Consider the following 252,693-nt stretch of genomic DNA (forward strand, 5'->3'; position numbering starts at 1 on the left):
TAATACAAAACACCTGAGTTATAGATAAACCCTACTGGGTCAGTTTTATAAAAGGAAGTGACAGGGGCCGTCAAAATCCTCCGCGGCTCCCGTGTGACTGGGCAAGGACCCATCTGGTTTACCTGTAACTCCTTCTCTCCTGTCCTTCCCACAGTTCATCAATTTCAGCGGATTTCTCCTGGCCAATTTTGCTGGCTGTTCCTTCCCCGACCTGCTCTTTGACCAGCCAGTTTTACAGGTTCATGGGGCCTACTCGGAGTAACTCAGGTGAAGGCATCCACCTAGCCTAGGGGTGCTCCTTTCTACTGGGCCCCGGGGCTGGAGAAATGGCCAGCTTTGATGTTATAACCACGTTCCCCAAGGCTCCATGGTATCTGCTTTGCCCACCTGCTCCCTGGACAGAGCAGCTCCTCTGCTGTGTGCCTTCAGCTGGGGCTGTGTTTTGTGCCAAGCTGTATCCCACAAAAGAGAGCATGCAGGCCGTGAGCAAAGTCACTCACTTCAGGGGCTCCAAGCCTTGGTGTTTTCACCCATGACATGGAGACCATTCCAGCTTCCCAAAGAGTGCAGGGATAAGCACAAACCAAACACTCAAGAAGGCAGGCTGGAAACCGTAACCCCACGGGAATGGGCCTGCATCATACAAAGTGAAAGAAGTCATGGGCCCTGCTCTGTGACAAGATGAAGACAATATGCCAAGAAGACCTTCCTTATTATCCACGGAAATTGCAAGCAAGAAAGCAGGCCTAAAGAGGGCGTGGCAGGGGCAGGCAGAGTTCCCTCTGGTCATCGGGTAGTTTCCCCCTCGATTTTTGAATGACCTCTCCCTGAGCTCTTCACACGTGGGTCCGGAAAACACCTCTGTAGGGTAGGCCTCCCCCCGCTTCTCAGAATCAGTAAAATTTTGTGAAACTGGAGTTGCGCTGAAAGCAAGCCCTTGCTTTCTAGTGGCTTCACACCTTCTCTGCAGACAATGTCTTTCCCACCTGGATCGGTCTTAGTAAGTCGGAAGAAATCTGTCAGTGCTCACTAACACAAAGCACACTAGAAACAAAGTGTCCAGGGACGTTGGTCAGGTCCCTGGCTCCTGGTCATGACTCTTGCACAGCTCAGAAGTAGGCTTTGAGTTGTGGTCAGGCTGACAGACAAGCTGGCCGCTTACTCTCCCTTGGATGCTGCCTGGCCCCATGTGTGGGTGTGGACCGCGGGTGGGTCTTGGGGTGTATGCCATGTGGGCTGGTGCCCAGGATGACAGCCCTGCTACCACCACTGAAGGGTGATGAGGTCCGAGCCTGTTCTTCATCCAGCCCAGCCTTTCATTTGACTGACAGTGTAAATGTCCATCACTGAACACTGAAGCCCTGAGTAGGGACCGAGGTCACCTGGGCTGAGGAGGGGTAGGACCAAGCTGGAGCTGAGTTCTGCTACAAGGCAGAATCAACAACATGCTGGAATATTCTAATTGATTCAGCCCCTGTTTTGTGGCTTCTATAATCAGGGGAGTTTTTGTGCTTCCATATATTGATGGTCAGCTGAAAGGACAGAGGTGTCCACACTAAGAAGCCTGTTTCCAACAGCAGGTAAGAGAAAACGAACATCAAATTGGTTTAAACAGGAAATTAGCTCTATAAGGAGGTCCAAAAGCAGGGCAGTTTGACTTTGACAGTATCCCTAAGAACTAAGCTCTTTGGGTTTCTCTAATCTGCTGTCCAGTGTCAGCCTGATTGATTCCAGGGCTGGTTCTCCAGAGATTGAGGAGTGACTGCCACTAGTGGCTGGGCTACAGGTTCCCCTGTTTACAGGCACCAGGGAGGGGGGACTAACTCCTCTTTCTGGACTTGCTTTTTCTTAGAAGCATCCCGCAGGCCTTCCATGCTGCTCCAGATCCAAACGTTCAGAGACAGACCTGTCAGCTGGGGGCTGAGGGGAGGACAGCTGCTGAGGATCTACCCACAAAATCCATTCTTTGGACCACATCTTTTGGAAAAAAGACTATGGTTTGGATCAACACAATGCAAGGAGTGTGGGGGGCCATGGAGCGCGGTCTCTATGTGGCCTCAGTTTCTTCCTTGCACAGATAATCTGGTGATGTTGTACAGGAAATGGTATCCTGTGTGGACAGAACAGATGGACAACAAGCCTCATTCTGATAGTCCTTCATGGGTACCGTTATAATAGAGCAAGCATAGAAAGGCAGCATTTCCACAAGAGTGAAAGAGAGGCTTGTACAAAATAAAATGCGTGTTAAGAAAGCAAGGGGTGGGGATCCCTGGGTGGCGCAGCGGTTTAGCGCCTGCCCTTGGCCCAGGGCGCGATCCTGGAGACCCAGGATCGAATCCCACCGTCGGGCTCCTGGTGCATTGAGCCTGCTTCTCCCTCTGCCTGTGTCTCTGCCTCTCTCTCTCTCACTGTGTGCCTATCATAAATAAATAAAAATTTAAAAAAAAAAAAGGGGTGAGGGGAAGAGAAAGAAAAGACACAGTGTACAAGGTCTGTAGCCTTATTTTTTTTTTAAACTCTAGGAGTGGATTATGAAATCGATGTAGTGGACCAGAACCAGCTCCCTCCCCACAACCCCACCCCACAGGCACAGCAGAACACAGCAGGGCGTATCCATCGTCCTTAAGAACTATTGTGGTTTCAACCGTGTGTGTGTGTGTGTGTGTGTGGTGTGTGTGTGTGTGTGTACACACGTACACAGGATTTACTGATTGTTGATGTAAAATGTATTTATACTTCTAGATTATAGTCAAAACTTATTTTTCAAAATGTTTTTAAACCTCTAGCTTAAGACTGTCAGGTAAGGAAAAACTAAGGAGCACAGAGTTGCAGTTAGGCATATAATGAACCAAAACAAAAGACTTTACTAAAGACACATTCAAATGTAAGGACACTGCCAGTTTTATTTTTTGAATGCTTCAAAAATACTACAAGGAGGGGGGAGGTATAAAATTCATGGTAAAGCTACAAAAATAGTTTTGATCAGGAAATGGATGTGGCACCAGACACCTATAAGCAAAGTAACATATTCCTGTCACTGGTATGTGTAAATTTTAAGTTACAAGAATTATCCAGGAGCTGAGAGTTGCAAATATCATAGAATTTTGGAATAACAACATGTTATTATGCCAGGGATTCCCAAAGCTTATTTGCAACAGTGACTATTATTCTGGTTTATTATATAAAGATTTCCCCACTCAAGTGAGAACTGCCCTAAATGACCTCAATCAAGTTCTCTTCAAAATTAGAATCTCGCCTTCAAAAGTGCAGTTCACATTCTCTCCAAAGGTAGACTTGGAGGGAAAGGAAGGATTTGGCTGTATGTCCAATGTGCTCACCAACAGCTATATCCAAAAATCTGTCTTGTGGTCAAATATAGGAAATAATTCTATATATTCCTAAAAACTCTTTTTAAAGTCTCAGATACAAGGAGAAGATGAGGATTTAAAAGAACTGCCATCTCCAATAAATCTGTGGCCCTTCAAATCCACTGGCCTGCACTTAACAACCCCTAACAGCCACACTAGAATTCATGAATGCATAATGGAGCTGCCCTGCTGTGAGCAACGTACATGAGAAAATAAATTACCTCTTGATCGCTACAGTAATTGGCTATACCCCAAAGCATGAGACTTGATTATTCCAACATGTATAATTATGGAAGTTGTTAAAGGCATAAAATTAGACACCTTTTTAAAATACAGCTGTAATACCATTCAGTGTGACTGACCCTGAACCTTATTTTATGGGGCACGGTGGAAAATGACCATTAGTTTTCACTGCAGCAATCTAATTTCTCTTAAATCTCAACCTTTCACCTACTCAACAAAGATTTTTCATTTTTACAAATAATCAAGATATTGGTCTCATTCTACAAGCCCATCCCTTGCTATATAGGATCAAAAACATCCCCACCTGACAAAAAGATGTGAAGAAAATGGCTTTTTTTTTTTCAAGGATTTATTACTTATTACAGTTAGTGCGAGCCCTCGGGAGGAGGGCCGAGAGGGAAGGAGAGACTCTCTAGCAAACTGCTAGCTCCATGCTGAGCATGGAGCCTGACTCAGGGCCATCCTATGACCCTGAGACTATAACCTGAGCTGAAATCAAGAGTTGGGGCACTCAACTGACTGAGTGATCCAGGTGCCCCCAAAATGGCCTTTTAAATAACATTTAAAACCTTTCCTTTTTCCAGATATGTCCCTTGACATTATTAAGCTTTCTTTGTGAAAAATTATAAGGGAACAGTCTTTTTCTCCTTTGTTTAGTAAGGCTATAGAGAGAAGACTTTTTTTTTTTTTTTTTTTTTTTGGCTATAGAGATAAGACTTCTAACAGAGGATGCAACATTGTGTTTTCTTGACAAGTTCTCTCTTTGGGGGGTGAAATCACAATAAATACAACATTTGCTAAAAACCCTATCAAAATTTTAAATAAATTCAACAGTGCATTTCACATTCAAAGTTTGTAAGATTTAGACGTTTAGTTCAAGGATTTAGTCAAGAGTTTTGAGCTCTGAGGTTCAACACCCTCATGAATGCCTCAGTTTACCACTTGGAAGAGTGCTTCCACTTTCTTCCTTGCACACTCCTCCACCCTGGTAGGTGATGCAGCCTCAAATGACCTATGAGCCAACAGACTCATGAGTTGGAACTCATCTGAAGCCCTACAATCCATTGATAGCAAATCTGGAATATGCCAAGACATCCAGGGTACCCCGTACTCTGCCACCGGCACCCTCAACTGCCATCCTCAGCTGAAAGATGATTAATTTTCAGTTATTCTGGAAACTGGCTCTGCTGATTGAAACTCTGATGCACAGTTGATGGATACTCACCTTCCTAATACAGAGAAACACTGGTTACCTAAGTCATAACCAAAATGTCTACGAACAAATCAAATTTGCTCAACAAACCTAGAGCCTCAAGAATACATGGTATTTCCTTCCAGGGTTAATTAGCTGGAAAGAAAGGTTAATATGATCGGGATTGTGTTCCCTGGTGGTAAAATTTTTCAGTTGACTGCTGGAAGTAGAGAGAGCAAAAGCTGAATGTTGTGCACGTAAGCCCAGGAGAACCCTAGGGGACCTCGGAACACTGCAATGCTCAGGTGCTATTTTAACAGTACTACGCACTAGAGACACGGTTATTTACCTCCAGGAGGTCACCACCTGAGAAGTTGGGTACAAACACTCTCTAAGGTACAGGTTGAGAAAGGGCTGTGAGAGAATGGAGAGCAGTGAAGGGACTGTGCCTGAGGCAGATCAGTAAATAACTGGGTGGGGGTGTGACTTGCCACCTTGCAGAAGGGCTGGCCTTACAGAGAAAAGAGGTTAGAAGGCCCCAGGAGGCAGAGCAGGAGTAAAGTATGTGAGAATGAGTAGGATACCATGTGGCAGATCCAGGAAATGGGATAGTCAGAATTAATCAGAGTGAATGGAAGAAGTCACAAAAACAGAGACAAAAAGGGCTGTTTGTGGGCAGGCCACTCAGGGCCACTACACTTACCCTACAGTTTCAACATCTGTTTTAGGAAGAGAATAAAAGGCCAGCAGGCTTTCTTCACTGAAAAGGCGAAATGAACACGTGAGATGGGAGTCTATTCTGTCAGAGACTGCTGCCACAGTCAATGCCCTCCTGCACATTTTCCTCCCAATGGAAGGGACGTAGACACTCCTGCCATCAAGCGATCCTCTTGCCTTGAACCTGGGCAGGCCTGGGTAATGGCTCAAGGAGTATCAGAGGAGTGGCTTCTATATAAGATGCCACTTTGTTTGCTTGTATACTCCTGGAATGCATCCAGCATGCTGTGAGGAGGCCTGGGCCACACGGAAAGGTCACGTCAGGGTCCATACTGCCAACCAGCACCAATCACTAGACAGGATAGGAAGCCTGTTCTGGGGACTCTAGCTCCAGCTACTTTCTGAGTGCAACCACAAGAGCCTTCTAGAGAGAACCTCCTATCTCAACCCCCTAGAACTGCAAGATGGTGATGTTAAAAAGTGTTTTTTTAAGCTATTGAGTTGGGATGTGGTTAGTTACGCAGTGATACCCAGAAAACATGCATTTCTTGGCTCTTTTCCAAAACCTACTAAAAGGACAGTAAATGAATAAAAAGATATAACCTAAAAGACAAAGAAAAGGCACAGGATATCAAAATGGTCAACTCATTTTTGGAGGATACATGCATGGACAGCAGCAGCTGAATTAGCAGAGAAAACTAATACTGAAGTGCCTGCCGGGAGGGACTACAGTGAGACACAAGGACCAGCCCTTGCTCTCAAGAAGCTTGGGAGATTGGAGGCACGGGTGTCTGGGAAGGCTAGAGTGGAACCAACAAGAGGATCAGTTGAGAGTCTTTGTAAGCAGTCATGAGACCCTCAGATCCCCTGAGCCCAACTCTATAGAGACAAGTGACTGCCCTTCCCCACCCTGACAGGAGACAGTAAACGTGTGCTCTGGAAAAATGAGAACTATGGCATTCAACCTGGAGACATGGGCTCAGGACTGCCAAATTCCCTTTTCATGACAGATTAAAATGTATGTTCTATAAAAGGAATTGAAATTCTGAGTTCAAGTGTTTTTATTGTAAGACTACCACTGAATGGTGTTCTAATCTGAAAGGGGCTGAAAAGACCTACTGTGACAGCCTTTCAGTGGCCCTGGCTCAGTTCAGATTTTATGTGATTAGTCAAAGGTCCCAAACTAGTTCTGAGACCCAGAACCATGTTTAAGAGATAATGTTTGGCCTGCTCCATTTGTATATTACCAATATTTGAAAGTCAGATTTCATTTGCAAATCTGGGTTTCTGGCTTCTCTTGAAATATGCATTTCTGGCTGCATTCCAGATGCTGAGAAGGGGCTGTCCCTTTAAGTCTAGTGAGCTCTCCAGGTGTCTCGGTGACCAGTTAACATACCAATAGGGTTTTATCTCAGCTTACAGACCAGCTTTAGAATACCTGCCAGACCCAACCCACACTGTCCCCACTTTAGGCATCTTTCACTTCAGCCCTAAGCAATGCAAAGCCATTAAACAACTTTATTAACAGAAGAAAGCTAGAAATGGTTGTTTCAGATCACTCAGGTAGTAGAGGGGAGGGAAGAAGGAAGGGTGGGTGGGTAGGGAGGGGCACCTGGTACAGCTGCTTTGGAAGGTTAGGAAGCCATGAGAGAGAGAAGACCTAGAGAACAGTGGAGGAACAGCCAAACGTGACCCAGAGCCTCCCCAAGGTGAAAGCCAAGACCCAAAGCAAAGCACAGAAGGCTTTTCCAAAGGACTTTTGGCTTTGAGGTGTTTGAGGTGCCTTTTCTGGCCTGTAATGAATAGGCTGTGAGGCTGATATAATCTCTTCAAGAAACTCAAGGAGTGGGACACCTGGGTGGCTCAGTGGTTGAGTGTCTGCCTTTGGCTCAGGTCATGATTCCTGGGTCCTGGGATCGAGTCCCACATCGGGCTCCCTGCATGGAGCCTGCTTCTCCCTCTGCTTATGTCTCTGCCTCTCTCTCTGTGTCTCTCATGAATACATAAATAAGATCTTTAAAAAAACAAAAACCTCAAGGAGTGCCACTACTTAGACTTCGAGAATAAAAGGCCAGCAGGCTCGAGTGATGAGCTCTTGTGGTGGTGTGGGACTAGTAAAGAACTCCTAATCTCAAGACTGAGAGTTCCAAATTAGGCAACCTGCACTCTAAAACAGGGGATCAAGGGAAGATGATCTAATTTTTCATCATACACCAAGATACCAAATACTACTTTGAAGTAATACCCGTTCAAGGCCCTGGAACCCTCAGGACAGAAACTAAAAGGGCAAACCTCCCAGCAAAAGCCATTCTGGAGGAACTCGTGAACCCACTCTCACTGTGTCTCCAGTCCCACCAGTCCACCACAAGCTCAGTCTCTCTTCTCTTCCTGGGAAAAACAAGGGCCAAGTATACAGAACCTGAGACCTCTCCAACTAGCCTACAGTGACAGAGCTCAACTTCCAGAGAATGACGGAGGTGGAGAGAAGAGGATTTTCTTCCTAAAGTCCTCAAGGACAGAAGAAGAGAAATAAGCAGAAATAACTATGGATAAATGTTCTACCACCTGCCTTTGGAGAAGTCACGCTGCCCTGTTGAAGGCCTCAAACTCTTTCAGCTATAAAAACAAGATAATACCATCCACTTCACAAAGTTATTCTGAAGATTAAACAAGATAATGTGTGACGATAAGGAACATGCAATCGGGTATTCATTGATTACATCTGTTTAGATTCCACATTCTTAAAAAATAAGGCTAATAATTACATGAGGTTTAACAGTTTATAAACGTCATAATTATCTAAATGATGTAACAGAAGTTCCATAAATTACTATGCATAGTATAGAGCATAAGCTATTATAGAAAAGTTGATACAAAATTCAGAAGGTAATTAATAAGTCTTCCTAGTCTACAAAAATAAGGAAAACCATAATTTCTGCTACCACAAAAGCAGTATTTTTACAAGTTAAAAAAAAAACTTTGCTTAATAATAGTACCTTGAAAAATTTAGCATATCTACAACTATTATTTAACCAAAATTTGGTCTTCATTGACATTTATCATTTAAATAACCCTGGATGGCAAAAACCATGTTTACTCTGTGCTATGGACAAAATGAAACTCCATGATATAGTTCCTGCTCTCAAGGAGCTCACAAATTACTTAATAATTGACTGAAAAACAGACTATTTAGTTAACTGTTGTGGGAAAAAACAAAACAAAACAATCTGCTCAGAGAACAAAGAGGACAGAGAAAGGAACACCTAGGTCTCATCCACAGAGCACTGTCCAAGGAGCCAACAGCCCCAAGCTCACATCCCACCCAGCTCAGGGAAATCACCAAACTTTAACTGAGTTCATCTTAAAAGTGGGAAGATAGTATGAATACTGTTCACCATATACTGTTGATGGGAAAAGCACTGATTCATTAAATACCCACTTTTTAAATTTTATTTATTTATAAAAGAGAGCGAGAGAGAGAGGCAGAGACACAGGCAGAGGAAGAAGCAGGCTCCATGCAGGGAGCCTGATGTGGGATTTGATCCCAGGACTCCAGGATCATGCTCTGGGGCCAAAGACAGATGCTAAACTGCTGAGCCACCCAGGGATCCCCTAAAATACCCACTCTTTACTACATACTGTGTTAAGCGCTAAGATAGAGAGGGACAAGGCATAGTTCCGTAGAGCACAGTCTGGGGAGGTGCCAAGATAAAGCACACACAACAGCTGGATACTCCCAGATAGATCATCACTCCTGTCACACCCCCATCCCTGTGAATGAATAATCTTCAGTAGTGGTCAGTTTAAAAAAATAACTGCATTTCAAAAAGCAAAACAAAAAGTCTTGTCTTGTTTTTCTTTTGCCACCCATTTTTGGAATTAGATCAGTGGTTCAGGCCGGTAATGTACATCAGAATTCTCTGTGATGCTCAGAAGTGCTGATGCCAGGCCCCACCCAAAGCTTACTGCTTCACAACCACTGGGCCTGGCAGTCCTTTACTATGCCCCCTCCAAGTCAAGAGCCCTTTAAAGGCAGATAAAATAATGTTAAAAGTACTGCTGTGCAAATACTTATTAACACAGTATAAAAAAAAAAAAAGCATAAGCTAGTATAAATACAGCTTGAATATTTTTTGTGATTAAAGCCACTTAAAATAATCTTACTAAAAAGACTTCTAACCAGGGTCACCTGGGTGGCTCAGTCCATTAAACATGACTCTTGATTTCCCGCTCAGATCGTGATCCTCAGGGTCATAAGACTGTGCACCAAGAGTGGAGCCTGCTTAAGATTCGGTCTCTGCCTCCCACCTCAAATAAGTGCAGTGTGCTTTCTCAAAAAAAAAAAAAAAAAAAAAATATATATATATATATATATATATATATACACACACACACACACATATATATATTTTTTAAAAGACTTCTAGCAAAAACATAATGGAGCAAAAAATGGCACTATGGCAGCACCGATCTAAATTTGCAGAGGCCTGTTACCTGCTGTGATTGTTTGCAATCTGTCTCTGTATGTGTGCACCTCTTTTCAGGGAAAGAAAAGCTGCTCAAGATTATGAACCCTTTCTATGTTTTTTTTTTTTTTTTTTTGATTGATTGATTTTACAGACAGGTCGAGAGAGCACATGCACAAACAGGAGTGGCAGGGAGAGGGAGAAGCAGGCTTCCCCCTGAGCAGAGAGCCTGATCCTGGGCTGGATCCCAGAACCCTGGGATCATGACTGAAGTCAAAGGCAGATGCTTAACCAACTGAGCCACCCAGGTGCCCCTCTACACTACTTTTAATATTCAACATCTAACCTCTAAGTGAACATTTACTGAATGCTTTTACCAACAGGCCAAACTGATGCAGCATGGTTTTACAGCATAAATCTTAAGGTCAAAAGGACTAGATCCCAACTTTGGCTTCCCTTATTGCACCTGTAACATTTAGCAGGTTGCTTACCCTACCTGGGCCTCAGTTCCCACACTTCAGTAAAATGAAATAACTGTGTGTTGTTCACAGTGCTAAGGATAGTCCATCATAGAAATGTAAATGGAGTGCCTGGATGGCTCAGCAGTTGAGCATCTGCCTTCAGCTCAGGTCATGATCCTGGGGTCTTGGGATCGAGTCCCGCATCGGGCTCCCTGCATGGAGCCTGCTTCTCCCTCTGCCTATGTCTCTGCCTCTCTGTATCTCATGAATAAAAACAACAACAACAACAAAAAAAAACCGTAAATGATTGTTTAGTATTTACTTCAAAACTAGTGCAATTGTAACGTGTTTGCAAAAACAAAACAAAACAAAATCCCAAACTCAATGATGAATGGACTTTGTACACTATATCTGGAAGCATTATTCAACATTAAAAAATTAATTTTTGAAGAAGGGTACACAATTGTAAAAGCGGTCCATGTTTACTAGGATTTACCATCAAAATACCGTGTTACCATAGGCACATCACTTGACCTTTCTGGTTCTTACCCACTCTTCTGTAAGATCTTCCTGCCAGAAGAGGACTGAACCTTATCATTGCTTAAGGCCCCTTCCAGCTTCAGGATCTGTGTGATTCACCAAGACACTACAAATTTAACTCTTTTACTCATTTACTTCTTTTAGAAGTGAGAACAAGGGAAAAGAAAAGGAAAAGAAAAAAATGGTGTGTTTAAAGCACTTCCTGGGGATCCCTGGGTGGCTCAGCAGTTTAGCGCCTGCCTTTGGCCCCAGGGCGCGATGGGGGCGGGTTCCGGGATCAAGTCCCACATTGGGCTCCCAGCATGGAGCCTGCTTCTCGCTCTGCCTGTGTTCCCGCCTCTCTTTCTGTGTCTCTCATGATTAAAATAAATAAAATATTTTAAAATATAAAAATAAAGCATTTCCAATCAAAAAGAAATAGATTATGGATAAAATACTCAAAAGCTGGGGTCAGCCTGACCAAAGCGTAAATGTTTAATAAAAATGGTTAACCCATCCATCCTGGGTCCAGCATTTATTTATAACAAGAAAAATGCAAGAAAAAAAATCAATAAACAGAGGATCTTCCTCCTACAAAGCACGATGGTCAAGAAGAGTTTAGCCAAAACATTTCAGGGCGTCTAAGATAAGTAAGTGGTCCACAGCTCCCAAAGCAAGTCAAAACCACGACTTAAAAAGAGGGGAACATCTACGGAACACGTACAACCCCAAACTCCTAAGGGTCGAGAGGAGCAATTTTGCAGAGCCGCTTTACATACAACTTAGGTATCACTTCACTAGCTCCACACAGCAGGGAGAGGGGAAAGGACTTAAGATCGGGGTCACATGGCCACTAAAAGACCGTAAATAACAGGTCTTGAACTACTTCAATACTTAACTATACCTCCAGAAGCTGGCGGCTTTAAAACCTAAATAAAAACCAATCCGTAAAGAGCAGGGCACAAACCGCCCAATACCCACCACTAAGCCCCCCCGTTGACCTGCAGGCTCTCCGCTGCGAGACGGCTTCTTCGGCCAGCACACACCTAGGCTTCAGCTCGGCGGGAGGCCGGGATGGAAGAGGTCACCGGGCGAGCGCGTCCCGCAGGAGGCGCGGGCTGGCATCCGGATAACGGCGCCCGGCGTTCCCAGGCTTTTAAGACGACCGAGCGGCCCTCTGCCCTGAAAGCAGACCCTGTCGGCCGGGCCGCTTGGCTTCGCGGCCTCGCGGCCTCGCTGCCCCGCGGCCGCCGCCCGCCGCCCACCGCCCGCCGCCGGGCCCGCGGGCCGCCGAGGGGCCGGACGGACCAGCGCCGGCCGCGGCGTTCCGGTGCGCGCGCGCGTCCCAGCCAATCGCGTGCTCGCCCGCCCCCCGCGGCCGCGGCGAGGCTGGCGCTGGGAAGAGGAAGAAGAACATTCGCCCTCCTCCTACCAGCGCGCGGGCGGCGGCGGCGGCGGCACCGGGGTCACGAACTCTGACCTTTCACTGACAAAAACAATAACAAACCCCCCCTTCCCCGCGACCCCGGCGGCGCCCCCGGGCCCGCCCCCGCCGCCCCCGCTCCCACCGCGGCGTCTCGTCTCTCGCCTGCTGCCCCGAGAGCCCGCGGCCCCGGGGCTCCCGCCATCCGCCAACGCCGGGAGCCCGGCCTCCCCGCGCCCTGCCCTCCGCGTCGGGGGCCGCCCGCCGCAGACACGGGACCTGCTCCGAGGCCGCTTTGGCGCCAAATCCAGAGGTAAAATTGAAAAGGGGCCGGGGCGGGCTCGGGCCGGCGGCGGAGGGGGCGGGCCTGGCGCGCGGACATGGAGCCGCCGCGACGGCGGCTGAACCCGACCCTTTTACCTTTGCCACGGGGCGGCGGCGGCGGCGGCGGCGGCGCCGGACGCTTTGCATAGTGGGCCGGGCCGCTCCCCTCCCCTCCCCGCCCGCGGCCGGGCGAAGCGAGCGGGCTCCCCCTGACCGGCCCGGCCGGCGCGAGGGTGGGGGCGGAGGGGGAATGGCCGCGGCCCCGCCTCACAGTTGGCCCTCCGCCAGCGCCGCCATTTTGTTCGCGATGGAGATGGCTCCGGCTGGGCCGGGCTCCCCTCCTCCTCCCTTTCATCCTCCTCCTCCCTGCAGTCCCTCCTTCCCTAGTTCCCCGGCTCCTCGCCCCGCCGCTTCCCGCCCGCCGTTGGGGACCGCCGCGGCCCAACCGCCGTTTTTCCTGAAGGGAGGGTGGAGGAAGAGGGAGGCGGGTGCGGGGCGCGACTTCGTGAGCGAAGGCTGGTCCGGCCAATCGGCGCCCGGATAGGAGGGCTGGGGCCTGCGGCTCCGCCCCCCGACGCTCTGTTGATTGGCTGGGGCGAGTGGGGGCGGCCCCCGCGGGGCGCGGGAGCCCTTGCGGGGCGGGAGCAGAGGCCGCGGCGCGGCGTGAGGCCGGGGCGGCGGGGGCGGGGCCGGGGCCGGGGGCGGGGCGCGCGGGGGCGCGGCCTGGGTTAGGAGTCTGGGGCGCGCGGGGAGGCGGCGAGGGGCCGGGCGGCTTCCCCAGGTCTGGAGCGCGTACAGGGCGAACCCTGTAGAACAATAGTGATAAAGGTGATGAAGCGTCTTGAGTCCTCGGCGCTGCCTCGTGGGAAGGGCTTTTCGGAACCTGGACACCCCGCAGGGCTCCTCCCCGTGTTGTCGGCATGGCTGCGGGCGAATCCCTTCCGAGGCTCAATTTCCTGGACTGTAGGATGGGGGGAATGGTGGTGGTGCTTGCCAGGCCCGGACCTCCCTTCTCAAGATCGTTTGAGGGGCTCTGCTCGGAAAATGGAGTCCAGGCTACTTTGTGATCCTCAAAGTAACGGAGAAACGGTGTTCCTGTGGAGAAGGGTGTAGAGCCGCCGACACTGGAAGGCTTAAGGGTGTTGAGGGCTTGGCAGGACAGAGAGAGATTTGGAGGTAATTCTCGTTCGGCGATTGAATAAACGCATGTTTGCCTAGTTTGCGGCCGTGGAGGACACATGCCGGGAACCACCGAGACAAAGCCTCTGCCTTCCCAGGACTGGGGGTTGGGCGGGTCGACGTTAAAGGGTGAAGCGGAGTGATGCGTTCAAGGCCTGAGGAGACTGATTTAGATTGGGTGTGAGGGGGGTCCCTGAGGTGGTGAGGTTTGAACGGAGGGAACCCCAGGAAGGAAGACGTTTCCTGGGGAGAGCGCGCAGCCGGGGTGGGGTGAGGGCCGCCGAGGGAGCGAGCGTCCGAGCGTCGGCAGTGACTGACCACAGGCCAGTTGTGGTAGGGAGAGGCTGGAACTCCTTCACTGACCTTTTGCCGTAATCCCGCGCTGCCTACTCCAGGCTAACGTCTGTGAAGTATGACCGAGGTAATGGAGGAAAAAACCTTCAATTTAACAACAAAAAAGTAGAGAGAAATATAGCCATCAAATGAATTCCTGAAGGATACATGACGGGGGGGGGGGGGGGGAGGGGGGAGGGGAACGGGAAGCCTCAGAAAATCACTTTACTTCTAGATTCAAATTTTTTGTTTGTCCTTTATATCCATCTTTAATTCATAAAATATTTGCCAAACCCCACCAATACCCCTGGCACTAGGTGACTAAGACACTGATCCGCGTCCTCAGTTACATGGATGTGGTTTTATACCTGAGTTCTGTTCTCCACTCCCCCCATATGTACATATACACACGCATGTGTACACACAAAATGTTTTAGGCAGAAGCTAAATAATGTTGTGGTTAACAATGTCAACATTTACCAGCCGTGTGGCTTTGGATAATTTTCTTAACTTTTTTGAACCTCAGTTGCTTTCATCTGGACAGCAATAGAACCTTTTTTCTGGAATTGAGGATTAAATGAGTTAATGTAAATAAAGAGCTTAGAAAATTGCCAGGTGTATACTCATGATTGGAGTTGTCATTAGCTGTCTGGTAAAGACACTGGACTAGTTAAGTGATGTAAACGGTGAAATTTTTAGGCAGTGTGGCATAGGGACAAAACACTGGATTAAAACACTGAGGTTCTAGTTTTAGCTCTTCTGCTTTTGGCTTGTCCCTTGGCATCCAGGCCAAAAGTTTATTTAGAAAACAACATAGTGGAAGTAAATAGTGCTAATGAAAGTAACGGGTGTTTCATAATTTACAGAATTCCTTTACAGGCTTTATATTATTCAAGCCCCACTCGAACCCATGTTACAGTACAGGCCGTTTTCCTGCTTCCTATTTTAAGAGCTTTCTAAAGCTTATCATTTTCTTATCCCTGTACCCCTAGCTGCCTGTACTCTAAACAGAATGGCTAGCTTCTACTTCCCTGAGGGTGTGACTTATCTTTACCCCTGGCCCTTTCTCAGGCTCTTCTTCCCTTGGCCTGACCTTTCCCCCACAAGCCTCCCCCCATACTCTAGTCCTACGGCTCTCAACTCAAGCATCACTTCCTCAGGGAAGCCCTCTCTGAAGCCTGTTTGCCTAGATCAGATTCTTTTACCTTACATCGTGTTCTTTTTCCTTGTAAGTTTTTTTTCACTTTTTAATTACACTCCATTACGTGATTGATTGATGTCTGTTCTCTTTACAATACTATAAGCTTTGAGAGAGCAGGAGTCATTTCACTCATTTTATTTCAAGCACTTAGTAGAGCAGAGTGTCTGATACTATTAAGTGAATGAATTGTCGGTAACTTATATTACTGTTTACTAAGTTGCTGCTCTTTAATGGTGCCTTTTTTGTGGGCTTGCTTGGCAATTCAGATAGCAGTGTCAGCAATAAAATGTCTGTTTCAGTATTTGGATGAATTTAGAAATTAATCCCTCACAGATCTGGCTCTGCCTGGAGATGTAAATAGGAATAAAATAACTCTGATTAATTCCTTTTTACCCACTTATATGATGATTTGTGTGTGTTTTTTTTAAAGATATAGAGATAATTTAACAATTGAATTATAAATTAAATCTAGTTCATATGGAACTCATTTATAAATAACCCAAATATCGTGTCATTTTAAGGGAAGAAACAAAACACCTATGTAATTTTCTTGAAATTAAAATTGCTGGTGTTTGTTTCTCTATTACAGAAGATCAAAGAACAGAAGACTTTAGTGGGTTTGCAAGGAGTTGGGAGTTGAAAGAATATTTTAAATGTTTATATTTCCAATGATAAATTGATTCATGCAGTGGAGTTACTGAAAATCACCTTTTTTTATAAAAAATATATTTTTAATTTATTTATGATAGTCATAGAGAGAGAGAGAGGCAGAGACACAGGCAGAGGGGGAAGCAGGCTCCATGCACCGGGAGCCCAATGTGGGATTCGATCCTGGGTCTCCAGGATCACGCCCTGGGCCAAAGGCAGGCGCCAAACCGCTGCGCCACCCACCCAGGGATCCCTGAAAATCACCTTTTAATTGGTTTACCAAGGTTAAAAGCAGATTTTTGCAAAGCATGTCTCAAGCTTCTGGAAAGTCTGGTAAATGGGACATTTTTGTAACATTTTTATTTAATTCTTTATTTTTGGATGTTTCTTTTCTGTCCCATTCAAGGATTTTTTTGGCGTTAATTGTTCAGTTTAACACTTGATTCCTTGAACCAATTACTCAGGGTAAGCAAAGAACTGATAGTTTAATGAAAAAGCTATATATCATTAAATTATTTATTGCCTTGAACGGTTGTATTTATGATCATTTTGAAGTTTTGCTGGAACATGCCTTCATAGAAAGGAGAAAAACCCTATGTAATGACCCTATGTAATATCACCTTCACTGTATGAAGACTTGTGGGAAGTTTTAAGATTTGTTTCCAAGAAATCAAGTGACAGTGCAGCATCTGTTCTGTTCCAGAACCTTCAGTGGGTAACCTTTGAGAGACTTATACATTCCCCACTTGTAATAGAAGGAGGGATGAGCCAACACTGAGATTGGGACCAGGAGTAGGGGCCAGTTGTCCAAATGACTTAGAGAATAAAGTAGGTGGGCCTGTGTAGAATAGTTCCCTCTCAGTCATAGCACTAAATCACTGGCCTCATGTATCTGGCTGAGTGTGATGTCTGGAGGGCTCTCATTTAGTATTTTTATTTTTTGAGTTCTCTTACCTAGGTGCTAAATGCCTCTTTAGTCCCAAAACACCTACTAAAGCAGATACTGGTCCCCTTTAATCAATACCACTTACGAAGAATGTGTAAAGGAATTCGTCTTAGAGCTCATCAAGCCCAGCCTCACACCTGATGCAAAGCTCCCCAGCCAGAATTAGTTCATCTCATTTTACTTCATTGCTGGTTGTTAGGAGCTTAAATAATGTTTGATTGATTGATTGATTGATTTTTATAATTCCCTCCCATCCTGCCGTCCCGTCCCCACATCCCTTGTCATACTGCTGCCACCTGCTTCCCATGCTCTCTTCAGTGCCCTGAGTGCTAGAGAGTTTTAAGCAGCAGGAGCTCTGGGCCAAATGGCAGGACTGCTTGGGAACAGCAATTCAGCTAGAATAGCTTTTAATGATGATGACAGGGACTGGACAGAGAAGATGAATGCCCATATCAACGCACTGGCATAGGGCACTGTTAGGACAGTATGAGCAGATTCATGCCCCTGGCATCTGAGAGTCTTAGACTAGAAGGACAGGAGGTGAATTAAGATGGGGAAGGAATAGGCTAGCTCAGACACTCAACTATCCTTTCTTGATGTGCCCCCAGACTCCTATAATGATGAAAGCCAACCTCAGGGGCAGAGTGTAATGTCTAGAGTCAATAAAAATTATCTCTTCCACTAGAAGAGGCTTGAAGTTTTAATAGGTAAAACTTATTTCTTAACTATTGACAGTAACCCCAAAGATTCTGATTCCTGGAAATGTTAATATTGTTGTAGAGAGAAGTTTCATTTCAAGCATAAACAAGTATATCACTCTCTCCTGTTTGGATTAGTAATATGAGAGGTGTTGGGGCCTAGAAAATGGCGTGAATACTACTGAAGGTTAGCAAGAGAAATGAGAGGCTTGTGAGAATAGACTCAAACTTGAAGCATTCATGGTTTTACTGGAGCCACCTATTTGCCTTTGTTACTATTACTTTTTAAGATTTTATTTATTTATTTTAGAGGGAGATTGTGGTCATGCACAGATGCACATGACCCAGGGAAAGGAAGAGGAGCAAAGGAAGAGAGACAAACAGACTCTGTGCTGAGCGCAGAGCCCAATATGGGGCTCCATTCTAGGACCCTAAGATCATGACCTGAGCCGAAACCAAGCACTCAGCCGGCTGAGCCATGCCAGCACCCCCACCTTAATTGCTCTATTGTCATCCATGTATTGATAGAAGCTATGCAGAAAAAAAAACAATAGTTTCTTACCTGGCTGCTCACACCTGCAATCTTAAGAACTCCAATTACTGCCTGCCTCTGTGTGTCGAGCAGGTCTTGGCTGAGAAAGATAACAATGATAGGATGACTCTTGAGAAGACACACAATGCCAGCAGGCCTCATGATGCATTTGCCCCAGTAGTATTTATTGAACTTGAATTATTGTATAATTTATGAAACATTTCAGAAATGTCATTTGTATTGTCCTCATTTTTTTTCTCTCCCCCTGCTCCACTGTTTCTGCAATAATGCATCTTTTTTTCTAGATTAAGTGAATAGCCTGGAATTCTTGAAAAATCACCTTTCACCAAGGTTAAAAGCATATATTGCAAAGTATATGCCAGCACTTGGCTGAAAAGACTGGTAATTAGAGTATATTCTAATACTCTAGAACTCAGGGGGTTCCTGAATGGCTCACTCTTGATCTCTGCTCAGGTCTTGATCTTAGGGTCGTCAGTTCAAGCCCCATGTTGGGCTCCATGCTGGGTATAAAACCTACTTTAAAAAAAAGAGAGAATATATTACTTGAATTATTTAATGCATATTTTTGAAATTTTAAATTTATAACATTTCTTAAGGAAAATACAGTTTTTTTTAAATAGGAAAATTTTGAAATATAGAAGAAATGGCATTGCATCAAAAGGCATGTACAAGAAAGTGCATCATAGGAGCATTAGGTGTGAGCACTCTAAACTAGAAGCAATCTGAATGTTCATCAGCTATAGAATGGGTAAATAAATTATGGCAAAGTCATATAATGGAATACTATACAACAATGAGAATGGATTAACTGTTCATGTTTATCACAAAAATAATGAGCAGAAGAAAACAGACACAAAAAATGTATTAGAGCTCACAAACGAGCAAAACTAATCCAAGATTTAAGAAACGGGGGGAAGTAAATGACAATGATGGGATAACAAAGGAAACTTAGGGTGCTGGTAATGTTTTCTGATGTGAATGGTTTGTATATGTGTGTTCACTTGGTGTAAATTCACTGGGCTGTTTAATTTATGATTTGTGCACTTTTTACTTGCAATTGTGCTTTAGTAAAAATTTTTACTTCGAGGTGGCAAAGCTATCCTCATTATTTTAATCAATGTAGTTGTTAAGAAGGTAAAATTTTAAGAGAAAAGTGTGTTCAAGTTCCAAAAGAACTATTATGTTACTACCTGAGTTGAGCTAGGTCATAAATTTTGGTGAGCTATCCTGAACATAAATCACATATTTTGGAATTAGTGGTTATATAAAGGAGTTATTAAGTGATCTAGCTTATTGATATAAGCAGTTTGTTCTCTTAGGTAATTAACTGGTCTGTCACTTTTTAAAATTCGCTCCTCTTGACTTCTGTTTTCTGGGAAACTATTTTGAAGGAAACTGTGGTAGAGAGGGGATATTGTGATTTTAGAGGCAGAGGCCTTAAAATCTTGAGTCTATCTCTTACTAACTGGATGACTTGAAACAAGTTGATTAAAAGTCTGTTTTTTTTCTGTCAATATTGGTGGAGCTTATAATACTGAGACAGTATGTTAAGGATTAAATGATACCTACTTTGATGTAAGACACATAGTAGATGCTCAGGAAATCTATCCTGCTTTCCTTCTTCCTTCTATCCATGATTCAGATCGTTCAGACTAAGAGTGCATATCACCTTTACACTTGGACTCTTGGTAAGGGAGGAAATCACCCACAGTGTACATGATTTTTTAGGGACAGTCTCATACAGAAAATTGTAGTGCTGCTCCCATACAATAGGAACTCCATATAGGTGAGAATCACTTCTCTTCCGCACTGTTCATTCATTCCTCACCTCACTTCCCCAGCACCATCACACATACACCATTGCTATGCCTTTCTTACAGTCTAGATTTGTAACATGAAAGAGATAGGTTTCCTGTGGAGGGTAGAAGTCATCTGGCCCAGAAGCTGAATAATCCTTGAGTCTAAATAATGTTGGGGTTTCTGATAAAAGGTTATATATCTGGGGACTCTTGGGTGGCTCAGTGGTATTAGACATCTGGCTCCTGGTTTTGGCTCAGGTCGTGATCTGAGTCTTGACATGGAGCCAGTATTGGGCTCCCCCCTTAGTGTGGAGTCTGCTTGAGACTCTCCTTCTACCTCTGCCCTCTCCCCCTCCCCATACACACTCACTCTCTCACTCTCAATCTTTTTTTTTTAAAGGATGTATATCTGAACTTGAGGCATCCCTGTGAGCATTTTTTCTGTCAGTGAACATTTATTTACATTATACTCAAATTGCCACTTGATTACCACTTCCTGATTTCAAGTCTTGATATAGGATTTCAAGTCTTCACCTATGTATTTCTTATTTTTTAATTCTCTCTTAGGCAATCCAGATTCTTCAATTTTTATTTTCCCGTGAATATAAAAAGACTTCTGACAATCACAGCATAATAAAACTTAAACTGAATACCTTGTACCTATCAAGAAATTCTATACCCAGTAGTATTTTGCAAATACTTATTGCCTTCTTTTTTAATATTTGTGAGATTTATCCTAATTCAAGCCTTTCATTTTGCCCAGTTGAATAATTTAATAATGAATTACAAGTGTTATGTGAGCATATTTTATGTATGGGTCTTACATCAAAATATGACACCTATTCCTAGTTATAATACACATTATTCAGTTTGAATTTTTGCATTCAGATTTCTTTGAGAAAGTAAAAGTGTCACCATTTCCTTATACCAATGGTAGCTACCATGTATTTGTTGCATGTCTACTCTGCACCAGGCACGCTGTTAGGCTCTTGACATACATATTTAAGATCTGATCTTAAACTTTCACAATAAACTCATGCAATACGGTATCAGATCAACTTAGTGTCAGAGCCTCAAAAACCCAGTATATTTGTTTAAGTGGGAAAATATCAAGACGAGCTATTTTGAATGTTATATTATCATGGGCCACACGCTACATAAATATGGATGATGTGAATCAGTTACTGTGCCGGGCCCGCAAGCTCACTCATTCCTGTCAGTGAAGACAGTTTCCTTGTCCCGGGACTTGTTTATTGTTATTTGAGACCCTGGCTCATAAACCTGCACCTGTGGAGGGTGTAGCTGGTCCATCCTGGCAACTGATCTGGCAATTCAGGTGTTCCAGTCAAAGCACAGTCTTCACTACAGTGGGTTCTGTAGCCTGCTTGACTAAAAAAATCTCGGTTGCTAGATTTGGTCAGCTGTATTCTTTTTGTGACCCCAGAAGAGTTGATTCAGAGTCACCATTGTATTCTCCATTTTTTTTTTTTTTTGTTAAAAGAGTGATATTGCTCTACATGTATTTGAAAGGATTTATATTCTAAAACCTACCACTGCAGAAGGCCAGTCGATAATAGTTTTACTTCCATTGTTCTGTGTTCTGTACCACAGTTTTATATGTCGTGCCCTGTGGTTATTAGTGTGCTGTACAAGAAAAACTCACTGTTCTAGTTAAGTGTAGGACCCTGCGTTCATTCCTAGTCTTTCTTGCCACCACTTTCTAACTGCCTTCCCACATACAGTCTCTCCTTTTCCATCCCTACACTGCTGCCCAAAGGGATTTTTTGAAGATCCAGATGTGATCGCTTCATTTCTCTGACAAACCTCTGGTGGTTTTCCAATGTCAACTCTTATCAGGCTCTCTCCGCCCCTGACCTTTCCAGCAGTTCCCCATCTGATGGTCTGCTGCTCTTCACATTTGCCATTTCCTTCATAGCCGGTTTGTATGAGCTGTGCCCTCTGCTTAGAACTCTCTCCCTATCATCCTGTTCTTTGCTTGCTAAATTTCCATTCTTTCTTCAAGGCCCAGTCTAAGTAGCTCCTCTCTTATGAAACTCGATGGCTCCCACAGGCAGAGGGAGAAGCTTTTACCTTTGGGCATTCATTGTAATATTTACATTGCATAGTTTTTACAGATCCCTTCTTACTTTCTTCAGGGACAAGGGTTTTCTCCTCCTCCTCTTTTTTCTTATTTTTTTTTAAGATTTTATTTATTTATTCATGAGAGACAGAGAGAGAGAGAGAGGCAAAGACAACAGGGAGAGGGAGAAGCAGGCTCCATGCAGGGAGCCCGACATGGGACTCAATCCCAGGCCTCCAGGATCAGGCCCTGGGCTGAAGGCAGCACTAAACCACTGAGCCACCGGGGCTGCCCCTTTTTCTTATCCTTCTTGCTATAGTATTAATTCTCAGTTCATTGCCTAGTTCACAGCAATTGCTTTTAAAGGTTTGATGGTCTTGAATTTCATTAGTTTAAAACCATCATAGGAAAATACTCTGTCGCAGGTTTTTTTTTACTTAAGATACTTGGTTTTCTAGCTCTTTTGGCAATGAATCAGTCTCTTTTCAGAAGCATTATTGTGCATGTGGGCAGTCTTCAAGGGTTAAGGAGCTGAGTGCGTCAAGCGCCAGCTTTTGAAGACCTCAGGTTTCTGTACCAAGTGCTACTTTAGTACTTTGTCCACGGTGGTTATTCCTACAGTCCCTGGAGTATAGTAACCACTCAGTAAGTGTTCTTGTCAGTATTATGCTTACTATCAGCTCCACCAGCCAAGAATTGTTAATGCTTTGTCCAGTTTATACTATCAAAACAATAGATTGTTCTTTTTTCATATCAAGTGCAAAATTATATTGTGCTAGTCAATATGGTTTTTCAAGCTACATGTGGATACCACTGACTATCCCCTGGAGCTTCTCATTCTAGGGAGACACCCCTAATTGACAACCAGTGCCCAGTACCCTTTCCAAAACTCTCTACCCTTCCTTCTCACTGTGATCTTTCTGTCTCTAGGACTGCCTATGGCTGCGGTAGCAGTAAGAGAAGCTCTCAGGTGAGAGTCTTATTACCCTCTGACATTATCTTTTTTTTTTCCCTTGGTGCACTTGGTGAGTTAAATGTTTTCCCTCACTTCTCTTATATTTTAATATCCTGGAAGAAGAAGCCTCTGTCTTTCTAATTTATATGTGAGGATAGAATATGGTTTGTGACAACATATTTCAAAAATTATGAAATGGAAAATAATTTTCTGAAATAACTCTCTCGTACCTGCTCTCATTGGATTTAAATCTTTATTGAAAGCACTTGCTTTTCATAGTTTCTCTTTCATTTTCTCTCCCCACTCTTATTCTCACTCTTTGTTTCTGCTTGTTTTTCCAGAAGGTGCACATTTCTCCTTGTTCATTTTTAAGCAGCTTCGAAAGCTGCTGTTGATGATGCCTGAAGTTGCTTTGGAGGGAGAAAGCCAACAGTGAGATCAAGAATTGTAAGAATTCAAATATGTAAAGAAAGGTTGCTGCTCTGGTGTTGAGTGCTTGAGATGGTCCAGGAAGTTGGAGTGTGGAGAAGAGAGCAAGGGGGGCCACTTGCCCTAACAATGAGCACAACTGTTCTTGTAAAGCAGCAGTAATCAGATAATGGTAGTAGCATGGAGAAAGAGAAGTAGAACAGTAGTGGAACAGAATAGAGAACTTAAAATTGTAGCTACACATACATGGAAGCCTGAAATAGGGCAGAGGTGGCAATACAGATTAGTAGGGAAAAGGATAGATTGTTCAGAAATGGTGCTGGAAAATTGATTATCCACACAGGAAGAAAATTAATTGGATCCTTATTCCTCATCAAACTCAAGAATCAATTTGCACATAGACCAAGGCCTTAAATGTGAGAGACAGGGACAAAACTCTTAAACATGCATAAAAAATAATTAAAATTATACTTAAGACCCTGAGGTAGGACAGGATTTTCATAAATAAAACATAAAAGTGCAACTTTATTTTATTTATTTATTCATGAGAGACACAGAGAGAGAGGCAGAGACATAGGCAGAGGGAGAAGCTCCATGCAGGGAGCCTGATGTGGGACTTGATCCTGGGTCTCCAGGATCACGCCCTGGGCTGAAGGCGGTGTTAAACCGCTGAGCCAACCGGGCTGCCCTATACCTTTCTAGTATTATTTTATTTCTATACTATTCAATATTTCCCTAAGAATATTTTTATGATATTAAGATTCATATATTTTTTTACAGCAAACTGCAGTTAATGACAGCAACAGAAATGCTAACATTACTTAAAAGTGATATAATTAAAAGTTGCAGCTGCGTGTTTAGATTTTATTTCTTAATATAAAATATATATTGGCTGTCTACCCATTTGATTTCTTAGTTCTTGTTTACTGTTTTGAGAAAAAAGATTAGAACTCTAGACTTTTAGCATGGAATAATTGTTTTTAATCTGTCAGTAAACTTTTCTGGTATCTATGAAGTGATACTTTTTTTCTTCCATTTCTGTTAGTTGGAACCAAACTGTAACTGGGGAAAAGACCAGAATGGTTTTTTGAATCACTGACACTGGTGATCTGGAATCATTGTAGCAAGTGATACAGTACATGCTCTTAAAAGATTTCGACTCCTTGGAGGCAGGGGCCAGTTCTTTTATATTTATCAATCACAGTTTCATGCCTCCATTTCTCCCTCACTGCCATTTTGGCAATAAAATAATTGAAAGGGGAATTATGTAAATAGATATGGCTATCTAATTGTAGATAGAATAATTGAAAAGTTACCAGTGAAAAAGTTTCATAGAGATCAGTGCTTTTAAGTGTAATACTTTAGGTAAGAACTACAGGAAAGTGTTTTGTAAAATTTCACTGTCTAGTTTATGATTGAAGAAGGGCCAAGCAACTGTGTATGCATTTGTGTATATTACACACTTGGTAGTACTATTAGTTTTTACATGTTTGCTGGAAATAAATTATACCAGAACTTTTTTTCTCGTATTCACCAGAACTTTTTTTCTTGTATTCACCTATGCCGTCAGTAATAAAGTCTTTCTGATTTGTCCAGGAACTAAGTCCAAAGTGGAATCCCTTTATCCTGGATTCTTTGTGGAAGAGTTATTGGAAGGGGATTAGGGATTATTCAGTGAAGCTGTGTATTTAGATCTGAAGAGACACGGAATCTGTTGCATTAAGAGTGCTTGCATTCAAGAGATCCTCACCCAGGAAACTAGTACACTTTTGGGGTTTTAGATGATTTTTAAAAATTTTTACAAACGATGACACTATTTCTTCTATTAATAGCTGAATTATCTGGTTTTCTAATTTAATGAGGACTTCAAAATATAAATTGATAAATTTATGGATTCCATGTTTTTAGCCCACTTTAGTAAAGCAGTCTACTTATTTTCTTGATTAGTGCTGGTGTTTGCCTTTCAACCTATGAGTGAGGTGTGATAGCACCTGGGCAGGGTGTTGCCTCTCACATTGCTACTGGTAACAGTAGTATAGTTGGTGATAGCAATCTAGTGCTCTGGATCTAACATTGATCTCACACCTTTCTCAGATAGCCACCTTCTCTTCCAGCATACTGTGACAGGGAGCTATCCAAAAAGGTGTGATTCCCACCTCCCTGAGAGGTGAACCAAGCTGTTACAACCCATGAGACCTGGTAATTAAAGTTCCAAAGTCATCTTTATCTGTTTACCAGGGGAAGTCTTGTTTCCAAATTGAAATGTTTCTGCTAATTAATTTTGGTACCTGTAATTGAAGAATCTGGTGCAGCATATCCAGATATGCGTGGCCTTGTAGCTGTGTCTTCAATAGAGGGCAAAATCTGCACAGCAGTACCAAAGATGAATTTTGATTTCTGATATTTTTCAAGTAGCCTGGTTTCTCCCCACCTGATAGAAGTTGCTGCATCTTTCCAAACAGGTTCTCTAATGATCTTGCTTCACCATGGCTACAAATATGGAGGGGCTGGTTCAGCACAGAGTGGGGACCCAGCAGGTGGCTGAGGTGAGTGACAGGGGCTAGCACAATAGCTGGCACCCTTGCTTTTGAAAGGAAAAGTAAATCAGTGTGCTCTGTTGTTTGAAAATAGTCCCAATGAAGTCAGCATGTCATCCAAATCCAAAGCAGGATGCTGCCATTGAAGAAAAAATAAAAATGACAAGAACATTTACTCCTAATGTTTCTTTGCACGAGTAGGGTGGCGTAGCTGCATACAGTAAGGCAACGTTTAACAATTTCACCTTGGGATGTATGGGTGGCTCAGTCAGTTAAGCGTCGGTCTTTGGCTCAGATCATAATACCAGGGTCCTGGGATCAAGCCCTGCTTTGGGTTCCTTGCTCATTGGTGAGCCTGCTTCTCCCTCTCTCTCCCTCTGTTCTTTCTCTCTCTCAAATAAATAAAAACCTTTTAAAAATCTTTTTTAAAAATAGATGAAACTATAAATGTTCACCTTAAATGATTATAGTTTTAACTCCAAGGCTCTTAGTTTCTTGCACATTTGATACTTTGTTAATACTGTGGCATGGTGGAAAGCCCAGTTCTGTGCATTTTGCAGTTATTATTGACCAACTACCTTGTGCTAGTGATTTGAGTAGGTATTGAGAAATCTGGAGGTAAATGAGCCATTGGACCTCCTTTAGTGACCTCAGCCTGTTTAAGGAGTAATTATAAATCAGGGTGAGAAATAAAACTCCATGTGAGGAATGTAATCCTAGAGAGTGTTTTGAATATCAAGCATTTGTCAGACAGACCCAAAGCAGTGGGATGAGGAACTCTGCAGCTGATGCTGGGGAGGGCACCCTAAGTCAGAAACCTATGTAAAGTCGAAAGAAAAAAGGCAAAAAAGGTCAGTCATACATAGCTAGTATGTTCAGGCACCTTGAGGTGTAAAGGAAGAAATTAAGACCAGATCTTTTCACTCCATCCTGGGCCGATGCAAGGGCTGTATTCTTCACAAGAACCACATGAAGTTGGTATGATCATTATTCCCATTTTATAGGTGAGGAAACCAAGACTCAAAGACAGAAGTAATTGGTCACGGGTACACCTAGTTCGATTTCACTTCTTCCAAAGTTCCTCCAATAAATCTTGCATCATACTGTAACCAGGAACGATTAGAAGCATTCACTTTTGTACTTTTGAACCAGTACTTGTATTTCTAAGGCAAAAATGCAAATTTACCCAAAAAAGTGAGCATTTAAAGAAAGAATTTAAAAAGATAAGAACATAACATGCCAGTTTTTTTTTTTAAGATTTTATTTATGAGAGACATACAGAGAGAGAGAGAGAGAGATGGTGGGGGGCAGGGGGTGCAGAGACACAGGCAGGAAGAGCAGGCTTCATGCAAGGAGCCCGATGTGGGACCCGATCCTGGGACTCCAGGATCACGCCCTGGGCCAAAGGCAGGCTCCAAACCGCTGAGCCACTCAGGGATCCCAACATGCCAGTTTAAACCAATAAAAGTCGTGAGCAGATTTTCCAAATTTTGGGTCAACCATTAATTTTAAAGCAATAGTTTAACTAATCACCTCCTTCCCCCAGCAAATAATCATATTTTTGAAAGGGTTTTCAGAGCTGTGAAAGTATTAAGTTTAAGGTGCTTGTGTTTATGTGTTTCTTTAGTTTGTGGTAGGAATAATTACCTTGGAAATTATTGTTGGTTAGGGTTATTTTTCATTTGATACAGTTTTCAGTTGAAGCTAACTTGGGAACTGATGTATCACTGCCCTAAGAGGTCCTCATTAATTCTTTAGAAGAGATTAGTATAGGAACTTCTTGTAGTAATCTATAGTAATTTATAGGTTAATCTAAGTTTGTATATGCAGTCAGAAAGTTAGCTAGCTAAAATTTTCTGCCAAATTATCTTATTTCGTTCAGGAAATGGGATATCACATATTAACTTAGTGTATGTTATTGTTTCCCATGACAAGTGCATTTTTAGAAGACTGTTGTTAACTGTTGTTAACTATAGTTTCCCATGACGAGTGCATTTTTAGAAGACTTCCAAAATAATAGAAGGCATTCTTAATTAGGAGTGTAAAAGTAACCTTATTTAAATATTCCCTAGATTTCCTTGCTTTTAATTCAAGGGATAAGTGTATGTTCTTTAAAATTCTTGTTTTTTTTTTTTTTTGTAATTTTGAGTTTAGTAAACTATATATAATAACTACATATGTAATATTAAATGGGCTACAAGAGTAAGAGAGCCTGCAGTTCATCACTTCAATGCTCAGTAGTAATTGAATGGGAATGAAGTATCTTAATTGAGGAGTTATTAACAGTCACTTTTTGGATAGTTGTTTATTCAATCAGCAGACAGTGAAGGAACACACCCGTTCTCTGCCTGTCTACCAGTGAGGGCACACAGGTAAATAACAGGCCAGGGTGTCTGCTTACCAAGAGCTCTTAATCAAGGAGGTCAAGCATGAGACAGGCCATGGCAGAGGAGAGGATACACAAAGACAGGCAGGCTTTCCATAGTAGAAAAGAAGATCTGCAGGGACCAACAGATTGGGATTTTTTTTTTTTTTTTTAAGATTTTATTTGAGAGAGAAAATGAACAAGAGAGAGAGCAAAAGCAGGGGCTGGAGCAGAGAGAGAACCAGAACCCTGGGATCATGACCTTAGTGGAATGAAGGCAGACACTTAACCAACTGAGCCCCCAAGCACCCCCAGATTGGAATTTAAATTCAGGCCCTGCCATATGCTATCTGGGTGACCACCTTGCTCCTCAGTTTCCTCATCTAGAAAATGGGAGTAATAATAGTTAACTTGTCTATCTTATGGCATTGTGAGAAGTCATGGAATTAAAAATGTATAAGGAGCTTTAGTAGGTACCATGCTTTTGCTCCATGAATGAGATAAAGCAACAATGTCAATCGTATAAATGATTTTCTCTCAGGTCCCCAGATCAACTTTTTTCTCTCTAGACCAGATTAGTCATAAATACTAAGGTAAACTACGAAAGTCAGATAATACAAAGTAACAACTTGATGTCTTATGATGTTCTCAAATTTATTCGATTATTCAGAGAGGCAGTTTAATATAGTGGTCAAGAGTATAGAGTCAGATAGCCTAGATTTGAATCCTGGCCCTGCCACCTGCAAATTGTGTGACCTCTCTGTTTTCTGGAATTGTTTATGAAGAATTAGTGTTAATTCTTTTTTAAATATGTGGAGAATTCAGCAGTGAAGCCATCTGGACTTGGGCTTTTCTTTGACGATAGTTTTTTGGTTACTAATTCAGTCTTTTTCACTTGTTATAGGTCTATTTATATTATTTGTTTACTCTTAGGTTAGTAGTTTGTGTCTTTTTGAGAATTTACTCATTTCATCTAAGTGATGATATGTTGGCATACAATTATGTACAGAATTCCTTTATAATCCTTTTTATTTCTCTAAATTCAGTAGCAATTTCTTTTCATTCATTTCTGATTCTAGTAATTTTTAATCTTTCTTGATCAGCCTAGCTTAAGGTATGTCAGTTTGTTGATCTTTTCAAAGAACCACTTTTTGGTTTCATTGATTTTTCTCAATTGTTTTTGAATTGTCCATTCATTAATTTCCACTCTAAGTAAAACTAATGAAATACCATTTTGCACCCACTAGAATGACTAGAAATAAAAAGTCAGGTAGCAAGTGTTGGTGAGGATGTGGAAAACTGGAAACTTCCTACATTGCTGATGGGAATGTGAAATGATACAGCCACTTTAGAAAACAGTCTGGCTGTTCCTCTAAAAGTTAAACATAGGGACACCTGGGTGGCTTGGCGGTTAAGCGTCTGCCTTCAGCTCAGGGCATGATCCTGGAGTCCTGGGATCAAGTCCTACATCAGGCTCTGTACATAGAGCCTGCTTCTCCATCTGCCTATGTCTCTCTCTCTCTCTCATGAATAAATAAATAAAATCTAAAAAAAAAAAAAGTTAAACATAGAGTTACCACATGACTCAGCAATTCCATTCTTAGGTATACTGTTGACCCTTGAATAACACTGAGGTTGGGGTGCCAACTACCGTACAACCAAAAATCTGTGTATAACTTTGACTCCCCAGAACTTAACTACTAATAACCTACTATTGACTGGAAGTCTACCAACAACATAAACAGTTAACATATTTTTTATATGTATTAAATACTGTATGTTTACAATAGTGCCGGAGTTTGTCTCTCTCTCTCTCTCTTTTTTTTTTTTTTCAGTATTTCTAGGCTATGCATTTCATCTCTGAGTTTTTTCAAATTGTCACAAATCTCCAAAAACTTTGCCAAAGTATTTATAGAAAATAATCTGTGCACAAGTGAACCATGCAGTTCAAACCTATATTGGGTCATCTATATACCCAAGAGAAATGAAAACATGTCCACACAAAAACTTATGCACGAGTATTTATAGCAGTGTTATTAAAAGTGGCCAAAAGGTAGAAACAGCCAACATCTATCACCTGACAAATGGTAACAAAGTATGTTGTATACATAGAATATTATTCAACCATAAAAAGTAATGAGGTACTGACTAATGTTACAGCATGGGTGAACCTTGACATTATACTAAGGAAGAAGCCAGTCACAAAACACCACAAAGTATATTATTCCATTCATATGAAATGTCCAGAATAGAGAAATCTACAGAAATGGAATCTAGATTAGTGGTCGGTTAGGGCTTTGTATTGGAGGTGATACCTAAAGAGATTTCTTTTTGAGGTAATGAAATGTTCTAAAATTGAGTGTGGTGATCTTTGCATATGTCTGTGAATATGCTAAAAACTACTTAATTGTATACTTTACATGTGTAGATTTTATGGTAGGTGACTTATATCTCAATAAAACTGTTTTTAGGGGTGCCTGGGTGTTTCAGTCAGTTAAGCGTCTGCCTTTGTCTCAGATCTGGAATCAAGCCCAGCATCAGGCTCCCTGCTTAGTGGGGAATCTGCTTCTCCCTCTCCCTCTCCCTCCCCAATCCCTACTTGTGCTCTCTCTTTCTCAAATAAATAAATTAAATCTTTTAAAAATTATAATAAAAATAAAACTCTTTGGGGCACCTGAGTGGCTCATTTGGTTAAGCAGCTGCCTTTAGCTCTGATCATGACCCCAGGGTCCTGGGATTGAGCCCTGAGTTGGGCTTACTGCTCAGTGGGGAGCCTGCTTCTCCCTTTGCTGCTCCCCCTGCTTGTGCTCTCCCTCTGTCAAATACATAAAATCTTTAAAAAAAATAAAACTTAAAAAAAAATCATGCATAAGCAACCAGATGCCACTGCCAAAATTAGAAAGTATTTTCCAAGATAAAAGAATAAAAAGAAATTGGGGGGGGGGGCAGAAACCTAAGGGGTGTGTGACAAGTTTCACTTACTAATTAGAATTACGTACTTTCCAAAATAGTAAAGGAAGATTTACATACACAATAAACTATGCATTAAAAAATACATATATACGGTTTGATTCCAATTTTATAAAATATTTATACCAAATATTTCCATGTACTGTGATACTACAGTGTGTCAAGTATTATGCTAAGCTTGTCATCTCATTCAATAGTTCCATTAACACTACAAGGGAAGTATGACCTACCTTCCTTCCTTCCTTCCTTCCTTCCTTCCTTCCTCCCTTCCTCCCTTCCTCCCTTCCTCCCTTCCTCCCTTCCTCCCTTCCTCCTTCCCTTCTCTCTCCCTACTTCCCTACTTCCCTTCCTCAAAAAGGGGCAGAGACACAGGCAGGAGAAGCAGGCTCCCTGCAAAGGTGGGGGGAGGGAACGACTTGATCTCAGAACCCTGGAATCATGCCCCAAGCTGAAGGCAGACAGATGCTCAACCACTGAGCCACCCAGGTGTCCCACTTTCCCCACTTTAAATAAGAGGAAACTGAGAGGTAGAAAGATGGGATTATTTTGCCAGGTTTCAAACCCGTATGTAAGTGACATTCGAACCCAGGCCTTTAATTACTGTCCAGTAAGTTCATTTTTTTAAAATATCCTAAATACTAGCAGTGTTTTTAGTTTTCCAGGTTATAGGCAATTGTCTTTATACTTTATTTTCCAAGTTTAAATTGTAACTCTCTTATTTAAACAGTTCAACATAATTATTGATTCCATGATCAGAGTGTCAGAAGGGTGGCTAAATTCAAGCTTCTGCAAAATCTTTGTACTATGGAGTTGACTATGAAACCTGATAAAGAATAATATGGTTAATTTTTAAGGTTGATTGATTGATTGATTGATTGATTTTAGAGAGAGATAAGGAGAGGGGAGGAGCAGAGGAAGAGAGACAAGCAGACTCCATGCTGAGTGCAGAGCCCAACTTGTAGCAACCCTAGGATGACCTGAGCCGATATCAAAGAGTCAGACACTCAGTCAACTGAGCCATTCAGGCACCCTTGATATGGTTAATTTTTTTAAAGGAATAGTTGACAGTTGAGAATTTGTAATTTTAGGAGTGGAAAATTGAATCATATCTAACAGTAGCATTAGTTTTATTTTTCATATATTGAATAAATGGAGTTTTGAAAGGGCTTCAGTATTTTCTAAGCATTTAAGATTTCCTTCTATAGCTGGAAATATAAAACACAGAGACTCTGTATTTCTTCATATTGCCTACATATAATAAAGACACTTTTTAACTCAATGTTTTGAGCCAGAGAAATTTAGGAGTTAACTTGCTGGAGCATTTTGAGTTACTTACTGGTTGGCAGAAAGAGACCATTCATGCACCCAAACTGTAAGTTGAGTGTGTTTACGCAGTGGAAGGGAGGTGGTTTCACAGATCTTGGCAAGGTTTTTCCTGGGCCCCCGGCTGTCTCAGGGGCTCTCAGAGGCCATCAGATGCTCTTTGAATAGGAAGGTCCTGTCACCACAGGACAGCCAAATTCCTACGACCCCATTATTTCTTTTTATCAGCAGGGCTTGCATCACCATTGGAGAAAACAACACTTCCATGTAAGGAAATGTTTAAAAACACATAGCTCTCCCAGTTATTGAATAAAACTCTGTATTGGCAAAGCTACACCCTCAAGTAGGAAAAGCAAAGTCATTGCTCAGGTTTCAAGTTTCCAGTGTCCTCAAAAGACCAACTCATTACATTAAATTCTGTTATTCTTGCATCTTACAAACGGGACATTTAAGGTTTAATTTTCATGTCAACATGTAGTACATATACATAGATTTGAAAGTTGGCCAACACTAAGTTCAGCTTGAAATAGGAAACAGCAGGTTCCTGAACCACCTCTACCCCTTCCTAACCCTAAATCTCCCTCTCTCAATTTGATTTCTTCTGGTATTTAACTCCTTATTTCTAAAAATAGGCTTTCCCTGCCCTTTTTTTGTGTTTTTTTTAAATCAGTGTTAGACATTGTCCTTTGTGAGAAGTTTTTCTGTTCTGTGTTGTAGTAAAATATCAAACTCATCATTATAACCATTTTTTAGTGTCCAGTTCTGTGGTATTTAAGTTCACATTCACATTATTCTGCAACCCTCACCCCCATCCATCTCCAGAACTTTATCTTCACAGAAGATAAAGAAGATAAAAGATATCTTCACAGAAGATAAAAATTATCTTTTTTTTTTTAGAGATTTTAATTATTCATGAGAAACAGAGAGAGAGAGAGGGGCAGAGACACAGGCAGAGGAAGAAGCAGGCATCCTGCTAGGAGCCTGATGTGGGACTCGATCCTGGGTCCCAGGAACACCCCCTGAGCTGAAGGCAGACGCTCAACCACTGAGCCACCTAGGTGTCTCATCTTCCTTTTTTAAAAAGGCTGAAAAATACTCCATTGTGTATGTATATTACATTTTGTTTATCAGTTCATCCGTCCTTGAACACTTGGATTGCATCCACCTCTAGGCTACTATGAATCATGCAGCAATGAATATGTGTGTACAAATACCTCTTCAAATCCATGATTTCAGTTTTGGTGGGTACATACCCAGAAGTGGCATTGCTGGATCATATGGTAATTCTCTGTTTAATTTGTTGAAGAACCACCATACTCTTTTCCTTAACAGCTGCACCATTTTGTATTTCTATACAGTGCACAGGTTCCAATCTCTCCCCATTCTCCCAAACACTTGGTATTTTCTGCTTTCTTTTTTATAATTGCCATCCTAATGAGTATGAAATGGTATTTCATTTTGGTTTTGATTTACATATCCCAAATAATCAGTGATGTTGAAGTTTTCATGTGGTTATTGGCCGTTTGTATATCAGCTTTAGAGATCCTCTTTATTCAAGACCTTTGCCCATTTTTTAATGGAGTTGTTTTGTTCTTATTAATTGTAGGAGTTCTTTTTTTTTTTTTTTTTTTTTTTTAAGATTTTATTCATTCATGAGAGACCCAGAGAGAGAGAGGCAGAGACATAGGCAGAGGGAGAAGCAGGGTCCCTGCAGGGAGCCTGATTTGGGACTTGATCCTAAGACCTTGAGATCACACTCTGAGCCAAAGGCAGATGCTCAACCACTGAGCCACCCAGGTGCCCCATTGTAGTAATTCTTTACATATTCTGAGTAATAAAACTCATCAGAGATAAGCTTTACAGATAGTTTCTCCCATTCTTGAGTTGTGTTTTCACTCTCTTGGTAGTGCCCTTTGATGCAAAAAAAAGCTTTTAGTTTTGATGAGGTTCAGCTTTATCCATTTTTTTTCTTTTGTTGCCTGTGCCTTTGGTGTTTTATCCATGATATTGTTGCCGAATTCAGTGTCCTGCTTTTCCCCTATTTTTACTAAGAGTTCCATAGTTTTGGCTCTTCTAAGGTTATGATCCATTTGTATATGGAATAATGTAAGGGTTCAACTTGATTCTTCCATTAGTGGATATCCAATTTTCTTGGCACCATTTGTTGAAAAAAACTGTCCTTTCCCCCCATTGAATGGTCTTAACATTCTTTTTGAAAATCATTTGATATAGTCAAGTATTTATTTTTGGGTTGTCTATTTTTTTTAATTATGGTAAAAACCATATAACATAAAATTTACCACCTTAACCATTTTTAAGTATATACAGTAGTGTTAAGTATATTTACATTGTTGTGCAGTAGAGCTCCACAACTTTTTATTTTATGAAACCTAAACTCTATAAAACTTATTAAACTCCACTAAACAACTATCCATTTTCCTTCTTCCCAGCCCCTGGCAGCCATCATTCTTTCTATGAATTTGACTATTTTTTATACTTCATATAAGTGGAATTTCACATAAGTGGAATCATAAGGAACTTGTCTTTTTGTAACTGGCTTAGTTGTAGCATAATATCCTCAAGGATCTGAGTTCTCTGTTCTGTTCCACTAGTCTGTGTGTTTGTTTTTATCCCACTACCATACAGATTTGATTACTTTAGCTTTGCAGTAAGTTTTGGAGTCAGGAAGTGTGAGACCCTAAACTTTGTTCTAATTTTTTGAGATTGTTTTAGCTATTTGGGTCCCTTAACATTCCATATGAAAATTAGGGTAGGTTTTTCTATTTCTATAAAAAACATTGTTGAAATTTGAATCTCATAGGGATTACCTTGAATCTGTAAATGGTTTTGGGTAGTATTGGCATCTTAAAAATATTAAATCCTCCTGAACATAGTATGTCTTCCATTTATTTATGTATTTAATTTCTTTCAGCTATATTTTGTAGTTTTTAATGTTTAAGTCTTTTACTTCCTTGGGTAAGTTTATTTTTAAGCATTTTGTTCTTTTTATGCTATTGTAAATAGAATTGTTTTCTTAATTTCATTTTATCATTGTTCATTGTTAGTATATAGAAATGCAACTGATTTTTATGTGTTGATTTTGTATATTCCAAGTTTAGTGAATTATTAGTTCTAACAGTTTGTGTGTGTCTGTATCCTTTCAGATTTTCTATGGGGAAGATCATGTCATCTGTGAATAGAGATAATTTTACTTACTTTTTTCCTATGTGGGTGCCTTATGTTTATTTTTCTTGCTTAACCGCTCTGGCCAGAACTTCCAATATAATTTAGTAGAAGTGAGGGAAGACATCCTTGTCTTCCTGATCTTGGAGGAAAATTTTTCAGTGTTTGATCACAGAATATTATATTAGCTGTGAGTTTTTTTACATTTGACCTTAATTATATTAAAATAGTTTCCTTCTGTTCCTGCTTTGCTGGATGTTCTTATTGTGAAGGAATGTTTAATCTTATCAAATGCTTTGTCTCTATCAGTTGAGATTATCATGTGTTTTTTCTCTTTCATTCTGTTAATGCAGTGTATTGCATTGATTAATTTTTGTATGTCAGACCATCCTTGTTTTACAGGAATAAATCCCATTTGGTCATGATGTGGAGTATTTTTTACCACGCTGCTAATATCTATTTGGTACCATTTTGTTGAAGGAGTTTTTGTTGAGGAATTTTGCATTGGTATTCATAAGGGATACTGGTCTATTTCCTTTTCTTGTAGTGTCTAACGCTAGCCTCATAGAATGAGTTTGGGATTATTCCTTACTCTACAGTTTTTTGGAAGATTTTGAGAATGATTATTGTTAATTCTCCTTTAAATGTTTACTAGAATTCACCAGGACTGGTCCAGGGCTTTTTTATTTTATTTATTTTATTGTTATTTATTTATTTCTTGAGGGGGCATTGCTTAATTATTCTTCTGATTAGTTATAGATCTGTTCACATTTTCTATTTCTTCATGATTCAAAGTTGATAGGGTTGTGTGATTGTAGGAATTTGTCCATTTCATCCAGGTTGCCCAGGTTGTTGGCATGCAGTTATTCATAGTACTCATTTACAATCCATTTTATTTCTGCAAAATCAGTAGTAATATTTCCACTTTCATTTCTAGGATTAGATATTTTTTTACTTACCAATATGGATGAAGGGATTTTAGTTTTCATTCAGCACCTCCCATTCCCATCTCTCCTCTTCATTCTCTCGTTAAATTATATCCTCTTTGCATTAACTAATGTTCTGTTACCCAATTATGACACTAGTACAAATATTTCCAATAAATTGTAAAACCCTGTTTTCCATACAAATACATCACAGGAATTTTCAGTTTCCCTTTTTTTTTTTTTAATAAAAACATTCCGTCTAAAGCCCTCTGACCTGCTGCAGTACTTACTGATTGCTTTTTGGGCCTGCTGCACAGCTGTCATTCTTGACTTCTCTCTTGTTTTGTAGTCTTTGTTTCCTTAGCTCCATGGTTTTTTTCTTTTAAAAAAAATGGAAATAATATGCTCCAGTAGCTTCCTAAGAATGAGTGTATCAGAGGTGAATTCTTTTTAGGTCTTATACAGTTGACCCTTGAACTGCTCAGGTCCACTTAGGCAGATTTTTTTTTTCAATAAATACAGTACTGTAAGTGTATTTTCTCTTGATTTTTTTAAAATATTTTTTTATTTTTTAAGGTTTTGTTTTTTTCAAGTAATCTCTATACATCACCATGGGGCTCAAACTCCCAACTCTAAGATCAAGAGTCACATCCTCTTCCAAATGAACCAGCCAGGCACCCCCTTCTTTATGATTTTCTTAATAACATGTTATTTTTTCTAGCTTACTTTGTTGTAAGAATAGTATATATAATACATACAACATATAAAATATGTTAATTAGCTGTTTATGTTATCATTGAGGCTTTGGGTTGGCTGTAGGCTATTAGTTAAATATTGAAGGAATCAAAATTAAACATAGATTTTCAACTGCCCATGGAGTTGATGCTCTTAACTGCTTGCTGCATGTGCAAGGGTCATATATCTAAACATGTCTCATTTACACCCACATGATTGATAGTTTGACTAGGAATAGAAATATAAGTTTTTAGAAAATAATTTTACTTCAGAATTTGAGGCATCATTTTATTGTCTTCTAGTTTGGAGTGTTGGTTTTGAGAAGTTTGTTTGTACTCTTGATCCTTGTAGGTGACCTCTCTCTCCCTCCCCCTCCTTTTCTCTCTGTTTCTTTCTCTTTCATTCTCCCTTGCTTTTATACTCCCCTCTACCCCTGTTAAGATTTTTTCTTCATCCCTGTTGTTCTGAAATTTCACATTATCTTTTAGTATACTTACCCTTTCATATATAGTACTGGTACTCAGAAAGTCCTTTCAATCTAGGAAATTGTTTTAGTTTTTTGTTGTTTGTTTTTTAAGATTTATTAGAGAATAATAAGCATGAGTGGAGGGCAGAAGGAGAGAAAGAAGCAGACTCCCCACTGAGCAGGGGGCCCAACCTGGGGCTCCATCCCAGGATCCTGAGATAATAACTTGAGCCGAATTAACCAACTGAGCCACCCAGGTGTCCCTAGGAAGTTGTTGTATGCTAGTTCTCAGATAATTTCTTCCCTCAGAATTTTTCTAGTCTCTTTCTAGAACTAATTAATTAGATTTTGGATCTCTTGAACTAACCTTTCCAATTACTTATCTTTTCTCCTATTTCCAACCATGCCTACTTTAGGAATAGTACCTGATTTACATCTGTCTTCAGCCTTTATCAATTGCCTGAGCATATCATTTAATTTTGCTGTGCCAGTTTTTCACTTGTCAAATGGGGTTAATGTTTATATTTACTTTATAGAAAATTACTGTGAGAATTAAATGAGTTAATACATATAAAGCATGGCACATAGTAATCTATCGTAGCAAAAAAGTAAACACCCCAGCTCCTCCTGCTGCTGCTATTGTACTGTTCCTTCAACTCTTTTTTCAGTTTGTTTTAAAGATCAGTATTCAGATATTTCAATTAGCACACAGTTCTTAAGATATGTACTGAATATCTAAAAAGTCAGATTCTTTTCTAAGCAGTTGTTCCAGCTTAAAATTTGAAAGTAAATTTTCTTTAAAAGGATATCAATTACCAGTATCTTCAAATGTTGATAAGATGTTACATCATAAATCCCACTAATTCGCAATTTAATGTCATATACATACATTTTCAATCTTTCACAGCATATTAACAAAGTTACCAGGGAAACAGGACTAGCACTACCCAAAGATGTTTCAGAGTACAAGTGGTTCTGACAGGGAGAGCCAAGATCAAAGAGTTTTCTTTAGAAAACAATTCTAATAAAAACAACATGGGAACAGAAGTAAGGGTAAAATGTTCAAGGAATAGTAAATATACAGGTGTAACTCCACATTGCCATTCAGTGTGTTTTGTGTAATAAGATATATAAAAACTACCTCCCATCTGTGGAAGGTTAAGCTGACACTTAAAGCCTTGCGCATTCAACATCTCACTTTTCTGGTTGAATGAATGAATGAATGAGCAAGAAAGCAAGCGATTTTACCTTTAAAAATAAGGTGAGGTGGGATTCCTTTCTTAAAAGCATTACTAGAGCTACTGAAGACACTTGTGTCTGCAAAATAGTTGATAAAAATATTCCTCTGGGTTGTACAAGAAGGGAGATGGACCCCTGATAAGATGAGTAATATGGTATTAATCAGAGTTGGCCTCTCCTGCTCCATCAGAGGCTGGACTGTTTTCATTTTTAGTTTCTCTGTTTTCTACGGGAAAACCGTCTTTCATTTCCTGGTTAGATACTTCTCCCTTTGCTCCTCTTTTTTCCCCTTTCTGCACCTTTTTTTTGTCTGAAAGTTTATGCTTTCCTGGCCTTTTGGCTTCGTTTCCACTGTGGGTTTAGCTGATAACCTCCCTGATCCCCGGGGGACCTCTAGTGGAGCTGACCTTTTGGGCTTCCTGGCCGGCAGGGGCAAGCCGACTGAGTCTTTGCCAGGCTGGGCCGCCGGAGCTGCTTGTACCCTGCCTCAGGGGTGGTGGGGAGAACCAGATGGAACAGTATGGCAGCTTTTTATTGTCTCAAGGAATGCAATAGCTTGTCCTGTTTATCTGAGGGTGTTAATTGCAGTTTTTTTTGCTCTTTTTAGTTTTCTTTGCTTCTTACATAGTTGCTGTTTTATCCAAGTTCTTTTGTTTCTTTTAGTTCCTTTATTTCTTTTTTCTAAAATTTAATTTAATTTATTTATTCAGGAGAGACCAAGAGACAGAGACATAGGCGTAGAGATAAATAGTCTCCATGCAGAGAGCCCAATGTGGGACTCAATCCCAGGTCTCCAGGATCATGCCCTGGGCTGAACCTGGGCTAAACCGCTGAGCCACCTGGGCTGCCCTCTACTATCTTCTGAGTAGAGCTCTAGCCCTATCCACTTCCAGACAGCAGTGATTATCTTCCTATTGTTTTATTTTATTTTTATTTTTTTTCTTCCTATTGTTTTAGATTGATATGCACCTTTTAGAATTTTCTATGAAGGAAATCATACAGTGTGTACTCTATTGTCTGGCTTCTTTAATTCAGCATCATTTCCAGACTTACCCATGTTTTATGTGTATCAGTAGTTCATGCATTTTTTATGGTATATCCATTATATGGATATGCTGCAAGTTGTTTTTTATCCTGAATGGATAAACACCTTTTTAAAAAAAGATTTATTGGGATGCCTGGGTGACTTAGCAGTTGAGCATCTGCCTTTGGCTCGGGGCATGATCCCAGGTGCAGGGATCAAGTCCCACATCCGGCTCCCTGCGAGGAGCCTGCTTTTCCCTCTGCCTATGTCTGTCTGTCTGTCTGTCTGTCTCTCTCTCTGTATTTCTCATGAATGAATAAATTTTAAAACTTTAAAAAATTTATTTATTTCAGGGGTGTGTGTATACCCATGCATGCATAAGTGGGGGATGGGCAGAGGAAGAGGGAGGGTATCTCAGGCAGACTCCCCACTGAGTGTGAAGCCTAATGCAGGGCTCAAACTCATGACCTCAAGATCATGATCTCAGCCAAAATCAAAAGTCAGACACTTAACCGACTGAGCCACCCAAATGCCCTGATAAACAGTTTTATCCTAAATGGATAGACGTTTGAGCTGTGTACCTTTTTTGATGACTACAAGTAAAAATGTTATGAACATTTCTGTGCAAATGCTCATGAGAACATAGGCTTTCATTTTTCTTGGGTAGATAGCTAGGAGTATACTTGCTTGGTCATATATGGTAATTTTTAAGAAACTGCCCAATTGATTTCCAAAGCAGTTGTACTGTTTTATATTCCTACCAGCTGTATACAAGACTTCTAGTTGCTCTCCAACTTTGCCAACACTTGGTATGGTCAGTCTTTTTAATGGTAGGTATTCTGGTAGATGTCTTCTGGTTCCTCATTGTGGTTTTGCTTTGCATTTCTCTAATGACTAATGTTGAATATCTTTCATGTGTGTATTTGCCATTCATATATCATTTGTCATCTGTTGAAATCTTTGCCAGTTTTTGTTGTTGTTCATTTTCTTATTATTAAATTTTGCGAGTTCTATATGTATTCTGGGTATATGTCCCTTAGCAGATACATGGTTTCCAAATATTTCCTCATGGTCTGTGGTTTACCTTTTCATTCTCTTAACGGTGTCTTTTGAAGAACACAATTTTTTTATTTGGTTGAAGTCTTATTTATCAACTTTTTATTTTATGAATCATGCTTTTTTGATGTCATTTCAAAATCTTTACCTAACTCAAGATGACAAAGATTTTCTCTTGTGTTTTCTTTAGCAGTTTCATAGCTCTAGGTTTTACTTTTATAATTACTTTTTTGTAATTTTTTCAAAGATTTTATTTATTCACTTGAGAGAGCAAGCAAGCACAAGTGGGGGGAGAGGCAGAGGGGAGGGAGAAGGAGATTCCTCGCCAAACAGAGAGCCCAACAGGGGGCTGCTTTTTTTTTTCTTTTGCTTATTTTTTTAAACTTCATTATCTCAATATAATTAAAAAATCTGGTTGTATGATAACAGTTCTCGAAATTTGTTTTAGCTTATTGTGTTACTTTCCAGGCTTTTTTCCTAAGTATTTATGTTCATGTATATATACCTACAGAAAAATATTTGACCTTTAAACAACATGGAGACTATGGGAGCTACACTGACCTCTACATAGCTGAAAGTCCATGTATAATTTTTGACTCCCAAAAAACAACTACTTATAGCCTAGCGTTGACTGAAAGCCTTATTGATAACATGTAACAGTTAATTAATACATATTTTGTATGTTGTATGTATTGTATATCATGTTCTTAAGGAAAGTAATTTAGGGAAAAGAAAATGTTATTAAGAAAACCATAAGGAGGGGATCCCTGGGTGGCTCAGCGGTTTAGCGCCTGCCTTTGGCCCAGGGCGCGATCCTGGAGTCCCAGGATTGAGTCCCGCGTCGGGCTCCTGGCATGGAGCCTGCTTCTCCCTCTGCCTGTGTCTCTGCCTCTCTCTATGTCTATCATGAATAAATATAAATAAATAAAATCTTAAAAAAAATCATAAGGAAAGGGCGCCTGGGTGGCTTAGATCATGATCTCAGGGATCACCCCATGTCAGGTTCAGTGCTCGGTAGGGAGCCTGCTTCAATTTCTCTCCCTCTGACCCTCCCCCTGCTCACTCTCTCTATAATAAATAAATCTTCAAAAAAGAAAATCATAAAGGAGAAAAAATATGTTTATAGTACCCCATTGCATTTATTGAAAAAATCTGTATGTAAGTGTACTCACACAGTTCAAACCCATGTTTGTTTGTTTTTTTTTAATTTTATTTATTTATTTATTTATTATTTATTTATTTATTTATTTATTTAGTCACACAGAGAGAGAGAGAGAGAGGCAGAGACATAGGCAGAGGGAGAAGCAGGCTCCATGCACCGGGAGCCCGATGTGGGACTCGATCCCAGGTCTCCAGGATCGAGCCCTGGGCTAAAGGCAGGCGCCAAACCGCTGCGCCACTCAGGGATCCCCAAACCCATGTTTTTCATGGTCAGCTGTATATAGGTCTTTAAATTTAACATAAATGGAATCACACTAGATAAGATGTTCTGCAAGTTATTTTTTTTTCACTTTGTCTCAAATATAATGATTGATTTCCAAAGTAATTCTACCATCTTATATTCCTACCAGCAGTGCACAAGAGTTGTGTTGCTCAAAAGCATATAATTCTTATACTGTCATTAAGTATTACATAAATTAAGAGCTCTGTTTAGCCACTCTCCTGTAAAAGCACATTCTTTGGGTTGTTTCCAAATTTTCTCAAACATAAATAGTGCTGCAACAAACATCTTTGTGTATGATGCCTCCTTGAGATCACATGTGGGTATATTTCTCTAGCCTAGAAGTAGAATCACTGAATCAAAAGCTTTCTGGGCAGAATGTTCTTTTCCAAGGTGTTTTTGTTGTTGTTGTTGTTGTTGTTGTTTTTGACAGCAATCATGTAGCCTTATATACAAGAAGTAGTTGGGCCACTGATAAACTCAGTTGTTAATCCAGCAAGCATTCATTGAGCACATATTTCGTGACCCTTCCTTTTGGGGGTATACAGTTCCTTCAGACCCAGTACGCCCTTTTTATTGCAGTATTATTTAATGACACTTTTATTATGCCAAAGTGATATTCATGGTAAATATACCCATTCATACAGAAATAACTTCAAAAAAATCAGTGTAGGGCAGCCCAGGTGGCTCACCGTTTTAGCACCGCCTTCAGCCCAGGGCATGATCCCTGGGGACCCCGGATGGAGTTCCGCGTCGGGCTCCCTGCATGGAGCCTGCTTCTCCCTCTGCCTGTGTCTCTGCCTCTCTCTGTGTGTGTTTCTCATGAATAAATAAATCTTAAAAAAAAAAAATCAGTGTAGTACAATAACTTTTCAAAAGAAATAAGAGAAGCAATTTATTATAAAGTAATATGTATTTCATGTGGATGCTCACTCACAGCTATCACAGAAGATGTAATGGAGAGCAGATAATTCCACATACTTAAATAAGCTATGACTTAAGAGTAGTAAGAAGATGAAGCTATTTTGTAAATGAAATACAGACAGTGGACTTAGAATAAAATTAGTGTTATAATGAGTAAGATTAAAGATTAGACTTAACTTGTAGTATGGTAAGAGAAAAGGTGTTGACAAGTGGAATTGTCAAAAAGGAGAAAATGAAGAAGTATGATGTCCTTATAAGTATGATGTATCTTATGTAGAAGTATTGTGCCAAAGTAATTTCCTGTGGTATCATGTTTTGGGACAGCATAGTAACACTCTATCTTAGAAAACATCTCCTTTCTTAAAATCTCACTGTGTTTGAAGTGTGTACCTTCAGTGTCTCATACTTTATAAAGACTTTGGAGATTATCTCCTGTTATTGGTCACAGGAAATGGGGGATTAGAAATGAAACCATTTTGTCTGTAAACAAATGAACCTCTGCTGTAGGAGGAGATAACATCTTACTCAGGGTGATAGGTTTAGCTCTGCACATTTGATTTCCTCAGGGAAATTATAATAGAATCCTCTGAATTTATATAATGCATTGTACTTTATTGCCTCATTTTAATCCTCCCATTATCCTGTGAAGTAAGAAGCATCAACCTCTATTTTACAAATGAGTAAACAAAGGCTTAGAACAATTAAGGGACTTGTCCAAAGCCACCCAGGCAGGAGGTGGTGTAATGAGTTTCCCTGTATCTAGCTGCCTACCAGGATGATTCAGTTTAGGGTTGTGGTTGCAGAAATATAACCTAGTTTTAAAATATCTTCAGTAGTAATTCTTTAGTAGGCAAGGAGAATTCCTTCTCACAGTAGAATTTTATATCTCATCTTACAAAAAAAAAAGATTTTCTTGAATGGGTAGAAAAGTTCTTTTTAAAATGAAGAAAAGTATGAAGAACATTCATTATTTCAGACTTGAGGTGGAAAATAAGATCATTCATAATACCAAATTCTAACAATATTTGCTGGTTTTAAAAGGTCAGTGTTTTGGAAATATTTTTTTAATTGATTATAGAAGTGGTAAAAACATTCTGGAAATTTTGAAAAGGACCTCTGTCACTCTCTATCCATCTTATATTTCTCCAAAGTGCTTCTCATTATCTAAGAAACATATATACTTCTTTATCTGTCAACGATAGAATATAAATTGCAGAGAAGCAGGAACTTGGTTTCATTTGCTGTTGTCTTCCCAGTGTTTAAAACACTTTCCAGGGATGCCTGGGTGGCTCAGTGGTTGAGTGTCTGCCTTTGGCTCAGGTCGTGATCCCTGGGGCCCTGGAATTGAGTCCCACATTGAGCTCCCCACAGGGAGCCTGCTTCTCCCTCTGCCTATGTCTCTGCCTCTCATGAATAAATAAAAAAATCTTTAAACAATAAAATGAAATAAAATACTTTCCAGTGCCGGGAACACAGTGAACAGTCAATACTAAGATTTTTTGGGGGGAGCCTGGATGGCTCAGTCGGCTGAGCATCTGACTCAGTTTTGGCTCAGGTCGTGGTCTTGGGGTCATGAGATCGAGCCCCGTGTCAGGCTCCCTGCTCAGCGGGGAATCTGCTTGGGATTCTCCCTCTCTCCCTCCCTCTCTGCTCCTTCCCATGCACACGCTGTCTCTCTTAAATCTTTAAAAAAAAAATTCTTTGTTGAATGAATAAATGCATTTTTTGGTGTTTTTTTTTTTCACATGCATGTCATCCAGTGCAATAACGTAGTAGTGTGATTTCACAGAATGTTATTTCACAGAGTAAATATAAATACACTTTCCACAGGTTGCTACATAGCCTTCATGACCAGTATTTTTCATAGCTCCATAATATTGTATCAAGGGAGCATAGTGTAACACATCTAGCTTGGGGTATTTCAGTCGCTTCTGACCTTTATGTGGTTAAATATATCCATTCTTTACTAGTCAAGGTGTGCACAAAGCAAGTAACAACAAAACCCAGCTATTGCTGATTTAAACAAAAATGAGCTTCTTAAAAAACATTGAGTAGAATATGTGAAGAAGGATACATGGATGGACTGGATTAATTTGATGGAGTTACCAGGAGGGCTAGAAAAGTAACTGCAGCTAGGAACTACACACACATCTCCCTAAAGAGCTAGTTTGGTGAAGCTGTGGCTACACAGCATGACACTACCTATAGACACAGGGCTCCACTTCTAGTGCAGAGTGTCAGTTTATTTATTTTTTATTTTTTTAAAGATTTATTTACCTATTCATGATAGACACAGAGAGAGAGAGAGGCAGAGATACAGGAGGAGGGAGAAGCAGGCTCCATGCCGGGAGCCCGACGTGGGACTCGATCCCGGGACTCCAGGATCACGCCCTGGGCCAAAGGCAGGCGCTAAACCGCTGAGCCACCCAGGGATCCCCGAGTCTCAGTTTAAACATCTGATTGACCCTCTGCCCTCCAAGGGAAGCTAAGCCTGCAAATATCTGGCATTTTCTGCTGCTACAGTTGAAGGTAGGCTCTACTTCATCCCGATCTTTGGGAGAGGGAATTCCTTTATTCTCTAGGAGAATAATTTAGGAGCACACACTGATAAAGCCATTTCTGTATATAAGATAATTTGGATTTCTTTTTTCTTTTATTTTCTTTTCTTTTTTCTTTTTTTTTTTATAATTTGGATTTCTGTATTTCGGCTAAGGTAGATTCCCAAAAGTAGGATCATCAGGTTAGAGGGCATGAACAAATTTTTATGATGAGAAGAGCAGACCTGTTGACCTTGACAGTTGACCCTTAGAGCTTTTTGCTTCCTTATATTAATCTTTCCTTTTTACACCTCATTTATTGGCTTTACTGAATGTTACGTTTCTTAGAGCTTTAAATAGTTGTTCCAGTGGAGGGACTTTTAGTCTCCCTTTTTAAAAAGGAGAATCTCTCTTTTTTTTCCTCTGGATTAATTTTACCCTTTTGGTTGGGGTCCTAGGATCTGAAAAATAGATGGCATATTCCTTTAACCTAGACTGTTTTAAGTTAGTACACATATGAACTTATGGAGTAGAAATTCATCATTTATAACACTGAACTTATTTTTTAAAATTTCATTATTCTCTCAATTCCTCCCTCTCATGTTTTATAAAAGTAAATATCTATAAAGCCTCTTTCCTCCATCCCCCTCTCCAGGCTTTCTTTGTTTTGTTTTTTTGGTGATTGGCCAGCTTTCACTTCAAATTAGTTCTTTGTCCAGGTATTAAAACAGGTAGTGAGTCCCATGTCAGAGGGCTACCATTTGGCTTAGAGACAGGTGTCCTGAGTATTAGTTACAGCCCCACCTCTAACTGTGACCTTCTAGGAGCTCCCTTTTGTCTATGGCCTTAGGGGAGGGCTGAGACTGAGACTTGAAGCCTTTGTGTAGCCAGTTACAGTGTCCTTATTTGCATGAGCTACTGGTGTTCTCACCTTCCTGCCAGAATGGGAGGCTGCCTCTGCAGCCTGGCACATGTTGGGTGGATGTAGTAAAATATTTGTTAAATGAGCCCAGTGCTGTTACTCTTGTGGTTGTTTTGTATATAATATAGATTGTTTATGTTGCCTTCCCTTTGAATAGACTAATAACTTGCAAAGACACTGTATCTTTAAAAATGTTGGTTTGATGTTCTGTGAAGTTCGAAATGCTATATACAGAATACAGTACTTCTGAGTTCTCCAAATCTTTTCTGTACTCCTTATAGTTTTAAAAATGTTTTGAGTTAGTTGGGTTCCATGGCAACATGCTCAGGAGCTCTCAGTTCAGGAAAGGTGGTCTTTAAGGGGAAGCCGGTGAGGAGGAGGGAGGAGGATGGCACATTTAGCAAAGGCAACAATCTAGGTGAAAGGAGAACTTTGTAAAGCAAAGTACACCTTCTTAAGAAGCAGGTTAATCATATCATTAGACAAACTGCTTCAGCAGCTGGCAAGAACATGTTAATTTTGCTTCCTTGGTTACAGAGAGTGATAGTGTACTTGACCTTCAGCAAGCAGGGTCATAGAGAGGGCATCTTTAAACAGCTCTGTCTGGTTTTGGTGAATGGAATCTGTACTGGCAGTTTGAAAGCAAATGCCTGAGTTTCCTCAACCAACCCTTGGCCCTTTTGGTTGGGCTCTCTGGCCTGGGAAGTTGCTGAGGAAAAATGTAAATAAAGCTGCAGGGAGCCATTGGCATGGTAAGTATAAGTGTCCTAAAACAAAACAAAACAAAACAAAAACAAGACTGCATTTTGTTCTCATTCTGTTTCTGGGGGAAGCTCCCTTGTAATGCAGTGTATTTCATAGGTGATTGTTTTTAGAGCAGTTGATAAAATAGCAGTGGCTTTAGACACCTATTAGTATTTTTGAAGGAATTCAATTTAGTGTGTGTTGCTATGCTTAGCACCCAGCAAGGTCTTCAGAGGAACTTGTATTTGAGTATGCTGGGTTAATTCAGGTGGGGCAAAAGCTGCTTATTTGTTTGTTGTTTTAAACAGTTTAACCTTATGAACAGAGAGTTGCTCTTAAACACCTCATTTTTTTTATATATAATGTGGGTAGTGATTGTTGACTGTTTGGATCTTTGTTTTTGTGCCAAGAAATATAGGGCGGTAATTTTATATTTTTAAACAATATCAACTGGAAAATTTAAAAACTGGCTAATCTGATATAAATGAGGCTGACTTGTAATGTTCAGGTTTGAATCCTTCATTAACTCCAGTATAAAGATGAGCCTGACTTACAAGTCATCAAGAGAATTTATTTTTTAGGAACATGGCAAACTAGCATTGTAATATAAAGGACCTGATCCTTTGTATGAGGGAAGGGATTGATGACTTTGAAGACCTGCAGGCTTCTGTGGACTCCTCTCTCTGTGATGCAAGTTGCAGCACAAACAGGGCATAACTCTTTGCGGGTTGACCCTTTACTGCACTTAACTATTTAATGGTTCCTTGCAATAAGAATAAAAGGAGGATGTGGTATATTCAGTTCAGTCTGAAGGTATCCCATGCCTGAAACCCTTTACCCTACTTAGGTAGTTACATTGTTAATTATTTCACTGGGAATGTTTAGAAATCGGAAGTTCCCAAGTTCCAGGTTGAGATTTGTAGCATATTAGGTCTGCATGATCTGTTTTTTGCCACAGGGTGTGAACTTGGTTGCCCTTAATAACCCATGGGAATGTTGCAGCCAGAACTCAGAATAAATTATAGAATTAGAAACTCAATATTTTCTCTTTAGCTTAGTGCTGTGAACACTTTTCAATCTAAATGTCCATCTTTTAGCATGTAAACCACAGTTTTTCTTAAGAATTTTTTCTTTAAAAACTGCCAAAGCAATGTCATCTTATTATGGAATAGAGAAGGTTCTCACTCGAGGGTGAAAATGTATGAACTTTTCTAGCAGCCTCATAAACCCAGGTGTATCAGTGAAACTGCCAAAGCAGGTGTTATGCAGTACCTGCAGGATATCTAATTAGCAGACAGGCACGAGAGTGGAGTAAAAGAAGAAAAGATCTAAGCAGAGTTCCAGGATCAAGGACTATAAAACATACTTCTTACTCATTCCTGAAGTTAATAAGTGTTCATTCAGTAAGCAATCATTATGGCCCTAAAATGAACCTGGCCTTGGGAGTAAAAGGGGAAGTAGGAAATGTTTCGCACTGCCCTCTGAGGTAGACTTAAGCAGTTGGAGTAGGTTCCTTGTGGAGAGTGTTAAGATGCAGGAGCTCTGGGTGCCCAGAACAGAACCTGTATACCAACTTGAGGAATTAGGAAAGGCTGGCCAGAGGAGCAGGGCATTTATTAAACTCTTTAGAAAAGATACAAAATAGAACAGCTGATTTTACCCTTTAAGTGTGCATCAGAGACCATGCCCTGGAAGATCTGTGTCCAGACATACTTTCATATCCTGCTTGCTCATGGTTTGAGCCCTTTGAACTAGCCATTTTCTTGTTAAAATTCAAGTGTTCTGGCCAGGGTATAACACACACCTGGGTGTCGCCAGGCATTTATATCTCAGTATGAACTAATGAGCCTATCCTTTGCAACTTGAGCAGATTGAAGGAGTAAAAAATAAAAGTAGGCTAAGGCCAAGACTGACATCAGGTACTGAAGAGTTAGGCAGGAAAAGATGCAAAGGAGATGCTTCCTCTAGTCAAAAAATGCATCTAATATTTTTATGTCCTGTTACTAAATTGGCTTTTTATCACTGTGCTAAATGATATTCAGCAATATGCTTTTGGGAAAAAAGTAGATTCCCCACCTAAATGTGTGCTCTAAATTCATGCAGCTACAAGAATTTCCGAGCAGTCTCATCATGGAATCGCTTCGCCTTCAAGCCAGATTGGGTCAGACTACCCCTGGTGCCACTAGAATACTTCTTCTCACTAAAGGTCACAGGGGTGGAGGATCCTAAATATTTCCCCACTAACCTGTCACTTCTGGAGTTAAACATTCCTTTGCTAATTCAAGGGATATTTTGGGTTATTCATCTAATCCAAATTTGTTAATTTGTTAATTAACTGGGAGCCCATTGCCAATGTGACCCATACCCGTCACAGGCAAATTTGTAGAGGCCCTTTGGCCTTTCCTACAAAAGGAATCATAAATTTTGCAAGCATATCCTTTAAGAGGTGAGGGAACCAGAGTCTAGGGAGTTTAACTCACACAGAAGTTGGCAAAAAGCAATCTTAGCACCCAATCTGTGCTTCTTCCACTCTTGCCATTTGTCTTCCCCAACAGATGGTTGAAGGCAGAACCACTTTTGATTGCTCTGCACAACCCGCATGCAACAAGCTGTAGGGTGCATGGGGTTAATGCATAATAGGTTCAAGTGAAGCATGGAACAACAGTCTCTTTGACTTAGTGACATAGAAAGCTTCTTGGAGACTCTATGAAATACTTTTGAATACTGTTACTCTTTTAAATAAACTTTATTGTAGTGTACAAAAGTTCACAATTCAAAAGTGTGTGACACAATAAATTGTCACACAGAGGACATTTCCATGTAAACACTACTCAGGTTAAGAGAGGAATAGAGGAGTGTCTGGCTGGCTCAATTGGTAGAGCATGTGACTCTTGATCTTGGGGTCATGAGTTCAAGCCCCCCATTGGGCATAGAGATTTTTTTTTTTAATGATAGTCACAGAGAGAGAGAGAGAGAGAGAGAGAGAGAGAGAGGCAGAGACAAAGGCAGAGGGAGAAGCAGGCTCCATACACCGGGAGCCCGACGTGGGATTCGATCCCGGATCTCCAGGATCATGCCCTGGGCCAAAGGCAGGCGCTAAACCACTGCGCCACCCAGGGATCCCCATAGAGATTATTTTTAAAGGGTGGGGGCAGAAAAGAATTTCCTTCCTCCTTGCAGTTACTGCCTTTACCCTACTCTCTAAAGGTAACCACTATCCTGACTTCTTAAATAGTTTTATTTGTTGATTTCTTTCATTAAAAAAAAGTTTAAGAGCTCTATTAAGATATAATTCACATATCATGCAGTTTACCTAAAGTGTATAATTCTGTGGCTTTTAGCGTATTCATAAGGTTGTGCAGCCATCACCACTATGTAGCTGCAGAACATTTTTTTTTTAACATTTTTTATTATCACAAAGAAACTTATAAAGCCCTTAGGTGTCAGCCATCACCCCCAATTTCCTTATTCCACAGCCGTAGGCAACCACTGTTTACTTTCTGGGTTGTTTGGGTTTCTGTTTTTGTTTTTAATTTGCCTATTCTGGACATTTCATATAAATGAAATCATACAATCTGTGGCCTTTTATGGCTAGATAATGTTCCATTGTATGTATATACCACATTTTATTTATCAGTTAATGGATGTTGGGTTGTTACCCTTTTTTGACTATTAAAAATAATGTTGCTATGTATAAGTTTTTGTGTAGACAGATGTTTTTATTTCTCTGGTGAAGGTAGCTAGAAGTGGAATTGTTAAATAGTATGGCAACTCTTAATGTTTAACCATTTGCAGAACTGATACTTATTTCCAAAATGTCTATACCATTCTGTGTTATAACCATTCTAATGGGTGGGAAGTGGTATCTTAATATGATTTTGATTTGCATTTCCCTAATGACTAATGATGTTGAGCAATTTTCATGGACTTAATGGCCATTTGAATATTTTCTTTGAAGAAGTGTTTGTTCAACTCCTTTGGCCCATTTCTAAATTGTTTTTTGGTATTCTATCATTGAGTATAAGGGTTCTTTATACATTCTTGATACAAATCCCTTATCAGATATGTGATTTGCAAATATTTTCTCCCACTCTATGGGTTACTTTTTATTTTCTATATAGTATCCTTTGAAGCACAGAAGTTTTTAATTTTGACAAAGTCTATTTGTATATTTTTATTTTGTTTATTGTGCTTTAAGTGTAACAGTAAGAAATTATTGCCGAATCCAAGGTTAAGAAGCTCTACGGTTGGGATCCCTGGGTGGCGCAGCGGTTTGGCGCCTGCCTTTGGCCCAGGGCGCGATCCTGGATCGAATCCCACGTCGGGCTCCCGGTGCATGGAGCCTGCTTCTCCCTCTGCCTGTGTCTCCGCCTCTCTCTCTCTCTCTGTGACTATCATAAATAAAAAAAAAAAAAAAGAAGAAGCTCTACGGTTATGTTTTCTAATTTTTGTATATGATGTGAGGTAAGGTTTTTTTGTTTTTTTAGGGTTTACTTATTTGAGAGAGAATGAGCATGAGCAGAGGCAGGGAATCTCAAGCAAATTCCCCACCAAGCATGGAGCCTGATGGGGGGACATGTGCCAATCCCATGACCCAGAGATCAATACCTGAGCCAAAATGATGAGTCAGATCCTTAACCAACTGAGCCACCCAGGTGCCCCTGATATTTTTTTTTATAATAAGAAAATAAAAAGAATTTTCAGTTCAAGGAGAGCCTCAGTATTACAGTTTATCACAGTAATATTACAGTAGCAATATTTATACACTGTTTATAACTCAGGCTTTAGAAAAATTTTCAAGAAGTTTATGATAGTATTAATAACTTCTATGTGTTGAATTAATATTTAACATATTATTCATTAATCCTCACATCAGTCTCCTAAAGTAGTCATAATATGTCCATGTTAAATTTGAAGAAACTGAAATTTAGAGTGTTTAAGTCACTTGTTCACTTTATTTCAGAGCCCAGGTCTGTCAGATTCTGTAGCCTGATATACTCATACAATGTTGACTGCTTTAAAATGTCTTACAGGGGGGATCCCTGGGTGGCTCAGGGGTTTAGCACCTGCCTTCGGCCCAGGGCGAGATCCTAGAGGCCTGGGATCGAGTCCCACATCGGGCTCCCTGCATGGAGCCTGCTTCTCCCTCTGCCTGTGTCTCTGCCTCTCTCTGTCTCTCTCTCTCTGTGTGTGTGTCTCTCTCTCTCTCATGAATGAATAAATAAAATCTTTAAAAAATGTTTAAAAAAAAATAAAATGTCTTACAGGTAAAGTGAGTATCTAAATCAGAAAGCATATTATTCTATCAGTTAAGAATTTCATATATCTGAAATTGGTAGAATTAACTTGCAGGGTAATAATAAATTCAACCACAATTCTAAATGTTCATTGACTAAAGAAGGATTTAATGAATGTGCTCTGATAAAGCAACTGGCCAGTCTTTTCTTCATAATTACAAATAAACAGAGCTAGCAAATATGTGTACGTAGATACTGGGAGATGTATTTTTGCAGGATTTGCCTATCCTGCTATATCTTTTTTTTTAAATTTTATTTATTTATTTATGATGAGAGAGAGAGAGAGAGAGAGAGGCAGAGACATAGGCAGAGGGAAAAGCAGGCTCCATGCACCGGGAGCCCGATGTGGGATTTGAACCCCGGGTCTCCAGGATTGCGCCCTGGGCCAAAGGCAGGCGCCAAACCGCTGCGCCACCCAGGGATCCTATCCTGCTATATCTTAGCAGAGAACCAATTTATACGAAGCATTTTATAAACTGAACATCACTGTGAGAATATTGTATTCTATTGTCTTTATAATGTGATATTTTTTTTTGGTGGTAAAATTAATGCTATGAAAGAAAAAAATTTTTTCATAACTACACCCTTGCTGGGTCATGATCAGTCATGATAATGCTTTATAAACTTGAGATCTGTTTCACTTACCATGAAATTCACCCTTTAGAATTACATAGTTTTGGGGCACCTGGCTGGATCAGTTTGTAGAGCATGTGACTCTTGATCTCAGGGTCATGATTCAAGCCCCAATTTGGACATAGAGCCTACTTTAAAAAAAATATATATATATATATAGTTTAGTTGGGTTTTGATACATTTACAGGGTTGTACAGTCAGCACCATCATCCCCCAAAGAAGCTCCATACCTATTAGCAGTTTTTCCCCAATCACCCATCCCCTCAGTTCTGGGAACCACTAATCTACTTTCTATCCCTATGGATTTACCTATTATGGACATTTTTATATGAATGGAATCATGAAATATATGGTTTTTAGTGACTGATTTCATCCATGTTGTAGCATGTATCAGTACTTCATTCCTTTTTATTACTAAATAATACTCCATAGCTTAAGATATACCACTTTTTTTAGGTTTATTTATTTATTTATTTATTTATTTATTTATTTATTTATTTATTTATTTATTTATTTATTTATTTATTTATTTATTTATTTATTTATGAGAGACAGAGAGAGAGAGGGGCAGAGACACAGGCAGAGGCAGAAGCAGGCTCCCTGCAGGGAGCCGGATGCAGAACTCATCCCAGGACCCTGGGATCACACACTGAACCAAATGCAGATAGATGCTCAACCACTGAGTCACCCACGTGCCCCACTATACAAGTTTCTGTGTGGACATATGTTTGCCTTTCTCCTGAGTATATACCTAGGAGTGAACTGTTGATTCATATGGCAGCTCTGTTTAACTTTTGAGGATTGGTGAGACTATTTTCCAAAGAGGCTGTATCATTCTATATTCCTGCCAGCAGTGTATGAGAGTTGCAGTTTCTTCACATCCTCCTCAACATTTGTTATTTTCTAGTTTTCTGAATAGTAGTGTGTATGAGATGGCATTTTGAATGTACTTTTGATTTTTATTTCCTAATGATGACAAGTGATGTTGAGTGGCTTTTCATGTGCTTATTGGCTATACTCTGGAGAAGTGTCTATTCAAGTCTTTCATTTTAATTGGGTTGGGTTTTTTTATGTTGAGTTTTAGGAGTTCTCTATATATTCTGGATATTGTCATTTTAGGTCTTAAATTAGATTTTTTAATCCATTTTGAGTTATTTTTTGTACATGGTGTTAGATAAAAGTGCAACTTCATTCTTTTGTATATAAGTATCCAGTTTTTCCAGCACGATTTGTTGGAAAGACTGTTCTTTCCCCCACTGAATGGTCTTGACACCCCTATCAAAAGTCTTTTTATATGCCAGGTTTGTTTCTAGGATCTCAGTTTTATTCCTTTGACCTGTATGTCTGTCTATACGAATACCACACTGTTTTGATTACTTTAGCTTTATAGCAAAATCAGGAAGAGTAAGTCCTTCAGTTTTATTCTTTTTCAAGGTAGTTTTGGCTATTTTAGGGTCCCTTAAGATTCAATATCAATTTAAGGATGGATTTTTCTGTTTCTGCAAAAAAATATCATTGGGATTTTGACAGGGATTGCATTAAATCTGTAGGTCACTTTGAGTAGTACTGACATCTTAGCAATATTGTAACATAGATTATGTTTCCATTTACTTATATCTTTAATTTCTTTTCCCAGTGTTTTATAGTTTTTATTGTAGAAGTCTTTTTTTACCTCTTTGGTTAACCTAATTGCTAAGTAATTGATTCTTTTTGATGCTATCATGATGAAATTTTTTAATAATTTCCTTTTCAGATTGTTCATAGTATATAGAAATGCTACTGATTTTTCTGTGTTGACTTAGTATCCTACTACTTTGCTGAATTTATTTATTCTAGCAGACCTTTTTAGGAAGGAGGTCCTTGATTACATTATTTGCAGACAGATAATTTTACTTCTTTCCAATTTGGATGCTTTTTCTTGCATAATTGGTCTGACTAGAACTTCCAGTACTAGATGGAGTGGAAGTTGTGAAAGCAGGCATCCTTGCCTTGTTCCTGATCTTAGAGGAAAACTTTGAGTCTTTTACCACTGAATATGATATTCACTCTGAGTTTTTCATACATGATTTCAACTATGTGGAGTTACTTTTCTTCTATTCCTAGTTTGTTGAGGGTTTTTTTTTTTTTTTTTAATCATGAAAGGGTGTTGAATTTTGTCAAATGCTCTTTCTTTCTCCAGCTATTGAGGTGATTGTGTGATTTTTCCCCCCTTAATTCTATTAATGTGTATCACATTGATTTTTGTATTTTGAACCATCCTTGCATTATAGGAATGAATTCCACTTGATGTCATGGTGTATAATTCTTTTAGTATGTAGCTGAATTCTGTCTGCCAGTGTTTTGTTGAGGATTTTTACATTAGTTCATAAGCGATACTGATCTATAGTTTTCCTGTAGTGCCTTTGTCTGACTTTGTATCAGCTTCATAGAATAAGTTAGGAAGTGTTCCTGTTCAGTCTTTGGTAAAGTTTGAGAAGGCTTAATATTATTTTTTTCTTTAAAGATTTAGTAGAGGGATGCTTGGGTGGCTCAGTGGTTGAGCATCTGCCTTTGGCTCAGGACATGATCCTGGGATCCTGGGATTGAGTCCTGGAGTCCTGCATCAAGCTCCCTGCAGGGAGTCTCTGCCTCTCTCTGTTTCTTATGAATAAGAAGGTAGAAATTACCAGTGAAGAATAAGGTAGAGATTACCAGTGAAGCCATCAGGTCCAGGGATTTTCTTTGTGGAGATATTTTTGATAGTTGATTCAATCTCCTTCATGGTTATAGAACTATTAGTATTTTCTGTTTCTTTATGATTTAGTCACAATAGATTTTGTGTTTCTAGGTCTTTGACTTGTCTAGATTATTCAGTTTGATACCATACAGTTGTTCATAGTATTCTCTTAAAATCCTTATAGTTCTGGGGATCCCTGGGTGGCGCAGCGGTTTGGCGCCTGCCTTTGGCCCAGGGAGCGATCCTGGAGACCCGGGATCAAATCCCACATCGGGGCTCCCGGTGCATGGAGCCTGCTTCTCCCTCTGCCTGTGTCTCTGCCTCTCTCTCTCTCTCTCTCTCTCTCTCTCTGTGCGACTATCATAAAAAAAAAATCCTTATAGTTCTGTATAGTAATATCTTCACTTTCACTTCTGATTTTAGTAATTGGATTTTTTCCCCCTAATTTTAGTAATTGCAGTCTTTTCTCTGCCGCCCCCCCCCCAACCCCCAGGCCATCTAGCTACAGGTTTGTCAATTTTGTTGATCTTTTCAAAGAACCAACTTTTGGTTTAATTGATTTTTCTCTGTTGTTTTTCTATATTTCTTTTATCTCTGCTATAATTTTTATTATTTCCTCTCCTAATTTTGGGTTCACTTTATTCTTTTTCTAATTCATTAAGTTGTAAAGTTAGGTTGTTCATTGGAGATCTTTCTTATTTTTTTAGCCAAAGCATTTATAGCTCATAAATGTACCCCATAAGACTGCTTTCACATTGTCCTATAAGTTTTTTGTTTTCATCCATCTGTAAGCTTTTTCAGATTTCCCTTATAATTTTCTCTTTGATTCATTAGTTACAGAGTGTGTTAATTTCCACATATTTGGAACTTTGCTGGTTCCCTCTCTATGATTTCTAACTTCATTCCCCTATGGTCAGAGAAGATACTTTATGTTATCTGTCCTTTAAAATCTTTTTTTTTTTAAGATTTTATTTATTTATTCATAGAGACAGAGAGAGAGAGAGGCAGAGACACAGGCAGAGGGAGAAGCAGACTCCATGCAGAGAGCCTGACCTGGGACTCGATCCAGGGCCTCCAGGATCACGCCCTGGGCCGCAGGCGGCGCTAAACCGCTGCGCCACTGGGGCTGCCCTGTCCTTTAAAATCTATTGAAGCCTAATTTATGGCCTCACACGTCTGTCCTAGAGACTGTCCCATGTGCACCTGAGAGATTTTTCTGAATATTTTTGTTTCTGGGTAGACTGTTCTATATAGTGTGTTAGATATGGTTGGTTTACTGTGTTCTGTAAGTTCTCTGTATCCTTACCTATTCTGTCCATTATTGAGATTCGGATGTTGAAGTCTCCAACTAAACAGCAGAAGTGTTTCTCCCTAAAACTGTCAGTCTTTGCTTCACATATTTTTGTAGTCTGTTATTAGATGTGTAAATGTAATTGTTATATGTTTTTGCTGTATTGAACCTTTTGTTAATATGTTGTGTCCTTTGCCTCTTGTAATCTTTTAAAATTTGTTCTAAATTGTTTGATAGTAGTACAGCCACCTGTACTCTCTTGGTTACTATTTGTGTAGAATATCTTTTTCCTTCCTTTCATTTTCAATCTATTTGGTCTTTCTTTCTAAAATGAGTCTCTTGTATGGGGTGCCTGTGTAGCTCATTTGGTTAAGTGCCTTTGGCTCAGGTCATGTTTCTAGGATCAAGCCCAGTGTCAGACTCCCTGCTCAGAGGGGAGTCTGCTTCTCCCTCTCCCTCTGTCCATGCCCCCCCACCTCCACCATGGGTGCTTGTGCTTGCTTAAATAAAATCTTGGAAAAATAAAAAGAGAAAGAAACATGAGTTTCTATACATTCTGCCAATCTCTTTTTTGAATGGAAAGTTTAATGTATTTGCATTTAAAAAATTGCTGTTAAAGGAGGAACTTCTATCATTTTGCGTTTTTTTTTTTAATATCCCTTATAGGGTTTTTCTGTCCCTCATTTCTTATATTCCTGTTTTCTTTTGTGTTGATTTTTTTGAAATTCTTTAAATCATTTTTTGAAATGTTTAAAATTGTTTCTCATTTCCATTTGTATATGTTTTATAGCTATTTTCTTTGTGGTTACTATGGTGATTATATTTAACATCCTGAAGTTATTCTAGTTTGAATTTATATCAGCTAAACTTCAGTGACATACAAAAATTTCCCTTCTTTAAGCTCTGTTCTTATCCCTTTTAGTTGTTGATGTCACAAAATTACATCTTTATACATTGTGTGCCTCAAGATCTAAGCTAATAATTCTTTTAAATGCATCGGTTTTCTAAATTATGTGGAAAGCAAGACTTGGACTTTCTTTCTTTCTTTCTTTCTTTCTTTCTTTCTTTCTTTCTTTCTTTCTTTCTTTCGATTTGGAGTTTCCAACCAAACTTACAATAGTACTTGCTTTTACATTAATAGGTTTTTTTCTTTAAATGTTTGTCTCTTAAGTCATGTAGGAAACAAAAAGTACATTACCAACCATTGTTACAATAATACTAACTTTTGTAATTACCCAGGTATCTACCTTTAGTGAAATCTTTATTTCTCTGGTTAGCTTCAGATTACTGTCTAGTGATCTTTCATTTCACTGTGCAGAACTCCTCCCTTCAGTATTTCTTGTAGGGTCGGTCTAGTGATTATGTTTTTGTTTATTTGGAAATGTCTTAATTTCTTCCTCACTTGTGAAGTACAGTTTGGTCAGGTGTAAGATTCTTGGTTGACAGGTCCCCCTCCCCCTTTTGAGCACTTTGAATATATCAACTGACTGTCTTCTGGAGTTTCTGATGAGAAATCTGCAAGTAATATAATTGAGGTTCCCGTGTATGTGAGAATTAGTTTCTCTCTTGCTGCTTTCAAGATTCTGTCTTTTGAAAGTTTGTCTTTGAGTTCCTCTTACTTAGAGTTCATTGAGCTTCTCAGGTATTTATATTCATGTCTTTCTTCAGATTTGGAGCGGTTTTGGCCATTATTTCTTCAGGTATTCTCCCCGCCTCTCTCTCTCTCTCTGCTCCTTATGGACGCCCACGGTGCATATGTTGGTCTATTTGTTGATGTGCCATAGGCCCCTTAACACTCTGGTCACATTTCTTCAATGTTTTTGTTGTTGTTTTGTTTTTCAAATTCTAATTTCCATTGTTCTGTCTTCAAGGTTTTTTATTCTTCTGCTTCCTCAAATCAGATTTTGAATCCCATTCATGAATTTTTCATTTTGGTTATTGTGCTTTTTTTTTTTTAAGATTTTATTTATTTATTCATGAGACAGAGAGAGAGGCAGAGACACAGGCAGAGGGAGAAGCAGGCTCCCTGCAGAGAACCTGATGCAAGACTCTATCCTGGGACCCCAGGATCATGACCGGAGCCAAAGGCAGATGCTCAACCACTGAGCCACCCAGGTGCTGTGATTATTGTACTTTTTACAGAATTTTTCTAGTTTTCATTTAGGTTTTTTCATCTCTTCATTGGTTCTGACTTCAGCCACATCTTCCTTTAGTTCTTTGAGTAACTTTTAGAAAGTTGTTGTAAAGTCTTTGTCCAGTAGACCTGACATCAGATCTTTTTAAGGAATCATTTGTGTTGATTTATTTTCTTTTGAATGGCTCATACCTTCCTGTTTCTTTTTGTTTCTTTCTTTCTTTTCTTTTCTTTTTTTTTTTTTTAACCTTCCTGTTTCTTTGTATACCTTGTGATTTTGTTGTTGTAAGAACTGGGTACAGTTTTTGCCCATTTGAATCCAATGATGTGGTAACTCTGGAAATCAATCTCCCCTCTTCCTAGGATTGCAGGATTTTCATATAGGATGTGTGTTTGTTTGTTTGTTTTTAATATTGTAGGCTGTGTGGGTACCAAGGATCATCCTGATGTATAAGCTTAAGGTCTTCTAAGGTCTTTTCTCAGACCTGTACATTTGCCTGGGTATGTTACAACCACTTTCTAATTTTCCCTGTATATGCATTTGCTTTTGAATGTCCTTGTCTTTAATGGTTGAAATCCCAAAAGAGGAAAGAAAATTGGTTTGGGAAGAAATAATCCAGCCTTGGAAATCACTTAAGCTAGAGTTGGACGGGCTTGCAACAATAGGGGGATGAACCGCAACAGTGGCTGCCCCCTCTTTATTTGTCCCTCTGCGATCAGAAGTAGCAATCAGCGACTGGAGCACACATCCCAATATTTGGAGGACAAGGGTCCTTTTTGCCCATGTAGGCTGCCACAAGTTGTGTCAAGCTATTTCAGGAACATATGCACAGTTGCTAATTTCAGAGCAGAAATGGAGGATGGGCTGCTGCTACCCTGCTAAGAGCTGAAATTGACAGAAATTAACTACAGTTTATTGTTCAAACCTTCTCCTGAAGTTGCAAGTCTTCAATATCCAGTAGACTCCCAAGTCCCAAAATAGTTATGTCAGACAGAGTCCACCAGTACAGTAAAGGTTTAGTAGGGGAGACAGATTCCTGGTTCTTCCTACTCTGCCATCTTCCCAGAGTTCTCTCAAATTGATTTTTTCCTATATAGTATTAGGGTCTAGTTTCATTCTTATATGTGTTGTATTCAGTTGCTTCATCACCATTTGTTGAAGACTCTCTTTTCCCCATTGAATTGTCGTGGCACTTTTGTGGAAAATCGTTTGACCGTATATGTCAATTTTTTTCTGGGCTCTTTTTCTATTTTATTGGTCTAAATAATCTGTTTTTATGACAGTGCCATGCTGTTTTGGTTACTGTAGCTTTGTAATAAGTTTTGATATCAGGAACTGTGAGTCCTCCAACTCAAAACAGTTAAATGTTGTTTTGGCTATTCTGGATCCCTTGGATTTTCATATGAATTTTAGCATCAGCTTGTCAATTTATGCAATAAAAAGGCAGGTGGAATTTTGATAGCAATTAAGCTAAATCTATATAGATCAACTTGGGTAGTTTTGCGAACTTAACAGTATTAATCTTCTGATCCATGAACACAGACATCTTTACATTTATTTAGTTCTTTCAATGATGTTACATAGTTTCCAGTGTATAAGTCTTACCCTTTTGAGGTATTTATTCCTATTTTTGATGCTATGGTAAGTGAAATTATTTCCTTAACTTCATTTTCTGGTTGTTTTTTGCTGATGAATAGAAATACAGTTGATTTTTATGTGTTGATCTTGTATCTTCCAACTTTGGGACTCATGTATTAGCTCTAATAGTTTTTTTGGAGTTTTTAGGATTTTCTGTATGATCATGTCATGTCATGATCATATCATCTATGAATAGAGGTATTTCTCTTCCTTTCCAAATCTGGATGCTTTTCTTTCGTTTTCTTCCCTAATTGCCCTGGCTAGAAGCTCCAATACAATGTCGAGTACATATGGCAAAAGCAGGCATCTTTGGTTCCTGATTTTAGGAAGAAAGCTTTCAGTAATAGGGTGCTTGGGGTGGCTCAATTGGTTAAGTAACTAACTCTTGGTTTCGGTTCAGGTCATGATCTTGAGGTCATAAGATTGAGCCCCATGAGGGTTCTGTGCTGGGTGTGGAACCTACTCGATTCTCTCCCTCTGCCCCTCTGCCAGCCTCCCACTCCCCCCCCCCCGCCCGACTCTTGTGCATGCTCTCTCTCAAATAATCTTTTTTTTTTTTTTTTTAAAGAAAGCTACCAGTCTTTTACCATTAAGTATTGTGTTAACTGTGAGTATTTTTATAGGTACTCTTTATCAGATTGAGAACTTATTTTCTGTTTCTAGTTAGTTGAATGGTTTTATTATGAAGTAGTATTGGATTTTTGTCCAGTGGTTTTTCTGTGGCAGTTGAGATGTTGAGGCTTTTATCCTCTGTTAATATAGTGTATATACATGTGGTGGGCCAACCTTGTATTTCTGAGGTCAATCCCATATAGTCATGATGTAGAATTTTTTTTTTAGGATTTTACTTAGCACGCACATGAGCAGGGGGAGGGGCAGAGAGAGAAGCAGACTCCCCACTGAGCAGGGAGGCCAACAGGGGGCTCAATCCAGGGACCCCAAGATCATGACCCAAGCTGAAAGTGGATGGACACTTAATCAACGGGAGCCTCCCAGACACCTTCATGGTGTATAATTTTTTATATGCCTCTGGATTCAGTTTGCTAATGTAGGATTGTTACATCTATATTCATAAAAATATTGGTCTGTAGTTTTCTTATTTCTTTTTTTTTTAAGAGTGAGTGAGCATGTGCAAGCAGGGGAGGGGCAGAAGGAGAGGGAGAATCTTGAGAATCTTAAGCAGGTTCCATCCTCAACGTGGAGTCCGACCGGGGGCTCTGTCTTACCATCATGACCAGAGCCAAAATCAAGAGTCATTTGCTTAACTGGTTGGCCACCCAGGCGCCCCAGGTTATACTTTTTATTTGAGGAAAAATAGTATCTGCTCACTTCAGATGCCTAGGTGACCACTCAGAACCTTGAACCTTGCCTTTGGTAGGTATACCTAAGTTCTAGACCTTTGTATAATAGATGGGTTTCTCCCAGTCCCATCCCAGTGGGACTGGGGGGGGGGGGGCGGGAGGTTACAGGATTCTTTCACAAGTAGTTTTTCGGTGTAGCGCTGATTGTTTTTGCCATCCTTGGTGGTGTTTAAGAGCCTTTCTTCTGGAAACTATCATCTTAGAGGAGTGTTTCACAGCTGGTTTTGGAGACAGTGAAAGCATTCAAAGATCATTTCTAAAAAGTTGACTGTAGTAGCTATTTTATTAAAGTTGTATAGAGCAGATCTGAAAAATCTGTGTTTTTTGGGGAATTTTTTTGTTTTATTGGGAGAGTTTGTTTTTGCATTTTCAACATTAGAAATTGTTCTTTTAGGATTATATTTTCTTATAGCCATCCTGTGGCAATATCTCATTAGTTCTTTGTCATTCTGGATCCAAACACCAGAACTACTCAAGTTTATTACTCAAAGCCGCGGTGAAAGCAAGAGGCATGGTCCTTAGCCACCACTTGGCATTTTTCTGAGCCCCCTATGATCCAGCCCACTTCTCGCCCACAGGTACCACGGACACAGACCTCTCGGCCGGAATCTCCAGGGATGACCAGCCCCTCCCCGCGCATCCAGATAATTTCCACCGACTCTGCGGTAGCTTCACCTCAGCGAATTCAGGTATCTGCACCAATCCCACATGGTTCCAGCCTCCTGCCCAAAGGCAGTCCTGCCTTCTGAATCCTTTCCAGAACAAATCTGCCTCGGAATCTCACTATGGAGTTGTGCTTCTTGGGCATCAAGTACAGTACAACCCCCTTGATTCTTTAAAAAAGAAAAAAGCTTACATTGATTGAACTAACTTTTAATACAAAAGTCTAAACTGTTGTTTGAAACTATTAGGATCAAAGTAACGTTTAATTACTTACATGCTTCCAAATTGAGAAGCTACATGTCCTAGTAGTTAAGTGGATGAGCCTCCATTTGAAGTCAGCACCCTACTTTTTAGTATTTTGACCTTGAAAATTACCTTTTCAGTGCCTCCCTTTTTTCCATTTAGAAAATGTATTTAAACCTCATTAGGTTATTGTGAGAAATCAATGGAATATTGCTTGTAAAGTGCTTAGAATAGTGATTGGCACATACTGATGTTTAGTATGTACTAATTATCTGTATACAGTAGCGTTTATTGCTAGTATTTTTGTTAACTAATTGATATTCACTTATATAAGTCCAGTCTTCCCCAGAGCTCTGACCCTGCCTCTGGCCCATTGAACAAAGAGAAGATAGGTGTATTGAAATAATGATCAACACACTGAGAGGAAGGGATAGTATGTTGATGACACACAGATTAAAGATTCAAAGTTACCTTAACAAGCTGAATCAAAAGTCCAAACAAAAAAAAAAGGAGTGAAAAAAAGAAAAAAAAAAAACAATGAGTGGCAGAAAAAAACAATTAGTTAACATAACATGAGTTTGAGAGAATTCCAGGGAGGATAGGTAATTTGAGTGAATGGCTTCATACATAGTTGATTCCAAGCTCAGTGCAAGTGAACAGTATGATATCACAACTAGATAATTTCTGTAACATTTACCCACTCTTAAAAGTGATTTTTATGGACTACCTATTATAAACTAAGCATAGAAGAGTTCTAATAAGTAAAATTATAAAGAAGTTAAAGATTATTTTCTCATTATGTCTGTATTGCATACTAATTTATCATAAATACTGAAGCTCATGTAAGTCATTTTAACTTCAGTAGGAAACACATATCTTGAGTGTTTGGAAATTCAGAATTATTCCTCAGAATTAGGAACTTTATAGCTAAATTATTTATTCTCTTTAATTTTGTTCTTATTTGTTCATTATGACTTGAAAGTAGGTCCTTTATAGTTTTGTGTGGTAAATGTTAGGATTCTGCCTATATAACTCTCCCCACTCTGGAAAAGGAGCTAACTGCATTTAACCATGGCCTCACAACATCTGAGGGCAGATGAGAACATAGAAAGTTCCCAGGAAACTGTCAGTTAGCTAGAGTAAGTATCAAGAGTAGTGCACATTACCCCCATATTGGTATGAGAAGAATCTCTCTTTTCCTAAAGGGCCACTTTAGTATTCCATTTCTTTTTTTTTTTTTAAGATTTTATTTATTTATTCATGAGAGACACACACAGAGAGAGAGAGAGAGAATGAGAGAGAGAGAGGCAGAGACACAGGCAGAGGGAGAAGCAGGCTCCATGCAGGGAGCCCGACACGGGACTCGATCCCAGGTCCCCAGGATCACACCCTGGGCCAAAGGTGGTGCTAAACCACTGAGCCACCCGGGCTGCCATAGTATACCATTCTTAAAGTGGGGCTATTCCCACGTGCTGGTGTTTGGCCCATGGTGACACTGCTGTCCAGCTGGATCGCGGTAAGGTCCCTTGAACAGAAAAGTCTTGTAGAATAGATGTTTGGTGTTGAGCTTTTAGTCTTTCTGGGGAAGATAACCTTTTGGCAAGAGTTTTATGTGCAGTGAATATAGTTGAAATCTTTACATTATGAACTCTCAATAAAATTGGACATACCCTAAGTGCAACTGAACTGTATTTCAAGGTTTGGTGTTTTGTTTTGTTTTAAAGGAAAGTTAAGGTTATAGAATGATTCCTTGATTCTTGATGTTGGTGGTGATGGCTTCAATGAAGTTTTCATTTCTAGCCCTGACTTCAGTGATGGATCTCCAATACCCTGAGGCCTAGAGAGAGAATAGGTGCTGTGTTTTCATGAATAACAGTGCTTAGAACCTCAATGGTGGCTTCTGTGATAAAGCTGGGAGGGAAAGATACAGTAAGGGTGATAGGGCTAGGTGACATTGAGGAGCTTTAGCTCTGAATGGAACAGACTTGGGATCAAATCTTGTCTCCACTCAGCTATGTGACTCTGGAGAAAGTTTCTGTAACCTCTATGGCTATAAAATGACAATAATAGTACCTATCTAATAGGACTTTAAAAGGATTAAATGCTAAGTTTTATTTTTATGTAATTTCAGACTTACAGAAAATAGTACTGGGAAATCCTGTATATATACCCAGAGTCACTGTTGTTTGTTAACATTCTGAGTGAATATACATACATGTTTTCTGAATCATTTGAGAATAGATATCGCACCTCTTTGCCCTAAATGTTTCAGTATGTATTTTCTAAGAACAATGACATTTTCTTACATAATGACAATCTATAGTTATCAAAATCAGGGAATTTAAAAAAAAAATCAGGGAATTTAATATTTAAACATGATATTATCTAATCCATAGTTCATATTCTAAACTGTCATCAGTTGTCACAGTTAAGTCCTTTATAGCTGTTTTCTCCCACAGCAAGATTTATGTTACTGTTTTTAATAATGATAATAAGGTGACAGCACAAGACCAATATATCTATTTATGCAGGCCAGCAGAAGGTGATCTAGAACATAGACATGTATCTATCAGTATCTTGTCATCCTAATAGCTGCAAAGGGGCTTTGGGGCCAAGCAGGAAGGGTGGCAGTCCTCAGAGTGGGAGGAGTAGCCTGTGGCTAGCATTTAGAGCCATGTTTTGGAGATAACAGAGGACTAGGGTGGGGGCTATGGAAGAGATAGGGAGGTGAGAAGAGCCATAGGAGAGAACCCACTTGTCTGAGAATGAGGCTTAATCAGACCCATCCAATCACAAGGTAGCTTCTCAATAAATCTCATAGATTTTCATCAGAATGCAGTGTTTGCAAATTTTGTCTTTATTGCTTCCCACATGACATAAACATTAGGTTCAAATATATATTTTTTAGTTGAGCTTTTAAAGCAATCAAAGTAGATGAAAAGAAAAACACACTTGAACATGTCATAAACCAAATTTGACATACTGGAGATCATCTGGCATGCTCACTTGTGCTGCCATGTTCATTTTTGGTGGCAGACCTTGGTATAAAGCTTCTCTTGCCATTTTTGTGTATTTTAAGGTTTTTGAAATATTTCTCTATATTCCCCACTTCAAGTTCATGTTTTGTTTTGTGTTTTAAGATTTTGTTTATTTATTCATGAGAGACAGAGAGAGAGAGAGGCAGAGACACAGGCAGAGGGAGAAGCAGGCTCCATGCAGGGAGCCCGATGTGGGACTCCATTCCGGGTCTCCAGGATCACATCCTGGGCTGATTGTGGTGCTAAACCGCTGAGCCACCCGGCTGCCCAAGTTTGTTTTAAGAGCATCATTGTATTCAGTGTTTGACCTACGGAAATGTTTGAATTTGAGCTTATATAAAATATATGATAAAATAATTCTTTGGTGTACTTTATATATTGAGGTTTCACATTTTACTAGGAAGGACTTCTGTTATATATTGTTTAAGAGTTTGAAATCTTTACTTGGGCTCTTAAAGTACCTTCTTACCTATTTCCCTCTTCTATCAGCTCTTTATTCCTGCACATCTCTTCTTGAATGCCAGTTTGTTCTCTGTCCTTTCCATGTCCACAACCATCTGACGTTTTCTTTCTCACTGCAATATTCTGGCCTCTCTCAGGTACTCATTGCTGTAACAAAATTACACCACACCAAACAGGTAGGGTAAACAATACATCTCCCTCCCTCCTTTTCCCTGCATCACCCAGGTCTCTTCCAGGAGGTAACCACTATTACCATATTGCTTATTTGTTTTTTCAGAGATAGACTATACATATACACTAAAAGCACACGCATAAATATGTACAGCATATTTTTCATGCATGTAGACATTCTGTCTAGACTCTTCTATACACTCTTTTGTCTTAACATCTTTTAGAGGTAGTTCCATATGGTAAAAATAGCTCCCCTTTCTCTTCAGTGGCAATTTTGATATCCTGTGGATGCTGCAGTGAATAACCTTTTTTACCTGTCTAATATAGCACATCTGTAGGATCAATTCCTAAAACTAGGACTACTAGGAGAAAGGGTGTATCCATGTTTAAGTTTTTTATTGAGGTGTAATTGACCTATCACATCATAATAGCTTTAGGTATACAACATAATGATTTGGTATTTGTATATATTATGAAATGATCACCACAGTAAATCTGGTTACCATCCATACCCATACATTGTTAGAAATTTTTTTTTCTTATACTAAAAACTTGGAACTTTCTTTTCTTTCTTTCTTTCTTTCTTTCTTTCTTTCTTTCTTTCTTTCTTTCTTTCTTTCTTTCTTTCTTTCTTTCTTAAGATTTTATTTATTTATTCATGAGAGACACACAGAGAGAGAGAGAGAGGCAGAGACACAGGCAGAGGGAGAAGCAGGCTCCATGCAGGGAGCCCAACGTGGGACTCCAGGATCAGGCCCTGGGCTGAAGGCGGCGCTAAACCGCTGAGCCACCCGGGCTGCCCAACTTGGAACTTTCAAGTATGCAACACAATATTATTAATTATAGTCACCGTGCTGTATATTTCATCCCCATGACATTTATTTTATAACTGGAAATATGTACCTTTTGACCTCCTTTGCCCATTTTGCCCCTTCACCCTCCCCACCCCCTGCCAACTTCCCCACTTCTAGGAGCCGCCAATCTGTGCTCTGTTATCTATGAGCTCTTTTTTTTTTTTAAAGATACCACTATAAGTGAGATCATATAATATTTGTCTTTGTCTTCTTTGCCTGACTTACTTCACTTAGCATACTATTCTTAAGGTCTGTTCATATTGTTGCAAGTGGCAAAATTATATTCTTTTTTGTGGCTGTATAATACTCAATTGTATAAAAATAAATACACACATAAATACATACATACATACTACATTTTCTTTATCCATTCATCCATCGATAGGTTATTTCCATATGTTGGCTATTGGATATGCTGCAGTGAACATTGAGATGCATACATCTTTTTGAGTTAGTGTTTTCGTTTTCCTTGGATAGATACCCGAAATTAGAATTGCTGGATTATCTGATAATTCTGTTTTTAATTTTTTTTTAAATTATGGCCACTGTTTTCTGTAATGGCTGCACCAATTTACATTCCTTCCAGTTTGTGTGTGAGGGCTCCTTTTTCTCCACATCCTTGTCAACACTTGTTATTGCTCCTTTTTTATTTGATACTAGCCATTCTGACAGGTGTGAGGTGATATTTCATGTGGTTTCAGTTCGCATCTCTCCGATCATTAGTAATGTTGAGGAGAAAAAAAAGTAATGTTGAGGAACTTTTCAGTACCTGTTGGCCAACCTTCTGTCTTCTTTTGGAAAATACCTATTCAGATCCTCTGCCCATTTTTTAATCAGTTTGTTTTTTGCTGTTGAAGTGTTTTGAGTTTTAATATACTTTGGTTATTAACCCCTTAACAGATATATAATTTACAGGTATTTTCTCCCATTCAGTATGTCTTTTCATTTTGATGGTGTCCTTTGCTGTGCAGAAGCATTTTAATTTCATATAGTTTCAGTTGTTTATTTTTGCTTTAATGTCAAATACAAAAAATCATCACCAAAACTGATGTTGAATTTACCATCTTTTTATGTTTTCTTCTAGAAATTTTATGGTCTCAGATGTTACAATCAAGTCTTCCTTTTATTTTTTTTATTTTTAGATTTTATTTATTTGAGCAAGAGAGAAAATGGGAGTTGGCACAGGGCAGAGGAAGAAGAGAGTGAATGCCAAGCAAACTGCTTAGTGTGGAGCCCAGTGTGGGGCTCAATCTCATGACCCTGAGATTATGACCTGAGCTGAAATCAAGAGTCAGATACTTAACCGACTGAACACCCAGGCACCCCAAGGCTTCCCTTGATTTTGAGTTGGTCTTTGTGTAAGGTGTAAAATACTGGTTCCATTTCATTCTTCTGCATGTGGCTATCCAGTTTTCCCAGTATCATTCTTTTATTGAAGAGACTGTCCTTTCCCCATGGTATATTCTCAGCTCCTTTGTCATAAATTAATTGACCATATATATGTAGGTTTATTTCTGGGCTTTTTCTTTTGTGCCATTCATTTAATGTGTCTGTTTTTATGCCAGTACCATACTATCTTGGTTACTATAGCTTTATAAAATAGTTTGAAATCAAGTAACATACTTCCAGCCTTGTTCTTTTTTTCTCAAGGTTGTTTTGGCTATTGGTCTTTTGTGGTTCCATGCAAATTTTAGGATTGCTTTGTTCTATTTCTGTGAAAATGCTATTGGAATTTTGATAGGAATTGCATTAAATCTGTAGATTGCCTTGGGTAGTGTAGACATTTTTCCAATATATGAGCGCAGAATATTTTTCTATTTGTGTTTTCTTCCTTTTTTTTATTAATGTCTTAGCATTTTCAGTGTGCAGGTCTTTTACCTTCATGGTTAAATTTATTCCTAGGTATTTTATTCTTTTTGATGCAATTGTAAATGAGATTGTTTTCCTAATTTCTCTTTGTGATAGCCTGTTATTAGTTTATAGGAACACACCAGATTTTTGTATGTTGATTTTGTATCCTGCAACTTTGCCAGGTTCACTTATTAGTTCTAACAGGTTTTTGGTGGAGTATTTAGGCTTCTCTTCTCTTTCTTTCTTTCCTTGGCTCCATGTTGGGCTTGAACTCACAACCTGGAGATCAAGACCCGAGCTGAGATCGAGTCAGACACTTAACTGACTGAGCCACCCAGGTGCCCATTGTCTTTACAGTTTTCTATGCATAATATCATGGCATCTGCAAATAGTGACAGTTTTACTTCTTCCTTTAGTTTGGATGCTTATTTTTCTTGCCTAACTGCACTCGCTAGAACTTCCAGTACTCTTGAATAAAAGCAGCAAGAGTAACCATTCTTGTCCTATTCCTGATATTAGAGGAAAAACTTTCAGCTTTTCACCTTTGAGTATAATGTTAGCTGAGTGTCTGTGTGTAATTTTGTTTCTGTTGTTTGTTTTTTAAGATTTAATTTTTATTTATTCATGAGAGACACAGAGAGAGGGAGGCAGAGACGCAGGCAGAGGGAGAAGCAGACTCCATGCAGGAAGCCTGACGTGGGACTCGACCCCGGGTCTCCAGGATCACACCCTGGGCTGAAGGCGGCGCTAAACCCCCGAGACACCCGGGCTGCCCTCTGTGTGTAATTTTGACAGTCATTGCCAGGCTGCCTTCCAAAGAGGTTGTTCCAACTTATAGTCCCACCAGCCCAATATGAGGGTGCCCATTTCCCTACACACCCACCTATATATTATGCTGTATATACTGTTTAATCTTTTTGAGTATCAAGCTGATGCTTAAATTTTATATAATCATAAATAAGAAAGTACTTTTTTCCCCATCTTTTACCATAACTCTACCCCTTTACATTTCAGCCAATAGGCTTTTTGAAAATTGCCTAATTTTATTATGATTATCTTTTACATTAAATGTATTTTGTGATCCGATTATAAATACATATATTAAAATATTAGACTTTTCTAGAACCACTGCTCTGAAATATCCAAGATCAGTCAATCAGCTAAGTTTCTGTTTAATAGGAGGATTAATATGTGGAAAGCTCACAGGAAATAATTTCTAAAATTAGGAAATATATAAAATAGGGGATATATAAAATAAAAAATAATTCTGGACTCATTTTTATAGTATTGGCTGTAGTCCTTTGCTGCACCTTCTCTGCCAGACTGCCAAATCTTGAAGTTCCTAAGGATTCCAGTCTAGGCCCACTCTCTCCTCTCTGTACTCTCTCTGAGCCCATGGCTTAAATGTCATTTTATATAGTGATTCCCAAGGAGGTATCTATGGCCCAGACCTCTGCACTGAACTCCATTTGGTTCAGAATATTTTAAATTTTTCTTAAGACTTCTTCTTTGACCCATATGTTATTCAGAAGTGTGTTATTTAATTTCTAAATATGTGGGTATTTTTTAAACTATTTTTCTGTTACTGTTTCTAGTTTAATTCCATTATGGTCTAAGAACGTACTTTAGGATTCCTATTTTTTCTTAAGTTGTATTCTGTTTTGTTTTGTGTTTTTCATTTGTTTTTATTGAAGTTCAGTTTGCCAACATATAGTATAACACCCAGCACTCATCCCATCAAGTGCCCTCCTCATTGCCTGTCACCCAGTTACCCCGACCCCCTGCCCACCTCCCCTTCCGCAACCCTTTGTTCATTTTCCAGTTCTCTCATAGTTTGTCTCCCTAATTTTTCCCACTCAGTTCCCCTCCTTTCCCTTATAATCCCTTTTACTATTTCTTACATTCCCCATATGAATGAAACCATATGATGATTGTCCTTCTATTGACTTAGTTCACTTAGCATAATACCCTCCAACTCCACCCATGTCAAAGCAAACAGCGGGTATTCGTCTTCTCTGATGGCTAATACTCCATTGTGTGTACACACACACACACACACACACATACACATACACATACCACATCTTCTTTATCCATTCATCTATCGAAGGACATTATGGCCCCTTCCACAGTTTGGCTATTGTGGACACTGCTGCTCTTAAGTTGTATTTTATGGCCCAGAATGTGATCTGTCTTATTGAATGTTCTAAGAAAGCTTGAGAAGAATGTGTACCCTCTGTTAGGTGGATTATTTTATAAATGTCAATTGTATCAGGCTGATTGATTGTGCAGTCCAAGTCAACTATGTCCTTATTGATTTTCTGCTTCCTTAATCTACCATGCTGACAGGGAAACAATGACATCTACAATTATAATAGTTGATTTTTCTATTTCTCCTTGGCAGTTTTATCCATTTTTGCCTCATGTGTTTTGAACTCTATTGTTAGGTGCATACATGTTTAGACTTGTTATGTATTTTTAGGAATTAACCCGTTTATCATCAGGTAATTCCCCTCTTTATGCCTGATATTTTCCTTGTTCTGAAGTCTACTTTGTCTTTAAATTAAATTCAGTTATCCCAGCTGTCTTTTGATTAATGCTAGCATGGTGTCTTACTCCATCCCTTTACTTTTGATCTATTTGTGTCTAGGGTTTCCTGTTGACAATTTATCTTTGAGTCTTCCTTTTTTTATCCAAACAAGTCTTTGTCTTTTAGTGGTATATGTAGACCATCCACATTTAAAGCGGTTATGGATATATTTGAATTAATGTTAACCATGTGTGTAACTGTTTTCTCTTTGTTGCCAGAGGCTTCCTTTTCTGCCTTATCTGGTTTTGATTGAGGAACTTATATGATCCCTTTTATCTCTTACTGTATCAAATATACATATTTACAAATGTTTTTAGTTGTTGCTCTAGAAATTAACAGTAATTATTTTAAGCTAATACAAGCCTACCTTCAGATGACACTTCTGTTTCACATGTAATGTAGGTTCTTTATAACAGTGTTTCCAATTCCTCCCTCCCATCCCTTGAACATTGCTGTCATTCATTTCACTTATCCACATGCTGTAATCACCCAGTACATTGTTACCATTATTAACTTAAACAGTTATTTTTTAGATCAATTAGAAATTAAAAAATAGGATTTATTTTGCTTTCACTTACTCCTACAGTGCTCTTCCATTCTTTATGTACATTCTAACCTGTATCATTTACTAAAAAAAAGCTTTTAACACTTTTTACAGAGCAGGTTTGCTGGTGATGACTTTTCTTAGTTTTTGTTTGCCTGAGAAAGTATTTCTCCTTGACTTTTTTTTTGTTGTTGTTTTTAAAATTATTTTCAGCAAAATTCATAGGACATAAAATTAACCATTTTAGGGGCACCTGGGTGGCTCATGTAGTTTAGTGTCTGCCTTTGGTTCTGGTCATAATCTTAGAGTCCTGGGATCGAGCTCCACATTGGGCTCCCTGCTCAGTGAGGCGTCTGCTTGTCCCTTTCTCTTTACATCTCCTCGCTACTTGTGTTCTTTCTCTCTCTCTCTCCCAAAATAAATAAATAAAATATTTTTTTAAATTAACCATTTTAAAGTGCACAGTGCATTGGCATTTAGTACATTCACAATGTTGTACAACCACTACCTTTGTCTAGTTCCAAAACATTTCCATCAATCTAGAATACAACCCCTTACCCATTAAGCAATTTCTCCCTGTTCTTCCTTCCCTCTAGCCCCTGGCAACCACCAATCTATATTCTGTCTCTATGGATTTATCAGTTTGGGACATTTCATATACATGGAATCATATAATATGTGACCTCTTGTATCTAGCTTCTTTCACTTAGCATAATGTTCATTTACCTATGATCTTGCACGATCAGTACTTCATTCCTTTTCGTGACTGAATAATATCCCATTATATGGATAGACCACAATTTGTTTATCTAGTCATCATCCACTGATGGACTTTTCTTCACTTTTGAGGGATACTTTTGTCAAGTATCCCTGCTTTGGTGGTTTCTTTCTTTCAGCATTTGAACTATTTCGTTCTGCTATCTTCTGGCTTATGTAGTTTTGGATAAGATATCTGCTCTGAATTTTATCCTTGTTTCTCTATAGATGAAGTATTTCTCCTTCCCTGCCCTCACCCCCCAGCTTTTTTCAGTATTTTCTCTTTGCTGTGGTTTTCTGTAGTTTGAATATGTTGAGGAAATATAAATAAAAGAAACAAAATCTTCTCCCACCCAGAAAACCTCTCTGTAAAGGTAGATAGAAAACAGAAAAAACAAGTTTCTTTCCTTTTTAAATTTTAATATTCAAATAACCTCTACACCTAATATGAGGCTTAAACTCACAACCCTAAGATCAAAAGTTAGTTATGTGTTCCACTGGCTGAGCCAGCCAAATGCCCCTTTTTTTTCTTTTCTTTTTTTTTAATAAGCATTAAATCAGAATGTGATATGCATTACAGGTAGTCTTCTAAGAAATTGCAAAGACAGAAAGGAATTTCACTCATTTGTATAGCCAAGCAGGTTTGTACCTACAACCCATTACATCATACATGTTTTCAAGATCCTAACTTTATCAGGGAAATTATGGAGACCACCTGTGCTAATTAGTCGGCTTTATTGGGGACTCAACTGGGGGTGCAGGGTGGTTCTTAAATCTTTATGATGGGAAGTATGCAAATAGGAGCAAGGTGCCCACCAGGTTAGGCCCTTACTCTCCCAGAGGCTTAGGAGGTAAGGGAACTATCGCTCTTGAAGTTTATATTTCGAAATGATGGTTCCCAGATCCTTGAGAAAACATTCCTGAGTTGTGAGCTGCAAAGAGACTTGTGTTACCATTATAAAGATTTACATACATCTGGAGAAGACAGAGTTTAAAAAGAAGAGGGGAAAGAAGTTTTTCCTTTATTTTCAGCAGGGAAAATTAAGCCTCATCTTTAACTTGTATTTGGCCTTTAAGTTGGGTATGTCTAGATGTAGTAGTTTAGTATTTCATCTACTTGATGTTTTCTTTTTTTTTCTTTTCTTTCTTTTTTTTTTAAAAATAAAGATTTTATTTATTCATGATAGAGAGAGAGAGAGAGGCAGAGACACAGGCAGAGGGAGAAGCAGGCTCCATGCACCGGGAGCCCAACGTGGGATTTGATCCCAGGTCTCCAGGATCGTGCCCTGGGCCAAAGGCAGGCGCCAAACCACTGTGCCACCCAGGGATCCCTACTTAATGTTTTCTGAGCTTCATAGATTTATGCTTTGGTGTTTGTCATTAATTTTTGAGAGTTCTCAGCTATTTGTACTTCAAATATTTCTTCATTCTCCTTCTGCTATTTCAGTTATGCATATGTTCTATCTTGAAATTGTCCCATAGTTCTTAGATACTCTGTTCTGGGTTTTTTTGTTATTTATTTTTCCTCATTTTTTACCTTTGCATTTCAGTTAGGTCATGGTGACCTATCTTTAAGTTCACTGATTATTTCCTTGGTTGTATCCAGTGTATTGATGTGCCCATCGAGGCATTCTTCATTTCTATTACCGTGTTTTCAACTTCTAGCATTTCTTGCTTTTTGAGAATTTCCATCTTACATTTCTCATCTGTTCTTGCATGTTGTCTACTTTTTCCTTCGAGACTTTAACATACTGATCTTTCTAAGTTCCTTTTTTGGTCATTCCAACATTTGTGTCCTGTTGAAGTCTGATTCTGATGCTTGATGCTGGTTTTATCTCTCTGTTCAGATTGTGTTTTTTCTTGCCTTTTGGCATGCCTTTAAAACCAGACAGTATCTGTGATGTTAGGTAATAAGAACTGAGGTAAATAAGCCTCTAGAGGCTTCAGATTCCCCTAGTGTCTTTGTCTTGGTCTCTCCTCTTGACTTTGAGCTTCCTTGGATATTCCTCCTCACAGAGTGTGTGTCTTGAAGCTCTTCCAGCTATAATCTACTGTTATACTGGAGCCCTGTTGGTGTGGTGGTAAGGTGTGGGTGAGGGGAAGCATTCTATCATCTTATAATAAAATCTCAGAATTTAGTAGGCCAGTGTCCCTGGGCTATTTATAAAGAGTTCCAGGACTCAGTTCCAATTTGGGGCAGGGTTGGAGGGGTCCCACATACACAGCACCAGGCAGTTCTGACACTATCAGTGCAGAGATAGCATCAGATTCCACAGACTAGTGATTCAGCCCTATGAGACTGCCCCCTACTCTCACCTCAGACACCAATCACAAGGCCCTGGCTCCTGACCAACCAGCTGAAGATGGAAGGTTCCAGTGTTCAATTAATTTGCCAGAGCAGCTCACAGAACTCAGAAGCACTTTTTTTTTCAAAGATTTTTTTTATTTACTCATGAGAGACAGAGAGAGGCAGAGACACAGGCAGAGGGAGAAGCAGGCCCCATGCAGGAAGCCCGACGCAGGACTTGATCCCTGGTCTCAGGATCACACCCTGCCTGGACTGAAGGTGGTGCCAAACTGCTGAGCTGCCTGGGCTGCCCATGGGAAGCACTTATTCATGTTTACCAGTTTATTAAAGGATACAAATCACCAGCCAAATGAAGAGATACCTCAGGCAAGGTGCCAAACAAGGAAGCTGCCAGCCTTGCAAAGCTTGGGGCCAGCTTGGTGACACATGGAAATGTTCTGGTTCCCCAAGCATGGAAGATATCTGTAATGGGGCAAAAAGCTGTTCTCCTCGGTTTATGGAGGCTTTATTACATAGTCATGATTGATTGAGTAATTGGCCACTGGCTGATTTTACCTCCAGCCTCTCCCCCAAACCCGTATCCCTGATGAAGGAGGGGTACTGAAAGTTCCAACCCTTTAATCACATGGTTGATCCTTCTGACAGTCAGCCCCTGCCCTTGGGAGAGGTCCCAAAAGTCACCTTCATTAATGATAAGACACTCATCTCGCTTTTATGACTTAAGCATTTTCAGGAACTGTTGAGTGAATATTAAATATATCTGAAAAATCTATTTTTGTCATCTGAATGACCAAATATGTATTTCTTATAAATCATATTGCAGGTGTAACATTTACAAGGGTGTATTAATTCCTCTTATTGCCCTCTCCCCTCTATAAGATGGGAAGGTCCAAGGGGCCTGGAGTTGAAGAAATGCTCTTTCCCCAGGTTTGGTAAGATTCAGGTAAAATCTTTTCAACCCTGGGCAATAGGCCTGGGTTTATTTTCTAGAAGAAACCCTTGAATTCATTTTACAAAAATTCTTCCCCTTCCCCTACCAGAACCACCAGGGAAATCTTTCTCGTCTTTTCACCTTGAGAACCAAGTGGGATTCCTAGAGCTAAAACCCCTAACCCTCCTAAGACTGTGGCCCCCAAGAGTTTCTTACTCCCATCCTAGTCTGTGCTAAGTCTCCAGCAATTCGTTGTAATTACCTCCAGGTTGGTTTCTGCTCCACCTAAGCAGATCTCAGACTTTGTGAATCCACCTCTCCAGATTTTGGGATGGAGTTTGCCCTGCACACTCAAGTTCTCTGATAAGCCCAAGGAAAGTTATTGATTTTCAGTTTATCTTGCTTTTTCTTGTCGTAAAGATGAAATGACGTCTAAGCTCTTTACATTGAGGTTGAAACCAGAAATATACTTTGAGCTCCAGACTCACCTGTCTGGTATTTTACTTGACATATCTAATTGGGCATCTCATATTTGGCAGGCCAAAAACAGACTACTAAATTCCTACCAACCCTTCCCCGCCTCTCCACATGCCATTGTTCAGGCTACAAACCTGAGAGTAGTCATTCCTGGTTCTCCATTCTCCAGTCTTCACATCTTTGTACCCACCTGCATGTGCTATTGCTTCTCCCTCTAACATGCATCCTCTGCTCTCCAGACCCACAGCCACCATCCTCAGCTCCCACCTGGGCTCCTGCAGGGACATGCCAGCAGTTTTTCAGCTTCTACTTTTTTTGTTTTACTTTTTTTTTTCCATCCAACATCCAGGAATATCTGTTTAAAATGCAAAGCCTATCATTCCCTCACTTAAAATCCTGAATGTATTTGGAAAATACTGTTTTGTGTTATTCAGGGAGGAAAGCTTTATCAAATATTTTATCTACATAAGTGTTCTAGGGATTGAGATAGGCTGAATGGATAATATATTTGTTTGATCTTTGCCTGTGAGCAGCACTAACTACTCATATAAGTTAAAATTTATAATAAGTAAAAGATTCATGTACCATTTTGCATAGGTCAAAAAAAATTTTAACAGATTTTCTTTGCCTTTATCTTTAATTATCTTTTCTATTCTCCTTTGTTATAATCCAGTATACCCTGGCTTGTAACAATCTGACAAATTTTATATATATTTGTGAATTTAAAAATGTGTGTTTCTATAGAATAGTAGAAGACAGATATAAAATAGCATAAGAAACCTGAAGACCTGATTTGGGAAGGCAAAACCCCTGAATGACTCCTTTTGTACTTGCAGTGAAATCCTGACTCCCACCAGGGCCAGCCCACCTCCCTTCCTAGGCTCCTGGGCCATTCTTCATTGTCAGTGGGCCTGATGTCAGTTCTAAGAGTTCCTTCTTCTTAGGGCTTTTTATATGCCAGAACATTTCGCATTGCTTGGAACACACTTTTCCCTGCGCCTTTGTCTGATTGCCTTCATAACCTTGAATCTTACATTAAATGCCACCTTGACACAGAAGCTTTCCTTGACCTCTCTTTCTAAAAAGTTAAGTGCCTGTGTCACTTTCTCCTAGTCCAGCCAGATCTTTTCCCTCATTAACATTCATCATAAATTGTTCGCTGGCTGGTCTGTTTATTTGTTTTTTGCCACTTTTCCACTAAACTAAAAGCATCGTGAGAGCAGGAGCCATCTCCATAATGCCAGTAATCTAGCAAAGTACCCCATGTAGAGTAGACCCTTTGTAAGCATTTAAGGAAAGAACAAGTGAGTGAGTAAGCTTAAGTCAGTGGGAGATCGATGAGGTGAAAGGGGTAAGATGAGGCTTCCCAATGAGGAGAGAAGTATGTGAGAGCTTAAAGCAGGAAATACTTTTATCAAGGTCCTCTTATTTTCTGGGCCTTGTACCAAGTGCTTTCACACATACTGTTTCACTTTCCTAGTAATCCTTTTTTATAGATACATAAACAGGGGCTCAGAAAGCTCATATAAACTGTTCCACAGTGACCCAGTTGGGAAGCAGTTGAATGAGCATTCCGTTCACTGTTCTCACTTCAAAGCCCTATTTCGGGATCACAAACCTGTGTTTCTAGGACCAGGTGGCAGTAGAGAAGGTGAACAGTGTGGGAATTAGGGCCAGACAGAGAGCCTGTGCCCCATCTAAAGGGGTGGCCGTACACAGTTGATAACCACAGAGAAACTTGGGGCTAGGATGGGGACAGGTTCCAGCTTGTCAAAAAACTGTAAATATGATTTTTCTGGTAAATACTCTATCTTCAGGTGTTGGCAACCAGTTCTTTAAATTTTAAACTCTAGGAGGTCAGGCAAAATTTGTCCAGTGGCTGTTTTTTGCCTGCAGGCTCTTTTTTTTTTTTTTTTCTTTTTTAAGATTTTATTTATTTGAGAAAGAGAGAGGTCACAAGCAAGGATGAAGGGCAGAGGGAGAAGCAGATTCCCCACCAAGCAGAAAGCTTTGACCTTGGACACAGGACTCAATCCCAGGACACTGGGGTCACGACCTGAGCCAAAGGCAGACATTTAACTGCTTAGCAGAGGCTCCCCGCAGGCTCTTACTTAGAACACAAATGATGATACTAGTTTGGCTGTAACAGAGTGGGTAAGATGGAGGAGAATGGCAGTAAGTCAGGTCACATTGAGGTCCTTTTGAGGTAGAAGTAGAGCCTTGGGCCAGTAGAGTATGTAGTCAGCTCTGCTATAATGTGACATACACGTTCCTTAAAATTCCCATACTGTGCAAAATTCTGCAGTGGAAACAGGGCTTACTGGGGGCAAATGGAGTTAGTGGCATAACATTTAACAATTGTTAGTGACACATTAGAAAGCAGGTATGAATTTAATTTAAATTGCAGTTTTACATACATCAAATGGTTAAGAAATACATAATGACTACAATAAATATGGCACTTTACCTTGAAAGAGCCCTGAAACTTGCTTGTAGAGGGGGTGTGGGAGGATTGTAGCTCCTACGTTGTTGTGAGTGGGGTGATCTGAAATTGGGAAAAGCTGTAACACCACATGACCTGAGCTGGCTATTCCCACACAGCTCACTTCACCTCGAGGTTATTTTCTGTGTGTTCAAGGTTTCTCAGTAGAAATCATGCATAAACACAAGATTTACATTATGCACAGGATATTCCCTAATATATTGGTCACACTGGAATAAATGTATCTTTAGAATTATAGCAAATACTGTGTAGCCAGGCTTGGAAGGACTTAAAGAGTCACAGAGGGCACCTGGGTGCTGAGGGTGACTCAGGTAAACATCCAACTATTAATTTTGGCTTAAGTGATGATCTCATGATCTCAGGGTGGTGAAATCAAGCCCTATGTTGGGCTCCGTGCTGAGCATTGAGTCTGCTTAGGATTCTCTCTCCCTTTCCTTCTGTCCTCTCCATTCACTGTCTCTCTCTTAAAAAAAAGAAGTCACAGAGAAAACAAGACATCCCTCTTTAGATTCCTTCCCTCCCCCCATTTGTTATTGTTTGAAAGGAAAATATGAACATTTTGTTCCAAGTGAAGAGATTAAAGTTTGCCTCTTATGTTCCTTTCATAGGGCTGCCTTAACAAATTACCACAAACTTGATGCCTTAAAACAACAAAAATTTATTTTCTGGCCATTCTGGAGCCCAGAAGCCCAAACTCCAGGTATTGCCAGGGCCATGCTGTCTGTAAGGTTCTAGGGAAGCGTCCCTCCGTGCCTTCCTAGCTTCCAGTAGTAACTGGCGGTCCTCTGCAGTTCTTGCCTGCAGCTCTGGCCCTCCAGTCTCCTCCTATATCCAGGCCTTCTAAGGACACCAGTCATTGGGTTTGGGCCCACCCTCATCCAGTATGGATTCGTCTTAACTAAATCACATTTGAAATTTCCTATTTCCAAATAAGGTCACCTTCTAGGCCCTGGCAGTTAGGATGTAACCATCTCTTGGCGGGGGGGTGGGGCATGATTCTACCAATAACACCTCTTCTCTACCCCTCCACAGGAGATTTAATAAGTCTGGGTACATCCTCAATTTGATGTTTCCTAGTCTCGTTAAACAGGAGCCTGCCTGCTGATGTTTGTCAGCAAGGCTTTTGTTTATGTAACAATCAGCCTGGGGTTTTCTGTGCCCCTGAATCTTTAGGAGAAAGAAGAAAAAAAGAATCATCTGAGCTTTGGGCTGTGTTACATACAGTCACCAAGAGCAGCTGTCCCCATCTAGACCCAGTCACTCCTACCTCCCACCCCTGCCCCACCCCCAGAGGTGCCAGGAAATAGCAGCAAAGGTAGTGACATGCCAGTGACAGTGTGTGCTTAGGTGCAGAGTGTGGCACCTCCGAACATGTGAAAGGCTTCTACTAGCCTTGCCTTGATTATAGCTGGTGAATGAGGATCCCTCTCAGTCACATGACTACTTCATTTCTTAACAGGGAAAGTAATTTAGGAAGGAGGTAAGTTTGGATAGATGGGAAAAGGAAGTCAGACATTTTACTCCTAGATCTCAAGGTTATAAGGGCCTTGTAAAGATCAACTTGTTACCTTTTAACTAAGGTAGGAGTCCCTTCTGTGGCAGCTGAGAGAAGTGTATGTCACCCAGTTTGTCTGCAGTCTTTCAGCTCAGCACTGGGTAGGAAAGTTTTTTGTTTTTTGTTTTTTTTTAAAGAGAATTGTTAAAGTTTTCTGTTTCATGTTTTACTTTTCCATGGGACTCTGGGTATGTATGCCACAGGTTGTACAAAGAATGGTACTTCCTTTCATTTCTCTCTAAATCTATTCTTCTTCAGCCTTCAAGGTTTCTTTGACCGTTCAGTTGCAGATGATGGTATGCTGGGATTTTTGCCCTGCCAGCTAAGGATTTGTTTGTTCCCAGGGCTGCTCTTCTTTCTGGTCTTGAACTTGCTGTGCCCTCAGCCTATAACATTTTTGCCACATTATCTGCATGGCTTCCTCTCTTGCTTCATTCAGGTCTTTGCTCAACATCACTCCTTCAGAGAGCTCTTCCTGAAGCTGCCCCCCTGCCTCCTTCCCCTTGACATGCTTTATCCATTTATTCTACTTTTTAGTTTTCTTCATGACACTTGCCATGACTGATAATCTACAATATCAGTGTTCATGGTCTGTTCCTCTCCGTACCCATAGAAGGTTAACTCCACAAGGTAGGAGCTCTGTTGTGTTCATGTCCCTATCCCTAGTACCAAGAACAGTGTTTGACGTACAGTGGACACTCAATAAACATATATTAATTGATTGGATCTTTGTCATTTTCATTTGAACCAACTTTGTTCAACTTTGTTTAGTTTTCAGTTGAACCAATTTGTCTGATTTTCCATATTGGATAGTTGGCAAAGCAGTTATGCTAGATTCTTTGTGAGTTTGCTATCTGAATTCTGGAATGCTGTATCACAAGTCAGCATCTATCAGGATGTAGCACAGATGCCAGACCTGCCCATAAGTATGGTAGAGGGGACTGAGTTCCAGCCAGAGATGTAGTACTTCTCTGCTTGTCCAAGACCCAGCCACAACAGCCCCCAAAATCCGATTTGCTGTGAGGACCTCTTGGTGTTCCCAGGAGAAGGTAGGCAGTGCTCCAAGCTGGGCACTAAGCCTGAAGAATATCAGGACAGGAGTAGAACAACTTCAGAGAATTTCATGAGCAGGAATGACAAGTCACTCTTGATGTAGCAACTATTTCTGTCATAACTGATGCAGTTAGGCAGGGACTCTACAAATAGGCAGACTCCCACAGTTGGCCCTCTGAACAGTGAGCAGTGGGAGCCTCTGGAGGAATCAGGGTCAGGACTTCTGTGGACTTTACTATGCCTAGGACAAGGCTTTTTTTTTTTTTAATTAAACCTGTCATCTATTATTATCTCCATTTCATAAAACAAAAGGCTTTTCTTTTTCCAATTTTATTGAGATATAATTGACACACAGCATTGTGTAAGTTCAAAGTGTACAGCACTGTGACTTGACTTAACATATATTACAAAATGATGACCACTATAAATTTAGTTAACATCCATCATCTCATATAGATACAAAAAAAGTGAAAGAAAAAATAGTTTATTCCTTGTGATGAGAACTCTTTAAGATCTACGTCCTTAACAACTTTCAAATACACCATACAGCAGAGTTAGCTACGGTCACCATGCCATACATTACATCCCAGTACGTTTTTTATCTTAAAACTGGAAGTTTGTATCTTTTGACCACCTTCAGCCAGTACCCCACCACCACCCCAAGGGACATTTTAATTAAAAATAGTCGGAATGCTATGATCCTGAAATAAAATTAGCTCCATGAAAATGAGAAGCTCACAATTGTGTTTTATTTTTCTCATTTCACCATGCACTGGTGAAACTGCATCTTGGACCAGCATTGACTCCAGGACGGCATTGGGCAGTTACAGCTTTGAGAGCACCACCTGCAAGTACACAAGTCGCATGATACTCCGTGAGAGCAGGCTCCATGTTGTGTCTTGTAGATTGTGACAGACCAGCAGACAGGACAGAAGATCCAGATAGTCACCGCAGTGGACGCCTCCGGATCCCCCAAGCAGCAGTTCATCCTGACCAGCCCAGATGGAGCTGGAACTGGGAAGGTGATCCTGGCTTCCCCGGAGACATCCAGTGCTAAGCAGCTCATATTCACCACCTCGGACAACCTTGTCCCTGGCAGGATCCAGGTAAGGCCTGTTACAGGTATTTGTTCCAGCACTTCTGCTACCAAACTTGTTTCTGACTCCTCCTCTACCATGAAGGCCAAATCCATCTCTAAAAGGTCCTTTGAGGACCTGCAAGCACAGCAACCTGCCGCTTTGGCTAAAGTGAAAAACCAGCAAGTGAGTGGCAAGAGCCAGAAGGCAGCCAGCTGCAGTGCTCAGATGGGATGGAAGTTGAGCCAGGAAAATCAGCAGCCCATGGGAGACTGGCATGAGCAAGCTGGTACTAAGGCCACTAGAGAATTATTCTATCTAACCTAAGGCTGCATGGTGGTGGTTATTGGCCACTCCACATCTTAGGAGTACCACCTATGGCTGACTTATTCCTAAATCTCCCAACAGCCTTGTCCAGGTTGTCAGGCCTGCTCCAGCTCTTTGTTCTATCCTTACTTGCTCCTGTGAACTGCTGCCTCTGGGTCAGTCCTCTTCCCCAGCCCTCCCTCCAGCCCTGACAACCATCATCCTACTTTCTGTATTTATGAGTTTGGCTATTCTAGGGACCTCACATAAGTGGAATCCTGCAGTGTTTTTTTCTTTTGCAGTTGGTTTATTTTACTGACTAATGTCCTCAAGGCTCATCCATATTGTAGCCTATGTCAGAATTTCCTTCCTTTTTAAGGCTGAGTAGTGTTTCACCATATGTAGAGACCACACTTCATTTATACAGTCATCTGTTGTTGGTTGTTTGGGGTGCTTCTACCTTTTGGCTCTTGTGAATGAACAATGCTGCTAAGAACCCATGTGTTTTTAAAAACGGGGGGGGGGGGGGGCGGGGAGGAACGCCTGGGTGGCTCAGCAGTTTAGCATCTGCCTTTGGCCCAGAGAGTAATCCCACAGTCCCAGGATCGAGTCTTGCATCAAGCTCCCTGCATGGAGCCTGCTTCTCCTTCTGCCTGTGTCTCTGCCTCTTTCTGTGTGTTTCTCATGAATAAATAAAATCTTTAAAAAAAAAAAAAAAAAAGAACCCATGTGTTTTAAGGGGGGAGAGACTTTCTACTATGGAGAAAAAAAAAGGAAAAGAAAGGATTCTTTTTTCTTATAGAACGGGTTCAGAACACAAGTGATGTTCATCTTTCAGAGCTGCACTTTTTTTTTTCCAGCAAGGTTTTTTTGTTTTTAATTTAAATTCAATTTGCCAAAATCTAGTATAACACCCAGTGCTCATTTCTATGTGCCCTCCTTAATGCCCATCACCCAGTTACTTCATCCCCTCACTCACCTCCCCTTCTGCCAACCCTTTTGTTTCCCAGAGTTAGGAGCCTGTCTTCCTCTCTAATTGTTCCCTACTCAGTTTTCCTCCTTTCCCTTTTAGTCCCTTTCACTATTTCTTATATTCCGCATATGAGTGAAACCATATCAGAGATGCACTTTTAATACCCCTCGCAGTGTGGTTAGTAAATGCTGCCTCTTCCTTTCCCAGAGTACCTTCTGATTAACTGAAATTAGAGTTCCTCCCTGCTTATTTAGACTACTACTTGTTCATGAGAAGGTAGCTGTTGATTTTGTTGTGTGTTCTATAAGAGGTCATCTACATAGTAATTTCTATATATATTCCTACTATATAGAAATAATTTTAAGAGATATTGTTATATTATTTAATAACAGCTATTTTTCACTTTCTCATATTGGTGTCAGTTACAGTATTCTTCCGGATGAGTAACACTGTCACCTAGAAAGTCACCTGCAAGTGAAAGAGAAATAACATGTTTCAGAGGTCGCCTGTTCTTGTCCTTCTACTCCCAACTGCCTCAGAGAGAGACCTAGTTATTTAATTAATAAAGCTTGATTATTTCTCTGCCAAATATACCTCTTTGCATACATTCCAAGCTGTTTCATGGAAATAAAGAAGCAGCCAGGAAGACCTACAGTGTGTTCATGTTGGAGCATCTGAATGTGATTCCCCACATGGCCCCCCATCCTGGATGTTTATGCTAGCCAGATAGGAGAGTAGATGAGTGAAAACCAGTGCCTGACCTTGGACAAACCACTCTCCTCTTCTCCTCCCAACCACCACTGAAGGGTGCAGCAGGGCCATTCTTAATGTCAGGCTAAGTTGTCAGGTTCTGCCCAGAATTTTCCTGCTTAGAAAACCAAGATTAGGAATTTATAGTTAAACATTGCTTTGCTTAATCTGGTTTTCAGTAAGCACTTTGCCTGTTTCGTGATTCTTCTTAGATCGTCACGGACTCTGCTTCTGTGGAGCGCTTGCTGGGTAAGGCCGATGTCCAGCGGCCACAGGTGGTAGAGTACTGTGTCGTCTGTGGCGACAAAGCCTCTGGTAAGTAACCCTAGGTTATGTTATGCTAGTTGCTCATCAGGATCCAACATCATAAACCAAATGGGAGCTGGGGCTTATTGGAAAGACAGCATTTTCTGTAGGTTTCAAAATGTAAATTCTACTTTTCTAAATGGGGTAGTGCTATAAACAAGCAAACCAATTTGTCTGGTTACTAGAATCAAAAGAAGGAATCAAGAGACTTGTTTCTGTGACTTGTAAATCTTGGTTATGCGTTGACTATTTCGTACTATTAAGAGCAATCATTTCTTTAATCTAGATAATATTAGCACAGTACTTTGCTATTTCACGAAATGTGTTATCTCTTTCTTCTTCATCCTAACTCTATTATCCCTTCACTATAACCCAGTGTGGTAACTGCTGTAATGAAGGAGGAGGGAGCATGCGATTCTGGCTGGAGCCCCAGGGTCAGGCAAGGTCCCCCAGCGGCAGTCACATTCTGTGAGGCTTGAAGGTTAAGTGTGTGTATTGGGTAAAGCAGAAGGGCCTTCCTGCTGGTGGAGCCAGGGCCTGGTGGCTTTACTGTCCCCACCCATGATGTCTTTGGGGAAGAGTTCCTGGACTTCTGTGGTTAGGATGTGGGTACAAGGAGACTGGAGAAGATATCTGGCCCAAAAGTTCAGACTTCACCCTGCTAATGCCAGGGAGCTATAGAAGGTGAGGCAGGCAAGAAAGATGGAGGAATATTTAGTATGTTGTGCTACTGAAGTGAGCACAGGATGGAAAAGGATTTAATAAGGTACCCTTCTAGCTGTGCTCCGGGCTCAGGCCTGAGTTTTGTAATCGGTTCCATCTTATTCTATAGTCACAGAATTCCCAGGAACTTTGGACACTTTATGGTCTTGGTTAAAACAAACAAAGGTTGGACCAAGCATCTTTAGGAAGACAGCCCAGACAAGCATCCACAGAGGTCAGAAGCTCCAGTCCCCTCTTACCTTATATCATTTACTGTGCCAGGGTGCCCTACCTCTGTTCCCACTCCTTGAACAGGGCAAAACCTAGCCCATGCCACACCTTCACTGAAGCCAGTGCTGCCTGTGTCCCTTCATCCTTTTGTATAGGGCGCTCTGGCATTTGTTACGTTCTCTTATAATTGTTCTTAGAGGCCTGTCTTCCACACCAGAATGTACTCTTTTTGTCAAAGCAAGAACCATGTCTGACCCCTCCATCTCTATGTCCTATCTTCGTGCTCAGTAAGGAGAGGCACTCCACAAACTTTTGAACAAATGAATGAAGCATGATCATAACAAAGAGGCCACAAAATCTGCTTGGCTTCCCCATTTGTTAGTCCCCTTCTGGGCTTAAAGGAATGGTCTAGGCATAGCAGTTTCCAGATATTAGATGTCACTCTGAGGTCTAGAGAGGCTAAGGAAAGACACGACAAGAAAGGAAAAATGATGCCTATACACACACACCAATTTTAACACTACTCTTAAAGGCACAAAACTGAGACCCTCCGAGTACATGCTTGGGGAATGGCTCTGCATGCTAGAGGTCAAGACAGTGGGACGCTCACCAGCTGCCATCAGTGATGATCCTATGAAATGTTTCTTCTCAGCAATGTAGCTTTGATACTGGGTTACAGAAGACCAAACCAGGAGTATTTATCTATGGTCAGTGCCCGCTGGGAACAAATGAGGTGTGATGCATGTGGAAGCACTTGGTGAATTTTGGAAGGGTAAACTGAGCTGGGGGGCTCTTTTTAATGTCATCAGTTATTAGAAGTTAGAAACGCCAAAGTGAACAAGATCAGAAAAAAAGAACTGTATGTAATAAATGTATTTCTAGAACTATGTTTCCAAAAGGATTTGAATACCTAACCCAAATGAGCCATATGGTGTGCACCCTTCCCTCACCTTGGGCCTACATAATCACAGCCCCTATGCTTCCCCCAAGTAGCTCTAGGGCCCAGGACATGGCTCACACAGAGGGAGTAAAGGGAAGAGTAGGATGTGTGCTAAAAAAAAAAAAGCACATGCATGCTTTTGCCACACGCCACTGTTGGCAGGACACGAGCACTAGGTAGCTTCTCAAGCTCGGGTTTGCAGAGAGCCAAGACCAGGTATGCACAAGTAGACAGTATGCTTCAGCCATCATCTGTGAGCTCTCACTGCATGTTAGGTCCTTTGTGTACTAAAAGCATTAAGGTCATGCCATTTACCAGCTGTCAGGTAGCCTATCTGAGCTTCTCTTTTTCTATCATGACATCACAGGGCCACTTAAAAGATTATAGGAAAATTATGGGAAGAAGTTAAGTACTATGCTTAATGCTCAGGCTCATGGTTGCCCCTTGGCTGCTGGCATCTAACACTGTGCATCAGTCACTCTGATAGACTTACCTTAGAAACAGGGCTTTGTGACAGATCGTCTGTTCTCTTGGTGAACTGCTTCACACACCTTTCTCTTTTCAGGTCGTCACTATGGGGCTGTCAGTTGTGAAGGTTGCAAAGGTTTCTTTAAAAGGAGTGTAAGGAAAAATCTGACCTACAGCTGCCGGAGCAACCAAGACTGTATCATCAATAAACACCACCGGAACCGCTGTCAGTTTTGCCGGCTGAAAAAATGCTTAGAGATGGGCATGAAGATGGAATGTGAGTAACAATACGAACAAGCTGCCTGGGTTAGCAGATTGGGAGAAAGCCAGATTTCTATACCTGGCTTTAAAATACTCTAAGAGGAAAAAAATAAAAATAAAAAAATAAAAATAAATAAAATAAAATACTCTAAGAGGAAAATATCCACTGAGGCTTCCTTTTGTTTCCTTTCTGGGTCAGTTAGGTGATCTAGCGCCCATGCTGCAGTTAGTCGTCTCCCATGGTGTGTGTGGAAACCTCCTCCAGATAACTCAGGAAGCAGCACAGTGCTGTGGAGTAAACACAGGCTTGAGAGTATCAAACCGCAGTTCTGCCTCATAGAAGCTGTGAGGCCTCGGGAAGACATGTCACCTCTCTCAGCCACAGGGTCCTTGTCTAAATAGGACCCCTTACCTTACTTACATATTGGGTCTGGGGTTCCTTTCTTTCTTTTAAAAAGATCTTTATTTTCTTCAGTTGTTTCTGGCCCATATACCTCTCTCAGACCAGATTCCTGTAAGGGAGAGACCTCTAGTGTTCTTGAAAACTGACACCCCATTAAACAGTTTGCCACAGATGCCTTACAGGCTTGAGTTGGACATTAGATTGGTTCCTTTATGACACGTGCATTGGACAAGCTGTCTGTTAAGGGCCCGCTTGAAGATGGGTGTTTCTCTTCCTGGAGAGTACCTTCTATTAGCAAAAAGTGAAGACCCGGAGGCCTCAGTATGGGTCCCCCACGTGAGGCCATGCAAATGCCATGCTGAAGTTTCTTAGGCCATGCCCACCCTCCTGAACTCTTCAGATTTAACATGGCATTGTTTGGCTTTGAGCTTTTCTTTCCTTTGGCTAAAAAGTCCTCTGAAAATTGAGCCAGATGTGTCTAGCACCAGAGCTTATCATCCCTATTGTAGCAGACTTAACTAAGGAAGACTCCTAACTTTACTATGAAGAATATAGTTTTTAATGACTCTTTCCTCTAAACGTGAATATTTATGTTGTGATTTAAGCTGTGCAGAGTGAACGGAAGCCCTTTGATGTACAACGGGAGAAACCAAGCAATTGTGCTGCTTCAACTGAGAAAATTTATATCCGGAAGGACTTGAGAAGTCCTCTGATAGCTACTCCCACGTTTGTGGCAGATAAAGATGGAGCAAGGTCAGTCTCTGTTTTGACAAGGAACAGGAAGGGAAAAGAAGAAATCCAAACTGTATCCCAGTAAAAACTAGAGTTGAGAATCCCTTGGTGTATTCTGAAGATCAGGTTAACTTTATTTAACAGAGCAGTCACAGTCTGTGGTAAGCCTGGAAGCCAAGGAGACATGTATCCTTGTGGCATCCTGTCTCAGGCTATAGGCCCAGCTTTGTGCACATCTCATTGCAGAGAATAGAGGGGTTGTCACACTCGATGGCTGAGCCTAGTTAGAGCTTCTCTGCTATCCAAACAACTTTGCAGATGTGGAAGGGACAGCGCAATGCAGCATGATGATACTGTGCATTAAAAGTTGGAAGCTACTCTGGGTTTCTTTATGTCTTAAATAGACAAACAGGTCTTCTTGATCCAGGGATGCTTGTCAACATCCAACAGCCTTTGATACGTGAGGATGGTACAGTTCTCCTGGCCACGGATTCCAAGGTAATGTTCTCTACCAACACCATCTCTTCCACCTTTATGTTACAGTACAGACTGTTTCTCTAGATGTGTGCACCCACCTTCTTGGCCTTCTGAGAGTACCTTGAAAGCCTGGCCTTCCGCATCTCATTTTATTTCTTCTTATGCAGCCATCCTATGATTTGTTCTAGGGATATTGATGGCTTTTCAGAAACTCAGGGCTGGCTGGTTATAGTCATTATTACATGGCAGGATCTAGAGTTCAGTCTAGTGAAAATTCAGTGGCTCTCATTTTGATAGTCACCCCTACCCCACCCAGTACATCCATTGGCACACTACCAGTGTGTTGGGGAAATGGCTGCTTACCCTCAGACAGTCTTTTGCAGAAACCCTTAGTTCCTTTTTTTTTTTTAATTGAAGTATGGTTGACACATAGTGTGACATTATCCACCCCGCCCTGTTCCTTTCTATCAGATGATCTGCAGAAGGAAGTCCAGTCAGGATTCTGACAATTGCAAAACTACTCAGAGCACATCAGCCATAGGGAATTTAACTTGTTGTGAACAAAGGTATTTGTCAATCCAGGAGAGAGAGAGCTGGCTAACCCCTGTGAAGATAACTAAGGAGAGAATGGTTTTATCCAGGCAAGGAAATTGATTATATTTCTCATCTCGTTCCTGATGTAACCCAATAATGGTGAAGTAGTAGTAAGCTATGGTCTGAAAGAAGCAACTTGGTAATCAAGTGCTGGCATAGCTACCGCTCTAAGAGCCAGAGCTGCACTATTTGCAGGCTTCCTTCCTGTCTTCTCACGTGCACATTGCTTTGCCCACTTGGTACATTAGGAACATCCTCTCTTGGGGAAAGAAAGGCAGCAGTGAGAGCTGTTGGCTGGCACCAAAAGTTGCCCTCCAACCTGTGGTCCTTACGCTGGCCTTGTGCTACCTGTCTGTGGGGCTTGGTGTTGTGTGCTACATGGGAATCATACCTGGCTTGCTGCTGTCACCCAGTAGACATTCCGGACAGCTTTGGAGGTGTAGTGGGGTGGAGAGAAACCAGAATCCTGAAACTAAGACCCAAATAATCTGATAACCAAAGGATTTCACAGCAGCTGTTCTGTTGTGTCGGCCATGCAGACACTGTGAGAATAAGAACCAAGAGACTGCAGAGTCTGCTGGTCCTGGGTCCCGAGCCCAGCACTGCTCTTGGTAGCCATGTGCCCTCTTTCCTGCATCTGTGCTTCCCTCAGCACCACCACATGGGGATGCTGGGGAACATGAGTAAGTCCCTGTTAGAAAGCATGCAGCATACAGTGAACACTCAGTACAGGAGGAGTTAGTCATGGTCACTGAATGGAAGAGAAGGGACACAAAAACTGGGTAATATTTAAGTAGTAGTGAAGAGAAAGCTGCAGAGTCAGATCTGTGCTCCCACCCTGTTCCTTCCTCTGTGATGTGGAAGTGACCATACCCACCCCAGGAATTTTTCATGAAAAGCAGACTATAGACATAGACTTTACTTATTTATGAAAGAGAAGCAGGCTTCACGTAGGGAGCCCAATGTGGGACTCGATCCCAGGATTCCAGGATCATGCCCTGGGCCGAAGGCAGATGCTTAACCACTGAGCCACCCAGGCGTCACTGTAAACCTATTTTAAAATAAAATTCAAAACCATGTACTCTGGCTAAATACAGAGATCCCATGTCCCCTGTACCCAGTCACCCCCATCTGCTTACCCAGCAGGCCTGCAGCACAGTGTAAAAGGCCATGACCCCCGTGTGGTGCAGACAGGCTGGTCTTTTTCTTCTCTCACTTCCACTCTTGTTCTCTCATTCTCATCTCTCTGTCATGACGGCCTGCATCTTTCAGCAGTTGCAGGATACTCTGTTATGTAGTGGTTCTGTGATTTATGAAGCAGTGCTCTGCTTAGGATCTTTTCCACGATTCTAGTTTTTCACTTTTGTGATCCAGACACAACAGATATTTGTGTCTACCTGTCTTGGTTTATTTGTTTGAGTATGTCTTTGGCTTTCTTCCCTTTTTTTAAAAATTGAGATATAATTTACATACCAGAAAACCCACTCTTTCAGTGTACAGCAGTGGTCTTAGTACATTTCCAAGGTTGTACAACCATCACCACTACCTGATTCCAGAACATTTCATCACCCCAAAAAGAAACCTTGCACCCATTAAGCAGTCACTTCTCCCTCCCCCTACTCCAGCCCCCCGCCACTCTACTTTATGACTGATTTTGTCAATTCTGGACATTTCTTATAAAGGGAATCATACAATCTGTGGCTTTTTGTGACTGGCTTCTTTCTCTTAACTAATGTTTTCGAGGTTCATCCAGTTGTGGCATGTGTCAGCACTTCATTCCTTTTTATTGCCAGAGACTAAGGCATCGAATGGCTGGACCACATTTTATTTATCGAGTTATTATCACCTGATGTACATTTGAGTTGTTTCTATTTTTTTTTTTTAAGATTTTATTTATTCGTGAGAGACACAGAGACAGAGAGAGGCAGAGACACAGGCAAAGGGAGAAGCAGGCTCCATGCAGGGAGCCTGACGTGGGACTTGATCTTGGGTCTCCAGGATCACATCCTAGGCCAAAGGCGGTGCTAAACCGCTGAGCCACCCAGGCTGCCCGAGTTGTTTCTATTTTCTATTATTAATAGTCCTGCTATGAATATTTGGGTACCAATTTTTTTGTGGACATATGTTTCAGTTTGTCTTACATTATGTACCTAGGAGTGGAATGACTGGTCATGTGGTAACTCTACGTTCAAACTTTTGAGGAGCTGCCAGACTGTTTTCCACCAGAGGCTGCACCATTTCACATCCCCACCTGCAGTGTGTGAGGGTCCAGTTTTTCCACATCCTCCCAACTCCTGTTACTATCTGTCTTTTTGATTATAACCATCCTGTTGGGTGTGAGGTGGTATCTCACTGTGGTTTTGATTTGCATTTCCAGTGATGTTGAACATCCATGTGCTTTTTGGCCACTTTTTTAAACTGACTTGTCTTTTTATTATTGAGCTGTAAGAGTTCTTTATCTAAAGAACTGGCTAAATATTCCGGCTACTAAGCCATTATTGAGATGTATGATTTGCAAATACTTCTTATTCTATGGGTTGTCGTTTCACTTTCTTAATAGCCTTTTTTTTTTTTAAGATTTTATTTTTAAATCACCTCTCCACCCAGCATGGGGCTCAAACTCAAAACCCCAAGATCAAGAGTCTCACATCCCACCAACTGAGCCACCACGAGCCAGCACAAGAGTTTAAATTTTGGTGGTGTCCAGTTTGTCTGCTTTTGTTCTGTTACCTTATTACATGTATATTTATGTAACCACCACAATCAAGACCCAGAACTCCTCCAACGCCAAAAAGATCTCCCTCCTGCTGCTCTATTGAGGTCATGCCCCATAGAAGCTGTTTTTAAACTAATTTTATACTGTCATTGGCCTGAGAGTCTTTCAGGTGTGTGTTTGTGTTCATCCATAATGTTCTTATTTTTTGTTTAATAGGCTGAAACAAGCCAGGGAGCTCTGGGCACACTGGCCAATGTAGTAACCTCCCTCGCCAACTTAAGTGAATCCCTTAACAATGGTGATGCTTCGGAAATGCAGCCAGAGGACCAGTCTGCGAGTGAGATTACTCGGTACGATGCCATGAGCGCGGAGGCTCCCCCACTGATGTGCACACTCAGTTCCTGCTGTGTGGGGGCAGGTGGCAGCATTTTGACACCCACCCTGTATTTAATCAAGGCTTGTAAAATTGTCACAGTGTTCTTGCACATCTGTCGTCTTTCACATTTTAACTGTGGGAACATGGACCCTCTTATATTACATGATATTAAACAATCAAAACTGTTTTTCATTCCAAACAATGAAAAGGGAAATGGAGTGACTCAGTGGAAGCACGGAAAACCCTTCAGAAGACAGGTGTTACTTGTATCAGTCTTTGGTAATTTGGACTAATTATTAATAGTCCATCCCCTTTCCCACTTCTGTTTTAGCTTCTTTTTCTCATATATGTTTTTTCCAGATAGTCTAGAGCTTGAGTCCATCAGGGTGTCACTGAGAGACAGAATTAGCTGGTCCCAGATGTCCGTAACTGGCGGTAGAAGATGTTTCTTCTCCCACAGCCTGGCTCTTGTGTTTGCTCCTTCCCTGTGGGACTGGCCACTCCCGCCCATCTTGCCAGGCTGGGCAGATGCACAGCTGGAGGCCACACGAATGCCCTGGTCCTCATGCTCTTTTGTGGTCTGATAGCAAAATTAAGGTCTAGATCTAATGGAAAGAGAATGGGATTCGAGTTGGGTGGAGTTCTGGTTCCACTGCACAGTGGGTGATTGGTCTTGGAAAAGTTTTTGAACATCTCTAAGCCTCAGCTTTCATGTCTATAAAATGGAGAGGGTTCTACGTTGGAGAGTAGTTGTGAAAAATACGAATTATGTGTGAAAATAAATAATATATAACTTAGTGCCCATGATGATGTGTTAACCATACACAGAAGCTCTGGTTGTCATGCCTTCCCCTAGCAGGTAGAATTTAATGATCTTTTCCCCATCACATTGTTTTTCTAGATTATGTCTCAACTAAAGTTCTCTTCCTCCTAAAAGCTGTGGATTCACAACTCTGCCTGCTTCATTTTTGCTCACAGGGCATTTGATACCTTAGCTAAAGCACTTAATACCACAGACAGCTCCTCCCCTCCAAGCCTGGCAGATGGGATAGACGCCAGTGGAGGAGGAGGCATTCATGTCATCAGCAGAGACCAGTCCACACCCATCATCGAGGTCGAAGGTCCCCTCCTCTCAGACACTCACGTCACATTTAAGGTGAGTGCGTTTAGGTAAACCACATCCCTGGTCTGCAGTTTGAAACAAATCTTGCAGGGAGCTCATTTTCATGTTGTTGGCTTTTGACCTGGATCTTGTGTTCCAGAACAGTATTCTCATTAGAAAGCATTTTCACTCATGTTTTGCTCACAGTGTTTTGGCTCTGAAGGTAACTTGTCCTGAAGCCGGTATGGCCTATCCTTGCCAGGATGGGCTGACATGGTGCTGCCCAGTGAGGGCTTTTAGTGGGCTCCTCTGCCTCTTCTGCTTTCTCGGGTGGCCTGGCTTCAGCATAGGCTCAGGGAGGTACCTTCGTGTGCTCCAGCAGGCAGCCAGCCAGCCCTCGTTCCTAAGCTTGGTCCTGACGACCCGTTTTCTCGAGCCACAGAAAATAGAGCTCCTATCTCCTTGAAGAAGGCTATTTGGCCCACAGGCTCCTTCACTGGCCTCACTTCCAGAGGGCACTCTCAGGGTCCCCAAAGCCCTCAGTTTCTAGGACTACTGACTGTGTTGCGTCTTCCTGTTCACCATGTGTTCTTTACTAGAGAGGCCTGACCAGTCAGTTAGAAAGCCTGGGTTACCAGTGCCAAGAATATAGGTCACCAGTGGGATTCCAGCATGAAAGGCATTAATTCCCCTTCTGGACTTGGAGCTCTGGAGCCTAGAGCTCTGAACATTCTGATGGTGGCATCTCATCCTCCCACCACATAGGCTTCTCCTCATCTCTCACTCACTGTTACCCCGAGGCCACCAACCAAATGCCTCTTAACTATGAAGTTGACACCTGTTCCTGATTTCATTTAGATTTTAACCTGTGGCTCAAAATGGAATTGTCTTAGAACAAATACCAATTTAGTTGAGGCATGAGTTGAAAAGTATGTCTTTATATAAGTGAGCTGGGAGTTCGCCATCATCGACCACATTCCACAGGCCATCAGACCCTAGTTTACCTGGCAAGAGACCATGGGGAGTTGGTGCCAGCCCCCCGCTGCAGAAGACACAGGCTTCATAATGATAGGTCTGCGCAGGAGCTTCATCAGGGATCATCACAATTCAGGCTTTCACAGTTGTTGAGACATGACCGCAGTTCATGTTGACAGAGCCATGCCCTGTCTCTCCGTCACCTCCTGTGCTGTGTGCCTCCTCTTCTCCAGCTCACCATGCCCAGCCCAATGCCAGAGTACCTCAATGTGCACTACATCTGTGAGTCAGCATCCCGCCTGCTTTTCCTCTCCATGCACTGGGCCAGGTCAATCCCAGCCTTTCAGGCACTTGGGTAAGTGACCTTTTTCTCTGCGTGTATCCTTTGGCAAGAGCCTTCCCCTCATTAGGAATGGCCTGGAAGATATCTGAGTGCCCTTCTAGTTTATTCTAGTTTATTCCAGTGATCCTGATTTTCTTAGTAAATATACCTAGTGGACTACTAGCAGAGGACCGTGGTTGCCAGTGCTTTGATGCTCCTCAAATTTTTATCAGTCATTCTCCAGAGGCTGAGGACTTGGTGATAAGAGCCAGGGATGGAGTGGAATAGAACACAGTAGTCAAGTAGAGAGACAAGTACAGAGAGGTCACATCTGGGGGCTTCTCAGATAAGGTCATACAGTTTGCAGTGCATCAACCACACTGTCTTGAGCATAACTCCTTCAGGGCAGGGCTGCAGGCTGCCTTGGCTGGCCCCTCCCTCCGTGCTCCAGGGCTAGCTCGTCCTAAGGTTTGCCAGCCCTTGGTTCTCGAGCGTAGGTGCAGGCGTATCTCCCATGCCCTTTAGAGTCCACACTCCGCTCCTAGAGCTCAAGTCACTATGTCGCCTTGACAGCCACGCCAGGGCCACTGAGGATTTAGGAGGCTGTAGGAGGTGACACTTTAGTCACAGTCATTTAGATTTCTCATTACCAAAGTCTTAAGTGTCTTTGTTTAGAGTACAGTATATTCTCAGAGGGTCTTTAGTGAAGAGCCTCACAGACAGTAGTGTTTTTGAAGGATGATCCCAGACATACCGTAGACCTTCAAGAAATACCTGTTGGAAATACCTGTTGGATACCTGGTTTGAAGTGCACTGGGGCCTGGGGAGTGTCAGCAGGCAGGCACCCACACCCCCCACCCTCTGTTCCCCCAGGCAGGACTGCAACACCAGCCTGGTGCGGGCCTGCTGGAATGAGCTCTTCACTCTGGGCCTGGCCCAGTGCGCTCAGGTCATGAGCCTCTCTACCATCCTGGCGGCCATTGTCAACCACCTACAGAACAGCATCCAGGAAGGTAGGCCTGTGGGGGAGGGAGGGGGGAGGGGTGTGTGCTCAGTTCAGGCTGGCCCCTGTGTCCCACAGCTCCCACAGGCTGAGGACACTCTTAACTCCTAAATCCTATGAGACCAGTGAGAACGTTTCAGTTTCCTGCCTCACTGTCTTCTTTTCATATAAGGAATATGAAAGAGGAGGGAAAAAAAGATAATTGAAAAAGTTGCCAACTTCCTGATACATACTTAGTGATGTTTTCAGAACAATCAATATAGTCTATACTTTCATCTTGATGGACAGGTATAAATGGAAAAAAACTAGTTTTTCACTTGCATGGGTATAAGAAAAACCCAGGTCTTTCCCTCTTGTGTTTCTCTTCTCTGCGTGTGTCCCTTACTACCCACTCAGTGCGTCTGACACTTGTGGTCACCAAGGGGGTGTGATGCACAACAGGCAATTCCCTGAGTCAGTTAGGACCCTGTCAGACATAGTGTCAGATCCCACAGGTTAAAGGGTCAGACCCACAAGACCCTCCCCCACAACACCACGTGCAAGTCCAGGCTATCCCCTGTGCTTCTGACCAACTTGCTGTAGACTGGACGTTGCAGTAAACCTTAGCTTGGACTAATTCACTAGTGCGGTTGACAACTCAAAGATAAAAGATGCAGATGAACAGCCAGGTGAAGAGAGATACAGGATGAGGTCTAGGAGAGCCTCAAACACAGGAGCTCCTGTCCCTGTGGATCTGGGGGGTGCTTTGCCCTTCCAATGTGCATCTGTTCACTAACCTGAAAGCTCTCTGAACTGCATACATTGAGATTGTATAAATACTTCCTCATGTAAGCATGAGCAGTTACTGACTCCGTTTCTAGCCCTTCTTCCCTCTCTAAAGGATGAAGGGTGGGGGTGGGAATTCCAAGCTTGTGAGCACACGTTAGTATTTCCAGGGGACATTAGGGGTCCCGCCCAAGGTCACATCAAAGGAACAAAAAATGCTCTTAGTGCTCTTAACATGTAAGAATTTACAAGGGCTTCAAGAGCCCTGTGACAGGAACCAGGGGGCAGAGACCTACGTATGTATTTTCTGTCCTCTCACAACGGTTACCCTTTCCCGTGTAATAGATTCTCACAACCCTAGAGAGACTGTTACTGCAGTAAGGTCCCTGGCATGCCCCAAGTGAAATAGCAAGAAGAGCTGGGCACAGACCCAGGTCACGCAGACCCCTGGTCCAGGATACCGTTGCTTCGCCCTTTGTCTTCATGAATTAACTAGTGACTCTCTTCTAGAAAGATTTGTGGCAGCCATCTAACATTTGGTGGTCCATTCCCAGCTGTGTCAGGATCAGGAGACTGCGTCTCCACATGCTTTACATATAGTGCACCAAAGACACCGTCTCAAGGGAGCATGCCTGGGACTCAGGACTAATACAGAAAATCTGCAGTTGACACTGAATTGCAGTTGAGCTGCACTTTTAAGTAGGCATTCAAGATGTTTGATTATCTAGGGATTGAGTGACCTAGTCACACCTTTGTTTCTCTAATTGCGCCTTTAAACCCTGTAACATTTTGTTGCATTTAAGTTAGATATGTTCACAAATGAAGATTATCTTTATTTATTTATTTTGAGAGAGAGAGAAAGAGAGAAAAATCTCAAGCAGGCTCCACGCTGGGCTCAATCTCATGACCCTTGAGGTCCTGACCTGAGCTGAAATCAAGAATTGGACGCTTAACCAATTGAGCCACCCAGGTGCCTTTTAATTATCCTTTAACTGAGTGTGATAATACTTTCAGCAAATATTGTCAGGAAGATTAAATCAGATAACATAAAAATTTGTTTTCACAACTAAAAAATGTCAGCTTTTAATGGACAGGCCCGTAAACCTTTATTAAATGCCTGCAGAGACTTAGAGAACCTGAGCGCTGGTAAGAACTGACTTGTGGGTCTTAAGCACAGAATAAAAGGAATTCCCAGATTGTATCTATAGACCCTACCCAGGGTGAGGCCAGGGAGACTCAAAGGTCCAGGGCTTTGTTCCTGAGACATAACATACAGCAGAGTGGCATTTGGGTATCTTGTCACTTCACCTTCACCTGGAAAATCGGGCTCGTAACCATCTTAAAGTAACAGTTTTTCCATTAAAAAATGAAATTAGTTTCTCTTTCAACCTGTGTTGCCTCAAAGAAGCTTGTGTTACTATTCTTACCAGCCTTTCTCAGAACATCTGTGATGTTGCTTTCTAGATAAACTTTCTGGAGACCGGATAAAGCAAGTTATGGAGCACATCTGGAAGCTTCAGGAGTTCTGTAACAGTATGGCCAAGCTGGATATAGACGGCTATGAGTATGCATACCTTAAAGCTATAGTTCTCTTTAGCCCCGGTAAGATATGTGGTGGTGACTCAACAGTTTGCCGCCTGTGTCTACTGATATTTCTAAACATGAACGTGTTGTCAAGTTGTCAGCTGTGTAGAAAGAGCCCTGCCAGATTGTATGTGACCGAATGTTCTCCTAATAGGTGTGCTTTGCTAGCTAACATAAATACAGACAGTCTTTTAAATTGTTGCCTTCATGGTCTCAAAGACTGATGACATGGTGCCTGGTGACTTCGTATGTTGAATAGGTTTATTCTATATTCTAATTTAAACCATTGGCCAAATAAGACTTTGGCATACAGCATAGAGTATACTACCATCCAACGTCCTTTTTTTGTTTTGTTTTCATTTCCTTTGCTTTCCCTTTTGCCAGTGTCAGATGGTGTTAGCATAGGTCCTCCAGCACAGAGGAAAAGTGCACGAGTTTACCTGTCCTTGTGGGGCAGCAGCTAGAGAAGAGGCAGCAGGACTGTCTGGCTGGCCATGCAGCCCCCCCCGTCAGCTATTCTCTCTCAGCCTCCAGAGAGCTCACTTAGGCTGCCTGTTGTCCTGACCGCTGTCCTCCATAGTTTACCCTCCCTTCCTCCCCAGGGATCCCCTGATGAACTAATAAAAACAGCTAATAAAAATGGGAGAGATGATGTGATTAAATACATAGAAAGTAAATGATCATTTCTAATCTCGGGATAGTTCCAAAATTTCTGTTTTCTAGAATGGTAGGTGTCCAGATCCACGCCAGATGGGGCTGCTGAGGCTGCTGTGACCACTCAGGAGCCCCACCCAGTCCTGGGAACCTTCAGGCCTTAGCAGAATGCACAGAGCAGAAGCCTGTATTTTAGGAGTAATAGCCACCCCAGAGCCCCATTCAGGGCTCAGTCTGTATCGTACTTGAGAAATTGGTCAGAGGCTTATCGAAAAATCAGTACTTGGGAAGTCTGCAAGTGAGGCTTTCCCAACACACAGGGCAATTTGGGGGTGCTTTTCTCTTTTCAGATCATCCAGGTTTGACCAGCACAAGCCAGATTGAAAAATTCCAAGAAAAGGCACAGATGGAATTGCAGGACTATGTTCAGAAAACCTACTCAGAAGACACCTACCGGTGAGGCACACAGATACACGCTCTGGCTGTGGGGCATGAAGGAGTGCGGCTGGATGTGCAGTCGCAGATAGAAATGTCAGCCTTCCTGCCTCTGGCAGCCTGCTAGAGCCTCCTTCTGATCACACTCTAATGCCTGCATTGCGTGGATGGTAGCAGTGTGGAAAGTGCTAGGTGGGAGGGTGAGGAATCCTGGGCCATTCCAGTGTTGCTGGGTAAACTGCGAGCAAGACCTTGGGGTGCTCTTCTGTAACACGATGGGGCCTGATCGCTGCTCTGGGGCTAACGTTGTATACAGAGGAGCAATTCTCGTGGGGCCTCCCCTCGTCCAGAAGAGCAGCTCTGGCCTTCTGGCCTACATCCACTTAAGAGGTAGAGCTAGCATACTTGATAGAAGAGTATCATTGACAGAAACCAAACCTGACCTCTGCAGAGGAGTGAGTGGGTTACAGAAAATAGTAAGTTTGCTCTCAGATAAACTGATTTTCTTTAAATCCCTTTATGTGGGACTTTAGAGGCTGGCTGAGGTTTCTCTCAGCAGAGATATAAACAGTACAAGTTAATTTGTATTACTTATAATTTGTATTACTTATAACGGTTGGGCAGCAAATACATGCATGTGTGTGTATATGAGCCTTTCTCATCCAAATCTGGACAGGAAGGTGGTTCTCAAATAGGACAGACTGCCTGGCAGGCTTTCCAGCCAAGGAGTGGAGGATCTCTCTGATCATGACCACTTCAACCCACTAGAAGCTACATGAATTACTAAAGTTATGTCAGGCAAAATATTTCCTTCCCTGCCCTGCCCCCTTAAACACTTGAGCAAAACTGACCAAGAAGATACATGGCAGCACTTTCCTCAATTTGTGTCACCTTCACAGACTTCAGTCTGTAGGTGCCCCATGGAATGAAAATGCCCTAGGCCCCAGGAGGACCATTTCTGTGGTGCGACGAGCACGGGGAAGGGAGGCATCCTGTGGCTGCCCCTGCTGGCAGAGAACCTCCTGTGCTTTAGACACAACTCCATGGCCCAGACACACCTTTTGCCAAAGCAGGATCCACTTTCTCCTGGAATTTCTAAAAACCTCACCATGAATCTTAAGTAATTCCATTCTCAGTACATAGGGAATGGGACTGCCAATAATGCAGCCACACCCAGAGCTCATACATCCAGCTTGCGGGCAAGCTGTCACCTAAGGAAGCCATGGGCCTACTTACACCCAGTGCCCATGGTCAGAAGAGCCTGGAAATGCCCCTCTGGGGGCTGCTGGCAGAGCCACAGCACTCTAGCATCATCTTGACTACAGCAACTCTCTGGCCTTTGAAAGTAGGTGTTTCTGAAAAAATGCAGTCAGGGACCCAGGGATAGAGGGGGCGGCCAGCCAAGCAATTTGGGGCCAAAATTAAGAGAAGAGAGGCTTTCTTATGAGACTTAGAAACTCACTCAAAGACAGTTCCCCATAAAAAGCCCTAGGATGGCTGACCTCTGTTTCTGCATTCATTATCTTACTCTTTCCCATCTTTATGCCTTTTCTCATAGTATTTGCTCCTCCTGGGACACCTTCCCATCCCTCCCCATTGTTCATATCTCTGCTGGGAGAAACCTCAGCCAGCCTCTAAAATCTAAAGCCCAGGGATCCCTGGGTGGCGCAGCGGTTTAGCGCCTGCCTTTGGCCCAGGGCGCGATCCTGGAGACCCAGGATCGAATCCCACGTCGGGCTCCCGGTGCATGGAGCCTGCTTCTCCATCTGCCTGTGTCTCTGCCCCTCTCTCTCTCTCTCTGTCTCTCTGTGACTATCGTAAATAAATAAAAATTAAATAAAATAAAATAAAATCTAAAGCCCAGCCGACCTGGGACCTCATGCCACCACCCCACTCCACCCCCACCCCCCCCAAATCCTCCCTGATTTACCTGCTGGCATCCCAAGACCCTTCAGCCTGCCCGCCCCCTCGTGGTCTGTGGTGGTGTCCCATTACACCTTTGTGTGTCCTTCCAAGACTCATGGTGGCTGGGCAAATGGATGATGGTACTGGAATGCTGCTTGCATAATATATATCCTCTTTTTAAAAATAACAGTGTTCACTGTAGAAGAAAATTAGAACATTCTGGAAAGTAAAATGAAAACTTTTAAGCCCCTATAAATACCAGTGTTCGTAGATACCTGTTAATGTTTTATGCATTTCCTTCCAGAAATTTTTTTATATTGTGTAATTGGAATCATAAAATACAAAGTAAGGTTTTGTAACCCTTTTTTCATTCAATGTTCAACTGAGCATTCTTCATTTTCTGTGGCTAAGGAGATGCTGTAATTTCTTTAACACTTTCCTACTGATGAAAATTTAGGTTGTTTCCAGATGGGGCTGGCACTGCAGTGAGCATCCTTGCACACGTGGCTCTGCAGTGGCTATGGAATGGCCAGTCACATGCTTCAAGTACAGTGTCAGTGGCCTACCAGGACAATGTCACAGTGTGCTCTCCCACCCAGGGTGTTTTCGAAATGAAGACAATTTTTTTGCTTTATTTTTGATTTTTTAATTATAATGCTGTACAAACACTAGGAATTAGGGTAATACAGAAGAAGTTTTAATAAATAAAAGCACTCTAAGTCCCCAAATCCAGAGGACAACCATTCTCGTTTTGAACATCCTTCTGAATACTTTGCTTGTCACACAAATAAATGTACACAAATGAGGCTGTGCTGTACTTGCTGTTTTCCATTCTGCTTTTATTCAGCTGTACATCATGGACTTCTTTCCTTAAATGAAAAGAGATCTTTTTATACTTTTTAGTGGGTATATAGTGATATTTTATATGGAGACACACCATACTTTATTTCTTTTTTGGTGGGGGTGGGAAAAACATTGAAGGAAATGTGTACAGACATCTTTGTCCTTAGGTTTTTGTTGTGTATTTTTTTTTTCCTCTCATGATAAATTCCTACAGGAGGAACTCTTGAAATCTGAAATCCAGGGGATAGATCATAGGTCTGTTTGGTTTAATTCCAAGCAGTGCAGTCAGAGTCCTGGGAGCCTTTCCTGGGAGAAGTCTTGAAGGGCAGTGAATCCCCTTTCTCTAAGGACCCTCCCTTTTACAGATTGGCCCGGATTCTCGTTCGCCTGCCGGCACTCAGGCTGATGAGCTCCAACATAACAGAAGAACTTTTTTTTACTGGTCTCATTGGCAATGTGTCGATAGACAGCATAATCCCCTACATCCTCAAGATGGAGACAGCAGAGTATAACGGCCAGATCACCGGAGCCAGTCTATAGTGCGCACCACACACCTGCCGAGAAGCAAAAGGATCCTCCCAGGACCGCTCAGATACAGAGAAAAAGTAGTGGTATTTTGGTATGTGCAAATATTTCCAGTATGTTAGCCATTTCCTACCTGGTTTCTTCTTATCTGTTAATCCCAGACAATAGCAACTAAAAGACTAGTAGGATCCTTTCCTGCCATAAGAAATGTTTTAATGCCTTTTGATGAAGCAGATTTTGGAACAATCTTTTAACCCAATTTGTAAAATTTAGAAATTCTCAAAGGGCAAAAAACAGAGTTTTATAATGTCAGAGACTAGTATTAAACAAAACTAAAAGAACCTAAGAGAACAGTATGTGTGTATATATATTAAAAATGTCCTTGGAATTAATAGCTACTAATTACCAGGGTAATAATATTAGCACTTTCTAAGCACTTCTTATCAATGCGTAATGTTAGCAACATCTTGCCTATGGGCAGGACAAATGGAAAACTGTATATGTCTTTTGCTGAAATGCTAATAATTTCTGTGAAAACGCACTAGGGTACAGGAGACAATCATTTATGTTTAAGAAAAGATGGCATCATTCCTAATTGTATGCACACATTGGTGGTGTTGAACTAAATTCCTATGAACGAATGAAAATGTGGCTCATGTGTATCATGCAGTAAGTGGGAGTGTGGAAGCACAGTCGGTGGTGACCTAAACCGGAAGCTTCCTCAGCTGTTGAGCTGATGATGCTTGTCAGGCTCGCTGAGCTCTGGTTCTAGTCTGTGACTGGCCTCTGCAGACTCCTCCAAACCTGGGGCTCTCTTCTCGTGACTGGTTCTCAGAATTGGATTGCAGCCAGTCAGACCTTAACTGCCACTTCCTGTGGCAACCGAAAACGTCCCCACATCACCTCCACCCCTCACGGCAGACAGAGCCTCTGACTAAACAGGGCAAGGTGGGCATTTTGAACCCGATAGCAATTCCGGAATGCAGTCTCGGGCAGTTGCTTGTTCAGTTGGAGGAATACAAAGGTTCCCTTCTCAGGGGTTCCCATTCCAAACGTCCCTTAGAGAAGGGCCTGTATTCCTGCGGTTCACTTGAGCCTGGAGGTGATTCAGGGCGGGGGAGCGGGGAGGGGTGCAGGATTTTGCTGCCTGGCAGGGTGGCGGCGGTGGCCGTATGGCTGGATGGAGGGTTTCTTTGTTGACCTCAAGTGTAAGGGTTTTCCAAAGTGTCTCCAGACTCCGCATTTCTGGTGGCAAGTCTTTGAATAGTACTGGTGCACCATGCACTTTGATTTCCCCAGGTGTGTGCCAGCAAGGAACCCGGGAGCATTTTAGGTGATAGATGCAGAAGCAGGCCACCTGCTCCTTAAAAAAAAAAAAAACAAAAAAAATGAAAAAAAAAACCTTAACTCCCAGTTACCTTCTTTCTCTTAATCTATAGCGACCATCATTACAAGAACAGAAGGCAGTCATAAGGAAGTTCTGTCTAGAGAAGAGCACCATAAATTCCTAAGGGTGTAAGCAGCAGGCATTTCCTGCTTGAGTGAAGTGGCCTGTCCAAGACCAGGTCAGGAACTCTTGGTTTCCTCGGTGCATAACCCAGATTAAGGGAACATGGCTCGAGTTAATTTTGCATCTCCCAGACCTTCTCATCAGATGGCACCACAGAGACCCCGGTGCACTTGCCCTGGTCACAGGCACCCCCTGGTCTGGCCCAGGCCCTTGTCAGGGCCCTGTAGGTAGCCAGCCGGCCCCTGGCTTATGACAGAACAGACTGCTCTGTGCTGAAGTGTCAACAGCACTTGGTGAAAGTCGTTAGTGGGAATTAAGCAGGGACAGTATCTCCAGCTTCTAAATTCCTGTTTGGATTTAAGCATATTATTTATAGTCCATGTCTTGGAAGCAAATTTTGAACACAATAGGGGTGCCCGTTATAAAATGATGGAAAGAATTTAATTTTGCCAGCTTAAATTTTTGGTTTTCTGACTTCAAAGTGATTTAAATTTCAAAATTAAGAGAGGAGAAAAAAAAAAGCCAAGACAACAGAGTTAGGGCAGGTCTGTTTCATTTCTGCTCACGAAGGATTTTAGCAGGAGGTAGTTTTAACTGTTTACGCATCTTACACAGCAAGTTACCTCTTTCCTGTTCTATTTTTTTTTTTAATGTAAGCATGTCTGTAGATCACATAGCAGGTCCCTGGGGATACATGCTATGTCACGTCTCCCAGATCTGGGTGTTGCAGGAAAGGCCCAGCCCTCATTCCTGGGGGTGGCCCTGAGACTGGTGTGTCCATTCAGCTGGTAGACTCAAGGTGGCCTTTCAGGTATGGGGAAAGCTAAGCCAAGACCTCAACTGGGGTCCCAACAACACTGCTAAAGGGTTTTGGGGTAGAAGTGATAACCAGCAAGAACACTCAACATTCTGGCGAGTGAGTGCTGCATTCTGGCAGGACAGCCCCAGAGAAAAATCGATTTGGCTTGGAGTGTCATTGATTCTGACCCATTCGTGCCCCTTGCGTCCCTTCACTGGTGGTGGCTGATTGCAGCAGACGTTTTGGGGCCTTAAACACTCATTAGTTTCCCAGATCCTCTCGGCCTTACTCTGAAGTAACCTCTTCCCTAAGGATCACGTTCACACAAGCTGATTTCTTGCTGCCCCAAAGCATTTCACACCTCTGACAGCAGCTCCATCCATCCTGTCTTGTCACATTGGTTAAGAGAAGCCCAAAATCAAGAATTGAATTGAACGGGATCCCAGGCAGATCCTGAGGTTCAGCTTTCACAAGGCTTTTACCCCTTAGTAGTAGTTCTTAGGAGTCTAGATTTGGTTAAGTAAGGCCAGCCTTCTACCCATGGAGTGTGAGTGAAATGAGCCCGGAGCAGATTCTTCATCACAGCCTGCACACACACCCCTTCTGCTAGCCTGGCCCTTCCCCCCTTGTCGGGGGAAGTCCACTGGCTAAAGGGAGAGCAGTACACACCACTGCTGCTCGATGGCGTGGGCTCTTCCAGAGGGGTCTCAGATAATGTTAGGGATTAAAATTATGGAGGTCATTACATAGAATCGTAAAACCGGACAGGAAGAGACTTAGAAAAAGTCCAAATTACGCAAGCCAATGATACTTCCCAGGTATTCCACCCTTCTAATTTGAGATTTGTATGTGTGTCTCTTGGGGGGTTACTGTTATTTATTATCTGATTTCTGCCATGAAGCTGGGGTTAGGGCTCTTTTGTTGTTTGGGGTTTTATATTTAATTTCAGGTGTAGTCACTTGTTGTAAGAGGTTATGTAAATGCCCTCAGGGGATCATTTTCTGGCTTGTCAGTATTAAATGTGAACTCTGTTCTGAGGCAGTTGCCACCAGCCGTGGTGAGAGCAATGGGCACACCTTCTCTTGGGCTCCCAGATAAGTGGCTGCATACTTGCTGGAGCACATGGTTGCAGCCACAGTACATACTTAGCAGCTTTGCTTGTTCTGGGGATAGCCGCGGCAGGGAGCTAAGAATTAGAAGGGCCATATCTAGTGCTTTTAATCTGGGGTGGGACCCACATCCTAATCCTTTGGGGGAGTTTCCAGTAGAGCAGTCTTGCCCCAGCCTGCCCTCTGCCTGCCAAGCAAGCAGCCCTTTGCAATGGGTCCAGGTTCCAGGACATGATCAAATCACAGTCCAGAGCTTGTTGCCCACTTGTCCGTGGAAGGGGCCTCATGTGCAGGGGTAGCTGTAGATAACATTTCAACCCTTCTCAAAGTCTAGGCCATGAAAAGTGTCATCTTCAGACGTTTGCTTTTCTCCCAGCTGCGATGGGGTGGGGGGGGGGTGCCCTTTAGATCCTGGAAAGGTTGGAGCAGGCAGGGCAGATGCCCACATACTCCTTTGCCCCACTTCCAGTCTCTAGATTGTACGGCTCTTTGAAATGTCTTAACTTTGATGTAAATTTGTAAAGCCAAGCCCTAATCGAGATAGAACGGGTTTGGGTCTTTTGTACACAGGGTTCTGGACATCCTCGCGTGTGCCTCCCGCCAGTGCACACTTGGTGTGTCCAGCCCTGGGGTCCCTTCAGCGGCATTGTGCGTGTACAGATTTATAGGCTTGTATGACTGAATGAATGTACATGTGTTTATATCCTATATATGTACAGTGTATATAGTGTGTGTACGTGTACATAGATGTATATTATGTATACAGACATGTAGCCTTGTATCCAAAGTTTCCTTATGTTTTAAAGAGAGTCTATGATAGAGTCGCTAAAGTAAATCTATGCGGATGTTCCAAGGTCCCTCAGCAGGATGGATTTGCCATTTTGACTCCAATTTCCCTTGGGTGCGCCTGGCTGGGAAAGGCCACCGAGGCAGAACCTCCACTCTGTGCCAGGGCAGGTGCCGGACAGCAGAGGCCCGGACAGGAGGACGTTGCCGTGTATTCTCCGGGTTCGGACCGTGGCCAGAAAGCTAGAGGACCACTTATCCTAATGTCGAAAACTGGGTGGGGATCTTTAGCCGGCTGCCACGTGCCTGGGTCGGCCTAACTGGAAGGAACGAGGTGCTTGGAGCCGTCGCCTTCCCAGGCCCGCGCTGTCACGTGGTCCGGAGGTTCAGCGAGGGCTGTGCTGGGGCCCCGACTCCCAGGTCTACGCTCACTCTGGACTTAGCAAAGGCGGGCGCTGCCCTGTGACTCAACAGATTCCCATCTCTAATGCGAGTTGAAAAAAGCCTACCAAGTAGTCTTTTAAAATAAGCATGAATATGGTAACTTTTTGCGTAGAAGTTACAAATTTTAAATTACTTCTCTAACTGTAGCATGTGAATAAAACCCACTAATGTAAATTCTTTCTGTAAAGTGATTTAAAATTTTCAGATAAAAATGACATTTTAATATGGCTATTTGTGCCCTTAAAGCTACAGATGCCAAATTGTCCTTGTCCAGGTCTATCCTGGTTGATTTTCCCCCGTAATTGGGCTTTAAACAGAGGCATGGCGCTCGGGAACCAGGGCCCAGCATAGCTGCTTCCAGACCTGGTGAGCGGGGCCCGCCGAAGGGAGTCCCTGGACAGCTGCAAAAACTCACATAATCCACAGCTTTTCTGGTTTCAGTTTTTGGTTGTTTTTTTAAATAAGCTACTGAAATGTTTGAAAACACTTCATTGAGATCATAGTACTCAGTGCCTTTTGTGAGACGGTGGGTCATTTAGCCTTCAGCTTCCTCTCTATTGGATGAAAAAAAAAAAAAAGCTCCTGCTACTTCCCTGGCCTCATCCAACAGTGTGCATTTGACCCTTGCCCCTGTCCTCGCCTGTCACGACAATCACACTATTATTGAAGGTGGCTTTCCAGTTAAAATATAAGAGGAAGCCTGACAGTCTCTAAATGAATCTTCAAAATAAAAATTCTCATTTGGTGGGGGAGTGGGGGATCTTAACAGCAATCTAAGATTAAACTTTGAATTAAAAACAGTTAGGGGTGGGGAATGCCTGAGATATATCTAAGGCCCAGCTATACCTTCAGTTCAGAAGCCAAATATTCTGGTATCTCAATATTTATACATACAGCATAGAAAAAAATGCTATAAACATTGGGAAAAAATGTTCGGCGACATTTACCAACTGACAGACTATGATAAAGCTTAATATTTTGATAACATTTGGAAGTAGTAGACTTTTATGTTACAAATGGCTTGTCTTAGGAACATATACTCAATTACCATTTTAACGACCAGAGCATCCATGGACTCAGATGCTGCCGCCACATATAACTCAAGTGCTGGAATATTTTTCTACAGTCTCCGTTCTCCCCATTCTCTTGTAAACCAGTGTTCAACTAGTTTTATAACTGAAAAGCTGCACATTTTTCATAGTACATAGTTTTTACCTGCAGTTTGGACCTCTCTCTTAAAATTTAGCTGCATTTCCAGCCCTTTTAAAAGACATGTTAAAGGAAAATTCGGGTGTTAGATTTTTGTGGGACCGTTTCTGTAACTTCTGCCCTTCACGATATAGAAAAATACTGTTTATGCCATTACATTTTAATTCCAGGTTTAAAACCTGTGGAAAGCTGTAGCTTAAAATCAGCTTTGTTTATGTGATGGCATTTAAAAAATAGCATGTTCTTTTTAAACTGAATTTTATAATCAATGTCTTCAGTCTTGAAGAAGAATTTGCATTGTTGTGTTTGTATATAGAGTATTGCAGTGCATGAATTAGCTTTATGCATTTTATTAAATGCTGTTTCAATGTGGCATTATTGTTGTGGCTTAATACTACTACCTAAATGAGGTTTATACTATTAAAAAAGTGAGTTAAAGACTAATGTGCATCTTCTCATTTCTTCTAATAATAATACCAGTAATGCCTGACCCCCAGGGGTGCCGCACTGGCTCAGCCCAGGTAGATGGTGAGGAAGCACCCTTGGGGTCAGAGGCCACGTTGCTGGCCCGGTCGGATTGTAAACCCTGTTTGTGGGAAAGGTGTAGCCTTTTCCAGGGGGGCCGCCCTTTGGTGTGGAGGTCAGAAAGCCAGGCAGCTGGTTCTGGAGCAGAGCACCCCCGGCTGCCAGACCACACGGATGCTCAGAGCCAGGCCGCAGAGCAGCAGATGCCGCCCATAAGGGTAAGGATGATCCAGAATGAAAGGGTTCTTAAAGCTGCAGCAGTTGGAAAGAACGTCAGGTGACCGCTCATTTACTGCTGAGGATTCGGAGGTCCAAAGTCAGATTCTTGGCAGAACCCAAAGGCACCAGATAGGTTTGTGGGTTTTTTTAATATTTATTTATTCATGAAGGACACAGGCAGAGGGAGAAGCAGGCTCCCTGCGGGGAGCCCGATGCAGGACTCGATCCCAGGACCCCGGGATCACAACCTGAGTCGAAGGCAGAGGCCCAATCACTGAGCCACCCAAGGGTCCCTTTTCCTTCTATTTACATAAATTTTAAACCCATCTTAGAAGACAGTGATTTCAAGAGACAACAGTGCCCCCTAGTGTGTTTATTTCAAGTCTGCAAACAATAGGCCCCCCCCATCAGGCACTAGACGCTTCTCTCTACAGGACTCACTCTTGCTTCCTGCTCAGCAACCTTTCTGAGCACCCTGTGGGCTCTGGCAGGAAGGGCACTTCCCGGGCACTGGCCCACCTGCTGTGCAGACAGACCAAAGGAGGAACTCTCCGCAAAGCCCTGGCAACTGGGCAGGCGACAGCTGCAGTCAGCTGGGTGGGATTACTAGAAAGACAGGAAGGGTTTGAATGGAGGGTGCGCCATGGCGCGGACCTGCCATCAGACACCACCCTAGTGAGCCTGCAGCCATCCTGGAACCCTGCCTGCCACCCCACCCAGCCCCACCAGCCATCCCCCTGAATCCCAGGCTGGCACAAAATCACAGTAAACCACAACCCGGGCATCAAGTGTAAAAGGAGCCCGATCCCTCCCAACATAATGGGCTGATCCCCAACATTTCTCTAAAACCTGCTGGTTCGGCACCACTTCCCATGTAGGCTACCTCCCGGCCTCCCCTGGCTCCTGCCGGCGGCAAGTGGCCAGCTGCCGTGTCCCAGGGCAGTCTCCGTGTCTGCCTCAACAGCTCCCGGGCCCAGCTGGTCCTTCACTTCTGACCAGCTAAGCCTTGAGGTAACCAGCATCACTCAGTGACCGTATGGTCCGTGTCCCGTGAGGAAAGAATGAGGCGGACGCCCGGTAAGCCATCACCTGTCTTCCAAACCTTACAAAGTAAGGCCTGAATGAGCAGGAGGGCAGACCTAGGCAGCCTCCAACACCAGCCTGCAGAGCAGAGCCCCAAAGTCTCGGCCAGCCAGCACCCTCTGTCTTCCCTGCCCCCGCAGTCTGCAAACCCACCTGTGAACAGGCCCCGCGGCTGCCTCCCCGCCTGTGCCTGTCACCAGGGCCCCCAGCACTGCTGGCACCACTGGCACGCCTGCAGCCAGGCCTCTCGGAGGAAAGTTGGCTGGCTTCAGCGTAAATGGGGAGCACTCGCAGAGGCTTACCCTGGGATTTCTGAAAAAGCCCATGGAGCCCGAGCGGAGGCAGCTGGCACACTGCCAACCATGTAGCTCCAGCCAGGTCCTAGCAGACCAAGCATAGCGGCTCCAGACTCTCCTGAGCAGGGCCTGGAAGAAGAATCAAAGCCAACGGAGACCAGGAAAGGGCGGCAGGACCAACAGGGGATGTCAGCAGGCTGTGGCCCTGGACCGCCATCCCCATCCCCACATGGGCCTTTCTCCTGTGTGTCAGACCAGGTTCACGCCAGTGCTGGAGACCAGGAAGTATTTTATTGCCTGACAGAGCAGAGCCCACGTCTAGCAGCTCCACTGCAGATCCTCCCCGACCCTCTTGTGTCACTGCACACAGGTGTGTGAAGGGGACGGTCTTATGGCACAGATTTTTCAGAGTCCCTCCAGGGACACCCTCCCAGGGTGTGGCCTGGGCCTCAGTCCTGGGTGCTGGCCGCCAGCATTGCTTTGTACTTCCCGGTCAGCTCCTTGGGTAACGGCAACAGGCCCGGGCAGGGGACCTGCCCCTCCACCTCGCAGATACACTCCCGCAGGCAGTACTTTCGGGGCCCAAAGTGGGCTGGGTGAGAAAGCTGCTTTTTCTCCTGCTCCTCCTCTTCCAGGGTTTCCCTGCCAAAGAGCACAGTCAGCAGCGAGGTGTGGGAACTCCATTCAGAGCCTCTACCTGGTGTGCACTTCTTGCCACATGCACCCCTGGTGGCTGCCACATGCACCCCTGGTGGCCGGGAGGCCTGGCTCCGCTGTGCCTCCTGCCTCCCCACCCCTCCTCAACCCCAAAGCCTAGGCACCCCCCTCTCCACAGGCCTCCCAGCTCCCCGGGGAAGCAGGAAAGCAGGCTGGCCTCAGCACAGCTGCCTGCAGGCCCAGCTCCGTGGCAGCACCGGCAGGAGGAAGGGGCCTGTGAAGGCCTCTGTGCGCTTCCTCCAAGAGGCACTTTCTTGGCTTCCCTCCCTTTCCTCTTCCCATCCACGTGGAGAAAGGCCGGATCCCAACACATCCCAGGGTTAGACAGTCAGCAGCTCCCAGGAATGTCAAGGACTGGTGGCTGCAACCGCCCCAATTTCCATAGCACCTCAGCTTCCTGTGGGGCCCAGTGCACAGCCCAGGGCAGCAGAGCTCTCCCAGCTCCAGGCTCCAGGCTCACTGACTTACAGTAACACAGCTGGAGGCGTGGGGAGCAGCACGGCTGGATGGAGCTGTGCTCTGGGCTGTGCTCTGGGCTCGGCTGGCGTGTGCCCCCAGTGCCCTTCTGCCTCCTTCCCTCAGAGTTGAGACATTCACCCCCCTCCAGGTCAGGCCCAGCAACTCACTTGCTCTTCCCCAAGATTTTTTTGATGTGCTCCACAATCTCCTTGTTGCTCTTGGTCTCCACATCCACAAGGACCTGCTCCCCAGAATCTGGAAATGGGAAACGGAAGGGGACAGAAAGTGGCTGAGGATGCAGCGGCTCTTCAGCCTCAAAGGGCGGTGACCAGTTTGCTTTTAGTGGCGCAGTGTTTGAACGGTAAGATAAATATGTTTGTCTACAGAACCCATAATGCTACCCCTCCTTTCCATATTTCTCTGAACATGAGCAAATTTGAGGTATATGCAAAAGCATACTATCAGGACACCTGGGTGGCTCAGCAGTTGAGCATCTGCCTTCGGCCCAGGGCGTGATCCTGGGGTCCCGGGATCAAATCCCACATCGGGCTCCCTGCATGGAGCCTGCTTCTCCCTCTGCCTGTATCTCTGCCTCTCTCTATGTCTCTCATGAATAAAGATCTTTAAAAAAAATTAAATTAAAAAGAAAAAGGAAAACAAAAAAGAAAACAAAACCTGAAAATGGATCAAAGACCTAAATGTATAAAAAACCTCTATATAACTTTTAGAAGAGAACATAAAAAGTCTTCCTAGCCTCCTTGGCAAAGATTTTTTAGGTATGACATCAAAAACATGGTCCATTAAAGAAGCAATGTAATAAATAAAATTCATCAAAGTTTAAACCTTCTATTTCAGAAGATCCTAAAAGCTAGGGTACCTGGCTAGTTCAGTCAGTGGAACATCCAATTCCCGATCCTCAGGGTCATGAGTTTGGGCACCACACTGGGTGCAGCCTTAAAAATAAATAAACTTTGCTTTTAAAAGTTTAAAAATAAAGTTATAAAAATAAAGTTTAAAAATAAACTTTTTTAAAAAAAGGGTACTAAAAGCATAGACTGGGAGAAAATATAACACATATATCTGATAAAGGACTTGTATCTTGACTATATAAAGAACTCTCACAACTCCTTAAGACAATCCAACTAAAAATACAAAATATTTGAATAAACATTTAAAAACAAAAATTACAACAGTTAATAATAAGCACACGAAAAGATATTCTTCCATTAGTCATTAAGAAAATGCAAATTAAGGGGCACATGGATGGGCAACTCAGTCAGTTCGGTGGCTGTCTTCAGCTCAAGTAATGACCCCAAGGTCCTGAGATTGAACCCCACGTTAGGGTCCCTGCTCAGAGGGGAGTCTGCTTCTCCTTCTCCCTCTACCCCTCCCCCTGCTCATGCTCTATCAAATAGAATCTTTAAAAAATTAAAAAAAGAAAGAAAATGCAAACTAAAACCACAGGGAGATATTGGACTGGCTGAAAAGTTTTTAAATGCGTAATACAAGCGCCAGTGACGGTGCAGAGTAACTGGAACTTTCCTAATATAGCTGGTAAAAATGCGAAATATTACAGCCACGTTAGCCAATGAATACACAGAAAAGGAAAGAAAAAGATGGGAAAGAAGTAAAACTGTATTTGCAGATGGAATGACTGTGTTGAAAATCCTAAGGAATTTAGAAAAGAAAACCTACTAGAAGTCATAAGTGGCTTTATTAGGAAGGCTGCAAGACACAAGGCCCACACACTAAAATCCACTGGGCTTCTATAGACTTGTAACCAAACACCTGGAAAATGACTTGTTTTTTAAATATTTTTCACAGTAGTAATAAAACACATTCAACATTGTAAAAACTAGAAACGGCCCCCCACGGCCATGGAGGCCCACATGGGGAGCAGCGAGCCCACAGCCCGGCTGCCCAAGACCCGGCCACCAGCCACTCCTGCCCCGCGCGCGCTGCGGGAACATCCTGCTGGGTGGCCCCGACCTGGCTCAGGCCTGTGCCACCATCTGCGGCACCTCCTGTCCAGACCTCCCCCTTCTCCTGCTCCTTCCAGAGATAGCTGACATGCTCTGCTGTCTGAAGACTTTCCCTGCCTTCCCAACTCTCTTTATCGCCAACAAATCTACTTCTAACTCTGTCTTGGCATTTATTTAACAAAAACCCAATATGGGTGAATGTTCCTACAGGGGAACAGCCCTTGGCACAAAAAATGAAATCAACTACCGATGCACGTAACAGATGATTCTCAAAAACATGCGGAGCAACAGCCAGACACAGAAGAACAGACACTGTGAAGCTCTATTTACACGAAGTTTGGAACAGTGGAAAAGTCCTCAGGCAGCCCGGGTGGCCCAGCGATTTAGTGCCGCCTTCGGCCCAGGGTGTGATCCTGGAGTTCCGGGATCGAGTCCCACGTCGGGCTCCCTGCATGGAGCCTGCTTCTCCCTCTGCCTGTGTCTCTGCCTCTCTGTTTCTCATGAATAAATAAATAAAATCTTTAAAAACAAAAAAAGGAGGAAAAGTCCAAACAGTGGGTGCCTCTGGGGGAAGGGAGAATTCCCTGGAAAGCAGCACAAGGGGACTTTCTGGAGTAACAGAAAGGCTCCGAATCATCACTTAAAAAGTGGGAACACGGGTACGTAACAAGTGTCAGAACTCATTAATTTATGTTCAAAAGACCAGGGTATTTTATTATGGGTAAATTATACCTCAATGAAATTCATTTTTTTTTTAAAGAATGTATTTATTTATTCATGAGACACACACACACAGAGGCAGAAACACAGGGAGAAGCAGGCTCCCCCTGGGGAGCCCGATGCAGGACTTGATCCCAGGACCCCCAGGATCATGACCTGAGCCGAAGGCAGACGCTCAACCACTGAGCCACCCAGGCGTCCCTGATATTAATTTTTTAAAAGCAAACACAAAATACATACACAACACTGCTACAGCACTACTATTCTCTCCAGCCACCTGACCTCACTCTAGTTTTCCTTTATAGCACTTGTCCCCTGACATTGAATGGGTAAGTTTCTTGTCTTCTGTCTCCGCCTGCTAGGATATCATCTCTATGAGGGCAGAGACCTTGTCCTCTCCGGCTCCCTGACACCCCAGGCACAGTGCGTGGGCCCAGCAGACACCCATATGTATTTGCTGAATGAATTTAAGAGCAGTAGCATTCTGCTCCCTGAAGCATTTCCCAAGTATGCTTCAGTTGGTTCTTGTAACCATGTAAGGCGGGTGTTGGACCTTCACCTGAGAAATAAAGCACAGGGAATATTACTCGCTCAGGGTCAGAATGACTGAGTAGAGAGCTGGGCCAAACATCTGGTCTGACTTCCAGGCACTGAGCCCAGTATAACCGAATAAACATTCACTCAGCTCATGGGAACAGGAGAGCATCGTGTAAGTGAGCAGCCAAGAGAAGATACACACAGATACACACGCTGCTCAAGAGGACGTGGCCTGCCCTGACAGGGCAGCTGGAGGAGATATGGAAGGGCCAATGTAAGAGTGCAAGAAGGGCTTCCTAAAGGTAGTGGTGCCCAAGTGGAGTCTCCAAAAGATTTTAAAAATAAATCAATAAGCAAAGCAGCAGGAGGATTTCCAGCAGATGGACCAGCATGAGCAAAGGCATCAAAGCAAACTGTGGCAAGGGAATCTGGAAAAACCAGCTGTACAGTATGAGGCACATAAAAGATGTGGGGGCAACAGCAGATGAGGCTGGAGGAACGAGGGAAGAGTCCAAACCTCAGTGGCCACTGTATGCTATGGTCCAAAGTCAATGATGGAAATGAGGGATGTTTACAAGAGCCCATATCTCAGATCCCTCAAGCACTATGGTGGGAGCAAGAGATAGGAGGAAAGACCCTCTTGGCCTGTGCAGAGGCCACACTCACCCAGATAGAACCGCAGGAAGGGGGACGGCGTCATGTTCTTAAACATCATGATCTGTACCCAAGGATTTTTGTACTGGATCTGAGGTATGTTGAAAAACACAAATTTCCTGCAAAAGGGAAGAAATCAAACCTGTGAAACACAGTTGACTTGAAATGCTGTACACCTGTGTATTTTTTTTTTAAGATTTTATTTATTTATTCATGAGAGACACAGAGAGAGAGGCAGAGACACAGGCAGAGGGAGAAGTAGGCTCCATGCAGGGAGCCCGACGTGGGACTCGATCCTGGGACCCCAGGATCACACCCTGGGCTGAAGGCAGCGCTAAACTGCTGAGCCACCCGGGCTGCCCACTGTATTTTTTGAGGGAGAATGTCAAGAACTTTCATCTGATCCTCAGGGGAACCTGCCCCACAAAAAAGCAGAGAAAAGGATCGGTCAGGAATTTATTAGTATATTCTCTGAACAGTGGGTGTCAGGACTTATGGTTTGTCACTTGAGGTAAAAGACATCTGTATCATCTGTATCCCTACCTCACACTGCACACTAACCAAAAACTCACCTAGCAGATTAAATATAAACATAAAACTATAAGATGTCCCAGAGTTTGTGTGGTTAGACAGGTGTATTCATTCATAAGCAGAGGCTAATCAAGCTGTATACTTACAGCTGTGCACTTCATGTAAATTGTACCATAATTAAAAAAAAATTGTACCATAATTTAAAAATAAATGAAACCAAATCCAGAGAGTATTTTTACAATCTATGAGCGGGGAGACTCTAAACTTAGGCTTAAAACACTGATAAATAGGATCACCTTAAAACTTCTACATGGCAAAATTTACCAGAAACAAAATCAACAGTTGCCAAACCAAAAGAAAAATGTTTGTAAAACATTAAACAAAAGGCCAATTCCTTTGATAAAGTTTTACACATTATTAATAAGATTTACAAACCAGGAGTGACTGAGCCATCCTGTGGCTCAATTAACTGCCCAACTCTTGATTTCAGCTCATATGAGGCACACTCACTGGCACACACACACTCTCTAAAATGAATGAATGAATGAATGAATGAATGAATGAATAAATAAATAAATAAATAAATAATTTTAAAAATAAGATTTACAATTCAACAACAAAAGCCACAAATAGGCAGAAACCCAAATAGCCTATCATCTTATGAATAGAGTCTCAATACCTTCCCAACAGTCATGTTAGTTAAAATAGGATCCCTTTCCACCTGTTAAATTGCTGAAAACAAAACAAAACAAAAAACCAAGTTACCGAAAGCAAGAAACACCTAAGAATTGGTTTAAACCTCTTTGGAGATCAATTTGGAGCTAGCAAAATTTAAAAAACATAGATCTTGACTTAGTGATTTCACTGCTTTTAGGTATTTTCATACTTGAATGCAAAGACATTATTTGTTACAGCACAGGAACAGAAACAACAAACATCCTTTGAGAGGACTAATTAGGACACAGCCAAATATCTGGATCCCTCTCCATCTGCTTTCCATCCTCAAGGGCTAACATACATGGACCGGGCTTCCCTGACCTGACTTCATGTTGGGTTTGGCCAACAGTGAGCGCTGGCAAGACTGGAAGGAAAAGGCAGAGTCCCAAGCTCCTATTAGGCAGCCCCCTCCCCCTCACTTCAACCTAGACCTAAGGTCTTGCACTGTTCCTTATGGTTTCTTTTCCCCACCTTTGCCCATACTTCTGTAAATAGTCCCTTAATTAAAGGTTCCCCAAATGATTAATTTAAATGTGCCCTCTCCTTCCTGCTGCCATCCTGCCCCATACGTCAGGTGACAGAGAGGTGCGAGTGATACATGGGACAGAAACCTAATCATCTAGCTTTACTACTTCTCAGCTGTCTGAGCCAGGACAAGTTACTGCTCGGTGCCTCAATGTTTATGCCAAGATGCTGCCAATGCAGGACAAAAAGTCCATAGTGGATTGTAATTCACTTTTAAGAAGATGAAATTAATAATCAACAGAAGGCAACTGTGTGACCATTTACTTGGGGAAACTTCCTTAACTGCGGCAGAATCTGCAAGTGAAACAAAGCAAAAGCTAGGACAATTATTAACTCCAGGGAAAACAAAAGGCTTTGCAAGAACAAAAAGGAAAAATAATACTACTGTAGTTGGTTCAACTGTGTATAGTGTTCGCAAAGTCGTATTAATTAAACACTGAATACAGTTCTAACCAAAATTCTGAAACGACCATACTGGGAGGATGAAGAGCTGAGTAATATGCATGGGCTGGTTTAGGGAATGCCAACGGTGGGGAAAGAGCTGAGTTCTCATCTCCCATAGTGACAAATCAGCAGATAAAGCCTAAAGCTAGAAAATGAAGAAACAGCTCTCTAAGTATGGTATTTAACTATGTAAGGGAAACTCTAATAAAATGGTTAGAGTTGTAAAAGTTGTTGCCTCTAGGGGAGGAATGGAGGTAAAGTCCTACTATAAGCCTTGCTGATCATGACAGTACACAAGGTTGGAAGCTCCAAAGCTGCATTTACCTTCTTGGCCTTACAACATCTCTGCTCAATTCCCACCCCACAGCAGACAATCCCAACATCCCTAAAGAAACCAGGGCATATCCATGCTGGAACTGCCCACACCCAAATTCCTGTGGAATTTTTGTCTGTATTTTGTTTTTAAAGATTGATTTATTTATTTTAGGAAGAGTGCACTGTGGGGAGGGAGAGAATCTCTAGACTCCCCACTGAGTGGGAAGCCCAAAGCCCAATGTGGGGCTCCATCTCATGGCCTAAGCCAAAACGAAGAGTCCAATGCTTAACCAAATGAGCCACTCAGGTGCCCCTGGAGAGGAATTTGTAAATGGTTCTTGAAGTCTGGGAAGAAAGTTGATAATGGAAGGTAACCTTTAGTTGAGCACCTGCTGTACATGGCCAAACATCTTGTTTGGCATTTTAACACCTGAAGCCTCACAACGACCCTGCAGGGTGGGGTTTTATAACTAAGCAAACAGGTCAGAAAAGGTAAGTAAACTGCCCTAGGTCACACAACCAGTAAATGAAAGAATGAGGGCTATGCGCCGTTGGACTTCAACCACACTCTTCTGTCACTATCAAGTTACCAAATTCATCTAGATCCTAAGACTCAGGCTGGACACAGTACTCAATAAATGCTAGCAGCTATTACTTTTCTTATTGCACCTGAAGGGCAAGAATATCTGGCAGAGGGGATCCCTGGGTGGCTCAGCGGTTTAGCGCCTGCCTTTGGCCCAGGGTGCGATCCTGGAGTCCCGGGATCAAGTCCCACATCGGGCTCCCTGCATGGAGCCTGCTTCTCCCTCTGCCTGTGTCTCTGCCTCTTTCTCCCTCTATGTCTATCATGAATAAATAAATAAAATCTTTAAAAAAAAAAAAAAAGAATATCTGGCAGAGGTGAGCAGGGACTTAGCCCTCAGGCATGAAGGCAGCTCCCCACACACCCAGCAGACACCCAAGAGTATGGCTGGCCTAGGGTTGTATACTGGCACTTGGAATGGAGGCAATCCAGGGAGGGACAGTTGAAATGCCAAGGGCACATGAACAAGCAAAGGCCTGTGGGGCTGGAAAGAGCAAGTCAGGTAGACTCCAACCCAAGAGCACACATATGTGGGACAGGCAAGCCTTTACCATTCAGAACAATGAAGCTCAGAATGGCTGCATGGCTCCTATGTCCCTACAGGGTATTAAAGTATGTGAACATCCAAGGATAAGGCCTACAGGCCTATTTTGATAGACTGCTCATTCAAAAACCAGAGATCTATATAAAAATCTGAATTTCCAGCTTCTTGAGAAGTCAGAAATTCTCCATGGAGCCCATATAACTAAGCTGTAGCCAAACAGTGAATGGCTCCTCCTCGTGCCCATTTTCCAACTGGAGCGGGCCCCATCCAGACTGCCTCGCCTCTGCGGACTCCCAGTGTGAATCAATGGGATGCACAGTGGGTTAGGAAGGAGCATCTGGGTGCCCATTCACCCCAGGTCTTCCAGAAGCCCTCAGCCCAGCTGATCCTATTCAAGAAGGTACAAGGTCTTGGCTTCACCCGTGGACAAGTGGCTTGGACGCAGCTCCCAGCTATCCTCAACAGCTGTACAGCAAAGGCACCCCACCATGGGGGGGCCTTACCCTACTGGAAGCACTCCCCCCGCCCCACTTTGATCCACCCCATACACACAGTCCCAAAGCTTCTGAAGGATGAGGCACTGCGGAATTCCCAGCTCACAGCACAGGGCCAAGCGGTCACTAGGCACTCTGTAAATTTACACTGGATACCTCCAAAACCCAAAGCCCCAAGCCCCGCTCCTGCCCAAGGTTCTATTCAAACATTTCTAAGCTTCCATTGGAGGAGTTCCCGCTCCGCTCCAGGCAGAAAAACCACCTCACGGAGTTTAAGGTGGGGAAGGCGGGGCGGGGTAAGGAGCCCGGGGCTGCACAGCTGACATAATCGACTGTAAGGGGGATGCGCCCTGGCGTGGAGAAGCAGGCTCGCCGCTGCCACTCACCACCACTCACCAGCCAGCGTGGTACCTTGGCAAGCAAGTTACCTAACAGCTCTGAGTCTCTCCGTCCCTAGGACGGGGAAAACCATGCGGCTTCCGTGAACCTCACGTGAGACAATGCACGACCGACACTCAAGAGCCACGAGGCGCACAGAAAGGCCCAGCAGGGGATCCCTGGGTGGCGCAGTGGTTTGGCGCCTGCCTTTGGCCCAGGGCGCGATCCTGGAGACCCGGGATCGAGTCCCACGTGGGGCTCCCGATGCGATGCGTGGAGCCTGCTTCTCCCTCTGCCTGTGCCTCTCTCTCTCTCTCTCTCTCTCTGTGACTATCATAAAAAAAATAAAAATTAAAAAAGAAAGAAAGAAAGGCCCAGCAGGGCTAGCAGCCGTCACTTCCTTCAGTGCATCCCCGCAGCGGCTCTGGGCGTAGGTACATCGCAGCGGGGGCCGATGACGAGGCGCAAGTGGCCCAAGCCAGCAGGTACTGGAGCCGGCACCTAAACAGGGTCTGTGGCCCCCGCCCGGCTCCATCCAGGGCGGAACGTGCGCCGCAGCACCCCCCCCACCACCACCACCGCTCGCCCGCCAGGCACAGGTAGCGGGGGGTCGAGGAGGCTCCGAGGCTCCGGCCTCCCGGGGTCCGCCCGGTCGGCCGGGTCCCCCGCCGGGGGAGAGGAGGGGAGATGGGGGACGGGGACGGGGACGGGCCCTTGCCCTCCGCTCCCCCACCTCAGTCGCGACTGCGGCTGGCACAGCGTGGCCCTGCTGTCCTCTTCCTGCTGTGGAACCTGGAGCAGGCTGCTTGCTCCGCAGTCTCCTCGTCTGTGAAGTGGGGCCAACGGCACCCACTCAGGAGGCCCGCGTCAGGCTCGGGTGGCACCCAGAGCAGCTCCGGGCTCAGCGTCACCAGCACGTCATTACAGCGCGCACGGCCGGTCCGCACGGCCGGTCCGCGCGGCCCCGGGCGGCCTCCGAGGGCTCCGACTGACCTGGCGCCCTCGCCCAGCTCCCCGTGCGTGTTGTAGTTCACCGTCATGACCTTCACGGAGTCCTTGAACACCACGTCCCCCTGGCCCAGGTACCGCAGGGTGCGGCGGATCGGGAAGCGGCCCTTCATGGGCATGGCGGCGGCGGCGGCGGCGGCGGCGGCGGCGGCGGCGGCGGCGGCGGCGGCGGCGGCGGCGGCGGCGGCGGCGGCGGCGGGCCCAGTGGCTGAGAAGCCCCGCGGCAGCGAACGGCGCAGGCCCGGCGGCCCTCGCCCCGCTTCGCCTCCCGGCTGGTCTCCGCTTACCGCGCAGGCGCACGGGGCCGCCTCCCCGCTCCCGCCGCGGAGCAGCTTGGGAGTTGTAGTCCAGGCTTGCGTTGGCTTAGGGGAGGAGCGCGGATTTAGAACACCTTCCCGGATCGTTTGCTTTTCACACTCCGTAAATTCGCCTCTCCTCACCCCGCCGCACCGCCGGGGAAGATAGTTTTAACTAGGCTCAAGCTCAGACAACAGAATGACAGTTGGAAATAAGTCAGGAGAGCTGCGTTCAGATGCCAAGTGGCTACTAACTTGCGCTTCTGCGTCAAGTAAGCCCGTTTCTCTCGCTCAGCTTCTCCGGATTCAAAATGAAATGTTTGCAGGGGGAAAAAAAAAAAAGAAGAAGAAAAGAAAAAAAAAATGTTTCCAGGGTGCAGTTTCTAACACTTATCACAATAAATGATTTGCAAAAGGGAGGGGGAAAGGCAAGTTTGGAAACGACCCCTTTCCTGGTTTACCCACCTAACAACCCTGGACCACAATTTGTTTCAGAAATAAAAGGTAGAGGAGATGCATTTCCGAAGTATGCTTACGGATCTGGGAAAGTTTTCACTTCTCCTTCAGTTTTGGAGAATAGTTTTGCCAGATACAGAATTCTAGGTGGGTAGGGGTTTTCTTTCAACACTTGATTTTACTCCTCTCTTCTGGCATGTTCCTGAGAAGTAGCCGTAACTCTTAGTTTTCTCTGTAAAATAATTTCTTAATCCGGCTTCTTTCAAGATTCTCTCTTTGTCTTTGGTTTATGCAGCTTGAATAAGATACATCTACATATGGATGGGGCTTCCGTCGCGGGGTAGGTTAAGGCTGACTCTTGGTTTCCCCTGAGGTCATGATCTCAGGGTCCTGAGATCCATCCCTAAGTGGAGCTCTGTGCTCAGCAGGGACTCTGCTTGAGATTATCCCTCTTCCTTTGCCCCCCCTCTCACGCACACTTTCTCTCAAATAAATGATCTTTGTATAGATTTTATTTGTTTGTTTATTTATGAGAGCGAGAACGAGTTGGGGGGTGGGGAGTGGCAGAGGGAGAGGGAGAAGTAGACTTCCCGCTGAGCAGGGAGCCCCACACGGGGCTCTATCCCAGGACCATGAGATCGTGACCTGAGCTGAAGGCAGATGCTTAACCACTGAGCCACACAGGAGCTAAAAAATAAATGAATCTTTAAAAAAAAAAAAAAAAGATCCTATGTATAGATATTTGATATTTATCCTACGTGATATTGGACCTACTCGAGCTTCCTGAATCTGTCATTAATTTTGGAATGTTTTCGGCCATCGTTACCTCATATTTCTTCTCCATTTATTCTTTTTTTTTTTTTTTTTTTTTTTAATTCATGAGAGACACACAGAGAAAGGCAGAGACTCAGGCAGAGGGAGAAGCAGGCTCCATGCAAGGAGCCGGATGTGGGACTCCATCCCTGGTCTCCAGGATCACGCCCTGGGCTGAAGGCAGCGCTAAACCTCTGAGCTGCCCGGGCTGCCCTATTCTTTTTTTTTTTTTTTTTTTCCTGGTGTTCCAGTTATGTATATTACATCTTCTGAAATTGTCACATTGTTTTTGGATGTTTTGTCCTAGGTTTGTTTTTCATTCTTTTTTCTCTTAGCATTTCAGTTAGGGAAGTTTCTAAAGACCTATCTTCAAGCTTATTGATTCTTTCACAGTTGTGTCCAGTATTCTGATGAGCCCATTAAAGGCATTCTTCATTTGTTAGTGTTTTTGATTTTTAACATTTCCTGTTGTCTATTTCTTAGCGTTTTCCTATCTCTACTTATATTACCCATACGTTCTTGCATGCTATTTATTTTTAACATTCACTCCTTATTAATCAGTTATTTTAAATTTTCTGTCTGAACATGTGTCATAGAAGACAACACAGACACAGACAACATCTGTGTCATAGAAGTCTGGTTCTGATGCTTGCTGTGTCTTATCAAACTGGTATTTTTTTTCTTGCCTTTTAGCATGCTTGTAATTCTTTATTGAAGGCCAGACGATATTGACTATTGGATCGTGGGAATTGAGGTTAATGAGCCTCTAGAATGAGAATCTGTTAATCTGGCTAGGAGTTGAGTTGCGTTTAATGTTCGCTGTAGCTGTAGGTCCAGAGGCTTCAGATACCTCTAGTGTCTTTGTTTCACTTCTTGACTCTGGTTTTCCCTAAATGTTACTCCTCAGAGTGTGTGTCTTGAAGCTCTTCCAGCTGTAATCCACTGTTACACTGGAGCTCTGTTGGCGTGGTGGTAATGAGTGGGGGAGGGGAAGCATTCTATAATCTCTGATGAAATCTCAGTATTTAGTGGGCATGTGTCCCTTGGCTGTGACCTTCATAAGTATTTCTTAATCCCACTCTGTGATATTATAACATAATACGAAATAAATATATTTGGTCTTTGTTCCTGACACCTGGCCAGAACTCCTGAAAGCCTTGTAATTTCCTTAATGATAATATAGGAGTATCTTTTTTTAAAAAAATTTATTTATTTATTCCTGAGAGACACACAGAGAGAGGCAGAGACACAGGCAGAGGGAGAAGTAGACTCCTCACAGGGAGCCCGATGCAGGACTCGATCCCAGGACCCCGGGATCACGACCTGAGCCAAAGGCAGAGGCTCAGCCACTGAGCCACCCAGGTGCCCCTTTAAGATTTTATTTTTAAGTAATCTTTATACCCATTGTGGGGCTGGAACTTATAACCCTGAGATCAAGAGTCACATCCTTGGGGGACCTGGGTGGCTCAATGGTTGAGCCTCTGCCTTTGGCTCTGTCAAGATCCCTGGGTCCTAGGATGGAGTCCCACATCACGCTCCCCACAGGGAACTTGCTTCTCCCTCTGTCTAGGTCTCTACCTCTCACTGTGTCTCTCATGAATAAAAAATAAAATCTTAAAAAAAAAAGTCACATCCTCCACTGACTGAGCCAGCCAGGCTCCCCATGGAGCGTCTTTTGTCAGAATATCTGGTTTTGTCCCTGTTCCTGAAATAGCTCTGAAGGAATGAAGATGAATGGAGCATCTTTTGTTATAAGACCCTTTTAATCATACTATTAATGCAAATAAGGGAGTTTTTGGAAAGCCCCTAAGGATGAGGGACTGGTTGCCACAGAGGATTACTCAAAACTTTTAGCCCCAGCCCCCTAACCTCTGACCTCTGGGGAGGGGAGAGGGACTGGAGGTTTAGTAAATCACCAATGGCCAATGATTTTAATCAACTGTGCCTATATAATGAAACCTCCATTAAAAAATACCCTAATCAAAGGGATTGGGAGAGCTTGTAGGAGGATGAACACATCAGTGATGGGGGAGAGAGTGGTGTGCCCACAGAGGGCATGGCAGCTCTATGCCCCTTATCTATATCTTGCCCTATGCATGTCTTCCATCTTGGTTGTTCTAAGTTGTATTCTTTTATAATTAACCAGTAATGTAGCAAGCCATTATAGCAAATTACCAAACCCAAGGAGAGATTTGTGGGAACCTGGATAGCCTGTCAGAAGTACCAGAGACTTATACTTGTGATGGGCATTTGAAGTGAGGGGCAGTCTTGGGGGCTGAGATGTGTGAGATCAGACACTAACTCCAGATAGTGTCAGAACAGAGGTGAATTTGTAGCACACCCAGCTGTCAAAGAACTGGTTGGTGCGGGAAAACTCCCCACACATTTAGTGTCAAATTTTGTGAGTGGGGGCACCTGGGTGGTATGGTCATTTAAGTGTCCAACTCTTGGTTTAGGCTCAGGTCGTGATCTCGGGGTCTTGAGATGGAGCCCCATGTGGGGCTCAGAGCGAAGTCTGCTTAAGACTCCTCTCTTGCCCTCCTCCTCTCTAAAATAAATAAATCTTTATTATTTTTTTTAAAATAAATCTTTAAAAAGAAAAGTGAGGGCAGCCTCAGTGGCTTAGCGGTTTAGCACCGCCTTCAGCCCGGGGCGTGATCCTGGAGACCCAGGATCGAGTCCCACATGGGGCTCCCTGCATGGAGCCTACTTCTCCCTCTGCCTGTGTCTCTGCCTCTGTCTCAAATAAATAAATAAATAAATAAATAAATAAATAAATAAATAAATATCTTTAAAAGAAAAGTGAGTCGTGGAATGTATAGAAACAAGTTTTTTTTTTTTTCTAAAGCACTTTTTTTTTTAATTCTTTTTAAGATTTTATTTATTCATGAGAGACAGAGAGAGAGGGAGAGATACAGGCAGAGGGAGAAGCAGGCTCCATGCAGGGAGCCTGATGTGGGATTTGATCCCGGGACTCCAGGATCACGCCCTGGGCCCAAGGCAGGCACCAAACCGCTGAGTCACCCAGGGATCCCCGAAACAAGCTTTCTTTTACCTTTTCCTCACTGAGATGAGCTGGAAAGGCTTGATGGGGTGGGCGTGGGAGAAATGCCCTTCCCGGAGTAGCATTAGACCCTGGTAGTCTGTTCCCCCTGGGGAACGCTCAGGGTTTATTTTACAAAGATTACTCTTCCCCACCCCTGCTAGAGCCACCAGGGAATCTTTCTCAGCAATTAGCTGTAACCAGGTGGGGTTCCTAGAGGTGTCCCTTGGCCTGTGGCCCCCTCATTCCCACACTAGCCCACACTCAGCTTGAGCATCCTGCCATTGTTCCTGCCAGCTCTGGCTCCAGTGGCTTCCACTCTAGGTGAGCAGGTCTCTGCTCCGACTCTCCAGATTTCAAGGCAGCAGTCTCCCCTGCATTCAGCTCTCTGATGCTCCAAGGAGAGTCACTGATTTTGTTTGTCCAGCTTTCTCTTGTGAGGGCAGGAGTGACAACTTCCCAACTCCTCGTGTGCCTGAGCCAAAACCCGAAGTCCTTTCTAAAGTGGAGTGATGTCCTCACCTCACTCCCACCTCCGCTTTCAAATATTTTAAAAACTGTCCTAGGATGCTGAAGAGTTTCAGGCAGAAGAGGTTTTGATCTTAAAGGCTACAGAAGGCACCCCCTATGGATAAAATGCCCCCCACTGTGCCTGACCCAGATGAGCCATCCTTGCTACTTAGGGCGAAGTGAATCAGGCAGCCCAGCCTTTAAATCCTTATTCTACCACTGACTGACTGTGTGTCTCCCGGGCAGGCTAACCTCTCCCGACCTCTTTATCTGCCAGGTAAATATTTACCTTGCAGGCCTGCCAGTGGAGCTAGATGGGGAATATGTGAAAAGGTAGCACAGTGCCTGGCACAAATGGCAGCCATAAGGTTCCTCAAACTCTTGGAGACTCAGTTTCTTGGAGCATGAGATGAGGCTGATAGCCAAAGGTCTTGTTATTCTTGTGTGAAACAACTCATCTGTTCAACACTGCAGGAGTAACTGGGGATAGGGGCAGAAGCAGCACCCACATTTACCCCATGAAGAGCCCAGTGACTTTTGTCCAGTATGGCTCTAGCCATACAGTTAACATAGGAGCTGGGGCTATCTTGTGATATTCAGATGGTGATCAAGGGGCAGGGACAGAGATGGTATCTGGTAATTCTCACCTTCAACACACGTGCACATACACACACATACACCCAACCACTAACATCTGTTAGTTTATTTTTTTAAAAAGGTTCCAATACAAGGCCCCAGAGTAGTGCATGCAAACAATGCCCCTCAAGCTGTCACTGTCAGATGACCAGTACAATCTGCTACCATAGGCTGTAACCTGGTAAAAAGACCAGTTTCTCTCTTTGAGTACCAACACCTAATTATGCCAATATATGTCCAACCTACCACCTGGGTCATGATGACTCGTAAGTATACTTTGAGAAGTATACTCAGAAGTATCCAAACAGCAGACATTGAGCTGCAAGAACAATGAGTAAGTGTCCTTAGTGTATTAGACATGGAAAAATACAAACAAGGCATAAAACAAACAAACAAAAAAACACAACGTCATTTAATGCCTGAATTCCCAAAGTCTCTTCCATACATGATCTAGGTCTAGGGAGATCTCCCAATGCTGTATCGAGAACTTGCTCATTTTCTCTGAGTTGGAGCTGTTTGCTTTGAAGGACTGCAGGAAGAGTGAAATATTCACATGAGGTAAGCACTTGAAGCTGTGGTTGCAATTCATAGGCCATCTTTATTTGCCCTGATGATAACCCATCTCTGTAAATCCAACTTTGTGCCTGTGTGAATTCTGGGAAACGTTAGGGATAGAGAATTCTATCTCCTGTCACACCTATGACTATAGAATACAGCCATGGAAAAATTCATGGAGGAATACATCTATGGAAGAATTCACTTATTCACTTACATCAGAAGGTTTTAGTTTGGTTTAGTATACTCAGTGTTTTTAAGTTTAAAAATAATGTTTCTTATATGTATGGTTCTTAATGCTCTTAGTTACTTACAGATTGCTACCTGGGTTGATTTCAGGAAAAGAGTATATTCAGTAAACTAATCTGAATTGAAATCCCTAGCTAATGAAGAGATACATTCTTGTAAGAAAAGTAATTATGATGGAAAGCAGCATTTAGCTTCTGGAACTACCTGCCTTTTGGTACAGTGTCTTCCTCTTCAATCAGCGAGCAATGAGAGACTAGCAGTAGGAAGCATGCCAGGCAGCCATGAAGCCCTCCGTAACAACCGCAGGAAGGGCACGAGAAGGAAGAAAGACACCTGTAGCAGGCAACACTTTAGATACCTGGTTGCCAACTTTCCAACCACCACACCCACCAGCAAGGCTGGTAACTTGGTTGACACTAGTAAACCACTCATATGCCTTGGTGAACACAACCATGATGCAAAGGGTCCTCCACACACCCTCTACACACTTCCCATTCCCACAACCTTATGCAGGATCTTTTCATTCAGCCCAAAGATCCAACAGATACTAAAGAAATGTGAATAGTGTCAAATATAGACTACCTTTACACCAGTTTTTCCAACATTCTCAAGACCAACAGGGGTCTTCCCAGAAGGTAACAAAACGAATCTCAGCTCTCACACCAGTAACCAGTGAAAAGTATGACCCAGAGTTAGTTAAGGGTATAAAGTGACTAGTGGTCAGTTATTGTTCTTTAATCAAAAAGAATAATTGCAGGAACTCTACCTAGAGCTGAGCACACACGGGTATCATGATGTCCAACATGAGTTAAGGATTATGTTCCTGTAAACCAAAGCACCGGAGCTAAATTAACAATTTCCCTTTTTGCCCATAATTGACAAAGAGTTCAAGTACTGTGGTGCTACTGGAATGATCCTGGGTTGTGCCTCTTCAAACACTCCCATTCCTTAATACTAAACATAGGTAGGAAAACACCTCACAGGTGCCCCAGGTCAGAACAGGATGAATCGAAAGGAAGAGGCTGATCAACTAGCCCTAAAAATTATTTTATCTTCTGACTCAAGGAAGCTTCCACTCCCATGGCAGTGTTCCACAAAAGCTTCCTGACTACCAATCCTAAATTATAGACTGGGCCCTCTGAAAAAGCCCAGATCAGGGTATTTTCACCAAAATTCTAGAGGGAAGTTTCTCTGGGGACAAATTGTTGCATCATTCAGAGGAACATTTGGGTAGAGATTCTTCTCCCAAATACTACTGCCTCCATCAACCAAAAAGGTCACCACTCCTATTTTCTAAACAGCCTGTGGTCAGACCCAGTGACACCCCTGCACTGGAAGTTTAACTTCCTGAAAGAGACAAAAAAGGACTTAAACCGATATGGAAATGCCCTGGTAAAACATCACCCCCCTCCTCCCCTGCTTAAAAAGAGCTGCTAGGCTCTCCTGGGTCTAAACTATTGCCTTCAGGGCAATACCCCCCCCCCCCCTGCTGCACAGGTGTGATGTACCCAGCAGGGCAGAGGAAGCCCCAGGTGAAAGAACCCACAGCCTAATGGGGACAGACTTGTGTCAGACCAGAGTTAGGTTCAGGGGAATCCATCTTGTCTGTCTTGACTAAAGAAAAGTGCCCTATAATACTGCATAAAGACCAAAGACTAGGCAGGAGCAAATGGACCCACGAAGGCTGCCCCACAGAACTGCATTTAGTTATACTCAGGAATGAAAATTTAAAATCCCTTCTACAGGGAAAACCCAATTCAAAAACAAAAAGACAAAACCAAAACCCCCAGGAAGTACAGCAAATGAATGCTGATTCTCCCTGTTCTGGTTCCCCTTTATTATGCAACTATAATGGAAAAGCCTCCAAGTGCACAGCACAAAACAGCCGATTCCCTGCCCTAACCTGTGCACATCTTGTCACCCTCCCTCCTTCCCCATCCAGCTCACCAGCCCCTTCCTGCTCCACAGGCTCCTGCCAGGCCCTGGGCTCAAAGATGCCCTGCCCAGTCAGTGGCGTCAGTCGGTGCCCCCCTTCTGTTTGGCCAGGGTACGCTTCAGCTCCCTCAGGTTCTCTGTCAGCACTTCTACCTCATCCAGGCGGCCACACTGCTTGGCATCAAAAATGTACGCCTTGATGTTATCAATTTGCTGGAGGAGCAGCTCCTCCTCTATGGGCTCCTCACCCTCTGGCCCGCTGTCACTGTCCATCTCAAAGGGGTTGGTACAGGTGGCTTCTTCAAAAGGGTTGCCAGGAACAGGAGGGCTTGAGGGCCTCTGGTGGGGATGCTCATCTTCCTCATCGAAGGGGTTGGGTGCTGGACTGTCTGGGTTAGTGAAGGGATTCCCTGCTACAGCCTCCTCTTCTTCCTCAAAAGGATTGTATTCTTTGAGGCTGCGGGCGGAGGGGCCAAAGGAAGGCTCTGCAGCAGGAGGGCTGCTGGTGCCCTCCGCTGTGGGGCTGGAGGCATCTTCCTCATCAAAGGGGTTTAGGGAGGCCAGCTCATTTTGCTGTAACACGGTGCTCTGGGGGAAGGACTCCTGGCCAAAGGCTGGGGGCCCAGACCACACTCTGACTGGCTCAAGAGCTGACAAGGGCGAAGGGGTCTCCACAGCTGTACTGCTCTGAACTGAGGAAAAGCCTAGATCCAAAGCACAGGTAAGGTGGGTGCGGGGCTCCCTGCCAGGCTCCAGTTGAAAAGGCCTGATTTCTCGGAAGTCCAGAGACCGAGTCCGTGTATGTAGGGATGCGGCCCGGAACTGCTCTCTTTCTCGTTCCCACTCCCGCTCACAAAGCATCTGCAGCTGTTCCCGCTGCAGGTCCTCCTCCTCGGCCTGCCTCCGGGACAGCTCAATAGCCTTCTCTGTCTGCTGCTGGTCATACTCATCCTGTAGCTGCCGTAGGTTCTCCTGCAGCGTGCGCACTTCATCGGTCCGCCCAGCAGCCTTGGCCTGCCTAATAAATGATGTGATGTTGTGGATCTGCTGGAGGAGGGGGTCTGAGTCTTCACTCTGCCCCTGACTTCCTGACAACGGGAGCCAGCCCTCAGCTTTTCTCAGGGAGCAGGTCCCCCTCGAAGGGACACTACCTCCCCGTTGGCCGTATGAGATGCGAGGTCACTCCGCCTTTCCTCAAGCCGTCGCTGGGATTCCAGGACAGCCTGGGGAGACACCAAAGCCAAAGAGAAGAAACACAGTCACCAAGTCACACCACCAGCCACCCCTACAGTCCCGCTGTCCCTGTGCTGATAAGACTCCCTAGGATTAAGGCATCCAACTATTAAGTCAAATCATGTTTTTTGTTTTTTTAGGAAAACAGGAGACAGACTTTCAAAAATAAATTAATGAATAACAGTAAGTTAAGGGATAAGATTTTCTCAATCTTAGATTCACCAGCCACATGCTTGTCTTAAACCTCTGAGGCCCAGTATCAATCATAGACACTAGGATCTCACACAATATTAAATGTACATTATTTTGTTTAGTGTTGGATATTCCAAAGTGTTCTACAAAGAGCTCCTTGATATCTGGGCCCTTCGCAACCTGTGCTATAGGAAGAACCAGCAGCCTCCAGAGTATTCTGGACCAGAGAAAATTGGCATTATCTCTTTAAGACAAAGAGGACTGACCCAGGAAGAAAAATAACTTATCTACAGAGGAGAGGCCAGAAAAGAACAGAAGAGAGATGCAAATCAAACGGCATGAGAAGTTTTGATTTGACTTGATCTCACAGAGAATCCCTTGGGAGCCTGGGGTGGCCTCTGGGTTCAAGAGGCCACCAGTATCCCTGTGTTTCACTTGCCTGTCTCTCCAGGATCCTCTTCCTCTCCATTTCCTGCTTCCTTTTCTTTTTCAGTTCCTCAAACTGTTCTCTGGTTGGCAATGACATTAAACCCAGCAACTTTTCCTGTAGGGAGTCACAGACAATTTTATATTTATATCCTTTCAGAAAGAAGATAAGCCTACATTAATGAAGTCTGTTTGTAAGACTCCATCCGCACTTCCTGCCCCCACTACCCTCCCCTGCTCTACATTTCTCCACAGCACTTTTCACCATCTTATAAACTATATACTTTAGTTGCTTCTTGTCTATGTCCCGCCAGAAAAAAAAACTTTACAAGAACAGGAATGTCTTTTTGCTCCTGGGAGAACATGCAGCACTTAAAACATTGCCTGATACACGGTGGGTACTCACCAAGTGACTGTTGAATACACACTAGTCAAAAGGAGAAAAGGCCTAGTTCTCTACAGTACGGTGTTGGAAAACTAACCCAGCAGGGCTCTGCTAGCTGCCTCTGTCATTGAGCCCCAGAGATGGTTCACTATGGCTCTCCCAAGGGGTGTTCTGAGGCGGAGCCAACTCAGCTCTAACCACCCAGGTTAGTCCACCTGTGAACAATCAGCTGCCTCCTCCCAAGCAATGGCCCAGGAAGAGTCCCTCAGGAGTTTATCCTGAGGAAGAAATGGCATGTATCAGTATGTCTGTCAGGCAGCACTCATACTAGCAAAAAAGCAGGAATCTATCAATACCCAATGAAACTGAATTAAATGAAGGATGGTGCAGAGAAAGTCGTATTCTGCAGCCATTCAAATGGTAGCTGTTTAAACGAAGACCATAAGTGCTCATGATACAAAATTCAGTGTTAAAAAGAGAAGGCATAAATTTGCAAACATGCACTACTCATAACTACTTTATATAAAAAAATCTAAACGGAAAAAAAGAAGAAAATATACCGGGATGATGTGTGACGATATTGGGGACACATGATTAAGAAGTTTTTACTTTTCCTTGTAATCCAGACTTTTCTCTAAATGTGGCATAATTACTTTTTAAAAATAATAAATGTACAAATACAGAACAAGCCATTGGTGAGGTCTGCCTTCTAAGAGGCAGAAAAGCAGGGGAGGCAAGACACTTCTGCCACCATAGGATGGCTTTACCTGCACAAAAAGCGTAGCTGAGTATCTGATCATCTTCTGTAGCCGCAAGGTATTTGGATGTGGTGGAGGGTCCTGGTTCAAGCCTAAGGTTAAGATCTTCTTACTGAATTGAAACAAACACATCAATGTAACAGGTGTTGCCAGTCCCAGAAACAAGAGTGAAATCTCTTAGTTGCCAGGCTTTTGTGCCAGGACCATCCACAGAGAAAGCAAGTTAAAAACTCCACAACACATCCTTGAAGGCAAAGCCTATTTCTTACCATCTGGTTGTACCCAAGGCCCCTGACACAGCACAGGATGTATGACCAACACTCAGCCAAGGAACTGACCACACATCACCCAACTTCATGGGTAAGTAACCTATGCCTGGTTTAATATTCTTGTGTCACTCTCTTAAATTACTTTCGTTTCTTTTTTTTTTTTTAATGGCGGCAGGGCCTGGGGGTTCAGTGAGGAACTCCCTAGGCCCCTAGAGTGGGGTAAAGTGGGAGAAGCAGGAAGCAACCAGCTTTCTCAGGCTGGTACATAAGCAGAAACTGGGCCAGGGGGTTTGTGGACAGTGCTGGGGGCAACAGTGGGCAGCAGGAGGCTGAAGCCACTCCAAGACCCGTATCTTAAAATTCTTTTTATTTTTTTAAATTTTTTAATATATAGTCACAGATAGTCAGTCAGAGAGAGAGAGAGAGAGAGAGAGAGAGAGAGAGAGGCAGAGACATAGGCCGAGGGAGAAGCAGGCTCCATGCACCGGGAGCCCGACGTGGGATTCGATCCCGTGTCTCCAGGATCACACCCTGGGCCAAAGGCAGGCACCAAACCGCTGTGCCACCCAGGGATCCCCATATCTTAAAATTCTTAATAATCCTGACCAGGGACTTGCAATTTCATCTTGCACTAGGGCCCATAAATTATCTTAAGTCAGTCCTGCGCAGACAGATGGACACGGCTTCCTCATCTCAGCTCTCCCTCTGAGAGTATACCTCCCTCTGAGGTATACTTTCTATACCTCAAAAGGGTGATTTAACCCTAACAGTCAGTCCATGGTTAAAAAGCAGCTGCTGACTTGAAGAAAGAATCCAGGTTTCTATCCTGACTCCACCACTTCGCTAGCTGTGGTATACCTTCTTACCTACAAAATAAGGTAATCCTATAGCACTGGCTAACTTTGGTTGAATAAATGAGATGTGGATACAACCAATGGCTGGTACAAAGATGGTGTCAATAATCAGTTCGTATTTCTTTAATAATAATGAACAGTAGTCATCGTAACCAAGTTACTGAGATGCACTGAGTGCCAGAGCTGGCACCTACCTCACAGCCTGCTCCTCACTCATACTCCCTATCACCAGGACTCTGGGTAAGCTCAGGCCTGCCAGCCACCCATGCCCTCAGTGAAATAGCACCTCCTCCACTCAAGGCAGCAAGTCTGACATCACTTAAGACCTTACCTTAAAGCATCTATGAGCTCGTACACTTTCTGCACTTCCACTCGAAGGTCACCGGCATGTTCCAGACTGTAAGTTGTTTCCCCAGCACTAAGGAAAAATCATGGAAATATTCAAGTTTCATCAGGATGCCTGGGAAGTATTGTAGAAAAGGGTTCTAAGGGTTTAGGGCCTTACAAAGGGAGACACAGCTAATTTTCTCCAAGTAGTATATTTCACACTTTTGTATACAATGCAGGACTCATTTTTTTTTTCTAAATATAAGTGCTATAATCAGGGCACCTGGGTAGCTCAGTTGGTTAAGCATCTGCCTTCAGCTCTAGTCACAGGGTCTGGGGATATAGCCCTGTGTTGGGCTCCCTGCTCAGCGGAGAGTCTGCTTCTCCCCTTCCCTCTGCCCCTTATCCCTGATCGTGATCTCTTGCACTCGCTCTCTCGCTCACTCTCTTTCTCAAATAAATATAATCTCAATAAATAAACTAATTAACAAATTAATCAACTGGAAGCTACTTTTAATTTGCAGACACCACAAGAACAGATTTATGCCTAGGCCTTTAAGGACTAGCTCTTAACGCTCATCACCAAAATAAATGCAAATGAATCTCCTTCAGCCTACTTTCCTTAAACAATTTCACTATACCTAGTAAAACATAAAATGGTTTACTAAATAAGTTGGTTACCCTACATCAGAGGAGAAAGCAGCTGGCTGTTCTCGCTCAAAGATTATCCCCAGGGAGAACAGGAACAATGGGAAAGCTGATCGAGGAATCCCCCGGGCCTCATGAACAATTGCTTCCAGGATGAGAAAAGCACTTAAGACTCCAAATTAAGAAGGGAAGAGACACGGGTAACTGCCTAGGGTGGAGCAGGGGACTTCAGGGAAGGCCAGAGGTGACTTCATTCCACTTAACTCAGAGGAACAATAGTAGTTATGTGATCTTAGAACCATTCATTTACAAGTGTGTAGCCCCCATCAGGCCTGAAATGCAAGTGCAATGATGATGGCCTATTTTTATATCCTAACTAGCACATGGCTAAGCTTCATCAGTGCTCACTAAAAAGAAAAACACTTCAGAAAGTCTTGCAGCTGTTAATGCAGCCTCAGCAACAGCCACTCAGCTCCCTTTCTGAGGCAGCACCAATTTACGTTAAATAAGCAGAAAGGGTGGGATCCCTGGGTGGTGCAGCGGTTTGGCGCCTGCCTTTGGCCCAGGGCGCGATCCTGGAGACCCGGGATCGAATCCCACGTCAGGCTCCTGGTGCATGGAGCCTGCTTCTCCCTCTGCCTGTGTCTCTGCCTCTCTCTCTCTCTGTGTGTGTGTGACTATCATAAATAAATAAAAATTTAAAAAAAAATAAGCAGAAAGGGGGAAAAAAAACAGAAAGGACTGACCTGGTTTACCATGTACAAGACAGTACCCACTGGAAAAAACCCTGGTGTGTTCTATAATTGGAGGATCCAATAAGGTGGTTTCATCCTCTTAAAGCTCATAGTTTGCAAAAAGAACATCAGACCAGAACTGGGAATGCTGTACTGTGTCTTGATATCTCCAAGTCATGTGGAAAATAACAAGGTTGACTCAAATCTGAAAGAACCCTCTTGGTCTCGGTCACATTAACCAAATGTATTACCCACAGAGCACCTATCACGTCTGGAGTTATCTACTTCATGATTTGTTCACTTGGTTATGGCCTGTGCTCCCACAGTAATGAAGCTCCAGCAGCAGACATGGTCTTCACTGTTCATTGTTACAGCCCCAGTACCTAAAATAGCACTTGACACATAACTGGTTTTCAATAAATATTCATCAAATGAATAAAGGAGTAAAATGTGCTTAAAGCCATTTTGAGCCAGTTTTTGGAAAACAAGTAGGAGTTAGACATCTGGAAATGTGCTCAGCAATGGTAGTTCCCAGCTGGATGGGGAGGCCCAGTGCCCCACAACTATGTCTGAGGTACAAAACAAGAAAACCAACAGATTAAGGGAGAGGAGGAGGCCCCTGGGTAACATCATGAGGGAAAGTTGAGTGCCAGCTCAGACTGCCAGGAACACAGTTCTCCTTGCTGACATCCAGGAAGAAGATAGTCCTGTTCTAATTTCAAACCAATGGGCAAAGGTGGGAGGAGGGGTATTGATACCAGTAAGTTTCAGGGAAAAGCACATGAGACAGGTGCTTCAAGCCAAGGATTCTCCATTTAAGGGAGGTATATATCAGAATCACTTGAGCTGCTTCTCCCAACCTACTCACAGGGACGCTATATGCTCCACTGATCGAAATTATTGCTCAGTGAACTGCAGGTAGAAAAGAAAATGTGTCCTTTCCTCCTGTTCTTCAGAATCCACGCTCTTGGAATGAAAACAGGAAGAATGGGGTATAGAAGGTGCAAACATTAAAAAAAAAAAAGAAAAGAAAAAAGAAGGTACAAACATAAGAAGAGAGGCCCTAGGACACTAGTGGCTGAGAGGGCTGGAGATTTGGTATCCTTCCCTTATACACCCAGTTGCTAGGATGGAGGAAATAAGGGTAGTCCACAAAAGCTTCCCTACCTCTTTTCTGTTCCCTTCCTACTCTCTTTCCCCTCCCCATAAGCTGGAAAACACTGGGGGAGGGAGCAGGGACTGGAAGAGCCTCAAAGCAAGAGTAGAGGCAGGGAGACATGCAAGAGAAGGGGTATTTTTGCCACAAACCAATGGGGTTTAGCTGATTATATTCTTTAAGTCAGACATTTTTAGACTCATAGCTTAGGAAACTCCTTAAGGATCATGTAAAGGAAAAAGTTCATTTTCTTTTCATGTGAGACTCACATGATAGACTTAGAACATGATCACTGACATCATGAAAAAAGCCAAGCTTTGTGTTTTTTGTTTGTTTTTAAGTAGGCTCCATGCCCAACAATGGGGCTTGAACTCAGAATCCTGAGATTGACAGTCACACACTCTACTAAGTGAGCCAGGCACCCCAAGCTTTGTTTTGTGGGGACACTATTGCCACAGTAAATGGGCCAATAAAAATACAGGTTTGTTCTAAACAAGGCACATCTAATTCCACATGCATCACGACAAAGGTGGTAGGTGGGCAACACAGGCTTAAAACAAAGGCAGATAACCCTCGCTGGGTCCCATAATTGTTTTTCTGCAGGCTGGGAAAAGACTTGCTGCGATCTGATTCTAGTGGTAGCACTTCAAATTCTAGCTCATGTATCATTAACCTACAGAAGGAGCAATGCTCTTAGGAAAGTGTCAGCATAAATTTTCTATAAAGGGCCAGATAATAAACATTTTTAGCTTTTGCAGGCCAGTTATTCTGTCAAAACTATTCACGTCTGCTGCGGTAGCTGTACTAGCAGCTACAATCAAACAACGGGCATAGCTATGCACCAATAAAATTTTATCAAAAAAAAAAGTGGTAAAAACAAGCATTGGCAAGGATATGGAGCAAATGAAACACACGTGCATTGCTAGTGGAAATACAAAGTGGTGCAGTCATCTTGGAAAACAGTCTGGCAGTTCCTCAAAAAGTTTAAAACCTAGTTACCACATGACCCAGCGACTCCACGCTTAGATATATACCCAATAAAATGGTATGTCCACAAAAAAACTTGTACATAAATATGCACTGAAGCATTATTTGGACAAACCTAACTGTTCATCAACAAAGTAATGGATACACAAAGTATGGTCTACCATACCACGGATCTGCACAAATGGATGTGCTGCCAAAGGAGTGAATCTTGAAAACACTATATTGTGTGGAAGAAGCCAAACACAAATGATCGTGTATTTATGTGAAATGTCCCAAATAGGCAAATCCATACACAGAAAGCAGACCAGTGGTTGCTAGGAAGACAGGAATACATAGTGACTACTAATGGGGGTGGGGTGTCTCTGGATGATGAAAATGTTTAGAATTAAGACAGAAATGACTATTGTATGCCTTTGTGAAGAATTACTGACTTGTACATGTTAAAAGGGCATGTAAATTACTAATCATTAATTTTTTGGTGTGTAAATTAGCTCTCAGTTAAAAAAGAAACCGATAACAGGCTAGATTCGGCCTGTGGGCTGAAGACTGCCAACCCCTGCTCTAAAGAAATGCCTGCTCTAAGCCCGGATACCTCAGTGCCAGCCTGCAAGAGCATCTCCTTAGGCCAGCACACGAAGCACACTGTCCCTGCTCACCTCCAGATGCTGCACTCGGCAGTGGTGCCTGTATCCCAGGCCCTGCCCAAACCTGCTCCACCAGAACTAGGGTCACCTGAACATGGCTACCTAGGACTATAACATGTGCCACACAGAAATACAGACATGAAAGGAGCCCTCGGGTGGCTCAGTGGTTGAGCATCTGCCTTTGGCTCAGGTAGTGATCTGGGGGTCCTGGGATTGTCCTATATCAGGCTCCCCACAAGGAGCCTGCTTTTCCCTCTGCTTATGTCTCTGCCCCTCTGTGTCTCTCATGAATAAATAAATAAAATTTTAAAAAAAGAAGAGGGCAGCCTCGGTGGCACAGCAGTTTAGCGCCGCCTGCAGCCTAGGGCATGATCCTGGAGACCCTGGATTGAGTCCTACGTCAGGCTCCCTGCATGGTGCCTGCTTCTCCCTCTGCCTGTGTCTCTGAGCCTCTCTCTCTCTCTCTCTCTCTCTGTGTGTGTGTGTCTCTATGAATAGATAAATAAATAATCTTAAAAAAAAAGAAAAGAAAAGAAAAGAAAAGAAAAGAAAAGAAAGAAAGAAAGAAAGAAAGAAAGAAAGAAAGAAAGAAAGAAAGAAATACAGACATGACAAAGATTCTCCAGAGTTGGTCATAGAAGAAAAGCACAGTCAGAATTAAGGTTTTCATTTTTACTACTGATGAGCTGTGCTAAAGTGCCAGCCAACAGTCATCACTGAATTAGAAAAACAGAAGAATAGCTTACTTTAGTGATGCTGCCATCTTGATGTATTCAGGAGCTTTTTGGTCAACTTTCTCCATGCAGAGTCGTAATTTCTAAGAACAAAAAAGAGGTGAATAGTATCTTCAAGGTAGAGAAGAGTTATGCTGCATGAAAAGAGGTGTAATTTAAAATGTAGTTTTCAGGGCACCTGGCTGGCTCAGTCAGTAGAGCATTGACTTAATCTCAGGGTTGTGAGTTCAAGCCCCAAACTGGATATGGAGTTTACTTTAAAAAATTGTTTCTTTAAATGTAGTTTTAAGAACGGAAATATGCATATTTTTTGTTTGTTTTTATTGTTGTTATCAATTTCCTGATTTACAGACAGCCCTTAAAAGCAGTAAATCTTGCAAGAAGGAAAGAAAGTGAGTACAGCAGAACTTTTGACAGGATGTTTTTGCAGGGAGCAAGACCTTCCAGATATAAGCAATGCATTTACAGGGCAGAGGAAAGGAATTGGTGGCTACATTCTTTCTCTGCCAGATGATAAAAGATACTAGCAAAAGGCATTGCCAGGGCTTACTTCAAAAATGAAGGAAGGAAAAAGCATGGTGGCTATTTAAAAAAAAAAAAATGAGTTATCAGGTCATGAACTCCGACAGCTACATCTGCAGCTCAGGGCAGGGTTTCATTAATTCCATTTTAGTGGTATCTTCATGGTGATTCCAGAAATACAGCCATTATGATCCACAGATCTGCTAACAGTGACCATTCACAGTGATCAGTAGACCAATATACAGACGGTCTGTGACTTACAATGGTTAGACTTTGTGATTTTTCAACTTACAATGGTGTAAAAGTAATAGATATTCAGTAGAAACTGTATTTGGAATTTCAAATTTGGATCTTTTCCCAGGATAGTGACATGCAATACGACACTCTCCCATGGTGCTGGGCAGTGGTGGCAGCCCCAGCTCCAGGTCAGCCACATGATCAGAGTCAACAACCGATACCCTTAAACCATTCTGTACTCATACATTCTGGTTTTCACTTTCAATACAGTATTCAGTAAGTTTCATGATATACTCAGGACTTTATCATCAAACAGATCTGTTAGAGGATTTTGTCCAACTGCAGGCTAACGTTAAGTGTTCCCAGCATGATTAGGGTAGGCCAGGCTACACTATGATCTTTGGTGTGTTTGGTGTATTAAATGCACTTTCGACTTCTGATATTTTCAACTCAGGGTGGCTTTATCAGGACATGGCCCTTGTAAGTAGAAGGCCTGTGTGCTCTTTTGCTTGGGGTTCTATACCAGCTGCTCCTCCACCAGGCTGATCTCCTCCTCCCCACCTCCCATCACTTGCCTATGAAGCTGGCTAATCCTTCTCAGACTGCAGGTCCCCCTTGGCATTGGGAGATTAAGGCAGACTCACTCCCTGTCTAACTCTGAATCCCGTTTTTGCACCACCCTATGTTCTTCTCAAAGTATGCACCTACCGAATGTGTTCTGGGATTGCTGGTGTAATGAGAGCTGAGGCATCTGAATGGACTCAAAAGGAGAAGCTCTATGCTCTTGGGCAGTCACTCAAACCTATAAAGCCTAAAGCTCCTAAATGAGTTTTAGAGGACTCTTCTGGTCCACTGTTTACTATCTGCTTCAGCTTCTGCTCTCATCCTGTCCAGATTGCATGGCAACTTTCCTTCTTCCTCTTGCCGCTGGGCCACCAAAGTCTCCAACCTCCTGCTTTCAAGTGGACAAGGAGGGGTGAAGAAACAAGGTTGCTGCAACACACCCAGGATGACTCTGTGAATCACCCAGATCCCTAGCTAGAAACCATACCATGGCCCATGGCCCTTTAGCAGAAACTAAAAATGATTCAAAGGAACAACTTCCCAAAGCATTCTCCAAAATGTGCACAAATCTTTATCTCAATCAGGCCCAGGACCACACACAGTGAGTCACCTCATAGAGCTTTACAATGTCGGGGGTGTGCTCCTTCTCATCAATCTGCTGCTCTCTCTTGAGCAGTGTGTCCTTGCAGTGTGTACAGCAGCGGATCCGGTCATCATCCTTCTCATCCAGGACGGAGCTTACACTGCTCACACTGCTGATACTACCCCGGCGGGAGCCATGGACACTGTTGGGTGACTGGCTGGGGCTGGTGTGGGTGCTCAGGGAATCTTTGCTGGCACTGGTGAGCTTGTCTGTAAAGCACAACACAGAACAGGCGGCAGTGAGCCCATAGCCTCCAATCACCGCACTGCTCACAACAAACGGGAGGCCACAGGTGTTGACGCAGGCTCTGTCTTTGGCCAAGAAGCACCACACCTCTGCCTTCCTGGAGGTCAGGCTCTGTGGTGGGAGAGACTCCTACAGACAGCCAGGAAAGAACCAGACAACCTAGGAAGGTCTCTCTTTGAGGCTCCAAGGCCCATTTCTAACCTGACCCAACACAATCCACATCTCAGACTTTCCCACTCCCAAACATCTGACTCCTACCCCTTCCAAAGCTCAGCTCAAATGGTACATCCTTCAGGAAGCCCTACTCTATTCCTTGAGGCAAAAACAATATACCCTTCCTTTTTTTTTTTTTTTTTTTTTTGTAATATACCCTTCCTGTTAGGTCCTACCATGTCACTCCCTGGAAGCACTTTCCACTTTTCTCCCTGAATGAGAGTTCTATATACCCAAAGTTGCTCTATGAACCTGCGTCTCTGGGAGTATAGGAACTGTCTTATTCAACAGGGTTGATTTATCCAACAGGGCTACCCCACAGCAGCTGCCCAGGAAATGTTGGTTAATTAGCGCAAGACAAGAAATGCGAATAGTGTCTCAAAAACATAGCTTATGAAGTCTCAGGTGAGACCAAAAGTCAGTCTCAAAAAAAAAGGGAAGTATCAAGGTAATGTGTGTTACATGCAGAGTCAGAATTCCCCAGGGTTAAAAAACCACCCCAAATATTCCAGAACTGGCCCAAAGTCCATGAAATCATCTTTATCAACTTTTTACCAGCTGAGACTCAAAGTTCTAGACCCTCTGGTTCCACCTAACCTTGTAGGCACCATCCCCAAAATTCTCAAACATGTCCTCTACACTCCCCCAACTACTCTATTTGCTCATCTAACCATCCCCTGGGGCCCTTCCACAGCTTTGCTCCTGCTCCACACTCTACCCAGGATCCCTCTTGCCCTACCTCTTTGCAATCGTAGTTGTCTTTTTTTTTTTTTGAAGATTTTATTTATTTGTCAGAGAGAGAGAGAGAGGCACAAGCAGGGGGAACAGCAGGCAAAGGGAGAAGCAGACCCCCTACTGAGCAAGGAGCCTGATGTGGGACTTGATCCCATGAGCTGGGTTCATGACTTGAGCCAAAGGTAGATGCTTAACCAACTGAGCCACCCAGGCATTCCAATCCTGGTTGTCTTTTAAGGCTCTTCTCACAAATCACCTCCCAAACCTAGGCATCCATGCTCTCAATCCCCCCAGCACTCAGTGTCTCTCATCTTATGATGTTACAGTCTGTTCTATATGACAATAAACTGACTTTTATCTCAAAGGAAAGGACTAGCCTGTTACTCATTTCTTTTTTCAGATTTTTATTTATTTATTCATGAGAGACACCGAGAAAGAGGCAGAGACACAACCAGAGGGAGAAGCAGGCTCCCCTCAAGGAGCCCAATGGGGGACTTGATCCCAGGACCCCAGGATCACACCCCGAGCTGAAGGCAGACACTCAACTGCTGAGCCATGCTGGCATCCCTGCTGCTCATTTCTTAAGACTCTGTTATAATATCCTCAAAAGTCTCAGCTGCCACTTCCAAGCACAGCTGACAACGATCTGGTCAGCTCTCCTGCGTATCTGACGCAACTTCTCTCATAGTGCTTATCTCTTTATAAAGCCATAATATGTTTCTAGGTCTGTATCCTCGGCTAGATGCTAGACCCTTTGGGAGAATGAATAATGCCTTATAAACCAGAGGTGGGCAAACATGACCTATAAACCAAGTCCAGCTTGCTTTTATATGGCCCCTGAACTAAGTATGATTTTTAAAAGGTTATTTATTTAAATACGTTTATTTTAAAAGGTTTTAAAAAAGATTTTAAAAAAATTTTAAGATTTTATTTATTTATTCATGAGAGACACATAGAGAGAGAAAGAGAGAGAGGCAGAGACACAGGCAGAGGGAGAAGCAGGCCCCATGCAGGGAGCCTGACGTGGGACCTGATCCCAGGTCTCCAGGATCAGGCCCTGGGCTGAAGGCAGCGCTAAACCGCTGAGCCACCCAGGCTGCCCTTAAAAAAATAATTTTAAAAGATCATTTAAAGGGGATCCCTGGGTGGCTGAGCGGTTTAGTGCCTCCCTTCAGCCCAGGGCATGATCCTGGAGTCCCGGGATGGAGTCCCACGTCAGGCTCCCTACATGGAGCCTGCTTCTCCCTCTGCCTGTGTCTCTGCCTCTATGTCTCTCATGAATAAATAAATAAAATCTTTAAATATATAAATAAATAATCATTTAAAAAAAGAAGAAATGTCACAGAGACCACTGTAGCCCATAAAGCTTAAATATTTACTATCTGATCTTTTACAGAAAAAATTTGCCTGCCCTTATTATCTACCACTGTATCCCTGGACCCTAGCATCATGCCTGGCCTATAGCAGGCTTCATGGAATCAACAAATGAATGGATGAAGATCCCATGGGAAAGTTACTTAAACAAAAACATTCAAAAGATCACCTGGTGGTGATTAGCAAACAAGCTAGTCACAAGAATAGATCAGGATCCACACCCCCACCTCCATGTTACCTACTTGCAAAAGGGAGGCTGATGAGCTCCATACACTTCTTGCACATAATTGACCCGCAGAGCCGGCAGTGGTGGCGGCGGTTACGGATGCTGAACTTATTCCCGCAGTCTGGACAGAAAGGGACATCCTGGTCATTGACCCAAGGCACCACGGACTTTTCTATTGCTTTGGGAAGAACAAAACAAAAATCAAACAAACAGAAAACCTAGCCATTTTAGAAAGAGGCTTGGTCAGGGACAAAGATAATTAGAATGAATGTGAGCAAAATTCTAGAGTTACCTCGTATCTTAGCAGACTCAGTATTCGTCCTGTCAAATGCAGTGAGCTGACAAGGAGAAAACAGTGCCAAATGGAATTAAACAGGTGATGTATACATATTCCACAGGCAAGAAGCATCAAGCAAAAATTCTCACATCTTCATTTCTCAAGTATCATCTCATCCCCAACCCCGCAAATTCACATTGGACAGAGTATTAGCTTCTCATCTAGAGGGCAGTTCCCTTCCCCATGATCTGATTTCAATCCCTCTATTGTCAGTTCTCCATTTAAGCAATAACCAGGGGTAGGCAAGGATATGGTGGGTGTGGCTAAATGAGCAATGGGGAACTCCCGACTCTCCACAGTCCTCATGGACAATGAAACTGGCCACATATTTCTACTCTACACTTGCAATTGCTACCATGCCCACCATACAATCCAGATTATACACAATAAGCATTTCTAGGGTCAAAGTACAACAGAGTGATTGTAGGTGTTAAAAGACACACTCTGATACCACAGGATGAGAAGGCTCAGTCCAGATGTTCCCATACTGAATGCTGGCCTGGCTGAGTACTCCTCACAGACCTTGTTACCAGCTTCTGTTTGTTATCGATATCACACACTATGCCCCCACTGCATGACTATACTTTAGACACCTAAAAGAGGAAATAACCTGAAGGTAGAAAGGTTTTCTGGCAGCCAAGGGGGCGTCAGAGAAAGGATAAGGCAATCTGGATATGTGGCAAGTCTATCAACATGGGCCATCTCCTACAGTAAAACAGGCCCAGGCTAGAACTGTCAATCATGTCCTCTGCACCTAAGTGGGCTTGAGGTGGGGCATTTCTCTGCCAGTGTCAAATATATACAACACACATAATAAACACTGCAGAAATATTTTTTTCTCCTAGAAAATTTATACTTGTAGCAAAAAAAAAAAGTTTTAAAACAAAATTTACCTTCTCTAACCTGATTATTAATTTATTGACTTCAACAACATAGTGGTCAATTCTAGCAGCTCGGTGTTTTTTGAAGTCAGAAAGATGGCTTCTTACAGCACCTAGAAGGACAGGAAATGAGATAAATAACATGTCATTTCTCTGAGGGAGTCCCTCTCCCTTGCTGTTTATCCTCAACGAATTTTATTTTTTTAAAGATGACCTTGTATTTTTAAGATTGTACTTTATTTATTTGAGAAAGAAACAGAGAGCTCAAGCGTGGGGAGGAACAGAGGGAGAGGGGGACAGAATCCCAAGCAGACTGTGCTGAGCACGGACCCCAACATGGGGCACAATCCCAGGTCTTGGAGATCATGATCTGAGCCTAAACCAAGAAATAGACACTTAACCAACAGAGCTACCCAGGCACTCAGGTATGACCATAGATCTTAACTTTTAAAATTTGCCATCCATTTAACCTTCCACAATTGTGACTTCCTCAACAAACTGAGGAATTTAATTCTGGCAATCACGAAACAGACTATTAAAAAACTGGTAAGAATTCACATGCCTGAAATTTCTCCTTTATGTTTCAAATTGACTTTTTTTTTTTAAGATTGTATTTATTTATTCATAACACAGAGAGGCAGAGACATAGGCAGAGGGAGAAGCAGGCTCCATGCAGGGAATCTGAGGTGGGACTCAATCCCATGTCTCCAGGATCAGGCCCAGCTGAAGGCAGCGCTAAACTGCTGAGCCACTGGGGCTGCCCTGAATATTTCTTAAATTTTATTATTACTATTATTATTATTTTTTAATAATAGTCCTGCATCAGGCTCCCCACAGGGAGCTTCTGAAGTCAGCTCTCCCTCTGCCTATGTCTCTGCCTCTCTTTTTCTCTATGTCTCTCATGAATAGTAATAATAATAATAATAATAATAATAAACCTTATAAGGAAATCATTATTTATCCTTCTCCCTCTGCCTATGTCTCTGCCTCTCTTTTTCTCTATGTCTCTCATGAATAGTAATAATAATAATAATAAACCTTATAAGGAAATCATTATTTATCCATTGCACAGACAGAAAATACATTAAATTTTGTTACCATTCAACAGTTAAAGGACATGTAAAATGAGTTAGTTCAACTTCATGTGGCATTTTTGGTAACAGTTCTGTTGAGAGGGATCCCTGGGTGGCGCAGCGGTTTGGCGCCTGCCTTTGGCTCAGGGCGCGATCCTGGAGACCCGGGATCGAATCCCATATCGGGCTCCCGGTGCATGGAGCCTGCTTCTCCCTCTGCCTGTGTCTCTGCCTCTCTCTCTCTCTCTCTGTGTGTGTGACTATCATAAATAAATAAATTTTAAAAAAAATTAAAAAAAAAAACAAAAAACAGTTCTGTTGAGATATTATTCACACATACAATTCACTATTTGAAGCATACAAATTCCATGGTTTTTAGCATATTGAGTTGTACAACCATCACCAAAATAAATTTTAGAACATTTTCATTACCCCAAAAAGATAATTATTTTGAAAGTCAGTAGGTGGTACCATGATTATGTGTTTCAGAAAATTAAGTTGCACAAATCAGTATTCTCTTGCTGGGCAGGTAACATCCTACATTAGAGGAAATAACCCAGTCAATGGAGCCTCTACCTGGGCTGATGTCAAACACTTGGATTCCTACCTCAGTTCCATAGTTTCTTAGCTATTTAACTCTGAATAAAATCTTTTTAAAATATTTTTTTTTATAAAAGATTTTGTTTATTTGACAGAGAGAGAGCACAAGCAGAGTAAGCTGTAGGCAGAGGGAGAAGCATGCTCCCCACTGAGCAGGGAGCCCGATTTGTGGCTCCAGCCCGGGGTCATGGATCATGACCTGAGCCAAAGGCAGATGCTTAATTGACTGAGCCATCCAGGCCTCAGATTTATTTATTTTAGAAAGATAGAATAAGCATGTGAGTAGAGGGAGGGGCAGAAGGAGAGAATCTTCAAGCAAACTCCCACTGAGCGTGGAGCCCAACAAGGGGCTCCGCCTCACAACCCAAGTGAGATCATTACCTGAGCAGCAACCACATAGCGGGGCGGAGCGGGGGATAACACTTAACTGACTGAGCCATCCAGGCACCTCTCCCCACTCCACTTTTTTTTTTTTCTCAGCTAACTCTTAAAACAATGAACACAATGATGTTCAAACATTTGCTAAATGAATGAACAGAATTTCTTACCTAGTTCCTGGGGTTCCCACATGTATGGGTCAACCCCTCCATAACTGAAAGACTCGTATCCTTGTGTCCCTGATTCTACTCGGTCATCTCCTTCTCGTTTCAACAGCCTGTTCTTGGCTTTCTTAGCCTTCTGCACAAGACCTTGAAAAATGAAGCAAACACAATGAATCCATAAAATCTACTAAAAAGTCAAGAGAAATCTCAAAACGCAAGAGTTGATGAAATGACTACACTTTATATAAAAAATTTTATATCTCAAGTAAATTCCAATAGTAAGTCCACAACCGCTGAATTACAAATACCACAGAGCAACCCATTCACTGGTTACTAAGTTGGTTTATGCAGCGATTATAGAGCTAAATTACTGCTCGTTGCCAAATTTAAGAGCCCAATTAAAGAATTAAAATCTATTTCAATGAGGGGACCGAGGTAACAGAAATGTTTTTTTCTAGATCTTAACTGGGGAGATAATCACATGGGTATATACAGTTTTTAAAACTCACTGAACTGTAGATGTAAAAACTTAAGTGTAAACTATATTTCAATTAAAATAAAGGTTTTTTTAAATTAAATTCTACAATATTAACTTACTTTATGCTCTCATGAGTAAATACTTCTTGTTTACTTCCAGGAGAGAATTCAACCAAATGTGCATCCCTGGGCTAGTGTTTCCCATAATGCTTAGCTATACATAGAGTTCTTCCCCCACTCACTTACTGAATGAATGCATGTATGAGGACACTGATAAAAAGCTTCAAGAAACAGGTATAACAGCTACAACATAACACAAAAGGAACCAGACTTGGTAAGAAGAGAAAATGAATGTTTCCTGGATTGATTCTTTGCATGTACCAGGCACAAAAAAAAGTGCTTTCAAAAAATCAGGCCAATGCATGCTCACATTATGAAGCAGGTAGTATCCCTACTTATAAATGAGGACATGACAAAAAGAGAGGAAAACCTTGGTGCACCCCAGATCACAAGAGCTTATAAGGCAGCAGGGCTGCAAGTGGAAACCTTATCTGTTTAAAATAAGAACCCCAGTTCTCCTCAGCCAGCATGATTCAAAAACTATGCCTCTACAGAACAGGGTTTTTCTGCTATCTGTGCTGAGGTAAGAAGACCTGCTGTTAAAAAGGAACAACAGTCAACTTATGGGGGGAAATTCTTGATTATAAGTTGCTTTCATTAAGGCTCTTAAATCTTAGGTGATATCTCCTTCTCCCTCTAGAATCTAGTAGGAAATATCAGACTTAATACAAAATACAATTCTTTTAGATTTAATAGATCAATACTTTATGGAGTTCCCACAATTCTGAAGTGCTCTATCATCTGAATAACATTAAAAACACTACCACAGCTTTCCAAAAACCTAGGGAAATGTCGATATGGAAGGACTGGCAGGCAGAGGGGGGGAGACTGTAAAGCTTATAGATATGGCTGTGTTAGACAGTCAAGCCAATAGCCACTCTGAGATGGCTTTCTTCCACTGGAAAAATAAGGTCCACTAGGACTAATGGACACCATCTAAAATACGTTCAAGTAATGTCTCAACATGGGAGAGAAAACTGCCTGAGGTAAACAAAGGGTTAGCAGACAGGAAACCGGTTAGCAATCACTAATTCATTTCTGCAAACAAGACTAAACTGTGTCAAGTTAAACAGGCAGTACATGCCATTTAACCACTTTATGAGGACAGAAGAATACTCTGGCAACCTTCTCAGGTGTAGCACTTCAAGAGGCGGCCAATGAAGAACAATCCCATAAGAACAACAAAACACAGAGTAGAAGCCACAGTTAATTTCCAACCATCCTTTCTTATACTTACCGTACAGGCGCTAAACTAAAGATGAACCAGGGCTGAGGCCCAAATTCGCTCACCACCTACTAATGACAAGTTTATATTTTCTTTCTTAAACTGCCTCCAAAACCTGATACCAAGGTTTGCTCTTTTGGCTTTAACATTTCACTTGACAAAACCAGCAATGTCATGAAATTTTTAAGAACCAAAAGACCAAATGAAGAGATGATCTGCTTTTTAAAGGACTTTTCAAAAATCTTTGCTGTCAGTCTTTAAAACTTTACTTTCCTGATTCAGAAACACAGAAAACTCCCACACAAACAAGACTTCCTTCCTGACTAAACAAATGATCATTAGACTAAAGGAATCCTTAACTCAATTTCTTAGTTCTTTTGAGGTAGAGGGAAAACAGAGGGAAAAACAGAAGAGAATTCTTACAAATTTCTTTCACAACTCATAAAATTCCTCCTCTTTTATTCTCTAAGTGGATTCCCATACGATTATTCCCTAAGTAACCTTAAACATTTTTCCTCTAAGAAATAAATCACCACAAGAAGCTGAAGATACTGTCTAACCTCTGTACCCACTAGCATCAAAGTCTTAGTGACATCACAGTATGTGACTCAGTTCAGCGGACACTCAGAATGGACACTCATTAAAGATCACGGAGGCCTTTCAGCTGTCCAAGAAACCTAGATGATCAGTTTGTTTGCATTCTAGCTGCAGGATAAGACATGATTGGAACACAGAGTCTGGTATCACCAGTGATGCCAAGCAGAAAGAGCAGCACTAGACTCAGAGATGACAGAGGAGCTGGGGTCCAGGTTTAGCTCTGGCAATTCCCATGTGACCTTGGATAAGTCATTCAACATCCCTGAGCCTCACTTTTTCTCTGAAGAATGAAATCAACCACATCCCTGCGGAGTTGCTGTGAAAATCAAAAGAAATAATGATTATGAAGGAACTCTGAAAACTGTAAAATGCAAATTTTTTTGCCTCCTAATAGTTATGGCTCTCCTTCAGCCTCTACAGACAGAAGCCACGTCATTTATCAAAGCTCAGGATTTTGAAATATGTGACTTTGCCATGTTTCTGGACAGAGGTTATAAATGTTAATGCTTTCAACAATATTTTCTGAACTGAAAAGTGAGATATGGAGTAGGACTATTTGATTGCAGGGGGCATGTGACTCACATGTGTGGAGGCCAAATTCCACTCAGAAATACATGATCATTCTCACCCAACACAGAATTGTGAATACACACATCCAGACCTTTTTATTCTCACTGCCTTCAGAAATGCTGCCAGCTGGGAGAAGCAGGCAAAAGTGAGTTCCAGAGTAGTGGCATCATCTTTAGGAGTTAGAATCTAAAGTTTTGGAAATGAACGCTATGTATAGTTAAAACTCCTTTGAAAAAATGCTTTCTGCAACTCTCCACAATTTGAGGCCTAGGAAGCTCAAAAAACAAGTTTAAATTTTGGGGTTGTTTCTCCTTGCTTTTCTACTATGGCCTTCCTTTTTCTGGGCTGCAGAGGACAAGGTATAAGTGAAGAAGAAGAATAGCAGGAAGGCTTGAATTTGTGACAGGGAAATGGGTGTACAATTTCCACCTTCAGAGCAAAGGAGAGGAGTTCCATTCCAAATTCTTCACAAGGCTGACAATTAGATAATTCAATGTAGCAAGAGGCAGGAAAGCATAATAATTACATTTACTAGGTTCAAAGTCATGCCCTGCCTCACTGTGTGACTTCAGGCAACTTACCTAACTTCTCTGTGACTAGTACCCTCATCAGTAAAATGGGTCTCACAGTCTAATAGTTACTGTGAGAATTAAATGAAGTTCATTCATGGGAAGACTGAACAATGCCTGGCACATGGTAAGCATAAGATAGATATATGTTCACTGCTATAATATTATTTACTATCGTTTATCATGTTCTGGTGGCATCACGGAAGTTAATGAAACCATCCCATGAGTTAAAGCTCCCACTGACAGAATAGGATAAGCAAAAAATTCTCGCCTCTTACTTTTAATTTGCCCTTTGACATCACGGTCTTCCCCAGAGTGCTCTTCCTCATAATGTGACTGAAGCTGATAGAAAGATTGCAGGTTCTTCAGGCACAAAGGGCAAAGGAAGCCCTCCCTCACTTCCCCAGGGTCATCCAGAGAAGCCATAGCAATGTCCCTCTCAACCCCTGTCAGGCAAGGGCCTCATGCCAAGAGTCAGCTTGATTCCTCCACAAGGGACCAGGGATCTCACAGCATTAGCTTAACCAAGCAGCACACAGATGATGGGGAAGTGGTATCATGGCCCTGGTTGAGGTTTCCTCTTTGGAAGTAGGAGAAGCCCTGAAACAGGAAAGAAGAAGGGGCAAAAAAGAAAAAAAAAAAAAGCCAGTTTAGGCAAATTAGCAGCAATTGAGAATTTTCTTTGTTCTCTTGGCAGTTCAACAAGATTACTTAATGTTTGTTCAGTGCAAGTTTGAGAACACAAAACTGCTTTCTCAAATCCTTACACCAAAACACAAAACCTTCCAAGTATTGAGAACATCACTGAACAATGGCAACTCAATGAAGTAGGGAGTAGATTACTGAAGATAAGAAAATTCAACTTCAAAAGCCGACACAGCAGCCCGGGTGGCTCAGTGGCTTAGCACGGCCTTCAGCCCAGGGCGTGATCCTAGAGACCAGGGATCGAGTCCCACGTCGGGCTCCCTCCTTGGAGCCTGCTTCTGTCTCTGCCTCTCTCTCTCTGTCTCTCATGAATAAATAAATAAAATCTTAAAAAAAAAAAAAAAAAGGGATCCCTGGGTGGCGCAGCGGTTTGGCGCCTGCCTTTGGCCCAGGGCGCGATCCTGGAGACCCGGGATCGAATCCCACATCGGGCTCCCGGTGCATGGAGCCTGCTTCTCCCTCTGCCTGTGTCTCTGCCTCTCTCTCTCTCTCTGTGACTATCGTAAATAAATAAATAAAAAACCTTTAAAAAAAAAAAAAAACAGACACAACACCAAAGCAGTTATCTAACATTCGCTCCAATTGGTCCAACTTCATAATTTGCATGCCATTTTAGCCACTGAGGAAATGTTCGAAGTACTTACCAACACAGAAATTTTGACTGTTTATCTTGGTCTTTATTCAACCACATATACTGAGCTCTTACACCTATGCCAAAAATGCAAAGAGAAAAAGAAATAGTGTCTGCCCTAAAAAACAAACAAAAAAGATCCCAATCCTAGTCTAAGGAGGAGCATTAGAAAACCAGTGGTAAAAAGAAAAATCTACTTTGTGTTTTATATTTGTAGAGTGTTTTCTCTACAATGAACTTACTGGACTTTATAAGCCAATGAAGGACAGCCGAACAGCAAGCCTAATGCTCTCACTGCTTCAAAAACAGAAGGATTTGGTGCTTGAACAATTCAGGGCTTAATAAGTTACATTTTCACTTTTATTGGGCCATGGCAAAGTCACTTCCAAAGTCACCTCAGAAAAACTCCCGATCACAGGGAGAATCCAGACAAAACCATTCCACAAAAGCAGAGAAATTTCTCCCCAAGACCCTGAGGTCACAAACTACAGTACAGAGTAAGAGGAAATACATGACCCTCAGCTTTATTTTTTTTTTAATTTTTTTTAAAATTTTTATTTATTTATGATAGTCACAGAGAGAGAGAGGCAGAGACACAGGCAGAGGGAGAAGCAGGCTCCATGCACCGGGAGCCTGACGTGGGATTCGATCCCAGGTCTCCAGGATCGCGCCCTGGGCCAAAGGCAGGCGCCAAACCGCTGCGCTACCCAGGGATCCCGACCCTCAGCTTTAGATGGAGCTGCTTGGAGGGCCTGTGAGGAGGGGAGGGATTGCCTGGTCCTCAAATCTGAGGGTAGCTGTGACCCAGAAAATAAACAAATGAAACACTGGGCCCCTGTTCTTTTCCCTCTAAGAAACCCTGTGACTATAGACACACGGATCTCAGTCCCTTGCCCAGGCAGTCACTGAAATAGTAGCCCCAGTTCCCTCCCCAGCCAGTGGTGCCTCGGATGCCGCCCCCTTCCTTCTCCTGCACTCACCCCAATGACCACGAATCACACCTCCCCCACCTACACACACATTCTTCACCTCTCAACCCAACCTTACTTCCTCGAGGAAATGCCTCTTACTTGAGGCATTCCCCCATGGGACAGCTCCTGCCCTTCCCTCGGGGCACTTATAGCCACGTATAATCACAAATACCTAAAATAACTAAGTATATAAGACTCTAGGCTTGGGGATCCCCGGATGGCTCAGCGGTTTAGCGCCGCCTTCAGCCCAGGGCGTGACCCCGGGGTCCCAGGATCGGGTTCCACGTCGGGCTCCCTGCACGGAGCCTGCTTCTCCCTCGGCCTGTGTCTCTGCCTCTCTCTCTCTCTCTGTGTCTCTCAGGAATAAGTAAATAAAAATCTTAAAAAAAAAAAAAAAAAGGCTCTAGGCTCTGTAAGGGCAGAGACTGTGCGTTTTCCCCACCACCTTACCCCCAGGGTCTAGCACAGTCCCCGGCACCTTCCACGAAGAAACGCAAGAGAGCCTCATGAATGAATGAGTGATAATGTCGGTCCTAAAGTCACGTAACCAGACACACCACCAACCAAAGAACTCTACTGCAAGCCACCAAGCCGGCCCCCACGACCACGACGTCCGCGAGCCCCTCACATCCTGCGCATCCCGGAATTCTCCTGCCAGCACGAACGCTGCCGCCACCGCCGCAGGCCCCGCGCGGCCGCAGTCGCGCCAACAGCCTGGAGCGCACCCGACGCCCCGCGTGGATCCTGCAGGACCGCGCACACGCCGCAGGCACACGCCACAACAGGAAGACTCGAGCCAGCGGCCGACGCGACTTCTCACGTCGCGGAGACGCCACGCCAAGCGCCACGAACAGCTCCACGCGAGCCGGGAGCACGCCCCGCTCACCACACAGGCAGGCAGAGCGCCGCAGTCGCGAGCACACGGGGCGAAGCTCTCGGCCCGACAGCCGCAGCTCCCCCCGCGCACGGCACACCCACCACCACCGCACACACTCCACGCCCGCCCGGCCCGCCCGCCTGTTCCTCGGCGGGGCCGCGCTCCCGCCCCTCCGGCCCTGCCCGGCCCTCTGTACCCGGCCGCGCTCCCACCGCCACGCAGGCCCGTGGGGTCCTCCGGCCCGGGCTCTGGGCCTCCGCGGTCCCTCACTCCGCCGCGGCCGCCATCTCCATCGACTGCTCGACGCTCGGCAGGCGCGCCTGCGCGGCACCGAAACCGGAAGACAGGCTGACAGACGCCTGTCGAGCGCCGAATCTCCGAGGGCGCCGAGGGGCCGCGGTGGGTTCCGGCGGCGCCGGGCGGCCCGCGGCTTCTGCGCAGGCGCCGTGGGAACCCGCCGGACGGTCCTCGCTAATTTTGCAAGGTTTTGCTGTCCGCGTACTTACGAGCTAAGCATTGACGTCGGGTTGCTCTGCACCCCGCTGAAGAGCTGGGAAAACGGAAGCCGGCGCTGAGTCAGGGGGCGGGGGTAGGGGTGGTTAACACGTCCTGCCCCACATCCACCTGCGGTTCCGAACTAATTTGAGTCCATTCAAGTTCCTGAGAGCTAGAGATAGAAGGGAATACTCGGGAGACCTGGAGGATGTGGGGAGAGCGGGGTAGAACCACGTGAGACTGGGGACATGGGGTGGAGTGGGGGATCCACCCTGCGGGCGTCCAGCACGGCCAGATCCGTGGGAACCTGGGGCGTCTTCGGAGGCGGATCAAAGCCGCGGTGAGCTGTCACCTGACCCCCCGTTGGGACCGCTCTTACCCGGAAGAGAAGAGTGAACCCTTGTGCGCTGTGGGTAGGGAAGTGCGTTGAAGTGGCCACCATGGAAAACAGTACGGAAGGCCCTTGAACAGCTAAAAGCGGGCCTCTCCTGCCATCCGGCAAGTCCACGTCTGGACACACCGACTTGAAAGCGCACGTGCACCACCATCGCCGTTCCCGCCGCGTTCTTTGCAACATGATTTACAATAGCCTGGAAGTGGAAACAAGCGTCCACCCAAGGGTGAATAAAGGATATATGGAACATTATTCGCCCATAAAAAGGAATAAGAGCTGGCCAGTTGCGACAACATAGATAGACCTTGGAGGCATTATGCTAAGTGAAATAAGTCAGAGAAAGACAAATACCATGTGACCTCGCTTGCATGTAGAATCTGGAAACACAAACACAGGGCGTCTGGGTGGCTCAGTGGTTAAGCGCCTGCCTTTGGCTCAGGTCCTGATCCCAGAGTCCTGGGATCGAGTCCCGCATCAGGCCCCTCATGGGGAGCCTGCTTCTCCCTCTGCCTATGACTCTGCCTCTCCCTCCGTGTCTCTCATGAATAAATAAATAAAATCTTTTTAAAAACCCACAGACACAAAAACTGATCTCATAGATACAGAGAATAGATTATTGGTTGACAGAGGGGAGTGTGTGTGTGTGTGTGTGTGTGGTGAAATGGATGAAGGGAATCGAAAGGTGCGAACTTACGGTTATAAAATGAATCATGGGGATGTGACGTACAACATGGTGACTATGGCTAATAATATTGTATTGCATATTTTAAAGTTGCTAAAGAGAGTAGATCTTAAAAGCTCTCATTGCAAGAAAAGATATGTTGTAACTATGTTGGTGACATTTATTAAATAGGTTTATTGTGATGATCACTTTATGATATGTGCAAAGTCAAATCATTTTGTTGTACATGGAATGTACATAATATATGATGTATACATGATATATACGTCAATTATATCTCAATATAAAAAAAATACAGGATGGTAACTCAGCACCTAGTCTGTGCCCTGCATTGTGCTGGCTAACACAGGGTATTTAGACACAAACTTCATCTGAGTCCTGGGAAGGTATTTGTGCCCTGCACAAGGGCTGACATTCAGCACTGTCCTGGGCTCTGGAAGAAGAGCTGCAGAGGATGATGAGAAGATCTGAGCTTTGGAGTCAGAAGACAGCCCCAGTTCATGTTCCAGGAGTGTTACTTGACTCCTTTGCCTCCTGGTATCACCATCTGTAAAATGGGATGAAAATAATAGCTTCTACTTTTTTTTTTTAAAGTTTATTTATTTTTTTTTACTTTTTTTTTGAATTTTTATTTATTTATGATAGTCAGAGTGAGAGAGGCAGAGACACAGGCAGAGGGAGAAGCAGGCTCCATGCACCAGGAGCCCGACGTGGGATTCGATCCCGGGGTCTCCAGGATCGTGCCCTGGGCCAAAGGCAGGCGCCAAACCGCTGCGCCACCCAGGGATCCCAATAGCTTCTACTTTATAGAGTTATGAATATTGAATGAGGTATGTGTATGTGGCAGTGTGTGTGTGTGTGTGTGTGTTTGCCTTTAACACTAGCTCTGGCTCTGGACAAGAGCACTGCTTCTGTGATTAGCACTGGGCCTGCAGCATCTTCCATTTAAGGACACAGGGATCCCATTAGGGGGAACGCTGAGTGAGAAGCAGTGACCAGTGAAAAGGCAGGGAGCTAGAGGTCCAGAGGTCTGGGTCCTAGCCCTGGCCACACCTTACTTTGTGACTTTGAACAGTTCCCTTCCTCTCTGGGCCTCAAGTTTTCTCATATGTACAAATAAAATAAGTTCCAAAGAATTGCAAGCTCTTCTACTTTTTTCAACCTGATGATCGATTTTTTTTTTTTTTTACTTTACAAGGTTGGCAAGAATGGACAGTGATTTCCTTCTGTATGTTGGCACAGACAAGGAAGAGACCTTGCCAACCTCTCAGATGTAAAATAGGATACCAAGCTCTGCCTCTCTGTTGCTGGCCTGTATCTTGGGTCCTGGTAGCCAGGCCTTGGAGAGTGAAAACACCACCTGATTAAGTGTCTGGGCCCAGTTAAGTCCCAGAACAGGCTGCTCTTACAGGCAAGACTATATTTGGGGTCAGGTGATGAACCTTTTATTGAGTCATTGTGATTTTGCCTGTCATTCTACCATTTACAAAAGCCAATGTCACATTCACAATTTCACTTGCTCAAAAAAGCAGTGACAGTGTGGCCCGCAGCTTGTGAATTAATTCTGAAAATCAAGATGGATCGGCCACTGCTGTTTTATTTTATTTATATTTTTAAAAGTAATGATGATGAAGAACTTCTTGTGTGCTTTACAGTTTATCAAAAACATTTTCATTATTTAAATCCCTCGGATAACTCTATTACTATTTCTATTTCAATAATAATAATGGCTAATATTTACTGAGTGATTCACATGTGCCAGTCATTGTTTTATGTGCTTTATATGCTGGGACTTACTTAATTCCCACAAAACTCTATGTGGTACCAACTAATATTATTCCCATTTTTAAAAAAATATTTCATTTATTTCTTCATGAGAGATGCAGAGGGAGAGGCAGAAACATAGGCAGAGGGAGAAGTTTCCCTGTGGGGAGCCTGATGTGGGGCTCAATCCCAGGATCACAACATGAATGAAAGGCAGATGCTCAACCACTGAGCCACCCAGATGCCCCCTATACTTCCTATTTTTAAAGTGAGGAATCTGAGGCACAGAGAGATCAAGTGACAACCTCCACTTTTTCTTTCTCCGCAAAGGCCTGGTCTCTGAGCTGTCCTGCATCTCTCAGCATCTTCCAGGTGCCGATCATGTACCAGGCATAGAGATAGAGGATGTGAGAAAAATAAGGCAGGATGGTCTCTCAGTCTCAAAGGAGGCCATAGCTGGCAAAGAATAAGGAAACAAACACTCATGTATCAGTTAGTTTAAGAGAGCAAGAGAGAGACGTGTGCATATGGGTGCAGATGCTCTGGCATCAACGGGGAAACTGGTGAAATCCCCCATGGGACTTCAGGGAAGGTTCCCAGAGGCAGAAACACATGAGCAGAGTACTCAGGGAAAGATAATCATGAAGAACCTTCCAGGCTAGGGGAACAGCATATGCAAAGGCATGATCATGGAGAAGAACACGTGTCCCTTGAGAAACTTAGAAAAAGTCATTCATGCTTACAGCATTGTTCCCAACACTGTAGGGAGCTGATTCTAAGGGTGGACTCAATCTCTTCACTTTTGCCTTCCACCTTATGGTTCTCTCTCTCTAACTCTCTCTCTCTCTCTCTCTAGCTCTCTTTTTCTGACCCCTTATTGTGGAAGTCTATCCGAAGCAGCACAAGATGTCTTGGCATCACATTTAAAACCCCTGAACAGGAAAGGGAAATCACGATGCCGTAAGCATACGTCAGGGGAAAGTGTGCAGCACGTCATGCAACTCCCCAAAGATCTGGCTTCCCTCCAGGCTGGCCCAGGCCCCAGTTCTGCTGGCCGCCACCAATTGCTACTGTGGTGGTGAGCGGGCAGGAAGAGGGGGTACAGGTTGGCACACCGCCAACTGGCACAGGAAGATGAGGGTAATGAGGGAAGAACTGGCAGGGCTGTGGGAAGCAGGGCCTGGTCTGCAGAATTGGCAGAGGGTGTGCCAGGTTGAGCAGTGTCCACAGGGAATCTGTGGCACCTGCTTAAGGTCAGTAGGAGAGGAAGCAGAGAATGGAGGAAAGAAAAGAGGAAAGAGGGAAGGAAGAGAGGAAAGCAAGTAGGGAAAGAGAGAGAAAAGGACAAGGAAAGGGGATCCCTGGGTGGCACAGCGGTTTGGCGCCTGCCTTTGGCCCAGGGTGCGATCCTGGAGACCCGGGATCGAATCCCACGTCGGGCTCCCGGTGCTTGGAGCCTGCTTCTCCCTCTGCCTGTGTCTCTGCCTCTCTCTCCGTGTGTGACTATCATAAATAAATAAAAATTTTAAAAAAAAGGACAAGGAAAATGTTAAGAGGCAGAAAAACATCATGGTTATAAGCAAGACACTGGGTTTTAATCCCAACCCAGTAGCTATATGTGATCCCAGGTCACTTAAATTTTCTTAGCTTTAGTTTCCTCATCAGTAAACTGGGATAATAGACCTCCCTCCTAGTCTGGAGGACTAAACCAGTTCCTATTCGGAAAGTGCTAGAACAGTGCTTGGCACATAGGAAGGACTATGTAAATATTTGTTAAATAAAGAAAAAGGAGGGGAGATGTCTTTCAAATGCCTTGGCAGTTGTGTCAGCCTGAGTCAGACAGTGCCATAGGAGGTGTGATGATCCAATCTGGTGTCATGGAAACATCTCTGAGAGTCACGGCCCTGCCAGATGGGAACCCAGATGAGAATCAAGTAGTAACTACATTCATTGATCTAAGGGAGGTGGGGTGAGCAATGACACCCTCACAGATCTGAAAAGTACGATCCATATGGATCTCTTGGCAGGAGGGCATGTGAACTGCCAAGGCCACACAATCTACAGGTTGCATGCTGGCATCTCCTTGGACAATGTAGGGCCACCACCAGCTGTAGAGGTCTCCCATTCAGGGAGAGAGACTCCCCTTCAACAGGTGAGCCCTGTTCCAGCACTCAAGCCTTGCATTTGGTGAGTAGGGCAGCGACTGGATTTCTGCTCCCGCTCAATCCCTCAACTGTGCTGTCCACAACCTGCACCAGAGGCCCCGAGGCCAGGGACGAGAATAAAGGTTCAACACAGTTCTCCAGTCGAAAAAAATCACACTGCTTATCTGTAGTTTCAATTTTCATTTTTCTGACCTAAATCTCCAGAGATACATGTGTGCCTAGCCATTTGAGAAGTTATCCCAAATCCAAATGAGATTTGAAATAATCCATGTATATGTGGTATTTTAAGTATCTGGGGCATTTAAGAGAGTCTGTCATGTAGAACATCTAACACATTAGACACATGACTCCAGTTTAAAATGTGTAACTCGGCAGTGGACTTACACTTGCACTTTTAAGTTCACTCAACAAACTCTATGTTAAGCACCTGCCTACATGGAAGCCTGAGATAAACCAGACAGTAATTCTTGCCTTCAGGCAGTTGAAATTCTACTGGAGTGACACAGACGCTGCACAATAGATACACTAGATAATTGCATTTTATAGTGTGTTAGAAAGTAATAAGTGCTATTGGAAAAAGAAAGCACAGAGTAGACAAGATGGGGAGTGTTGGATCAGAGTATCTAGTGGGGTGATCAGAGCAGGTGTCCTAAAGAAGACACCATTTGAACAAATACCTGAGGCCAGTGAGGAATGAGCCATTCCATGCAGAGGAAACAGCCAGTTCAAAGTCCCCAAGACAGGGATGTGTGTGGCAGATTGAAGAAAAAGTAATGAGGCCAACCCCCCTGTTCCTAGCAGCACTAGTCATAACAGCCAAAAGATGGGAACAACCCAGGTGTTCATCAACGGATAAATGGATAAACAAAATGTGTTCTGTCCATACAATGGAATAACATTCAGTCATAAAAAAAGGAATGAAATTTTGGTATATGTGACAACATGGATGGACCTCTTCTGTTATGCTCAGTGAAATGAGCCAGATACAGAAGGACAAGTACAGTATGGTTCCATTTATATGAGATCTCTAGAATAAGCAAGTTTGTAGAGATGGAAAGTCAAACAGATGTTACCAGGGGTGGGGGGAGTGGTGGCTGGAAGTTGCTGTTTCATGGGTATGGAATTTTTATTGGGGGTGATGGAAAGGTTTTGGGTATAGATAGTGGTGCTAGCTACACTACGTTGTGAATGTACCCTTATGTGAATTGTACCCTTATGAATGGTTAAAATGATAAACATTATGTGTATTTTGCCACAATTAAAAAAAAAGTAATGCCAACAGAGCTGGGACAGAGAGGGCCAGGGAGAGACTTAGAGGAATTAGTTCTGAGAGCTCAAAGGGAGAGGGCAGGTCATGGCTATTGCAGGGACTTGGGCCTTTACTCTGAGTGAGGTGGGGGCCAGGGAAACGTTTGGAGTAGGGGAGGTACAGGATCTGACCTCTGGCTTCTGTACTGAGAAGAGATGCAGATGGCAAAAATGCCAAGTGTGCTTGGCACGTACTGAACGGTTGACAAGTATCAGCTGCAAGGATTCATATCAAGTCTCAGGAAGGAAGCACAAATTCCAACAGTAGGTGCCTCTGGGAAGGGGAGCTGGAGGTGGAGGGCTCTGCAGTAAGGGGAGCAGGGAGCTGTGAGGAGCTGATCCAGCCACCAGGGGGCGCCATAGGACCAGGCGACAGCCGTGCACACAGCTCAGATTGTCCACTCCTGGATGGTTCTACGGATTCCTTTATTTTTGCCCCTAAAGATTTTATTTATTTATTCATGAGAGACACAGAGGGAGAGAGAGAGAGGCAGAGACACAGGCAGAGGGAGAAGCAGGCTCCCTGCGGGGAGCCCGATGCGGGACTCGATCCCAGGACCTCAGGATCACACTCTGAGCTTAAGGCAGGCGCTCAACCACTGAGCCACCCAGGCGTCCCGGCGCTACTGGGTCCTATTGCCTTCCGAGGCTCCCTCCTCCTGTCCGGCAGAAGAAGGTGAAGACCCCAGCACTGTGGGGTGGGAGAGTCAGTCCCCCCATCCAGCTCCTGCACTGCTGAATTAAGGCCCCTTTCTCTTGCAGGGGCTGGACTGAGCATTTGAGGACATGCGGAACTCAGATGGCCCCACACACAGCCATGTTCTGGACTGGCCTTCTGCCTTCAACAGAGCTCTTCAGTTCTTTCCTTTCGGGGACCCCAGCTCAAACCTACACTTTTAACAGCCCTTTCATTACAGTGAACAGTGCCTCCATTCAGCCAGGTGCTCCAGTCAAAAGCCCTGGGATCGTTTTTGACTTCTCTCTTTCTTTCACACTCCACTTCTAATCCATCAGCAAATCCTGTTGGGTTTTGCTCTGAAATGGATCTGGAATATGCCCACTTCTGCCCACTTTGCCACCACCCAGGCATCTCTCACCTGGATGACTGCAGCAGCCTCCTCCCTGATGCCTTTGCCTCTACCATCACCCCACGAACACCTACAGACTCTGCTTCTCATACAGATGGAAGGTCCTACTGGAACAAAGTCATGTCCCTCCTCTGCTCAGCACCCTCCCAAGGCTCCCTCCAAAGTCTTCACAAAGATCCACAGGGCCTTACACGACCTGGCCTACAGTGCTCTGCAGATTCATCTCTTGCCACCATCCCCTACCCCAGGGATGCATTCACAATGGCCTCCTTGGGCTCCTGCTCTCAAGCAGAGGCTCCACCTCTTGGCATCTGGTCCTTGCGCATCTTTGCTGGTCCTGTGCCTGGAATACTCTTCTCCCAGATTCTTTTTTTTTTTTTTTCTCCCAGATTCGTAAATGTCTTTTCTCCCTCATCTCTGCACGCATGTCACCTCTTCTCTGACCCCACTATCAAAATAGCACATCCCAGGCCAGAGCTGGGACCAGGAGAGGCAAGTGAGGTGCCCAGGGTGCAGAATTTAAGGGGGCACTCATTTCCAGGACCGTGCAAGTACTGGCCGCCTTTTTGCACTCTGGGGGCCTCACTCCCCACCCCCCTGGTCCTGGCTATTCACCAGCGTCCTTACTCCTTTACTTCTGTGTCGCTACTCTGCATTTGTTTTCTTTCTCACTTAGGAATATGTGCCAGAGTTGACTGATCACCTTCCTCCTCCTGGGATGAAGGCTGCAGGAGGTTGGGAATTTTGTCTCATTTACTACTGTATCCCCAGCCTCAAACTATGCTGGCCCATAAAGGCCCTCAGTAAAAGTTTGTTGAAGGACTCAGTGCAAAAATGTGTATCTTGGGCAGGTGTGAGTCTCTCGCCCATTCATGTCTGTAAAATGGGGGTGAGAGGACCCCACACCTCCTTGAGCTGTGGTGAGGACTGAGATTGTATGTCTAACGCAAGTCATGTGGTTTCTGATGTACAGTGTACAGTCAATAAAGGTCAGCTGTTGTCATTATTCCTGTGAAGCCATGGATCCCATACTAGGGAAGGTAATGCTAGTTGCTAACAAATCAACTGCAGGATTTTGGTGCCATAACAACTTGTAATGGCCAGTGCAAGTTTTTCTGATCAGTGGGGGAAGAAGGAGGTGAAGAAGAACTCTCTCTTGTCAGTCATTTATTCCTTTGGAGACTGAAGACAATAAAGCCATAGCTTCAATGTCTGGCTTCTAAGGTCACCCTGGAGCTCGTGTCCAGCCAAGAGATGAAAGAACAGAGAATGGAAAAATACACCCACTTCTCAACCACCTGACCCAGAAGCAGCATCATTCTCTTGCACCTTCATTGGCAAGAACCCGTCACATGGCCCCTCCCAGCTGCAATGAGGGCAGGGTAATGTGGGGCCAGGCTGGGCAGCTACATCCCAGTGTTGCATGCCATGGTGGAGAAGCACACAGCTGGCCTTTTCTGCCTTAGAGACTTTCTTAGATGAGGTCTACACTCCCTGAAAGCCTCAGGCTTGAGCCTCTGCCAGACTGTCAAGTCACCAGCTTTGCTGGCCTGGTGTGAGAGACCACCCCAGGTATCAACTGTTGGCACCCCAACCCCAAGGGGGTGATGCCCTGGATTGGAAAAGATAGCAGTGGAAATCTCATGGCCTCAGCATCTCTCTCTCTCTCTCTCTCTCTCTCTCTCTCTGAATCAAGAGGATGCAACTTGTCACAATGGTCTTTAAGGCTGAGTTTCCAGCCAATTCTCTTCTGATCAGCAGATTAGACAGCCCAGCATAGCTAATCACAGTGAACTTGTGAGGAGCAGAAGACCACAAAAGTGTTGAAAAAATAGAGAAGAGTCTGGGAGAGGCCAAGTCTTCCCCTACACTTTTAGGGTTCTTTTCCCTCTGATTCTATGGGTAGCCAAATCTCCCCCACTCCTCACCTTTGTCCCTTCTCTACATCAACATCATTATCACTGTTGAGCGGACACCTGTTGCATTTTCCTGGCTGGCATACACCCCCTTCATACTGGTAACATCTTCAGTCCTTGGGGGAATCACCCTCCCCTGCATCAGTCTGTGTGGTTAGTTAATTTCCATAACTCTGTGCTACAGAATTTGCTATTGAATCCATGACTTTTATGTGAGATTTAAAATCCAGCTGGGCCCCACCGCCGAGCAGCCTCTCATACTCCCACTGCCTTCTCACCTCCAGAGTCTTCCTTTTCTAAAAGCTCTGTGTCCACTCCTGGGAAGTCTTTCAAACTCAATAGTGCACATGCACCTTCTGTAAAAAGAGAGGCTGCCTCTGGCCAGGCACTGGCCCACATGGACTGAGAGCTGAGAGGCTGGTCTGGGGAGAGAGCTCCCTTGCTACAGAAGCTCTGTCAGTCAACTATTGCTGTGTAATAAACACTCCTGAGCTCAGTGGCTTAAAACAAACCACTAAACTCAGTGACATGAGCATTTGCTTTTGTTCACTAGTCCACTTACCAGCTGGGCAGTTCTTCTGGTCTTGGTTGGACCCTCTCATACATCTGAGATCAGCCACTGCCCAGGTAGGCAGCCCTGCGGATCTTGCCAGAGCTCTCTCACATATTTGGGGATTGATTTGTCTAGAACAGCTTTGACTGGGTTAAATGATTTCTGCTCCATGGGGTCTTGTAGCTTCTATCAGGCCAGCTCAGGCTTGTTCACAAAAAGAGAGCAAGCAGGGATGTCTGGGTGGCTCAGTGGTTGAGCATCTGACTTTGGCTCAGGCTGTGATCCCAGGATCCTGGGATCGAGTACTGCATCGGGCTCCCTGCAGGGAGCCTGCTTCTCCCTCTGCCTGTGTCTCTGCCTCTCTCTGTGTGTCTCTCACAAATAAATAAAATCTTAAAAAAAAAAAAGAGAGAGAGAACAAGAAGAAGCATGCAAGGTCTCCGTAGGCTAAAGCTCAGAACTGTCACATTGTCACTTCTGCTGCCTTTTAGCCTTCTGTTGGCCAAAGCAAGTCATAGGACTGGCCTAGATCCAAGGATGGAGAAATGGACCCATCTCTTTCCAGGAGGAACCACAAAGGAGTAGGTATCCATTCATAGGCTGCCATCACAAACAGACTGGGTGACTTAAACAACAGAAATTTGTTTCCTCACAGTTCTGGAGGCTGGAATCCAAGATCAAATTGCTGGCAGGACTGATTTCCTCTAAGAACCCCATCCTTGGCTTGCTGATGGCTTCCCCCTCTCTGAGTCTTCACACAGTCTTCCCTCTGTGCATGTCTGTATCCTAATTTCCTCTCCTCCTAAAGACACTGCATGGGTTTGGGTTCCTGTAATGACCTCATTTTAACTTAATCACTTCTTTAAAGACCCATCTCCAAATATGGTCATATTCTGGGGTAGCAGAGGTTAGAAGTGCAACATACAAATTTTGAAGTTATATAACAAAGTCCATGAAGGATAGAGACTATGCCCATCTTTGCTTCATCTAGCACAGACACCTTGCTTTATCCTACGTATGATGATGACCCTACAAAAACATCACCAATTCACTCACGAGGAAGCTGAGGTTCCCAGGTGGTAAGTGGCTTAGGGAACCAGCCCAGAAGTCCGGGACCTTCAGACTAAAAGGCTCTCTCACATTCCCTTTTCCTCACTGGGGGTGTGTTCCCGGGCAGAGCCCAAGATGGGGGCAGGTTATCTGGAAAACCAGTTCTTCCTCTTGAACAAGCTGATGTGAGAAACAGGGCAAAGGCCAGCCATGCCCTGCCCCCAATGGGTCCCCTCCTCCCTGGATCCACACACAGAACACCCAGGTCTCCCCTCCCTTGACCCGGAAATACACTGGTTAGTTCTTGAAACAGAGCCTTGAATTCGGGATGTCAGGCACACTTCCCAGGCTCCTGCAGGGTGCCTCTCCTGGTCCTTTCCAGACAGTTTTAAAGCGGGGAAGAGTATCCTTCCCACATTCGTATCAGACTGCTTTTTACTTCTGGCATAAGCTGTTCTGTTTTCCTGCTTCCTCACCTTTGCATATGCCATTCCCTCTGCCTGAAGTGCCCTTCCCTTCTCTCCTACCCCTTCTGAGCCTGGCTAACTCCTCGTCAACCTCTAGAACTCATTTCACTGGTGCCTGGGTGGCTCAGTCAGTTAAGCATCTGCCTTTGGCTCAGGTCATGATCTCAGGGTCCTGGGATCGAGCCCCCCCCCCCATCCTGCTCAGTGAGGAGTCTGCTCCTCCCCCTTGCTCATGATCTCTCTCTGTCAAATAAATAAAATCTTTTAAAGGGGGTTGCTGCTCCTGTCTTAATCATGTACCAGCCACACCCTACTTGTGGAATTTGAGCAAGTTCTTTTTTTTTTTTTCTAAGGTTTTTTTTATTCATAAGAGACCTGAGCTGAAGGCTCAACCACTGAGCAACCCAGGCGTCCCAAATTTGAGCACGTTCTTTAGCCCCTCCGTGCATCAGTTTCTTCACCTGTAATTGTGTGAAGATCCAGGGAGTTACTATATGCCAAGTACCTAGAAGAGTCTCTGGCACAAAGTCAGTATGCAGAGATGCCTGAGTGGCTCAGCAGTCTAGCATCTGCTTTTGGCTCAGGGTGTGATCCTGGAGACCCGGGATCGAATACAACGTCAGGCTCCCTGTGAGGAACCTGCTTCCCCCTCTGCCTGTGTCTCTGCCTCTCTTTCTGTGTCTCTCATCAGTAAATAAATAAATCTTTTTTAAAAAGTCAGTATGCAATACATGTGAGCTATTATTTGTGTTATTATCCCCCAGAGCCCTGAATAGGACCTGGCCCAGGAGTTATTTGCTGAATTAATGAATTATGAATGACCTTCAGCTTCATGAGCAGAAGACGGGAGCATGGGGATGAGAAATAAGAATATCACCAAGCGCCTTAAGCATTTTAATTAGAGCCTCCTGCACGCCCCCGTGCTGTCTGGCCACCGCTTTCTGCTCCTATTTTTGTTTAGCCTGGGTGGCACTTTGAGGATCAGAATTTGGGGCATCATCTTCTGCCTGCGTCCTGAGCCCATGTGCCAGACCCAGTGGCCTCCCACATGCCTCCCAGCCGCTGCTTTAAATAGCTTCCTTTTGCTAACTGTTAATATAAAGCTGGGAGCAGAGCTTATGTAAGCCGACCAGCATTTCCCCCAACTTAGCTGAGACCCTGAGTCCTGTAAATCCCACCAGAGGGGGCATGCGGGCTCATCCCAACAACAGGGGCCCTGGAGCATCAATCTTCTGGAGAGACAGGTGGCAGAGGCTCGGGGGAGCTCTGGGGAATCACTCACCTGTCCCTGGTTGTACTTAAAGAATTCAGATACTTGTCTCACATCTTCCCATTAATCTGGAACAGACCTGGACCTCGGGATCTTTGACATTCTCCATGTGATTCTGATGCTCAGCAAGGTTGAGGATCACAGGCCTAGAGCCTCTGGCTTCATCTACCAAGCACTGGTGGGCTCTTTCCAGGCATTAAGCAGGGGTCTCACTTTCCTGACCCCCACCCACTTTTTATAAGCGACAGCAACACTTCTGGGCATATTCCTTGAGTCCACTGGGTGGTCTGTGTGCCTCCTGTGCAATTTTGCCCTCTCTATAAACCACCTGTTACTTACTCTGAATACTACTCACTTTTAAATTTTAACTTCATTCTAAGATGTGAAATAATGGACTGGATGTACTAGTCTGTTTTCTTTAATACACACTTAAATAAAGGCCAGACTGTTAAAACTTAAACCCATATGCTACAGAAAATCATTTTGTGCAGAGCCAGGAGAGGGAGGGAGCAGGGAGGGGTCACCCCAGGGTACATGGGATCAGGGAATAGAGGCTGCCTTCCAGGGTTGCATATCAAGAAAGGCGATAGGATAACTCCCAAGTCAAGACCAGCATAAGTATGTGGAAAATGCTTAGAATATCTCTAGGGGAACCTACAAGAAACTAGTAAAAATTACCACCTCTGGATCTTTTGGACCTTTTTTTTTAAAAAAAAAGATTATTTATTTATTTATTCAAGAGAGACAGAGAGAGAGAGAGAGAGAGAGAGAGAGAGGCAGAGACACAGGCAGAGGGAGAAGTAGGGTCCATGCAGGGAGCCGACATGGGACTCGATCCTGGGCCTCCAGGATCACGCTCTGGGCTGAAGGTGGTGCTAAACCGCTGAGCCATCTGGGCTGCCCCCCCTTTTTTTTTACTTTTAAAAATAAATCTTTCGGGGTGTCTGAGTGGCTCAGTTGGTTAAGCGTCTGCCTTTGGTTTAGGTCATGGTCCCAGGATCCTGGGATTGAGTCCTGCATCAGGCTCCCTGCTCACCAGGGAATCTGCTTCTCCCTCTCCCTGCTCATTCTCTCTCTCTCTCCTCTCTCTCAAATAAATAAACAAAATATTTTTAAAAGTAAAATAAAAAATAGGGCTCAGCGGTTTAGCACGGTCTTTGGCCCAGGGTGTAATCCTGGAGACCCGTGATCGAGTCCCATGTCAGACTTCCTGCGTGGAGCCTGCTTCTCCCTCTGCCTGTGTCTCTGCCTCTCTCTGTGTCTCTCATGAATAAATAAATAAAATCTTTAAAAAAAATAAAAATAAATATTTTTATTTTTCAAGAGAAAGAATGGGCTTAACAGAAGAGTGTCGCAGATAGAGATGCCAGTGTCCCACTCCAACTTTAGCTGAGAATGTCCAGTGCTATCCAGGTAGGAGTGGCACAGAGCTGGGGTGGGGGCACCTGGCGTTCTAGTCACTGGAGACCAGCTGCCCTATGTGTAGGACACTTCGGTTTCCTCCGGCTTCACCTAGGGCAGGTCCAGAAAACAATCTTTTCACTAAGTTTTGGCTCAGTAGGTGCTCTCTGAAGATATATTGGCTCTCCATTCCATTCCTAGATGCTGGGCTGTACAAGAGAGCCAGGCTGAGTATGCCCTGGCCAAGTAGAAGGCCATGAAGACACTAGTCCCAATAAGCTGGAGGAAGCATCCTGAGGGGTCCCCTGCAGCAAGGTCTCAGGGTCTGGAGGCCCAGAGGACAGAGCAAGGAGCCATACAGGCATCATGGGGCAGTCACATAGTACTGAGTCTCGGTTAAGAGAGCAAACTCATCTTCCCAGTAGAGCTGTACTGGTTAGGAAGTTGTTCTTGGGATGCCTGGGTGGCTCAGCTGTTGAGGATCTGCCTAAGACTCAGGGTGTGATCCCAGACTCCTGGAATTGAGTCCCACATCAGGTTCCCTGCACAGAGCCTGCTTCTCCCTTTGCCTATGTCTCTGCATCTCTCTCTCTCTGTTGTGTCTCATGAATAAATACATAAAATCTTAAAAAAAAAAAAAAAGGAAAGTTGTTCTTGAGAGAGTGAGGTTCTCATCACTGGAGGTGTGCAAGCATGAACTGAAGAAATATGTGTCAGGTAGGTTGGGGAGAATTTTACTATCCTCCCTGACCTTTAAGGCTCTTTGAATGATGGGCTTCTGGGATTCCAAATCCCTGACAGGAGCCTTGCCTCCTCTTTTGCTGGCAGGTAAAATGTGAGAGAAGGTAGGAGGTACTCTCCTGCCTCTATGCCAATCTCTTTGCCTCCCAAGAAGAATTTAGGTGGGTCAGGAGCACTGTGATAGGATGATTGAGGAGATCCTCAGGGTCTTCCAGAATCAAAAGTCATTGTTCGGCATTGATGGAAGAACTTTGGCCTTGGGGGGCACCTGGGTGCCAGACAGTTGGTTAAATGTCTGCCTTTAGCTCAGGTCATGATGCCAGGGTCTTGGGATCAAGCCCCACATCCGGTTCCCTGCTCAGTGGGGAGCCTGCTTCATCTCCCTCTCCCTCTGCCCCTCTCTCCTGCTCATCCTCTCTATCTCTCAATATATAAATAAAATCTTTTTAAAAATAAAGAAAATAAAAATAAAGTAAAATAAAAAAGAACTCCAGGAGCACCTGGGTGGCTCAGTGGTTGGTTCAGGTCATGATCCCAGGGTCCTGGGATGGAGTCCCACATCAGGCTCCCCACACAGAGCCTGCTTCTCCCTCTGCCTGCATCTCTGCCTCTTTCTCTGTGTCTCTCATGAATAAATAAATAAGATCTTTTTTTAAAAAAATCTTTAAAAAAAAACAAAACTTCAGCTTTGGAGAGGTCCCTTCAGGAACATAGGAGATGGTAGGAGGACTAGCAACCTCCCAATTAGTTCCTCTCAGACCAGTGTGGGGCCTCAGGCAGTACTGTGGCCTCTGACTCAGGCCTCCTGCCCAATTTGAGGCTCCAAGGTATAAACTGCAATAGATTTAGTTCAATTCAAAATAATTTAAAATTTTTTTAGTTTTTTGATAGGTATAAAACAATAGGCAAGGTCACATAGTGAGAAGTGAATCTTCCTTTCATACTTGTTCTCTGGAGCAACCATCAATCCTGGTGTCTTCTAGAACCACATGCAAACATATGCACACATCTCTCATGAAATGTGTTTTGAGCACCTACTAAGTGTAGGGGTGGGGGCTGTGGAGTGAGGGAGCACAGACCGGGGAGTTAGGCCTCGGTCCACGAATCAGCTGGTAATACTTGACTGTGCCTATCTGCTAAGAGCAAATGTTTACTTCCTGGGGACCAGGCACTGTTCTGGGATCATTCTGGTTTTTCTCTCATTTAGTTCTTACCACATATTAGTTGGTAATGACATTAGTTGTCAAAGAGATTTTGGAGGGAAAATACCTGTGATGGAAAATAGGGAAGGAGCTAGAATACGATCACCAGATTTAGTAGACAAAAATACAGGACATCTATTTCAATCCAAATGTCAGATAAACAATGAACACTTCTAGTATAAGTATTTCATAGGCAATATATCTGATACATACTTATATTAAAGAAGTATTCATTGTTTACCAGATGGTGTAAATGTAACCGGGCATCCAGTACTTCATCTGGAGGCAACTGAATCACTGGACCATAATGCAGGTCTGACCCCTGCTAGCTGTTGTAAGGAAAAGATTATTTATGACTGTCCAATAAAACCTAAGCATGAGATCCTTCAGATGTATATCAGTGCCCCATAGCTTGGGAGATGATTGTCAACATGTATCTTGGAGAGGTAGAGAGAAAGGAAGCTTTCAAAGGATTTTTTTTTTTAAGATTTCATTATTTATTTGAAAAAGTGAGAGAGAGAGAGAGCAGGGAGGGGCAGAGAGAAAGAATCTGAAGCAGACTCCACACTGATCCCAGAGCCCGAGGCAGGGCTCGATCTCACAACCCTGACATGACCTGAGCCAAAATCAAGAGTCTGATGCTTAACCAACTGAGCCACCCAGGCCCCCTTCCAAAGGAATCTTTATATGGTGAAGAAGACTCACAGGATCTTGGTGGTCAGGAAAATGTTAAGCTAAGATTGCCTTTTGCCCTTAGTGAAGTATTAACACGAGGCAGCAGAGTTCTTACAGGAACATAATTCTGCCTGTTTCAGTGACTTGCCAATGACCTGTAAGTAGTAAGGAAATTTTATTTTTTAAAAGATTTTATTTATTTATTCATGAGAGACACAGAGAAAGAGAGAGGCAGAGACACAGGCAGAGGGAGAAGCAGGCTCCATGCAGGGAGCCCCACGTGGGACTCGATCCCAGATCTCCAGGATCACACCCTGGGCAGCGCTAAACGGCTGAGCCACCGGGGCTGCCTTGATTTTTTTTTTCTTTTGCCTTTTCCCCCCACTTCACTACTACCTCCTTTGTCTGTGGGCTCTTATACCTTAGGCCACTATCCCTCTGCCCTAGTCACCCCACCCCAGACAGCTGGAGAGAGCTCCTGTGTCCCAGAGTCTGCTGGAATTATTCAAACCAGCCAATCCTAACCAGCTTACCCTGCCTTCCCAGTTTCTTCCCAAAGAAGCCACAATAAAGTCTGCTGCCTACGTTTTCGTCCTGCTTCTTCTCCCTCCTGACACACGAGGTGGGTTACCACACAGCCCTTAGTGGCTTTGCATGCCCCTTCCTCTTAGGAGAGCTGTGAATAACAAACTATCTTTTTTCTTTTTTTTTTTTTAAGCAGGTGCTACACCTAGTGGAGCCCAACACGGGGCTTAAACTCACGACACTGAGATTAAGACCTGAGCTGAGATCAAGAGTCAGACACTTAGCCCACTGAGCCAGCCAGCCACCCCCCAAACTCTTTTCCATGGCAGTCCTCTCTCCATCTGTTGGCTTCACCATACCTGAATAATCATATAATCTAGGTTTTAAAGCACTCCCCAATTCCATATGTGAAACACCACCTCTTGTGTATGGGATGTGGGAAGCTGGAAGTCCAGATTCCTCCTCTGGTGTGGTCCATCCTGAGAGGTTCTGGGTGGGATGGATGTACCCTGCGAGGATTATCATGAAGCAGTGGCCACACTGCCCTTAACATGCCTTCTCATTACCTCCCCTACTTCCCTCCTCATCCTCACTGGCAAGGCCCTGGGCCATCCACCTCCAAACTGTTAACCGTAGCACCTCCTTAGGGGGTTGCTGAGAGGTGCAGAGCTATAAAAGGAGCCTCCGATTTTTGTTCTACATATCTGCATGTTACATTTTTTTAAATGATGCACTACTTGAGTAAGTCTAAAGTATTAAAAATGATGATAGGCTTAGGGGGAAGAAGAGGCATGTTAAGTCAGCAACAGGGTGTGTTGGCAGCAGGAGGAGGCAAGTGCTGTCTTTGCCGTCTTGTCATTAGTTTTGAAGCTTTGCTCTAAGAGAACCCCCAGCCTGGTGCTCCTGGCGGGAGCATTTCATCAAAGAGCAATCACGGGGCTCATTTGTCTCTGCCTCTACCTTGCCCCCACTCAGTCTGAATCTCCAGGAGCTAGATGCTTCTGTGACACCTGCCCACTCAGAAAAGCAAAACTCGGGGGCACCTGGGTGGCTCAGTTGTTTGAACGTCTGCCTTTGACTCAAGTCATGATCCCAGGGTCTTGGGATCAAATCCTGCATCAGGCTCCCTGCTCTGCAGGGAGCCTGCTTCTCCCTCTCCCTCTGCCTGCCACTCCCCGCTCTTGTGCTTTCTCTGTCTGTGAAAGAAATAAATAAAATCTTTTTAAAAAATACTTGTTCTTGGGCACCTGGGTGGCTCAGTTAGCTAAGCATCTACCTTCGGCTCAGGTCATGATCTCAGAGTCCTGGGATGGAGCCCCGGGTCATGGCTCAGTGGAAAATCTGCTTTTCCCTCTCCCTCTTCTGCTCCTTCTTCTTGTGCTCTCTCTCTCTCTCTCAAATAAATAAAAGTTTTTTAAAAATCTTAAAAAATAAAAATACCTGTTCTTTGTCACAGGCTGGTTTGGAGCCAGTGACAGCAAGAAAGAGTTGGGTTAAACACCAAGAACTTCCTAGAATGAAAGATTACCAGATTCTAGAAGTAGAGGGAGGAGGATTGAGGGAAACAACTTTTCTAAGGGGAGGAGAAACTAATTTAGAAAGCATTTGGACTCCTAGGACTCGAGGCTTTCTGAATCACACTGGTGGGGTGCGGAGCAAGAGAAGAGAAAGAAGTATTTTTCCAGGCCACATTTGGTGTGTCCGCAAGGAGCCATGTAAAATTTACAATATATTCCTGAAGAAGCAGATGACCGGTAGTTTGATCCTCAAGCTCAGCAGGCCCCCGCCTGGTGGGATTGGATGGAAGCGAGGCTGATGAGAAGTAAATGAGACAAGTGCTGAGATTTCCTCTTTGCCAATAAAACAAAGTTACAATTTGAAATTGGGTGAGTGTCTTCAGGAAATGGGAGAAGGGGATGTGGTGGGGAAAATTCTCACCTTAACATCTCCATTAGTGGGAGGCACCCCAGGGAGCCAGCCACTGCACCCAGGCCTCTCCCTTCGCTGGCAGGTGCTGGCGTTGGGGCCATGTGACAGTGGATGTGACCAACATGTAACAAGGTGTTCCAAGTGCAGAAACCTAGCATGGTGTCAGAGGACTGGATTAGACTAGGGGCTTTCAGACGTGAACACCTGCATCTCCTGGAGGGCTTTCTATAACACAAAGTGCTGGGCCCCCCACTCCCAGAGTTTTTGATTTTGTAGTTCTGGAGGTGGGGCTGAGAATTTGCATTTCTCACAAGTTTCCAGATGATGCTGGACCACACTTTGAGATGCACTGTTCTATAGAACCCCAGGACTCTGAGGCCAGGACCATCCAGCTCTGACGGGTGTGAGCCCAGAGAAGTAGCCTGATGCAGTGTGGAAGTCACAGAAGGCTTCCTGGAGGAACAAGAACTGAATTGAGTTTGAAGCTGGGATTTTCCAAGTCAAAAGGACAGGCCCTTTGTCAGGAAGAATTCTAGGCAGAGTAGTATTGTGTGGACTAAGGAAGGAAAAATCTGTATGGTGTGACCTGATGGGGGCAGGAGAAGCGAGCCAGGGCAGTTTCAAGGGGCCACTTCCAGATCACAAAGGGCCAGGGAGCCTTGCTAAAGGGTTGTGAGCAAGAGAATAATGTGACCAAAGCTGAGTTTGACATGGTTTACCTGCAAGGTAGGGGAGTGGTGGTTCAGCTATGATTATTTACCTCCTCCTTATAGATGAGGAACCTGGAGTGCAGAGAGTGGAAATGATTTACCTGACACCTGGCTCAAAAGCTGGTGGTGGAGCCAGGACCCATCCTGATTTGCCTGACACCAAATGTGCCCTCCTCCCTATCAGACAGCACGGGCTTGGAGCAGGGAGAGTGAGCACTGAGGTTGGCTCTGCCTCCAGCTCACTAGGGTCTCATGTTCCCATCCACCTTCTCTCGGCCACTGGGAGGAATAATGAGTGAGACAGCAGGAAGGAGCTGGGGTCTGGGGCTATGGAATCATGAGGGTGGGTGGGAGGGTCTGTGCCAGCCCACAGGGCCACAGTAGCTCCTTGGTGCTGACAATGACATCCTCAGAAGTGCAATATTCCCTGAGTCATCAGGCTCAGACACAAAGGGGCAATAGCCCCTGCACCCCTCCCCCCGCCAGCTGCCACTTCCCCTGCTCTAATGAAAAGCATTCTCTGCACAGGCAACACCAGGCCCATTTGCTGACTATGCTAATGAGGTATTTGGAGAGCCAAGAGGTCACAGAGACCCAGGGCCCTGGGGGGAGAGATGATAAAGGGGGAACCCTACCTAGCAAGATCAGGAAGCAGCAGCCCCGACCCCACAGAGGAGGCAATGACAAGGACTCCCCAGGAGGATTTTATGAAGGCGAGATGTACATAGTTATCGTGATTTCCCTTTTACTCCAAACACTGATTCTTGACCCTCCTGGATCACAGACCCCTTTGAGAATTTGATAAAAGTTTAAAATTGGGGCAGCCCGGGTGGCTCAGCATTATAGCACTATCTTCAGCCCAGGGCCTGATCCTGGAGACCCAGGATCCAGTCCCACGTCGGGCTCCCTGCATGGAGCCTGCTTCTCCCTCTGCCTGTGTCTCTGCCTCTCTCTCTCTCCGTCTCTCTGGAATAAATAAATAAAAATCTTTTTTTAAAAAAAGAAAGCTTAAAATTCTTCCCCTAATGAAAATTAAATGCAAACTAATGAAATGATCATCCCAAGAGATGGCATTTATGAATAATTCACTCTGTGCCAGGCACTGAGTTAAATGGTTAACGTGCTTTATCTTGTTTAACCTTTGTGATATCCTCAGTTTTGCCATCTCCACTTAGTAGGCGGGGTTGGGGGGGCGGATTAAGATACAGAGAGGCTGTTAGGTTTTGGAGGCCACACAGCTAAGTTGGTGGTTGAGCTCAGACTCAGACCCAGGTCTGTTTGATTCCAAGCCTGGCTTTTAACTAGCTCACACTACCATCCATATATATGAGCAGGCAATTTCAGGACATGATAAGCCCACAAAGGACCTGAGAAGTATCCTTTCTGAGGGCTAGGGACATAATTCCACTCGCCCCAATGATCTCACACTTCAGTGGGGTACAGACACGCTTCCTGGTGATCAGTGGTGTAGAGGGGGAGCTGAAAGCATAGGAGAAGGTCAGTCAATATAACCAGGGGTATTAGGAAGGACATACTGAAGGCAGTAATGTTGTTAAGTCACAGATTATTTTTTAAAAGATTTATTTAGTAATTCCTGAGAGACACGGAGAGAGACAGAGACACAGGCAGAGGGAGAAGCAGGCTCCATGCTGGGAGCCCAATGTGGGACTCGATCCTGGGTCTCCAGGATCAGGCCTTGGACTGAAGGTAGTGCTAAAATGCTGAGCCACCCGGGCTGCCCCAGAAGTGGTTTAAACAATGAGTCAATTTTATTATCCCACATAACAAGATGTCCAGAGGTGGGGTGGCTCCTGTGTTGGTTCATTCTGCATGGCTCAGTGCCATTGTCAAGGACTCAGATCTCTCTTTTTGCTCTGCCTTCTCCCTCGGGTTGACTTCCATCTCAGGTTTGTGCCCTCATGGTGACAAAACGGCTGCCAGAGTTCCAGATATCACTTGAGACCATTATGACATTAAGTAGAAAAAGAAGGATTTTTCCCTCCACGGTGCCTCTGGTTAGCAGCAAGGAAACCTTTCCTCAAGGTTTGATACTGACATTCCATATCTCGCTGAGTGACAGAGACACCCCTAAACAGATCACTGGCAGGAGAATGTAATGTCCGTGATTGGCTTAGATCCATTAAGATTCACCTCTTGGGAGATACATGGCTGCTTGATACCTGAACAAGACCAGGAAGAAATAAAAGAAATGACTGCTGAAAAGGCAACTAAGAGTGCCTGCCACAGATTCTGAACATGAAAAGCCTTTATGGTGAAGGAAATGAAGAGTCATCAGGGGTTTTAAGCAGGAAGATATAAGGAAGTTTGTGTTTTTAAAAGATCGCCCTGGTGGCCAAAAAGATGGATATTCAAACATCAGGAGAAGCAATGAGGAAATAGAAACAGCAATAGGCCAAGTAAAAGAGGAAGAGGATAAAAGCTGCCTTAGATTGAGGAAAAGATGCATTTTAAAGATGTTCAGCAATCGTATTTTTAATTTCCAAGTTTTTCTCTATTCCCTGTTTCATTTCTCTATCATCCTATAACTGTTTTAGGGATACTGTATTTTTAGAAGATTTTATTTATTTATTTATTTAACAGAGAGAGAGCAACAAGCAGGAGGAGCAGCAAAGGGAGATGGAGAAGCAGACTCCCCACTGAGCAGGGAGCCCAACGTGGGGTTTGGGCTTAATCCCAGGACCCGGGATCGTGACCTGAGCCAAAGGCTTACGCTCAACCTACCGAGTCACCCAGGCCCCCCTGGATAATATATTTTCTCTTATATCTCTGAGGATACCAATTAGAGGGTTTCTCTCTCTCTAACATTCTTTTCTGTTTTCAGAATTATCTTTGTTTTCTCTGGGGTCATTTTTTCTGTTGTGTTTTGTTTATCTTGGTCTCTTGTGTAGGTTGCAAGTTCTTCTGAAATATTTAGATCATCCTTGATCATTCAGGAAGGAGAGGAGCTAACCACATGTGACCAATCAACTATCTTCAACTAGAAATCTCCTGAGATATTTAAAATATAGAATCAACAGGTGTTACTGTGTCAGAGGAAAGCAGATACTCAAGCTCTGAACAAGAAGCATCCAGATTATCTTTCAAAATGAGCTTGAGAGTTAATACTGATTCTAGCCTGGTGCCTGACCTTCTCCACAAAGCCCTTTAGGAAGGACCTCGAACATACCACAAGACCTCATGAGCCACATAGAGAGACAGCCCATTCTTGTTGACTGTACCTCTAGGAACTTCCCCCTTTTGTTTGTAACTCATCAAGAAACTGCCTCCACAGTGGTAAAATCTCTTAGAAGCTAAGCACATGGTGTCAGGAAGACAGGAGTCACAGGCCATCATCCATGGCTGCTTACCTGATCTTTGACAAGTTACTTAATGCCCCCAACCTCAGTTTCCCCATCTGTAAGATGAGATAACTGTAGTACCTATATTGCAAAGTTATTCGTGAGGATGAAATGAGGCAATGCGTGTGGTGTGCTTAGTGTGGACACTTGGCATTGCCAGTGATCAATAAATATAAGCTATTACTTATTATTGTGGTTAATTAAAGCACTGCCTCTCATTGAGAAGGCAAGTCAGGCCCTCTATCTGGCTCTCAGTTCCAGCTGTGGCCACAAGAGAAGGAGAAGGGGGAGGCTGTTTCCTGCCAGAGGTTGCCCTGGGCTTGGGTTTGAGAAGCTCACACAGGTATAGGAGCCAGAGCTGTGGGGGGAGAAGGCTGTGCTGAGAATCAATGCCAAGTGAGAGTAGAGAAGGCTGTTGGGAGGGCAAGATGGAGGTAGAATTTACATTTCAAACAGAAATTAGCTTCTGGACTCTGTACAATCTATAGTGTAGCAGTTAAAAGCCCAAGTTTAGGCACCTGGGTGGCTCAGTTAAGCATCTGGCTTTGGCTCAGGTCGTAACCCCAGGGTCCTGGGATCAAGTCCCATGTCAGGCTCCCTGCTCCACGGGGAGTCTGCTTCTCCCTCCCCCTCTGCCCACCACTCCCCTTGCTTGTGCTTTCTTTCTTTCTCTGTCAAATAAATAAATAAAATCCAAAAAAAAAAAAAAAAAAGGCCTGAGTTTTGAGAACGTTTAATCTTGGCCGAGCAACTCACTAGTTTTGTGGTCCTTGGCAAGTGTCTTTGCTTCTCTGAATCTCACTTTCCTCGTCGGTAAAATGAGAATAATAGCAGAATTTACCTGATAAAATCACTGTGGGGATTCCATGCGATAACACATGCAAAATTCTGAGTTCTCTGAGCAGCACGTAATGAGTGCTCAGTAAATGTAGCTGCTGTAATTAAAAAAAAAAAGATAATAATAACTTTTCCTTTGGTATCAATGGGCCTAAGGGGGTTACTAAAGTCTCCCATGATTCAGTAAGCCAGACTGGCTTCTGTCTCCACCATGGTAACAATATTGTGACTACTGGTAAGGCTGTGCCCATCAAAGCTCTGACAGGAAACAGCTACACAGTGTGAAAGAGAGAGAGAGAGAGAGAGAGAGAGAGAACTGAGAAGACTTTTTATCATGGGGAGGGCAGAGTGAAGAGAAGAACACAAGATAGTACAGCACCCAGAGGTGAACACCAGCAGGGAGTAGTTACCACCCTGCAGCCTGCAGGAGCAAGGGAGGAGATGGGGTAGCCAGAACGCACAGAGAGCAGGAGCAGTCGGGGTGGGGCGGGTGCCCCACATGAGCTGTGGCCATTGTAGGAATGAAGTCAAAATAGCAGCAGGAAGGGAGAGGAGCGGAAGTACCCCAAGGTTCCTCTCTCCCTCCCTCCCACCTCCTGAATGACATCAAAATCTGGAGGGGGAGGGAACCGATGTGGGGCAGTATGCAGAGATGGGCCTGCTTGGACGCAGCTGGGGCAGAGGAGGGGTAGGGAACGCTAACAAGTGATAACACAAAGGCCAAGGGAGTATGTATCTGGAGTTCACCAAGTGACAGCCAGGGGTAGAAGAGGGCCCTGCTGGGCCTTAAAGGATGTTGGTTGGAAATGTCGACACGAGCAGTTATGATTTTGAAGGGAGAGGTGACAGAGAAATGATACTAGGTGGGGACTAGAGCTGTCCCCAACATTCCTCTCCCTGGGCAGTGACCCAGGGAAGTAGCTGACAGGAGGTAGAGTGGGAGAAAGGAAGGAGTACTCCCCATTCAAAAACATGCTAAAATAGTGCAACATTTATAGACTGTGTTAAAACTTGTATTGTATTAGGAAGAAACACAAATGACTAGAAGACAAACGGAATTTATCGGCTTATGTAACTGAAAGGCTGAGGGTATCAGGTATGGCTGGATCCAGGTGCTCAAAGTCACCAGACACCTATGTCAATCTTTCCATGTCTTGCTGTCTTCTTGTGGGCTTCCTTCTCAACCAGGCTCTTTCTCTGCAGTGGCAAGATGACCTCCCGCAGCTCCAGGCTAACAGTCGTACCAGTTCAGCAGCCTCTGAGGGGAAAGAAAAAGCCTCTTGTCAATAATTTTCATAAAAGTCTTGGAGCTGACTCTCATAGGCCTGGGTGCCCTAATCCTGAGCCAGTCACTGTGGCAGAGTGGGGAGGAGGGGCTCAGGGCCCAGCTCAGAGCTGGGGAGTAAGGAGGCCTCCTCCTGGCTGTGCATCTCTCTGAAACATCCTGGTCATGGTGAACTTGGGATGACACCAGCAAAGCAGGTAAGTCCTTCACCAGCTCAGTGCAGGTGCTCCCCTGGAAGTATAAGCAATGCTGCCTGGAGGTAAAGGTGTAGAGTATTGGGGAAGGGCACACACTCCAGAGCCTAGAGACCTGGGTGGATGGCTGGGCTCTGCTATGTCCCAGCTCCATGCTTCAGTTTCCTCCTGCAGATAATTGTAACAGTTACCTCCTGGGTGTGAAGATTTAATAAGTCAAAATACATAAAGTACTTAGAAAACAGTGCCTAACACATAGGAATGCTCAATATTAGCTCGTCTTATGATAGTGCATGTCAGTACTTCCCACTAATTTCAGGACCTCTTTATGCTCTTAAAAATTATCGAGGAACTGAGGGGCCTGGGTGGCTCAGTCAGTTGGGTGTCGGATTCTTTATTTCTAATCCAGTGGTGATTTCAGGGTGGTGGGATTGAGCCCTGCCATGGACTGCATGCTGGGCATGGATCCTGCTTGGGATTCTCACTCTCCCTCTTCTTCTGCCCTCCCCCCCTTTTCCCTGTACTGCTGTGTGCTCATGTTCTCTCTCTCTCTCTTCCTCTAAAGAAAAAAATTATTGAGGACCCTCCCAAAGAACTTTTGATTATTTGGATTATATCTACTGTTTTTTCCTATATTAGAAGTCAAATAGAGAATTTTAAATGTTTATTTGTTCATTTAAAAATACGTAATAAATCCATTATGTGTTAATATAAATGTTTATGGAAAATATAGTTTCCTTTTTTTAAATTTTATTTATTGATTGATAAGGGACACACAGAGAAAGGCAGAGATACAGGCAGAGGGAGAAGCAGGCTCCTTGTGGGGAGCCTGATGTGGGACTCGGTCCCAGGACCCCGGGATCACACCCTGAGCTGAAGGCAGATGCTCAACCACTGAGCCACCCAGGCCCCCCGGAAAATATACTTTTCAAATAAAAAACAATTTACTAGAAGAGTGGCATTGGTTTACATTTTTATGCATTTTTTTAAAAAAATGTCTGACCTAATAGAAAATAACTGGATTCTCTTATCTGCTTCTGCATTTAATCAACAGAATAAATTATGGTTGAAGTATAAGAAAATCGCCTGGCCTCACACAAATAATATTGTTAGGAAAGGACCAGCCTCGTAGATCCCCTGAAAGGGTCTTAGGACCCTAGGTATCTTCAGAGCTGGTATATATGACACACGAGAGTCAGCATTTCTATAGCTGTTGAACTTAGAAGCAGATTGGATGTAAATCTCAGATAAGAGGGCAAATCACCTAACCTCTGTGACTCAGTTTCCTCCTAGAGAGGGTTGAATAACTATTTCCTGTGGAGTGGTTTGAGCAGTGCTTGGCATGTAGTGAGTGCTAATAAACACTATCTGTTATTACTAGCTCAGAGCCTGGCACTAGTAGGGGCTCCCTTTTTTGCCTAGGTTGGGCATCCCCTCCAAGATAATGTTCAACCTCCCAGGAACAGCCTGGACTTCAATGTTCTCCAAGATACTCTGAGACCCTATGCCCCTCCCAAGGGAGACCCAGGCTGAGCCCAGCTTGTGCTTGTGCCATCTCTTTGGCCACAGGCTCGAGGCAGCCTCCCCCACGTGTGCCTGCCAGCCTCTAGCACGTCTGACCGGTTGTACCTGCGTTGGTGCCCGGCAGGCTCTCCTCCCCAGCAGCTGGCAATTAGGAAGTCACTCTCCATAATGGACAAGGCCTAATCAGCCTGCTGATAATTACCAGGCCCAGAACGTGGCTGCAATTCAGGAAAGATGATCCCCAAAGACTAGAGCCATTTAAATCCTGGCACTGACCATGGGTCCCCTTGGTAACCTGTAACTCAGCACAATTTAGCCACTGAGCTAATTGATGTTCTCCAAGGCAGTCAGCTCGCACTTGGGCAATCGAAATGGGCTCTAATTGCCAACATCCTTCAGGTAAGAAGCTCCACATGTTCTCTTGCCACCCAAGAGGCTCGAGCAGGAACTGAATTCTCTCGGCACACCAGTCCTTTGATTGCATTTAATTAATCAAAATAAGGTTCGAAGAAAGAATTAATTAAAGAATATATTAGAGGAAGTCATGATATTAAGATGTTTCACAGCAAAGCAGAACAGACAGCTTCGCTGAATTCGTGAGAGGCAGTTCCTTGAAGAAACAGTCCCCAGCTTTTCTTTTAAGATTGTATTTATTTATTCGTGAGAGACACACAGAGAGAGGCAGAGACCCAGGCAGAGGGAGAAGCAGGCTCCATACAGGAGCCCAATGCGGGACTCGATCCTGGGACCCTGGGATCATGCCCTGAGCCAGAGGCAGATGCTTGACCACTGAACCACCCAGGCGTCCCTCCAAAGAATAATTGGGTAGATGTCACACTGGATTGCAAAATAAGCTCTCAGCTCTGTGGCCCACCTTGGGGCTGGGTTTGCAGATTTGTGGTGACTGCACAGCATCCTACAATATTTGGGTTTGCCTCCCCTCCTTGCTCTCAGGCTGGGGAATCAGGCAGACCTGGTCTCAAACAACAGATCCATCTTTGCGTGCGTGGTCTTTATTCCTATTCAACAAATATTTGCTGAGCCTATGCTCTGCACCAGGCACCATCCTAGGTGCTGGGGGTGCTGGAGTGGTCCCTGCTTCACGGAACACAGAGTTTGGTGAAGGAGGAGCCACTTGTTTGTTTGTTTTTTTTTTTAAGATTTTGTTTATTTATTCATGTGAGACAGAGAGAGAGAGAGAGAGAGAGAGAGAGAGAGAGAGGCAGAGACACAGGCAGAGGGAGAAGCAGGCTCCATGCAGGGAGCCCAACATGGGGCTCAATCCCGGGTCTCCAGGATCACGCCCTGGGCTGAAGGAGGCGCTAAACCGCTGAGCCACCTGGGCTGCCCGAAAGAGGAGCCTCTTATAAAAAAAAAAAAATCAGGGATCCCTGGGTGGCGCAGCGGTTTGGCGCCTGCCTTTGGCCCAGGGCGCGATCCTGGAGACCCGGGATCGAGTCCCACGTCGGGCTCTCAGTGCATGGAGCCTGCTTCTCCCTCTGCCTGTGTCTCTGCCTCCCTCTCTCATTCTGTGTGACTATCATAAATAAATAAAAATTTAAAAAAAAAAAACAAGAAGAGGGTTGCAGATGCTCCTGGCACCTCCCTTGTCCCCTCAGGTCTCACCTTCTCAGGACACATCATGGCATTCTGAGATTCTTCCCACAATGGCCTCCTTCTTGTGGTGGGCACATAGAGCAAGCTGGAAGCACCACGGAGTTAACATCCCCAGGAGCCGCCCTCAGCCCCTGATCAAAGGGAATCAGCAGAAAATAGCCACCTTCCTCACCCCATCAAGTGGGACAACTCTGAAGCCTTTTTTCTACAGTTTCCCAAGGAAAACCTGCTAACTAATGCATCCCACATGTACTTCCCTCCCTATTCACAGTCACTCCCCAACTCCCAAACCACTTCCTGGGATCACCCTCTAAGTAAACTACTTGGACTCAAATCCTTGTCTAAGGTCTGGATCTGGGAGCATTCAGCCTGAGACAGATAAGATTTCAAACTATGAGAGCTGTAAGGAATGGGCAGAAGCAGGTGCCTGTATGGCTCAGTTGGTTAAGTGTTTGCCTTCGGCTGGGCTTAGGTCATGCATGATCCCAGGGTCCTGGGATGGACCCCTGCATCGGGCTCCCTGCTCCAAGAGAAGCCTGCTTCTCCCTCTCCTTCTGCCTGCCATTCCCCTATTTATGCTCTCTATCAAATAAATAAATAAAATCTTAGAATAAAAAAGGAAGGGGCAGGAGGGATGCAGTGCACATCCAGACAAAGTGTTATCTGAAGTGACAGTTAAGGAGGAGTAGGAGTTACCTGGTGTAAATCATCAGGATTTAGCCAAGCAAACAGAAACCATTCTGGAAATGTTAAATGGAAAAAGTCAACACAGCAGGGCTGGCATTCAGCTCCTGGCACTGCTGTGGCCTCATAGGTATATTCAAATTCATCCTTTGCAATTGGACATGTGTCCTGATTGGCTGATACCCGTCTTGGACCAGTTGTTGAATATTTTGAGAATCACTCTTGGAATTAGGTGTTTATGAAATTGTTGAGGGAGGAGCAGCAGGCTTGCAGAGTGATACCATAGAAGCAACCTGCCAGGGAAGCTGTTTCCTCTTTCCAATCAGGAGGTGGGAAATAAGGGGGCCACCATTGGAATTACTAAGTTTGAGAACCCACTACTTGGAGCACCAGTCAGCAATAAAAAGGGACAAACTACTACAACATGCTGCATCATGGATGAAATTCAAAAAAAGTCCTAGTGGGTAGAAACCAGGCACAAGAAACCACATATTGTGTGATTCTATATGTATAAAATGCCTAGAAAAGGCAGATTGATGGAGGAAAAGTAGATAAGTGGTTGCCTGGGGCTGATGGTATAAAGAGAGATTCATTGTAAACAGTACTATCTTGGCTGTCTGAAAACGGTAAAAAAAAAAATCATTAAATTGTATGCCTGCAATGGGTAAATTCTTTGATATGTAAAATACATACCTAATAAAGTTGTTTAAAGGAAAAGAAAAAATAAAAGCCCATACTGCTGAAGTGGTGAAGCTGGCCAGAAAATTGCTATCAACCACCTACTCTAGATACTTCCAAAGCTGGTGTTTGGACACCGGAAAGCTGTTGCAGAAATATCATACCTCACGCTAGCCCTGCTTTTCAGCAAGAATAGTCAAAGCAGCCTTCCAAATCTCACTTGAGACCATCCATATGAAGAGCTTATTGTGAAGCCAATCAAGACTCTAGCTGCAAGGGAGTCTGAGAAATGTCCCCTTTGCTTTCCAACCTCCACAATGCAGGAAGACACACAGGTATAATGGGCTCTACACAGAGGGAATACCTAAGGACAGGGACCCCCAGGAAGTCAGACTGGGGGACTAGGAAGTGACCTGAAGCTTTCCACATTCACTCAATTAATATTTATTGAGCACCTACTTCATGCTGGGCCCTGGTCTAAGCAGCTTAGATGAAGGTAGATACAACTGAGCAGGATTCCAGTTGAGAGAGACCCAGAGAGGAGGCATCTGTGTTAGTCAGAATTGGCTAAGTTTGCTGCAGCAACAAATAAACCCTTTAATCTCAGTGACATAATACAAGTTTATTTCTCACCCATGAGTAGTCTTTTTTTTTAAGATTTTATTTATGTATTCATGAGAGACACACAGAGAGAGAGAGAGAGAGAGGCAGAGACACAAGCAGAGACAGAAGCAGGGTCCCTGAGGGGAACCCAACATGGGACTCGATCTGGGGACTCCAGAACCATGCCCCGGCCGAAGGCAGGTGCCAAACTGCTGAGCCACCCAGGGATCCCACACTCATGAGAAGTCTGATGTGCATGTGCAGTGTCTAACTATCTGGTGACTCTGGGATTCAGATCCCTCCATCATGCCTTCTGGCATCTCAACATGTGGCCTCGCAGGCTTTCCAGGCAGTAAGAAAGGAATCAGGGAAGCTCACGACCTTTAACTGCCTGAGCTGGGGAGTGACACCTGCCTGCTCTCAGCTCATTGGCCAGGGCTAGTCATATGACCCCACCCCAAGTGTGAAGGAGCCTGGGAAATTTAGGGGAGCACATAGAGCATCTCTGCCACAGCATCCTGGGCTGAGTGAAAGGCACATGAGTGAGAGCAGGAAGGAAAGGTAGTATTTGGCACATAGCACATAGACTATCCTAAAGATAAAGCTCCAATTCCTGGCATGGACTCACAATAAAGCCCCAGTGACTGGTTTTTGGTTTTTGGCTTTAAAAAAAAACAACTTGAATATGTGTGTGATTAGAAAATCATTAGAAAATGAAGGAAGGAATAAGTGATCCTACAAGGTTCAGTTTTGAGTCCCTTCTGGTCCTAGCACACCAGAGCTCAAAATGCCATTTATCAAGGGCCTACTTGGTGCCATGCACTGTGCTAGAACTATACACATATCACTCCATCCCATTTAATCATTAGAACAACTCAGAAAGAGGTAGGGATTACTGGGCCCATATTATAGATGAGAAGACTGAGGCTCAAACTAGTTTAATCATTTGTCCAGAGCTGAAGCTAATGCCCAGATCCTTTCCGTCATGGTGCATTGGTACAATCACTCACAGGAGCAGAGGGAAAAACCTTAAATGGCTGGGAGGGTGGGTTTCTCACACCCTTCAAGTTTTCCCATATGTGAGGAAGTAACAATCCAGTTTGGAAGCAAGAGGGGCGGCTGGGGGGGGCTCAGTCGGTTAAGCATCTGCCTTCAGCTTAGATCGTGATCTCTGGGTCCTGGGATGGAGCCCACCATTGGGCTCCCTGCTCAGTGGGGAGCCTGCTTCTCCCTCTACCCCTCCCCATTGCTTGTGCTTTCTATCTCTCTCTCAAATAAATAAATAAAATCTTTTTTAAAAAGTTTGGAAGAAAGAGAAGTTTGGAGTACATCCTTGGTCAAATGCTTCACTCACCTATGCTCAACTGCAACTCAACTTTTTTCAGCTGCAGGTGGACATGGTAGCTGGCCTGAGGTGGTCACAGGATTCACTGAGAAAGCATCTATAAGCACAGAGCACCAAGGAAGGGTTGCATAAGTGGTCCATACTGACTCTATTAGGGCACATACCTTCAGAGAGGGACTGTGAGCAGAGGGAATGTTATTAGGGCCCACTTGCCCTGATGGTGACAATGGATGTTTTAAGAGCTTCCTGAAGAAGGTGGCCAAGTGGGGCAGAAAGTCAGATGTGAGTACTGGAAGGCCAGTCCTCTCCTCCATGTCTCATGCATCCTGGGGTGAGACCCTAATCTTTGTGTTGGTTCTCTCATATGAAAATGAGAAAAATCAACAAATCCATCAAATGCTCATTACTTCAGAGGGCTTGAGGGAATAATATAGAAAATATGGGTGTAGGGGCAACTAGGCAGCTCAGTCAGTTAAGTGTCTGCCTTTGGCTCAAGTCGTAATCCCAGGGTCCTGGGATCAAGCCCTGAGTTGGGTTTCCTGCTCAGCAAAGAGCCTGCTTCTACCTCTCCCCCTGCTTACGGCTGCTCAATCTTTCTCTCTCTCAAATAATAAAACCTTTATAAAAAGAAGAAAGAAAGAAAGAAAGAAAGAAAGAAAGAAAGAAAGAAAGAAAGAAGAAAGAAAGAAAGAAAGAAAGAAAGAAAGAAGAAAGAAAGAAAGAAAGAAACATGGGTATAAATGCATCTTACAAATCCTAAGTCTTCCTCTGTCTTGACAACACCTGAACTGTGAACTCCCCCAGGAGGGGAGCTAGGGCTCAGACATCCTTCTAGTCCCCTCCTTCCACTGCCCAAGAAGGTGACCAAAAGTTGTCAGAAAAGCCAAATAACCCATCCATCCACCAAACAAATGATGGTCTAATTCAAAGTCTGAGGCCTGAGGAAATTTGGGAATTTAGTTTAAAATAGAGGTTGCAAATTGGCAGTCAGTAGACCAAATTCAGCTTCAGAAAAAGTTACTTAACCTTTCTGTACCTTGGTTTCCTTATTAGGAAGACAAGCATAATAATAGTAATACCTAGAAGGAACTTGTGAGGATTAAAAGAATTAATATAGGGGAACTCAGCTAGCTCAGTCAATGGAGCTTGTGACTGTTGGTCTTGGGGTTGTGTGTTTGAACCCCATGCTGAGTGTAGAGATTGGTTAAAAAAAAATAAAATCTTTAAAAAAAATTAAAAGGTTATATGTAAAGTGCTCAGGACAGTGTCCGACACACAATAAGTGTTGTATATGTATTGTTGTTATTTGATTCACATGGTGTTAAAGGTTTTAGATTTAAGGGTCTTCACTTAGTTGGCCTCTCCATTTTGCCCCAGTCCCCGCCACTCCCTATTGTCCTGCACCCAGCTTGCCTCCCTGTCCGGGCCCAGAAGGCCCCTGCTTCGAGTCCCCAACCATTGCCTGGTCCTCTGTCATTGTGGCTGCTAGATGGCACACTGTTGATTCCTGCCATCGAACCATGATGATCACAAACCCAGGGTCCCTGATGCCCTTCCTCAACAGAATTGGGGAATTCTAATCCTGTCCCCCTCAATTTTTCTGTATTTTTTAAGATTATATTTATTTATTCATGGAGACACAGAGAGAGGCAGAGACATATTGCAGAGGGAGAAGCAGGCTCCCCATGGAGACCTCAATGCAGGACTCAATCCCAAGACCCCGGGATCACACCATGAGCCAAAGGCAGACACTCAACCACTGAGCCACCCAGGCGTTCCCCCCACAATGTTAAAAAGAGAAACCCCACACCAGCTGAGAAAAAACTGCAACCACAGAGCTCCAAGATTATCCAGATGCATGTTTTATTATCATTCAGATGATTATCATGGACAGGGGAAGTCACCTAGAGGGTTATATACAGGTTCAGCTTTCAGGGATGTTTACACATGCCTGCACATATTTATTCCGGAAGCCATCATACAGCACAGCACAGGGGGTCTCCACCTGCAATGCTTCGCCCAAGCAGAGCACAACCATGGGTCAGGGCTCTGCCCACCCACAGAACGATGCCCAAGGAGGGGAGGAGATTCTGGGTTCTGGAGGTAAATAAGATTAACAGGTAGCAAATCTTTACTCACCGAAGAGGGAATAAAAACTGGATTTGGACATCACATCTTCAATTCCACCCTGATCTCACCAGAGTCACCCTGCTTCTCTTTGGGAATCCCTTAGAGGACCCAGAAGGGTCATTTTAGCCAGAGCTAAGGAAGGGGAGCCGCCTGGGGGGGTGCGGGAGAGGGATTCTGGCATCCGCCCCCTTGCCAACAGTGTAAAGTGGGATAATATGGGGTTGTAACTCAGAGGCTCGCTTTCTCATGTCTCTGAAGGGGGAGAGGGGACAAGGCCAGGGAACTGGGTGTTGTATATGGGGGTGGTGCTCAGGTGCATGGTCAAGGATCTAAGGAGGAGGGAAAGAGGGGATCACAAAGGGATAGCGCCCACAGGGCTTACGACATTCTTAGACCCAAAACTTTATAGGAAACTGGGTTCACTCCTCCAGCGGCTCCCTGGCCCAGGCTGCCCGCCGCCCAGGATGCTGCCGCTTCTCCTCAGCCCCCTGACCCCTGCTCAGGTCATCAAGGAGCCCCAGGAGGAGTCTAGCTTGACCACAGGCTCCCCCAGTCCCACATGGGCCTCCCAGGGCCCTCTTGCCTGGATGCTGGCGTTTCTCCGGCATCAGCTCGCCCTCCTCCCCTTCCTCCTCCTCTGCCTCCCAACTCATCTGGGCCTTGGGATCCACCAGCCGTCTGCCTGGGTGCTGCCTTTTGGTGACAGTGTACTCCAGCCAGGAGGAGCGCCGGCCAGGGTGCTGCCGCTTCTGCTGGGTCCCATCGGACCAGGCAGCCGCATCCTCCCGCCGGCCAGGGTGTTGCCGTTTGTGGGGGCCCACAGCCAAGCCTTCTTCCTCCTCCTCTTCGACCCCTTCTTCAGCCTCGCCCTCCCTTTTGCCTGGATGCTGACGCTTGGAGAGCCAGTTGGTCTGAACCGTCTGGGACTCTGGGGAAGGAGAGAGACCAGTGAGGGCCCCTGCCCCTGAGCGCCCACTCCAGCCCCGCTCCTCATTCAGGCCGCTTCCCTGCAGCACTCATCCAGAGTCACAGCATTGCACAGTCTCTCAGAAATCACAGACACACACGCACAGATGGCCAAAGGTATGATCTCGGGTTCCAGTCCCACCTCTGCCACTCCCTAGCTGTGTGACCATATACAATTCACCTCACTTCTCTGAGCCTTAATTTCCTTCTGTATAAAAATGAGCAGGAAATAACAGTATGGATCTAAGAGCTTGTTAGGAAGACCAAATAGTGTGATAAGGTGTTTGAAGTGCTTAGAACGGTGCCTGGCATATAGGTGCCTAGCAAGTAGTAATTAAAACTGTCACATACTGAGACTTACAGTCTCTCCCTTACACAGAATCTTCCCCACTGAAAGTCTGTTCTCTGTGAAACATTCCCAGGACGCACATGGAAGAGAAATCTGATCTCAGGAAAGGGTCAACTCATGATCCTGCTGAAGTTTTATGGTCAAGAGTTTCAAGCTTCTCAAAGGCACGAGTTTAGATGACCCAGTAGACCCCCACCTCTGGTCCTGGTTTCCCGCAGCCCTCTTCGAGGGGCCTCTGGTCGGAAGGACACACCTGCCCCTCACCTGACTCCGGATTGCCCTGGTTCCCTCGCAGCCGCTGGAGGTCTTCCCGGAGCAGGAGGAGACGCTCTGCCTGGCGCAGTAGGTCGTCCAGATCCGCGTGCTCCGCGGCCATCGCCGCCTCCTGCTGGGCCACCTCCGGCTGTGCGCTGCCTCTCGGGATCCCAGCCACCGTGAGGGTCAAGGCCATGGCGAGCAGCAACCAAGGGCTGGGCATTGCAGCGCCTGACTGGAAACAGAGAGAGGATAAGCGCGCCGCACCCCTTTTCCGGCCCGCACTATCTCCCCCTTTCCTGTCCCAGCGGGTCCCCAAGCTGGGTAACAAACCGTTTCGATACCCTCCCTCGGGCAGGACTACGTGCCAGCGTAGGGTGGGGCAGGGGCAGCCTCAGGCCTTGGAGATGCTCAGCCCTGGAGAGGCTTGGAGAGCCTGCCCGTGCACCCAGTTCTGCCGCGAGCCTGGAAGCCATGGGAACCCCACCGCCACCGCCACTCCTCAGTGTCCCCGGGAGCTGGGGAAGCCCGAGTGACGAGGCGCACGGCCGGCTCGCCAGGAGTGCAACCACCCAGAGCGCACGGCCACAACGCCCACTGGCCAGTGGCTAACACTCTTCCCTGCCCCACATCCTTGGTCCAAGGCTCCTTTTCCAGCGGTCTAATCCCAGTGTCAACGCTCTGATTCCACAAGGCTAAGGTTCCATTTCTTTCTTTCTTTCCTTTTTAAGATTGTATTTATTTATTCATGAGTGACACACAGAGAGAGAGACAGAGAGAGAGAGAGACAGAGAGAGGCAGAGACACAGGCCGAGGGAGAAGCAGGCTCCATGCAGGGAGCCCGATGAGGGCTCTATCCCAGGACCCCGGGACCACCACCTGAGCCGAAGGCAGACGCTCAATCACTGAGCCACCCAGGGGCCCCTAAGGTTCCATTTCTAATGCTAAGATTCTGTGGCTAAGCTAAGAAGCCAGCTCTAACTCTAAAATCCTAATTGCCAAAATTTTTCTAACGCAAAGGCTGAAACTCGAAGGCTAAGATTCGAGTCCAACACGAAAATCTGTTTCTAACACCTGGATTCGGATTCTACATCTCAGGCTCTGACCCCGGACGCCCTGATTGCCCAGTTTCTGCCCCAACGGCCTGCCGGCCCTCCGGCTGCCATCCAGGCCGGGGTGGGATGACGAACTTTCCATCCTGCCGACCCTCGGCGCCGAGCGCCCCGGCAGCCGGCAGCCGGGCCGTGAGTGCACAGGAGCCGAGCCACCAGCTGCCCCGTTGAGCCCCAGGGGGACGGGGGGGCGGGGGGACACGGGCGCAGCGCCCCACCTGTGCGCGATGCCACGCTCCGGGAGGCGCTGGGGCTCGAGAGCCGGGGCTTCTCCCGGGGCTCCCCCGGGGGCGGGCGGAGAGGGCCCCCGGACGCCCCCGGGCCGGGGAGAGGGGACGGGGGTGGTCACCTGCCCGGCGAGAGCTCCGCGGGACGGTCCGAGGTCCTGGGCGCCGCGCTGGAGCCTCCGCGTCGGGAGTCGGCGGGTCGGGAGGCGGGGAGCGCTCGCAGGGCTCGGACGCCGCTGCCGCTCCTCGGCGGGGCCGCGGCTTATATGCGCGCGGGGCGGCGGCGCGGCTGAGGTCAGCGGGGAGGGGTCGCGGCCGCCGGGAAGGGGCGCTGACGGCAGCGGGCCCCGTGGGTGCCGGCCCGCCGCCCGCCCGCTCCGCCGGAAGGATGGGGCGGGGGCGGGGGGGGGCGCGCAGGAGGCTGGGGTGCTGATGCTCGGTCGCCTCTGCACCAGCTCCCGAGCTTCGTGGTCGAGGAAGACGCTCTTGGAGCAGGAGACAGGCACAGAGACACTGAGAGAATCACAGGGCTCAAAAGACACACACAGGAAAGAACAGGAGACAGAGATGAGGCCTGAAAGAGGTACAGGGGGGCGGCTCAGAGACAGACACCTACACGGAGATAGAGAGAGGGAGAGGGAGAGAAGGAGAAAGAGAAGCCCGAGAGGACAGAGGAAAAAAGTAAGGGACAAACGGGACCTGGACTCTGCTCCTGCCTGTGTCACCCCCAGCAAATGCCTCCTGCTCCCTGGGCCTCAATTTTCTCATCTGTACAGTGGGAGACCGGGACAGTTTTCAGAATTCCCAAACTGGAAGCCTGGGGCCACCACCAGTTTAAGGATGGCTTTGTTTGACTCCCCTATCCACGGTGATTTGGGGGGGGGCGGGGGTGGAACTGAGTGACATTTAAAAACCCGAGGAGGGCAGCCCTGGTGGCTCAGCGGTTTAGCACCGCCTTCAGCCCAGGGCCTGATCATGGAGACCCGGGATGGTGTTCTGCATCGGGCTCCCTGCGTGGGGCCTGCTACTCCCTCTGCCTGCGTCTCTGCCTCTCTCCTCTCTGTGTCTCTCAGGAATAAACAAATAAAATCTTAAAAAAAAAAAAACTTTAAAAACCCGAGGAACTCAAGAAAAATTTGGATTTATGGCTTCTTTTCAAAATTTCTTGAAAAAATGGTCAGTCCTGGATACACGGGAGTTAGGCTGGCCCACTTAGGGGGAACTACATTTTAGACAGAGGAAAGGGCATCAGTGAAGGCACCTCCTACCTCTGGACAATCTAACATTGGTCTGCCCATTCTCCCTTCCACCCCCACCCCTGCCCATGTAGTACTGCTTCAAACCTCACACATACCTGTTGAATGCCCCAGGCCATGCTAGTGGTCTGGCCAGGGATTCCAAAACTGTTTAATCATCACTCCTTTCTGCCATATCACTGCACCTTCACATCACCTGCCAAGATAAACAAGGTAGAGACTATTAGTCCTGCTTTATAGATAGAGACACAGAAGCTTGGGGAAGCAGAAGGACATTTAAGTTAAAGGGGGTAGGGAACTCTACATCACTAGTTAGAGTCCTCTCCTCATTTTTAGATGAGGCAACTAAGGCCTATAGAGATGACCTGATAGGCTTCCTGACTCTTTGGCACCCCCAGGATCAGAGTGTTGGCTGGGGTAGATCGCAAACCTGAAACCCCAGGCTTGACTTCTAAAGTCCCAGCCAGACTTCAGGATTTGAAGAATTGCCATCCTAACTCGGCTTTAAATCAGAACAGACAGTCCTCTTTTCTTTTCTTTCCTTTTTTAAGATTTCATTCATTTATTCATGAGAGACAGAGACAGAGAGAGACAAAGACATAGCCAAAGGGAGAAGCGGTCTCCCTGCCCCATGCAGGACTCCATCCCCAGACCGGGATCACACTCTGAGCCAAAGGCAAACGTTCAACCGCTGAGCCACCCAGGCGTCCCTATTTTCTTTCATATCTAAAGAAAAGGTGTAAGTTGATAGAATCTCTGTGGGTGGCAACCTGAAAATGTAACACATACATACCTTCCACAAGACATCCTATAGATACCCACACTGCTGCATGAGGATGGATATCCAGGGTATTAGACAGTTTTTAGAAGCCAGAATTGGAAACATCCTGGATGTCTTTCCATCGTGAAAGGTCTGCGTGAATTAATAGGGCCCTTCCAAAACTATGGGTATTGTTCTGAAGTTGAAGAATGAGGGGGTTTCATATGCATGGATATATGCTCCAAGATATATTGTTACATGAAAGAAGCTGAGCGGAGAACATTGTGTACATCTGTGTGATGGCAGGAGAGATGGACTGTTAGGCTCTTCAGCAGAAACTATCTCCCCAGAGGGAACTGGGGAGCTGAGGAAGGGGAGGCCAGTGGGGGGAGGGGTAGTTCTGTTTGCTGTCAGTCCTTAGTGCTGTTTCAATTTTCTCTCTTGGCAGCATTACCCATCTAGAAACCAACAAACTTTACCAACAAAACAAGAACAAAGTCTCATCTGAGTCTGAGGCGTAAAAGGAGTGATGAGTATGGATGGATAGAGAAACTGCCTGGTGAGGTGAGAAGGCTGGAACATTGCCTAGTGGTGAGCCCACTGGATGTGTTTCTAGAATCAGGGATTTGAGCTACCTGTTAGGAAGACAGTTCCTGGAGGGCTAGGGCGGGGAGAAGAGAGTGCTCATATTGCCCAAGGTACCAGAGAGGATGCTACAGGCATCTGAGGCTCTCTCTCTCCCACCTTCCCTCTGTACCTTCCTTCCTTCTCTACTTTCCTTCCCTCAGCAAATATCCACTGAGCCCCTAGAAAGTACCAAGTACCTCTAGACCTACCAAGTTCTAGACCTTGGACACAGTATTGCCCTGTGTTTCTGATGCTTTCACCTCTGGGAACTGGCTGATCATGGAGACTGCCTCTCTCAGCGTCAGCCAATTCTTAGAGGTTATAAAGGACTCACCTTCCATATGCAAACTAACCAATCCACAGCCCACTTCCCCACAGCTCTCTGAGCTACAATCTCCTCGACCTCATCACCCAAAACCACGTACCAGACAGCTAGGGACAGCGCCTAAACCCCAGAGCCACTGAAATAATTCAAACCAACCAGTCCTAAACCTGCTTGCCCTGCCGCTCCATTCCTTTATTCCTCCTTTCTTTGGGCAGAAACCACAATAAAGATGCTCGCCCACCCTTCCCCACTCCCTGCTTCCTCTGCCTCCTAAGGAATCCTGTTGCTTCCGTGTATATCCTTGCCTGGTGTGGATTGCCTTTCCTCGTGGGAACTGTAATTATCTGTTTCTGTATCTCTTCAGTGGTAATGGTCTCCTAATCTCCTGGCCTCACTATACCTGAATAATAATAAAACCTACATTTTTTTTAAACCTACATTTTAAAACAAGGATCCAGCAGAACAAGACAGGATCCTGCTCTGGTGTCTCAGGGAGCCGAGTCATTATGTTGCTTATATTTTCCTCTGATAATACAAATGTGCTTGATTCTCAAGACTGTAGTTGCTTATCAGATTAATACAGCTATGCTTTTGAAAATGAATAATGGGATAATTTAGTAATGAGTTTGTACACTAATTTCTAAGTCCCGGTGCCCGTCGGCCCATTCCCACTCCAACACACACACACACACACACACACACACACACACACACACACACACCCCTTCCTGCAGGAACAGAGTTGAGTCTCAGGGTGGATTCTAAGTTTGCAGACTCTGCCTTCGCTGATTTCCCGTCTTCTCTCTCAAAGTCTCTGCTCCCCATTCAGAGATGTCTCTCAGATATTTTAGGGTCTTTTTCAACCTTGAGCTGTAGAAAGGCCTGAAGTAGCCCCACCCCAATTACATTTTTATTTTTTTCATGGTAGTTTTTTAAATTAAACTTTTTTATTTGCAGATATTGTAGATTCGCATATGGTTCTAAGAGACAATACAAAGAGGTTGTGGGTACCCTTTACCCAGCTTCTCTTTAAAAAAAAAATTTTTTTTTTGACAGAGAGAGAAAGGGAGAGGGAGAGAACACACGCAGGGGGAGGGGCAGAAGGAGAAGGAGAAGCAGACTCCCCACGGAACAGGGTGCTCAATATGAGGCTCAGCCCCAGGACCCTGAGATCATGACCTGAGCTGAAGGCAGCTGCTTAACCATCTGAGCCCCCCCAGGTGCCCAACTCAGCTTCTCTTAATGGTTACATGTTGTAAAACTATAGTAGATCACAACAGGATATTGACATTGACACAATCCACTGATCTTGTTCAGATCTCCCCAGTTTTCCTTGTACTTATTTGTGTGTGTGTGCACTGAGTTCTATGAAATTTTACTGCATGTGTAGGTTTGAGTATCCAGGATATAGCAAGTTTTTAATTACAGAAAATGTTACCTTTATATACTTAGTTCTTCCTTTGTATTCTGTTTCTGCTGTCAAAATAAGGAAGGTCTTCTTTTCCCCAACATCATAAAAATTCCAGGAAGAAAAATCCATTTTTGTATCTGCTTTTTCTCCATAGAAACTCATTCCAGAAATCTTTCTAACTCAGATTTTCCCTTACCCTTTCCATTGAGATTCTTCTTCTTCTGCTTCTTCTTCTTCTTCTTCTCCTTCTCTTCTCCTTCTCCTTCTTTTCTTCTTCTTCTTCTTCTTCTTCTTCTTCTTCTTCTTCTTCTTCTTCTTCTTCCTCCTCCTCCTCCTCCTCCTCCTCCTCTTTTTAAGATTTTATTTATTTATTTGAGAGAGAGATAGAACTCAGGCATGCACAAGGAGGGGGAGAGGAAGGAAAGAGGCAGAGGGAGAAGCAGGCTCCCCACTGAGCAGGGAGCCTGATGCAGGGCTCCATCCCAGGACCCTGAGATCATGACCTGAGCTGAAAGCAGATGCTCAACCTACTGAGCCACCCAGGCGCCCCTCCATTGCAGATTTTTGATCCAATTAAGCAACAATTCCTTGATGATGAATCCACTGGAAACTTTTCAGTTCTCATTTCAATCACAGATTTATTTCTTTATCCAACAAATATTTCCAGTATATGCACATGTGTTAAGCACAGTTCTAGGCCTGGGGCATACACTGGCTGCGGATAGGGGTGGGAGGATGTACAAGATAAGAAAAAGTTGGGAGGCAATGAGATCTCATGGGGCTTTGTTGGCTGTAGAGAGTAAGGAGTTCGGAATTTATTTTTAAGGCAATGGAGAAATAGAGGGTTTAAAGCAGAGGAGAAGCGTGACTTGATTTATTCTCTAACCATCCGTCTGGGCTGCTTGGTGAATTATGAGCATACAGAGGGGGTGAGAGGGAAGCAGCCAAGCCAGTGAGGAACCTCTATGAAACCCTTGCTTCTTTGTGAAACTCCCTTGCCTCTCTCATCCTTTTTGTTCACTCCTCCTTTCAGACTCTCCTGCTCTGCTTATTTCTGAAGTGAGTGTTCAGAGTGAGTGCTCCACCGGGCTCTGGGTGTGTCTGCTCTCACTCCATGCACTGTCCGCATCTTCCTCATCTCCTTCACTTCACCTGGCCACATGCTGGTGCCTCCCAAATCAGCTTCTCCATGGGAAACTACATGGTCATCAGAAAGAAAGAGCCCCCACCAGGGTGATCCTCCCCTGGGGTGATCCTCCTTACCAGCTACAAGCAAGAGAAAACACAACCCAAGCAAAATAAAAGAGAGACATACTGGTGCATGTAACCAACAACATAAAGACTTAGAACTAGCTTCAGGAATGACAAAATTCAGAGGCTCAAATGATGTATCACTAGGACTCTGTCCCTTTTTTCCATTTGTTATCTCTACTTTCTTCTAGATGGCTCCATTCTCAGGCTGACTGTCTTCAATGGTGAAGAGTTAGCTATACGCATCCCTGGGATCACAGTGTCCCAGTTGAGTTATCTGCTTTTAAGCAGAAGAGTCCTTCTCATTCCCTGAAGTCCCAGGGTCAGTTCTCATTGGCCCAGGCTGGGTCACATGCCCACTCCTGAACAGATCACTATGATTCAGATTAGCTAACCTTGGGGCTAGGAGATGGGGTCAGCCCCATCCGAACAACAAGGACTAAGGGGGTCCTCCAAAGGGATATTGGGATTGACCTACTAAAGAAGGGAAGCTAAATGGTAAGCAGGTAAAACAACACAGGTCACCTACATCCCGGTTGCACAAATGAGAAAACCAAGACTCAGAGAGGGAAAGGCTTGCCTGAGTCCCTCACTGAATCAGCAACAACCTCAAGACCAGTGCCCTACTCCCTCCCTGTCTTTCCTTCACACTGCCTGGGTCAGGGTTTTCTCTAAAGAAACTGGAAGTGGCCAAACTCTGGCTGACACACGGGGTTCTCCCTTACACTCCATGTCCCATCCACACCCCCAGGACCTTGTTCTGGTCTTTTTGGCAGTAAATCGCCATCAGGAGAGTATTGTCTTTTCTGAAAACTCTAGGGAGGCTTGCCTCTAAATAACATCATGCCGCTAATAAAGGACTCTCTAATGCAGAGAGTTCAGACACCCTGATGGGAAGAGTGCTATTTGAGTGCCAAGAGGACTCCTGGTAGCTGACTACTCTGATTCCAGTTAGGCCACCCTTGGTCACTGCCCAGCTGCTGGCAAAGAAGTGCTAACTCAGTCCATTCCCTCCAGGATCCTTCAATTCTATACACAATTTATTGAGTGCCAACTCCATATGGTCAATGTGATAGGTGTCAAGGAATACATGGAAGGGTAAACCTTACATGGGTCCCTATTGTTCGTAGGATCAAATCCTTAGCCTGGCATTCAAGATCCTTTATAATTTAGGCACAATCTAGGCTCCTCTCCTGCCAGCTCTCCCCCCTACTCCATGTCCCCCTGCCCAACATCAACAAGTGAAACCCATTTTATGAACATGCTGTCTCAACTTGCACCTCCATGTTTTTGCCCCTCTCCTTGCCACTTGCCACCTGTGAGCCACTTACTCATTCTTTAGAGCCTACTACAAATGCCCATTCATTTATTCATTCATTCATTCATTCATCTGTTCTTTGATTAATTTAATAAACTTAAATGAACATAAACATGACCCCGAGCAGGTCGTGTGTTGAGTTTTAGGGTCACTGAGAAAGTCCAGACAGGAACATGTTTCTGAAGATGTTAGCAGTCTGGGCGTGGGGGGAGAAGAACATGCCCACATAAGTTGGATTACAGAGTACCATGTGCTCAAAAGCCCTGGAGTGGGGACAGAGCCAGCCTGTGGGGACAGGGAAGGCTTGTTGGATAAGTCCTGGAGTTACATCTGATGAAAGGGCATGCCAGGACGCTCTCTCTGACCGCCCTGGATGAGGTAGTTGCCTTTCACACTCTCTTCCTTCCTAGCCTTTATAATTAAATTTTATTGGTATTTATTTCCTTATTCCTTGTTTATTATTCATTTTCCACACTAAAACCTTAGCTTCATGAGGACAGCTTCTTGTTCCCTATTTTTCAAGTTCCTGGCACATAACTGGCATTCAGTAAAGAATGTTTTAACAAGAGTCATCTGGGTGGCTCAGTGGTTGAGCGTCTACCTTTGGCTCAGGTTGTGATCCCAGGGTCCTGGGATCCCAGGGGTCTCTGCAGGGAGCCTGCTTCTTCCTCTGCCTATGTCTCTGCCTCTCTGTGTGTGTCTCTCATGAGTAAATAAATAAAATCTTAAAAAAAAATAAAAGAATGTTTTAACAATGACTACGTGCATGAATGCATTCAGCCCAGAGTGAATGAACACAAGCTGCCTGGCCATGTCTTTCTGGCTGATAGGGTGCAAGGGCAGCCTCCCTCCATCACCACACAGGAGATAGTCAGCATATTTATCAGAAGAAAGAACAGACAATGTGGGGAGCAGTCTTAGAGGTGCACAAGGAGAGACCCAAAGGCCAGAGCAATCAGAGAAGGCTTCCTGGAGGCAGAAGACAGGCCCTGAAGGATGAGGAGAGTCAGTACAAGCAGAGCTGGAAGCAGATGAGCCCAAGCTGTTTGAGGACCTTCTTCCTCTTCCCTTTTTGAGCAGAGACTCTTCATTCCCTGTCTCCCCTCCACAGAGCAGCATGGTCCAGACGGACACTGTCCATGCCCAACATCAACAAGTGAAACCCATTTAACGAACATGCTGTCCTGACCACTCTCAGTTGAGCCTGACCACTCTCTGTGACACACTGGGCAGAGTCTACCCATCTGGTCACAGGGCCAGGCCAGGCTTCCACATTTATGGTCTAGGCTGACAAGCTGAAGTCACCAACCCAGGGCCCTGTGCCCCCTCTGAGGTCTTATATCCATGCTAAGAGGCCAATCACAGGTCTGTGTGGTCCAGATTATTTCTGAAAAGCCACTTTCTACCCAGTTGGAGTTTACTGAGTGGAGCTTGTGTTCAGGGAGGGCCCCAGGGCCTGTAGGAACACCACTAACTCATGGGACTGGTGGGAACTGGATGCACAGGAGGGTTGTTTCTCAGGAGTGTTGTCTGATGCATTTGGCTGATACAGAACAGGTGTATAAGTGTGTGGATGCCTCTGGTTGTGCACATGTCTTTGCATCTACTACACATGCCCCTGTGAGCATGTGTGTACAAATATATGGTCCATATCTATATAGTATACACACATTCATGGACACTTTTGTCTATATGTATGTGTATACATATATGTGTTCGTGTACAGTGTGCACAGATTAACAGATTAATGTACACCTTTACCTTGTGTGTATGGGTGTACATGTATATATTCATGTATGTGGATCCATGTCTGCATGGTGTGCACAGGGGCATGGGGGTCTGTGCCCAGGTGTACTGGTCAATATGTACATGTGTGGCACATGTAGTGGTGGTTTAGTCTGGGGCAGAGCCTACTGGTCATCCTAGGGCCCAGTTGGTCACCAGTGATCCCATCTGCTGAAGGAACATAGCTCTAGATCAAATGTTCTACTGAGGAAAAGGACATCCTCACTATCCTCTTCAAAACTTCTGTTTACACTTCCAATCTCTCTTCTCTGCTAGCTGGTCTGGTAAATGAACATGTGTTAATAGAACAGAATCTCCTTGAAGACAGAGTCTGTGTTCATCTCCCATATTGCTTGGTGCAGGGTGGGTGCTGAGGAGGAGGTAAATACTGAACAGGAACAACAGATAAGAACTGAGAGGATGGGAACCAACTCCTGGGTGCCCTGAATACATTTTCTTGCTTAAGTCACACGGCTCTATGAGATCAGAATTACTCAGTCGGTTTAAAGAAACCAAGGCTCAGAGAACTGAAGAGACTTGTTCAAAGTCATATAGCCGGGAACTTGGATTTGAACTCAGGTCTGTGTTATACCAATGCTTTTTCTACTCTACCCCACTGAAACGGAATACATTCAGATGAAAATAGCTAATGTGTTAGGATGGAGATGAATATGGAGATTTTTTTTTCCTTTTGCAAAATTGTCTTTGATATTTTGATTACACCTTCTCCTCACTAAGTTAAAGGAAATTTCATTTTTAATAGAAAATATTTTGAAGAAAGAAATACCTAAAGTCATCCTTCAGTCCAGAATCTGATGTCCCAAAGCCCATAATAGAAAAAGAATGAGACTCTGACTTTTGAAATAACTTCAAGCTTATCTTTGGATCATCTCAAGAGATATAGGCTAACTCTGATGAGGATGGAAATGCTTTGGGTGGGCTGGGGTGGGGGCGAGTGATAGATGGCTTGCCGCCTGTGAGCCACAATCACTGGAGGATCAGACACCTCGTCATCCATCAGGCCCGCCAGAGATAACAAGCCCCCACCTCTGCTATCACTTCTTTTATTACAACAGAAAAATGAAAACCAATTCCAAATCACCTAGGCCATTTAGGTATATTTGTCTTGCTGTCAGCCACAAGCAGGCTCTCTCTCAATGTTCCAGGCTAATTAGAGCTTGTCCTCGGAATACGTGTAGTCTACACCCCGAGTATTGCAGCCGGGGGAACAAGTATTAATCAGCTAGTAACAGTGGCCATGAGTCAGGGTGGCAACAGGTAGAGGAGGAGGTGCCTCGTGAGTCCTGATTGAGACTTTCAGTTTGGCCCAACAAGATGCCACTGTCCCTCCGGCAAGTCCAAGTATTCTTTTTTCATTTTTCCATGAGGACCCACTTGTGAGTCTAGAGTGGATCCTCAGGGTGCTTTGGTCACCTGTATCCATCCTTTGACTTCCAGTAAGCAAAAAGACCCCTCTTTCTTTCTGGAATATTGCCTTATCCCCATCCAGTGCAGCCTTGATAGGATATCAGCCACACTGCTGCTTCCAGGGAAAGAGGTCAGCCTATGGAAACCTGAGACTCAGACTCTTGGGTGGAGAGATGCCAGGGTTGGAGGGTGTGAGGGGTGGAGACATTCATGCCAGACACCACAACAGCACTAGAACAAGATGGTGGACAAGTCTCTGCTACCTGACCCTTTGCGGGAACCCCTTTTAGCCTTGAGCCTGAGCCTTTGGTCTTCCCCTTGAGCAATAAATCTCTCCTTTCAGCTAATTTAGCTAAAATTGGGCTCTATTCTTTGCAATCCTGACTGATAAGTCCTCCTCCTCTGTACTGGGATCTCACTAGAATCTAGAGTCCTCGATTCAAATCTTGGCTTTGATTTCAGGTAAGAAGTGGAGGGAGGGAAGGGTTTGGGACAGCTGACAACTGGGAAAGGTAAGGGGATACAATTGGGTCAAAGGGGTACCAAGGACAATAAGGGGGGAATAAAAGAATCCCATGCAGAGGTTCAAAGGCATATGAGAAAATTCTCTATGTGATCATGAATAATTCTCACCCAAAAACTTGAAAGTCTCCTCATTCCCATTTGTATAGGCAGCTATTATTTTTGTCCAGTCAATCTTCAGTCCCCTTTCATCTTAGGATAGAACCCAGGTTAACAAGGGAGAACCACTCTCCTCTGCCCTTGGGCTTATTGGTTTGTGTAGGGCTGGCACCACCTTGGGATCCATGTGACCAAGGACTGGCCAATCAGGGTGTGAGCCTCCCCAGCCATAGGGATTGGTTGAAGGACAACTGTATGGTCAAAGCAGGCCAATGAGATTCAAACTTGAGACTTTTACTGAACTTATTTTGCAAAGAAGTGTCTTTTTCATGCTGGGGTTGTGGGATTTTAGTAAGTCCACAACTGCTGGGGTCCATAGTTCCCACTTCACAGGAGGATTCTGCATGTGAATGATGCCACCATAAAATCAATTGGACCAGAAAGTAGAAAGTCACTGGTTGTTCATGACAGGATAAGCTCCTTTTGGGGTTAAGTCAGTTTGGGCTGCCCTTTCTATCATTGCAACCTAATGACCAATAGGTAAAATTCAAAGAAGTGAAAGTATCCCAGGACTGGGCTATGGTTCATCCTATGGTAGGGCAGGGAAGAAGGGCCACAGGGCACCAAAGCAAATTCCCTGGTCTTATCCTCTCCTTCAAACTCTGAAGGCTTGTGTCCAAGTACCGGCTCTGTTACTAATTCAGAGGGGAACTTAGGTATATCATTTAAAATCTCTAGGCCTCAGTTTTCTCTTTATAGTGAAGCTTATAATAATATAATATGTTTAGCCAATGAATCGGTTACCACATGCTAGTCTTCATGCAAAGTACTTTCCAGCATTATTACATTAAATCCTCATAAAAAGTGAATGGTGTAAGTATTATTGTTATTCTCATTTTATAGATGAGAAAGCTGAGGCCCAAAAGGTTAGGCAATTTCCCAAGGTCACCAAGTGGAAGACCCCTTACACCACCTTTCAGATGTTGAAAATGTAGCTGGCCATGAGGGGACAGGGTGCAGGGAGCTTTGTCCTACCTGCAGGTTCAGCAAGCACCCAGCCATTTTTTGACCTAGTATGCACCTGACAGGAGGAGATCCAATTCTACTTGAGTAGGGTTCCCTTAGGGAAATCACTCAGACTGTCCTGAATCTCTAAAAAGACAAAGCAAGATCAAGGCCATTCACAAGGTCAGGATCACAGGATGCAGCCTGGCCCTGTGGACATCTGACCTGGACTTTCAAAAGATGGGTCATTTCCCCTGGTCTCATCAGCATGTGGCCAGAATGATTTTAAGAATAATAGTGGTTTAGGTGATTGAGTGAATGAATGAATGAATGAATGAATGAATCAAAGAGTGAATAAGTAAGTGAGTAAATCTATGAATGAGTAAGTGAGTGAGATAGAAGTGCACTGGTTTCCTGCCTATGGAGCTCCCAGGGTTGCTGAAAGACAAGACAGAAATAGTATAAACAACTAGAGAACAATTATGTGTCAAGACACGTAGCATCAATGATGTGTCAAGTGGGAAGATGTTTCTATGGCTTGGATATGTTCAACCAAATTTGAAGAATAAAGTGGGGCTGATTGGGGCCCTAAAGAATGGATTATATTAGAACAGCTGGAGAAGAGGGGAGGGGGTAGGGACTCGGTGGGTAGGACCACCATATACAAGTGGAGGAATGGAGCTGGCCAAGTGCAAGAAACTTGCTCCTTCCCCACGGATCCACCAGCCCCTAACCCTTCTAATTTCTGATGCATTTATCAGCACTTGGGCAGGAGTCGCTTGTGGGCATAGATCTAGGGCACAGATTCTAAGGGGAAAAATCATAAGGAAGAGCTGCTCTTAACTCTAGCCCACAGCTATAGCAGGAGGTAGGTCAATGCCATCTATCATGAGCATCCTGGGTCTGGCTGTGCCCGAGGCTGAGACCATGTACATCTCCAGGGCTACTCTGAGGGCCCAGCTGGCTAGCAAATTAATTTTCCTTTATTGATTATGGGGTTAGAGAGCAATTCAGGATAGTCACGAATGATGCTCAAATAAGCAAAAGGGCTTCTGAGAAGGAGGCGGGGCCACAGAAAGAACTCTGTAATCTCCTAGACCTGGTTGTCATTTCTAGGCTAACCACTACCTTGCTAGGTGACTGTGTGCAAGTAACAGCATGCTCTGAGCCTCAGTTTCTTCATCTGTATACAGCAGGGCTAGTAAAATGTACTTCCCAAGGGTGTTTCCAGGAAATGTGGAATGTGCCTGGCATTATGTTTGCCTGAAACAGAGTAGGTAGGGGTGTCTGGGTGGCTTGGTTGGTTAAGCAGCATTTGCCTTTAGCTCAGGTCATGATCCCAGGGTCCTGAGATCAAGCCCCAGATTGGGCTCCCTGCTCAGCGGGTTGCCTGCTTCTCCCCCTGCTTGTGCTCAGCTCTCTCTCTCTCAAATAAATAAATAAAATCTTTAAAAAGAGAGAAACAAATATAGTTCATTTGCTTTTATTTTAAAGTAACAAAAGCGTGTCTGCTTATTGTCTGGGAAAAAAGACTATATTGGTCAGGAAATAGGTAGCATCCTCAGATTGGCTACTTTGAGGATAATTTAATGAAAGGACTATTTATAAAGTATGGGCAGAGTGCACAAGGGATAGTGCAGTCCCCAGAGAAGGTGACAAAAGACCCACTAGCACTTCTAAGCCTAAAGGAGCAGGAGGAGGCAGCTGTTACAAGTCCAGAGAAAGGGGGGGGGTTGGATGGAGAGGGTCTTGACAGGAGCCATTACCTTCAGTTGAGGGACCCCACAAGAGAGGGAGCCAGGGGATTAAATACCTCAACCTCTTTCTCCTCCTAACTTCCGATCCTCTGGGACCCACCATCAGCCATACTCAGCAGGAAACCAGGGGCCCAAGGAGCCATTGGTAAAGACCAGACCTCGAGCAGGGAGGGGAAGGTTCCAGAGTGGATACGGGAGATCAAATAGAGCGATTCAGCACAAGAATTTCTAAACATCCTGTTGATAATAAACTTGAAGACCCTTCCTCATAAACATGCTCTTGAACTCCCATCTTCCACAATCTAGGCCTAGCCTTTGCAATTATAACCAGTGTCCCATAGTGCAGAGAGGAATGCAGCGATGACAACATTCTGATGAAGGATAAGCTTGGTCCTTTCGGGGATGCAGCCCGAGAGTGGGTACAGGACATTGAAACCCTGATTGCTAGGAGGGGATGGGCATGGCCGGATGTCATGCGACAGTACTGAGGATGGGCTCCATACCGGAGGCGACCCATGATTGATGAGCCACTCAGGTCCAACGGGTGGGGAAATTAAAATAAATTAAAAAAAGAAAGTTTAATAAATTCTGGCTGGCGTCATGCAGAGAGACCCCCCCCCACACCCACGCTATTACTGACGGTCATTTTTCAGTTCATATGCAGAGCAGTCACAAATGGATTCACGAAGCTGTCAGGATGATGGGGGCTTGGGTTTCCAGTGTCCTTCACAAAGCCCTGACACTTCCATGCTGGGCTTGGGCTGGAGGCTGAGTGCTGAGCTGCCTTGGCCAGGTCACAGTGACCAGGCTGGTCCACGCTGGGCATAGAGGCCAGGATCGGCATCTCCTCGGATAGAAGGGAAGAAGATGTCTCACGCTCAGCACACACAGATATACACACATGGAGGCTAATAAGGGGACTCAGACACACATAAAACACACAGAGACATAAAGAAAGATATACAGGAATATTCAACAGAAACACACATAGACACCCAGAGTCACATACACCAGAAAGCCAGGCAAATACATACAGAGGGACACATACAAGGACACCAAAGACACACGGACAACACATGGGAACATACAGAGATACAAGACACACATACAGGAACACACAACAAAGATACAGGGACACATAGAGTCATAGATACACAGAGACACATATGGGGACCCAGACACTCACAGGGACTTCTATAAAGATACTAAAACACATAGACTCACAGTAATACACACTAGGGACACACACGGAGTCACTTATACACAAAGGCACATAGAGGGGCACACAGAAACCCCACATATGCCCCAATATACAGAGTAACACCCTCACGGACACAGGTGCAACACACGCACACACACACACACACACACACACACACACACCTCTAGAGGGCTCTAAGAGAAGGCAGAGAGCCCCCCTGCTAGAAGAGGTAGGAGCTGTGTCTCAGACGAGACTCTTAATTAATCTCTCTGAGCTTCACTGACCCCATCTAGAAAATGAGAGTCATGATCCCCACCACATCGTTGCTGTGAAGACTGAATGGAACGATGACACCAAGGACCAAGTAAGGGGTTTAATGGCAGGGTGCCAAATGTATACTGGTTCCCTAAAACCAAAAAGGAAGGAAAGTCCACTAATAACACAATGGACTACATTTTAAACAAACAAACAAACAAACAAACAAACAAACAAACAAATGTCTAGTGGCCCAAAAGGGACTATCCTAGGGCAAGCACTTGTTGGATTCTAGCCCATGAAGCATGGATAAAGCCCAAAGGAGAGTCAAACTTACAACTCACTGACCTCACCCCACACTACTCTGACTCCAGAGTCTTTTGTAGTCTAGGCCAACCCTACCCCACCTCATCCCCACCACTCTTCCCAATGTCTCAGCCCCAATCCTACAGTTCCCCCACTTACTCAGACATGCCATGCTTTCCCTCCCCCCAAGCCTTTTGTGATGCCATCTCTTCCATTGAGAGGATTTACTTTCTCCCTCTATACCTGTAAATCATTTCCCTCCTTCCACTGCTTGAGTCCTGCTTCTCTAGGAAGCCATTCCTGACACCAATGACCTCTCTGTGCCCTACGCTTATAAAAGTATGATATTTCTTTTCCTTCATTCATAACTGAGGCTCAGATTGGTGAAGTGACTTGCCCAGGGCCATACATCCCAAAAGTGGTAGAGCTGGGATTTGAACTCAGGTCTTTTGGGATCCAAAGCCCCTCTCTTTTTGCTATACTCACTCCCTTAGGTCCTAGAGATCAGGGGTTATATTTCATGCACATTTAAGTTGTTTCCAGCCCTTCATTATTATAAGAAATACTCACGTTTCATGTTTTAGATTATGTATTCAGCATGAATTCTCAGAAGTGAAATTAATGGTCAAGGTGTCAGTCTGTTTGGTCTGCTATAACAAAATACCACAGACTGGGTGGTTTTTATACAACAGAAATTTATTTCTCACAGTGGCAGAGGCTGGAAGCCCAAGATCAGGGTGCCAGCCTGGTCAGGAGAGGGCCCTCTTCCAGACTGCTGACTTCTCGCTGTGTCCTCACATTATGGAAGGGGGCAGGTTGTTCTGTGGGGGTCTCTTTTATAAGAGCACTAATGCCATTCACAAGGGCTCCACCTTCATGACCTAATCACTTCCCAAAGGCTCCACCTTTTTTTTTTAAAGATAGTATTCATCCACTAGAGACAGAGAGAGAGAGACAGAGAGAGAGAGAGAGTGAGAAGGCACAAGCAGCGAGAGTGGCAGAGGGAGAGGGTGAAGCAGACTCCACACTGAGTAGGGAGCTCAATGAGAAGCGGGGCTCCATCCCAGGATCCTTGATCATGATCTGAGCCGAAGGCAAATGCTTAACATGCTGAGCAACCCAGCAACCCCCTCCCTCACCTTTTAAAAAGATTTATTTATTTATTTATTTGAGTGAGAGCACAAGCGGGGGAGGAGCAGAGAGAGAGGGGGAGAGATTCAGGCTCCCTCCTGAACTTGGGGCCCAACAGACACGGGGCTTAATCTCACAACCCTGAGATCATGACCCGGGCTAAAATCAAGAGTCGGATGCTTATTGGACTGAGCTTCCCAGGCACCCTAAGGCTCCACCTTCTAATACCATTACGTTGGGCATTAGGATTTTAACAAACGAATTTGTGGGTTGGGGGGGGCATTCAATACATAGCAACTTGTAGGGGCATTCAGTCATCCAACAGATATTTCTCATCACTTTCACTGCTACCACTTTGGCCCACACCATCATTATTGCTCAGCTGGGTGTCTACAGAGGCCTCTTAACTGGACACACTACCTCCCCACTTCCTCACATGGCATATTGAAAATTGGTCCTAATTCTTCACCCCTTTCTGCAGCCACACATTTGCCAAGGCCTCATCATGCACAAAATTGATTACCTCTACCTTAACTTTGGCCTGGGCCCTTGGCTTGCTTTGGCCAATGGAATAGAGCAGAAGCAGACTGGTTCCAAGCCTAAGAGTTGTCCTGTAGGCCTCTGCCTCTGCCATTGCCGTGAGAACATACCTCTACTCACGCACTGCTGATTGATAAAGGATGAGAAGCATGGGCAGCAGAGCCACCCCAAATGCAGACCCATAAGAATAAATGATCATCATTTTAGGTCACTGAGTTTGGGGATGGTGTGTTATGCTGCATTGTCGTGGCAATAGCTGACATGACAAATATACACCCCTCTAATCTACCCACACACTGCCAAAGTTATCCCTTTACTCTTTTCTTTTATAATTTGTGCTTTGTGTGCCGTAACCTTTTACCATTAATCTGCCTACCTACACCAAAGCCTTGCCACTGCATGTCCCAGGACCTCAGGAACGAACTGAAGAGAGCACAGAAAGCTGATGTGACTGATCAGGCTAAGGTATGCCCAAATATCTTCCAAGTTCATTAGGGTTGACCATGGCCAAGGTGGCCCATGCGGAGGAAGTGGAAAAAGCCTAAAACTCTCACTGGAAGGGAGAAAGGAAAAGCCAATACGTAGCACTTGCCCAATCTCATTTACCCTCCCAGATATCTCACCATGGGCCCTGCCATCCCCATTCACCCTGAGACCTGAAGGTAGCATAGGCTTTGCCCAGGGTGAAGGGACTTACCAAGAGCTACAAGGTGAGATGGCACCAGTGGTGGGATTAGAATGCTGGCCAATCTGTTGCCAATGTAGTACCTGGTCTCCAAGCCTTGGCTGGCCTAACCCTGGGTTATCAGATGGAACCTTTCCCCATGACCACCCCCTCTGCTTCTGGTTGGCCCATGGATATGGCTGCTTACTGGCTGTGTGACCACAGCAAGTGACATCACCTCCCTGGACCAGTAGATGGTAAACTCCTTGAAGGCAGGGACTTGCTTTTATTTATTGCTCTATCCCTTTACCTGAAACAGAGCCAGGCACTTCATAGGTCCTCAGCAAATAAATGAATAAGCCTGTTCACCTGTCTCTTCATCAGAACCATGGCATTTCTTTTGTCGAACACTGGACAGTATGGTGCTTGAATTTGGAGGCTATTTTGATAGCCTTTGAATCAGACTGGCCTGAATCCAGCCAAACTAGCACCCAGGAAAAGTGGCTCATTTGTTCCTCAGTTTCTCCTCTATCAAGTTGACCTTCCTGCAGTGTCTACCATGGGGATTTGGTGGGAACTGAGTGAGATATACATATAAAATGCCTGCTCATCACACCAGCGCTCAGTAAATGTGTCATTGTTATCTGGATTAACGGTAACTATTTAGGCTAAGTGACCAGCACAAGACATGACAGACCAGAAGCCTCCAAACCTCCTTGGGGAGAAGGTCTAGATCTTTATCCACACCCTGTCCTATCAAAAGAGGTGGTATGATGGGCAGCCCCAGTGGTGCAGCGGTTTAGCGCTGCCTGCAGCCCAGGGTGTGATCTTGGGGACCCAGGATCGAGTCCCACATCAGGCTCCCCGCATGGAGCCTGCTTCTCCCTATGCCTGTGTCTCTGCGTCTCTCTCTCTCTCTCTCTCTCTCTCTCTGTGTGTGTGTGGGTGTGTGTGTGTTGTTCATGAATAAATAAATAAAATATTTAAAAAAAAAACTTTTTTAAGAGGTGGCATGAGTAGCCAGGTGTCTGGCTGTGGGAAGATTGGGAGGTGGGGATGAGAAGCAGATTTTTGGTTGTTTCATACCTGCTCTGAATTAGGTACCTGCTGAGCTGTTGTTAGTGAGGAGGGGGATGGAAGTGGAAGGCACCTGTAACGAGCATGGAGCTCATCCAGGCACGCCTGGCCATTGATCATCTGGCTCTTGACTCCTGGCTCACTCCAGCAGTGAGGGAAGAGGGAGGGGAGCACATGCGTCCCCAGGAGATGTATATAAATGTCCAGATGTCAGTATGACCCTGGAGTGGACATGGAGAGGTGGTGAAGGAAAGGTCCAGGGACTTCCTCTGTTGGTGTGCAGACGTTAGGGAGGATAGGGTTAGCACACAAGGAGCACCAGATGAGTTTCAGGTCCTCTACCTCTCTTTTAATCCTTCCGACCATCCCACATTGGAAGATTCTTACCCCTGTCAATATGGAAGCTCAGAGGGATCCCTGGGTGGCGCAGTGGTTTAGCGCCTGCCTTTGGCCTAGGGCGCGATCCTGGAGACCCAGGATCGAATCCCACGTCGGGCTCCCGGTGCATGGAGCCTGCTTCTCCATCTGCCTGTGTCTCTGCCTCTCTTTCTGTCTCTCTGTGACTATCGTAAATAAATAAAAAAATTAAAAAAAAATTTAAAAAAAATATGGAAGCTCAGAGGTGACTTGTCCAAGGTCACACAACTGGAAAAGGGGTATGACTTCTAGTCTAAAATCCAAATATGGGGGATCTCCAGTGGCTCAGTGGTTTAGCTCCTGCCTTTGGTCCAGGGCATGATCCTAGAGACCTGGGATCAAGTCCCATGTCAGGCTTCCTGCATGGAGCCTGCTTCTCCCTCTGCCTGTGTCTCTGCCTCTCTCTCTCTCTCTCTGTGTGTGTGTGTGTGTCTCATGAATAAATAAAATCTTTTTTAAAAACACAAATATACAAAAATTGTGACTTTTTAGATTAGAACCTCATATCTATCTCAAGATCTTGGTCATTTCAGAGTCTCTCTGCCCCTACTACTCAATCCCACGGGCCCATCTGTTTTGGTTTTCTATTGATGCCTAAATTACCCCAAAATTCAGTGGTTTAGAATAACACCAATCTGTTCTTCTCTTGGACAGTTCTGAAACAGTTCACTCAGCTAGGTGGTTCTTTTTTTTTTTTTAAGATTTTATTTATTTATTCATGAGAGACAGACAGAGAGAGAGAGGCAGAGACACAAGCAGAGGGAGAAGCAGGCTCTGTTTTGGGAGCCCGATGCGGGATCAGTCTCAGGATGCTAGGGTCATGACCTGAGCCAAAGGCAGATGCTCAACCACTGAGCCACCCAGGTATCCCCACCTAGGTGGTTCTTGCCCAGGGTCTCCTGTGCTTTGCTCTGGGGGCAGTGGCTGATGCTGGAGATATACCGAAGGCTCCCTCAGCCTACAGTTGAAACTGGCTATGGCCTGGAACACCTACACATAGACTCTCCAAGTCACCTGGGCTCCACTCACAGCATTGTGGCTGGGTTCCAAGAGCCAGTTACCTAAACCAGTCAGGCCAAAGTTATGTCACCTTTTAGGACAGCCTCGGAAGTTATAGCCACACAGCACATTCAAGAGGAAAGAACCTAAGTCTCACTTCTGCATGAAAAGAATGTCAAGATCTCCTTGCAGTGTGAGCCCATGGGATGAGAAAGCTTGTGGCCATCTTGAAAACACAATCCATCATACCATCTTTACCCTGGCTGATATTGCCTCTGCCTGATTTGCAGTCATTGGTCTACAGGTCTGAGACCCCTGGGATCTCACTGCAGGATCCCCTTGCCTGGCCCTCTTGAGTCACATCCATGTCTCTTGGACTAGAGAGATTATTTTGCTGCTTCTCAGATTAACCTGGAGCACCCAGGGTGGCCACCTCAGAAGCTAACCCTTCATTTCTTCTACTCCCTCATTAGGTTGGCATGTAGTAAGTGATTAGTGAATGTTAGTTTCTGTTCATATATTATAAGTGGGAATTGATTGAGAGAGCACAGTGGAGGGAGAAGCTCCTTCTGCAGGAGGTACCGGAATAGTTAGGGCAGATCTTATGGAGGAAGTGACATAGGCTGGATCTTACCTGCTGGGGAAATGAGAGGAAGGCCAATCTAGGGAGAGACAACTAGAAGCGCAGAAGGTATGTCGGGGTATGAGAATCAATAGAGCATGCAGGCTCTGAAACTGGGCCAGAGAGGTGCACAAACCTGCAGCCTAGGCCTGGTTGGGAAGGCCCTACCTGCCAAGCCATCTTAGGGTGTATGAGCACAAAGCCAGTAGAAAGACAGGCTGGAGAAGGGCCTTTATACACAGGTCCACTCTGACCACCGCCCAGCACTCCCAGGTGGGTAACCCCAGCTCTAGAACCAAAGTGAAATGAAGCAGTCAGGCTCTCTGCTGAATAATCTTCCACCTTCGAAGCCCCTTCTCTTCTGGCAGCTTAGGGGTAGGCCACATAGGATGTGCTCAGTGCCTTCCCAGGATACCTAAGTTAATTAGAGGCTTTGCCAGCAGGTAGTGGAGCGTGTAATAACTCTCGCTGTTTCATTAGGAGCACTGTGTTTAATTTAGATAACTTTACTGCTTGGCAAAGGAGAAAACTGCAGGCCTGAGGGTTGGCAAGAGGTGTGACTAGGTTCCCAACAGAGTCCCACCATCTGGGCTCTAGGGCATCCCCTGCCCATCACCACCTCCTCCCACTCCTCAGACTGGATGGAGCTCTCGGACTCCCCAAAATTCTGACTCAGTGGATCTGAGTGGGCCCCAGGTGATTCTAGGTTTCCTAGGAATATACTTGAAAATCCCTGCAGAAGAGGTAGTTTGGGGTGAGGTCACAAAAGATCTTGAACATCCCTTAAAGAAGTTCAAACGACTCTAGCCTACTTGTTTTACACTGGCCAGATGTGGGAGCAAGACTTACTTCTAAAGGAGGAATTTGAAGCCAGAGCTGACCAGCCCCAGGGTTTGATTTGGCAAAACTCATTTGTTTTTCAGATAAATGGTCATCAAGACCATCTCAGGGCTACATCTTATTTTAAGGACTTCAAGGTGGGATAAACTACTCCCAGACTATGCTAGTCTGGTTGTGGGTGAAGGGAACAGACATGATAATAGGAACTTGAAGAACCTGAACCATCACAGTGCTGTCACAGCCTAAGGAATGTAAGGATTAGCTCTGCTTAATGGAGGCTTTGGGGCTGGGCCTTGAGGACTGAACATGAGTTTGCCAGCAAAGTCGGCAACAGGGTGAGGATGGGGGTGGGGGCCGGTGGTTTGGATTTTCTTCTTTTCCCACAGGGTCTGGCTTATCTCAGTATGGCCTGCCTCATGCCTCTGCCTCGCAAACCCCCATGGTGGCCCAGGTGACCCTGGATTGTCGTGGCTCCCTGCACTCACCATCTCCATGAACAATCCCCCAACACATGCACACATTTGAAGGTCTGCTGCCTTGAGTCACCTGGCAGACATCAGGGTGACAGCCTTCCTTATTGTCACACAATTAAGGGTTCCAGCTACGGTGGGAAGGGTCTTTTCTTCTTTGGGCTTTTCAATTTTTTTCATCTCTGGGTCTATTATTCTCACATTAATTAATGTTCCATTTGACTAATAAGATATAACAGAAGCAGCTGGGATCACCCAGAGGCTGGGGGCTGGGATAATTGCACATCTTGGAAAGAAGGAGGAGAGCCTTTAGGGGCTAGCAACCTTGGGGTGGGGTTGGTTAGACGTGCGTGGACCAGGGCTCAGCAGCACTGCTTGGGAGGAGCCCCCAGCAGGGTGAGCCTGCCCACTTCTGTACCTTTGCCCTGGCTGTCCCCTTCTTGGAGGGCTGCTCCCCCTCCTCTTCAAAGTCCCAACACCCCAAATGATTGTCTCTTCATCCCTCCAACTCCCAGGACAGCTGGGGCAGTAGTTCCCAAATTTAGCAGGGGTCAGAGGCACCTGAGGTGCGTGTGTCAAAATGCAAGCTCTCAGTCCCGCTCCAGGAAGCTGATGGGTGGAAGCCCAATAGTCTGCATTTCCATCATGGCTTGTCCTCATGCTCCTGATACAGGCTGAGTTCAGACAAACTTTGGGAAATCATGATTTGGACAATAAACACCATTCCTGTCTTTTATAAAGGGGAATAATCATAACACCACCCCACTACACCTTTGCAAGGATCTGGATCAGGCCTGACTGCTATAAGCACTCAATAAAGCCACGGTCATTGTCATTAGCTCCACAGGGATAGTGGCTCTTCTGCTGTCCCCAGTGCCCCACAAAGTGTTTGGCTCCAAATGGTGACCAATAAGCAACTGAAGAATAATTTTCTTTGAGCAGCTCCAGGAGGCAGAGAGGGAGGGAAGGAAGCTGAAAATTATTAGTTCACCCTCCTACACTGTTTGAATGTTTTAAGGTGAACACATGTTGGTTTTATAATTTTAAAAATAATTTTATATAATTTTAATTTAATTGATTTTATATAATTTTAATTTAGGTCATGATCTCAGGGTCATGAGATGGAGCCCGCAATTGGGCTCCATGCTGAGCATAGAGTCTGCTTGAGATTCTCTCTCTCCCTCTCCCTCTGTCCTTCCTGCTTGTGTTCTCTCTCTAAAATAAATACATAAAAATATTTAAAATAAATAAGTCTTAAAAAAAAGAATGTGTTCTCCTCAGAAGACTTTTGAATTAAGATCAGAGTGCAAAAATCTAATTCCTGCGGCGGATGCCTGAATCCCCTGGGAGTTTCTGTAAATGCAGGTTCACCGGCCTCATCCTAGGCCTCCTGAATCAGAGTTTCTGGGGCTGGTACCGCCTGGCTTATCAGCTCCTTAGCCCTTGTGAGAACTGCTGGAGAACACTGCCTTGGGGCTGGAAGCAGGTATCTGACACCCTAAGGGCAGAGACATAGCATCCCCTCCTTCTTTTGTATCTACCCTAGCCCCCAACCCCAATCTAGGGAGTCTTTTCTGAGCTTGTGGGAGCTCAGAAAATACTCCTTGATGGTTTAAAAGTGCACTAAGGCCCAGAGAGGGGCAGTGACCTCATCAAAATCACACAGGAAGCCAGTGGAAAATAGCAGAGGGGGGCCAGTTAAGAGCCTGGGCTTGGAGTCAGATGAGCCTTTATTTTTATTTATTTATTTTTATTTATTTTTTATTTATTCTACTTACTTACTTATTTATTGCCCTTGTTTAAAAAAACAAAACAAAACAAATACAGCTGTTTCCTTGATCAGCTGTGTGACCTTGGACAAGTGCCTTTACCCACTACCACCCAACTGGCCCATTCAGAAAATGCTGCTATTAATTCCTATGGCAGAGACAATGAAACAAAGTAGGTATGGACAGGTGCTTAGCACCATACCTGGCTCCTGCTAGGCTGCAATACATGGAAGCTGCTATTGTTATTACTGACATCATACTAAACAGCATCCTTATCACCGAGAGGCTGCATGGGGCAGGGACTAAACACTCAGGTCCTAGAATCATGGGCTCACATACTATCTGAGTGAACTGGGACAAGACCTCATTATGTTGGGCCTCAGGTGCCTCACCTATAAAATGGAAAGGAGGATGATGCCTATAATACCTGCCTCATTGGGCTTGATGAGTTGAGTAAAGCTCTTAGGACAGTGCTTGGCACGGAGTGAGGCCCGAATGCATGCTGGATGTTATCAGCAGCTTGGACTGGAAGCCTGTGGCACCCCGGGGATGAAGCGTGCCTGCTTGCTTTGCTCCTCATCCCTGGTCCCTCTGGAAGTCCTGATAAAAGCTGTCTCCATAATGAATGTACTTCTCAGCCAAGCACGACTGTAACCACACTGCTCTGACGAAAGAGGCCTTGGTGGCAGCACCAACATCCACACAATTAAGCAGCCCCACTGCGCTGGGAAGCGGATGCTGACGGGTACCAGTATAGATTTCCTGGTGGGACCACAGCCCAGGCCCAGTGGGGGTGGGGGTAGGGGTGGGGAGTGTGCTCTGCTGAGATGGAAGCAGCCTGCAGGGCCAGAGCCATGGGGAGGGGCTGGGGCTGGGGCTGAAAACTCCCAGGTCAGGGTGTCCTGGGGCAGTGGGGGGGACCGGGCTAAGTCCCCCTCCCACCAGAGGGGCCACATATAGGCCACATTTCATGATAATGCTGGTTCGACACAGAAGCTGACATTTAATAAGCATTCAAACAGTGTCATTTACATTTGGCCATGTTTATAAATGAGGAAACTCATTTGAGGCATAGAGAGGTGGAACTTGCCTAAGCGCTGTGGGTGCCCCACCCAGGTCCCCCTTACTGGCACCCATCCCCAGTTGCTGTGAATGTTCACTGCTAAAGAGCACAGCTACCTCTTCTCTTGACAACTGTCCGTGGCCAGTGGGAGTCTCGCCACCCCAAAATTCCTCCCCACAGGGAACAACCCTCAGGCAGTGATTGTCTGAAGTATAGGTACAAATCTTGGCCTGTTGCCATAAGGAACCTATTATGAATTGAACTGTGTCCCCTAAAAAAGATGTGTTAGGGGATCCCTGGGTGGCTCAGCAGTTTAGCGCCTGCCTTCAGCCCAGGGCGTGATCCTGGGGTCCCGGGATCAAGTCCCGCATCGGGCTCCCTGCATGGAGCTTGCTTCTCCCTCTGCCTGTGTCTGTGCCTCTCTCTCTCTCTCTCTCTCTCTCTCTCTTCTCTCTGCCTCCCAAGAATAAATAAATAAAATCTTAAAAAAAAAAGATGTGTTAAAGTCCTAAGCCCCAGTATCTCTGAACGTGACCTTATTTGGAAATACATTGCAGATGTAATCAGTTAAAATGAAGCCATACTGGAATAGGGTGCACCCTTAATCCAACGTGACCGGTGTCCTTATAAGAAGGGGGAAAAAAGACCCAGAGATTAAAACACGCAGGGAGATGGGCACGTGACAATTGAGTGATGCATGTACAAGCCAAGGATTGTGTTCAACAGAAGCTAGAAGGGGCGAGGACCAATCCCCTCCATCCTCCCACCCCCCAGCCGCCAACACAAGTTTTGGAGGAACTCTGATGACACCTTACTCCAGGACTTCTGGCCTTCTAGAACTATGAGACAACAAACTTCTGTAGCCTAAGCCACCCTGTTTGTGGCTGCCCTGAGAAAGGGATACAGAGCCTTTGGGACACCCTTGTCAAAAGGCAGATCAACCCCAAGGTGTTAGTTATCTTTCAGAATGTCTCCCACCTCTACCCCAGGATCAGAGGAAGTCAAACTACCAGCACACCCACAGCTGTGCCCAGCTTCTTTCCTGCCCCAGCCTGTTTCCCTCAATCCCTTGCAGATTCCTCCTGAGAGCTCATTCTCCATAAATCATGTGCTCATGAATCCCCCACTCAGGCAGGCTCTGCTTCTAGGAATCTGGATATGATTCAAGGTCACTCAAATGGCAAGCAGAGGATTTGGGATTTGAACCCAAGCAGTTGCACTGGAAAGCGGAGCTTTTTGAGAAACCACAAAAGTTCTGCCTCTGAAAAGAAGAGGAACGTTGTCATTCCCCGTGTCTGATGCCAGTCTTGAGAGCTGGGTCTGACTGGGCTCTAAGATTTAGGGAGAAGGATTGATATGGCCGGGAGTTCTTTGAGGATGGACGGGTCAAAACTAGCCATGAGGCTGCAGGGTGTGGTGAGGGTGGGAGCTCTTCCCAGGAGAAACTTCAGAAAGTCATAAAGAGAGGGGCAGGCATTCCCGGCAGGTGAGAGGTCTGGAGCAGCAGGATATGATCAAGAGTGGGCTTGGCTCCTGAGGAAATGGAAAAAAAAAAAAAAAAAAAAAAAACAAAAACAAAACCAGAGATGGAGCTGATTGTAGGGAAATGAAAAGGTAATGCAGGAATCATTGGGGAAATGACAGTCACCCACGAAGTGGTGGCATGGAGTGGAGAGTCCCTGGGTGCAGGTGGGCCTATCTGAGAAAACAGTGATGCCATCAAGCTCCTAAATCACCTCTGAGAGTAAATGGTGGTTTCCTGTCCCCATTGCTGTGTTAGAGCTCTTCCGCAGGAACACCACCATCTCGCACCTCGAGGCCTTCCTCAGCCTTCCTCGGCCTCCCGGCAGGCCTCTTCTGCCCTCTGCCTCCAACAGTCTCACCTCCATACGGCTCCAGAGGGGTCTGATAAAGAGTGAACTGAACCGTGTCACTCTGCTGAAAACCTTCCAGTGGTTTCTGGTTGCTCTTACAGTAAGATGCAGACTCCCACCAACCTGTTCTAATCTTCTGTATGGTCCTTCCTTCCAGCTGGTATCTCCTGTTGACTTACTTGTTCTGTGGTTATTGTCAGGGCAAGGTTAGCTTAGGCACAAACATAAGCCCTGGTGCATAGCAAGTTCTCAAATATTCGCTGACCACTCCTCTTGTAGTTTTTCTGTCTCCCAAAAGGCAACTCTATCCTAATAGTTGCTCAGGCAAAAAACTTTGGAGTCATTCTCAGCTCCTTACTTTTTCATGCCCAAAGACCAGTCCAACAGCAAGAGTCCCTACAGTGGCTCCTAAGGCCCTGTACTCCCTGCCTCTGTCTCCACTACTGCTCTGACCTTCCCTCCTATCATGCTCTCCTTCAATGAGAGCCATGAGGACCTTGGTTGTTCCTTAAAAACGAAAACCCCATTTCTGCCTCAGGGCCTTTGGACTTGCTATTCTCTCTGCTTGGAATGCCCATTCCCCAAATCTCTGCTTGGCTCATTCCTCACCACCTTCAGGTCTCTGCTCAAATATTCCTCCCTCTGACTATATTGTATACTGTTCTGTATGGAATAACACACACACACACATCAATCACACTTTCTTTACTCCGCTTTATTTTTCTTCATGGCATGTAATCGCCACTGGACTCATCATGTATCTAGTTGTCTCTTTTTTTATCCATCTCTCCCACGAGATTATAAACCTCAGGAAAGAAAAGACTTTATCTCTTTTACTCATTGCCATGCCTTCAGCTTCTAGCACAACACCTGATACATACAGATGCCACCAATGAGATATTAAATGAACGAGCTCAGGCTGCAGCTAGCTAGGAAAGGTATGCTGGAGGCCTGGGCCAAGATGGAAGCCATAGACATGGCTTTAAAGCAACCACTCATACATTCACATTTATTAAGCAAAACAGAGAAATAAACAGACAGCAGAAAGAAGCCTCATACCTCTCCCCTCCCAGCTCCACAATTTCTGATGTACCATCCTCAGATGAGAACTTGGTACGGAGAGCCCTCTTCTTTTTGTCTACCTGGCACCCATTGTCCCATCTTCTGAGAAGAGCATGCCCTCCCTCAACATCAGTCCAGAGGGTTCGGGTGGACAGATCCACCCCTCACACCAGAGGTAGCCTGTGACTCAGACCATTTCAATCATCCAAGTTGCAGCCACTAGTCTCTGGATGAGCATATGACACAGTCCGGGTAATCAGAATCATCCCCAGGTGGAATTGTGGTGAGTGAAGTTCTCACCTTGCCTGGTGGTGGCTAGGATGTTTTAGAAGTTCTGCCCTGAGCTGCTGGTGGCCATCTTGCCACCAGAAGAAGGGAGCTTACCTGAGAATAGAACCTCCACTGGGGGAGGCAGAGCCAAGATAGAGAGAAGCAGATACATAACAACATCATTTGAATTCCTAGATGCAGCCATGCCTGAAGGTGTTATGTTCCTGGACTTTTTATTAAGTGAGAAAATCATTTTTTTCTTAAGTCACTCTGGGTTGGGTTTCTGTTGCTTTTATTCATGAATCATGACTTTTCAGAATTTCTGTTATTGTCATACCACCTCAAGCCAGGCTACCACCTGTGTACCAATGAATTCTTCCTTCCCTTCATGCCTTTGCTCAAGCCATGCCACCCTCCTAGAGGTCCCTTCCTTACTCCCCATTTTTAAGGCCTGGCTCAAGACTCCTTTTCCAGATGCCTTCTCTGATCACACACACTACCACCTCTCGCTCTCTGGGTCAGGCACAGTCCCCTGCCCCTCCACCACCTCCTCTCACTTCCTGCCCCTTCCCAGCTCCCAGCTCTCCTAAGTCCCTCTGGCTTCCTAGTGGTTGATCAGTTCTGGGTCTTGAGGATTCAGTTCAATTTTTTTGCTCTGCTTCCCTCTGGTGGTAAAATATCAGGATTGCACTTAAATTTGTGGCCCTCCTGGAAGTCAGGCTCATGGAAGTAGCAAATGCCCTGGGGTTGCCATACCCAGCCTCTATGCTTTTATTTGCTAAATCTGATATTCCTAACCCCACCTCCTAGGATCCCTCTAATGGGAGCCTAGTTTTTGTTTTTGTTTTTTAAATATTTTATTTATTTATTCATGAGAGACAGAGAGAGAGAGAGAGAGAGAGGCAGAGACACAGGCAGAGGGAGAAGCAGGCTCCATGCAGGGAGCCCAATGTGGGGACTCGATCCCGGGACTCCAGGATCATGCCCTGGACCAAAGGCAGGTGCCAAACCGCTGAGCCACCTAGGCACCCAGGAGCTTAGTTTTAAGACAGGCCTTTGCAGCGACAAAGGCTGAGTGAGCCCCAATGAGGACAGGAGACCTTTAAAGGAGGTGGCCACAACTTTGCCCAGCCAATCACAGCCATGAAAGAAAAAGGACTCACTTCTCAAGAGGCCCAAAATCTGGTTTTTAATGAAATTTCCTGATTTCTGTAGGTTGGCAACTAATTCAAAGTTCATATTATCACTATGCAGGTCAAATAAAACATGTCTGGGGGCCAGATTCCCCAGGAAAGCCAATAGCCAGTGTTTGATCTCTGGGGCTACCTCTCCTATTTTATAGATAAAGCAACTGAGGCCCAGAGAGGGAATGGGGTGCTTGGTCACAAGGCTGGTAAGCAGCATTTCAGGGCTGGACATCCAGTCTCTGGGACCCCAACCCAGAGCTTGAGCCTTTGCACAGCACAAGTGAGCTGCTTCAGCTCTCAATTCTTCCAGAGTAAATTCCCACTGCAACTTCACCTTCCTACCCTCTGTGCCTTCCAACCTAGAAGCCAGGCCTTCCCCCTCTCCAGAGTTAGTCCTTCGCCTCAATTGGCCCCTCACCATCCTCTTCCACAATGCACTCCCTTCCTCAGGCTCCTCCTTTCAGTCCCACAACAGACCCAGGCCTCCTCAAACCTAAAATCATCGTCCCTCTGAAATCTCCTCCCCTGCTCACAATTTTTAACAACAAGCCTAACAACCTGTTTGTGCTCACAGTTCATGGCTTAGCAGCAGAGAGAAGTTGCTGTAATTGAGCAACCCAGGGAACTCTGGGGGCAGCAAAAAGGGAGGAGGGAATCAGGGAGGGCTGCCTGGAGGAGGGGATGTTTGTGCCTAGTATTGGAGAAAGAACGGAAATTTTTTAGGTGGAGAGAGGGATGGGGGTTGGTGTGGAAAAAATAGAGGAGAAACAGGGGCAAAGTCTGTGAGCGATGGGGTGTCTGTGTTGGGAAGGTGTTATGGATTGAATGGTGTTGCCCATCTCCAAATTCATATGTTGCACATGACCTGACTTGGAAGTAAGATCGTTGCAGATGTAACTAGTTAAGATGGGGTCATGCTGAGGTTGGGCCCCTAGTCCCATATAACTAGAGTCCTTATAAGGAGGGGAAATTTCGGGATCCCCGGGTGGCGCAGCGGTTTGGCGCCTGCCTTTGGCCCAGGGTGTGATTCTGGAGACCCCGGATCGAATCTCACGTCGGGCTCCCGGTGCATGGAGCCTGCTTCTCCCTCTGCCTGTGTCTCTGCCTCTCTCTCTCTCTCTGTGTGACTATCATAAATTAAAAAAAAAAAAAAGGAGGGGAAATTTGGGGATGCGGAGGTGGCTCAGCAGTTGAGTTCTGCCTTTGGCTCAGGCCATGATCCTGGGGTCCTGGGATTAAGTCTCGCATCGGGCTCCCTGCGGGGAGCCTGCTTCTCCCTCTGCCTGTGTCTCTGCCTCTCTGTGCATTTCTCATGAATAAATAAATAAAATCTTTAAAAAGGGAGGGATTTGCACACAGGACAGGCACCCAGGAGAACACCATATACAGAAGAGGCAGAGATTGAGGAGATGGTACAGATTGGGGAGATGCTTCTACACACCAAGGAACACCGAAGATTGCCAGCAAGCTACCAGAAGCTAAGAGAGAGGCCTGGAACAGGTCCTTTCCTCGTGGAAGGAACCAGCATGCCAGCATCGAAATCTTGGGCCTCTGGTCTCCTGATCTGGGAGAGAATACATCTGGGTTGTTTAAACCACTCAGTCTGTGGTACTTTGTTAGAGCAGCCCTGGCTGTCCTGTGACTGGAAGTCCAGGTTTGAGTTTAGGATTACTGGACTTTTCTAAGTCCCATGCTAGAACGTGGTAGTGTGGGGAAAGTCAGGCCCTGGCTTCATCCTATACTGCTAAGGGTATATGCTCACATGTGAACACCTGCACTTGGCCTTCCCTCACATCTAGGAGTACACACACCTGAGACACAATCTTCCCTGAGGAGCATGACCTCAGGAAGCAGTCTGCCCAGGCCCTGGAAATGGACTCTGGGACATTGAGACAGAGATATTCAGATCCTGAATATCCATGGTAAGATCTAGAAGGGGACAGGTTATGTACTCCTGGAGGACATGTCGTTTACTTGGCTCTGCAAATTTCCTGCCCTGTGGTGACAGGAGTACCCAGAGTAGGTTCGCAGTGTGGAGCCTTCTACAGCACGGGGCTCAGGTGTAAGAGCAGGACAGGGGAAGCCATCAGGTCAGAATGACTGGGTGGGGCTGAGGCAGAGATGATGGAATCTCCGAGCACAGTGAGCCTCTACTATGAAGATAAGCACATGTTAAACAAAAAAAGACGGACAATGCCAAATGTTGACAAGAACATGAAGCCCCTGGAACCCTCATGTGCTGCCAGAGGGAGCGCAAAATGCAAACTACAGTCACTTTTCCTCTTTTCATTTTACATGAAAGGCAAGCCTACACTCACCCTGTGACCTGGGAATTCTACTCCAGCAGACACCCAGCAGAAATGAGAAGGATGCCTAGGTGGCTCAGTTGGTTAAGTGTTTGTGTTCAGCTCAGGTCATGATCCCAGGATCGTAGGATCAAGCCCTGCATCAGGGCTCCCTGCTCAGCAGGGAGTCTGTGTCTCCCTCTCCTCCCAGCTTGTGCTCTCTGTTGCTATCTCTGTCCTCGTCTCTCAAATAAATGAATAAAATCAAAGAAAGAAAGATTCAGAGCTCCAAAGCTTGTGTGGCAAAGTTTTTGGCAGACTTCTTCATAATTGCCAGAAGCTGGAAATAGCCCACTCTCCACCGACCTGTGAGGGAATCAACAAGGTGTTGTTAATCCACGCAGTAAGAGGAACAAGCCACAGACATATGCAATGTCACTGATGACTCTCAAAATCCTACAGAGCAAAAAGAAGCCAGAAATAAAGGACTCATCCATGTGAAATTCCAGAAGGATCCTAATTTACAGCAATAAAGAACAGAATAGTGTTGGGGGAAAGGTTAGAAATGACTGCAAAACAACACGTGGGAATCTTCTGGGAGGCTGGAAATGGTCTATGGCCCGATGTGGGTGGTGGTAGATACAAATGTAAAAATCTGCCTGCTATACATTTACAATATTTGTGCTTAGCTCTCTCTCTGTGTGTGTATCACAATTTAAATTTTAAAAAACAGGTTTAAAGGAATAATCAAATGTATGCACCTTATTGTGAGAAGGAAGAGAATAGAATCATCTCGTTTACACTGCTGTAGGATCACTCTGCCCAGGGCTAGATTAAGACCTCCTCAGGTCCCAACAAGACTGTGGTGACTCCTTCTGCTCCGATCAGACCTTAAAGCAAAGCCATAAATCAGGAACAGGATGAGCAGAGGGTACAGATTGGAAAGGGACTGATTCAGGAGACAGGACATGGAGTGAGGGAGCGAGCTGGCAGTGTATTGCTGACATCACACGCTCCAGTGGCTCTGGCTAAGGCAAGGGGAAGGTGAGCTCAGGGTGGGGACTCGAAAGTCCAAGAGGCTATCCAGGTGGAAGTACCCAGCAGGCACCTGTGGGATAGATGACTGTGGAGCCCAGGAGAGGGAGTCAGGGATGGAGAGAAGGATCTGGGCACATGTGCTCATTGGATGTCACAAACAGGCAGCCCATGGGCCAAATTTACCATACAGACAGGTATTGTTTGGTCTGTACAATGTTTTCAAAAAATGAAATTAGTTCCCAGCATTATAAAAAGTGAGAAACTGGTAGGCTCCTGACTGGCTCAGTCTGTAAAGCATGCAACCCTGATCTTGGGGTTGTGAGTTTGAGACTCACATTGGGCATAGAGATTACTTAATTTAAAAAAATTAAAGGGGCAGCCCAGGTCGCTCAGTGTTTAGCGCTGCCTTTAGCCCAGGGCGTGATCCTGGAGATTCGAGTCCCAGGTTGGGCTCCCTGCATGGAGCCTGCTTCTCCCTCTGCCTGTGTCTCTGCCCTGCCACTCTGTGTTTCTCATGAATAAATAAATAAAATCTTTTTTTAAAAATAAAAATAACAAAATTAAAGATGAAAAAAGTGGGGAATTTCATTTTAAAAATCCAGTTTTCTAGTTTCCCTTGAGTAATCAGACAAACAGGTGATGCTGGGATGCTTTCCTGTTGACAAAACCAAGTGGAGATGATTAACTAGGACTGGAGCCTTCCAGTGACTCCCAGTGCCCACTGCTGTCTGTTGCCTCACAGCCCACATCAATCTATAACCACACATTTGTGCATTCATGCATTCAATAAATCTATATTGTCTTGTAAGTGCCAGTAAACAAAATAGACAGGGGTGATGATCCCCAAGTCATAAAGCTTAGATTATGTGGGAGGAGACAAGATGATGAACAAATAAGTAAAAGATGCCATATAGCATATGGTGGCAAGAGAACAAAGCAGGAGGGGGATTGGGTTGCCAGAGTGGACATGAGCTCATAGGTTTAGATACGGTGGTCGGAGACAGCCCCATCGAAGAGGGGACATTGAGCAAAGACTTGAAAGAGCTGAACCAGCAAACAGTGTGGGTATAGGAAGAAGAAAGTTCCAGGCAGAGGGAACAGCCGTGCAAAGGCCTTGGGTGAGGGTACACCCCACAAGTTAGAGAAGCAGTGAGGAGGCCAGTGTGGGGAGTGGAATGAGGCAGGAGAGGGAATGAGGAGGTGACTGTGGACCAGCTTGCGGGGGACTTGAGGGCCGCAGCAGGGGCTTTGGCTTTTACTCTGGGGAAGGAGGGGACACAGAAGATTCTGAGCAGAGGCCCCAGGTGACCTGACTTAGGGTTTCGTCTGCCTGGTACTATATGGAGAGTAGACTCTATGGGGAGGGAGCGATGGGAGAGCAGAAACAGGGACACTAGAGAAGAGTCTTTTTTTTTTTTTTTTTTACTTTCTCCCCCTGTTTTTTAATTGTAGTAAAATACACATAACATAAAATTTCCTGAAGTGCCTGGTGCCTCAGTCGGTTAATCATCCACCTTCAGCTCAGGTCATGATCTCGAGGTCATAGAATTGAGTTCCCCAGGGGCTCTCTGCAGGGCAGGGAGTCTGCTTCTCCCTCTCCATCTGCCAGCTGCTCCCCCTGCTTGTGCTCTCCTGTCGATCTCTCTAATAAATAAATAAAAATCTAAAAAAGAAAAAAACACGAAACCATAAAATTTACCATTTTAACCATTTCTAAATATACAGTCAATGTCATTAAGTACATTCTCCATATTGTGTAGCCATCACCACTATTTCTAGAATGTCCATAATCCCAAACAAAGACTCTGTACCCTTTAAGCAACAACTTCTGCCCCTAGTCTCTGGTTACCTTGGGTTTGCTTTCTATCTTTATGAGTTTGCCTATTCTAGTTATTTCATACTAGTGCAATCATACAGTATTTGTCTCTTTGTATCTGACTTATTTCACTCGGTGTAATGTTTTCAAGATTCATCCATGCTATAGCATGCATCAGCACTTTATTCCTTTTTATGGCTGAGTAATATTCCACATTTTACCCATGCAGCTGCTGATGGGCATTTAGGTTTTTCCTATCTTTCAACTATTGTGAATAATGCTGCTATGAAGACTGATGTAAGTATCTGTTGGATTCCCCGTTTTCAACCCTTTCAGGTATGTACCCAGAAATGGAATTGTTGAATCAAATGATAATTATTTATTTAATATTTTGAGGAACCATCAAATTATCTTCCAAATTATCTGTACCATTTCACATTCCTACCAGCAGTGTCTGAGGGTTCCAATTTCTCCACATCCTCCCTAATTGGTATTTTGTTGTTATTGTTAGATGATATCTGTTAATAGCCACACTAGTGGGTGCAAAGAGGTATCTCATCGTGGTTTTGATTTGTATTTTCTTAGTGCCTAATGATGTTATTTTTCCATGTTCTTGTTGGCCATTTGTATATCTTTTTTGGAGAAATGTCTAGGGAGGAGACTTTTCCAGTTGAAAGATAATGTTGGCTCAGACCAGATTAAGAACCGGAAATGTAGTGTGAAGTGGTCAGATTTTATACATATTTCAGGATGGACCAGACAGGGTTTGCTGATGGACTAGACATGTGGCCTGGGAGAAAGAGAAGTCAAGGGCTTCTCCAAATGATGCCCAGGTTTTTTACGTGAGCAATTGCTGAGATGGGGAAGGCTTCAGAGGAAGCAGACTTAAAGGGAGGGAGAAGAGTTTCGTTGAATTCTGATAACCCCTGGAACCTGAGAATTGAAGCCCAGGGAGGAGTTTAGTGCTTCAAAAAAGTGGGTAGAGGGAGAAAAAGAGAGGTTTCCTATATTTTGCCACAAAGCTATTTTTTTTTATTTTTTTTAAACTCTCTATGGTCACAGCTGTGCTTTATCAATCCCGGATCAACTATGGTCACCCCCAGTCCCATCCCTGGTTTGGGACCTAAGGGTGAACAGGGTCTCTTCCTGAGGCTGCAGATCCATCTGTAACCAGTAGGTGACACTATACGGCCAGAAATAGCCAGAACCCTTTTGGCTCAGTGGACTGGATCCCAGGACCAAGAATTGGAGTTTTCAAATAATTGAATTTTGTAAAAGTGCAGTTCTAGAATCTTAGCACCAACAGTTTGGAAAATTCAAGACAGAAAAATCCACACCTGCGCTTTGTGAAGAGAAGGGCCCAGTGGGCATCTGGTTCCAAGGTATTTACCTTTGTTGCGTATACATAAGTTCATTCCTTATCTGTTAATGGTTATTCATGGAGCTCCTACAAATGTGTCATGAGTCGTGAACTGTGTTGCATGCTGTGGATTCGGGGGTGACAAAAACAGACTCAGCTCTAGCCTCAGAATAGTTTGGAGGGAGAAACATCAATAAACAAAAGAATACGATAATTACAGATTGTGCTGTCAAGGAAAGAAACAGGATCAAATGGTGTTGGGAAAATTGGAAGCCACATGCAGAAGAATGAAACTGGACCATTTCCTCACACCATACACAAAAATAGATTCAAAATGGATGAAAGACCTAAATGTGAGACAGGACTGCATCAAAATCCTAGAGAACACAGGCAGCAACATTTGTGACTTTGGCCACACCAATTTCTTACTAGTCATGTCTCCAAAGGCAAGGGAAACAAAGGCAAAAATGAACCATTGGGGTTTCATCAAGATAAAAAGCTTTGCCATAGCAAAGGAAAAAGTCAACAAATCCAAAAGACAACAGACAGATGGGAGAAGATATTTGCAAATGTCTTATAAGATAAAGAGCTAGTATCCAAAATCTATAAGGAAATTATCAAACTCAGCACCCAAGGAACAAATAATCCAATCAAGAAATGGGCAGAAGACATGAACAGACATTTTTCCAAAGAAGACATAGAAATGGCCAAAGGAATCATGAAAAAATGTTCAACATCACTAGGCATCAGGGAAATACAAGTCAAAACCACAATGAGATACCACCTCACACCGGTCAGATTGGCTAAAATTAACAAGTCAGGAAACTACAGATGTTCACAAGGATATGGAAAAAGGGGAACCTTCATACACTTTTGGTGGGAATGCAAACTGGCACAGTCACTCTGGAAAACAGTATGGAGGTTCCTCAAAAAGTTGCAAATAGATCTACTTTATGACCCAGCAATTGCACTACTGGATATTTACCCAAAGATACAAGTATAATGATCCTATGGGGTACCTGCACCCCAATGTTTATAGCAGCAATGTCCACAATACCCAAACTATGGAAACAGCCCAGATGTCCATGGACAGATGAATGGATAAAAAAGATGTGGTATATATACATATATACAATAAAATATCACTCAGCCATCAGAAAAATGAAATTTTGCCATTTGCAATGACATGGATGGAAGTAGAGGATATTGTTGACTAAGCAAACTAAGTCAATCAGAGAAAGACAATTATCATATGATCTCACTCATGTGTGGAATTTAAGAAACAAAACAGAGGATCATAGGGGAACAGAGGAAAAAATAAAACAAGACAAAATCAGAGAGGGAGACAAACCATAAGAGACTCATAATCACAGAAAACAAACTGAGGGTTGCTGGAGAGGAAAGGGGTGGGGAATGGGGTAACTGGGTGATGGGCATTAAGGACATGAGATGTAATGAGCACTGGATATTATATAAGACTGATGAATCACTGGACTCTACCTCTGAAACCAATAATACATTGTATGTTAACTAATTGATATTTTTTTTAAAGAGGAAAGAAACAGGATTATGTGATGGAGAGATTCCCTTTAACTGAAGGAGAGAATGAAGTGAGGAGATGAGGTTTGGGTAAAGACCTGAAGGAAGAGGAATGCCACAGCCTTTTCCAGAAGAGTAACCAGGACTGAGAGAGCCATCTCTCCTGGTGTGTGTCACACAGCTAACCACACCCAGGACCACTGTTTAGTCTGGTCTGTCTGGATTTAAATGGTGCTGGCAAATGGCTGTGGAGAAGACCAGGTGAAATAAGATATGCAAAGCCCTGTTATTCTTCCACTAGGAGCCAGGTTTTGTTTTATTTATTTAGTCATGAGAGACAGAGAGACATAGGCAGAGGGAGAAGCAGGCTCCTCACAGGGAGCTCTGCGGGACTCAGTCTCCAGACCCAGGATCATATCCTGAGCCAAAGGCACACGCTCAACCACTGAGCCACCCGGGCGTCCTGGTTTCTTTCTTTTTAATTGAGGTATAGTTAATGTACAACGTTACACTAGTTTCAGGTGTACAACATAGTGATTCAGCAAGGCTATAAGAAGCAGATTTTAAAAGCAACCTTTGGAAATGCCTGCCTTTCCTGCCTCGTGGGCTTTGCAATGAGGCAAATGGGGAAAGTTCATTGGTGTTGATAAGATGTGCTCTTATTACTAAGATAGCAAACACAGGGGCAAAGGTGAACTGTAAACTCCAGGCTTCTTCCACCCTGAGGGGAAGACAAGGCCACAGACAGGAAACCACTGCCTGAGAACCCTGCCCTGCCCCTCAGGACTCTGAGTGATGAGGGAACAGGAGGCCAAGGGTCCTTTGGGCCCAATATAGGTGCTGGCATTGGGCTGGTGAACTTTGGATGTATGTGACCTAATACTGTTTGCTGGGGACACCTGCCCTCCACAACCCAGGGGAGAACTAGAGCTTTCCTACAAGCTATGATTGGCCACTCATTTGTCTCTCCAGACTGGCAGATTCCCTCCACACATACACTCACATACACACTCATACACGTACACTCAGACTCATACACTGACATATATATGTGTATATATACTCATATCTTACACACGTATTTATATCCATATTCTCAGACACTTAAACTCATTCACTCACCCACATATCGTAATATGCACTCATACATACAAATGCAGTCACTCACTCAGATATACTTAAATCTGCTCACACACATATACAAGCATTTATACACTCCCAGTCTTATATCCCCATATTCACTCACATGTACATTTACACGCACAAACTCAGACATTCACATTTGCTGATGTATTTGTGCACACTGACTCATATATTTAATTAACATAGACTCACACACTTACACTCAAATATTACACATTCATACAACACTTACACGTGCATTCATGCACCCATACATATATTTTACAGTCATACATGCACACAGTTATATACATACTCCCACATGCTCATACTCAAACTCAAATGTTTATACATACAAACCTATGCTCATGTACTCATCTCATTTACTTACTCAATCTCATACTCATGCATCCATATATTTATATATACAAACATTCATGTTCACACACTCAAACATCTATACAGTCACATATTCACTATAAGCCAGGGAGATGGCTCCAGTTGTTTAACCAATCAGTAACATCCAAAAGGCATCTCCTTTGTGTTAATTTCTGTGCCACCTGTGTCATGGGGTTACTGTGCTGATCAAATGATGAGAAACTACCCAAGAAAGGGTTCTGGACTCCGCCAGGTTCTGAACTGGCTGCATCTCCCCTGGAACAGTGTTCTCCTTGGGGAGAAGCCTCTCATTGCTCATCTCAGGGGCCCTTGAGAAGAACCCTGGGCTGAGAGGTTAGAGCAGGGCAGACCACTGGAAATGGCCACGATAGTCATGGATCCTAGCCAAGGGCCAGGGATATGGTCTGATAGGTAGGAAGAGAGAAAATCATAAACAGAATATCATAGGGGTACCTGGGTGGCTCAGTGGTTGAGTGTCTGCCTTTGGCTCAGGTTGTGAACCCTGGGGTCCTGGGATCCCAGGGGGTCCCCTTGAGGAACCTGCTTCTCTCTCTGCCTATATCTCTGCCTCTCTCTGTATGTCTCTCATGAAAAAAACAAAAATCTTTTTTTAAAAAAGATTATCATAGAGAATCTTAGACCATACTCTTTGAAATCATTGTTTATTCCCTTCAAGTGGTAAAACTTTGTACAAATAATTAATATTTTTAATGGGCTTATTTTGGGGGCCAGAGACTACAAATCTGATGGCCCATAGACCACAAATCTTTTGGCCCATAGACCATCCCAATCTATAGACTCTTGTTTGGGCTGTGCATTTAAACTTTTTGAATTTCAAAGTCTTTTGGGAAAGAGAGAGTACCTTGGAAAAGTGTAAAGACTTCTGAGAATCTAGTCTTCCATAAGAACAATAAGAACACTGGCAAATATAGTCCCAATTAGTTTTTCCAGTACTCTGGAAATAAACCAAAGGCTTACAAAAATACAAGGATGTTTTATTTTTTGAAAGATTTTATATATTTATTTGAAGATGAGAGAGAGAATGAGCAGGGGGAGGTGCAAAGGGAGAGGGAGAAGCAGACTCCCCCTGAGCAGGGAGCTCAACATGGAGCCCAATTCTAGGACCGTGAGATCATTACCTGAGCCAAAGCCAGCTAGTTAACTGATTGAGCCACCCAGATGCCCTAGAAGATTTATTTAAAGAAAAAGATAGAGAGAAGAGAGAGACAGAAGAAAAAAGGGGCACTTGGGTGGCTCAGTTAAGTGGCTACCTTCAGCTCAGGTCATGATCCTGGGATCCTGGGATGGAGACTTGAGTCAGGTTCCCTGCTCAAGGGGAAGTCAGCTTCTCCTCTCCAGCTGCCCCTTCTCCGTCTCCCTCTGCCCCTCCATCCCAGTCATACTCTCTATTGCTCTCTCATAAATAAATAAATAAATAAATAAATAAATAAATAAATAAATAAATAAATAAATGCCTGGGTAGCTCAGGGGTTGAGCATCTGCCTTCAGTTCAGGGTGTGATCTCGTGGTCCTGAGAGTCCCACATCAGGCTCCCTGCATGGAGCCTTCTTCTCCCTCTGCCTATGTCTCTGCCTCTCTCTCTGTGTCTCTCATGAATAAATAAATAAAATCTTCAAAAATAAAAAATAAAAGCTTAAAACAAAACAAAACAAATCTCAAAACAGTGCGCTTTGTGACATTTTAACTTATCCTGTCCCATTCTCCCTTTCTTAGCTCTGTAGCAGCCTTGAAAACCAACAGTTTTACAATCATAATTGCTATAAAAACCAGTTACTTATCAGCCACTAAAAAGGGAAGAAGGGTTTGGGGCTTGCTAAAAAGCCCTATCTCTAGAGAGTTATCATTATTTGTCCTGTCTGGAAGTTCCTTAGGACTCCCCACTCCCAGAGTTCATCTTTATTTGACCTGACCTATTCACCAGTCAGTATGAACAGCTTTTTCCCTGGAGGCATTTGTCAAAAACAATCAACAACAATAGTTTAACATTGAAGCTGCTTGAAGCAGTGATAATAGATGGGACAAATGAGAAGCTGACCAAAAAATTTCAAAAGAAAAGCTGGAGAATAAGCTGTCCATAGAGAAATTTGAAAACCCCTCACATATTCTTGGGCATCTAGAAGGCCAGGCACATGTGCAGGGCTGTGCACTTGCCAGGAAATACCTGAGAAAGTCCCTAATCTCTCACCTCTGGTTGATTTGAGGTTCTGCTTGAGCAGAAAGTGAAGGCTAAGGTCGTGTTCCTGGTGGAACATTAAAAGCATGCCCCAACACATACATATGATTTTGCATCAGAAACTATGGTATCCAGAAGACAACGGGATGACATACTCAAAATGCAGAAAGGAAAAGACCAAGAATTCTATATCTAGCAAAACTATCCTTCGAAAGTGTAGTAAGCAGATACTCCTATGTCAGTATTCATTGCAGCACTATTCACATTAGTAAAAGGGTAGAAATGATCTGAATGCCCATCGATAGATGAATGGATAAACAAAATGTGGTATACAAGTGATGAGGGAGCAGAAGGCAAGCTGAAGACAAAGCACAAGCCGACACCCTGCAACCTCCCCTACCCCCCATTCCTGGGTGGGATATGTGTGACATTCCTCCAGGAAACTTCCAACTATCTTAATGCTAATGCTTTGCTAGAGGGAAAAACAACCTTAGCTTAATAATAATAGCAAGGCCTCTAGTATCCTGAGCATATAAGTATCTTTAGCTAATGAAAGTCCTTTTGAACACCTCACTTAATCCTTACCTCCCCCAACCCTATAGTATATAATGAGCCACACCTCACAACCCCAGTGCAGCAGCTCTTTCTGCCCATGGGTCCTCTCTCTGTGCTTTAATAAAATCACCTTTTTGTACCAAAGAATCTTGAATTCTTGCATCAAGAATTCTTTCTTGGCCGTCGGCTTCTCCGGACCTCACCAACATTCCAAAACTACATCACAAGTACAATGGAATATTATTCAGCCATAAAAAGGGATGACATTCTGATGTAGCCTGCAACACAAATGAACCTTGTAACATTTATGCTAAGTGGAATAAGCCAGATACAAAAAGACAAACCCCGAACGATTCCACACATAATGTACCTAGAATAGTCAAATTCATAGAGACAAAGAGGTTACTAGATGCTGGAAGAAGGGTATAGTAGAGTTATTACTTAATGTTTACATCAAATGGCCCTTCAGGCTGTAATGAAAGGACACTAGAGAGTAACTCAAATCCACATGAGAAAATAAAGAGCACCAGTAAAGGTAACTATGAAGGTAAAGAGAAAAGATAGCATAAATATTTTTGTTTGTAACTCTTCTACTTAGTTTAAGAGACAGTTGCATAAAACAATTATAAAGTTATTTGATGGGCTTGTCAGTAAGTCATCTTGCTCAACTATATACCCTAACAATTAAAACCAGAGATAGCCAAGACTGCTTAACTCATGCTCTAACTAAAACCCATTGTGCTTATTTCTTATTACACTTTCTTGAGGCATTGACAAAGATGTTTTGCAATGACTGGAGTATTCCAACCAGAAAAGTCCTGATAGCAATGGAATGCCTAGAAGACCATATCCCACGTGTCCCCTTCCTGGCCCATGACCATGTGCATTAAATCATATTACCCCCTCTGGGGGATCCAGTCATGGGCAAGATACCAGCTATCCCTGTCATTGCATAACTCCCAGCCCCATCTGCTCACAGGAGTGGGGCTGGACTCTGCTCAGGAGTTCTAGTAGAATTGTGTCAGGCTTTGGTGATAGGGACAGTTTTAAAGCACTTTCTCCCTTGTTTTTGTTCTGCTTCAACCATTGACCTTCAAATTTCTCTTTATCATGTGAAGCAGCTCCTCTTGCTTCTAACCAGAGCTAGGAGCTGGGTGTTTGAGGGGGCAGGGTGCTGAGGAAGGGGAGTTGTAAAAGAGTGTAGTGGGAAAGGGGAAGGTACCAGAACTTCTACCCCCAAGCCAGCTCTCCAGTCTGGTCCTCATCTAAATAAACACAGACCTCTTCTGACCAAAAATTCAGTTGTGTAGACTGTTCTTCATCTTTTTACATGTGTAATTGTATGTGTATATAACAGGCTATTAAATTGTAACTTTCAACTGAGTTGCCATGAAAAAATAAGACATTCTAGATCAAGATGAAAATGTTTAGAGGAAATAAACAAAAAGTCCTTAGAAGATCCTAAAAGATCTTCCTGCATTGAGGATCTAACTATCCAGTTACTGGAGATTAAAGAAATTTATAAGAACTTCTTTGGAGGGATCCCTGGGTGGCGCAGCGGTTTGGCGCCTGCCTTTGGCCCAGGGCGCGATCCTGGAGACCCGGGATCGGATCCCACGTCGGGCTCCCGGTGCATGGAGCCTGCTTCTCCCCCTGCCTGTGTCTCTGCCTCTCTCTCTTTCTCTCTCTGTGACTATCATAAGTAAATAAAAATTAAAAAAAAAAAAGAACTTCTTTGGAAAGAACAGGACCTTGACTCTCTCCACCCTAAACCCCACCCCACCCAGGGGGAGTACTGAGGGGCTGTACCTGAGGCCAGGTGGTGGGTCACAAATGACTATTAGGAAGCTAAGCATGGGCTCCTTGTAGGATGGAGGACACTGGGCCTGGTCCTGGACTCCCACCTCAGCAATCTAAAGGATCAGAGAAAGGAGCCTCAGAGGGATAGCTGAGCAGGAAGGCTCGCCGCCGGAGGCTATTAAAGGAGTGAGCAATCATGAGGACTCTCCACAGATCAGATGTGGGCTCCTCAGGAGAGCTGGCCTCTTCTAGCCCCAGAGGACACCTGGAAGAGTGATGTCACATCAAGAGAGATCCAGTGTGGTTTGTGCCGCAGGTTGTAGGGAGGGAAGAATAAAAACAGAAGCTGAGGAGAGTTGCCAGCAGGAGATAAGTGTGTTGCTCACATCAATGAGGTGAAATGGAATGTTCTCAGGGGTCCCCAGAATCTATGAAAGCACTCCCTGAGAGGGATCAACTTTATACACAGGTCAGCACAAACCCATCCCATAGCAGGATCAACCAAATAAGGACTTTCCTGCTCCCCAACATCTCCACTCTCCACACCCACCCACCATCCCCTGCCATGGGTTAGAAACCACCTGAACAAGATGGATGAGGAAACTTTAGGGTGGGAAAAATAGAGATGATTTACCCAACTTCTAGTAAAGGAAGGGGCCATCTGTCACTTTTCAAAAAGTTGGAAGCTTTGGCTGTTCCCCAGGCTGGACATTCTAACTTCAGAACTGAGTCTAAGATCCTACACCTAGGGCAGCCCTGGTGGCTCAGCAGTTTAGTGCTACCTTCGACCCAGGGCGTGATCCTACAATGAATATGGAGTGCTTGGTTTGTTTGTTTGAACTTGGTGTATTCGTCAGGGTTTTTCAGAGGAACAGAAGCAACAGGAGATCCGTATGTACATCTGCAAGCTGGGTTGGTGGGCAGAAGGCCCAGGAGAGCCTGTGTTCCAGGTCTAGTCCAAAGGCCATCTACTGTAAAACCAGAAAGAGTTGATGTTGCAGATGAAGTCCAAAGGCAAAAGCCGTCTGCTGGAGAATTTTCTCTCGCTGGGGGATGGTTGGGTTTTAGTCCTATTCAAGACTTCAGCTGATTGAGTGAGGCTTACCACATTATGGAAGGCAATCCGCTTTACTTAAAGTCACAGATTTAAATGTTAATCTTATTCCAAAACACTCAAACACCAAAACACACACAAAACATCCCAAACCCAGAGTAGTGTTTGAGCAAATGTCTAGGCAGTGAGCTATCGCACATAGGAATGGTCAGAAAAGCCATGGGAGTGGCCCAGTCTCTACCCAGGGATGGGGTAGTTTCCTTCACAAAATCCATGTTAAAGAGGTAATGGGAGACAAAATAAACTTTTATGATTATGACCCATGAGTATACTGCTCAGTCATTACAGCTGTCACCTGTGTTTTCACCAGGGATTGCAGGGAATGCCAATTTAAAAGCTGTTGACAATAGGAGCCCATAATTAGAGTTATCCTTTGGGCAAAGATTGCTCTTCTATTTGGGAAAGCACTTATCTAAGATAAAGTGAAAGCCATCTTCTGGAAGAAAGAAACCTTGGCCTCAGAGGAACCACGTGTTAATTGTACCACATGTTCTGGGGGTGCAAGGAGGAGGCATTTTGAAGAGATTATGAGGCTGTTCTTTGCCTTTGCTTGCTCAAGCCAGGGGCATGGCCTCGGGAAGTAAAGATTCCTAGGCTCTGGGAAGACAATAAGGGGTTCTGACAGCAGAGCCTCCTCCTGAAGTACAAGCCCTAAAGAGGGAAGCAGCCAGAAGGCCCCCCTCTCCCCAGGGCAGGGTTCTCCAGGGCAAGGGCATGGCAAGTGCAAAGATATCTGCTGACTGGGTTTCAGTTTTCCTTCCAGTCCTTCAGGCTTGTGGCAAAATTGTGTAAGAATTTCAGCCTGGACTCAGGTTTCTCAGAGGAATTTGGGAGGAGCACTGCAAGAAGGTCTGGGAGCCGCTGGCAGAGCAGCTGGGAGCAGCAGTTCAGAGGCAGCTGAGGAGTGCGGTAGTCAAGCGACTCCTCTATTAATAATTACTGGGGAAAAAAAATTACTGGGGGGTCAACAGAATTCCGCTGTATGTGGGTGACCTTAGTGGTCCTGGGGGGGGCGGGGCTTGAGAGGGCAGGTGCCTGGTGTCCCTATACCCTGAAGGGTTCTCCAGACTTTGGAGAAGTGGTATAGCATGGGGAGTTTGTTCTCTGGGGCCAGGCTGCCTGGGTTTGAGTCCCAATTCTGCTTCTTACGCCCACAGGCAGGTCAGTCCATCTCTCTGTGACCTCATTCTGCTCTTCTGTAAAAGGGAGGCTGTTTGAGGACCAAACAAGTTGGTATCAGAAAATGCTGAGAGCACAACTGGAATGTAAATGTTTGTTGAGTGGGTTCATGGCCCTGAGTTAGGGTAAGTTTAGGCCATGTGGCCAGGTCACAGAAGCCTTGGTAAGTTGGACTGGGGAGCCATCCAAGGCCCTGAGCAAAGGGGCACTGACATAAGCAGGTGCATGAGTCTGTGAGGGCAGATGGGAAGAAATGCCTGATCCCAGATGAAATATTTGCAGGACTGAGGGGTCCTCCCAATGCCCTTCAAACCCCCTCAAGCCCTGGCCTTGCTCCCACCTGCTGAGAGAAGAGAAGACGAATATAAATCAAAGGCTATTTAGTTTTTTTCTCAAAATCTTTCCTTCCCTTTGGTAGAGTTGTCAGGCCAAGCAGAGGTCATTTCATTTTGTTTTCCTCTAATCTGCTTCCAGCCCAGAGGCAGGAGAGCAGGGGCCTAAAAATACTGTGAGCTGCCAGGTCAGATCACTTCAGCCTCTGCCAGCCAGGCTGCCCATCCCTCTGCTCAGCACTCTGCCCTTGCACTTCACTCATTGGCAGTTCTTGGGCACCCCTATTGCCCCCCTCCCCCAAGATTGGGAGTGGAATCTAGAAGGACAAAACCTAAGATCTGGAGCTCAGGGGTCCCTAAGAGGGATCAGGATCCAGGGCTGGGCTATCCCTTCCAGCTCTCCCCTTTGTACAGAAGAGTCCCATGTCATGGGGAAGCCATGTGGTTTTCTGAGCTCCATTGCCACCCTAACCCCCTTCTTCCCAACTACCTTCAAAGTTCTTATAGGGCAGAGAAGCTTCAAATGATCCTAAGGAGAAAAGTCCTGGGCTGGGAGTTCATTGTTCTGGCTCTCGTCTCCCAGGACTGGTGGGCCAGTCACTTGCCTTTCAGCCTCAGTTCCTTCATCTGTAAAATGGGGGGATGTGGCCCTGTGGGGGTCTGCAAAGATGTTGGGGGAGGGTGGCAGGAAAGCTGGAAGGGATAGAGGGAGTCTCTGGGGAACCACCCCCATGTCACCCCACTCCTCTACTTTCATCTGTTTTCTGTTCTAAGGGTCTTGTCTGAAAACAAGTTCTACTGAAATAGATCTTTTTTTTTAAAGATTTTATTTATTTATTCATGATAGACACACACACACACAGAGAGAGAGAGAGAGAGAGAGAGAGAGAGGCAGAGACACAGGCAGAGGGAGAAGCAGGCTCCATGCCGGGAGCCTGATACAGGACTTGATCCCAGGACTCCAGGATTGCGCCCTGGGCCAAAGGCAGGCGCTAATACACTGAGTCACCCAGGGATCCCCGAAATAGATAGATCCTGAGGGTACGAAACTTCCCTCTGGCCCCCAGGGTCTGTGATAAGCGTCAGCTGCGGTCACAGGCCACCTAAGGCTCTGTGACCCATCTACCCTAAACTGCTTGCACTTGACCAGCCTATCTCATCTGGGCTCCTGTATGTGATCCCTGCCCTCTCACGTCAGCCTGCCCATCTGGAAACTTTAAGCCATAACTCAAGTACCATCCCCTGCAAATCTTCCAGATTCACCCCCGACCAGCCTAATGACCTCCTTGGGGTAGCTATAGTCTCCAAGCTATCTATTATCACAGCGTTTAATACCTTTGTAATTGCCTGTACACTCACCTGTCTATCATCCAAGAAGACCTGAATTTAGATCCCAGTTCTGTGTGACCCTAGGCAAGTGACCTAACCTCTCTGTGCTTCCATTTCCACATCTCTAAGATGGTATCAGAAAACGCAAAATACTTGCTATGTGCCAGTCATTGTCTTATATACTTCACTCATCTAATCCACATAACATCGCTATGAGATTATACAAAAAAAATTTATTATTTTATTTTACAAATGAGGAAACAGGCACAGAGAGGTTAAATAACCTGCCCAAGGACACACATCTTATAAGTGGTGAGGCCAGTATTGGAACAATGAAGTCTGACTGTAGAGAGGTTGTACTGCCCCTCCGATGCTCTCTCAGAGTAAATACATGGAAAGTTGCTTGGCACATAGTAAGTACTGAACAAATACTATCCATTTCCTAGTGTCTCCTTCGCTGTCAGTCTGTGCTTGGGGATTTATTTATTTTTTAAAAAGATTTTATTATTTATGAGAGACACACAGAGAGAAAGGCAGAGACACAGGGAGAGGGAGAACCAGGCTCCATTTAGGGATCCCAAGGTGGAACTCAATCCCGGGTCTCCAGGATCAGGCCCTGAGCTGAAGGCGGTGCTAAACCGCTGAGCCACCCAGGCTGCCCAATGCTTGGGGATTTAAAGCAGGTGATTTGGAATTGGAATGGGGCATATTTTTACAGTTTTTTTCTTACCATGCTCTCCCATTTAGTATCATAGGATCATTACATGCCAGAGCTGGGTAGGACATGTTAAATAATTAGAGTAATTTATTGAATGCTTATTACATGTCACTATGCTAATCTATTTTTTTTAATTTTTATTTATTTATGATAGTCACACACACACACACAGAGAGAGAGAGAGAGAGGCAGAGACATAGGCAGAGGGGGAAGCAGGCTCCATGCACCGGGGAGCCGGATGTGGGATTCGATCCCGGGTCTCCAGGATCGTGCCCTGAGCCAAAGAAAGGCAGGCGCCAAACCGCTGCGCCACCCAGGGATCCCCTATGCTAATCTATTTTTAAAAATTGATTTTTAGGGACACCTGGGTGGCTCACAGTTGAGCGTCTGCCTTCAGCCCAGGGCATGATCCTGGAGTACTGAGATCGAGTCCCGTATCGGGCTCCCTGAATGGAGCCTGCTTCTCCCTCTGCCTGTGTCTCTGCCTCTCTCTCTCTCTCTGTGTCTTTCATGAATAAGTAAATAAAATATTTAAAAATAATAAAAATTGATTTTATTTTTTATTGAGATTTTATTTATTTCTTTTGAGAGAAAACAGAGCAAGAGTGAGCACGTGCTTGTGAGCGCATGGGTGGGGAGGGGCAAAGGGAAAGGGAGAAGCAGACTCCCGCTGAGCAGGGAGCCAGACATGGGGCTCCATCTCAGGATGAGGACCTCAGCCGAAGGTAAACACTTAACCATCTGAGGAACCCAGGTACCCTTGATTTTATTTCTTAAAGTAGTTTCAGTTTACAGCAAAGTTGAGTAGAAGTTAGTTCCCATATTTTGCCTGTCCCCACCTATGCAGAGCCTCCCCAACAATCAACATCCCCCACCAGAGTACTAGGTTTGTTAGAACTGATAAACCTGTGCTGACAAAGTATTGTCACCCAAAGTCCACAGTTGTGTGTGTGTGTGTGTGTTTAAGATTTTATTTATTCATTCATGAGAGACACACAGAGAGAGGCAGAGACACAGGAAGAGGGAGAAGCAGGCTCCATGCAGGGAGCCCGATGTGGGACTCCCTCCCTGGTCTCCAGGAACACACCCTAGGCCGAAGGCAGCACTAAACCACTGAGCCACCCAGGTGTCCCCAAAGTCCACAGTTTATATTAGGGTTCACTCTTGGTGTTGTACATTTTCTGAGTTTTGATAAATGTATAATGATATATATCCACCATTATATTATCATATAAAGCATTTTCACTGCCCAAAAACTTCTTTGTGCTCTGCCTCTCCCTCTCCACCCCTAACCCTCAACAAGCACTAATCCTTTTACTGTTTCCATAGTTCTAGTAGGTGTGTACTGGTCACTTATTGCTTTAATTTGTACTTCACTAATGACATGTTGTGGAATATTTTTCCATATGCCTGTTTGTCAACTGTATCTTTGGTGAGGTATCCAGATCTTTTGCTCATTTTTAATAGACACAATGGACTAAGATATGTGGGTCATGCTTTTGGCGTTATATCTCAAAAGTCATCACCATACCCAAGGTTGTCTAGATTTTCTCCTGTGTTATCTCTTTCTTTTAAAAAGTATTTTATTTTTGAGTAATCTCTCTGCCCAGCATGGGGCTTAAACTCATGACCCTGAGATCAAGAGTCAGATGCTTGACTGACTGAGCCAGCAAGGTGCCCCTCTCCTGTATTATATTTTAAGAATTTTATAGTTTTCTGTTTTAGACTTAAGCCTATGATCCATTTTGAGTTAATTTCTATGAAGGATGTGAAATCTGTATCTAGATTCTTTTTCTTTCTTTTTTTTTCTTTCTTCTCCTTCTCCTCTCCCTCCTCTTCTTCTTCCTCTTTCTTCTTTTGCATGTGGATGTTCAGTTGTCCAAGCACCATTTGTTAAAGACTATCATTTCTCCATTACATTACCTTTACTCTTTTGTCAAAGATAAGTTTATATTTCATGCGTCTATTTCTGGGATTTCTATTCTGTCCCATTGATCTATTTGTCCATTATTTTGCCAATACCATATTGTCTTGCTTATTGCAGCTTTATAGTGAGTCTTGAAGTTAGGAAGTAACTTTATTCTTCTCCTCAAGTATTGTGTGGGCTATTCTGGATCTTTTGTCTCTCCATATAAACACCAGAATTAATTTGCTAATATTCACAAAATAGTATTCTGGAACTTTGATTGGGATTACATTGAATCTACAGATTAAGTTGGGTTAATATATTTTTGAAATGGCTTATCTTTCTAAGTTTAAACTTTACAATGACTCTTTAGGATAGATACTATTATTATCACCATTTTTCAAGACAATTGAGGAAATTAAGGTTCAGATATTCCCCAAGAGTAAAGTCAAGGAAGGACCCTGTGGGATTGTATTGTATATGTATTTACACACCCATTATACATGTACACATGCACATATCTCTAACTCTATATCTATCTATATCCTAGCTTTATCTGAGCCTAAAAGCAACATTTTTGCAGCAATGGACACACCTAACAGCTAGATTGTGGTTTCTGTATTTTATTGCCCATTAAACAAAAACTGGGCTCTTTGCAGAATGGCTGATTCCAGGGTTGGATCAGGGTAGATACAAGACAAACCTGGTACTCATTTTGTTGTGTTACTAACTTAAAAAAAAGAACTGAAAAATGATAGAGATTTGTCAACAGGATATAGGATTGGGTTTGGTGGTGGTGTCTCAGATATGACACCGAAAGCACAGACAGCCAAACAAAAAAACAGGTGAATTGGACTTCATCAAAATAAAGCTTTTACACATCAAAAGATACTATCAAAAAGTGAAAAGGTAACCCATAGAATGCGAGAAAATATTTGCAAGTCATATATCTGACAGGGGATTAACATCCAGAATATAGAAAAAACCGTCACAACTCAACAACAACAAAACAACCCAGTTTAAAAAAAAAAATGGGCGAGGACTTGAATAGACATTTGTCTGAAGAAGATACGGAGGTGATCAACAAACACATGAAAAGATGCTTGACATTATTAGTCACTAGAAAAATGTAATTTCATATCCATAAGAAGAGCTAGTATAAGAAAAAAAAAAGAAAATAACAAGTGTTGCTGAGGATGTGGGGAAATTGAAACCCTTGTTTCATTGATGGTGAGAATGTCAAATGGTGCAGCTGTTGTGGAAAACAGTATGGCAGTTCCTCTAAAATTAAACACAGAATTACCACATATCCAGCAACACTACTTCTGGGTATATACCCCCGAAGAATTGAAAGCAGGATCTCAAAAAGACATTTGTGCACCTACATTCAGAGCAGCATTATTCACCATAGCTAAAATATGGAAGTAATCTAAGTGTCCATAGACAGATGAGTGGATAAACAAAGTGCAGTCTATACATACAATGGAATGTTAATCAGCTTTGAAAAGGAAGGCAACTCTGATGTACGCTGCAACATGGATGAACCTTGATGATATTATGCTAAGTGAAGTAAGCCACTCACAAAAAGATAAGTACCATATGATTCCACTTATATGAAATACCTAAACTAGTCAAAATCATAGAGTTAGTTGGGGCACCTGGCTGGCTTAGTTAAGAGCATGTGACTCTTAATCTTGGGCTTGTGAGTTTGAGCCCCATTTTGAGCACAGAGATTACATAAAAACAAAATCTTAAAAAAAATCATACAGACAAAATAGAGTGGTAGATGCCAAGGGCTGAAGGGGTGTGGAAATGGGGAGTTGTTGTTTAATGGACATGGAGGTGCAATTTGGGAAGATGAGAAAGTTCTGGAGATTGCATGGTGGGGACGGTTCCACAACAGTATGAATGTACTTAATGGAATTGAAATGTACACTTAAAAATGATTGAGATTGGAGTAGGGGGTGTCTGGGTGGTTCAGTCGATTAGAAGCATCTAACTCTTCAGCTCAGGTCTTGATCTCAGGGTCATGAGTTCAAGCCCCACACTGGGTCCAAACTGAGTGTGGAGCCTCCTTAAAAAAATTGGGGCACCTTGGTGGCTCATTCTATTAAGCATCTGCCTTTGGCTCAGGTCATGATCCTCAGGTCCTGGGATCGAGCCCCACATTCATCTCCCTGCTCAGTGGAGAGTCTGCTTCTCCCTCTCCCACTCCCTGTTCTCCTTCTCTCTCTCTCTCTCTCTCTCTCTCTCTCTCAAATAAATAAATAAAGATATTTATTTATTTATTTATTTATTTATTTATTTATTTATTTATTTAAAATAAGAGACACAGAAAAAGAGGCAAAGACATAGGCAGAGGGAGAACGAGGCTCCCTGCGGGGAAGATGCAGGACTTGATCCCAGGACCCTGGGATTGAGCCAGAGGCAGATGCTCAACCACTGAGCCACCCAGGAGCCCCAACAAAATCTTTAAAAGATTGAGATGGTAAATTTTATGTTGTGTGTATTTTACCACAAGTAAAAACATAGACAGTAATAGATTATAACCCACTGAATGAAATCAGAATCAGAGTGCATACTGACAATAAATGAAAAATAAGTAAAGAGAAGGGAATACATTAGAATGTCAAGTGATAGGAGCACCTGGATGGCTCAGTTGGCGAAGTATGTCTCTTGATCTCGGGTTTGTGAGTTCAAGTCCACATTGGGTGTGGAAGTTATTTAAAAATAAAATATTTTATTTATTTTTTCATGAGAGTCATAGAGAGGCAGAGACACAGGCAGAAGGAGAAGCAGGCTCCTTGCAGGAAGCCTGATGCAGGACTCAATCCCAGGACCCTGGGATCACGACCTGAGCCAAAGGCAGATGCTCAACCACTGAACCACCCAGGTGCCCAAAAATAAAATCTTTTAAAAAATGTGAACTGATAAATGTGGAGAAAGAGGTAGAATCGGAAAAATGACTATTTTAGAGCAATCATAATGAAGGATGACTGGGCAAATATCCTCAACTGATGTTGCAGCAAGGGAAGAAAATTTGGGAGAAACAGGACATTTAGAAGTTTTTAAAGTGTCTCCCACAACTTGCCTAATGCAAAGGGAAAAATAGAAACTAATCAATGGAGAAAGCAGACTCGATATTGACTGGGTGATCAATACAAACATCACCAGTAAGACTTGGTTAGTCATGCCTCCAGATGTGGTGCCCCTTAAAAGGATACAATTGCACTGATAGATTATCATGGTCTCAGATGCATTACCTAACCTTAGTCATGAAGAGACATCAGAAAAAACCCACATTGAGAGACTGTCTATACAATTGGCCTGTATTCTCCCATAATGACAATGTCATGAAAGATAAGGAAAGACCACTTCAGACTAAAGGAAACTGAAGAGATATCATCACTGAATGCAATTCCTGATGCCAGGTTGGACTCTGTATTTGAAGGGTGGAAAAGAAGCTGTAGGGCAACATTGGATTATGGACTTTGGGAAATAGTGTATCAATGTTAAATTTACTGAATTTGCTAACTGTATCATGGTTATGTAAGAGAAAAATCCCTGTTCGTAGGAAACAGTGAACCATAAGGAGTAAATGGGATGATGTGTGCAAAGTATTTTTACATGGTTCAGAAAGAAAGATCTGGGTTAAGGATATACAGTTCTTTTTTTTCTTTTTTTAAGATTTTATTTATTTATTCATGAGAGACAGAGAGGCAGAGGAAGAAGCAGGCTCCATGCATGGAGTCCGATGTGGGACTCGATCCTGCAAGCCTGGGATCATGCCCTGAGCCAAAGGCAGACCCTCAACCACTCAGCCACCCAGGCATCCCAAGGATATGTGGTTCTTTGACTACTCTTGCACATGTTCTGTAATTTTGAGGTAATTTTCAAAATAAAAGTAAAAAAAAAAATCTCTAAGAGCACCTAGCTGCTAAGGGTTGAACTGAGATTTAAATTTAGACTGTTTGGCATTCAGGGACTCTGCTGTCTCTATGATCTGTAAACTCAGTCACTCCTATTTTACAGAAGACACTGAGGCCCACAGAGAAGGAAAGGGATTATCTGCTGTTTTGCACCTGTCCCGTTGATAGAGCTGAGTGTCCGGCCTTGAGAGGACCGATGTTTCTCTGGTGCTTCTTCTGATTACTTGCTGAACCAGTTGAATGCCCTGCTGGCCTCATCACTGGATCTCTGCACAATGGAGACTGGGAAGGTTTTGCTTAATTGGGGAAGTAACCAGACCAGGCCTCATGGATTTAGTCATGCTCCTCTCTGTTTCACCATTATGACACCTACTGTATTGTCTGTCCTCCTCAGCACCCCTTATTCTCTGGGAACAATACCTTCTTTGGAAGACGTGTTCCTTTCTACTTTCTAATCATCATGTGGTTCTGCTGGGTGTTGCCACTCACAACAAACCACCCTCATGGCCACAATGTGATTGGTCTAGTGGTGGGCACTGGACTCAAAATGGGCCAATCATAGCCTTTCCCTGAGATTTTTATGGACTAGATTTAAGAAAAGCAGATTGGGGATGCCTGGGTGGCTCAGCAGTTGACCATCTGCCTTTGGTTCAGGGCATGATCCCAGAGCCTTGGGATTGAGTCCCACATTGGGATTCCAGCATGGAGCCTGCTTCTCCCTCTGCCTATGTTTCTGCCCCTCTCTCTGTGTCTCTCATGAATAAATGAATAAAATCTTTAAAAAAAAGCAGGATGTAGGCTTTCTAGTGTGAGACTATCATGTATAGGGGTAAGAAACTTATGGTAGCCACTTTTTCCATCTTGAGGAAAAAGCTGGTCTGATCGAAGAAAGCTAAGAAAAGCAGAGGAGAGAAAATACCCTAGGTTACTAGGGTCCATGTGTCTCTGAGGCCCTGCCCTTTCCATGGTTATATTCTATAAATACACCAGCATCTTTCCAATAAGTTGCTGTGATTTTGTGGAATCCTGTTAGTTTTGGGTTTCTACCACTTGAAACCAAAATATACTAGTACTCCTGAGCTCCCAACTATTAGCAATTCTAATCATAAGACCCCAGCAGAGAAGCTGTCAGAGTTCCATTCCCCTAGAGTTAAATGTATTATTAGTTCTGCTTGGATGGAGTAAGGACCATGGGAGTTGGCACCAAGGCCTTGTCCCACTGGCTCTGTCTGATTCCCAGGGAGGGCCATTTGTACTTAGGATTTTGACACTATCAATAGGGCCATTTGTACTTATCCCTACACTACCTTCTGGGTTCCTAGAACATGGCATTGTCCTACCCTTCTCAGACTTAAAGCCAAGTTGGTGGAAGGAATCTGTGGTTGAGTGTCAACAGAAAAAACAAACAAACAAACAAACAAACAACAAGGGGAAAGGGATTAAAACTCATCAAGGCTCCCATCTTAGGTTTTTGGTGGGAGGTAGAGCAGGAGCGAGGGGAAGTCTTTTTTTTTTTTTAAAGATTTTATTTATTCACGACAGAGAGAGAGAGAGAGAGAGAGAGAGAGAGAGAGGCAGGGACACAGGCAGAGGGAGAAGCAGGCTCCATGCAGGGAACCCGACGTGGGACTCGATCCCGGGTCTCCAGGATCACACCCTGGGCCAAAGGCGGAGCTAAACCACTGAGCCACCGGGGCTGCCCTAGGGGAAGTCTTCTATGCCAAGATAAAAAAGATTAGCCACAATTCCTTACTTCTGTCTAAATTTTAAAATGAGGAATAAATTACATATAGTAAAGTATGCACATCTTAAGAATACATTTCTACATACATACACACTTGTATAACCACCACCCAGATCTAGATCCAGAACATCACTAGCATTCGAGAAGACTGCTGTGTACCACTTCCTAGTTAATATACCCACCTTCTATTGTAATCCATCTCTATCATCATAGGTAGTTTTGCCTGTCTTTGAACTTCATGTAATAGAATCACACAGAATGTGGACTTGCTGAGTCTGGCTGCTTCTTCACTCAACATAATATTGAGGATGCTTAATCTTTAATATTGGCCCAACTCTTGATCTTCAGGTACTCCTGAAACAATAGCTGACATTTGTTAGGTGCCAGGCAGTGTTTCAAGCACTTTACATGTGTATATTCATTTACTACTCACAGTATACCTCTGGGTTAAGTATAGATAAGGGTCCTGGGGCAGAGAAGTGAGATAACTTGCCCAAGACACAGATCTGATGTGGCATAGTTACAACAGAAAGGCAGGTACTTCATCTCCAGTCCAAGCTCGTATCTAAGAGGTAGGAGGCTGAGAGGCTAACTAGGTAGATCTGGGTCTTTGGAGGCTCGTTAGGGTAACAGAAATAAATGAGTTAAAAAGAGTAAGGGGTTGTACAAATATAAGGCAGAGCCATGCTTCATTTAATATGAATAGGGTTGCCATTCACCCATTTATTAATCCAATAAACATTTATTGAGCATCTAAAGATATACAAGGAAGGTCAGTGGGTTCAGAACAATAGAGACAAAGTCCCTGCATCATGGAGCTTACAGTCCAGAGAGGAAAACAGGTGATTAGGAGAAATTATGCATATGTTGAGCTCTAAAGGAGGAAATTCAGGATGTTTCTGTGGGTGTTGGGAGAAGCTGACCTTGTCTGTGGGGTCAGGGAAGTCCTCACTAAGGAAATTACATTTTAGCTGCGACCTGAAAGGTCAACGGAGTCTGAGAGAAGGTGTACCAGTTATAGGAAACAGTACAAGCAAAGGTCCTCCTGAGGCAAGAGAGAGAAACTAGCACAAGAATTAGAAATTCAGGAGTGCCTGGGTGGCTCAGTTGGTTAACTGTCTTCAGCACAGGTCATAGTTCCAGGGTCCTGAGATTGAGCACCACATGGGGCTCCCTGCTCAGTGAGGAGCCTGCTTCTCCCTTTCCCTCTGCTGCCTCCCCTGCTTGTGCACTCTCACTCTCTCTCAAAGAATAAATAAATTTAAAAAAAAAAAGGAAATTCAGAGTCACTGGCATATAATAATTTCTCGCATCACAGTTAGCTTGCTTTCGTGGAAATAAAATTCCTTACGACACTTTCAATCCTTACTTGCTCTGATATATCATGGCCACTAGATGTGATAGTCTTTTTTAACCACTCTACACCTTAACTGGTTTCTACTAAATTTTAATTTTGTGAAGATATATTCTTAACCCATATTAGCACAGTTAAGCACATCCTGAGAGGGTAGCCTAGGTGGCTTAGCAGTTTAGTGCTGCCTTTGGCACAGGGCATGATCCTGGGGACCTGGGGCTCCCTGCATGGAGCCTGCTTCTCCCTCTGCCTGTGTCTCTGCCTCTCTCTCTCTCTGTGTCTCTCATGAATGAATAAATAAATAAAATCTTAAAAAAAACCCCCACACATCCTGAGAGACATATTTGGAAATGTGATGTTATTGCTACAAAGATATTGCAATACTTCAGCAGAAGTTATGCAAAATTTTACCAAACAACTTGAGATTTTTCAGTTCCTCTGCATTCATTTCCTATCAATACTATCACTGATATTCATTAGTCAGTTTAAACTGGAATTGTTTAATAGTTGTTGTAGTTCATGTTCATTGCCATTCTTCAAATTACGATATCACTTAGACCAGTGCTTTCCAACCTGTAATATGCATACAGATTGCCTGCGGGTCCTGTTAAAATAGAGACTTTGACTCAGTTGATCTGGAGTAGGGCTGAGGTTCTGCATATTTTTTTAAAAAGATTTTTAAAATTTATTTGATAGAGAAAGAGAGCGCAGGCAGGGGAAGGAACAGAGGAGGAGGGAAAGGGAGGGGAAAGAATCTGAAGTAGATTCCGTACTGAGTGTGGAGTCCCATGCGGGGCTCTATCTCACGACCCTGAGATCATGACCTGAGCCAAAACCAAGTCGGACACTTACTGACTGAGCCCCCCAGGTGCCCCTGAGGTTCTGCATTTTTAACAAGCTCCCCAGGTGATGCTGTTGGTCCAGGGACCACATTTTGAATAGTAAGGGCCTAGATTAAAGCCTGAAAAGGTATTATTTTCGTTATCATACATTCCCATTTTCAAAATGACATTGCAGTTTCAAATGCACGATAAAAAAATACATTTAAAATTTAGTTTTGGATCATAGATAGCTTGAGGGATTTACAACTGAAATCTCCTTTTTCTAATATTTTCTATGTTGGGGAATTTGAAACCAATGTCAAGAGGCTCTGTAACTTACTTTAAAAATCAGTAATCTATTTTTTGTAAGCATCCTAATTTATTTTTTCTTCGAAGAAAAAATATTTAAAGTATTTTTAAAAATATTATTTTAATATAAAAATAATATTTAAAATATTTTAAAAATATTTTAGAAAGAGTTATTTATTGGGGCACCTGGGTGGCTCAGTCATTTGGGCCTCTGCCTTCATCTCAGGTCATGATCCTGGAGTCCTGGGATTGAACCTCATGTCAGGCTCCCTGCTCAGTGGGGAGGCTGCTTCTTCTTCTGCCCTTCCCCCTGCTCATGCTCTCTCACACTCTCTCTCTCAGATAAATAAATAGAAATCTTAAAAAAAAAAGAGAGATTTATTTACTATCTGAGAGAAAAGAGAGAGAGGCAGAGGGAGAGGGGGAGAGTCCTAAGTAGACTCTGCACTGAGCGCAGGGCCAGATGTGGGGCTGGATCTCAGGATCTTGAGATCATGACCTGAGCTAAAACCCAAGAGTCGGATGCTTTATCAGACTGTACCACTGAGGTACCTCATGAATCCTTTTTTAATAACAATCTTATTAAGGATACTATACATAAAATAACGTCCATCTATTTGTAAACTTTTTAAAAAAGATCTTATTTATTTATTTGAGAGACAGAGAGAGAGAGAGTACGCAGAGGGAGAGGGAGAAACAGGCTCCCTGCTCAGCAGGGAGAGGGTCATTTCCAGGACCCTTGCATCATGACCTGAATGAAGGCAGATGCTCAACTGAGTCACCCAGACACTCCTAAACTGCACAATTTAATGAACTTTGACATATGTATATACCCATGAAACCACTGCCATAATTAGGATTCAGATCATTCTCATCACATCCAAAAGTTTCTTTGTGCCCTTTTACTTCTCATGTCTCTGTGTATCTGTCCCAGGCAACTACTGATATGCTATCACTGTAAATTAGTTATCATCTTCTAGAATTTTACATGGAATTATACAATATATATTCTTTTGTTTTTAGCTTTCATTGCCCAATATAATGATTTTGAGATTCATCCACATAGTGTACTGGTAGTTCATTCCTTTCGATGATTGAGTAGTATAGATTTACTTTAATTTGGCCATCCATTCACCTGGTGATGGGTATTTGAGTTGTTTCCAGTGTTTTGATTACTGTGAACAGTAATATAAATATTCTCATACAAGTCTTTGTATGGATGCATGTTTTCATTTCTATTGGGTAAATATATTTTTTTGAGGCATCCACTTGGCTG

The 252,693-nt window shown here is 44.1% G+C and overlaps 4 protein-coding genes across 10 annotated transcripts; 1 reads left to right on the plus strand and 3 right to left on the minus strand.

The window, feature by feature from the left end:
• Positions 1 to 12,390: 12,390 nt before the first annotated feature.
• NR2C2 (nuclear receptor subfamily 2 group C member 2) lies at positions 12,391 to 110,715 on the plus strand. Of its 4 annotated transcripts, XM_055343316.1 has the most exons (16): positions 12,391 to 12,702; positions 23,081 to 23,120; positions 25,997 to 26,080; positions 63,576 to 63,686; positions 83,902 to 84,102; positions 86,314 to 86,416; positions 88,846 to 89,025; positions 90,018 to 90,165; positions 90,549 to 90,642; positions 94,148 to 94,281; positions 95,286 to 95,463; positions 96,618 to 96,739; positions 97,580 to 97,719; positions 99,939 to 100,076; positions 101,063 to 101,168; positions 104,261 to 110,715. In XM_055343316.1, the coding sequence occupies exons 3-16, from the start codon at positions 26,021 to 26,023 to the stop codon at positions 104,433 to 104,435; spliced, it is 1,890 nt and encodes a 629-aa protein (XP_055199291.1). In that variant the 5' UTR covers positions 12,391 to 12,702; positions 23,081 to 23,120; positions 25,997 to 26,020; the 3' UTR covers positions 104,436 to 110,715. The 4 variants fall into 4 exon arrangements, with proteins under 4 accessions (XP_055199291.1, XP_055199290.1, XP_055199293.1 ...); XM_055343315.1 differs by lacking the exon at positions 23,081 to 23,120; XM_055343317.1 differs by lacking the exons at positions 12,391 to 12,702; positions 23,081 to 23,120 and adding an exon at positions 13,563 to 13,889.
• A 1,957-nt stretch (positions 110,716 to 112,672) lies between these two features.
• Positions 112,673 to 123,277, minus strand: MRPS25 (mitochondrial ribosomal protein S25). Its single transcript, XM_055344627.1, has 4 exons — positions 122,994 to 123,277; positions 117,482 to 117,588; positions 113,744 to 113,831; positions 112,673 to 113,042 (listed from the first exon to the last, which is right to left on the minus strand). The coding sequence occupies exons 1-4, from the start codon at positions 123,125 to 123,127 to the stop codon at positions 112,850 to 112,852; spliced, it is 522 nt and encodes a 173-aa protein (XP_055200602.1). The 5' UTR covers positions 123,128 to 123,277; the 3' UTR covers positions 112,673 to 112,849.
• Positions 123,278 to 128,814: 5,537 nt separating this feature from the next.
• RBSN (rabenosyn, RAB effector) lies at positions 128,815 to 156,083 on the minus strand. The gene is given in 13 exon segments (XM_055343922.1): positions 128,815 to 132,622; positions 132,625 to 132,724; positions 133,366 to 133,470; positions 134,505 to 134,607; positions 135,950 to 136,036; positions 140,861 to 140,931; positions 142,782 to 143,023; positions 145,625 to 145,786; positions 145,901 to 145,946; positions 146,839 to 146,939; positions 149,048 to 149,188; positions 152,878 to 153,199; positions 155,980 to 156,083. Coding segments are annotated over 12 exon segments (2,346 nt in total). The 5' UTR covers positions 153,026 to 153,199; positions 155,980 to 156,083; the 3' UTR covers positions 128,815 to 131,582.
• A 34,000-nt stretch (positions 156,084 to 190,083) lies between these two features.
• Positions 190,084 to 193,533, minus strand: TRH (thyrotropin releasing hormone). Of its 4 annotated transcripts, none has more exons than XM_055343784.1 (3): positions 193,406 to 193,533; positions 191,954 to 192,175; positions 190,084 to 191,302 (listed from the first exon to the last, which is right to left on the minus strand). In XM_055343784.1, the coding sequence occupies exons 2-3, from the start codon at positions 192,165 to 192,167 to the stop codon at positions 190,794 to 190,796; spliced, it is 723 nt and encodes a 240-aa protein (XP_055199759.1). In that variant the 5' UTR covers positions 192,168 to 192,175; positions 193,406 to 193,533; the 3' UTR covers positions 190,084 to 190,793. The 4 variants fall into 4 exon arrangements, with proteins under 4 accessions (XP_055199759.1, XP_055199758.1, XP_055199757.1 ...); XM_055343783.1 differs by having other exon boundaries at positions 193,275 to 193,531; XM_055343782.1 differs by having other exon boundaries at positions 191,954 to 192,179; positions 193,275 to 193,530.
• Positions 193,534 to 252,693: the final 59,160 nt, after the last annotated feature.

This window comes from Nyctereutes procyonoides, unplaced genomic scaffold (assembly GCF_905146905.1).
Source record: "Nyctereutes procyonoides isolate TBG_1078 unplaced genomic scaffold, NYPRO_anot_genome, whole genome shotgun sequence".
Taxonomy (NCBI): domain Eukaryota; kingdom Metazoa; phylum Chordata; class Mammalia; order Carnivora; family Canidae; genus Nyctereutes; species Nyctereutes procyonoides.

What these genes read in the sequence shown, in the direction of transcription:
- TRH (XM_055343784.1), bottom strand. Translation starts at nt 192,167, where the DNA reads ATGCCCAGCCCTTGGTTGCTGCTCGCCATGGCCTTGACCCTCACGGTG. An exon ending in CCAGGGCAATCCGGAGTCAG is followed by an intron (nt 191,303 to 191,953) that starts GTGAGGGGCAGG and finishes CTCCTTCCCCAG; the next exon opens with AGTCCCAGACGGTTCAGACC.
- NR2C2 (XM_055343316.1), top strand. Translation starts at nt 26,021, where the DNA reads ATGGCTACAAATATGGAGGGGCTGGTTCAGCACAGAGTGGGGACCCAG. An exon ending in GCAGATAAAGATGGAGCAAG is followed by an intron (nt 90,166 to 90,548) that starts GTCAGTCTCTGT and finishes TGTCTTAAATAG; the next exon opens with ACAAACAGGTCTTCTTGATC. An exon ending in TCTGCGAGTGAGATTACTCG is followed by an intron (nt 94,282 to 95,285) that starts GTACGATGCCAT and finishes TTTTGCTCACAG; the next exon opens with GGCATTTGATACCTTAGCTA.
- MRPS25 (XM_055344627.1), bottom strand. Translation starts at nt 123,127, where the DNA reads ATGCCCATGAAGGGCCGCTTCCCGATCCGCCGCACCCTGCGGTACCTG. An exon ending in GAGCTGGGCGAGGGCGCCAG is followed by an intron (nt 117,589 to 122,993) that starts GTCAGTCGGAGC and finishes TCCCTTTTGCAG; the next exon opens with GAAATTTGTGTTTTTCAACA. An exon ending in CTTCCTGCGGTTCTATCTGG is followed by an intron (nt 113,832 to 117,481) that starts GTGAGTGTGGCC and finishes TCCCATTTCCAG; the next exon opens with ATTCTGGGGAGCAGGTCCTT.